The 243,793-nt window shown below is 44.8% G+C and overlaps 1 protein-coding gene across 1 annotated transcript; it reads left to right on the top strand.

Moving 5' to 3' along the window:
• Nucleotides 1–200: 200 nt before the first annotated feature.
• Nucleotides 201–130,199, top strand: LOC140129007 (vomeronasal type-2 receptor 26-like). The gene is made up of 6 exons (XM_072150679.1): nt 201–309; nt 21,071–21,261; nt 23,822–23,919; nt 112,225–112,452; nt 120,260–120,383; nt 129,292–130,199. Exons 4-6 carry the CDS (start codon nt 112,246–112,248, stop codon nt 130,197–130,199), a joined length of 1,239 nt encoding a protein of 412 aa, XP_072006780.1. The 5' UTR covers nt 201–309; nt 21,071–21,261; nt 23,822–23,919; nt 112,225–112,245.
• Nucleotides 130,200–243,793: the final 113,594 nt, after the last annotated feature.

The following is a 243,793-nucleotide window of genomic DNA, read 5'->3' as shown; positions in this document are numbered from 1 at the left end:
TCACTTCACTAATTCAGTGTTATTAAATCTTCTGCCCCCTTTTCATGAAATCATATTCATTCCTGGGCCCTGGCCGCTCCTTCTACACTTACAGTTTCCACAGAAACGACCTGTCTGCTGCCTCTGCTCTCTGTCAGGAATGTGCAGTCAGCTCCCTGCTATGTGGGTGTGGTGCACTTGCCAGGGGGATTGTGGGAGATGTAGTCCTTTTGCAGAGTGGGGGCAGCCATCTTGGAGTGATGCAGCTGAAGCAGTGAGAAGTGTAGTAAAAAGTGAAGGAAAACAAAGTATACAGCCCCGGGTGGTGAGGTAAGGGTGTGCAACCATAATATATGCAAAGGAATTGCTCAGAAGTACATTTAGTGACTGGAGAACTCCTTTAATTCTTATCAAAATATTCCCTGCTCCATTTACCCAGTCATAAGTCACCATCTCAGAAGACTCACCTTATTCTGCAGGTATGTTGTGCATGATATTTGTGATATATCAGCCATGTCTGCTGTGTATGAGGTGACTGGGAGCAGATACATGAGGAGACATGGTGACTACATGATCTCCTGTGGTAATAATTCCTCTATATATGATATATCAGCCATGTCTGCTGTGTATGAGGTGACTGGAGCAGATACATGAGGAGACATGGTGACTACATGATCTCCTGTGGTAATAATTCTCCTATATATGATATATCAGCCATGGCTGCAGTGTATGAGGTGACTGGAGCAGATACATGAGGAGACATGGTGACTACATGACCTCCTGTGGTAATAATTCCTCTATATATGATATATCAGCCATGTCTGCAGTGTATGAGGTGACTGGAGCAGATACATGAGGAGACATGGTGACTACATGACCTCCTGTGGTAATAATTCCTCTATATATGATATATCAGCCATGTCTGCAGTGTATGAGGTGACTGGGAGCAGATACATGAGGAGACATGGTGACTACATGATCTCCTGTGGTAATAATTCTCCTATATATGATATATCAGCCATGTCTGCAGTGTATGAGGTGACTGGAGCAGATACATGAGGAGACATGGTGACTACATGATCTCCTGTGGTAATAATTCCCCTATATATGATATATCAGCCATGTCTGCAGTGTATGAGGTGACTGGAGCAGATACATGAGGAGACATGGTGACTACATGATCTCCTGTGGTAATAATTCCTCTATATATGATATATCAGCCATGTCTGCAGTGTATGAGGTGACTGGAGCAGATACATGAGGAGACATGGTGACTACATGATCTCCTGTGGTAATAATTCTCCTATATATGATATATCAGCCATGTCTGCAGTGTATGAGGTGACTGGAGCAGATACATGAGGAGACATGGTGACTACATGATGTCCTGTGGTAATAATTCCTCTATATATGATATATCAGCCATGTCTGCAGTGTATGAGGTGACTGGGAGCAGATACATGAGGAGACATGGTGACTACATGATCTCCTGTGGTAATAATTCCTCTATATATGATATATCAGCCATGTCTGCAGTGTATGAGGTGACTGGAGCAGATACATGAGGAGACATGGTGACTACATGATGTCCTGTGGTAATAATTCCTCTATATATGATATATCAGCCATGTCTGCAGTGTATGAGGTGACTGGAGCAGATACATGAGGAGACATGGTGACTACATGACCTCCTGTGGTAATAATTCCTCTATATATGATATATCAGCCATGTCTGCAGTGTATGAGGTGACTGGAGCAGATACATGAGGAGACATGGTGACTACATGATCTCCTGTGGTAATAATCCTCTATATATGATATATCAGCCATGTCTGCAGTGTATGAGGTGACTGGAGCAGATACATGAGGAGACATGGTGACTACATGATCTCCTGTGGTAATAATTCCTCTATATATGATATATCAGCCATGTCTGCAGTGTATGAGGTGACTGGAGCAGATACATGAGGAGACATGGTGACTACATGATCTCCTGTGGTAATAATTCCTCTATATATGATATATCAGCCATGTCTGCAGTGTATGAGGTGACTGGAGCAGATACATGAGGAGACATGGTGACTACATGATCTCCTGTGGTAACAATTCTCCTATATATGATATATCAGCCATGTCTGCAGTGTATGAGGTGACTGGAGCAGATACATGAGGAGACATGGTGATTACATGATCTCCTGTGGTAATAATTCCTCTATATATGATATATCAGCCATGTCTGCAGTGTATGAGGTGACTGGAGCAGATACATGAGGAGACATGGTGACTACATGATCTCCTGTGGTAACAATTCTCCTATATATGATATATCAGCCATGTCTGCAGTGTATGAGGTGACTGGGAGCAGATACATGAGGAGACATGGTGACTACATGATCTTCTGTGGTAATAATTCTCCTATATATGATATATCAGCCATGTCTGCAGTGTATGAGGTGACTGGGAGCAGATACATGAGGAGACATGGTGACTACATGATCTCCTTTGGTAATAATTCCTCTTTATATGATATATCAGCCATGTCTGCTGTGTATGAGGTGACTGGAGCAGATACATGAGGAGACATGGTGACTACATGATCTCCTGTGGTAATAATTCCTCTATATATGATATATCAGCCATGTCTGCAGTGTATGAGGTGACTGGAGCAGATACATGAGGAGACATGGTGACTACATGATCTCCTGTGGTAATAATTCCTCTATATATGATATATCAGCCATGTCTGCAGTGTATGAGGTGACTGGAGCAGATACATGAGGAGACATGGTGACTACATGATCTCCTGTGGTAATAATTCCTCTATATATGATATATCAGCCATGTCTGCAGTGTATGAGGTGACTGGAGCAGATACATGAGGAGACATGGTGACTACATGATCTCCTGTGGTAATAATCCCTCTATATATGATATATCAGCCATGTCTGCAGTGTATGAGGTGACTGGGGCAGATACATGAGGAGACATGGTGACTACATGATCTCCTGTGGTAATAATTCCTCTATATATGATATATCAGCCATGTCTGCAGTGTATGAGGTGACTGGGAGCAGATACATGAGGAGACATGGTGACTACATGATCTCCTGTGGTAATAATTCCTCTATATATGATATATCAGCCATGTCTGCAGTGTATGAGGTGACTGGAGCAGATACATGAGGAGACATGGTGTCTACATGATCTCCTGTGGTAATAATTCCTCTATATATGATATATCAGCCATGTCTGCAGTGTATGAGGTGACTGGAGCAGATACATGAGGAGACATGGTGACTACATGATCTCCTGTGGTAATAATTCCTCTATATATGATATATCAGCCATGTCTGCAGTGTATAAGGTGACTGGAGCAGATACATGAGGAGACATGGTGTCTACATGATCTCCTGTGGTAATAATTCCTCTATATATGATATATCAGCCATGTCTGCAGTGTATGAGGTGACTGGAGCAGATACATGAGGAGACATGGTGACTACATGATCTCCTGTGGTAATAATTCTCCTATATATGATATATCAGCCATGTCTGCAGTGTATGAGGTGACTGGGAGAAGATACATGAGGAGACATGGTGACTACATGATCTCCTGTGGTAATAATTCCTCTATATATGATATATCAGCCATGTCTGCAGTGTATGAGGTGACTGGAGCAGATACATGAGGAGAAATGGTGACTACATGATCTCCTGTGGTAATAATTCTCCTATATATGATATATCAGCCATGTCTGCAGTGTATGAGGTGACTGGAGCAGATACATGAGGAGACATGGTGACTACATGATCTCCTGTGGTAATAATTCCTCTATATATGATATATCAGCCATGTCTGCAGTGTATGAGGTGACTGGGAGCAGATACATGAGGAGACATGGTGACTACATGATCTCCTGTGGTAATAATTCCTCTATATATGATATATCAGCCATGTCTGCATTGTATGAGGTGACTGGGAGCAGATACATGAGGAGACATGGTGACTACATGATCTCCTGTGGTAATAATTCCTCTATATATGATATATCAGCCATGTCTGCAGTGTATGAGGTGACTGGAGCAGATATATGAGGAGACATGGTGACTACATGACCTCCTGTGGTAATAATTCCTCTATATATGATATATCAGCCATGTCTGCAGTGTATGAGGTGACTGGAGCAGATACATGAGGAGACATGGTGACTACATGATCTCCTGTGGTAATAATTCCTCTATATATGATATATCAGCCATGTCTGCAGTGTATGAGGTGAATGGAGCAGATACATGAGGAGACATGGTGACTACATGATGTCCTGTGGTAATAATTCCTCTATATATGATATATCAGCCATGTCTGCAGTGTATGAGGTGACTGGGAGCAGATACATGAGGAGACATGGTGTCTACATGATCTCCTGTGGTAATAATTCTCCTATATATGATATATCAGCCATGTCTGCAGTGTATGAGGTGACTGGAGCAGATACATGAGGAGACATGGTGACTACATGATCCCCTGTGGTAATAATTCTCCTATATATGATATATCAGCCATGTCTGCAGTGTATGAGGTGACTAGGAGCAGATACATGAGGAGACATGGTGACTACATGATCTCCTGTGGTAACAATTCTCCTATATACACTCACCGACCACTTTATTAGGTACACCATGCTAGTAACGGGTTGGACCCCCTTTTGCCTTCAGAACTGCCTCAATTCTTCGTGGCATAGATTCAACAAGGTGCTGGAAGAATTCCTCAGAGATTTTGGTCCATATTGACATGATGGCATCACACAGTTGCCGCAGATTTGTCGGCTGCACATCCATGATGCGAATCTCCCGTTCCACCACATCCCAAAGATGCTCTATTGCAGTGGTTCTCAACCTTTCTAATGCTGTGACCCCGCAATACAGTTCCTCATGCTGTGGTGACCCCAAACCATGCAACTCGCAGTAAAAACACAGTAAAATTGCGGCTCTGATGGCTTTAGGTGACCCCCGGTTTTGGTCGTTCGACCCCCGCTGGGGTCCCGACCCACAGGTTGAGAACCACTGCTCTATTGGTTTGAGATCTGGTGACTGTGGAGGCCATTTGAGTACAGTGAACTCATTGTCATGTTCAAGAAACCAGTCTGAGATGATTCCAGCTTTATGACATGGCGCATTATCCTGCTGAAAGTAGCCATCAGATGCTGGGTACATTGTGGTCATAAAGGGATGGACATGGTCAGCAACAATACTCAGGTAGGCTGTGGCGTTGCAACGATGCTCAATTGGTACCAAGGGGCCCAAAGAGTGCCAAGAAAATATTCCCCAGATCATGACACCACCACCACCAGCCTGAACCGTTGATACAAGGCAGGATGGATCCATGCTTTCATGTTGTTGACGCCAAATTCTGACCCTACCATCCGAATGTCGCAGCAGAAATCGAGACTCATCAGACCAGGCAACGTTTTTCCAATCTTCTACTGTCCATTTTCGATGAATTTGTGCAAATTGTAGCCTCAGTTTCCTGTTCTTAGCTGAAAGGAGTGGCACCCGGTGTGGTCTTCTGCTGCTGTAGCCCATCTGCCTCAAAGTTCGACGTACTGTGCGTTCAGAGATGCTCTTCTGCCTACCTTGGTTGTAACGGGTGGCGATTTGAGTCCCTGTTGCCTTTCTATCAGCTCGAACCAGTCTGCCTATTCTCCTCCTACCTCTGGCATCAACAAGGCATTTCCGCCCACAGAACTGCCGCTCACTGGATGTTTTTTCTTTTTCGGACCATTCTCTGTAAACCCTAGAGATGGTTGTGCGTGAAAATCCCAGTAGATCAGCAGTTTCTGAAATACTTAGACCAGCCCTTCTGGCACCAACAACCATGCCACGTTCAAAGGCACTCAAATCACCTTTCTTCCCCATACTGATGCTCGGTTTGAACTGCAGGAGATTGTCTTGACCATGTCTACATGCCTAAATCCACTGAGTTGCCGCCATGTGATTGGCTGATTAGAAATTAAGTGTTAACGAGCAGTTGGACAGATGTACCTAATAAAGTGGCCGGTGAGTGTATAATATATAATATATATATATATATATATATATATATATATATTCCCGACACGTTTTTGGCACATATACGATAAAACTTCTGCCCCTATGTCTCACCTCTATTTTATAGATCAACTTTGTATATACAAATGTCCTATCAGTGTATGTCCTGCACATAGTGTGGCTGCAGGCTCCATTGAAATACAGTGCTTACGGCCTCTACTATGGGTAAAGATAGGTCCTATCTTTTCCCGGTGCACGAGCGGTACGGTACCACACGTTCTCTCTGTGCGACGATTGCCGTCTTTGGGGGATGTATGTACGACCACAAGCTTACGGTCGTACGGGTGTATATGCATATCATGTATACCCGTCACACCACAAATGACCATATTGACCCCCTACATATATCACATATACCCCTCACACCACAACTGACCACACTGTGCCCCCCATATATATCATATGTACACCTTATACAGCAACTGACCACACTGTGCCCCCCACATATATCATATGTACACCTTATACAGCAACTGACCACGCTATTTGAAAAGCACAGCATGGTCAGTTGTGGTGTGAGAGGTATATATGATATATGTGGGGCTCAGTGTGGTCAGTTGTGGTGTGAGGGGTATATATGATATATGTGGGGGGCACATTGTGGTCAGTTGTGGTGTGAGAGGTATATATTATTTATGTGGAGGGCACAGTGGTCAGTTGTGGTGTGAGGGGTATATATGATATATGTGGGGCTCAGTGTGGTCAGTTGTGGTGTGAGGGGTATATATGATATATGTTGGGTCACAGTGTGGTCAGTTGTGGTGTAAGGGGTATATATGATATATGTGGGGCACAGTGTGGTCAGTTGTGGTGTGAGGGGTATATATGATATATGTGGGGTACAGTGTGGTCAGTTGTCGTGTAAGGGGTATATATGATATATGTGGGGGCACAGTATGGTTGGTCAGTTGTGGTGTGAGGGGTATATATGATATATGTGGGGGACACAGTGTCGTCAGTTTTGGTGTGAGGGGTATGTATGATATATGTTGGGGCACAGTGTGGTCATTTGTGATGTGAGGGGTATATATAATATATGTTGAGGGCACAGTGTTGTCAGTTGTGGTATGAGGAGTATATGAGATGTATTTTGGGTCACAGTGTAGTCAGTTGTGGTGTGAGCGGTATATATGATATGTGGGGGACAGTGTGGTCAGTTGTGGTTGTGAGGCGTATATATGATATATGTGGGGGCACAGTGTGGTCAGTTGGGGTGTGAGGGGTATATATGATATATGTGGGTTCATAGTGTGGTCAGTTGTGGTGTGAGGGGTATATATGATTTATGTGGGGGACAGTGTGGTCAGTTGTGGTGTGAGGGATATATATTATATATGTGGGTGCACAGTGTGGTCAGTTGTGGTGTGAGGGGTATATATGATATATGTGCGGGCACAGTGTGGTCAGTTGTGGTGTGAGGGGTATTTATGATATATGTGGGATACAGTGTGGTCAGTTGTTGTGTAAGGGGTATATATGATTTATGTGGGGGCACAGTATGGTTGGTCAGTTGTGGTGTGAGGGGTATATATGAAATATGTGGGGGCACAGTGTGTTCAGTTGTGGTGTGAGGGGTATATATGATATATGTGGGGGCACAGTGTGGTCAGTTGTGGTGTGAGGGGTATATATGATATATGTAGGGGCACAGTGTGGATAGTTGTTGTGTGAGGGGTATATATGATATATGTGGGGCACAGTGTGGATAGTTGTTGTGTGAGGGGTATATATGTTATATGTGGGGGCACAGTGTGGTCAGTTGTGGTGTGAGGGGTATATATGATATATGTTGGGGGGCACAGTGTGGTCAGTTGTGGTGTGAGGGCTATATATTATGTATGTAGGGGCACAGTATGGATAGTTGTGGTGTGAGGGGTATATATGATATATGTGGGATACAGTGTGGTCAGTTGTTGTGTAAGGGGTATATATGATATATGTAGGGGCACAGTGTGGTCAGTTGTGGTGTGAGGGATATATATTATGTATGTAGGGGCACAGTATGGATAGTTGTGGTGTGAGGGGTATATATGATATATGTGGGGGCACAGTGTGGTCAGTTGTGGTGTGAGGGATATATATTATATATGTAGGGGCACAGTATGGATAGTTGTGGTGTGAGGGGTATATATGATATATGTGGGGGACAGTGTGGTCAGTTGTGGTGTGAGGGATATATATTATGTATGTAGGGGCACAGTATGGATAGTTGTGGTGTGAGGGGTATATATGATTTATGTGGGGGCACAGTGTGGTCAGTTGTGGTGTGAGGGGTATAAATGATAAATCATGAAGATCATCAATAAATAGTCTTGTGTTTATTCTCAGTATGGTCATATTTTCTTTCTGTTGTGGGAATGCTCTGGGTCACAGTTTGGAGGGATCATTTGGGCATTTTAGCGATATTGTTTAGCATATTGGTCCTATGGTGGTATTATTTAGTATTTGTAGGGTGCTATCATTGTTATTTGGTTGGTCAGGTGCCAAAATTGGAATTGGTTTGGTAAGGGCATGAAATTATCAACCTTTCCAAAACTAATGATACCAATGTTTCTAATATTTCTAGCGCTTTGGCTGATATTTTACACGTTCGATAATATTAGTATGTTGTATCTTTAAGATATGTTATTGTGGGAGGGGGCCCCGCATTGGCTGTGGAGTCAGGGGGCCCCATTCTTAATGAGGTGCTCCATACTGCTGGGGCCCTTAATCTGGCCCTGCCGGCATGGTGGTAGTGGGAAGAAGGGTAATAGAAAGGGGCTTAGTGTTTTAGCTTTTTTTTGGTTTCCAAATGAACTTTATTGCAGTAAAATGCACAGTAGATCTTATGGATAAGCAGCAAGAAAGTTAACCCCTTAAGGACGCAGCCTGTTTGCAGGTTAAGGCTCGCAACTTTTTTTTGAAATTTGACCAGTGTCTCTTCCTGTGGTAATAACTTTTCAACGCTTTTAAGATATCTCTGTGATTTTGAGATTGTTTTCTCGTGAGACATTGTAGTTTATGTTAGTAGTGTCATTTTGGTGATCCGTTCCTTTTTTGGGGGGTAAAAATTCAAAAATTTAGGAAAAATTTGAAAAAAATGACTATTTTCAAAGTTTCAAATGTTATACTTTTTAGACAAAAAGTGATACCACAAATTTTTTTTGATAGAAACCTTTTGCCATTGGTCTTCTTTTTATATCCATTATTTGTTTTAAGTTTCCATTTTTTTAATGGATGTGAGAAGGTTTGAAGTTTTAGTAGCAACTTCTCAGATTTTCTTGAAATTTGAAAAATGCGAACTTTTTGGTGATCAATTCAGTTTGGAAGTGCCCTATAAAGGCTTCTGTACTATATACCCCCACAAGTAACACCATTTTATGAACCTAACATCTCAACCTATTCAAATCAGCATTTAAGAAGTCTGTTAACCCTTTAGTTATTTTTCCGGAAGCATATGAAAATGGAGTGGAAATTTTGAAATTTCAATTTTTGATTTCAATCTTTCCAATTTAGCCCTAAAATGGATACATTCAGAAGGAATTTGAGGTAAATATATATTCCTAATTTCTTGCCCTGCTTCTTCCGAGTACGGCAATACCAGACATGTGGATGTCAGCTGCTGTTTCCCCGCACAGCGATGTCCAGAACAGAGTTAGCGATACTGGGAATTTGGAAGGCCAATTTGGCTGCAAATATTTTGTGGTGCCACAGTGTAATTGAAGAGCCCCTGAAGTAAAAGTACAATAGAAAACCCCCCAAAATGTCACCATTTCGGAAACTAGACCCCTCAAAAAATTTATTGGTGGTTGTGGTGAGCATTTTAACCCCCAACACGCTGGTCAAAATTGAATGCAGAGTAAATGGTGCAGAGTAAAAATTGCGTTTTTATCTCAAAAATGTTATTTTAGTGCCTCATATACTGTGCCCAACCCATGCTACTTTAGACAAACACCCCAAAAATCATTCTGCGGGTTGTCCCGAGTACAGCAATACCACACATGTGCCAATAATTTACAGGCTGGGCACACAGAAGGGATGAGAACGGAAGGAGTGAAATTTTGATTTTCCAGCTCTGTTTTCACACGTTTGGATTTGGAGTGCCATGTCATGTTGGCAGGGCCCGTGAGGTGCCAGTGCAATAGAAACCCCCAATAAATGACACCATTACGGAAACTAGACCCCTCAAAGAATTTATTGGTGGTTGTGGTGAGCATTTTAACCCCCGACACGCTGGTCAAAATTGAATGCAAAGTAAATGGTGCAGAGTAAAAATTGCGTTTTTATCTCAAAAATGTCATTTTAGTGCCTCATATACTGTGCCCAACCCATGCTACTTTAGACAAACACCCCAAAAATCATTCTGCGGGTTGTCCCGAGTACGGCGATACCACACATGTGCCAATAATTTACAGGCTGGGCACACGGCAGGGGTCAGGAAGAAAGAAGCACAATTTAGGTTTTCAAGCTTCGTTTTCACTAGATTGGTAATGGGGGGTACCCCCGAGGTACCAGTACAATAGAAACCCCCAAGTAGTGAACCCATTTTGGAAAGGGCACCCCTCAAAGAATGTATGTAGGCTTGTATGAGCATTTTAACCCCCAACACGCTGGCCAAAATTGAATGCAAAGTAAAGGGTGCAGAGTAAAAATTGTGTTTTTATCTCAAAAATGTCATTTTAGTGCCTCGTGTACTGTGCCCAACCCATGCCACTTTAGACAAACACCCCAAAAATCATTCTGCGGGTTGTCCCAAATACGACAATACCACACATGTGCCAATAATTTACAGGCTGGGCACACGGCAGGGGTCAGGAAGAAAGAAGCACAATTTAGGTTTTCAAGCTTCGTTTTCACTAGATTGGTAATGGGGGGGTACCCCCGTGGTACCAGTACAATAGAAACCCCCAAGTAGTGAACCCATTTTGGAAAGGGCACCCCTCAAAGAATGTATGTAGGCTTGTATGAGCATTTTAACCCCCAACACGCTGGCCAAAATTGAATGCAAAGTAAAGGGTGCAGAGTAAAAATTGTGTTTTTATCTCAAAAATGTCATTTTAGTGCCTCGTGTACTGTGCCCAACCCATGCCACTTTAGACAAACACCCCAAAAATCATTCTGCGGGTTGTCCCAAATACAGCAATACCACACATGTGCCAATAATTTACAGGCTGGGCACACGGCAGGGGTCAGGAAGAAAGAAGCACAATTTAGGTTTTCAAGCTTCGTTTTCACTAGATTGGTAATGGGGGGTACCCCCGAGGTACCAGTACAATAGAAACCCCCAAGTAGTGAACCCATTTTGGAAAGGGCACCCCTCAAAGAATGTATGTAGGCTTGTATGAGCATTTTAACCCCTAAGGTGCTGGCTAAAATTTAATACAAAGTGAGTAGTGCAGAGAAACAATTGTATTGCAATTTATCAAAAATGCCATTGAAGTGACAAAAGTATTTTGCCCAACTCATGCCACTGGGGAAAAACACATCAAAAATCATTCTGCGGGTTACCCCGGTTAGGGCAATACCCCATAGGATGCAATAATCTGTAGGATGGAGACACGACAGGGCTCAAAAGGGAATAACTTGTTGGAGCACAGGCATTGTACTTTTTTTTTTTCTTTTTGGCATCATGAAAGATTTGTAGATGCCAATAGGGGCCAGTACAGTAGAAACCCCTAAGAACTGACCCTATTTTGGAAACTACACCCCTCCATGAATTAATCTAGGGGTATAGTTAGCATTTTAACCCCACAGGTGGACCCCTGAAAAAGTGCATAATGGATAGTGCATAGTAAAAAATATCCATTATGTCATTTTGTGCCCAGCTGCTGCCATGGGAGACAAACACCCTAAAAATCATGATGCATGTTTTCCCGGGTAAAGCATACGGGACAGTAATCTACAGGCTGGGCACATGGCAGGGCTTAGAAGGGAAGGTGCGGCATGCGGCATGATGTATAAGCTGTGCGTCAGGGTAACAACAGGGTACTCTAAAAATCCAGGGATGTATGATAAATTCGGAAGCAATCTTTCATACATAACCCTGGTTTTTCTGGGCATGTCTCACAGTGATGAATGGTGTCCTTCCGAATGCCATTTTTGGAGCACACCCTGCACCTCTTCTGTGTCCTTCCCTTGCTGGCTGTTTGGGGAACTACTCCTGGAAAGTGCTGCCCTGGTACAATACGTGATGGGGCCTCACTTCCAGATGTGCTAGCACTCCCCCCTTCCTGGTCTCCAAAAAGAAAGTACTTTATTACCACCTCTTGAAATTCCAGGAAAGTTCCCCTCTGGCCTGCACATCGATGCAGCACATAAGCATTATACAATGCCATCTGCATGATGTGCACGGCCAGCTTCTTGTACCACACCCTCGACTTCCGCATGGCATTGTACGGCTGAAGCACCTGGTCAGACAAGTCCACCCCTCCCATGTATTTGTTATTATCTAAAATACAGTCTGGCTTGGGGGTTTCTGTACTGGCACCTCGTACTGGTACAGGGGTGGTGGTGTGCTCATGTATTGTGGTTAATACAAGGACTTCTCTCTTGTCCTTGTACTTAACACACAATACAGAGTCTCTTCATAGTGCCCTGCTTTCGTGCCTTTTAAGTTTTTGCCCAAGCAGCGACTTAGGGAGACCTCTCTGATTTCTGCGTACAGTGCCGCATGCCGCAGTATTTCTGGAAGTGAGGCACTTGAACAGGGTGGTGCTGGTGTAGAAATTGTCCAGGTAGAGGTGGTAGCCCTGGTCCAGCAGTGGGTGCACTAAATCCCACACTATCTTCCCTGTAACACCCAGGAATGGGGGGCATTCTGGGGGCACTATAGTGGAGTCCTTCCCTTCATATATCCTGAACTTGTATGTGTACCCTGATGAACTTTCGCACAGCTTATACATCTTCACACCATACCTTGCCCTCTTATTGGGCAGGTACTGGCGGAAGTGAAGTCTCCCTTTGAATTGTACTAGGGACTCGTCTATGCTCACATGTTTGGCGGGGGTATATGCCTGGGCAAACTTGGCACTAAAATGATCTAATATGGGCCTGACCTTAAATAACCGATCATAACTGGGGTCACCTCTGGGTGGGCACTGTGTGTTGTCAGTGTAGTGCAAAAACTTATGGATGGCTTCAAAGCGCATCCTGCTCATTGCCATGCGGAACATGGGGGTGTGGTACAGTATGTCTGTGCTCCAGTAGTCCCTGATTGAAGGCTTCTTTACTATCCCCATAAGGAGTATTATGCCCCAATACTTGTGCATCTCTGCTGCAGTGACAGGGGTCCACCTGTAGGGTTGTGCATAAAAGGACGTGGGGTTTTGGGCAATATGTTGTGCAGCGTAGAGATTTGTCTGAAATATAATAATATTCAGCAGCGCCTCATCAAAAAAAAACTTAAAAAAGTCCACAGCTCTGAGCCCTGTCGTGTCAAAGTTAATTCCAGGATGGCCCAAAAAGTCAGGGACCTGAGGGGTATAATTATCTGGGGCTACCCATGTGGGGTCAGTGGAAGCCCCAGACGCTTCTCCTGCAGAAGTCCCAGGCACTTCTCCTGCAGAAGTCCCAGGCACTTCTCCTGCAGAAGTCCCAGGCACTTCTCCTGCAGAAGTCCCAGGCACTTCTCCTGCAGAAGTCCCTGGAACCCTACGGCGCCTTCTTGGGGGTCCTTCCAGGTCACTGGAAGATGAGCAGGAGGATGATGATAGGTAAAAGGGACCATCATCCCCACTAGCTGACTCGGTGTCAGAGGCAAGCATGTTATATGCCTCCAACACGGTGTACGTCTTCTGAGACATTGCACACAAAAAAAATAGAGAACTGGAAAAATTAGATAATGTGCACCAAACTACACGGATAAACCGTCTAGCAGGCACACAAAAAAAAAATATAATGCACACCAAACTACACGGACAAGCCGCACAGATGGCACACACAAAAAATAATGTGCACTAAACTACACGGACAAGCCGCACAGATAGCACACAAAAAAAAAAAGATAATGCGCACCAAACTACACGGACCAGCCGCACAGATGGCACACAAAAAATAATGTGCACTAAACTACACGGACAAGCCGCACAGATAGCACACAAAAAAAAAAAGATAATGCGCACCAAACTACACGGACAAGCCGCACAGATGGCACACACCAAAAATAATGCGCACTAAACTACACGGACAAGCCGCACAGATAGCACACAAAAAAATAATGCGCACTAAACTACACGGACAAGCCGCACAGATAGCACACAAAAAAAATAATGCGCACTAAACTACACGGACAAGCCGCACAGATAGCACACAAAAAAAAAAAGATAATGCACACCAAACCACACGGACCAGCCGCACAGATGGCACACAAAAAATAATGCGCACTAAACTACACGGACAAGCCGCACAGATAGCACACAAAAAAATAATGCGCACTAAACTACACGGACAAGCCGCACAGATAGCACACAAAAAAAAGATAATGCACACCAAACCACACGGACCAGCTGCACAGATGGCACACAAAAAATAATGCGCACTAAACTGCACGGACAAGCCGCACAGATAGCACACAAAAAAATAATGCGCACTAAACTACACGGACAAGCCGCACAGATAGCACACAAAAAAAAAGATAATGCACACCAAACCACACGGACCAGCCGCACAGATGGCACACACAAAAAGTAGCTACGTATGGGTACACCTACGGCGCTCTGGAAAAAAATATTACCAGGCACCGAAAAAAAAACCTATGTGCACCGCGCAAAAAGGCGCTACAAATGCACCTAGCTTGCCCTAAGACAAACTAACTACCGCTAAGACTGCTAAAGATTCTGTGCAGCGCTATTCACACGGCGCACTGAAAAGTGCGTCCAGTGCAGAACAACGCTAACACAGCGCACTGAAAAGTGCGTTTGGGTTCAGAAGGGACAGACAGGGAAAAACGGAAGACACGTGGGATCACACAAGGCGATCACACAGGGAACACACAGGACACAGGAAAAAACAGATAGGGATGGGAATTTGTAGGGAACAATAGGGATCAGATAAGGATCAGAACACTATTTATAGTGTAAAAGTGTATTTTGGTGCACACAGTAACGCTCTCTCCTCTCTCCAGCGATACCAAACCAAAATGGTGCCGCTGGAGGAAGAGGAAGGGGCTAAAACCACGTTTTTTAGCCCAAAATCGCTGTAATTGGCCAGTCAGGTTTGACTGGCCAATCACGGCGATCGGCGGGCGGGACCGATTTGATTGGTCGGGTGACGGAGACAGGAACTCCTCCTGCCTCTGTCACCCAAGTCTCGTCCCGATGTCACCACGTCGCGAGACGTGGTGACAATTCTAAAATCCTATGCGCTCGCGCCGTAGCTGTATTGCGCTGAGCGCTAATCGTCGGAAGCTGCGCAGTACAGCTACGGCGCGGAGCGCTAAGGGGTTAATATACCAATTGCATGTATACAGTGTGGATATATAGATGCACTGAGGGATCAGGAGGGAGGCGCATGGAGCATGCGCGATGACTTGGCAAATTAATCGGTGATTCCCCGATCCATGAGTCCTGCCATGTGAAGTGTAGGGTGCCTCATGCACCTTGTGCTGGCATTGTATGGGTGCACACTCCCTGTCCATGGAAGTCTGATGACTCTTCTGTGAAGCTGATTCCTGTCTGTGCTGTGTCACCTGGGAATGAGTGATGGGTCGTTGGTGCCAGCTCTTTCACATGAATGATAGGAGTCGGCTCCCTGCCGATGGCTCACTTAACCTCCGCCCCTAAATGTCTCACCACGCCCCCTTTAACCTGATAAAATTGGGATAAAAGTGGAGTGGGTTGACTGACTGGTCTGAGGCTCCCTATTATAAGAGCCGCCTCTTCTTAGTAGCAGAGCCTAATGATCCAGCTGACTATATGTGGCTGCATAACGCCTTCCCTGTGAAGTTTGTTACCTGTTACTTTTCTGGCCGTGCTTTACCTCTCCTAGTCCTGTGGCCGCATGCCCCCTCCCCTATGAACTCTTCCTTCTTGGCAGTGCTCCATCTCTCTGGGGTTTTATGGCTACACGCCCTCCCTATGTGGAGTTTGCTAAGAATAATAGGACCATCCTGAGTGAGGAGGGGGAGCAGGGTTGTGGAGTCTGAAGCTGATGACCTGAGGGAGAAGCATGTTGCCTGTTATATCACTTAACTCTGCTGGATGATGATGGCGTGTGCTTCAGAGAGGAGCCCCCTACCCCAGAAACCTTCTGGACAAGCATTTGTGGCCTGCGGATACTTAAGGGGTTGGCATATGGTCAAGAAGAGTGTGAGAGCCTTTGTACTTATGTTCCTTCTCATGTGGCAATTGTCCCACCCAAAGTGTCCCACCCTAGTTCTGAGCTACATGAACTGCTGCGAATGCTGCATATTCTGGTAAATATTGGCACACCGGGCCCCCCCCCCTCCCCTTATTTGTTTGTCCGTCAGCTTCAGGTTGTCCTTGTTTTATGAACTTTTTTGTGGACTTGTGACTAACATGTTACTGCATGGTGTGAACAGTGCTATAGTTCTGCTGAGTACTAATCCCGGGTCGATCTAGCAGTCCTGTCCATTTTATTATTCTGTGGATCTGCTCTTGTGTTTAGCTTATTACCCTGACCCAGTTAGTCCTGGGGATGCATTCAGAACTTTCTTGTGGTCCTGGGATTATTGTATGGTCTACATTTTGATTTTGCATTGTCCTGGGTTGTCTTGGGCAATTTTGTCTTCTTAATCTCTTTGTATTTACTGCCAGATCTGGTCTGGACTTAAATTGTTGCTGTATTGTTTCGTTGCATCACTGTAGGGCTATGACAAAGGACGGTTGTGTCCAGAACATTTTTGTGTATTTTTGGTACCAACATGTTTTTAACAAGATGAAATAAATAGCGTTTTTATATTATTTCAGTTTACAGTTTTTCTGTGTGCTGGACTTGAAACATGATTTTTCAGGACTGTTGACTGACCCCAAGTCAGGATTCTCGGTGCTTTGGCTTGTGCTGTTTGAGATGGAGATGAGTTTTGTTTGTTCACAGATTTATACAAGCTTTGTGATAGGGACTGACGAGGATGAGACTAGAGTGGGAAATGTGGAAGATAAAGTTTCCTTGCTTAAGAACAGGGTCATAGCCTTGTAACAAGTCACAGCCTATAAATGAGTGGATCTTGACAATCGATCCAGACCAAAAAATTAAATAATATTTCCAGTTGGTTAACTCCCAACTTCTCTGAAGAAGTACCTACTAGGATGTGGTGGATAGAGCTCCCAGGGTACTACCAAGGTTGTGTCCTCCGGGCTCTTCACCTAAGAACATGCTTATCAGGCTGCTTTCACCAAGGGATAGAGACAACATTCTGAGATCTGCAACGTCTATGAGAAATGTTAATTGATTATTTGGTTGAAAATAAGATTGAAAACTAAGGGAATTGTGTATTCTTTGCTATATCTAGCAAAATTAAGGGTAATAAATACTTGGAAGACCCATTTTTTTCATAATCCAAAAGAAGTGAATAATTGGGTTGAAAGCATGTTAAAATATAATGGAAGGTCTGTGATGGCAAGGGGCAGCCACTGCAGAATATTTTCAATAATCTAGTACCTTATATACTTGAGTATAAGTTAACCCAAGTGGGAAAGGCGTTGGTCACAGCCTCCCCAATATATTGCCACAGCCCCCAGTAGTATATAGCCAATCTGCCCCTAGTGGTATATAGCCAGCCCCTAGTAGTATATAGCCAGGTAGCCCTCAGTAGTATATAGCCAGCCCCCAGTAGTATATAGCTCACCAGCCGCCAGTAGTATATAGCTCACCAGCCATCCCCCATAGTATATAGCCAACCAGCCCCCAGTGGTATATAGCCAGTCTGCCTCCTGTGGTATATAGCCAGCCATCCCCCAGTGGCATATAGCCGGCCAGCCCCCTGTGGGATATAGCCGGCCAGCCCCCTGTGGCATATAGCCGGCCAGCCCCCTGTGGGATATAGCCGGCCAGCCTCCTGTGGCATATAGCCGGCCAGCCCCCTGTGGCATATAGCCGGCCAGCCCCCTGTGGCATATAGCCGGCCAGCCCCCTGTGGCATATAGCCGGCCAGCCCCCTGTGGCATATAGCCGGCCAGCCCCCTGTGGCATATAGCCGGCCAGCCCCCTGTGCTGTTCCCCTTAGTTGTATATGTTGTTATTCTAAAGTTTACATTACTGCATTTTGTCCTACCTCCATCATTCTTCTATATGATATATTGGGGCTATGCTGCCATCTGCTGGTCAGTATGCACATGCGCTCCCTCTGCTTGTTTTAATAAGTTTTTTTTCTAAGTGGGAGTGGTTTTGGAGCCTGTCCCTGGTTATTTCCTGTGGCAGCCATCTTCGGTTGCCTGTAACTGGGAACACACGTGTTTTGGGCTACAGAAGCATCAAATTCTGACCAGCAGCTCAGATGTCCGTATTACAGAAGCATATATCATCTTCAAGACTCATTAATTACCAGCCTCAACAATCTCAGAGCCGCACAACACTGTATCTGTGACTATCGCTGTATCTGAGGTAATAAACCAAGTCTTGCTTCACATCACTGATTACTGCATCTTATCTCCTGCATCTGAGCTCTGGTCCTGTCTGCTCCACATTCTGGATACGAAGGTAGGAAAGTTTCCCAGTTACTATCTTCTAGTCAGTTACACCTTCAATCGCCGTGTGTGGGGACAGAACACCCCCTGTGGCATATAGCCGGCCAGCCCCCTGTGGCATATAGCCGGCCAGCCCCCTGTGGCATATAGCCGGCCAGCCCCCTGTGGCATATAGCCGGCCAGCCCCCTGTGGCATATAGCCGGCCAGCCCCCTGTGGCATATAGCCGGCCAGCCCCCTGTGGCATATAGCCGGCCAGCCCCCTGTGGCATATAGCCGGCCAGCCCTCTGTGGCATATAGCCGGCCAGCCCCCTGTAGTATATATAGCCGGCCAGCCCCCTGTGGCATATAGCTGGCCAGCCCCCTGTAGTATATAGCTGGCCAGCCCCCTGTAGTATATATAGCCAACTAGCCCCCTGTAGTATATATAGCCAACTAGCCCCCTGTAGTATATATAGCCAACTAGCCCCCTGTAGTATATATAGCCAACTAGCCCCCTGTAGTATATATAGCCAACTAGCCCCCTGTAGTATATATAGCCAACTAGCCCCCTGTAGTATATATAGCCAGCCTGCCCCGTGTAGTATATTGCCAGCCCCCTGTAGTATACAGCCAGCCAGCTCTCTGTAGTATATAGTCTCCCAGAGTATATAGCTTGCCAGCTCCCCTGGAGTATATAGCTTGCCAGCTCCCCTGGAGTATATAGCTTGCCAGCTCCCCTGTAGTATATAGCCTGCCAGCTCCCCTGTAGTATATAGCCTGCCAGCTCCCCTGTAGTATATAGCCTGCCAGCTCCCCTGTAGTATATAGCTTGCCAGCTCCCCTGTAGTATATAGCCTGCCAGCTCCCCTGTAGTATATAGCCTGCCAGCTCCCCTGTAGTATATAGCCTGCCAGCTCCCCTGTAGTATATAGCCTGCCAGCTCCCCTGTAGTATATAGCCTGCCAGCTCCCCTGTAGTATATAGCCTGCCAGCTCCCCTGTAGTATATAGCCTGCCAGCTCCCCTGTAGTATATAGCCTGCCAGCTTCCCTGTAGTATATAGCCTGCCAGCTCCCCTGTAGTATACAGCCAGCAAACCCCCAGTTTGCCCAGCATTTAAAAAGTATTTAAGTCTCCATCAAATCCTCTTCTTACTTCATATTTTTGCTTTATAGATATTTGTTAAATTATGTTAAAATTGAAATTGTAGGTGTCTCTTTTTAAGATATTAGGGCACATTTACTAAGAACTATGCAGTTTGTAGTATGTTCAGCTTGCCCGTGTAGTGTGCAGGGGGCCCAGATTTCTGGCGCCCATTCTTCATTAATCTGGCGCCCCCTGCACTGCTCCCACAGAGTGCACCACCTTTTTATTTTGGTTCACCTTTAACATGGGCGGTGCAATACACTTCTGTTGCATTTGTTTTATCTGCCGCGTGGTCCGATTGAGCACCAGAACGTCCCCTAATTTTTGTTGCATGAAGACTATTGCAGCCGCGCCACAAAAGGGTCGTGTACGAAACATTTGTGGTGCAGACACTTCTTCAAAGGGTTGGACAAAAATCTATTTTATGTCATTTTACCTCTGTGTCTAATGTTGCTGGACAGCTAAAAAAGCAGCAGAATAGAAATAACATAGGGGCAATTATAGGGAAGAATGGGAATATCATATGTCAATGGGGATGTGGAATTACATCGGCTTGTTTTGGAAAGAATGGGTTTTGGTCCTAGCTTTGTGAATTGGGAGAACCTTCTCTGTGAAGGTGCAGTAGCCAGAGGAAGGGTAAATTGGAGACCTCTGGATCCCTGAAATTACACTGCAAATAAAAATAAAGGGATCACTTATATAACACATCCTAGATCTGAATGAATGAAATATTGGCATTGAATACTTTGTTCTGTACAAAGTTAAATGTGACAACATAATCACATAAAATCATCAATGGAAATCATGTTTATTAACCCCTTACCAACAGGTGACATAGTAGAATGTCGCACATCGGCTGGGGGTGAATGGAGAGGGCTCACGGACTGACCCCTCTCCATAGCCGGTAAGCATTTGCTGCATATTGCTAGGACCGATCGTGGGTATTAACCCTTGAAAAAGAAGCTACGCCGCCATCTTGGTGAAGATCAACGCTCCCCGTGCTATCATTAGGGGCGGCGATCGGTTGCCATGACAGTCACAGGTCTTCCAAAAACTGTCTGGTTTTCTATTCATTACCATGTGTAATGAGGAAAATCCCCATATAACAGGGCCACTGTTAACAGGGAAAGGTTCCGGTCAGGTTGGCAGCTGGTTAGGGCTGCGGTTCCGGGTTACGTAGGTTACGTAGGGACATTGTTTTACTTTACCCATTTACTACCCTCCTTTTTTTGACAGTTTGACTACACATTTATATGCAGTTCCCTTTGTTTGGACACACGTTGTTCTACTCTGACATTGATTCCACATTAACCCCAGAACGGCTATTGCTGCTAATTCCTCTACAGTTGTGGGCAGCTACATTGGTGACAATACTCTAGGAGACGGTGTTTTCTTTCCAAACTACGGTCACAACGACAGCTCACATGGTAAGTTTCCCCTTTAAGTATTCATTTTGGCCTTGTATATGAATTACTCACATGCTTTGTAGGGTAAATAGTAGATGGTCAATTGTTTTTGGGATCTTGATTTAGACTGTTATAGTCCAAGCTGTGTCTAGTGATTTTCCCATTGTCACTATTCTACATAAATATTTTAAAACTATTTGAAGTTAGTTATATTTTATTCACTGTTTATACTTTTTTGCTTGAGTATTTGGTCTCTAGTATGTGCTCCAGCCCTCTGCCTGCTCCATTTTCTATGTGCTATTGTGCTTCCCAGACCTTGTGTTTGTTGCCACTAGCCCTCAACCTGCTCCTGCCTCCGACACTGAACTCTACTCCGCTAAATGCCTGTCCTCGGCCCCAGACTCGAACCAGTCACTGCCAGACGAGCTTTCTCTGCCCTTCCCTACTGGATAAGCGTCCTGCAAGTCCCTAGCAGAAAAACCCATCCAGGTTTGCGGCGGGCTCTGGTGAAGGGGCTTGCAGGCTCCACATGCTGGTACTTATAAATATTTAGGGAAGCTGGCATTTCAACCGTCCTGCAAGATTAGTGACTGCCAGGATGGTATACTCAAGCCAACAATTGATGGAGTCCACTAGTGCGCCAACTACTGTTGAACACCTGCAGCAAGTAATGGAAAGGGTGGATAAGCAGGAATTAAACCAACATCTGCTCCAGTGCCTCCAGTTCTTTCCCAAGCGCCTGGACTCCTTTTAAGCGCCCCAAGTGGTGCAAGGATCAGCACCTCCCACAAATATGGCGTCAACCCCATCAACTTCAGGTTCCGCTTCCCGCAAAGTACGATAAGGATCCCAAGAGTTGTCACGGGTTCCTGAACCAGGACTCCGTCTACGGTATTTTGAGCTGCTTCCAGGGAAATTTGTTTGTTACAAAACTAAATTGGCTGTTTTATTATACTACTAAAGGGACCGGCTCTAGTTTGAGCACCCCCTCTATGGGAACAAAATGTTCCACTACTATACAACTATCAGGCGTTTCGGAAGACCATCCGTAATCACATGATCTCACATGAGCATGGTTGGGTGTCTTCTGCAGCTGCATCATTTCTATGCCTTCACCAAGAGTCGCAAACTGTGGTTCAGTATGTTATTCAGTTCCGGACTTTGGTCTCTGAATGAAAGTGAAATGAAGAACTTGTGTAAGTCTTCTCGGAGTGGTTTTCCGATTAAAGATCAGTTATGGTATCTGGAATTGCCATCTTCTCTGACTGACCAAATCTCTCTATGTAACAAAGTGGACCTCAGATTCTAAGAACGTGCCATTGAAAAACAGAGGTCCAGGCGTAAAGCTTGCTCCCAAATTTCAGGCACCAGTGTCACCCCCAGGATGCAGTTAGAAGGGGCCAAACTTACGACAGAAAAGAGAGAGAACCGCATAAAAAATAATCTATGGGGGAATAGATATTCCTTAGACCACTTAGTATGGCCAGGTTTAAAATCACTGTATTATTTTTCCAAAAAGTTGCACTCATGCAACCAAAAAAGCCCTTTGGCCATAAAATATAACCTTTATTTGTTCCAATATAATAAAAGGATCTTAATTCAGATCTATTTTAAACAGATACAATGGTGCATGTGAACAGTGACAATTAAAACAATGGTGGTGGTAATAGCTTTTATGTATTTAGTAAGTTGGTATTTGATGTTGGTCTCTGGGACACAATGGGGAAAATTTACTTAGCCGGTCCTGTCTTGCTCCCCGATCCGGACAGTCCGACGAAGATGAAGTCTGGTGCGATTCACGTAGCTCGTGCACCCGAGTTCCTGCATCCGTCGCTTCCCCGCCGAGGTCCGCCGTAGTTCACCTTCTTCTTCCCGCTGCTTGTAAGTGCGTGTCTTGCAACACAATTTGAAATGTTAAATCCCGCGCGTAGTCCGAATCTGTCATGTTGTCCGATTTGTGTCGCTTACAAGCTGGCGCTGATGCGCCAAAATCCCCTGTTAAATGTGGCGCAAAACGGAAATCGTCAGGAAACCTGGCGAAAATGCGGACCTTTAGTGAATGAGACCCAATGTGTGTTCAACAATGGTATGTTTTATCCTTACATCATTTATTCTGATGCTGAGTTGTAATTTTTGTCTCACATCTAGACTTAGTGAGTACACCCTTATATTCCCTTGCCCCACAACTGGATGTTATAGTCGTATAACGGTCATTGCTCTTGTCTCACACTCAAACCTATAAACACACAGTTTTTTTCCTCAAACTTAGGTAGTATTAGGGGGCCCTAACACACATTCCTGCCTGTAAGTATAGTAATTTCCTAATACGTCTCATCTAGGTGTCGCTGCAGTTCAACCCTAGACTACTCACTAAGTCCTCCATATCACAACACTTTGCAGATCCACTCTGAGTTGCGGTGCGCATCGATTTGGACTTGGAAAGTCAAAGAGCTCTGCACAACAGGTGCGCCTGCGCCTAAACTTTAAGAGAAAAAGGTAATTAGTATGGAGAATGCGCATGGGCCTGTGATAGACTCTAAACCTTCTGCGAGTAAGGCTATTCTTTTTGTTCTGAACATAGTTTATCGATTGGTACCCTAGAAGTGGTCCATCGGTTTTCTTCATGAAGCTCCACTGACAGAAGCAGAAATCAAACATCGAGACGTTCAAAGATGACTGGTGAGTAGTTTCAAGATAATTTAATTGATTATACGACAGAGAATTTCAGAATGTTGCTATTTTTCATGCTGAATTAGTATATTATAGTATTTCTATATTCATTGTGTGTAGCTAGGGGTCAACCCACTTAAGTTCAGTTTATTGTTATCCACTACTGTTGTTACTTCTAAATGCTTTAGCACTCTCTAGAAGTCTTTAGAAATCTCTAGAAATTTAGTTTCTAGAGATGGAATTAGGAATAGCAGCCAGTGATGGAATGATTTTTGTTCAGTATCTGATTAGGAATACTGCATACATTCTATATGCCTTGTGTGTTTTTAAAAGTGTAAAGGTAAAACATTCATTGAGACCATACGGATTTAAACGTTTGAATCGATAAATCCATCTGAAAACTGGCCCCAAGAAAAGGAAATATAGACCACCAACTAATGCAGCTAGAAGCCAAAGTATCAATGCCCCAGAACCTTAGATGTTCCATATCTCCATTGTGCCGTGACACCGCAGCGCTGTGATGTCACATGCTGCCCCATCTTTGTATACCTCCTATCGTCTATGGCAGAGCAGGGAACTTATTGTTGCCGCGCTCTGCCATAGACTGAAGCCGGGGCACATCTGTGGACCCCGGACCCAAATACACTGTGGGCGATTCCGCCCAAATCATCCACATTTGGTGGGGACCACTTAATGGGTAATCACGTGCCCCGAGCGCAACCCCGCCCTATAATCCAGCCCTGACTCTACTGCAAATTTTTTAAATTTATTTTCGAGCAACCATCCATTCCGTTCCTGGAATATATTCTGTCAGACTCTGGTATTAAGATGGATCCAAGCAAGGCTGTCCAGAATTGGCCTCAACACCATTTTCATCCATTATTTATCCTATCTTTCCTCTCACCTGAAAATCAGCTAACCCCTGGAGATGGCCTCCAGAGGCTGTCCAAACTTTAAAGCAGCTTAAACAAGCCTTCCTTTCGGCCCCTCTTCTCAACCAGTCAGATTCAGCTTCACCATTTTTCCTGGAAGTGGATGCCAGGGTCGGGACAAGGTATTTTGGTTCCCTAGGCAGACAGGGTACTGGTGCCCCCGATGTGAGGTACTGACCTTAAATGAATTTTAAATGCTTTACACCACAGCACTTTTGTTTTTGAGTTTCTATTTCTTTAGTTTGCTATCGCTGCAAGATTTCAAGAGCTTTTTTATTGTTGTATATATGTAGGACAAATTGTACTTCATTTTGGCACCATTATGGGCAAACTGGAAATTTAAAATGGCCCTGGAATAAAATCTAAAAGTGGCCCCAGCTTGGCCCGATCGCAAATGCGTTTCCACAGAACCGAATATGATCGGTAACCAGCACCCGGTAACCCCCCCCCCCCCTCCCTCTGCCAATTCACATACTTCCACACTGACAGGACATGCAGCTCCCCTTCCCCACTCACAGCACAAACCGGCCGTCCTTCCCAGTGGCGTAACAAGACACCAGTGGGCTCTGATACAGATTTTGGATCGGGGACCCCCATAAACCTAAAATTGTGCTGCCACCCCCATCATGCATATTACACTTGCAATACTGTGCTACACTGAAAAACACACAATACACCATACCCCTACACCTTATACGTAGTGTCTAGCAGCAGCCTCCACTCAATAAAATGTCCAGCAGCAGTCTCCACTCAATAAAATGTCCAGCAGCAGTCTCCACTCAATAAAATCACCAGCAGAAGCTTACACTCAATAAAATGAACAGCAGCAGCCTCCACTCTCTATAGTGTCCAGCAGCGGCCATCACTCTCTATAGTGTCCAGCAGCGGCCATCACTCTCTATAGTGTCCAGCAGCGGTCTCCATTCACTATATTGTCCACCAGCTGCCTCCACTCACTATATTGTCCAATAGCGGCCTCCACTCACTATATTGTCCAGCAGCAGCCTCCACTCACTAAAATGGCCAGCAAGGGCCTTAACTCAATAAAATGAGCAGCAGCAGCCTCCACTAACAATATTGTCCAGCAGTGGCCTCCACTCACTTTATTGTTCAGCAGCGAACTCCATTCTCTATAGTGTCCAGCAGCGACCTCCACTCACTATAGTGCCCAGCGGCAGCCTCCACTCCAAATCACCAGCAGCAGCCCCCACTCACTAAAATATCCAGCAGCAGTCTCCACTCAATAAAATGACCAGCAGCAGCCTCCACTCACTATATTGTCCAGCAGCGGCCTTCACTCACTATATTGTCCAGCAGCGGCCTCCACTCACTATATTGTCCAGCAGCGGCCTCCCCTCACTATATTGTCCTGCAGCGGCCTTCACTCACTATATTGTCCTGCAGCGGCCTCCACTCACTATATTGTCCAGCAGCGGCCTCCACTCAATAAAATGAGCATAAGCAGCCTCCACTCACTATGTTCATCAGCGACCTCAATTCTCTATAGTGTCCAGCAGCTGCCTCCACTTACTATAGTGTCCAGCAGCTGCCTCCACTTACTATAGTGTCCAGCAGCTGCCTCCACTTACTATAGTGTCCAGCAGCTGCCTCCACTCACTATAGTGTCCAGCAGCAGCCTCCACTCAATAAAATGAACAGCAGCAGCCTCCACTCACTAAAATGTCCAGCAGCAGTCTCCACTCAAGAAAATCACCAGCAGCATTCTCCACTCATGAAAATGACCAGCAGCAGTCTCCACTCACTAAAATGTCCAGCAGCAGTCTCCACTCAAGAAAATGACCAGCAGCAGTCTCCACTCACTAAATGACCATCAGTAGCCTCCACTCAATAAAATTACCAGCAACAGCCTGCACTCAATAAAATCACCAGTAGCATCCCCACACTAATATGTCCAGCAGCAGCCTCCACTCAATAAAATCACCAGCAGCAGCCTCCACTCAATAAAATCACCAGCAGCAGCCTCCACTCACAATATTGTCCTGCAGCGGCCTCCACTCACTATATTGTCCAGCAGTGGCCTCCACTCACTTTATTGTTCAGCAGCGAACTCCATTCTCTATAGTGTCCAGCAGCAGCCTCCACTCAATAAAATCACCAGCAGCAGCCTCCACTCAATAAAATGACCAGAGGCAGCCTCCACTCAATAAAATGACCAGCAGCAGCCTCCACTCAATAAAATGACCAGCAGCAGTCTCCACTCAATAAAATGACCAGCAGCAGCTGCCACTGAATAATAGCACCAGGAGCAGCATCCAGTCACTAATATGACCAGCAGCAGCCTCCACTCACTATATTGTTCAGCAGCGACATCCACTCATTAAATTGTCCATAAGCGGCCTCCGCTCACTATATTGTCCGGCAGCGTCCTCCACTCAAAATGACCAGTAGCAGCCTCCACTCAATAAAATGAACAGCAGCAGCCTCCACTCAATAAAATTACCAGCAACAGCCTTCACTCACAATATTGTCCTGCAGCGGCCTCCACTAACTTTATTGTCCAGCAGTGGCCTCCACTCACTTTATTGTTCAGCAGCCACCTCCATTCTCTATAGTGTCCAGCAGCGGCCTCCACTCAATAAAATGACCAGCAGCGGCCTCCACTCAATAAAATGACCAGCAGCAGCCTCCACTCAATATAATGACCAGCAGCAGCCTCCACTCACTAAAATGTCCAGATACAGTCTCCACTCAAAATCACCAGCAGCAGCCTCCACTAAATAAAATCACCAGCAGCAGCCTCCACTCACTCAAATGACCAGCAGCAGCAGCCTCCACTCACTGTATTGTCCAGCAGCGGCCTCCACTCACTATTGTCCAGCAGCGGCCTCCACTCACTATCTTGTCCTGCAGCGGCCTCCACTCACTATCTTGTCCTGCAGCGGCCTCCACTCATTATATTGTCCAGCAGCGGTCTCCACTCACTATATTGTCCAGCAGCTGCCTCCACTCACTATATTGTCCAGCAGCTGCCTCCACTCACTAAAATGGCCAGCAGCGGCCTTAACTCAATAAAATGAGCAGCTGTCTCCACTCACTGAAAGTGCCAGCAGAAGCCTCCACTCAATAAAATGACCAGCAGCAGCTTCCACTCAATAAAATGACCAGCAGCAGCTTCCACTCACTATATTGTCAAGCAGTGGCCTCCACCTACTTTATTGTTCAGCAGCGACCCCCATTCTCTATAGTGTCCAGCAGCGGCCTCCACTCAATATAATGACCAGCAGCAGCCTCCACTCAATAAAATGACCAGCAACAGCCTCCATTTAATAAAATGACCAGCAGCAGCCTCCACTCAATTATATGACCAGCAGCAGCCTCCACTCACAATTTTCTCCAGCAGCAGCCTCCACGCACTATATTGTCCAGCAGCGGCCTCCATTCACTATATTAGCCAGCAGCGGCCTCCACTCACTATATTGTCCAGCAGTGGCCTCCACTCACTATATTGTCCAGCAGCGGCCTCCATTCACTATATTAGCCAGCAGCGGCCTCCACTCACTATATTGTCCAGCAGTGGCCTCCACTCACTATATTGTCCAGCAGCGACCTCCACTCATTATATTGTCCAGCAGCTGCCTCCACTCATTATATTGTCCAGCAGCTGCCTCCACTCATTATATTGTCCAGCAGCTGCCTCCACTCATTATATTGTCCAGCAGCTGCCTCCACTCACTATATTGTCCAGCAGCTGCCTCCACTTATATATTGTCCAGCAGCTGCCTCCACTCACTATATTGTCCAGCAGTGGCCTCCACTCACTAAAATGGCCCGCAGCTGTCTCCACTCAATAAAATGACCAGAAATGGCCTCTACTTAATGAAAAATACAGATATCCAAAAAAATGCAATGAGGCAGCACTGCAGTAAGTATAAAGTTGATCTTTATTCACCCATGGCAAAATAAGTTGCACCTTCAGGGTGTAAATACATGTTTCGTTTAAAGCATGCGTAAAAAAACGCTTTGCTACAGCTGAAGAGAGATTTGCCTAATTAAACAGCTGTTAACACTTGGGTTCACAAAACTCAGATGTTAAAGCTTGTGTTATCACATGCATTAACATTGAGTTAACAAACACATCCATTAATGCGATGTTAACACATGCGTTAACCGTTGCGTTTTGTAAATGCAAGTGTTAACAGCTTTTTATTTAGGTCAATCTCTCTTTAGCTGTAGCAAAGAGTTTTTAAACACATGCGTTAAACGTGACGTGTATTTGCACCCTGAAGGGCAATTTTTTACCTGATGTACATATATACATATATATGTACATTTATACTTATATACTCGAGTATAAGCCTACCCCTTAAAGTATATAGCCAGCCCCCCCTTTAGTATAAATTGCCTGCCAGTACAAAAAAATAAACAGACTGCTCACCATTCCGACGGCCCAGGCAGCTCCTCTTCATCTTCAGACAGCGCCTCTTCTTTCTGTCGCGGACCTGTAGACGGCATGAAGAAAAAGAGGAGCTGTCCGGGCCGTTGGAATGGTGAGCAGTCAGTTTATTTTCTTTTTTTATATACCCGAGTATAAGCCAAGTGGGTAATTTTCAGCAGCTTATACTTGAGTATATATGGTATCTCCTTCTATTCTGCTGTGATTACAAGATCCAACCTCATTTCCCACTCCTCGACATTAGGCGGTTGAGCAGATGTCCAGTTATACATTATAATTTTCCTAGCTATCAGCATCACATACAATATATGTGACTGTGGGACCACTACTCCAACTTTAATACCCAGGACATATATTTTTAGATCATTAGGTATCTGACTAGAAAATATTAATTGTAGTCTTTCGAATACGTCCCTCCAATATCTATGCAGTTTCGGGCATCTCCCCATCATGTGAACCAAATCTGCATCAAACAGAACATTTCGGGCATTTCTAATTCTTATCTATCCTAAAATGGTTCAGCAATTTAGGAGTATAATGTACTGCGTGAGAATTGGGGTTATGATATAGGACATATTTTTAGTCACTTTTGAAATCCTATTGATAGTCCATCCATCCATTCATTGATAATTCCTCCTCCCATTTGTTATAACTCTTAATGGCTGGACATTCCCCTATTCACTATTTTCAGTTGCTGATAAACCTTTGCCATAAAACCTCTCCTGTTTACATGTTGGAATATAGTCCTAAACTCCTTCTTCCTCCTTCATAAAATCTTCCCCGCCAAGGAGCAGACTGAAGGACCTGAATTGCACATAATACAACCAATCCTTAGCACCAATCTTAGCACCGTATTCTGAACACAATTCGTCAAATGATTTGAATTTTCTTTCATCTAAACCCTGGTGAATATATAATATCCCTTTATCCCTCCATACAGGTGAATTCTCTTAGGGACCTAGAGTCCATCTATTGTACCCCCATATGGGTGCTTTATTAAAAAAAAAAAAAAAACCTTATAAAAGACGATTAATTTCAACTGCTCCCATACCCATCACATCATTGTAAAAATGGGAAACTCACAGGCTGAGCCCTTCCCATAGCTGGTAAGTCTTTTCTGCCTATTGCAGCAAACACTTATCAGTAACACCGGTATTGCAGCAAACACGTATCCCATCCATCACTGCTGGTGGCTTAAAAAAGATGGGTTCCACCATCTTGGTGAAGTACGGTATGGGGCTTGGTAATAAATTGCCATGACAGCCTCTGGTCTTTTGTCTAGTTTTAACCCTTCATTACAATGTTTGATTTGCACATTGTAATGAATGAGCAGGAAAAACCCCATATACTGCCATTACTAGTGTTAAAGTAACCTAGGGGGTATGAAAAATAGTAAAAATTAAAAATTCAAATCGCCCCCTTTCCCTAGAAGTCATATAAATATAAATAAACAGTAAAAATCATAAACACATTAGGTATCATCGTGTCCGAAAATGCTCAATCTATCAAAATACAATAATGTTTTTTTTACTGCAGTTAACCTTGTAACAGAAAATACCGAAGAATAAAGTCGACATTTCATTTGGGGCGCAAAGCGATAACCGTAAAATCCATGCCCGCAACAATATGGTGCAAATAGGTTTTTTCACCAATTTCACTTCATTTTTTATTTTCTTCCTGCTTCCCAATACACGGCATGGAATATTAAATACCATCACTATTAAGTTCAATTTGTTACTCAGAAAACAAGCCCTCACACAGCTATTCTATTTCTTGGTGCAGGTAAGTGCTTGTCAAGCGACAGTTTTTTTAAAAAAATACAGCGGTTTTTCCGAATCCGGCGGCCAAGCCCCCGATTTCCGTTGCATGCTACCCGGCACGTGCGCCAAAAACCCGGCAGAATTCGGTGCAAATCCGAAATCGGCGGGATACCCGACGGAATCGTGCAATTCGGACCCTTAGTAAATGAGCCCCAGTAGATTCTAAAATTCCCCAAATACTATACCCATTTAAGAAGTCTGTATTTGTTCCCAAAAATGTAGTGCACCAACTCTAAATTACATTCTACAATATTCAGTATTTTTGCTGACAAGAAGTACCAACGAAAATTCATCAGTGACTTACCCCATTCATTCGTTGGGTAATTTATCTGAGCTAATACGTGCCCTCTTACCACACCAAATAAAGTCTCTTATTTGTGTCTCCAGTGTTTTATATTTCCTCAGAGGAATTATTATTGGACAATTCTGTAAAACAAAAAAGAACCTTGGTTAATATAACAATTTTTAAAAGGACCAGTCTGGAGGCCATTTGAATATTCATTCCGGCCCGAAAAGCAAATTTTTTTCTAACTTTTTGGAGCAGTGGATTGATATTTAAACCTAATATAATCTTCCAACTTCCTACTAATCACCCTAATATCAAACAGAACCCTTACTCCTGCAACGGTCCACAGACAACAGAACTAAAAGTCTCTATGGGAAGAGTCCGGTGGGAGTAGTCTGTGGACACTCTGAACCACCGTGGGAGATGTAGAGTTTACTAGCCAACATCCGGGACCGCAGTCTAAGTGGCACCTGGTCCCGCCACAAAGCGGGATGGTCTTGCTGCTACGGGGTGCCATTGTCGTTCCACGGGTGCGACTAGGCCCACGGTGGCAGCCAGGAATGACAGGGCTGTAGGACACAGTCCGAGCCCGGGATGACAGCAGGATTGCATCTTGGAAGGATAAGCTGGAACTCACGGCAGGCAAGCAGGCAGGAGCTGGCACAGGACCCAAGAGGGCAGGATCGGAGAGGTCCTTGGAGGAGAGCTGGTGGCTTGGAGGCGTCTGGGAATGCTGAAATACTTGAGCCACCAGGAGCATCTGGGAACGCAATCACAGATGTGTTTGGAAACGCTGGAGGAACACGGAGCCGTCTGAAAATGCTGGAGGACAGGAGCGTCTGGAAACGTTGATGGGCCTTCTCTTCAACAAAAACCATTGTGTGAATAGAGGTGTGGAAAACTTGGAAGTTCCTTGTAGAATGGCGAAGATCCGGCGAAGCAGGATGGGAGGTGCCAGATTATAAAAGTGAGGCCGGATTAACGAGCTCCAATCAGGAGGACGCTGGCCCTTTAAGGCTAGGAGAGCCGGCGCGCACCCTTGGAGCGGGAGCAAGCGCCCTATCCAATCCGGAAGCAGGCTCATGTAGAGGTAAGTCCGAGCTGGGGGTCGCAGCGCCAAATCGAGGGGCACGGTTGTGCCCGCGATCCGCGAAAAGGAAAAAGAGGCCGGAGACTGGAGTTACTCTTGGAAAGCCGGAGACTCTGGAGTGGCTCCTGTCTGGTGAACTCTGTCCTGGGGTGATAACCTGAGTGCCCACAGAAATGGCTCTGGGGTGTTGCCGTAATAGTGATGGCCCATAGAATAAAGAGAGCACATTGGGGCACATTTACTAAGGGTCTAAACAGCGCATTTTCGTTGTTTCAGTGGTTTTTTCCGTTTTGCGCTGAATTGCCCCGGGTTTTCGGCCTACGCAATCGAATTGTGGCACATTGTGGCTTGCATGCAGCACAAATCGGGGGGCATGGACGTCGGATTCGGACAAACCCCAGAATTTAAAAAGCAAATCGTAAGATCAGCACTTGCATGCACCAGGAAGAAGAAGGTGAACTCTGGCGGACCTCAGTGGGGGAAGCGACATATGCAGGAAATTGGACGCACGATCTTAGTGAATCGCGGAAGACCCGAATTCTCGTCAGACAACGCACCTCAGGGATCGCGATGGGACGGGTAAGTAAATGTGCCCCAAAACAAGAATTGTTTTAACCACCACCAAGAAAGAGTTAATAAAATATGATTGTTGAAGTTATTGAGCCCCCCCCCCCCCGTAAATGATGTACCTGTAATGTATATCTCATCCACAAAAAAACAATCCTCCATATGTTTAAATTACAAAAAAATAAACATTTTATAGCCTGTAAAAAGTGACATTGCAGATCTGCTCTGAATGTCTCTCCTTCCGTTCTATGCCCGGCTGTGCAACCCCCCCATACAGAAGTCCCACCACATATGGGGCGTCCTCATACTCGGGAAAAATTGGGTATTAAACTTTGTGGAGTTTTTGTCATTTAGTACTTTGTGACAGTTTAATTTTTGGCCAAAATTAATACTAAAAAATTACACCTCCATTTTGTTTTAACCCATGTGAAGCATCTAAAGGGTTAACACACTTCTTAAAGTTGATTTTTTTTCACACATTCAAGGTTTTACTGCTATTTAGGCCTCTGAACGTCACTTACAGCTGAGCAGGTGCCTCTAAATGAGGGTTTTGGTGATTTTCATAAAAATGAGAAAAATTGCACCCAAAATTCTGAACCTCGTAACAACCCAGAAAAGAGAGAGGATGCATAAAAACCCTATGCCGATATATAAAGATGAATTTGGGAAATGTTAGTTATAAAGTTACTTGGGTTCTACGATTATCTGCCTGAAAAGCAGAAAATTTAGAACTTTGAAAATGAATAATTTTTAGAAATTTTTGCCAAATTTGCATTTTATTTTCATAACTAAACACAAAAGATTTTATCAAAATGTTTCTATAAATCCCCTGGATATGTTAAAGTGTCACAAAGGTATAACCTCTTATAATGGCAAAGGGCAAATTGTAAAAATCTGGCCTGGTACGAAGGCCCTAAAATGGCTTAGACCAAAAGGGGTTAATAAACCTATCAATGGCATCTACATGTAAATGTTCTATTGTTAGCCTAGTGATCATTTTGCAATCTTGGATGCACAGTGTATATTATCTTCCCATCGGATGTGGTCTGTAGGACCATTCTTGATGTCCTGTGACCGATCACATTATTTTTGACACAGCTCGAAATATTCAACTTCTTTATTGAAATATATAAAAAAACAACATCAATTCTGTAGAAATAAAAAGAAATCCTGTTACTGTAAGGATAATTCAGGCCACAATCTGCTGGGAGAAGGTCCAGGGTGATGTGATGTGCTCCTATCAGCGCTATATTGTATATAAGGAGAGGCAATGCCCCTGCAGATGCTGCTGTGTGCTGCCGTCTCTGAGCTCATGTGTTACCTGCTCACCTCCTCTCACCAGTCCTGTATAGTGACTGACATATTGATAAGTCCTGGAGCTTCATCCCACTGCTGTAATGTTATATTCTATATCACTGTGTTATTGGTGACTCTGACCATATCTGAGGATTCTGCAGCGGTTTGTAATCTTAAGGCTAGAGAAACACATACTGCTTCTGATAATTATTACCAGGATGGAGACATCATCATCGGGACATTGGTATCTCAGTTTTGTGTATTTATGGATGAAATTAATCTTCTGGATCCTTACAAGAAATTATCATGTACAAAGTAAGTCATGTTCTCATAGTTACATTATTGATAGGACAGTAATTATATGGTGACATCTGGTCAGTTGCCTCATGTTAGGGGACACGTTCCTTCTAGACTCTTATATGATGATCAAAACTTTCCTGATAATCCAGCTCTGTGGAAAGACAAAATACACTCAATCTGATCAATCTGTGATTACACCCGAGTACAAAACTGATCAGTGCAGGGACAGGGGAAGGAAAAAAGTCAGAAAACTACTTTTTTATTATAAAATAAATTTCTAATTGTTGTATATTTTATCTGTACTATTTATGAAATGTAAAAACATTATGTAAATTAGATTTTTTTCTGAAATTGTACATGGATAATCATGCTTGGAACCAATGTTCCATGTTCCCTTGTTCAATGATTTACCCACCATATGGAAGAGATTCTACTCTCTCTGGTGCTTTTACAGTAAGAAATGTTTGGTCTATAATTATGGTGGGTACTGTTTTGGTTACTGGTAGAGTGGACCCAAAGTGTAGCTTTAGGTTTGGCTTTTGGCTGTGTTCTTACCAATCCCGGACATATTCCCGTATTGGCTGCTTGGCAAGCACCCCAAACAACCAGCCATGGCTCTGATTGGTCAGGGGGACAACGGGGGATGGAGACTTGGTATTCTGAATGTCAGTATGAAGTTTACTCGTCTGAATCCTTACAAGACAATAACATGGTTAGAGTAAGATATGTTCACATAGTTACAGTGGGTATGGAAAGTATTCACACCCCTTTAAATTCTTCACTCTTTATTTCATTGCAGCCAATTGGTAAGATCAAGTTCTTTTGTTGCTCATCGATGTACATTCTGCACTCAATCTAAATATGTAAAAATGAAATTTAGACATTTTCACAAATTTATTAAGCAAGAAAAACAGAAATATTATATGGTCATAAGTAGAGATGGGTGAAACGATTCTAAAGAAGTGGAGTTTAGTCCGAAGATTACGGTGATTTGTGGGAACAAAGTTTTTTCTTTACTCCTTTATTATCAAAGTAGCTTCGAGCACAGCGTTTTACCTGGGGCACAGAACTCTAGGAAGAAGAAAGGAACACCCTTGAAGACATATACAGACCCTTAAGTCAATCAGCGAGTGGCAGGCTTATGTGATGTCACAACCCTATAAAAACAGATGGCCATTTCCAATCTCGCATTTCATACTGCTGTCTGTAGTGTCTAGCTGCTTGTACTGTACTGTGCTGTAGCGATTTCTGCTCCAATCCCAGGGTGTCTGTTTCAGGGATCTGCATACACCAAATTGCAGTACTTTTTTGTTGCTGAAGTGAATAGGAAGAAATCAGTGTAAAATCCACATAGTTTCTGTAGTGACTTCTGCTTCAATCCCAGGGTGTCCGTTTTGGGAGATCTGTATAACAGAATTGCAGTTCTGTTTTGTTGCTGAAGTTACCAGCAAGAACTCTGTGTAAAATCCACGTAGTTGCTGCAGTGACTTTTGCTCCAATTCCAGGGTGTCCGTTTTTGGGTATTTGTATACCTCAAAATTCAATAGTCTTTTGTTGCTAAAGTTGACAGCAAGAAATACGAGTCAACTCCACATAGTTTGTGGAGTGATTTTTGCTCCAATTGCAGGGTGTCCGTTTTGGGGTATCTGTATACATCAAATTTCAATCGTTTTTTTTGTTGCTAAAGTTGAGAGCAAGAAATACGTATCAAATCCACATAGTTGACTAACCACCATGTCAGACAGAAAGGTGGCAGGAGGGGCAGGCAGAGGTTGCAGCACAGTAAGGGGACATCGCAGCAGGGCTGACTCTGTGAGGCCAGGACTGCCGTTGTCATCTAGCGGCAGTGTGTGGATCAACAACCCAAAAGTTGTCAATTGCTTGACTAGGTCATCCACTTCCTCACAAATAACATCTGCTGACCCCAGCCTACAGTCCATAGGTTTGTCAGATACAACACTTAGTTGGCAGGGCCCAGGAGCATGTCAGCGGCCCTCACATGTCCTCAACCAGCCTCTGTCCTGTTCATTTCCAACAGCCAGAGATCTACTAGGTGGTCTGGGCTCAGTGCCAATATACAGCGAGTATGAAGTCTTTGAGGAGAGTAGGCAGCAGAAAGTAAAGATGTGGAGAGTGGCACGGGAGGTTATGTTGCACTTGCAAGTAGTCAGGCTGTGCATACTGAGACTGTTGAGGGGAATAGCAGTGACAGGGAAACACAAATCGATGATGATGTAGCCGATTGCATTTGGGAGCCGGGTGAAGCAAGGGTATCATCATCATGTTGGGAGAAGAGAGTGTCAGCTTGCGTATCAGGCAGCGAAGCAGGCAGCAAGTCGCTACTGTGGCCGTGAGTCAGCAGGGTGGCAGTAGTGCGAGGATGGGAGCCAATCGGCCGCAGGTACAGAACGCACTTCGCAGGTCCAAGTAAGCAGTGGCACAGGGGCTCAGCAAGGTAGCGGCATTAGTAGTAAAATCACCAACTTGGCGGTGTGACAGTTTTTTGTTAAGACACCAGAGGAGCCAAGTGTGTGTATATATAGAATCTGTGGTCAGCGAGCTAACATTGTCACCATCCAATGGCCTGGGAGAAACGTGGCTAAGATGTGGTGGTCCATCCTGCAGCTGCAGCAACAGCTGCAGCACCTTGTGGCATACAGTCATGGCCATAAGTTTTGAGAATGACACAAGTCTTCTATTTTCACATGATCTGTTGCCCTCTGGTTTGTCAGATGTTTTTATCATATACAGAAACACAAGTGCAATCATATTATGAGTAACACAAGCTTTTATTGACAGTTAGAAGGAGTTATTGCAGCAAGTCAATATTTGCAGTGTTGACCCTTCTTCTTCAGGACCTCTGCAATTCTCCCTGGCAGCTCTCAATCAACTTTTGGACAAATCCTGATAGCCGTCCATTCTTGCACAATCAATGCTTGCATTTTGTCACAATTTGTCGGTTTTTGTTTGTCCACCCGTCTCTTGGTGATTGACCACAAGTTCTCAATGGGATTTAGATCTGGGGAGTTTCCAGGCCATGGACCAAAAATCTCTCTGTTTTGTTCCCTGAGCCATTTAGTTATCACCTTTGCTTTATGGCAAGGTGTTCCATCATGCTGGAAAAGGCAATGCTGACCACCAAACTGCTCTTGGACGGTTGGAAGAAGTTGCTCTTGGAGGACATTCTGGTACCATTCTTTATTCATGGATGTGTTTTTAGGCAAGACTGTGAGAGTGTTGGTTGCAGGATGCTTTACAGTTGTCATAAGACAAGACTGGTGGTATCGCTCACCTTGTCTTCTCCGAACCAGCTGTTTTCCAGATGTTCCAAACAATCAGGGGATTCATCAGAGAAAATGACTTTCCCCCAGTCCTCAGCAGTCCACTCCCTGTACCTTTTGCAGAATATCAGTCTGTCCCTGATGTTTTTTCTGGAGAGAAGTGGCTTCTTTGCTGCCCTCCTTGACACCAGGCCTTGCTCCAAGAGTCTCCGCCTCACAGTGCGTGCAGATGCACTCACACCTGCCTGCTGCCATTCCTGAGCAACCTCTGCACTGCTGGTAGCCCGATCGCTAAGCTGAAACACATGTAATAGACGATCCTAGCACTTGCTGGTACTTCTTGGGTGCCCTGGAGCCTTTTTGGCAACAATGGAACCTCTCTCCTTGAATTCCTTGATGATGCGATAGATTGTTGACTGAGGTGCAATCTTTCTAGCTGTGATACTCTTCACTGTTAGGCCAGTTTAGTCCAGTGCAGTGATGACTGCACATGTTTTTTTAGAGATAACCATGGTTAACAGAAGAGAAACAATGATGCCAAGCACCAGCCTCCTTTTAAAGTGTCCAGTGGTGTGATTCTAAATCATGACAGATTGATCTCCAGCCCTGTCCTCATCATCACCCACACCTGTGTTACTGGAGCAATCACTGAAACCATGGCAGCTGCTCCTTTTAGCTAATTTTCAGCTTAATGACCAGACACGATTTTTCAAATCTGCCCTATGTCACGATAATTGATTATAACTTCGGAACACTTTAACATATCCAGGTGACTTTGAGAATGTTTTCTTGTGACACATTTACTTCATGTTAGTTTTAAAGTTTAAGTGATATGTTTTGCGTTTCAGTCTGAAAAAAAGTTAGTAAAAATTCTTCATTTTCTAAGTTTATAACGTTCTACATTCTAGACAGGAAGTAAAACTACCCAAAAAGCTTGATAATTAACATTTACGGAATGTCAGCTTTATGTTGAGATGATATTTTATGCATCCTGTCATTTTTCTAGGATGTTACGAGGTGCAGAACTTTAGGTGCGATTTTTCTCATTTTCACGAAAATCCCCAAAACTCACATTTTGAGGGACAACTCAGCTTTCAAGTGAATTTGAAAGGCCTAAGTTATAGTAATACCCCATAAATTACCCCACTATAGAAACTTCACCCCTAAAAGTATGTAAAACAACTTCTATTAAGTCTATTAACCCTTTAAGTGATTCACATGGGTTAAAACAATATGGACCTGCGATTTAGAAACTTTAGAATTTTTTGGGAAAATACATTCATTTAGGCCAAAACTGACCGTTTCATAATAATTAATTGATAAAACGCTCTGCAATATTTGATGACCAATTTCTCCCGAGTGTACTGATACCCCATATTTGGTGGTAACCTGCTATATGGGCACACGGCCGGGCATAGAATGAAAGCAGCTCCATTTACAGCAGATTTGTATTGTACAAGCTATAAATTTTCATTTTTTGGTAATGCGAACATATGAGGGCTTATTACTTGCGGGATGAGATACAATGTATAGCTTATTCATGAGATTTTATGACCGTATATACTCGAGTATAAGCCGAGTTTTTCAGCACAATTTTTGTGCTTAAAATTACCCACTCGGCTTATACTCGGGTGTATATAAAAAAAACCCAGTACTCACCATTCCGACGGCCCGGGCAGCGGCAGGTCTGCGGCAGCTCCCTCTGCCGCGCCTCTTCTTTTTTCAAGCCGGCGCCAGGTCCGCAGCAGCTCCGTGTGCGCGGCCCGGCGCACAACTATGATGTCAGCCGCTGCAGCTGCCAGGATTTTAGTTTTCATTTTTGCATTGCCGTCTTCCAAGTGGCATAACATTTTTACATTATTGGCTACGGAGCTGTTTGATGGCTTGTTTTTTGCGGGACATGTTGTACTTTGCACCAGATCATTCTGGGGTACATATGTTTTTTTGATCACTTTTGATGGCATTTTTTGTAAGATTGAATAGGTAAAAATGATAATTTTTGGTGGGTTTTCAACAGTTTTTTTTAATGGCGTTCATTGTACGGGTTCAATAATGATTTTTATTCTACGGGTTGTTACTGAGGCGGTGATACTATATATGTGGGGTTTTTGTTATGATTTAGACTTTTTTGGGTTATATGTCTCTTTATATGTTATGGGGCTTATGGGCATTTTTATTGATTTATTACTTTATTTTTTATTGAATAACATTTTTTTTTTACTATTCCACTTTTTCCACCATGGGAAATGAACAAGAAATCACCTGATTGCTTGTTCATGATAATACTTTGCAATACTCCTGTATAATACTGACGTATTGCAGGGTATTAGCAGTGTAAGCCTATGCACTTGCATAGGTTGGCACTGTGCCAGTAAGATGACGTCACTGACGCCATCTTACTGGCAATGCCTGCAGGCAGTGCTGGGGACCAGATTGGACCCCAGCACTTCCATAGCAGCAACCGTTTTCGGGGGGGGGGGGGCGATCATGGGGGAAAAACCCTCCAAAGGCATATTAGATGCCGCGGTAGCGCTGACAGCGGTATTTAACGGGTTACACACCCGCGATCGGAGTCCACTCCGATCGCAGGTGTTACACTGGGGTGCCAGCTATTAGTTACAACCGGCACCCCCTATTTCCCGATGCTGGTTCGGCTCCGATCTAGGGCCAAGCCGGCATCAGCTCTGTGGCGGATATATCCGTCACTGGGCGCTAAGTTATTTTCTACTTCTACTTCTTGAAAAAGCATTCATCCGATCGCTTGTTCAAGCCTTTACACTGCAATACACTTGTATTGCACTGTATAGTGTAAGTAACTGAGCATGCTGCATGCCAGGAGGCGGAACCCAGCGGAGAGAGAAGCCGACGGTCTCGGGGGAACTTGCCAAACCTTGGGGCCAGGGCAGGAGGGATTGGGTCCCCCGGTAAGCACACCGGGAGGGGGGGGGGCGATCCACGGTGGGGACACTTACACGCAGTGATCATGCTATAAGAGGTTAAACGCCCGGGATAAGAGTTTTTCCGAGCCCGGGTGTTGGTGCCGGGTCTGGGCTGTGATATCACCAACCTAACCCGATGTCCCGAAATCTTCTTCTGACGCGCTGCTGTAGAAAGGTGTCGCGTCAGAAGAAGTACCCTTAATGACACCTGTAGAATCCCAATAGGGCGGTCATTAAGGGGTTAAGGCAGGCCTGCAATGAAGTTGAAATGTGTTTTGGGGGAAAAAGTTCATTTTCTAGGCAAATATTGACTTTGCAATTAATTGCTGTTAATTAAGCTGATCACTCTCTATAACATTCTGGAGCATATGAAAATTGCCATTATAAAACCTGATGCAGTAGACTTTGTAAAAATTAACTTTTGGCCGATACTGTACATGCTATTTCAGTCAGTCAAGGCTTTAGTGCCTCTGCTGAAGGGAGCTGTTTGTCTTTCACATTATCTCCTGGTCCAGATGGTACTGCTCCTCGCTACGCCTGGCACCAGCAGTCATCAAAGGAGGCGATTACAAAGAGACGACTGTATGCGTCCAGCCATTCTAAGGTGCAGCAGCTGACTTTGCTCCTGTCCAAGGTTTTGATACTGCAGTCCCCCCCTTTCCCAGTTGTGGACTCTGCTCCCTTCAGAGAACTAATGGCTTGTGCTGAACCAAGGTGGAGAGTACCAAGCTGCAATTTCTTTTCCAAAAAGGCAGTACCAGCCCTTCACAAATATGTAGAACAAAAGGTGGGCCAGTCCTTGAGCTTATGGTTTTCCTCCAATGTGCATGGCGGCGCAGACATGTGGAGCTGTAAGTACGGTCAGGGCCAGGACATGTCCTTTACGGCCCACAGGGTGAATGTGCCCAGACACCAACAACTTGAACAGGAGATGCCGGTTTCTCCTCCACGTTCTCAAACTGCTGCTCCTGCGCCAATGTTCGCCTCCTCCTTCTTTACCAACACCTCAGCCTCCACAAGTGTAAGTGCTGCTCTATCATTTCACATCATGGTCCATGCGCCCTGCATGACGCACGTGTTAAATCTGGTTGTCAACAGGTTCCTGAAGTCTTCCACCCATCTGCAAGTCATTCTAAAAATGGCCAGGAAACTGTGCATACACTTGAGCCATTCTTACAAAGCCAAGCACACCCTCCTAGAGTTGCAGCAGTAGAGCGGCTGATATGCGATGTTTCCACCCGTTGTAATTCCAGCCTCCATATGTTATACCGCCTGTATGAACAGAGAAAAGCCATTAATGATTTTTTGATGATGCAAGCGGACAGGAGTACTGCCCTGTGTAACTTTGATGTCAGACACTGGCAGCTCATGCGTGACATCTGCCGTTTGCTCAGGCCCCTTGATGATGCCACATTGTTAGTCAGTCACCAGGACTACGATATGAGTAGCGTCATTTCACTGCTTCATGTCCTGGAACTGATGATGCAAAATCTATCTGGTCAGGGCACTGGAGAAGTGGCGACTACATCTTATGGCCACATGAGTACAGTGGGAGGCTGAACTGGAGGAGGAGGACATTGGAGCACAAGCCGAGTCTGGTGAAATTAGGAGTTTTTCTAATCAGGTGACAGTAGAGAAGGAGCACCTGGAAGAGGTAGAAGACGAGGCAGATGAGCCAGAAGCACCGTGGCAGTATACTGTGGAGATGGAGGCCGGGATTCCCTCAGAGTCCCTTACGCAGATGGCCCGCAGCGTGCTGCTTTGCCTAACTAGTGGCAGTCGGATATTCAACATTTGGCATAGGAATGACTTTTAGCTCTCCACCCTCTTGGACCCTCACTACCGGTCAAAAAAGGGGTAGGAGCAGTAGCAGCTCCATCAGCAGCATCTTAAGTCTGGAGTCCTTAATGAGCAGTCCTTTCTTCACCAAACTAGTGAGGAGAGTAAACGCCACCAGCAGAAGGACATGGAGCAGACCCTTCACCAGCAGGTGGTGGCCTTCTTGGACAGCACTCTACCACCCCAGGTAGAGGATGATTGTGCCACTCTCTGACCTCATGCTGCTGCTGCTGCCGCTTCTTGAATGTGTCATTGTGCCACTCTCTGTCCTCATGCTGCTGCTGCTGCCACCTCCACACTTTGTCATTGTACCACTTTGTGGCCTACCAGGTTGCAGCCACCTCCACACTTTGCCATTGTGCCACACTGTGGCCTTCCCTGTTGCTGCCAGATCCAGAATTTGTCATTGTGTCACTCTCTGACCTCATGCTGCTGCTGAATTTTGTGGCCTACCATGTTGCTGCCACCTTCAGAATTTGTAATTGTGCACTCTCTGACCTCCTGCTGCTTCCACGGCTACACTTTGTCATTGTGCCACACTGTGGCCTACCATGTTGCCGCCAGCTTCAGAATTTGTAATTGTGCCACTCTCTGACCTCATGCTGCTGCTGCCACCTCCAGAATTCGTCATTGTGCCACTCTGCAGCCTACTCATGCGGCTGCCAACTGACCGCTGTCTCCATGGAACACCCTGTGTTTTCCATAATACTGTTTTCACCCTCCACCACTCTATGATGTTGCCACTATGTTCGGTTTTCCCCTTCATTTCATCTGTCAGAAGGAATGAAAAGCTCCAGGATTGATAGCCAAAGCAGGAGTGGATACAGAATGCAGAGGACATGCAAATATCCCATTTACTGGTCATCTCCGTTCTGGATCAACTCCTATATGTTTTTGGCTTTAGCAATACTGATGGATTATTGACCAATTGAAAGCGGACACTGACAGATGAAAAGAAGGGCAAAATGATCAGTGACATCAGTGCAAAAATTACTGCCGACACCCTCTCTTCTCTTCTTCTTTTGGGGGGTTCTGCATGTAACCGCGTTTAACAGAACAGGTTATTTTGTCATCTATGGAATCATCTGATGTCAGTGTAAAAAGAGTGCACTCTTTGATGTTATAGTGGTATCTTGGCCCTCAGCTCAGTCCTTTCGAGCTGGCACAGATGTTACCTTGTCAGGCTGCATTCCCGCTTCACTTATTTGGTCAAGTTGACCTCTGTAAGTGCCCATGAAATTTAAGAGTAGGGAGATGAGAGAAAGTTCCACAAAGTCACCTATCATACAGGAACAATCCTAATCCTGGGGTCAGGCTTAGCTCTGTTTACAAACTAGATCCTGACCTTATGTCTGAGTGGAAATCTTTGCCTAAAGTCAATCTATGCTGGCGAAGTTATCATTGAACTCTGTTTTTCCTTCTGTAGAATCAGAACTTCTGTAAGTGCCCATGGAATTGAAGAGTGTCATGTGCGTGTCATACTAAAACACAGCATTGCTTGAAGACCAAACTACGCTCTCTATGCATATTTAAGCATGGCACAACGTTATACAACATCCTACAGGCTCTGTTCAGTCAGGAAATGCCTGCTTTTTAACGTGATTCATCATGATTCGATTCCGGTCGGATCACATTTTTTAGAAAAATTCGGCGAAGCTGGTCAAATCGAATTTTGCTAAATTCGCCGATCTCTAGTCATAAGTGTTCTGTCAGAACTCGTAAATTGTTCTAATGGGATCAGGTTTCAGGCTTCTTGCTGGAATACCTTTGCCGCCATTTTGGTTTTGACATGGTTAGTTTGACTCCGCTTGTATGTCTATATCTGTTGTTTGCCCCTCAGTATCGTTTATTTCCTAGTGTGACCCCACCTTCCTGTGTCAGTCTTGTGTCGGTTTCTGTGTACCAATGTGGACACTGGTCTATGCCTGGTTAGACCTATACTCCGGTTACCTGTCTGCTCCACCATCCAGCAGTTGCCAGACAAAGTAAGTTTTCCCTGTCATCTTGAAGGGTCGCTCAGGGACCGTCAGTTAGGTTCCTGAAAGTGGATTCGCCCTTACCAGGGCGGGTCATCTGCTTTAGGCAGGGCCTTATCTGGCAGGGTCTTCACAGGGTGAGTTCACCACCACTTACTTAGTCTGACAGCTAGCGCCAAGCCTGGTTTTGGTTGCGCGGTTGCTGGACAGGTACTGACATGTTCATCCCCTTAGCTGTGACAGTCATATGTAACTTATATCCGGTCCATTTACTCCTGATCCTCCTTGAAATGGTTCTACTCCTTCATTGGAGTCTAGATGTGCTTAATTAAACTGATTGAAATACAGAAAAAGCATGTGCCGTTTAGCAAAACTAAAAAATCTTTATTAATTAATATGTACAAATATTTACATCAGACAAAGCCAAAAAAAGCAATAAAAAATAAAAGAGAATTCCTTAAAAAGACCTGAAGGAGGGATTTTTGCACAGGGTGGAGCCAACCAAACAACTCTCCTACACAGACCTATCCCACACACTAAATGTAACCAATAATGTGCCATGATCATGATCCTGTTTGAGCAATGCAGTATTTATTAATTAATTAATTTATTTATTTTGCCTTATAACAGCATTTTACTTTTGTCTTTGCCTGGTGTAAATATTTGTATATATGAATTAATAAAGAATTTTTAGTTTTGCTAAATGGCACATGCATTTTCGTAATTCATATAGCTTTTTACATGTGTTTAGCTTATTATACAGCTTAGAATTTGATCTTATGTTCCTTGTTGACATTTGAGTAATTAAACTTATTGGACTTGATTAGGAAAGGCACAGACCTGTCTATATAAGACCTCACAGCTCAGATGTGCATTTCAGAGCACATGAGAATCATGAGGTCTAAAGAACTGCCCAATGAGCAGTTCTTTAGGTTACAAAAGACTTTCTACAGCACTCAAGGTTCCTAAGAGCACAGTGGGCTCAATTATCCTTAAAGGACATCTACAAGATGCAATACTATATGCAAATAAGCCTGAGGAGCTTTTCGCTCCTTTAACACCTATGGAGTCCATTTTATAGATCCACTCTATAGATCTCTAAGAAAGCGGTCTCATGATGCCAAGTATATTTAAATAGTGGGAAGGCTTTCCCGGTTTGCCCACATGTGGGCACACCCTTCCTCAGATACCTGGGTCAACTCTCTTATAAGAAGAAGCTTCTCTCTGGAATTGAAGACTTTTCCTCCAGACAGGCCCTAGAACCCGTCCCTTGTCACCAAAAAGGCTTTCCAGTTCCAAAGCAAGGAGGTTCCTGGAGGCTAATTTGTCTTGAAGAAAATGATGGGGTCAATCAGGACAGATCTTCCTCTGGTGTTAGATGGTTACTTAATGACGTCAATAGATCTCAAAGGTATCTCCTTATCCCAATCCTCCAAAATCACAGGAAGTTTCTCCAGGTAGGTATTCTTCAGAACAAATCAGTCCACCACTATCAGTTCACTTGCCTTCCGTTTGGTCTCAGCTCTGCCCCAGAGTATCTACGAAGGTAGCAGCAGCCCTCAGGCTCCAAGGAACCCATGTGGTACCCTACTTGGACAATTGGCTCCTCATTTCCCTGACGGAAGATTTGATTAAGAAAGACCTAGCCTTAGTTTTAGAAACTCTGGAAATGCATGGTATTGTTGTCAACACAGAGAAGTCCTCCCTAGTTCCTGCCACCTCGCAAAATGAGTTTGAAGAGACCAGTCAGGTTTCTGATTCTTCACCCATGTACGACAATCCATGTCAGTCCTCGGAATGATCATGTCTACAATAGACGCAGTTCCCTTGTAGCGAGAAAACTACAATTCCCCATTCTGTCTCAGTGGTCAAGAAGCCTTCAATTTCTAGATAAACCTATGACTGTTCCAATTGGAGCCATCCAGGAATTAATTTGCTAATCCAGAAATCCTCTAAAGGGGAAGTCCTTCCGTTTCTTGGAACCGGTAGTTCTCACATCGGATGCATCAAATTGGGGCTGCGATGCCCATGTAGAGGACCAATGGGTAAAGAAGAGGTGGTCTCAGTCCGAGACCAAGCTCCCAGTTCGATTGGCACTTCTTCATTTTCAGAATCTTCTCTTCAATCAAGAAGTCCTGATACGTTCAGACAATCTAGCAGTTTTGATAACCAAAAATTAGTAAATCCGAAAAAATTGCACCGAAAAACATAATTTAACTTCAAATCTTTATTTAATTCACCAAACATGATTAAAATGTAGCCATTGGCAAAGAGGGAAAACAAGATTAAAATGGTGTGTGTTATAATCCTTATTATCTGATAAAGGGGGGTTGGGGATTGGGTTTTTATTCAGTTCCTATGGGTTTCAGTGGTTCTGTCCAGCCCCCTTAGTCTGTGCTATTTACCATAAGCACCTACTCCAGTCCTTCATATATCACAGGAATAACATACAACCCTTGCAGATACTTATATACAAAAAGACTTTACTAACAACATACATGTGACAAAGTAACTACATAAAATACAATACAAAATACATAGAGAACACAACTACACACAAACCTCTTTTCCTGACCCCTTTTGGACCCAGTAATGTGTATGTATATACAATATAATCTAACACTACAGCCGCTCCTGGATATACCCTGAAGCAGGAGTCCCATCCAATACCTGACCATATACATGTACATATAGAGACTCATGCACAATAGCATCTATATATCTACTCCTCCAATACACGTGCAGGGCACAGATCCAAGTGTGTACAGGATGTACATGTAGTTACACTAATATATACACACTCACTGTAAACACTTAGCTATGTATATATATGGTAAAACACATAACACCTGGAATATCTATAGGTACACGTATAAAGTCTACTATATTATAATAAGTACTATGTTATAATTATTCTTATAAAGTTATATACATACACAGAAAGCACACACAATATATGACCTGGTTCCTTGTTAAGTGCTGTTCGTCCGGGGGGGCCAGGAGCAAGAGAATGATTTCTGCTTCTTCCACCTTAAATATCCCTTTGTGTAGTCCCTGCCCACCGCCTATAACTCCACCCTAAGACCCTCTCAGGATAGACCCCAGTAGTGTGCAGGGAATCTCACACCTGGTTCATGGTGGCTTCTTACTGTTCAAAGCCTTTTGATATGTTAATGACCCAATGGCTTCAGTACACACTGACATCTCACCACAGAATATCAGTGGCTGCTATCAGTATATACTGTATCCATTTACACTATATGTAATATATATAACAATAGAGCAGAGGGTCCAGTTATGAATAATGTCCCCTGTAACATTATCAATTAGCCCAAAGTATAAATATACCCTACAAGTAGTATTCAACCCCCTGCAGATTTAGCAGGTTTGATAAGAAGCAAATTAGTTAGAGCCTTCAAACTTCAAACAATAGCAGGATTTATTAACAGATGCATAAATCTTACAAACCGAAAAGTTATGTTGCTCAGTTAAATTTGAATAAATTTTAAACATAAAAGTATGGGTCAATTATTATTCAACCCCTCAAGCCACCAGAATTCTGTTTGGTTCCCCTAAAGTATTAAGAAGTAGTTCAGGCACAAAGAACAATGAGCTTCACATGTTTGGATTAATTATCTGTTTTTCCAGCCTTTTCTGACTATTTAAGACCCTCCCCAAACTTGTGAACAGCACTCATACATGGTCAACATGGGAAAGACAAAGGAGCATTCCAAGGCCATTAGAAACAAGATCATGGAGGGTCACAAGGCTGGCAAGGGGTACAAAACCCTTTCCAAGGAGTTGGGCCTACCTGTCTCCACTGTTGGGAGCATCATCCGGTAGTGGAAGGCTTATGTAACTACTGGTTAGCCTTCCACAGCCTGGACAGCCTTTGAAAGTTTCCTCCCGTGCCGAGGCCAGGCTTGTCCGAAGAGTCAAGACTAACCCAAGGACAACAAGGAAGAAGCTCCAGGAAGATCTCATGGCAGTGGGGACATTGGTTTCAGTCAATACCATAAGTAACGTACTCCACCGCAATGGTCTCCGTTCCAGACGAGCACGTAAGGTACTTTCAAAGCGTCATGTCAAGGCTCATTTACAGTTTGCTCATGATCACTTGGAGGCCTCTGAGACAGACTGGTTCAAGGTTCTCTGGTCTGATGAGACCAAGATCGAGATCTTTGGTGCCAACCACACACGTGACGTTTGGAGACTGGATGGCACTGCATACGACCCCAAGAATACCATCCCTACAGTCAAGCATGGTGGTGGCAGCATCATACTGTGGGGCTGCTTCTCAGCCAAGGGGCCTGGCCATCTGGTCCGCATCCATGGGAAGATGGATAGCACGGCCTACTTGGAGATTTTGGCCAAGAACCTCCGCTCCTCCATCAAGGATCTTAAGATACGTCGTCATTTCATCTTCCAACAAGACAACAACCCAAAGCACACAGCCAAGAAAACCAAGGCCTGGTTCAAAAGGGAAAAAATCAAGGTGTTGCAGTGGCCTAGTCAGTCTCCTGGCCTTAACCCAATTGAAAACTTGTGAAAGGAGCTCAAGATTAAAGTCCACATGAGACACCCAAAGAACCTAGATAACTTGGAGAAGATCTGCTAGGAGGAGTGGGCCAAGATAACTCCAGAGACCTGTGCCAGCCTGATCAGGTCTTATAAAAGACAAAATAGTAAACCTAGGGGTTGAATAATAATTGACCCACACTTTTATGTTTAAAATTTATTAAAATATAACTAAGCAACATAACTTTTTGGTTTGTAAGATTTATGCATCTGTTAATAAATTCTGCTCTTGTTTGAAGTTTGAAGGCTCTAACTTATTTGCTTCTTATGAAACCTACTAAATCTGCAGGGGGTTGAATACTACTTGTAGGCACTGTAATACAAAATATATTCTAACAGGACATACCTAAGCACTCAGAGTATAGTTGTCAAATATTAATTACACAAAAAATCATACATAGAAAAATAATGGGATAAGTCATACCACTAAATAGGACACCACACCAGCCAGCCCACTGATTTACAAATTTTTGGTTATCATTAATTGTTTAAATGGGGGGGGGGGGTAAATTTGTTTATTTTCTGCCCTTACCACCCTGCCCTTACTTTTGGATAACTAATCTAGCAGTTTTGTTTTATGTCAACAAGCAAGGAGGCACAAGGAGTCAATCCCTTGCCAAGGAGTGCTCCCTGTTGATGCAATGGATGGAACAGAATGTCCTCAACATCTCGGCATCCCACCTCGGGGGTATTGAATGTAACTGCGGATTGGCTGAGCCAAAATCCTGTCAGCCCATGTACTTACCTTTCCGATGCTCCCGTGCAGCCTGGCTGGCAGTGACATATTTGTGCACACCGACGGGCGCACAAATTATCATAGTATATAAGGCCGGGAAAAGACGCAAGTCCATCAAGTCCAACGTTTAAGAATAAAATAAATGTTTTATCCCCATAACCCGTGATACTTTTTCTCTATAAAAAGGCATCCAGGCCTCTCTTGAACATGTACATGGAGTGCTCCCTGTTGATGCAATGGACGGAACAGAATCTCCTCAACATCTCGGCAGTCCATCTCAGGGGGGGTATTGAGCCAATGCGGATTGGCTGAGCCGAAATCCTGTCAGCCCATCGGAATGGTCCTTGAACAGACAGGTGTTCCACCAAGGTGGTCCAGAGAATGGTGTCTCCACAGATAAATCTGATGGCTACTGTTCCCTAATCAAATGGGAAGATCCATTTTTAGTAGATGCTCTTTCCTTTGACTGGACGGACTAGTTCCTTTGTGTTCCACCCGTTTCCTCTCATTCCAAAGGTTCTGCAGAAGATCAGGAGGGAGAAGACAACCGTTATAGCCATAATTCTGTTTTGGCCGAGGAGGTTGTGGTTTCCTCTGCTCCTATCCTTATCAATTTTGGAAACTCCCACTTCAGAGGGACCTGCTGCACCAGAACTGTTTCCTTCACCCCAACCCCACGGCGTGGAGCTGAAAGGGGGGATTTTAGAAGATCAGGGTTTTCAGAGGAGGTCATAGAAACCTTGTCAGCCTCTAGAAAACCGTTGAAGATTTACCAACGTGTATGGAAGATTTACCATCAGTGGTGTCTAACTAAGAAGATGTCCACTAGACAGATTCTAGCTCTTCATCAGTTTCTACAGGACAGTTTAAAGTTAATTTTACTGCCATAAATTCTTCTTTGGGACGGCCTTTGCAGAAAATCTTCTCATCAAGAGATTCTTCAGGGCCATGAAGAAACTGAAGCCTCCAGTCATGTCGCCTTTATCTTCCTGGGATCTTGCAATTGTTCTAAAACACCTATGCCAAAAGCCATTTGAACCAATCTCTGATATCCTGCTTCATCTGCTGTCCTGGAAAACGGTCTTCTGGTTTGCAATCTGTTCAGCAAGAAGAATTTGTGAAATCCAGGCTTTCTCTTGTAATGAACCATATTTAAGAATCATGGAAGATTTCTTGGTTCTTCGTACCATGGCAGGGTTCCTACCAAAGGTCCCTTCCCAGTCGGCCTTAAATCAAGAGATATTTCTTCCAGTATTAGGAGATGATACTCCAGAGGAAGATCATGAGTACCTTCAAGCTCTGGATGTCAAGAGATATGTGCTCTGCTATCTACAGAGGGGTGAAAGTTTTAGAATTTCTGTTCTTGCAATTCATAGGCTACTGCCCCCTATCTACAAGAATATAACTACTATAATACTGCCCCCTATGTTCAAGAATATAACTACTTTAATACTGCCCCCTAAGTACAAGAATATAACTACTTTAATACTGTCCCCTGTGTACGAGAATATAACTTCTATAATACTGCCCCCTAGGTATGGGAATATAGCTACTATAATACTGGCTACATACTAGTCAGCCCCCTAATATGTAGCCAGTCAGCCCCCTAATATGTAGCCAGTCAGCCCCCTGCCCCCTAGTATGTAGCCTGCCGGGACCTGCCCCCTATTATATAGCCAGCGGCCTGACCCCAAGTATGTAGCCAGCCAGCCCCCTACCCCCTAGTATGTAGCCAGCCAGCCCCTACCCCCTAGTATGTAGCCAGCCAGCCCCTAATATGTAGCCCGTCAGCTCCCTGCCCCCTAGTATGTAGCCTGTCAGCTCCCTGCCCCCTAGTATGTAGACAGTCAGCTCCCTGCCCCCTAGTATGTAGACAGTCAGCTCCCTGCCCCCTAGTATGTAGACAGTCAGCTCCCTGCCCCCTAGTGTGTAGACAGTCTACATACTAGGGGGCAGGGAGCTGACTGGCTACATATTAGGGGCTGGCTGGCTACATACTAGGGGGCAGGGGGCTGACTGGCTACATATCAGGGGGCTGACTGGCTACATATCAGGGGGCTGACTGGCTACATATCAGGGGGCTGACTGGCTACATATCAGGGGGCTGACTGGCTACATATCAAGGGGCTGACTGGCTACATATCAGGGAGCAGGGGGCTGACTGGCTACATATTAGGGGGCTAACTGGTGACTTAGTAGGTAGCAAGGGACTGACTGGCTACATACTAGGGGACTGATTGGCTACATACTAGGGGGCAGGGGCTGGCAGGCTACATACTAGGGGGCAGGGGCTGGCAGGCTACATACTAGGGGCAGGGGCTGGCAGGCTACATACTTTTTGTACAGGAATATAACAACAATTACTACTATTATGCCATATAACACCGCCAGCCAGTCCCCTCTATATAGCCAGTTAGCCCCAATATATAGCCATCCTGTACATCCAGTATACAGCCAGCCAGTCCCCCAGTATATAGCGAGGCTGCCCTGTATATAGCCAGTCCCCCAGTATATAGCAAGCCAGTTCCCCCAGTATAAAGCCAGCCAGGCCCCTCAGTTTACAACCAGCCAGTTCCCCCAGTACATAGCCAGCTGGTCCCCCGAGTATACAACCAGCCAGTCCCCTGAGCATACAGCCCGCCAGTCCCCCGAGTATACAGCCTGCCAGTCCCCCCAGTATACAGCCAGCCAGTCCCCCAGTAAACAGCCAGCCAGTCCCCCGAATATACAGCCAGCCAGTCCCCCACAGTATACAGCCAGCCTGCACCCCCAGTATACAGCCAGCCAGTTCCTCCAGTACATAGCCAGCTGGTCCCTCGAGTATATAGCCAGCCAGTCCCCCGAGTATACACCCCGCCAGTCCCCCGAGTATACAGCCCGCCAGTCCCCCAGTACACAGCCAGTCAGTCCCCCAAGTATACAGCCAGCCAGTCCCCCACAGTGTACAGCCAGCCTGCTCCCCCAGTATACAACCAGCCTACCCCCGCAAGTATATGGCCAGCGAGCCTGCTTTCCCCAGAACACAACCAGCCAGCCACGCCCCCCCCCCCTCCAGTATATAGCCAGCCAGCCCCTTGCCCAGCACATAAAAATAATAAACCATGTACTCACCTTTCCCGTGGAGCCCGGCTGGCAGTGACATATTTGTGCACACCAACGGGCGCACAAATTATCATAGTATATAAGGCCGGAAAATATATGTTTTATCCCCATAACCCGTGATACTTTTTCTCTCCAGAAAGGCATCCAGGCTTCTCTTAAACATGTACATGGAGTCCGCCATAACAAGCTCCTGTGGCAGAGAGTTCCATAGTCTCACAGCTCTTACAGTAAAGAACCTTTGTATATGTTAATGGAGAACCTCCTCTCCTCAAGACATGGAGGATGCCCCCTTGTCCTGGTCACAGGCCTAGGTATAAAAAGATCTTTGGAGAGATCCTTGTACTGCTCGTTCAGGTATTTGTACATCTTTGTAATCTGTCGTTGTATTCTAATCCCCCCATTCCCCTAATAATCTTGGTTGTTCTCCTATTATTTGCACAGCTTGGTATCATCTGCAAATATTGAAACTTGACTGTGTAAACCCACTACCAGGTCATTAATGAAAATATTAAAAAGAAGTCGCCACAATACTGACACCTGTCGTCTCCACTGGTAACATCAACCCAATCTGAGAATGTGCCATTAATGAAGACCCTCTGTTTTCTAATACTTAACCTCTGTTTTCAATTACTTACCCAAATACACAGATTTTCCCCTAGTCCCAGCAGTCTCATTTTATATACCAACCTTTTATGCAGCACAGTGTCAAATGCCTTTGAAAAGTCTAGATATACGACATCCACAGCGTCCCCCAGATCCAGTCTTGAACTTACTTCCTCATAGAAACCAATCAGATTAGTCTGACAGGACCAATCTCTCAAAAACCTGATGCTGATGCTGGGTTATAAGGTTATGTACTCCAGGATAGCATCTCTAACAAACCCCTTAAATATTTCCCCACCAAAGAAGTTAAGAAGTTAGACAGGTAAGTAGTTTACAGGATCGCTTTTGATCCTTTTTTTGTATGTTGGTGTGTTGGAATTTGCTATGCGCCATTCCTGTGGAACATAACCAGTCCTCAGTGAATCTTCAAATATTAAAAATAACGGTCTGTCTATCACTATGCATAGTTCACGCAGAACCCGGGGGTGTTTGTCATCTGGCATAAATCTTAGTGGTTTTGAGGCGGCGTCGTACCCCTTCCTGGGTTTAAGTGTTGACATTCCAAAGAGAATTTACATCATTCCTCATTGCTTCTTCCGCCTTTTTAGTTTCTTATCGACGTCATTGTCTGTGTGGAGCTGGTGCCCCTGGAGCTGTCACTGCCGACTGGACTGCATCAGCGGACCTGTGGGGGAGCTTCCGAAAGTTGATGGTTTATTATTTTCAGACCAGGCCCAACAGTCCCAGACTGGACCCAGAGTAGTCGGCCCATTGGGATTTCCCGGGCAGGTTGGCCAGTCCGTCCCTGTTTGTACCTTTAGTGTTATTCAGTGATTTAGGATTATTGCAAAGCCAAGAACTGCAAATATTTTAAAATCAGTGACTATAACAAACATCATCTTCTCAGAGAACACCTAGGACATCTAGTGGTTGAAAATAAAGTAAATATCACCGTATATGCTGGATTATAAGCCCCCTAACTTAGCTTTTACTTGATTCTATAGAAAAATGTGTACTCACCTTCCAACTTGTATACTGGGGGGCAAGGGCTATAGGCTATATACTGGGGGACAGGGGCTGCAGGCTATATACTGGCAGGCAGGGGCTGCAGGCTTTATACTGGGGGGCAGAGACTGCAAGCTTTATACTGGGGGGCAGGGACTGCAGGCTATATAGAGGGGGGCAGGGGCTGTAGGCAATATACTGGGAGCATTGGCTGCAACCAATATACTGGGGGCAGAGGCTGCAGTTTGTATAATGGGGTCAGGGGCTGCAGGCTTTATACTGGGGAGCAGGGGCTGCCATCTGTATAATGGGGGGTAGTGGCTGCAGGCTTTATACTGGGGGGGCAGGGGCTGCAGGCTTTATACTGGGGGGCAGGGGCTTCAGGCTATATACTGGGGGTAGGGGTTGCCGGCTGTATGCTGGGGGCCGGTGCTCCAAGCTATTTACTTGGGGGCAAAGGGCTGGCTGTATACGGGTGGCATGGGCTGCAGGCTATATACTGGGGGCAGGGGCAGCAGGCTGCATACTGCGGGCAGGGACTGCAGGCTGTATACTGGGGGCAGGGACTGCAGGCTATATACTGGGGGGCAGGAACTGCAGGCCGTATACCTGGGGGAGGGGCTGCAGGCTAAATACTGTGGGCAGGGGCTGCAGGCTGTATACTGGGGGCAAGGGCTGCAGGCTATCTATTGAGGGACAGCGGCTGCAGGCTATATATTGGGGGACAGGGGCTTCAGGCTATATACTGGGGGGCAGGGACTGCAGGCTTTATACTGGGGGGCAGGGACTGCAGGCTTTATACTGGGGGGCAGGGACCGCAGGCTTTATACTGGGGGGCAGGGACTGCATGTTATATACAGGGGGGCAGGGGCTGCAGGCAATATACTGGGGGTAGGGGCTGCAGTTTGTATAATGGGGGACAGGGGCAGTAGGCTTTATACTGGGGGGCAGGGGCTCCAGGCTATGTAGTTGGGGGGCTGCAGGCTATATATTTGGGGCAGGGGCTGAAGGCTATATACGGGGTGCAGGGGCTGCAGGCTGTATACTGGGGGTCAGTGACTGCAGGCTATATACTGAAGGCAGTGGCTGCAAGCTATATACTGGGGGCAGTACATACACTGAGGGCATGAGCTGGGTGTCTATATACTGGGGACAAGGGGCTATATACTTCTGGCTATATACTGGGGGCATGAGCCAATCAAGTCAATAGGTTTTCCAAGTTTTTGGTGTTAAAATTAGGGGTCTCGGCTTATACTTGGGTTGGTTTATACTCGAGTACATACGGTATTCATTGGCGAGCACCAAATGGTATTTTTATGAGCCAAGCACTGCTTATTCTCCTTTTTTTAAAAAACAGATTTTATTGAAGACCATAGATGCACAAAACATGACATAAGAGCTGTTATGTCATGTCATTTCCATTATCCCTAATGTTACATTTAAAAAAAATAAACAACCATAGTACAATGTGTAATGTCTTTCATAGAGCTGTGTCACACATGGGTGTAACCAATAACTGGTAAACAACGTAAAATAACAAAAATAACAAAGGGTACATTGAGGACTCCTCATAACAAAGAAATAGAGTACAGAAGTCGAACAGGTCATAGCAAAATGATGTCCACTATTTAAGATCGAATTGCCAGATTAGTATTCGCACGAGGAGAGAGTTCTGCTAAGCCAATGCCTAAGGGTGATGCCACACATGGCGTTTTGAAACCATTTTTGGCCCATTTTTAAGCAATCCGTTAAAAAACGCATGTGTAAAAAAAACGCATCCGGTTTTTGAAAACGCATCTGTTTTTGACAGGTTTTCTGAATTTGCGCAATAAAAAATGGACAAAAATGCATGCGTTTTTAAAAAAAACTGATGCATTTTTTAACGGAGTGCTTAAAAAACGGACCAATACGGTTTCAAAACGCCATTTGTGGCATCACCCTTAAAGCGCTAGCACCGGCTGTAGTGAAAGCTGGGAGTCTAGAGAGTCCTGAAGAAGCTTTTCTATTTGTGTCAAAAAACTGCATATAATCGGACACTGGAAAAAATGTTTTTAAATTGACCCTGTACCCGATGTCGGATAAATCCTTGGAAACTTACTGGGGGTATAATTCCACCGGTAAGAAATGTTTTTGTTTGGTCAGTGAATAGTGCAGCTAGATAAAGACTTGGTGACATGGAAGACTGCAGCCCACGCGTCACCATTTATTGCAAAAGAAAAATCCCTTACTCAGTGTTGAAGACACAATAGTAACTTTACACCTTGCGTGGATTCCGTGGTGGATTAAGCCAGCGAAATACCTTTATTAAGCTGCAAGGGTATACAGTCATGGCCAAAAGTTTTGAGAATTATACAAATGTTAATTTTTAAAAAGTCTACTGCATAAGGTTTTATAATGGCAATTTGCATATACTCCAGAATGTTATAGAGAGTGATCAGCTTATCAGCAATTAATTGCAAAGTCAATATTTGCCTAGAAAATGAACTTTTTCCCCAAAAACACATTGCAACTTCATTGCAGGCGCCTTAAAAGGAGCAGCTAACATGGTTTCAGAGATTGCTCCAGTAACACAGGTGCGGGTGCTGATGAGGACAGGGCTGGAGATCAATCTGTCATTATTAAGTAAGAATCACACCACTGGACACTTTAAAAGGAGGCTGGTGCTTGGCATCATTGTTTCTCTTCTGTTAACCATGGTTATCTCTAAAGAAACACGTGCAGTCATCATTGCACTGCACAAAACTGGCCTAACAGGGAAGAGTATCGCAGCTAGAAAGATTGCACCTCAGTCACCAATCTATCGCATCATCCAGTAATTCAAGGAGAGAGGTTCCATTGTTGCCAAAAAGGCTCCAGGCGCCCAAGAAGGACCAACAAGCACCAGGACCGGCTCTTAAAAGTGTTTCAGCTTTGGGATGGGGCTACCAGCAGTGCAAAGGTTGCTCAGGAATAGCAGCAGGCAGGTGTGAGTGCATCTGCATGCACTGTGAGGTGGAGACTCTTGGAGCAAGGCATGGTGTCAAGGAGGGCAGCAAAGAAGCCACTTCTCTCCAGAAAAAAACCATCAGGGACAGACTGATATTCTGCAAAAGGTACAGGGAGCGGACTGCTGAGGACTGGGGTAAAGTGATTCTCTCACAGTCTTGCCCAAAACACATCCATGAATAAAGAATGGGACCAGAATGTCCTCCAAGAGCAACTTCTCCCAACCGTCCAAGAGCAGTTTGGTGATGAACAATGCCTTCTCCAACATGATGGAGCACCTGCCATAAAGCAAAGGGGAGAACTAAATGGCTCAGGGAACAAAACATAGAGATTTTGGGTCCATGGCCTGGAAACTCCCCAGATCTTAATCCCATTGAGAACTTGTGGTCAATCATCAAGAGACGGGGGGACAAACAAAAACCAACAAATTGTGACAAAATGCAAGCAGTGATTGTGCAGGAATGGACGGCTATCAGTCAGGATTTGGTGCAGAAGGTGAGTGAGAGCTGCCAGGGAGAATTGCAGAGGTCCTGAAGAAGAAGGGACAACACTGCAGATACTGACTCGCTGCAGTAACTCCTCCTCACTGCCAATAAAAGCTTTTGTTACTCATAATATGATTGCACTTGTATTTCTGGATGTGATAAAACATCTGACAAACCAGAGGCCAACAGATCATGTGACAATATAATATTTGTGTCATTCTCAAAACTTTTGGCCATGACCAGGGGCGGACTGGCCATAAGTTTTGGGCCGGTCCGGGGCCGGTCTGGGACTGGTGGGGCCGGTGGTAAAATAAAAACACATGAACTCACCTCTGTGACGCTGCTCGCCTGCTTGATCCCAGTCCGGCCGCGGTGACAGCTCCGTACCGGCCGGCGTCGCACAGACCATGACGTCAGCCGCTTGCTGACGTCATGGTCTGTGCGACGCCGGCCGGTACGGAGCTGTCACTGCGGCCGGACTGGGATCAAGCAGGGGAGCAGCGTCAGAGCGTCGGAGAGGTGAGTTCATGTGTTTTTATTTCTATGTACTGTGCTGGCGCTGTATACCGGGGGCAGGGGCTGTACACTGGGGCAGGGGCTGTACACTGGGGCTATGGGCTGACAGGCTGTATACTGGGGCTATGGGCTGGCAGGCTGTATATTGGGGCTATGGGCTGGCAGGCTGTATACTGGGGCTATGGGCTGGCAGGCTGTATACTGGGGCTATGGGCTGGCAGGCTATATACTGGGGCTATGGGCTGGCAGGCTGTATACTGGGGATATGTGCTGGTAGGCTGTATACTGGGGCTATGGGATGGCAGGCTGTATACTGGGGCTGTGGGCTGGCAGGCTGTATACTACGGCTGTGGGCTGGCAGGCTGTATACTGGGGCTGTGGGCTGGCAGGCTGTATACTGGGGCTGTGGGCTGGCAAGTTGTATACTGGGGCTGTGGGATGGCAGGCTGTATACTGGGGCTGTGGGCTGGCAGGGTGTATACAGGGGCTGTGGGCTGGCAGGCTGTATACTGGGGCTGTGGGCTGGCAGGGTGTATACAGGGGCTGTGGGCTGGCAGGCTGTATACTGGGGCTGTGGGCTGGCAGGCTGTATACTGGGGCTGTGGGCTGGCAGGCTGTATACTGGGGCTGTGGGCTGGCAGGCTGTATACTGGGGCTGTGGGCTGGCAGGCTGTATACTGGGGCTGTGGGCTGGCAGGTTGTATACTGGGGCTGTGGGCTGGCAGGCTGTATACTGGGGCTTTGGGCTGGCAGGCTGTATACTGGGGCTATGGGCTGGCAGGCTGTATACTGGGGCTGTGGGCTGGCAGGCTGTATACTGGGGCAGGGGCTGTATACTGGGGCTATGGGCTGGCAGGCTGTATACTGGGGCAGGGGCTGTATACTGGGCTATGGGCTGGCAGGCTGTATACTGGGGCTATGGGCTGGCAGGCTGTATACTGGGGCAGGGGCTGTATACTGGGGCTATGGGCTGGCAGGCTGTATACTGGGGCTATGGGCTGTATACTGGGGCTATGGGCTGGCAGGCTGTATACTGGGGCAGGGGCTGTATACTGGGGATATGGGCTGGCAGGCTGTATACTGGGGCAGGGGCTGTATACTGGGGATATGGGCTGGCAGGCTGTATATTGGGAAGGGGCTGTATACTGGGGATATGCGCTTGCCGACGTCATTGTCTGTGGAACGCCGGCCCGTACGGAGCTGTCACCGCGGCCGGACTGGGATCAAGTAGGGGAGCAGCGTCAGAGCGTCTGAGAGGTGAGTTCATGTGTTTTTATTTCTATGTACTGTGCTGGCGCTGTATCCCGGGGGCTGGCGCTGTACACTGGGGCAGGGGCTTTACACTGGGGATATGGGTTGGCAGGCTGTATACTGGGGCTATGGGCTGGCAGGCTGTATACTGGGGCTATGGGCTGGCTGGCTGTATACTGGGGCAGGGGCTGTATACTGGGGCTATGGGCTGGCTGTATATTGGGGCAGGGGCTGTATACTGGGGCTATGGGCTGGCAGGCTGTATACTGGGGCAGGGGCTGTATACTGGGGATATGGGCTGGCAGGCTGTATACTGGGGCAGGGGCTGTATACTGGGGATATGGGCTGGCAGGCTGTATAATGGGGCAGGGGCTGTATACTGGGGATATGGGCTGGCTGTATACTGGGGATATGGGCTGTCAGGCTGTATACTGGGGATATGTGCTGGTAGGCTGTATACTGGGGCTATGGGCTGGCAGGCTGTATACTGGGGCTATGGGCTGGCAGGCTGTATACCTGGGCAGGGGCTGTATACTGGGGCTGTGGGCTGGCAGGCTGTATACTGGGGCTATGGGCTATCAGGCTGTATACTGGGGATATGTGCTGGTAGGCTGTATACTGGGGCTATGGGCTGGCAGGCTGTATACTGGGGCTATGGGCTGGCAGGCTGTATACTGGGGCTATGGGCTGGCAGGCTGTATACTGGGGCTATGGGCTGGCAGGCTGTATACTGGGGCAATGGGCTGGCAGGCTGTATACTGGGGATATGTGCTGGTAGGCTGTGTACTGGGGCTATGGGCTGGCAGGATGTATACTGGGGCTATGGGCTGGCAGGCTGTATACTGGGGCAATGGGCTGGCAGGCTGTATACTGGGGATATGTGCTGGTAGGCTGTGTACTGGGGCTATGGGCTGGCAGGCTGTATACTGGGGCTATGGGCTGGCAGGATGTATACTGGGGCTATGGGCTGGCAGGCTGTATACTGGGGCTATGGGCTGGCAGGCTGTATACTGGGGCTATGGGCTGGCAGGTTGTATACTGGGGCTATGGGCTGGCAGGTTTTATACTGGGGCTATGGGCTGGCAGGCTGTATACTGGGGCTATGGGCTGGCAGGTTGTATTGTACTGGGGGGGGGGGGTGCTGGCTACTAGTAATAGTAGCTATATTCCTGTACATAGGGGGCAGTATTATAGGAGTTATATTTTTGTGCATAGGGGGCAAGATTATAGGAGTTATATTCGTGTGCATAGGGGGCAGAATTATAGGAGTTATATTCTTGTGCATAGGGGCAGTATTATAATAGTTATATTCTTGTACATAGGGGGCAGTATTATAGTAGTTATATTCCTGTACATAGGGGGCAGTATTATAGTAGTTATATTCCTGTACATAGGGGGCAGTATTATAGTAGTTATATTCCTGTACATAGGGGGCAGTATTATAGTAGTTATATTCTTGTACATAGGGGGCAGTATTATAGTAGTTGTATTCTTGTACATAGGGGGCAGTATTATAGTAGTTATATTCTTGTACATAGGGGGCAGTATTATAGTAGTTATGTTCTTGTACATATGGGGCAGTATTATAGGAGTTATGTTCTTGTACATAGGGGGCAGTATTATAGTAGTTCTATTCCTGAACATAGGAGGCAGTATTATAGTAGTTATATTCCTGTACATAGGGGGCAGTATTATAGTAGTTATATTCTTGTACATAGGGGGCAGTATTATAGTAGTTATATTCTTGTACATAGGGGCAGTATTATAATAGTTATATTCTTGTTCATAGGGGGCAGTATTATAGTAGTTATATTTTTGTACATTGGGGCAGTATTATAGTAGTTATATTCTTGTACATAGGGGGCAGTATTATAGGAGTTATATTCTTGTACATAGGGGGCAGTATTATAGTAGTTATATTCTTGTACATAGGGGGCAGTATTATAGTAGTTATATTCTTGTACATATGGGGCAGTATTATAGTAGTTATATTCTTGTACATAGGGGGCAGTATTATAGTAATATTCTTGTACATAGGGGAAGTATTATAGGAGTTATGTTCTTGTACATAGGGGGCAGTATTATAGTAGTTATATTCCTGTACATAGGAGGCAGTATTATAGTAGTTATATTCCTGTACATAGGGGGCAGTATTATAGTAGTTATATTCTTGTACATAGGGGGCAGTATTATAGTAGTTATATTCTTGTACATAGGGGCAGTATTATAATAGTTATATTCTTGTTCATAGGGGGCAGTATTATAGTAGTTATATTTTTGTACATAGGGGCAGTATTATAGGAGTTATATTCTTGTACATAGGGGGCAGTATTATAGTAGTTATATTCTTATACATAGAGGGCAGTATTATAGGAGTTATATTTTTGTACATAGGGGGCAGTATTATAGGAGTTATATTCTTGTACATAGGGGCAGTATTATAGGAGTTATGTTCTTGTACATAGGGGGCAGTATTACAATATATTTTACTTAGGGGCAGTAGTATTATAGTAGTTACATTCTTGTTTATTGGAGAAGGTATTGTAGTATGTTTTTAGTGTACATATATGGCAGTATTAAGTTGTGTGCTCTTAAAATAAAAGTGTTATTCCTTTACAAGGAGGCAGTATGAGTCTCTTTCTCTGCGGTGTACATGTTGATTTAGACCATCTATTAACAGTTTGTATGGAGTTTAGTAACTCCACCCACATCACAAGGCCACGCCTACTTGTTTTGACCCCGCCCACAGAATGGGGCCACTTTTACAGTTTTTCCAGGGCCACTTTAAATTCCCAGTCCGCCCCTGGCCATGACTGTATCTCATATCTATTTTAAAATTATGATTTATTCTCCAGGAAAATACGGGGAACACTAGCTATGAAATGCCTGAGTCCTAGAGTAGACATTATTGCGAAGCAAAAGACGTGTAAGCGTAAACGAGGTGCAAATTTAAACGCAAACATCACAATAATTGCAATTGCCACATAAACACTATGCAAACTGCATGTAAAATGCTAATTAAACATAAATGCGATGCAAACGCCATGAAAACACAAAGTAAATGAAACTTAACCCCTTCAAAAATCCATAACTTTTTCATTTTTCCGTGTATAGAGCTGTGTGAGGGCTTATTTTGTGCGTAAGAAATTTTACTTTCCCATGATGTTATTTATTATTCCATACCATGTAGTGGGAAGCTGCATAAAAATTCCAAATGTGGAAAAATTGAAAAAAAACTGCATGTGCGTCAAGTTCTTGTGGGCTCAGTTTTTACGACTTTCACTCTGCGCTCCAAATAACACCCCTACTTTATTCTTTGGTTCGGTGCGATCGCAATGATACCAAATTTATACAGGTTTTATTGCGTTTTAATACATTTTCAAAAATTAAACGAATGTGTACAAAATAGAAAAAAAAAATTTGCCATCTTCTGACGCTAATAACTTTTTCATACTTTGGCGCATGGAGCTGTGTGAGGTGTAATTTTTTATGAAATGAGCCGACGTTCTCATTGCTACCATTTTGAGGACTGTGCGACATTTTGATCATTTTTTATTACATTTTTTATGTCATCTAAAAAGGTGTAAAAGTCGCTTTTCGGACATTTGGGCGCCATTTGCCGTTCCGGAGGTCACCGCCGTCAATAACCGTTTTTATATTTTGATAGATTGGGCATTTTGGGACGCGGCGATATCTAATGTGTCTGTGATTTTTACTATTTATTATATTTTATATCAGTTCTAGGGAAAGGGGGGTGATTTGAACTTTTAATATTTTATTATTTTTTTACATTTTTTTTACTTTTTTTTTTCTTTTTTTTCCCACTATTTCTTAAACCCTCTAGGGAATATTAACCCTAGATGGTCTGATCGCTCCTGCCATATACTGCAATACTACTGTATCGCAGTATATGGCATTTCTGCTCACTATACATTACAATGAGCCACAGGCTCATTGTAATGGATGTGCAGAAGCCATGTATCCTCGGGTCAAACGAAGACCCGAGGCTACCATGGCAACCGATCGCCGCCCCCCCGATGACGTTCATGGGAGCGACGATTGCAGGTAACATGGTGGCGCCCATGCGCCGCCATGCTTTCAGTGCCGCCGGCGGCAAACAACAGGTTAACACCCGCGATCAGTACTAGCCCTCTTCATACACCCTTCATAGCTCCGTGGCGGATATATCTGCCACGGAGCGGGAAGGGGTTAAGCAGAAGCTGAGGTGTATATAATGAGGTTCTGCAGCAGATGAAGTCTATGTATTCAGGTTTTGCAGCATATAAGGTGTGTATTTTGATGTTCTGCAGCAGATGAGGTGTGTATTGTGATGTTCTGCAGCAGATGAGGTGTGCATTATGAGGTAATGCGGCAACTGAGGTGTGTGTAAGGAGGTTATGCAGAAGCTGAGGTGTATATAATGAGGTTCTGCAGCAGATGAAGTCTATGTATTCAGGTTTTGCAGCATATAAGGTGTGTATTGTGATGTTCTGCAGCAGATGAGGTGTGCATTATGAGGTAATGAGGCAACTGAGGTGTTTATAATGAGGTTAAGCAGAAGCTGAGGTGTATATAATGAGGTTCTGCAGCAGATGAGGTGTATATATTCAGGTTTTGCAGCAGATGAGGTGTGTATTTTGATGTTCTGCAGCAGATGAGGTGTGCATTATGAGGTAATGAGGCAACTGAGGTGTGTGTAAGGAGGTTCTGCAGCAGATGAGGTGTATATATTCAGGTTTTGCAACATATAAGGTGTGTATTGTGATGTTCTGCAGCATATGAGGTGTGCATTATGAGGTTCTGGAGCAGCTGAGGTGTGTATTATTTTTAGATTCTGGAGCAGATGAAGTGTGTAGGGTGAGGTCAGTGGCAGCTGAGGTGTGTATTATAAGCTTGTGCTGCTAATAAGGTGTGTATTATAAGGTTGTGCTGCTAATAAGGTGTGTATTATAAGCTTGTGCTGCTAATAAGGTGTGTATTATAAGCTTGTGCTGCTAATAAGGTGTGTATTATGAGGTTCATTTGCCTGGCAGGAGCTCAGAAATTCTTAGTGGTGGCCCTGCCTGACAGTCCAGCTACTGCTGATGGAGCTGCCTGACCTCCTGTGCCTAGGCCATTACTACACCTCAGCTACACACTAAGAAGTGATAAGTGGCTTCCAACTACAAATGACATGTATGGTGTCTTACAGGGAGGGGATTTATTTTACAAGATTAAGTTATAATATTTTATTATTTGTATACTTACAGGCCATCTTATGAAGGAACTATGGGTGTTATTGTGTTCCTTTTTGTTATTGAAGAAATTAACAAGAATCCAGACATTTTACCCAATATTACTCTGGGAATGTATTTATTAGAGACATGTTCAGATATGAGATTTGCTGTGAAATGTATTCTACATCTTCTGTCTGGACGGGATAAGCTGATACCCAACTACTCCTGTGAGGGTCATGGCCCCCTGGCTGGGGTCATTGGAGACCACCACTCATCCACCACTATCCCAGCAGCTCAGATCCTTGGCTTATATGGATATACACAGGTCAGTGTTATTCCAAGCAGCATTGTAAGTGCAACGTTCATCCCACCGAGGGTTTGATCGTAGTTTGGGGGTAGCTGTTTTCCCTGGTACCTGAGTCGCTGGTATGTAGTGTGGCCTAGCAATAGGTTATGTCACGGTGTCTCGGCCCACGAGAAGAAGCCTCATCAATACTGGACCGGAGAGAATATATCCCCAGGCAGATGGTAAAAGGGAGGCACTGGTGTTACCGGCAGCAGACCAGGGATTACACATGGAGACAGAAACAATGGCATACAGTCCAACTAGGCAGCACCTAACAGGCTGGAAATGTTCCTCTCTGCAAGCTCACTAGGCGTTGGATTGGTTGGCTGTGGATCCAGAGTTGAGAAGAGTACCTCAGCAGTTAGTGGCTGGTTGTTGCTTGGGCAACAGTCTGGATGAAGTCCATGCGGTATTGACACGCAGAGCTGCTGGTCTTTCGTCGAAGAGATTGACCATGTCCTGTCTCCCGATAGGATCTGAGAGAACGCTCAGTAGCACTCTAGTACCGGCCATTATGTGGAGAGGTTCAGGTGTAACATTAGGTGATGCTCGGAATTAGGAAGTGGTTATTTCAGCACCCAATGACGGGGGTATCTGATCTGGCCGGCCATATAATATTGATAAAAGTCTGGCAGTGCCATGCCTGCCTCATCTTTTGGGTGTTGCAGGGTAGACAGACTCAACTTTGCTCTTGATGTGCCCCATACTAATGTCCCTGTTAGCGCGTGAAGCTCTTTAAAGAATTTTTTTTGGATCAGGACTGCCACGTGTTCTAAAACATATTAACATTTCGGAAGGATAATCCGAAAATAACGACAGTATTTTCCAGTATTTTTTCTCACATAGGAGAGCAGAGGGCCTGTAACGTGTTCTCGATGTAGTTTGGTGATCATTTTACCTGAGTATTTAAAGGGGTATTCCCATTTCAGCAAATTAATGTTATTGTATGCATTATAAAAAGTAATACAACTTTCCAATATACTTTCTGTATCAATTCCTCACGATTTTCTAGATCTCTGCTTGCTGTTATTCTGCAGAAAGCTTCATTGTTTACTTTGAGTGGACAGAAATCTGACCATGGTCACATAGGGGCACAGCTCTTTAGGAGTACAGAGGCTAATCAGAGCTGTGTGATATAACGAGCCGTGCAGGAATTGATACAGAAAGTATATTGAAGAGTTGTATAACCTTTTATAATACATACAATAACATTAATTTGCTGAAATGAGAACACCCCTTTAATTTATGATACCACTTTAAGACCTTCCTTGTGGTCCGGAACCTCCCAAGGACAGGGAACTAGCGGCATAAAGACAGATTTGTACCAATTCACTTGTAGTCCCGAGAAAGTTCCAAATTCATTAATAAGGGAGTCTGAAATAAGATCATGTTACCGGCATATAAGCTGACCCGCTCCTTTCTAGACCCCACAGCAATTCCCATGTAACATGAATCCTGTTGGAATTTAATGGTTAATGCCTCAATTGCAAAGGCAAACAGCAGGGGAGACCAGGGACATCCCTGCTGGGTTCAACTATGGGGTTAAAAAGCAGGAGAGAGTTCCCCATTAATCAGAAGTCTACTACTAGGGGTATAGTATGTGAATCCATCTACAAAAGTTTGGACTGAATCAGAGAGAGGAAATTTAGTGACACAAGATACTGCTCAATATTTTCACTTGTTTTATTTACAGTAGACTGATAAAGGTCCGGATCCTGAACCTATGTATTATCTCCCTATGTGAAGAGAACAAGGTATCACTAGAGCAGTGATGGCGAACCTTTTGGAGACAGAGTGCCCAAACTACAACCAAAATCCACTTATTTTCCCGTGAAGTGCCAACATGGCATTATAAGCAGTAACTTATTGCTACCTGTTTTTCCACATCTTTCAATTGTATCTCCCCGCTGAGGCAACCAATACAATTGAAAGAAGGAGGGAAAATTCAGACTCTCATTGTAGCTTCTCTCCAGGGTCTCTCTGTAGAGGAAAAATGGTTGGTCCAGCAGGATGACCACCAATGATAATGTATTTCTGTCCACACCATCTCCCTTTTCCTGCAGTTCCTTACAGCCAGTGAAATGTTGCTTTAAAATAGCGCTGAGAGCAGCATCTCTCTCATTAAGTTGCCTGGGACTTGGTGGATTTGGTCCCATTTGGTGAACTCTGTCCTGGGGTGATGGTCTGAGTGCCCACAGAAATGGCTCTGAGTGCCACCTCTGGAACCCGTGCCATAGGTTCGCCACCACTGCACTAGAGGATCGTATAGAAAAAATGTGCGTCAATAATTTGGTCGATTGATTGCCTAGTTCAAAGGCTTTTTCTCTATAAAGAAGCATTTAATTGTCAGCCTTTTAGGACAGTTAAGTAGAGTTGACCTGTTTGTAGCGATCTATTGGCTCTGATCTATTGGATCTGAAATGTACTGCTGATCTAGACTTTTACATAGTACAACTAGCTCTGATTCCTAACGTTGAGATGTCTTTTAAACATGGGAGATTGCAGATTGTAAACAGGTGTGGAGATAGGTCTTCATGGTATCCTATACCAAACCGGTGGTCTAGATCAGGTGGGTGTATCTGGATAAATGCTAATAATTGTTCTGGAACGTCATCATCGGCATTTATCAGGCTGAGCCAGAAAGTCTGAACCATCACCTTATACATTATAAAAATTTAGAGCGGGAACCTACTGTGCACATTAAGGAGGCGTGATCAGAGACAACCCACGAGAGGTATTGGATATCTTGTATGTAAGGTATCAAGTTTGTTGAGCTTACAATATAGTCTGTGCGGGATAGGGACCTGTGAAGGAGCTATAACAGGAATACACTCGGTCATGACGGTGTTTGTTGTGTCTCTAGAAGTCGGCCCAGCCCAGCTCATCTAGGATAACTGCTAGGTTAGTCGGGTGAGGGTCCTGAGGTGGGGCCATGGTTCCATAAAACCTGTCCAGTAGAGAGATTTAGAAGCAAGTTAAAGTCAGCTAAACAAATATTCCAGCTTGCGGATAGGAAGTCGCAAACAGTGCATCTTGCCTTAATACCTGCAGTGAAGCAGGTGGAGGGACAAACTCCCATGATATTGTATAGGGCCCCGTCTATACAAGCATGAACAAACACAAATCATCCCACATCATCTTGCAATTGCGCCTTAGCCTCCCATTGCACAATTCTATGAAACAGCATGGACACACCCTGTGATGCTGAGCTGTAACAAGAGTGCGCCCGCTATTGATTCCAGCGTTTATTTAGGAGATGAGTCCTAGTTGTTATGAGGTCTGTTTCTTGTAGACAGATTATAGGTGAGTGGAGATTATTAATCTGGTTTACCAGGATCTGTTTTTTTAGGGATGCTCATGCCTCTAACATTCCAGGTTAGTAGTTTAAGCTGCGGCATGGCACAGTGCCTCTGAGTCTGGTTTAAGGGTGGTGAGAGATCAAGGGACATTATGGTGCGGTCCTCATCCTGCGAAATCCTCTTTTCCGTATGCTGTACCCTTTCTCTTAGATTTTGCAAATCCACCCTGTCCTCATCTGGTTTGCGTGTAAGTAAGCTTACAGGCATCAATGGCTGATAGCACCTGCAACTTGCAGATTGACCGGATTCAGTGCGAGTCTCCTCACCCGCCTCTGCTGACACTGCTGTACCGCCAGCTCCTGGTTTAGCTTTATTTTGGACAAAGCATTGTGGCTGCGGAGTACAAGAAGTCTCTCCTGTGTCCGTCCAAGCAATGCGTCAATATTTCAGGATACTAACTGCAGACAGCGATGTGACAGCATCCGAGGGTGCAAACTGTAACTAAAGATGCTGCAGTATTTAAGAATAAAGGTCGCAGCCAGGAATGAAGCAGTATTTCAGGATAAAAACTGTAGCTATTTTTGCTGCTATGCTGCAGAGTGACACTGTGTCTGTGTTATTGGGTTCCTTAGCTGATTACGACAATCAGACACTGATGGGATTAAAAGGCTTGCTTACTGCCCTGGGTCAGGAGTTACTGCAGAGCTGGCCCCAGCAGAGGTGAGGAATAGTGCCCCACAGTAACTTTCTCTGCCCGCTGTTCTCTGGTACCCAGCGTAGCTCTGTGGAGTCAGTGCAGCGGCTTGCTCTCTACTGCCCAGATGACGGCGGTCTCCACGTGGCAGGTCTCGGGACCTCCATTCTGCCAACGATCCCCTTAGCCAGGCCTCACTCACCCTCAGGTCGAGGCAGGCCCTCTGTGTCCAGACAGAGCAGTAGCCTCCTTCTCTGCAGCGGCCGGCCGATAAGGTAGGCAACGGTAGGCCGATTCCCCAAAGCTAGCCACGCCCTCCCACTGCATGTAATATTTAGGATTAAAATTGGTAAAAATACAGATAACATTGCAGCTTTGGTAATCAATTTCAGTATGCTGGGAACCCTTTTAAGAAAATTACATTTCATTCTGTACTGTGCTTCTTACTAATTGCAGATGAATTGCTCCCTTACACCGGGGAGCGATGCGAACAACTTACATTACACCTGCAAGGAGTGCTGGCTGGGACATCCTGTCGAATGTTGAGCAACAGGAACTGACTTGGTGCTCTGGTAATGTCATCTAGAGCCCCTTATACTCATTAGAATAATTATATGTAGGTTTTAGAAGGAAGACTTGTCATGGATAAGAAATATAAGATGATTACCACAGTCCCGGTTCCTGGATCTATGAGTAAGTGTCCCTGGTTTATCATGCCTGATTTGATGGTAGATTTCCTTTAACCCTCATGGACGCAGCCTGTTTGTACATTAAGGTTCAGCCCTTTTTTAAAAAAAAAATTACCAGTGTCTCTGCCTGTGGTAATAACTAGAGATGAGCGAACACACTCGTCCGAGCTTGATGCTCGTTCGAGCATTAGAGTACTCTAAACTGCTCATTGCTCGGACGAGTATTTCGCCAGCTCGAGAAAATGGCATCTCCCGCCGTTTTGATTTTTGGCGGCCAGAAACAAGGCCAATCACAAGCCAGGAGACTCTGCACTCCACCCAGCATGATGTGGTACCCTTACACGTCGATAGCAGTGGTTGGCTGGCCTGATCAGGTGACCCTGCAATAGACTAGCCCCTGCCTGCGCTGCTCGGATCATTCTGTCTCTGGATGCCGCTAGGGAGAGAGCTGCTGCTGGTCAGGGAAAGCGTTAGGGTGTTCTATTAGCTTACTGTTAGGCAGGAGTGAGTATACAAGAACCCAACAGCCCTTATTAGGGCTACAATAGCGTTATATATTTTATTTATTTTGTTTGCTTGTGGCTGGGCTTGCTGGCACTAGTAGTGCAGCTAGTACCATATTGTAAGGAATTTGCAGGGAGACTTGCGACCGTTGTGTTTAGCTCTTAGTGACGCACATATCCATCTCAAACACCGAAGTGGGACAATTTATTAGGAATTTGATTTGAATTAGGCACAGTCTGCCGATTTATTTTTTTTACGTTTATTTTTTTGATAACTCAACGTCATCTCATCTGACATAACAGTGTGCTTTCATTGTTGGCTAGAAAATAGCCATAGGAGAATCCAAACAGCTTACTTAGGCCTACAATAGCATTATATATTTTATTTTTGGTTGATCTGCTGGTGGCTGGCCTTGCTGTAGTGCAGCTAGTACCATATTGTGAGGAATTTGCAGGGAGACTTGCGACCGTTGTGTTTAGCGCTTAGTGACACACATATCCATCTCAAACACCGAAGTGGGACAATTTATTAGAGGTTTGATTTGAATTAGGCACAGTCTGCCGATTTATTTTTTTTACGTTTATTTTTATGATAACTCAACGTCATCTCATCTGGCATAACAGTGGGCTTTCATTGTTGGCTATAAAATAGCCATAGGAGCATCCAAACAGCTTACTTAGGCCTACAATAGCATTATATATTTTATTTTTGGTTGATCTGCTGGTGGCTGGCCTTGCTGTAGTGCAGCTAGTACCATATTGTGAGGAATTTGCAGGGAGACTTGCGACCGTTGTGTTTAGCTCTTAGTGACGCACATATCCACCTCAAACATCGAAGTGGGACAATTTATTAGGGGTTTGATTTGAATTAGGCACAGTCTGCCGATTTATTTTTTATTACGTTTATTTTTGATAACTCAACGTCATCTCATCTGGCATAGCAGTGTGCTTTCATAGAAAATAGAAACAAAGAAACACAAAAAAACACAAAAAACAAATAAAAAAAAATTTACAGTTACAACTTTAATTTTGAAAATGTTTAACCCGAGGGCTAGGGGTAGAGGACGAGGGTGGGGACGTGGGCGTCCAACTACTGCAGGGGTCAGAGGCCGTGGTCCTGGGCGGGGTGAGACACCACCTGCTGATTAGGGAGCAGGGGAACGCCGCAGAGCTACACTCCCTAGGTTCATGTCTCAAGTTACTGGGACTCGTGGTAGAGCACTGTTGAGGCCAGAACAGTGAGAACAGGTGATGTCGTGGATTGCGGACAATGCTTCTAGCCATTTGTCCACCAGTCAGTCTTCCACGCAGTCCACCCATGTCACCGAAATTGGCACTCCTCCAGCTCCTGCACCTCAGCCTCCTTCCCCCCAGTCTGCCCCCTCCCAGGAAAATTTGGCATTTGAACCGGCATACTCTGAGGAACTGTTTTCTGGACCCTTCCCAGAGTCACAAACCACTTGTCCGGTTGCTGCTGAGCTCTTTTCCGATGCCCAGGTTTTCCACCGGTCGCAGTCTGTGGGTCATGATGACCTTCTTGACGTAGTGGAAGAAGTGTGTAAAGAGGTGTCTGACGATGAGGAGACACGGTTGTCAGACAGTGGTGAAGTTGTTGTCAGGGCAGGAAGTCCGAGGGGGGAGCAGACTGAGGGATCGGAGGATGATGAGGTGACAGACCCAAGCTGGGTTGAGAGGCCGGGTGAACACAGTGCTTCTGAGACGGAGGCGAGTCCTATACCAGAACAGGTTGGAAGAGGCAGTGGTGGGGCCAGACTGAGAGGCAGGGCCAGAGCTGGTGCATCAGCGCCAAATGTTTCACGTAGTGAAGATCCCGTGGCGAGGGCTAGATTTTCAGAAGTCTGGAGGTTCTTTAAAGAAACACCGGATGACCGACGGACTGTGTTGTGCAACCTGTGCCAAACCAGGATCAGCAGGGGTTCGACCATTACTAGCTTAACTACCACCAGTATGCGCAGGCATATGAATGCTAAACACCCCACTCAGTGGCACCAAGCCCGTTCACCTCCGGCCGGGCACACCACTGCTCCTTCCCCTGTGTCATCTGCTAGTCAGCCCCCTACCCAGGACCCTGGCCCAAAAACCCCATCTTCGCCTCCACGATCCTCCACAGCATCCACCAGCGTTCAGCTCTCCATACCCCAGACGCTGGAGCGCAAAAGGAAGTATAGTGCAACCCACCCACATGCCCAAGCCCTCAACTTCCACATCTCCAGATTGCTTAGCCTGGAGATGCTGCCCTATAGGCTGGTAAAGACCGAGGCCTTTCGCAACCTCATGGCGGCGGCCGCCCCTCGGTATTCGGTCCCCAGCCGCCACTACTTTTCCCGATGTGCCGTCCCAGCCCTGCACCAGCACGTGTCAGACAACATCATCCGTGCCCTGACCAACGCCGTTTCTGACAAGGTCCACCTGACCACGGACACGTGGACGAGTGATGCCGGGCAGGGCCACTATATATCGCTGACGGCACATTGGGTTAACTTGGTGGAGGCTGGGACCGAGTCTGACCCTGCGGCTGGTCATATACTGCCGACACCGAGGATTGCGGGGCCTACCTCGGTCCAGGTCTTTCAGGCCTACTATGCCTCCTTCTCCTCCCACCCCTCCTCCACCTCCTCCTCCGAATTACCATCCGTGGGCATGGCGCCATCAGTCGGTAGCTCTAGGCACAGCAGCAGTGCCGTCGCTAAGCGACAGCAGGCGGTGCTCAAACTGCTGAGCCTAGGCGATAAAAGGCACACCGCCCAAGAGCTATTACAGGGCATCACGGCGCAGACTGATCTGTGGCTGGCACCGCTGAACCTGAAGCCAGGCATGGTTGTGTGTGACAGGGGCAGCGCAGCACCGCCTCCAACTGCCCGCTCACCGACTGTTGTGCGACGTGCCCACGAGGTGGAATTCAACATTAACCATGTTATCCAGAGTTTACCAGCAGCGCCGAGCGATTGTAGACTGCCAGATGTCAACTTCCACCAGAACTGGTAGTCAGGTCAGTCAGCTTCCTCAAGTCTACAATGAGGAGCCCCATTGACTTCAATGGGGCTCGTTATTCGAGACGAGCACTCGAGCATCGGGAAAAGTTTGTCTCGAATAACGAGCACCCGAACATTTTAGTGCTCGCTCATCTCTAGTAATAACGTTTCAACACTTTAACATATCCTTGTGATTTTAAGACTGTTTTCTCGTGAGACATTGTAGTTTATGTTAGTAGTATAATTTCTCTGATCAGTTACATTTTAGAGGCAGTAAATATTCTATAATTTAGGAAAATTTTAAATAAATGTTTCAAATGTTCTACTTTTTAGACAAAAGGTCATGCCACATTTTTTTGCCATTGCCATTGGTCTTCTTTTTATTTCCATAATTTGTTTTACTTTTCCATTTTTTTCACAGATGCGAGAAGGTTTATGGTTTTAGTATCAACTTCTCAGATTTTCAAGAGATTTAAAAAATGCTAAATTTTTGGTGCCCACTTCAGTTCCCCACAAGTAACTCCATTTTATGAACCTAACATCTGAAACTATTCAAATCAGCATTTGGGAAGTCTGTTAGCCCTTTAATTCTTTCACCGGAAGCAAACAAAAATGGATTGGAAATTTTAAAATTTCAGTTTTTGTATAAGATTATTCTTATGTACACATTCGGAAGGAAAGTGAGGTAATATACATCCCAATATTTTTGACCTGCTTCTTCCGAGTACGGCAATGTATGTGGATGTCAGCTGCCGTCACACAGCAATATCCAGAACGGAGTTAGTGCTATTAGGCTTTTGGTGACTGATTTGTCTACAAATATTTTGTGGTGTCACAATGTACTTGAAGAGCCCATAAAGTACCAGTACAATAGAAAATCCCTACACCATTTAGGAAACTACACCCCTAAATCAATTTATACGGGGCTGGAGTGAGCATTTTACCCCCCACCATGCTGGCCAAATTCTTTTGTAAATGGTGCAGAGTAAAAATAGGGTTTTTATTTCAAAAATGTCATTTTAGTGCCAAATATATTGTGCCTAACCCATGCCACTTTAGACAAACACCCCTTAAATCATTCTGCAGGTTGTCCTGAGTATGGCAATACACCACATGTGCCAATAATAGACAGGCTGGGCACACGGCAGGGCCGAGAAGGGAAGGAGCAAAATTTTGATTTCGGAGCTCCGTTTTGGATTTGGATTGTCATGTTATGTTCGAAGAGCCCGTGAGTTACCAGTTCAATTGAATCCCCTGAGAAGTGACACCATTTTGGAAACTACACCCCTCAAAGAATTTATTTGGGGTTGTGATGAGCACTTTAACCGCCAACATGCTGGCCAAAATCTATTGCAGTGGTGGCGAACCTATGGCACGGGTGCCAGAGGCGGCACTCAGAGCCCTTTCTGTGCGCACCCGGCCCATTGCCCCAGCACACCAGACAAAGAATCTTCGTGCAGTTCCATGCAACTTAAAATATGGTGCTTTCAGTCATTTTAAAGTGATTCTTACTTTCAGGGCCGGATTATAGGCGGGGCTCGAGCTCCGGGGCCCCCACCATCTTGCCCCCCCTAGGGGCCCCCACCAGACTGCACCCCCGCTCCTCCCGCGCACCCCCTCCTGAGCCGCCCGCCGCCCCCTGACATAGTTGACCGCCTCCCCGCCCATCTCCCTGCACAAGTGACCGCGTCCCAGCTTGCCCATCCCCCTGCATGGCCTCCCCGCCTTTCTATAACGCTGTATGGCGGAGCCGCCCGCCCATCGCCGCCCACCCCGCACGGCACAGGTGACTCCACCTCTGCACAGCTAACTGCTTCCCAGCTCGCCCATCCCCCTGCATCGCCTCCCCGCCATTCCAAACCGCAGCATGGCGGAGCCGCCGCCCATTGCCGCCCGCCCCGACACAGGTAACCGGCTCCTGTCCCACCCATCCTCCGCCATGGTCGAGCCACCAAACCCCCTGCCGGCTCGCCCAAAGAAGCAACCCTGCTCGAACCGCGCCCTCCCCCCCAGTCCCACTTGAACAAGCGCCCGTCGCCACCCCCTGCACCCCTCCCCGGCCGAGCAAGCGACCCCCCCCCCCCGACCGAACAAGCAACCGACCGACACCCCCCCCTCCCCCCGCCCGAACAAGCACCCGCCCGAACGCCAGCCTGACGCCACGGCCGGTCACCGGGGGTAAGTATATACATATGTATTTGTGTGTATATATGTATATACATGTATATACAGTGTATATGTGTATATACTGTGTATATGTGTATATATGCATCTACTGTGTATATATGCATATACTGTGTATATGTGTATATATGTATATACTGTGTATACGTGTATATATGTATATACTGTGTATATGTGTATATATGCATCTACTGTGTATATATGCATATACTGTGTATATGTGTATATATGTATATACTGTGTATACGTGTATATATGTATATACTGTGTATACGTGTATATATGTATATACTGTGTATACGTGTATATATGTATATACTGTGTATACGTGTATATATGTATATACTGTGTATACGTGTATCTATGCATGTACTGTGTATATGTGTATATATGCATGTACTGTGTATATGTGTATATATGCATGTACTGTGTATATGTGTATATATGCATGTACTGTGTATATGTGTATATATGCATGTACTGTGTATATGTGTATATATGCATCTACTGTGTATGTGTGTATATATGCATCTACTGTGTATATGTGTATATATGCATCTACTGTGTATATGTGTATATATGCATCTACTGTGTATATGTGTATATATGCATCTACTGTGTATATGTGTATATATGCATCTACTTTGTATATGTGTATATACTGTGTATAGGTGTATATACTGTGTATAGGTGTACATATGTATATACTGTGTATAGGTGTATATACTGTTTATGTGTATATACTGTGTATATATGCATCTACTGTATTTATACACGCATATATTTACATAAGCATATATTTGTGCACATTTATATATATGAATGATGTGGTTTTTGTATATGCTGTGTATATGGTATGTATGTATATCCTCTATATACTGAATGTGTGTGTGTAAGTGTATACTTGTGTATATATATGGGTGCAAGTATACGTGTGTAGAACTTTATTTGTGTGCATATAAGTATATAAAGGTGTGTATGTATCAGCATATAAATGTGTGTAATTGTATAAACATGTCTGTAGCTGTGTTACTGGGGATGAAGCGGCTGTATGTAGCGGTGTTACTGGGGATGAAGCGGCTGTATGTAGCGGTGTTACTGGGGGCGAGGCGGCTGTATGTAGCTGTGTTACTGGGGGCGAGGCGGCTGTATGTAGCTGTGTTACTGCGGGTGAGGCGGCTGTATGTAGATATGTTACTGGGGGTGAGGCGTCTGTATGTAGATGTGTTACTGGGGATGAGGCGGATGTATGTAGCGGTGTTACTGGGGATGAAGCGGCTGTATGTAGCGGTGTTACTGGGAATGAGGTGGATGTATGTAGCTGTGTTACTGGGGATGAGGCGGCTGTATGTAGCTGTGTTACTGGGAGCAAGGGGTCTGTATGTAGCTGTGTTACTGGGGATGAGGCGGCTGTATGTGGATGTGTTACTGGGGATGAGGCGGCTGTATGTAGCTGTGTTACTGGGGATGAGGCAGCTGTATGTAGCTGTGTTACTGGGGATGAGGCGGCTGTATGTAGCTGTGTTACTGGGAGCAAGGGGTCTGTATGTAGCTGTGTTACTGGGGATGAGGCGGCTGTATGTGGATGTGTTACTGGGGATGAGGCGGCTGTATGTAGCTGTGTTACTGGGGATGAGGCAGCTGTATGTAGCTGTGTTACTGGGGATGAGGCGGCTGTATGTAGCTGTGTTACTGGGGATGAGGCGGCTGTATGTAGCGGTGTTACTGGGGATGAGGCGGCTGTATGTAGCTGTGTTACTGGGGGCGAGGCAGCTCTATGTAGCTGTGTTACTGGGGATGAGGTGGATCTATGTAGCTGTGTTACTGAGTCCATGGTGGCTGTATGTACCTGTGTTACTGGGGAAGAGGCGGCTGTATGTAGCGTTGTTACTGGGGATGAGGCGGCTGTATGTAGCGGTGTTACTGGGAATGAGGTGGATCTATGTAGCTGTGTTACTGGGGATGAGGCGGCTGTATGTAGCTGTGTTACTCGGGCGAGGTGGCTGTATGTAGCTGTGTTACTGGGGATGAGGCGGCTGTATGTAGCTGTGTTACTGGGGGCGAGGTGGCTGTATGTAGCTGTGTTACTGGGGGCGAGGTGGCTGTATGTAGCTGTGTTACTGGGGATGAGTCGGCTGTATGTAGCTGTGTTACTTGGGATGAGGCAGCTGTATGTAGCTGTGTAATGGGGATGTGGCGGCTGTATGTAGCTGTGTTACTGGGGATGAGGCGGCTGTGTGTAGCTGTGTTACTGGGGATGAGGCGGCTGTATGGAGCTGTGTTACTGGGGATGAGGCGGCTGTATGTAGCTGTGTTACTGGGGGCCAGGGGGCTGTATGTAGCTGTGTTACTCTTGGGATAGTGGAAAGGAAGCAGGAGGACGTGTGTGTACGCTACACTCAGAGGGGGCCTCCACCAGATTTTGCGCCCAGGGGCCCCACCAACCTTAATCCGGCCCTGCTTACTTTGCTACTTGGGACTGTAGGAAGAGGGAGAATGAGTAGACAGGGCCAAATTATCTTTGGAAGACCTTTCTCTGGCCCCACAATTCTCTGTGTACAGAGGGACACTGGAATAAAGCTAAAATGATACAAATTTTCCATGTTGTCCTCAGGAGGCCAATGTGATTGAAAGTTGTTGAAGAACAGGGAGCAATAATTGGTTAGCACTAGAGATGAGCGAGCACTAAAATGCTCGGGTACTCGTTTTCGAGACGAACTTTTCCCGATGCTCGAGTGCTCGTCTCGAATAACGAACCCCATTGAAGTCAATGGGAGACTCGAGCATTTTTCAAGGGGACCAAGGGCCTGCACAGGGAAGCTTGGCCAAACACCTGGGAACCTCAGAAAAGGATGGAAACACCACGGAAATGGACAGGAAAAAACAGGGGCAGCATGCATGGATGCCTCTGAGGCTGCTTAATCGCACCATTATGCCAAAATTATGGGCAACAGCATGGCCATGACAGAGTGACCGAATGAGGCTAGATAGCATCTAAAACATCCAATAATTGACCCTGACACTATAGGGGACGGCACGCAGAGGCAGCGGCAGCAGGCTAGAGAGTCTCATGGCGACATACCCTAAATGGACTCAGGTTTCACCAAAGGAGGTGAGCAAGAAGCGCTGAAATGATTTCCTATGTGAACAAAAGGTTGACGGTATATTTAGTCGATAACACAGCATGGTGGCGACATAGTGACCAAGTTCCATAACGTATCTGGTGAAACACCCGAAAAATGAGCCTGACACAGCTCTTTTGATAAAGGGACGACATGGGGAGGCAGCCATGGAGACGACTTCCATGATTAAGAGTGACTACTGGGGCATCCATATTGCTTCTATGATTGAAACTTCAGGTCTCCAGCATGGTGACAGATGGGCCGAGTTCCACTATGTATCTGGTGAAACACCTGAAAATTCTGCCTGACACAGCTCGTTTGATAAGGGGATGATGTGCTGCATATCCTCTCGTGCTCCAGCGTCTGTGGTATAGACAGTTGAAAGTTGCACATGGAGACATTGGTGGACGCTGTGGAGGATCGTGGAGGCGAAATGGACAGGAAACAGCAGGGGCAGCATGCATGGATGCCTCTGAGGCTGCCTAATCTTGGGATGGAGCTGGCGGTCCGCTGCCAGGCGAGCTTTTGCCTGTCCAAGCCCCTGTCTCTCGGCTCCTCCCCACCCAAAATGGGCCTGGGGGCCAGAAGCGTTTACTTTGAAAAAATTATAATTTTCAAAGCAGGCCGGGTCTTTTGAATATTTCACCTAGGAATAATGGAATAGCATAGTGGTTCTATTTTTAATTGTTTTTACGGAAATGGTTCCATGATTAAGAGCGACAGTATGGGGCATCCATATTGCGCTGCTATGATTGCAACTTCAGGTCTCCAGCATGGCGGCGACAGATGGGCCGCGTTCCACTATGTATCTGGTGAAACACCTGAAAATTCTGCCTGACACAGCTCGTTTGATAAGGGGACCATGTATGGAGGCAGTGAACTAGTAGTAGTTTAAAGGTGCTGCAGTTAAAACTATGTTAGTTGGATCTTGGGATGGAGCTGGCGCTCCGCTGCGAGGCGAGCTTTCGCCAATCCAAGCCCCTGTCTCTAGGCTACTCCCCAAACAGCACTTCTAAGAACCTTTTGTATAAGATCAAGTGTAGTAGCGTTCTTATAAGTTTGGGATATGGCGGGTGAGGGGAATGTAAACAGATGCGCAAGAAGCGCTGAAATAATATCGGTAAATGATAAAAGTTTGCCAGTATATTTTGTGGATTACAGAGCAGGGTGGCGACAAAGTTAACAAGTTTGATGTGGAATCCATGAAAACAACCCAAAATTCTGCCTGACACAGTTCGTTTGATAAGGAGACAATGTATGGAGGCAGCTATATGGACGACTTTTGGAGGCAGCTATGGCGATGACGTGGGGAGGTAGCAATGGAGACAACGTGTGGAGCCAGCTAAAAAGACGACATGTGGAGGCTGCTATGGAGACAATTTAATTTGGATAGTGCCTGTATGTGGCAGTCCAAAAAAGTTTTCAAACCAGAGGAGCAGGTAGGTGGTCCTCCAGAAAAATTAAATAAATTGAGTGCCTGTATGTGGCAGTCCAAAAAAGTTTTCAAACCAGAGGAGCAGGTAGGTGGTCCTCCAGAAAAATTAAATACATAGAGTACTATAGCTAGAGCCAGTTGGCCCTGGCAAAAAATAGCCAGTTTCCTATGCTTTAGTGTACAAAGAGGAGGAGAAGGAGGACAATGAGGAGGAGGAGTGCATACATTATTCAGGTTGAGCTTCTTTCACCTGGTGGAGAATGAAAATCCTGAGAAATCCAGGCTTTATTCATCTTGATAAGCGTCAGCCTGTCAGCTCTGTCAGTCGACAGGCGTGTACGCTTATCGGTGATGATGCCACCAGCTGCACTGAAAACCCGCTCGGACAACACGCTAGCGGCAGGGCAGGCAAGAACCTCCAAGGTGTACAGCGCCAGTTCGTGCCACATGTCCAGCTTTGAAACCCAGTAGTTGTAGGGAGCTGTGTGATCATTTAGGACGATGGTATGGTCAGCTACGTACTCCCTCATCATCTTTCTGTAAAGATCAGTCTTACTCTGCCGAGACTGGGGACAGGTGACAGTGTCTTGCTGGGGTGACAAAAAACTGGCAAAGGCCTTGTAAAGCGTACCCCTGCCAGTGCTGGAAAAGCTGCCTGCTCGCCTACTCTCCCTCGCTACTTGTCCCGCAGAAGTACGCCCTTTGCCGCTAGCGCTGTCAGAAGGGAAATACTGTTTCAGCTTGTGCACCAGGGCCTGCTGGTATTCATGCATTCTCACACTCCATTCCTCTTCAGGGATGAGAGTGGAAAGATTTTGCTTGTACCGTGGGTCCAGGAGAGTGAATACCCAGTAATCAGTGCTGGAATAAATTCTTTGAACGCGAGGGTCACGGGATAGGCAGCCTAGCATGAAATCTGCCATATGTGCCAGAGTCCCAACGCGCAAGAATTCACTCCCCTCACTGGCCTGACTGCCCATTTCCTCCTCCTCCAACTCCTCTTCTTCTGCCCATACACGCTGAACAGTGAAGGACTGAACAATGGTCCCCTCTTCTGTCTCGCCAACATTCTCCTCCTCTTCCTCCTCCACCTCCTCCGATATGCGCTGAGAAACAGACCTAAGGGTGCTTTGGCTATCAACAAGGGAATCTTCTTCCCCCCTCTCTTGTGACGAGCGCAAAGCTTCCGACTTCATGCTGACCAGAGAGTTTTTCAACAGGCCAAGCAGCGGGATGGTGAGGCTGATGATGGCGGCATTGCCACTGACCATCTGTGTTGACTCCTCAAAGTTACTCAGCACCTGACAGATATCAGACATCCACGTCCACTCCTCATTGTAGACTTGAGGAAGCTGAATGACCTGACTACCAGTTCTGGTGGAAGTTGACATCTGGCAGTCTACAATCGCTCTGTGCTGCTGGTAAACTCTGGATAACATGGTTAATGTTGAATTCTACCTCGTGGGCACGTCGCACAACAGTCGGTGAGCGGGCAGTTGGAGGCGGCGCTGCGCTGCCCTGAGAGTGGCAGCATCTGTGCTGGACTTCCTGAAATGCGCACAGATGCGGCGCACCTTCGTGAGCAAATCAGACAGATTGGGGTATGTCTTGAGGAAACGCTGAACTATGAGATTTAACACATGGGCCAGGAATGGCACATGTGTCAGTCTGCCGAGTTGCAGAGCCGCCACCAGGTTACGGCCGTTGTCACACACAACCATGCCTGGCTTCAGGTTCAGCGGTGCCAGCCACAGATCAGTCTGCGCCGTGATGCCCTGTAATAGCTCTTGGGCGGTGTGCCTTTTATCGCCTAGGCTCAGCAGTTTGAGCACCGCCTGCTGTCGCTTAGCGATGGCACTGCTGCTGTGCCTAGAGCTACCAACTGATGGTGCCATGCCCACGGATGGTAATTCGGAGGAGGAGGAGGTGGAGGAGGGGTGGGAGGAGGAGGAGGCATAGTAGGCCTTTGAGACCTGGACCGAGGTAGGCCCCGCAATCCTCGGCGTCGGCAGTATGTGAGCAGCCCCAGGGTCAGACTCGGTCCCAGCCTCCACCAAGTTAACCCAATGTGCCGTCAGCGATATATAGTGGCCCTGCCCGGCAGCACTCGTCCACGTGTCCGTGGTCAGGTGGACCTTGTCAGAAACGGAGTTGGTCAGGGCACGGATGATGTTTTCTGACACGTGCTTGTGCAGGGCTGGGACGGCACATCAGGAAAAGTAGTGGCGGCTGGGGACGGAATACCGAGGGGCGGCCACCGCCATGAGGTTTCGAAAGGCCTCGGTCTCTACCAGCCTATAGGGCAGCATCTCCAGGCTAAGCAACTTGGAGATGTGGACGTTGAGGGCTTGGGCGTGTGGGTGCGCTATACTTCCTTTTGCGCTCCAGCGTCTGGGGTATGGAGAGCTGAACGCTGGTGGATGCTGTGGAGGATCGTGGAGGCGAAGATGGGGTTTGGGCCGTGGTCCTGGGCAGGGGGCTGACTAGCAAATGACACAGGGGAAGGAGCAGTGGTGTGCCCGGCCAGAGGTGAACGGGCTTGGCCCCATTGAGTGGGGTGTTTAGCATTCATATGCCTGCGCATACTGGTGGTAGTTAAGCTAGTAGTGGTGGAACCCCTGCTGATCCTGGTTTGGCAAAGATTGCACACCACAGTCCGTCGGTCATCCGGTGTTTCTTTAAAGAACCTCCAGACTTCTGAAAATCTAGCCCTCGCCAAGGGAGCTTGACTACGGGCAACATTTGGCGCTGATACACCAGCTCTGGCCCTGCCTCTCCGTCTGGCCCCACCACTGCCTCTTCCAACCTGTTCTGCTATAGGACTCGCCACCGTCTCAGAAGCACTGTGTTCACCCGGCCTCTCAACCCAGCTTGGGTCTGTCACCTTATCATCCTCCGATCCCTCAGTCTGCTCCCCCCTCGGACTTCCTGCCCTGACAACAACTTCACCACTGTCTGACAACCGTGTCTCCTCATCGTCCGACACCTCTTTACACACTTCTTCCACTACGTCAATAATGTCATCATCACCCACAGACTGCGACTGGTGGAAAACCTGGGCATCGGAAAATTGCTCAGCAGCAACCGGACAAGTGGTTTGTGACTGTGGGAAGGGTCCAGAAAACAGTTCCTCAGAGTATGCCGGTTCAAATGCCAAATTTTGCTGGGAGGGGGCAGACTGGGGGGAAGGAGGCTGAGGTGGAGGAGCTGGAGGAGTGCTGATTTCGGTGACATGGGTGGACTGCGTGGAAGACTGACTGGTGGACAAATGGCTAGAAGCATTGTCCGCAATCCACGACATCTCCTCTTCGCACTGTTCTGGCCTCAACAGTGCTCTACCATGAGTCCCAGTAACTTGAGACATGATGAACCTAGGGAGTGTAGCTCTGCGGCGTTCCCCTGCTCCCTCATCAGCAGGTGGTGTCTCACCCCGCCCAGGACCACGGCCTCTGACCCCATGCTGCAGTTGGACGCCCACGTCCACGCCCTCATCCTCTACCCCTAGCCCTCGGGTTAAAGATTGTCCAAATTAAAGTGTAAACTTTTAATTTTTTTTTTTTTGTGTTTATTTTTTTTTATTTTTATTTTTTTTTTAACAAAACGATGCTATCCTATTGCTATGGCTAGTTTCTAACCTACACTGACAGCACACAACTGGATTTTGTGCTGTGCCTGATGACTTTGAGCTATAAAATGAAATAAAGGTAAAAAAAAAAAAAAATCAGCAGACTCTGCCTAATTCTAATCAAACCCCTGATAAATTGTCCCACTTCGGTGTTTGAGGTGGATATGCGTGTCACTAAGAGCTAAACACAACGGTCGCAGGTCTCCCAGCAAATTCCTCACAATATGGTACTAGCTGCACTACTAATGCCAGCAAGCCCAGCCATAAGCAAAAAAAAAAAAAAAAAGTATAACGTTATTGTAGCCCTAAGAAGGGCTGTTGGGTTCTTGTAGAATCACTCCTGCCTAACACTATTCTAATAGAACAGCCTAACGCTTTCCCTGACCAGCAGCAGCTCTCTCCCTAGTGGCATTCCAGACACAGAATGATGCGAGCAGCGCAGACAGGGGCTAGTCTATTCCAGGGTCACCTGATCTGGCCAGCCAACCACTGCTATCGACGTGTAAGGGTACCACGTCATGCTGGTTGGAGTGCAGAGTCTCCTGGCTTGTGATTGGCTCTGTTTCTGGCCGCCAAAAAGCAAAACGGCGGGAGCTGCCATTTTCTCGAGCGGGCGAAGTATTCGTCAGAGCAACGAGCAGTTTCGAGTACGCTAATGCTCGAACGAGCATCAAGCTCGGACGAGTATGTTCGCTCATCTCTAGTTAGCACCTCAGGATAAATAAGGAGTGTTTTGGGTTGCAGTTTGGGCACTTGGCCGCTAAAAGGTTTGCCATCACTGATCTATTGTAAAGTAAATGTGCAGAGTAAAAATAGCGTTTTTATCTCAAAAATGCCATTTTAGTATCAAATATATTGTGCACAACTCATGCCACTTTAGACAAGCAACACAAACATCATTATCCAGGTTGTCCCGAGTATGACAATACTCCATATGTGGCAATAATCTACAGGATGTGCACACAGCAAGGCTCAGTAGGGAACAGGCACATTATAGCTTTTGTTCCTCCCTTTTCACAAGACTGGTGTTGGGTACCAGTACAATATAAACCCCCAAGAGGTGACCCCATTTTAGGAAAAGACACCCCTCAAAAAATGTATCCTTGTTTATATGAGCATTTTAACCCGTGAAATGCTGGCCCAAAGGTAATACAAAGTGAATGGGGCAGCGTAAAAATTGCATTGTTTTCTCAAATGTGCCATTGTAGTGATAAATGTATTCAGCCCAACTCATGGCACTGGAGACAAACACGCCAAAAAACATTCTGTGGGTTATTACGGGTATGACAATACCCCATGTGTGGAAATAGTCTACAAGATGAAGACACGGCAGGGCTCAGAACAGAACGGCATTTGGAGCACAGACATTTAAATGTTTTTATTTAGGCATCATGAAACATTTGTAGATGCCCTCAGGGATCTGTACAGTGGAAAACCCTGAAAACTGACCTTATTTGAGAAACTGCACCTCACCCATGAATTAATCTTGGGTTGCAGTGAGCATAGAATAATAGTGCATAGTACAAAATATCCATTATTTCATCTTGTGCCCAGCTTTTGCCAAGGGAGACAAACACCCCAAAAATCATAATGCGGGTTCTCCCAGGTACAGAAATACCCCATATGTGGCAATGATCTACTGGCTGGGCACACGGCAGAGCTCAGCATTGAAGGTGCGACATGATGTATGAGCTGTGCAAGAGTGCATAAGGGTAAATCGTTCAAGGTAAAATTATACATTATTATTATTATTAGAGATGAGCGAGCACTAAAATGCTCGGGTACTCGTTATTCGAGACGAACTTTTCCCGATGCTCAAGTGCTCGTCTCGAATAACGAGCCCCATTGAAGTCAATGGGAGACTCGAGCATTTTTCAAGGGGACCAAGGCTCTGCACAGGGAAGCTTGGCCAAACACCTGGGAACCTCAGAAAAGGATGGAAACACCACGGAAATGGACAGGAAACAGCAGGGGGGGCTTGCATGGATGCCTCTGAGGCTGCTTAATCGCACCATTATGCCAAAATTATGGGGAACAGCATGGCCATGACAGAGTGACCGAATGAGGCTAGATAGCATCTAAAACATGCAATAATTGACCCTGACACTATAGGGGACGGCATGCAGAGGCAGCGGCAGCAGTGGCAGGCGACATACCCTAAATGGACTCAGGTTTCACCAAAGGAGGTGAAATGATTTCCTATGTGAACAAAAGGTTGACGGTATATTTAGTCGATAACACAGCATGGTGGCGACATAGTGACCAAGTTCCATAACGTATCTGGTGAAACACCCGAAAAATGAGCCTGACACAGCTCTTTTGATAAGGGGACGACATGTGGAGGCAGCCATGGAGACGACTTCCATGATTAAGAGCGACAGTATGGGGCATTCATATTGCGCTGCTATGATTGCAACTTCAGGTCTCCAGCATGGTGGCGACAGATGGGCCGAGTTCCACTATGTATCTGGTGAAACACCTGAAAATTCTGCCTGACACAGCTCGTTTGATAAGGGGAAGATGTGCTGCATATCCTCTCGTGCTCCAGCGTCTGGGGTATAGAGAGTTGAAATGAGACATTGGTGGACGCTGTGGAGGATCGTGGAGGCAAAATGGACAGGAAACAGCAGGGGCAGCATGCATGGATGCCTCTGAGGCTGCCTAATCTTGGGATGGAGCTGGCGGTCTGCTGCCAGGCGAGCTTTTGCCTGTCCAAGCCCCTGTCTCTCGGCTCCTCCCCACCCAAAATGGGCCTGGGGGCCAGAAGCGTTTACTTTGAAAAAATTATAATTTTCAAAGCAGGCCGGGTCGTTTGAATATTTCACCTAGGAATAATGGAATAGCATAGTGGTTCTATTTTTAATTGTTTTTACGGAAATGGTTCCATGATTAAGAGCGACAGTATGGGGCATCCATATTGCGCTGCTATAATTGCAACTTCAGGTCTCCAGCATGGCGGCAACAGATGGGCCGCGTTCCACTATGTATCTGGTGAAACACCTGAAAATTCTGCCTGACACAGCTCGTTTGATAAGGGGACCATGTATGGAGGCAGTGAACTAGTAGTAGATTAAAGGTGCTGCAGTTAAAACTATGTTAGTTGGATCTTGGGATGGAGCTGGCGCTCCGCTGCGAGGCGAGCTTTCGCCAATCCAAGCCCCTGTCTCTAGGCTACTCCCCAAACAGCACTTCTAAGAACCTTTTGTATAAGATCAAGTGTAGTAGTGTTCTTATAAGTTTGGGATATGGCTTGAGGAAACGCTGAACTATGAGATTTAACACATGGGCCAGGCATGGCACATGTGTCAGTCTGCCGAGTTGCAGAGCCGCCACCAGGTTACGGCCGTTGTCACACACAACCATGCCTGGCTTCAGGTTCAGCGGTGCCAGCCACAGATCGGTCTGCGCCGTGATGCCCTGTAATAGCTCTTGGGCGGTGTGCCTTTTATCGCCTAGGCTCAGCAGTTTGAGCACCGCCTGCTGTCGCTTAGCGACGGCACTGCTGCTGTGCCTAGAGCTACCGACTGATGGCGCCATGCCCACGGATGGTAATTCGGAGGATCTTGGGATGGAGCTGGCGCTCCGCTGCCAGGCGAGCTTTCGCCAATCCAAGCCCCTGTCTCTAGGCTACTCCCCAAACAGCACTTCTAAGAACCTTTTGTATAAGATCAAGTGTAGTAGCGTTCTTATAAGTTTGGGATATGGCGGGTGAGGGGAATGTAAACAGATGCGCAAGAAGCGCTGAAATAATATCGGTAAATGATAAAAGTTTGCCAGTATATTTTGTGGATTACACAGCAGGGTGGCGACAAAGTTAACAAGTTTGATGTGGAATGCCCTGTAATAGCTCTTGGGCGGTGTGTCTTTTATCGCCTAGGCTCAGCAGTTTGAGCACCGCCTGCTGTCGCTTAGCGACGGCACTGCTGCTGTGCCTAGAGCTACCGACTGATGGCGCCATGCCCACGGTTGGTAATTCGGAGGAGGTGGAGGAGGGGTGGGAGGAGGAGGAGGTATAGTAGGCCTTTGAGACCTGGACCGAGGTAGGCCCCGCAATCCTCGGCGTCGGCAGTATATGACCAGCCCCAGGGTCAGACTCGGTCCCAGCCTCAGCCAAGTTAAGTGTAGTAGCGTTCTTATAAGTTTGGGATATGGCGGGTGAGGGGAATGTAAACAGATGCGCAAGAAGCGCTGAAATAATATCCGTAAATGGTAAAAGTTTGCCAGTATATTTTGTGGATTACACAGCAGTGTAATCAACAGATGCGCAAGAAGCGCTGAAATAATATCGGTTAATCATAAAAGTTTGCCAGTATATTTTGTGGATAACACAGCAGGATGGCGACAAAGTTAACAACTTTGATGTGGAATCCATAAAAACAACCCAAATTTCTGCCTGACACACCTCGTTTGATAAGGGGACGATATATGGAGGCAGCTATATGGACGACTTTTGGAGGTAGCAATGGAGACAACGTGTGGAGGCTGCTATGGAGACAATTTAATTTGGATAGTGCCTGTATGTGGCAGTCCAAAAAAGTTTTCAAACCAGAGGAGCAGGTAGGTGGCCCTCCAGAAAAATTGAATAGATTGAGTGCCTGTATGTGGCAGTCCCAAAAATTGTTTAAAACAGAGGACCGGGTAGGTGGCCCCCCAGAAAAATTAAATGCATAAAGTACTATAGCTAGAGCCAGTGGGCCCTGTCAAAAAATAGCCAGTTTCCTCTGCTTTAGTGTACAAAGAGGAGGAGAAGGAGGAAAATGAGGAGGAGGAGTGCATAAATTATTCAGGTTGAGCTTCCTTCACCTGGTGGAGATTGGAAATTATGAGAAATCCAGGCTTTATTCATCTTAATAAGCGTCAGCCTGTCAGCGCTGTCAGTCGACAGGCGTGTACGCTTATCGGTGATGATGCCACCAGCTGCACTGAAAACCCGCTCGGACAACACGCTAGCGGCAGGGCAGGCAAGAACCTCCAAGGCGTACAGCGCCAGTTCGTGCCACATGTCCAGCTTTGAAACCCAGTAGTTGTAGGGAGCTGTGTGATCATTTACGACGATGGTATGGTCAGCTACTTACTCCCTCTCCATCTTTCTGTAAAGATCAGCCCTACTCTGCCGAGACTGGGGACAGGTGACAGTGTCTTGCTGGGGTGACATAAAGCTGGCAAAAGCCTTGTAAAGCGTACCCTTGCCAGTGCTGGACAAGCTGCCTGCTCGCCTACTCTCCCTCGCTACTTGTCCCGCAGAACTACGCACTCTGCCGCTAGCGCTGTCAGAAGGGAAATACTGTTTCAGCTTGTGCACCAGGGCCTGCTGGTATTCATGCATTCTCACACTCCTTTCCTCTCCAGGGATGAGAGTGGAAAGATTTTGCTTGTACCGTGGGTCCAGGAGAGTGAATACCCAGTAATCGGTGCTGGAATAAATTCTTTGAACGCGAGGGTCACGGGATAGGCAGCCTAGCATGAAATCTGCCATATGCGCCAGAGTACCAACGCGCAAGAATTCACTCCCCTCACTGGCCTGACTGTCCATTTCCTCCTCCTCCAACTCCTCTTCTTCTGCCCATACACACTGAACAGTGAAGGACTGAACAATGGTCCCCTCTTGTGTCTCGCCAACATTCTCCTCCTCTTCCTCCTCATCCTCCTCCACCTCCTCCGATATGTGCTGAGAAACAGACCTGAGGGTGCTTTGGCTATCAACAAGGGAAGCTTCTTCCCCCGTCTCTTGTGACGAGCGCAAAGCTTCCGACTTCATGCTGATCAGAGAGTTTTTCAACAGGCCAAGCAGCGGGATGGTGAGGCTGATGATGGCGGCATCGCCACTGACCATCTGTGTTGACTCCTCGAAGTTACTCAGCACCTGACAGATATCAGACATCCACGTCCACTCCTCATTGTAGACTTGAGGAAGCTGACTGACCTGACTACCAGTTCTGGCGGAAGTTGACATCTGGCAGTCTACAATCGCTCTGCGCTGCTGGTAAACTCTGGATAACATGGTTAATGTTGAATTCCACCTCGTGGGCACGTCGCACAACAGTCGGTGAGCGGGCAGTTGGAGGCGGCGCTGCGCTGCCCTGAGAGTGGCAGCATCTGTGCTGGACTTCCTGAAATGCGCACAGATGCGGCGCACCTTCGTGAGCAAATCAGACAGATTGGGGTATGTCTTGAGGAAACGCTGAACTATGAGATTTAACACATGGGCCAGGCATGGCACATGTGTCAGTCTGCCGAGTTGCAGAGCCGCCACCAGGTTACGGCCGTTGTCACACACAACCATGCCTGGCTTCAGGTTCAGCGGTGCCAGCCACAGATCAGTCTGCGCCGTGATGCCCTGTAATAGTTCTTGGGCGGTGTGCCTTTTATCGCCTAGGCTCAGCAGTTTGAGCACCGCCTTCTGTCGCTTAGCGACGGCACTGCTGCTGTGCCTACAGCTAGCGACTGATGGCGCCATGCCCACGGATGATAGTTCGGAGGAGGAGGTGGAGGAGGGGTGGGAGGAGGAGGAGGCATAGTAGGCCTGAAAGACCTGGACCGAGGTAGGCCCCGCAATCCTCGGCGTCGGCAGTATATGACCAGCCAAAGGGTCAGACTCGGTCCCAGCCTCCACCAAGTTAACCCAATGTGCCGTCAGCGATATATAGTGGCCCTGCCCGGCAGCACTCGTCCACGTGTCCGTGGTCAGGTGGACCTTGTCAGAAACGGCGTTGGTCAGGGCACGGATGATGTTGTCTGACACGTGCTGGTGCAGGGCTGGGACGGCACATCGGGAAAAGTAGTGGCGGCTGGGGACCGAATACCGAGGGGCGGCCGCCGCCATGAGGTTGCGAAAGGCCTCGGTCTCTACTAGCCTATAGGGCAGCATCTCCAGGCTAAGCAATCTGGAGATGTGGACATTAAGGGCTTGGGCGTGCGGGTGGGTTGCACTATATTTCCTTTTCCGCTCCAGCGTCTGGGGTATGGAGAGCTGAACGCTGGTGGATGCTGTGGAGGATCGTGGAGGCGACGATGGGGTTTTTGTGCCAGGGTCCTGGGCAGGGGGCTGACTATCAGCTGACACAGGGGAAGGAGCAGTGGTGTGCACGGCCGGAGGTGAACGGGCTTGGTGCCACTGATTCGGGTGTTTAGCATTCATATGCCTGCGCATACTGGTGGTAGTTAAGCTAGTAGTGGTGGAACCCCTGCTGATCCAGGTTTGGCAAAGGTTGCACACCACAGTCCGTCGGTCATCCGGTGTTTCCTTAAAGAACCTCCAGACTTCTGAAAATCTAGCCCTCGCCGCAGGAGCCCTCGCCACGGGAGCTTCACTACGTGACACATTTTGCGCTGATGCACCAGCTCTGGCCCTGCCTCTCCGTCTGGCCCCACCACTGCCTCTTCCAACCTGTTCTGGTATAGGACTCTCCTCCGTCTCAGAAGCACTGTGTTCACCCGGCCTCTCAACCCAGCTTGGGTCTGTCACCTCATCATCCTCCGATCCCTCAGTCTGCTCCCCCCTCGGACTTCCTGCCCTGACAACAACTTCACCACTGTCTGACAACCGTGTCCCCTCATCGTCCGACACCTCTTTACACACTTCTTCCACTACGTCAAGAAGGTCATCATCACCCACAGACTGCGACTGGTGGAAAACCTGGGCATCGGAAAATTGCTCAGCAGCAACCGGACAAGTGGTTTGTGACTGTGGGACGGGTCCAGAAAACAGTTCCTCAGAGTATGCCAGTTCAAATGCCAAATTTTCCTGGGAGGGGGCAGACTGGGGGGGAGGAGGTGCAGGAGCTGGAGGAGTGCCGATTTCGGTGACATGGGTGGACTGCGTGGAAGACTGACTGGTGGACAAATTGCTCGAAGCATTGTCAGCAATCCACGACATCACCTGTTCGCACTGTTCTGGCCTCAACAGTGCTCTACCACGAGTCCCAGTAACTTCAGACATGAACCCAGGGAGTGTCCCTGCGTTCCCCTGCTCCCTCATCAGCAGGTGGTGTCTCACCCCGCCCAGGACCACGGCCTCTGACCCCTGCAGTAGTTGGACGCCCACGTCCCCGCCCTCGTCCTCTACCCCTAGCCCTCGGGTTAAACATTTTGAAAATTAAAGTTATAACTTTAATTTTTTTTTAACTTTTTTTTTGTGTTTTTTTGTGTTTTTTAGTTTTTAAAACCAAACGATGCTATCCTATTGCTATGGCTATTTTCTAGCCAAGTATGAAAGCACACTGCTATGCCAGATGAGATGACGCTGAGTTACGAAAAAATAAACGTAAAATAAAAAGTAAATGGCAGACTGTGCCTAATTGAAATCAAACCCCTAATAAATTTTTCCACTTCGGTCTTTGCGATGGATATGTGCGTCACTAAGCGCTAAACACAACGGTCGCAAGTCTCACTACAAATTCCTCACAATATGGTAGTAGATGCACTGTAACAAGGACAGCCACCAGCAGATCAACCAGAAATAAAATATATAACGCTATTGTAGGCCTAAGTAAGCCGTTTGGATTCTCCTATGGCTATTTTCTAGCCAAGTATGAAAGCACACTGCTTTGCCAGATGAGATGACGCTGAGTTATGAAAAAATAAACGTAAAATAAAAAGTAAATGGCAGACTGTGCCTAATTGAAATCAAACCCCTAATAAATTTTCCCACTTTGGTGTTTGAGGTGGATATGTGTGTCACTAAGAGCTAAACACAACGGTAGCAAGTCCCCCTGCAAATTCCTCACAATATGGTACTAGCTGCAAATAAAAAAAAAAAAATGTATAACGTTATTGTAGCCCTAAGAAGGTCTGTTGGGTTCTTGTAGAATCACTCCTGCCTAACACTATTCTAATAGAACAGCCTAACGCTTTCCCTGACCAGCAGCAGCTCTCTCCCTAGCGGCATCCAGACACAGAATGATGCGAGCAGCGCGGGCAGGGGCTAGTCTATTCCAGGGTCACCTGATCTGGCCAGCCAACCACTGCTATCGAATTGTAAGGGTACCACGTCATGCTGGGTGGAGTGCAGAGTCTCCTGGCTTGTGATTGGCTCTGTTTCTGGCCGCCAAAAAGGAAAACGGCGGGAGCTGCCATTTTTTCGAGCGGGCGAAGTATTCGTCCGAGCAACGAGCAGTTTCGAGTACGCTAATGCTCGAACGAGTATGTTCGCTCATCTCTAGTAATAACATATAAAGTGAATATTTTCATTATCTGTGAGGTGCAGCAAATTCTCCCTGTAGCCTGATGGCTAAGAATCTGGAAGAGGTACACTTCAGGGGCTGTATCTCTGGCTCTGTGACACATAGAACCTCACTTCTTTTTTCTTATGAAAGAAGAGTCTCCTCTTTTATATGAATCTAAATCTGTGTTTCTAAGTTTCAGGAAAACGGAGATATTAACTGTTAAACTGCCGTCGGGAGTGATTTTTATTAATAAAAATGGCACCTGATATTCTCACTATATCTTTGGATCCCTGGCACCTAGAAACAACATTCAAGATACATTTGAATGAAGAGATTCTCTCCTTTCAGGGGGCCCTGGGCAATTGCCCACTTTGCCTACCCATAGCGCCGGAAAGGAATAGGACCTGTCCCTGTGTTGGTGCTGATTTTGGGGCAAGCTCACGACTGCTAATTAGTCTGAAGTAGATACTAGCAGGAAGGAGGCCATGGATACAAATAAAAGAAGATACCACATTCACGGTGCCTGGGTCTATTAGTAAGTGTAAGGTTTATCATGATGGATTTTGATGGTAGATTTCCTATTTTCTGAGATGCATATTCTGCACCCTACAGCATTTAAAGTGTTACCTTGTATGTGTTACATTCCTTTTCGGGCTGTGGTTATCTAGGTCTTCTATGCATAGTGACTCGGTATGGAGCCTCTGACAGGTGCACTCAAACACAAATACTTGTTATCCTGAAAATATTAAAAATAAAAGATACGTCCAATATTTTGCCTTTCCTGTTTTACAGATCAACAATGGAGCTACAGACTATTCCCTGACTGATAGACTCCTCTATTCACGTGTTTTCCGGACAGTACATAACAGCCATGTATACAATATGGCAGTGACCAAACTGTTACATCACTTTGGATGGACCTGGGTCGGGATTTTAGTAACAGATGATGACGCCGGAGAAAAAGAGCTACAAGTACTAATAAAATATATGGAAGAATACGGGATCTGTGTCGCCTTCACTATGAAATTAAAGAAACCAATTCCTAATAAATATAACAGGATTCCAGACATTATAAAGAATTCCGGAGTCGGTGTGGTTGTACTATGTGGACCTTTTACTGAGAATATGCATTATTATTTACATGACTGGTATCCTACATGTTATTATAACATAACATTCATTCTGCCTCCTCCCTGGGCCTCCAGTGCCCCCATTATAGTATATCAATTCACAGAATTTAATGGAAGTTTAGCTGTAGGATATTTCTCATCACCTATTCCTGGGGTCGAAGAATTTGCTAAATATCACTTCCTTTTACCCGACACCTATAGAGCTGGAAACCTGGTTTCAAACTTAGAAATATTATTTGGATGTAATAATAATGATTCCTTCTTATCATACAACATAAGAAGGGAGGCCAATATGACCATGTACTTTGCTGTGCCGAGACTTAGATATTACCTGTCTGTCGGGGTAACTCCTAGACTGTATCACAGTGTGGAAGTCATGGCCCTCGCTCTACATGAAATGTTCTTATCTCTCAGCGATAAATATCCAAAACAGTCCATTATGCCGAGATTAAAACATCAAATGAAAAAGGTAACACATTGTTTTGTATTATTTAACAAGCTTCACATACCTATATCTACACTGTATATGTAGGAAATTAGTTGGGGGAAATACAGTATATAGCCATCATGTATTCCCATGCTATAATAGATGACCTCCAAATGGCACAAACGAATATATATTAACCCCTTCCTGATGCAGAATATAATAGTACTTCACGGCAGCACATGGGAGGTGACTTCCTAGTTTATGACACCGGCTCACATACCCTCCTGCAGCACCCACAATGAGAGGTAACTCTGATCACAGGTATTAACTGCTTACAACCCAATGTGTAGCATGACAGGAACATGTAAGGGGATTCTCTCTCTTTCCCCTATCCAATCAGACCCCCATTCCACTTATCAGGGGATCTGATCCTTCCTATGGCAACTCTGAGGTCAGGATCAAGGATCCTTATTCTGTCCGGACTGACACTGTACATCAGTATTGTAATATTTTACATAAAAAAGGAAAAAAGTGAACCCAGCTTTCCACATAGGACTCAGTAAAAACACAAAAAACTCACACAAATTTGGCACTGCCACATCCGTAACAATTTATACAATAAATGCGAGCCATTGGCATACGTGCATAGTGATTGCTGTAAAAAAATACAGCAAATTCTTGCCAAAAATGATGTTTTTTTCATTAACCCCTTACTCATATCTTATCACATCACATGGCACAGCATGGGTGCTGCTATCTTGGATCCGGCCACCGCCCCCTCTGCCGTTATTAGGGGGCGACCTCTACTTCTCACAGCTCATCTTTTCCCTGCACATGGACACATAGGGGGTCATTTACTAAGGGCCCGATTTGAGTTTTTGCAACGGGTTAACTGAATATTTCCTTTTTGCGCCGATTTTCCCTGTATTGCCCCGGGATTTTGGCGCACGCGATAGGATTGTGGCGCATCGGCGCCGGTATGAATGTGACGGAAATCGAGGGGCGGTTTCGGAGAAACCGCCGCATTTAAAAAAAAAAAAAAGGGTCGCTGGACTCGCGCTTACCTGCACTCGGCCCGGCTTGGTGAAGATCAGTGCATTCCGGGGAACTTGGTGGACGTCGGAGGAACTGCCTTAGTGAATCGCCGGAAGACCCGAATCCACCGCAGAGAACGCGCTGGCGATGCAGGGTGACGACGAGCCATAAGAAGAAGAGGACGCCAGGGGTTGGGTTGGGATTTTTTAGCACCTTTTTTATGCTGAAAAACTCGGCTTGTACTCAAGAATATATATATTTAAAGAACAATATAAAAAGGTAACACCATAATTGTGGTGACTAGTGTTGAGTGCACTGTACTTTAATTTTTAGGTCCATGACAATCCTTGCAGGGTTGTACCCACTAACATAATTTCTTCCAGAAGTTCGGGTTCAGTGTTTTGGCTGAACCAGTTTGTTTATGTGTCTATACTATCTATGGGGTTGTCTGTCTGCATATACTATTATGGGGGTTTCTGGCTGTATATACTATCTATGGGTGGGATATGTGCTTTATATACCATCTACTGGGGTTTCTGGCTGTATATATTATCTCTTGGTTATTGCTCCGTTATAACCCTTCATTATTGCTTTTTTGGACACCTAAGGACACATTTACTTACACAGTCCATTCGTGATCCTGCGGCGCGTTGTCCAACCTGGATTCGCGTCCTGCCGAGATTCACTAAGGTCGTGCGCCCGTCGTCCACCAGGTGTCGCTGCTGAGCTGAGGTCCGCCGGAGTTCACCATCTTTTTCCTGGTGCTTGTAAGTGTGTGTCAAGAGACACAATTTTTTTTTTAAATACTGTGGTTTTTCCGAATTCGTCAGGTTTTCCGACGGCAGCGCCCCTCCGATTTCCGTTGTGTGAAAGCCAGTGCCGATGCGACACAATCCGATCGTGTGTGCCAGAAACCCGGGGCAATTCGTTGCAAAACGGCACAAAACTGTAAAATTCGGAAAACCCGACGGAAATGCGTGATTCGGACCCTTAGTAAATCTGCCCCATAGTTTTCGACACTTATTTGGAATCCCTATATAATCGTATTTGTTGCACATCTTGATATGCACTTTATTTCTCGATATAAGAAATTTGTTTTTATACATGCAGAGCCTTGTGAGAAAGTATTCGACCCCCTTGAACTTTTCTACCTATTGCCACATTTCAGGTTTTAAACATAAAGATATAAAATTGTCATTTTTTTGTGAATAATCAACAACAAGTGAGACTCAATTGTGAAGTGGAACAAAGTTTATTGGATATTTTAAAGTTTTGTAAAAAATAAAACTGAAAAGGGGGAGGGTTGCAATGTTATTACACGCCCTTAAGTTAATACTTAGCACCTCCTTTTGCTGTGATTATAGCTGCAAATCGCTTTGGGTATCAGGACTATAACAGTTTTGCACATAGAGAGACAGAAAGTGAGGTCGGATGGGGAGCGTTTGTGAACAGCAGTTTTCAGCTCTTTCCATAGATTCTCGATTGGATTCAGGTCTGGACTGTGACTTGTCCATTCTAACACCTGGATACGTTTATTTGTGAACCTTCCATTGTAGCTTAGCCTAACACTTGGCCTAACACCTTTTAACATAGTAGATATTGGGGCAAATTTACTTACCCGGCCCATTCGCGATCCAGCGGCGCGTTCTCTGCTCTGGATTCGGGTCCGGCCGGGATTTAAGAAGGTAGTTCCTCCGCCGTCCACCAGGTGGCGCTGCTGCGCTGAAAGTCATCTCATCGCGCCGGAATGCACCACCTCGGACCAGGTGAAGGTAAGCGATCCCCAAGCGACACTTTTTCGGTTTTTAAATGCGGCGGTTTTTCCAAATACGTCGGGTTTTCGTTCGGCCACGCCCCCCGATTTCCGTCGCGCGCATGCCGGCGCCAATGCGCCACAATCCGATCGCGTGCGCCACTATCCCGGGGCAATTCAGGTACAATCGGCGCAAATCGGAAATATTCGGGTAACACGTCGGGAAAACGCGAATCGGGCCCTTAGTAAATGACCCCCATAGTGTTATATAGAACCTATGTTACACTATATATTATATATATATATATATATATATATATATATATATATATAGACAAAAAAAGAAAGTTCACAGCATGTCACGTGTTGGTGGGTGCAAGCACTAACGGGCCGGCTAGGTCCCACAGTCCATATAACAAATAGAAAAATAGGCGGCACTCCAATGTTGTGGGGATAAATCAAGTGGTTTTTATTCCCAAGTTGCTACGTTTCAGCCTCATCCGAAGCCTTTCTCAAGGCTTGAGAAAGGCTTCGGATGAGGCTGAAACGTAGCAACTTGGGAATAAAAACCACTTGATTTATCCCCACAACATTGGAGTGCCGCCTATTTTTCTATTTGTTATATACACTCACCGGCCACTTTATTAGGTACAACTGTCCAACTGCTCGTTAACACTTAATTTCTAATCAGCCAATCACATGGCGGCAACTCAGTGCATTTAGGCATGTAGACATGGTCAAGACAATCTCCTGCAGTTCAAACCGAGCATCAGTATGGAGAAGAAAGGTGATTTGAGTGCCTTTGAACGTGGCTGGTCTGAGTATTTCAGAAACTGCTGCTCTACTGGGATTTTCACGCACAACCATCTCTAGGGTTTACAGAGAATGGTCCGAAAAAGAAAAAACATCCAGTGAGCGGCAGTTCTGTGGGCGGAAATGCCTTGTTGATGCCAGAGGTCAGAGGAGAATGGGCAGACTGGTTCGAGCTGATAGAAAGGCAACAGTGACTCAAATCGCCACCCGTTACAACCAAGGTAGGCAGAAGAGCATCTCTGAACGCACAGTACATCGAACTTTGAGGCAGATGGGCTACAGCAGCAGAAGACCACACCGGGTGCCACTCCTTTCAGCTAAGAACAGGAAACTGAGGCTACAATTTGCACAAGCTCATCGAAATTGGACAGTAGAAGATTGGAAAAACGTTGCCTGGTCTGATGAGTCTCGATTTCTACTGCAACATTCGGATGGTAGGGTCAGAATTTGGCGTCAACAACATGAAAGCATGGATACATCCTGCCTTGTATCAACGGTTCAGGCTGGTGGTGGTGGTGTCATTGTGTGGGGAATATTTTCTTGGCACTCTTTGGGCCCCTTGGTACCAATTGAGCATCGTTGCAACGCCACAGCCTACCTGAGTATTGTTGCTGACCATGTCCATCCCTTTATGACCACAATGTACCCAATATCTGATGGCTACTTTCAGCAGTATAATGCACCATGTCATAAAGCTGGAATCATCTCAGACTGGTTTCTTGAACATGACAATGAGTTCACTGTACTCAAATGGCCTCCACAGTCACCAGATCTCAATCCAATAGAGCATCTTTGGGATGTGGTGGAACGGGAGATTTGCATCATGGATGTGCAGCCGACAAATCTGCGGCAACTGTGTGATGCCATCATGTCAATATGGACCAAAATCTCTGAGGAGCTTCCAGCACCTTGTTGTATCTATGCCACGAAGAATTGAGGCAGTACTGAAGGCAAAAGGGGGTCCAACCCGTTACTAGCATGGTGTACCTAATAAAGTGGCCGGTGAGTGTATATATATATATATATATATATATATATATTATTCTTGTAGTGGTGCCAAATTTTTTTTTATCTACCGTGTATACTCGAGTATAAGCCGAGTTTTGTAGCACCAAACATGTGCTGAAAAACCCTTACTTATAAAAAAAAACATGTACTCACCTTCCGACACCCCATCCTCTTCAATCAATAGATGCTCCAGTATCTGTCCGTTGCAGGGATCGTGACATCAGCTGCTCGCAGCTGTTCTAATCTGTGCGCTGGCATCGGCACACATTATGATGTCAGCGAACGGCTGTCATCACAATCCGTGCGATGGACGGCGCGGGGACACAGAGAAGATACCGGATCATCAATCAAAAGAAGAGGACCTGCTGGGGGGGGGGGGGTTGTCGGAAGGTGAGTACACTTTTTTTTTTCCAGGCTATATACTCAAGGGGCTGGCAGGCTATATATTCAGGAGCAGGCAGGCTATATACTACAGGGGTCTGGCAGGCTATGTACTACAGGGGTCTGGCAGGCTATGTACTACAGGGGGGCTGGCAGGCTATATAAGACAGGGGGTTGGCAGGCTATATACTACAGGGGTCTGGCAGGCTATATACTACAGGGGTCTGGAAGGCTATATACTACAGGGGTCTGGCAGGCTATGTACTACTGGGGTCTGGCAGGCTATATACTACAGGGGGCAGGCAGGCTATATACTACAAGGGCTGGCAGGCTATATACTGCAGAGGGCTGGCTATATAGTGCAGGGTGCTTGCTGGCTATATACTCCAGGGGCTGGCAGAATAAACTACCATGTCCAAATTTGAGTAATGAGATGGTGTCTGATTTAGGACGTTTAGACACCAGACAACACATTCAACATCACAAACAGCTGAGGAACACAATCATGGAAATCAATTCAAGAGTCAGAAAGAGGATCACAGACAATTTCACCACCAACAGCACAACTACAATATGAACAGATCCACGATACTCGAGGACAGCAAGGGGCTGGCCAACAAAAGTCACAAGATGTTTTATGGAGTGAACGCACAATCCAATGTGATAACAGTGTTTACCCAAAAGGAAGCAGCGTAGGGGAAACCACAGATGCCAGGGGGACACCCCCCCCAAAAAAGAGGATGTTATTAATTATTTAGCAATTTTTAATTTGAGTTGAGCCACGTCATCACAGTCTCACATTTCATATTAAACAAAAGTTTGAAATATCCCACTTCTCACAAGTTACATACATTTAGCACATATGTGGGAAAAAATCAGAAATTTGTGTCTGAAAAAAACATTTTATCAAAAATCCTTAACGACCAGGCCATTATTTTGTTTTTTCATAAAAAATTTTCATTCGCCACCTTCAAAAATCTTTTAACTCATTTTTCCATGTAAAGAGCTGTGCGATGGCTTCTGTGTAATAAATAGCACTTCATAGTGACGGTATTTAATGTTCCATAACATGTACTAAATAGCGGTGAAAAATTCCAAACTGAGTTAAATTGTAAAGAAAGAATTTGCGCCATTTTTTTGTGGGATTGTATTTTACGGTTTTCCCTAAGCGCCTCCAGTCACATGTCTCCTTCATTCTTTGGGTCGGTGTGGTATCAGTTTTTCAACTTTTGATGATGTTTTCAATGCTGCCTTTTTAGGACTCTTCAGACTTTTCATCACTTTTTATAGAATTTTTTATATTCTTCAAAATGGCAAAAAAAGTGGCGCTATTTTCCGTTGTGGGATTAAACGCTGGCAATAATCTTTATTATTATTTTGATAGATCAGATATTTTGGGACACGGAGATACCTAATGTGTTTATGATTTTTACTGTTTATATTTATATCAGTTCTAGGGAAAGGGGCGTGATTTGGATTCTTATATTTTATTTAATTTTTTAAAAACATCTTTAAATTTTATTCCACTATTTTTCATACCCCCTAGGGTACTTTAACCCTAGGTTGTCCTACCATATACTGCCATACTACAGTATCGCAGTATATGGGTATTTTGCACATCATCTATTAAGGCAATAGATAGCCTTAAACATGACACTCTCGGGTCTTTGTGTGTCATAGCAATGAATCGCCGCTTCCCGATCATGTCACAGGGAGCTACGAGAAGAGCCAAGATGGCTGCGCCCACGCCCTGCAGTCTCTTTACTGCCGCCAGAAGCTTTGTCGTTGGCGAGCGATGGGTTAACACTGATCGCGGTTGTTACAGGTAAGTGTTTGCTCACATTCTGCCGACCCCCACATACTACATACTACTACGTCACACATCGGTAAAGGGGTTAAAGATATCAAAAGTAGATCAAATCTTACCCCACAAGAAATTAGAAGTATGAAAGAATTACAAGAAGACTTATCACTCACTATTCCCGCTGCTGAGTTGAATTTTATATTGGAGGGTATTAACTATATTTAAACACATAAATATTTCTAATTTGAGAATATATATTATTTATTTGGGATCAGTTAGAGGAACAACTATCATAGTTTATACAAAATTTTGATTTGGAAGAGTTTAATCTCAATTGGTTTAATTAGCAAAACCAAGACAGAATTGCAAATTGGGTCAAATGAAGACAAACTTATTTGTGGTACCTACCATAAACCAACTGCCAGGAATGGATTTATTTTATTTGATAGTTGCCATTTACCCCAATGGCTACTTAATATTTCTTATGGACATTTCCAGAGATTACGACAGAACTGTACGAAGCTAAGGATTTAACAAGACAGTTTTAGATTAAAAAGTATCCGGAAAAAATTCTTTTAGATTCTCCGCAAGGGGTTAGAAATTAAGATTTCTTTTTTTTTTTTAAAGAAAATTAACAAGCAGACACAGGGGCACATTTACTTACCTGGTCCCTGTGCGATCCCGGAGGTGCGTTATCTGCCGGAATCCACATCTGCCGCGATTCATGAAGATCGTGCACCCGAGTTCCTGCATCTTCCCTGCAGAGGTCTGCCGGAGTTCACCTTCTTCTTCCCGGTGCTTGTAAGTGCATGTCTTGCAACACAATTTGAAATGTTTTATCCCGTGATTTGTCCGAATCCGTCGGATCGTCCGACGGCCCAACCCCCCGATTTGTGTCGCATGCAAGCCAGTGCCGATGCGCCAAAATCTGAAAATCGATGCAATACCCGACCAAAGTGCGCCCGCAGGACCCTTAGTCCATATTAGAAAAAGAAACAATTGAGATAAAAACGGTGTTACCTTTTAATGTGAGATACAAACAAATTGAGAGAATTATCTTTAATCAGTGGCATTTTCTACAGGAAGACAACAATATTGGACCATTACTTCCTAATAAACCACCCATAGTGTACACACGGCTCCATATCTGGGCTCTAAAATAGCTTCTAAAAAGCAAAAATAAAAAAGTGGCTGGATTTTAAAGGCTTTTAGAGATTTGGAATATGAACTAATTAATAATAATAATCTTTATTTATATATCACCATCATATTCTGTGCTTTACAAATCAAAGGGAACATATACAAATATAATATTACATTACAGAGTACAAACAGTCATATGGAACAATAGGAGTGAGAGCCCTGATCACAAGAGCTTACAGACTATGAGGATGAGGGGGAGACCCAAGAGCTTACAGTCTATGAGAATGAGGGGGGGGGGGGACACAAGAGCTTACAGTCTATGAGGATGAGGGGGTGACACAAGAGCTTACAGTCTATGAGGATGAGGGGGGTGACACAAGAGCTTACAGTCTATGAGGATGAGGGGGTGACACAAGAGCTTACAGTCTATGAGGATGAGGGGGTGACACAAGAGCTTACAGTCTATGAGGATGAGGGGGTGACACAAGAGCTTACAGTCTATGAGGATGAGGGGGTGACACAAGAGCTTACAGTCTATGAGGATGAGGGGGTGACAAGAGCTTACAGTCTATGAGGATGAGGGGGTGACACAAGAGCTTACAGTCTATGAGGATGAGGGGGTGACACAAGAGCTTACAGTCTATGAGGATGAGGGGGTGACACAGGAGGTTCCAGTATATGAAGATGAGGGGGGGGGGGACACAAGAGCTTACAGTCTATTAGGATGAGGGGGGTGACACAGGAGGTTCCAGTCTATGAAGATGAGGTGACACAAGAGCTTACAGACTATGAGGATGAGGGGGTAACACAAGAGCTTACAGTCTATGAGGAAGAAGGGGTGACAAAAAAGGTATACAAGCTTGTCTAATGGTCCAGTCATTCTTTATAAAGGAACAGAATAAAATAATGTAATCAATAAAAATTTGGCTGCTTAAACCAGACGCATCTTACATACAAAGTCCAAGGTCTATAAGCTTGGTATATCTGGTGTTTGCCGGATAACAGATGGGAGGAGGACACAGGATGGGTTAGTAAAGAGATAATGGCTAACAGCAGTTAGCGAGTCTGATAGATCTGCCTGTAGAGATGGGTTTTAAGAGCATGTATGAAACTCTGAAGGTTGAATATTAGTCTGAGAGTCCGAGGAAGTGCAAACTATAAGGCCACAATTTTCTGGAAAACAGAAGAAATTATTTCAACTTCTAATGGATATAAACTTTCTATTGTATAGCTCATCACTTGTAACACAATGTCAGGCATATATCTCAGTGAGTGCCCATGCGGCAAACAATATTTAGGACGTACATGTAGAACTTTAAAACAAAGAATAAGCGAAAATATAAATGATATAAAAAATGCAAAAGTCCCTCTGCATCAACGTCCTCCGTAAATATTAGATAAAAAATTAAAAATAATCAATAAGAAAAGAGAGATTTTAATTTTTGTAAATGTATGAAAACATTATAAAACCTATACAAATTTGGTATCCCCGTAATCTTACCAAGCCAAAGAATAAAGCAGACATGTCATTTGGGGCTCTCAGTGAAAGCCGTAATATCCAAGAAAATGGCGCAAATCCGTTTTTCACCATTTTCACTGCATTTGGAATTTCCCCCCCACCCCCTCCCACTACATGGCATGGAATATTCAATACCATCACTATGAAGTGCAATTTGTTACTCAGAAAACAAGCCATCACACAGCTCTTCACGTGTAAATATAAAGAGTTATAGATTTTTGAAGGTGGGGAGTGAAAAATGGAAATGAAAAAACAGGAAAGAGTCCGGTCCTTAACCGGTTAAAGATGCACAAGACCTGCTGTCTTCTCTGAGTGGTCTCATCTCCCTTCCCACTCGTGGCTTTCAGAGTGTGTTGTGGAGACTGCCTCGTCTGGCTCCTGTTTTCCAAAGACCACCTCCGCCATCTTCCGTGTAGCCACCACGCTCTCTCCAGTGTACACCAAGCCACTAGTGTGTCTCCCTGCTGCATACATGTACTTTGCAGATGTCTTTTTGGAGGACCAAGCAAAAACTCTGCAGCCTTGCCGGCCCTGTGAATTGAAATCAGAGCGTTTTGAGGTGCAGCATCTTGAACAAGCGCAAGTCGGTACCCAGTTTTAAGCTTCAGCCTTCCAGGATTCTGGCCCTGATGGGAACTTTGTGGATGCTGCCTTGGTCTCCTAGCGTCATTTTCATGTGGTTCGGCTAGAGAAGCCACTGGTCATTTCTTCCGTCAGTGGGTAGATCTTCTGAGATTTAGTCCAGTATCGAACCAAGCCTCTTTTCCTGTAAGTTGGGGCTTTTCCCAATGAGAGACTGACATTCTATGACTTTCTATGACCCCGATCAATGTTTGCCATTCTACTGGATCTCCCGTGTTGCAACGACATGCTCCTGTGCTCAATTGGCGTACTGGTGAGGTTCTTCGCTGGGGACCAGAATGTCAATCTAGCTGTTTGGTGGCACCTCATCCCGTAGCCACCATTCTCTCTCCAGTGTCCACCAAGCCACTAGGTAGGGCAGCATGGTGGCCTGGGTTCGAATCCCACCCAGGTCAACATCTGCAAAGAGTTTGTATGTTCTCTCCGTGTTTGCGTGAGTTACCTCCGGGTACTCCGGTTTCCTCCCACACTCCAAAACATACTGTTAGGTTGTTTAGATTGTGAGCCCCATGGGGACAGGGACCAATTTGAAATGCTTTGTGCAGCGCTGTGTAATCTGTGTGCGCTATATAAATAAAGAATTATTATTATTATTATTATTATCCCTGCTTCATACATGGACTTATGGATGTCTTTTCAGAGACGCAAGTGGAAACTCTGCCGCTTTGGCGCCCCTGTGACTGCCCAATAGACTTGATGCCGTGCAAGTCTACGCCACTGGGTCGGGTGTAACCCTTATAAAGTTACAGTGAAAAAACGCTACCCACTTCCTCTGATCACTGAACTTTTTGATCGTCTGCTTGGCGCCAAGATTTCAAGATTTCTCCTCATCCGCATCCGTGAAGGCAATGAATGGAAGACCTCCTTCAATACTCAAGACGGGCACTATGAGTACCTTGTTATGCCCTTTGGACATTGAGTCCCATCAAGCCCATGTACAGCAAGTTCTCAGATGCCTAAGGGCCAATCCCTTAGAGAAGTGCCAATTTCATCAGAATAATCTACTGTTCCTCGGATACATCAGCTTTGACAAGGGACTACAAATGAATCCCTCATGTTGTCTGCTGAACTTCAGTGGCCTCGCCCAGTAGGACTTCATGCTATCCAGAGATTCCTGGGCTCTGCTAACTACTACCAGCAGTTCATTCCACATTTCTTCTCCCTTGTATCTCCTATTGTGGTGTTGAACAAAAAGAACAGCAATTCAAAACTCTGGCCTTAAGAACAAACCTGCAGAACCTATCCTGTACGTAATCCGGGGACCGACTGTATTTACAGGCACCTGCTCAGTTTTCAAGTGACCCCATAAGTTACCCCAATATAGAAACTACACCCCTGAATGTATGAAAAGCCAACTTTTAAAAATATATATATTTTTTTTTAAATCGCAATGGATTAAATGATGAAAAACGCCACAATTTTAAATACCAACTTTCCCTCCACTTTAGCGATACCCCATATGTGGTGGTAACTGCTGTACGGGCACACGTCCGGGCATAGATTGGATGGAGCGCCATTCAGAGCAGATCTGCATTGTCGTATTTTACAGGCTATAAAATTTCTGGTATATTATTTAGGGGGGGTTAAAAGCTTTTATATAGCTTTTTTTTATATATATATATAGACTACTTAGTTTGGTATTTTGATATCCCTGAGGAAGCTGTAAATATGCAGCGATACGTGTGGGGACTTTCTCTCTTCCAGCTACATGGACTTCATATCATGTTTCATTTGCACTACTTTCTTTTTTTTGAACATTAATTTTTATTGATTTTTTCCAAGGATATTGTTACACATAAGTATAAATAAAAATGCTTTACAAAGAAATGAGATGTCGTTTCTTCTTTGCGTAGTTGTCACAAGGATTATCAATAAAACAATAAAGTGAAGGATAAAAGGAAGAAACAACCAAGAAAACAATAACTTGGTGACAATAAATGGATATGTAGAGATCGTAATGATGCGTTGAGGGTTTATATATTTAAACGTTGATACTATTGTAGGACGAGATAAGCCATATGTCCCAACTTTCTATTTCTGCATTCATTGAGATATGTTGGTATTTGGCCAAAGTTTATTTGTCTGTACAGGCAGGTTTGTTCTTAAGTTGAATTTGTATGTAATTCCTACTGTATATTTTATAATTGTAGATCCAGACAAAAAATTTTTTTTGCCCCAGTGACAATCGGAGTTTCAATATTTTTTTTCTGTAATGGGACCAAGGATTATAAATAAAGCTTCATTACAGACACTTTACAGCTGATTATTGCAGTCTGGGACTATAGTAGCATCCAGAGACCTTCACCAGAGGCCACAGGGGGCAGAGGGGTCCATCTTTTACTAGGGGTCGTCTCCAAGTCGGGTGTCCTAAAGTAGGGGTCCGCCTGTACTTTGTCCATGTTTTCATTGAGCCTCATTCATAGGCAGTAGTGTGGAGTGTACACTGTTTGATTGGTATAAGAATACAGAGTGGCACAAAGCAGGGAGCTTTTTATAGGGTTTAATGTATAGCAATAAATATATCTTCCATATATTGCATAGTTTATAGCACTGGCCTTGTTGTTCTTTTAGTTATGTTTTTGCATCACCAGGTTCGAAGAGGCATAACATTTTTATATTTTTGTATAATGACCTGTTTTTGGGCTTGTTTTTTGCGGGACAAGCTGGAGATTTATTTGTATAATGTTGGGGTAAATGTTACTTTTTGACCACTTTTTATCCTTTTTTTATGTTACATGTAAAAATATACACTCACCGGCCACTTTATTATGTACACCTGTCCAACTGCTCGTTAACACTTAATTTCTAATCAGCCAATCACATGGCGGCAACTCAGTGCATTTAGGCATCTAGACATGGTCAAGACAATCTCCTGCAGTTCAAACCGAGCATCAGTATGGGGAAGAAAGGTGATCTGAGTGCCTTTGAACGTGGCATGGTTGTTGGTGCCAGAAGGGCTGGTCTGAGTATTTCAGAAACTGCTGCTCTACTGGGATTTTCATGCACAACCATCTCTAGGGTTTACAGAGAATGGTCCGAAAAAGAAAAAACATCCAGTGAGCGGCAGTTCTGTGGGTGGAAATGCCTTGTTGATGCCAGAGGTCAGAGGAGAATGGGCAGACTGGTTCGAGCTGATAGAAAGGCAACAGTGACTCAAATCACCACCCGTTACAACCAAGGTAGGCAGAAGAGCATCTCTGAACGCACAGTACATCGAACTTTGAGGCAGATGGGCTACAGCAGCAGAAGACCACACCGGGTGCCACTCCTTTCAGCTAAGAACAGGAAACTGAGGCTACAATTTGCACAAGCTCATCGAAATTGGACAGTAGAAGATTGGAAAAACGTTGCCTGGTCTGATGAGTCTCGATTTCTGCTGCGACATTCGGATGGTAGGGTCAGAATTTGGCGTCAACAACATGAAAGCATGGATCCATCCTGCCTTGTATCACCGGTTCAGGCTGGTGGTGGTGGTGTCATGGTGTGGGGAATATTTTATTGGCACTCTTTGGCCCCTTGGTACCAATTGAGCATCGTTGCAACGCCACAGCCTACCTGAGTATTGTTGCTGACCATGTCCATCCCTTTATGAGCACAATGTACCCTGTAACATCTGATGGCTACTTTCAGCAGGATAATGCGCCATGTCATAAAGCTGGAATCATCTCAGACTGGTTTCTTGAACATGACAATGAGGTCACTGTACTCAAATGGCCTCCACAGTCACCAGATCTCAATCCAATAGAGCATCTTTGGGCCGTGGTGGAACAGGAGATTTGCATCATGGATGTGCAGCAGACAAATCTGCGGCAACTGTGTGATGCCATCATGTCAATATGGACCAAAATCTCTGAGGAATGCTTCCAGCACCTTGTTGAATCTATGCCACGAAGAATTGAGGCAGTTCTGAAGGCAAAAGGGGGTCCAACCCGTTACTAGCATGGTGTACTTAATAAATTGGCCGGTGAGTGTAGTAGAAAAATTTATTTTGACAGCATTCACTGTAAGACTTCACTAACAATTGAATTTTATTGTACGGGTTATTATGGACGTGTTGATACTCAATGTATCGGGGTGATTTTCACTTTTGTAATGTGAAATTAGATTTTTATATGTGATGGGGCATTAACGGATCTTTAATTTTTTTTATTTGGTCTTTTTTTTTAAACCTTTTTTAACTGTTTCACTCTGTCTCAGGGTGAGGCATCAATACTAATGTATAGCAGCATATACGATAGTCTGCCTATGCATTCTGCTGAAAGCGCAATCTCACAGGCACTTACTGCTGGCAGCTCTGGGGTCCTTCATGCACAGATACCAGACCAGGTGAGTTGCGGTAATACTCCATAGACGCCGTGGTCACCATGTCCACAGCATCAATAGGGTTAAACAGAAGAGATCACAGATATCACAATCCCAGCTGTTAGTACAGCGGCCCAGCTTTTACACACAGTCGGGTTCCCACAGCAATTGCACAAGCTCTGATTTTGAGCCCGGGCGATCACTGAGGTGTACCTGAACGTCGGAATGCGGCAAAAGACCCCCAACATTCCCCAACATATATGTACATCCTATTACATTATGGGGTTAACCTGTAACCAGTTCTTCCTAGATATAAGCTGGATCCAACCCAGGTAGCATTTATATAACAGTGACAATAACAGCATTTTATTTAGTTTTATATATTTTTTTATTTATTGCTTCACTATTTTTATTTATTTTATTATTTTAAGTACTTTTCCTAGCTCATTTTTGACAGGGCAATTGCCCTGTTATTCGCCCCATTTTGCATCCCTCTGCCATTTATTTGTCCTATTTTATATCCATACACAGACACTCCCTTACTTCCTGCCAGGACATTGCGAGCAGAGAGAAGCTACAAACTACAAGGAGATAAGTGATATGTGGGAAGGGGGATGCGGGGGTCCTGCGCTTAGCCAAAATCTGTCCGATTGTCCGACGGCACAGCCCCCGATTTGTGTCGCAAGAAAGTCCATGTCAGATGCGCCGCAAATCGGAAATCGTCGGAAGCCAGATGAAAGAGTATTTACACCTGTACCCTGATAATGTAACCACATTGTCACCGCACAGAACTAGATGGATCATAATGGGGCAGATTTACTTACCCGGTCCGTTCGCGATCCAGCGACGCGTTCTCTGCGGTGGATTTGGGTCCGGCCGGGATTCATTAAGGTAGCTCCTCCGCCGTCCACCAGGTGGCGCTGCTGCGCTGAAGAGCATCGAACGCACTGGATTACACCGGCCTATCCTGGATGAAGGTAAGTGCAAGCTCCGCGACACTTTCGGTTTTTTAAATGCGGCGTTTTTTCCGAATCCGTCGGGTTTTCGTTCGGCCAGGCCCCCAGATTTCCGTCGCGTGCATGCCAGCGCCGATGCGCCAAAATCCGATCGCGTGCGCCAAAAACCCGGGGCAATACAGGGAAAATCGGGTAACACGTCGGGAAAACGCAAATCGGGCCCTTAGTAAATGACCCCCTATATGTCTGCTAGGGAGTCCCCATCCACACGCTGGGATTTTGCACTGCGCAGCCGAGAGAAAGATAGGAGCTAAAACAGCACTAAAAAAGTAAAATTATTAAGTAAGGGGTTAAAATTATCTTTATTGTAATAATATCACTAGAGGATTGAGATTTGAGAATTTTCTTTCGTGGGAAAATCCCCGTAATTGCAAAAGTTCAAACTATCTAATAAATTTCGTTTAAATTTGTACTTTGGTGTACAATGTGCAACATAATATGTAAATACTGTAGACTCCATTCTTTAGTGTCAGAGCAAATGACGGGACCCCCTAAGGCCCCTTCTACACTGGCGTTTTTCACGCGCGAGTTCTGCGCGTGCATTTGACGCGCAGAACTTGCATTGCACTCTGTCCCATTGTATTCAATGGCTCTTTCTTCATTTGCGTTGTTTTGCACGCGCGTGCTTGCGTTCGTTTGCACGCGTGTCAAAATCGCAGCATGCTCTATTTTTGCGATTCACGCGCATTTTTCACGCCCCATTCAAGTCTATGGGGACGTATCAAAAACGCATTGCACTCGCAAACATTGCAAGTGCAATGCGAGTGCAATGCGTTTTAAACGTAAGGGTTGCTAGGTGACCAGTATAACAGTATTTCCCCTGCTCGCGAACGATCAATTAATTAAAAAAACACAATGAAGAACCGGGTCACATGCTATTTTGTTCGCACCGCTCCGCGCGTATCTCCCGACAAGTAAGCAGATGTGCCGAACATCTGCAATCTATTCTGCACTGTGTTTTTATCTTAAATGATCCTGTGTTCACTGTTTTTATTCTATTCTTCAATGTTCTTCACATCTGCTAACTTGTCGGGAGATAATATACGCGCGCGGAACAGTGAAGAATAGATCGCAGATGTTTGCAACTTATCAGCAGACATTATTTTTCAATTAAATAAAACATTTTATTCCCGAACCTTGGTCCCTTTGAAAAAGTCCCATTGACTTAAAAAAACGCGCGTGAAAAACGCAACGAAAACGCAAAAAAACGCGAACAAAAATGAAACAAAAACGCAGCAAAAACGTCAGTTTTTCACGCATTGCACCCTGACGTGAAACGCAACGCTAGTGTGGAAGAGGCCTAACACTGTGGGCCTCATAACGGCTGCTATAACTGTGAGTTATTCTCTCGTTATTGTAATTGGCCTGTGTTGAATGAAGATGTGAAGGACTATGTATCTGCTCTTCACAGCTGTGACCAGACAATCCTCCCGGCCTTCTACTGCTGCTTCCGGTTTCTGACCAACCTTGGCAGCATATTACAATGGACTTTATCAAAGACCTTCCTGTATCCGTGGCCTCTAATATTATCTGGTTAGTGGTGGAAGATTTGTCCTAGATGACCCAATTTGTCCTCCTGTCTGGGTTAATATCTCCCTACTGACTTGCCAAGTTGCAACAAATTTTTCGTGTCACATTGTATCAGATTGAGGTGTCCAGCTTCCTTCTCACTTCTTTACTTCTCACCTCTGATCCTCAATTAGTACTCAAGTACTTCTGTTTCTGCCCTGGTTCCTATTGGTCCTGAAGAGGAGTGAAAATTTAGGGAGATAGTGGACAGTAAGAAGACGTCTATGATGCCACTGTATGTGTGCACGTCGGAGCTGCTGCACTTGGGCAGAGCTTCAATGCAACCAGAAACAGTGGGGGGAGTGTAAGGAGAGGCTACTCCACGCCCCAATAGCCTCTCCAGAAAATGTGCTTGTTAGGCAGATAAAGTTTAGCATTATAGGATTAGGTAATGATAGATTAGAGCTTAGTGGGTCACTAGGTACCTACCATCAGATCTACATTAATAGGTGGCTTGTTGATAGTTGGTTTCCTTTAATGTTATATTTCCATTTTTCCCAGTTACATCACTACCTCCGGTTGATGAGGCATTCACAAGACTCCATGGATTCTGCTCCTTATTTTGATGAAAACAGAGAGTCTGTCCACACATATCAGATAATAAACTGGTTCTATGAAAGAAATATAAATGTACATTATCTTCATATTGGAAACTTTACACCATCGGCTGTAGATGGAGAACAACTTCATGTGGATCACAAAGGGATAATATGGAAAGGAACTGGGGAGGTAAGAAATACAAGCTACAGTTACTTGTAAGGGGAACTTGGACTTGGAGTAGGAAGACAAACAAGACAGAGACCCCAAGCTAATCCCCCCTCACAGCTATCACCTGCCTAATGCTTCGCTGAGTCCTAATGACTAGGGACAACTAGAAGACAATCTCTCCTTAGGTTTCTGTGCACACACAGAACAAATAAATATAAAGCATAACAAGACAAAGTGGAGACAACCGGGTCAGCAACTGCGGGAGCAAACAATGACAAAATATAAATCCAAAGGCTAGTAAGAGGTTTAAGTGAGAGGATAAATACCAGAAGATCAACAGAATAATCAAACAGAGGTAGTGGGAAGAAAGCCAGACAGGAATGTGACCAGCGCCCTATGGAGTGAGTGGTGAATACTTATAGAGAGGATCGGCCCTGAAAGGAGCAGGTAATCACAGAGACACAGAATTAACCCTTGCTAGAGAAAGGGAGGTGCAGGGGGAGAGGGTGTGACAGAGATCAGATCAGCCAGTCACTAGAGCCCAGTTAAGAGTGCCGGACAGGTGAATAACAGGAAAACATCTTAACCTATTGGCGTGGACTGAGGAAGAAGCTGACGCAGACAATAATGAGAATAATCAACAGTGAAATATTGAAAAAGTAATAAAACTGATAATGCGGAAAATCTTATGCTAAAAAAATGTATGAAATGAAGATGATTCTTTTTATCTATTTTTAAGCTTAATAAATTATGTATTATTGAAAGTGCCCAGTTAGACCATCCAGCACAGTGAAGGTCACATCCACAAGATGAATCGTGTCCATGATCAAAAACATCACAGACTGCAATGAGTCCTAACATCCACCGCCTGTACGTTTTTCCATTGTGGTTTCACTATCCAACATCTGTCAGACATGAATGAGCAGTCAAATAATCACATATAAGACACCCAAGGGGTAATAAAATTCAATTTATTTAAAAAAAATTATTTCAAATATGTTAAAAAAGAATTTTAAACAGAAAACACATAGAATAGATAGAAAACATTAATGGTAGCATTATTGGGGTATCCAATTGGGGTTCAATTTATTGTCAGGCTCCAGGGGATAGTGGACCCACTGGACCAGCGCAGACGATGACGTAAGCCGACACCTGGTACCGGAGTCTAAGTGGTACCCGTTTTCACCAGAAGCCCCCCCCCCTCCTTCGACCTTCTCCTCTTCTTGGCATGAAGGAACCTCTGAAGAACACTACGATCCAGAATATTGTATTCTGGCTCCCAAAACCTCTCCTCCGTCCCAAACCCCTTCCAGTCAACAAAAAAGAACCGCTTCCCTCTGACTGGAATAAATTACTGGTAATAATTAGCGGAACCCAGAAATCTCTGTATTGCACGTAGCCCCACTGGGCGAGGCCACTGAAGCATAGCAGACAGCTTGGAAGGATAGTAGTGCTTTGTCAGAAATAATGTATCCCAGGAACAGTAGGCTACTCTGATGAATCTGGCATTTGTCAGGCTTGGCATGCAAGCGATTGGCCCTTTGGCACCTGAGAACTTGCCGGAGGTGGACCTGATGAGACTGCGGATGAGGAGAAAACACCAGAACGATACAAGAGAAGATCAAGTCTTGGAAGATATCGTTAACAAATTCCTGGAACACTGCTGGAGCATTGCAGAGTCCAATGGGCATTACAAGATACTCAAAATGTCCGTCACGGGTATTGAAGGCTGTCTTCCATTCCTCGCCGATGCGGATGAGGTAATATGCCCCCCCCCCCCCCCGCGCAGGTCTGGCTTGGTGTTAATCTTGGCACCCTGTATTCGATCAAAAAGTTCAATAATGAGAGGCAAAGGGTAGTGACTTTATTGAGACTGCGGTAGTCGATGCATGGAAGGAGGGAACCATCCTTCTTGGCCACAAAGAAAAATCCAGCACTGGCAGGGGAAGAAGACTTAAGGATGAATGCTGTCTGCAAATTCTTCTTGAAGTAGGCCGACATTTCAGGCACAGATAATGGGTAAACCCAACCTCGTGGAGGAGATGTACCCAGCAGCAGGTCACTGGGACAGTCATAGGAATGGTGTGGTGGAAAAATCTCCACTTGCTTTTCAGAAAAAAACATCATCATAGTCCTTATAAGAAGCGGGATGACCCGTCAGCTGCTTGGAGGAGTCCGGAGAAGACATGGCGGGCATAGGATGGGGAGCCATAAGACAGTTAGAATAGCACCTTCGGTCCCCACCAAAGGATTTCCTCAGTCTGCCACTCAGGCACTGGAGTGTGTTGCTGCAACCATGGGAGACCCAAGAGCACTGGGGACGTAGAGCTGGAGAGAACATAAAATGACAATCTATCCTAGTGCAACGCCCCTATTTGTAGAGGCAGAGGCTCCGCACGATACTGGACTGGGTCATGGAGAATCTGTCCACTGACAGCAGAGATAACCAGCGGCTTTTATAGGCGAAACCACAGGAATGTGATGCTGGGAGACCAAGGTAGCATCCACGAAATTCCTTGCAGAGCCAGAGTCCAATTTGAACTGGGTTTCCTGTTCCAAAACTGAGAAGATTAGGAATATTAAGACAAGGTGAAGCTTTGCTCTCACCTAGGTACGCTTCTAACAAGAATCCTAGGTGCGGGAGTTTCCCGGACACTGTGGACAAACAGGACAAGTCTCAAGAAAGTGCTCCGGACTGGCACAACTAAGGCAGAGGTTCTCCTGTCTTCGTCTGGAACGCTCTTGGGGGTCAGACAAGCTCTATCTACCTGCATTGGTTCCTCTGTAGCAGACACTGCAGGTGGCAGACATGGTCTTTTGAAGACAGGAGCCAGGTGGTGCAAACGTTGGGTCCTGGTTTGCAGCTGTTCCAGACATTGCTCCTCAGAACGCTCAGAAAACCAGATATCATTCTGAGTGGCCAGAGAGATGAGACCACTCAGGGTAGATGGCAGGTCTTGTGCAGACATCGCATCTTTAACTTGTCCAGAAGCTCCCTTTTTAGAGGTTGCAATCAGGGCTGCTTTGTTCCAGGCCAGCTCAGAGGCCAGAGTATGGAACTGAACCGCAAAATCACCAATGGATGAGTCCCCTTGGCGCAGGTTCTGCTATGCGGCCTCAGCTGAAGATGCCCGGGCAGGTTCCTCAAAGACAGACCAGAATTCAGCAAGGAACACAGTGAGAGTAGCTGTGAGCAGATCGTTCCTGTCCCAGAGGGGAAAAGCCCATGCCAGGGCTTTACCGGAAAGAAGACTGATCACAAAAGCAACCTTAGCCCGCTCTGTGGCCAACTGTGTAGGCATCAGTTCGATATGTAGAGAGCACTGAGTAATGAAGCCCCTGCATATTTTGGCCTCACCTTCATATTTGCAGGGCATGGAAAGACGCAGCCCAAGTTCAGCAGGAGAAATTGCAGCCGTAGTAACAGGTGATACCGGAGGTATTGGACACTGGAGCCAACAGGGTGCCGGTGACTTGTCCAAGTAGCTGTCCTTGCACGGCCATCTGTTGAGACAGCTGGACCACAATGGTGGTAAGATAACCCAATTCTGGAAGCAGAACCTTGGTGGGATCCATGGCCGGATCTTACTATCAGGCTCCAGGGGTAGTGGACCCACTGGACTACAGCGGACAATGACGTAAGCTGACACCTGGTACCCGGTCTTCACCAGAGCCCGCTGCAAGGCGGGTTGGACTTGCTATGGCATGGTACCACCAGCTCGTTCCACAGGTGCGACTTTGTCCGCAGTGGCAACCAAAGCAAGGTACACAGACAACAGGTCAAGGCAGGCAGCAGAGGAGCGTAGTCAGGAACGGAATCAAGGTCACAATGGGAAATCACTATAAATTCAAAGGACAAGGGAACAAGCTTTTTCTAAGGCTGTGAGGCACAAATATCCGGCAGGGAACACAGGAAGGGGCTGGGAACGTACCAGGAAAGGCGGCTGGCCAGCGCCTGTTGTGCTGGCCCTTTAAATTTAACCGAGACGGGGACGCGGCTGTAACCGGGCAAGGTGAGTGGCGCAGTGGGCCACATGGGTTACACAGGTGCGCCTGAGACCCGAGACATGGGTTGCAGGGGCACTCGTGACATTTATCACAATACAAAAGTATTTATTTATAGCAATTGCCTTAACTAGGAACAAATTTGAAAATCATTCTTTTAGTTTCACCTTCCCTGGAAATTTTTTTTTACAATTGTTACTTCTAAGGCCGGTGACACACGTGGAGTTTTTCAAATGTTTTCATTTTTAAAAACGCAATGCCTTATGTGCGTTAATTGTATGCAGCTTTGACTCTTGGAATTTTAAAAAACGCAGTCGTCTTTTCCGAGCTGTTTGTGCAAGTAATCACATGCGTTTCAAAAACGCAACCAATTTGAAAAAGGCAATGAAAATGCGCCTCAAAAAACACAGACACAAAAAATGGAAGGTAGAAAACACCAAGTTTAGACACTTTATACAAAAACACATTTAAAAACCTAATATGCAAAACAGATGCATTTTACAAGACTGCAAAAACACAATGGAAAAAACACAGAAAAACGCCACGTGTGTCACCGGCCTAAAAGTTGCAGAATGGAGGTTTCAGAACTCTTGTGCTTTACTTGCATTAAATTGTTGTGTTACTTTTAGCAGTTTTACTTTCCACGCTTTATTTTGGAAAGGTGAGTGGGCAGGTGGATGCGCTTCCCCTCTCTACACTAACCCAATGCAATTTTATTTTTAAGTTGTAATGACAATTCTGCACAAACATTGATTCCTAGAGACATAGAAAGCGCAGATGAGACAAATGTCCATCTAATAAATTATAAACATTTCCTGTTAACTGTAAGCAATTGTGTTAACATAATGCAGTGTAAACATGATGTTAGTGCATGTGTTAACAATGCATTAAGAAAACACAAACGTTAAGACATGCGTTAAAATCACGTTTACGGATTTGTAAATGCAAATGTTAACAGTAATGTAATTAAGCAAATCACCTCTCCTCAGCTATTTAAATGTGTTTCAAAACACAACCAAAACGCAATTTTTATGAAATATTAAACATAGAGCCCTGGCGTTGTTCTCTTGGTGGGCCCCTGTGTGTTCAGGGTGAAACAAAAAGGATGGGACGGTGGAATATGTTGCAAAATACACATTGGATGCAAAGACTTAAAATATACCATACATGTCAAATATTAAAAAAAAATATCTATCCAATGATATCAAACTCAGTCCGCTACTAACTTAGAAATCTTAAATTGAATCCCCATTCTATAATAGATTTGGAGTGTGATGTGACCTAGGTCTTTTTAATTTTGGTGACAAATGGCATTGTCATTCCCAAAAAAATGTGTGCAAAACAGTGAAAAAAGATCCAAAAATAGATGTTTTCTGAATACTTTTTGTAAAGCAATTTAAATTTAGAGCATTCTATATTTGAAAACTTTGTAGACAAGAAAATTCCACATATTTAGAGGGAGGAGACTTCAGTTAATCAAGCTCCTCGCTGTGTGAGAGACCACAACATTGTTCCTGGGTTACACTAAATGTAGTTTCTACATAAAGAATTACCCCCCCCCCCCCCTCCATACCCAGTGATGAAAATTCAGGGACAACTTTAGTATCATTGGATATATTTTTTAAGAAATATTTGTCACATATTTATGTTTTTCAATCATATGTGTATTTCTCAGGATACCCCATTTTAGAGCAATCTTTTGATTTTCGGCGATTACGTTGCCATACGTCAATGAAAATGAATGGTTGAGTCAATGTAATTGTTTTCTGGTGAATCCAAATTTGAATAAAAATTTGTATTCCCATTTAAGATTTAAAGTTGACTACGCCCACCCCTGGGATGTGGGGGAAGAAGGGTTTGGTATCATTTTATATATTTTTTTAAAGAATATTTGACATGTATGTTTTTAGCTTTCCCATCCAATGTGCATTTCATGATATATTCCACCATCGCGACCTTATTGTTACAGCCTATTTATTTTTTTGGTTTTTAACAGTACAGCTGTCTTATAACCAAGGTGCAACACAAAAAAAATCTCATTAGGGTTTAAAACCTGTGAGCTCACTCAGGTCCTTCATAACTTTATTGATGTTATTGTTTACGAAAAAATTTCTTGACTCCTATCCATTGCAGTGAGCACTGTTTGGGGCATAATCCTGACATGGAAAGAATATAATTTCAATTTAAACCTGCCATAAGCAGGTCATCTCTATAAGTAAAGTTGTCCACGGCCACCTGTATCATCCTCCATTGGTTGCATGTACGTTCACCATGCAAAACTTCATTGCTGGACAAAAATCATGTTCAAGTGCATTTAAAGTTTGCTCAACAACACCTGTGAAACCTGGAACATATTCAGGTCAGAAGAGATTAAAATTGAACTCTTTGGGTGCTATGATACACACCATGTTTGGAGGCCAATGGTCATTTTATATCACCTCATTATACCAATACTGAGTTGTTGAGGTGGGGACATCATGCTGTGGGGCTGGTTTGCAGCATATGGCACTAGTAAACTTCATATAATTGTACGAAGACATTTTTGATAAAAATATTCTGCAGTCCACCCGGAAGCTAAAGAGGAAATGAGGGTTGAGCAAGACAATGATCCCAGACACGCAGCCAAGGAAACTCTCAGAAATAAAAAATAAAGTTGCTAGAATGGCCCAACCAATCACCAAGCCGATGAAATGAACTTAATCTGAGTGATCATCGCACAAGCACATAGCCCTCCGTTGTGTGAAGGTGTGTGTAGAATGCAGGACACTAGTTTCTCCGTACAGGAGGCATCTTGACACTTTTTCACCAACAAAGGATCTTCTGAAGAGTATAAATTACATTTCAGTAATGTTTCAATGCTATTTTTCCTATGTTATTTTCTCATATTTGCACATCACTTACCATGAGGATTCTAATATCAGAAGAAGTCTGATGATCGATTCCTACGGCTGCCTCTGCCCCTATCTATAATTTAATAATCCTGGAACCTAACCTAACCTAACTTGTTAAAAACTATATTTTCCTAATATGTAAATTAACTGCAGAGGCTATTGGGGCGTGAAGTCACCTTAGCTCACAGTGCCCGACCAGGACAGTACAAGCCCCGGTAGTTTCTACAGTTAATTTACATATTACTAAGATAAAGTTTTTAAAAAGTTGGGTTCCAGGATTATTACATTACAGATTAGGGCAGAGTCAGCAGGAGGAATCTACCCTCAGATCTACTTCTGATGGTAGAATCCTCACGGTAGGTTTCCTTTAAATAGTACAGGCAGTCCCCGACTTACGGCGTTCCAAGTTACGGAGAACCCGTAGATACGAACGTGGCACTCGGCACCCCGCACATGCGCATTCCACTTCCGGGTTTCAATAGCGCTGCTATCGAAGGTTGTTTGGAGTGGTGCGCCTACTCATTGGGAGGAGCAAAAGGCTGGAGTGGGCCATGGAGGTGACGGAGATCATTGGGCAGAGCGAAAGGCTGGAGCGAACCATGGAGGTGACGGGGACCATTGGGCAGAGCGGGAGGCTGGAGCGGGCCATAGTGATGCCGGGGATCGCATTCAGTTGCCGATGTATGCAGTAAGTACATGACTGCAAGCCAGAGATTGCAGGTAACTAATGAAGCGGGAGATCGCACCAGCTAATGCAAAGAGTTTCCAAATAATGGGACCTCCAATGATCTCAAGAAAAGACCCCAAGTAATTTGGAGAATGGGGTTCATTCTCACTAATGAGGGGAGCACAAGTGGAGTATGTTTAGATCTGAGTCTTAATTAAAATAGTTGAGATACTCATTGAACGATTGTTTTCTGTTTTTTTTTTAGGTCCCGGTGTCTCGCTGTTCAGAAATGTGTTCAGTTGGAAGCAGGAAAAAGCCTCGAGAAACCATCCACTCCTGCTGCTATGACTGCGTCCCATGTTCAGAAGGAGAGTTCTCCAATATAACAGGTACATGATAGATTTATGAAAATCATTGAGCTCTTACTGGCAAATTGATTCACTCAATGCACCATAATAGTTTCTGCGTAGTAAAATAGCCATTACACCTTTCCCCATCACTCTCCATTTGCATTGCAAGCAGTGAAATAAACACTCACCAGCCACTTTATTAGGTACACCATGCTAGTAAGGGGTTGGACCCCCTTTTGCCTTCAGAACTGCCTCCATTCTTTGTGGCATAGATTCAACAAGGTGCTGGAAGCATTCCTCAGAGATTTTGGTCCATATTGACATGATGGCATCACACAGTTGCCACAGATTTGTCGGCTGCACATCCATGATGCGAATCTCCCGTTCCACCACATCCCAAAGATGCTCTATTGGATTGAGATCTGGTGACTGTGTAGGCCATTTGAGTACAGTGAACTCATTGTCATGTTCAAGAAACCAGTCTGAGATGTTTCCAGCTTTATGACATGGCGCATTATCCTGCTGAAAGTAGCCATCAGATGTTACAGGGTACATTGTGCTCATAAAGGGATGGACATGGTCAGCAACAATACTCAGGTAGGCTGTGGCGTTGCAACAATGCTCAATTGGTACCATGGGGCCCAAAGAGTGCCAAGAAAATATTCCCCACACCATGACACCACCACCACCAGCCTGAACCGGTGATACAAGGCAGGATGGATCCATGCTTTCATGTTGTTGACGCCAAATTCTGACCCTACCATCCGAATGTCCAGCAGAAATCGAGACTCATCAGACCAGGCAACGTTTTTCCAATCTTCTACTGTCCAATTTCGATGATCTTGTGCAAATTGTAGCCTCAGTTTCCTGTTCTTAGCTGAAAGGAGTGGCACCCGGTGTGGCCTTCTGCTGCTGTAGCCCATCTGCCTCAAAGTTTTACGTACTGTGCATTCAGAGATGCTCTTCTGTCTACCTTGGTTGTAATGGGTGGCGATTTGAGTCACTGTTGCCTTTCTATCAGCTCAAACCAGTCTGCCAATTCTCCTCTGACCTCTGGCATCAACAAGGCATTTCCGCCCACAGAACTGCCGCTCACTGGATGTTTTTTCTTTTTCGGACCATTCTCTGTACACCCTAGAGATGGTTGTGTGTGAAAATTCCAGTAGATCAGCAGTTTCTGAAATACTCAGACCAGCCCTTCTGGCACCAACAACCATGCCACTTTCAAAGGCACTCAAATCCCCTTTCTTCCCCATACTGATGCTCGGTTTTAACTGCAGGAGATTGTCTTGACCATGTCTACATGCCTAAATGCACTGAGTTTCCGCCATGTGATTGGAAATTAAGTGTTAACGAGCAGTTGGACAGGTGTACCTAATAAAGTGGCCGGTGAGTGTATGGTCAAACATGCAGCCATCAAGTCAACTGTCAAGCGAATAGGATTATTTTAAACTTTAACTAGGGATGAGTGGACCCGGTTCTGGAAACCAAACCCAAATGCTCTTCCCCTCCAATAACATCTGCAACCTAACTTCCCTATCTACCTAATCCTGCTCATCTTTACTTGTAATCCCTTCACATATTTGTTCTGGATTTTGCACCTTTGTAGATCCCAGTCTGCCAGAATAAATTAATTGGAAGAAGGTGGAACTTTCATTGTCAGACTCACCGGTAACTGTCTTTCATAGGATTGGGAAGTAAGAGTTCTCCTTACAGAGACTGCCAATTAAGGCCACTGTGAGACACTGAATGGGTTAACTGTGGATGGGCGGTATGTTTCCCCTAGGTTTTGCTATTATGCAAGGCCTTAGTGCTGAGGTTGTGTTGTCCAGCACCTTGGACACAGGTGATGGGAGAAGCCTAATGAGTCTGCATAAAGTGGCTGAGCAGAGCTGAAAGTGTTGTCTTTCTGAAAGGAGGCTGGAGAGCACACAGCCTAGACCTCTGTGCCTGGAGCAGCCAAGTGATTTTTGTTAGTGGTGAGTTAGAGAATCAGTGTATAGTTAGCACCCTGACGGGTAGGATATTATTTGTTTTGATGCCTAAATGTGAAGGCTGTTTTATTTTGTTCCTGCTGCAATAAACGCAGGCTAGACCTGTTTTGGACTGTATCTTGGTGTCACTGTCTTGAACTGCATCACAGCACCCCGCTACCACGGTCTCTACTGGGCCAAATCTCCCAGTAAGTTACTGCAGGTTAAACAGCTCCGCACCTCTGTGTATCATCCTCAGACAGATGGCCTGGTCGAGAGGTTTAACAAGACCTTGAAGGGGATGCTAAAGAGGGTGGTCAGCAAAGATGGGAAGGACTGGGATTGTTTGTTGCCCTATTTGATGTTTGCCATACGTGAAGTTCCCCAGTCCTCCACGGGTTTCTCACCCTTTGAGCTGTTATATGGCCGTTCCCCACGTGGGCTTTTGGATGTAGCCAAGGAGACCTGGGAACAGGAGAGGACCCCCCACCGTAGTGTGATAGAACACGTCTCCCTTATGCAGGACCGCATAGCGGCGGTAATGCTCCTTGTAAAGGAGCACATGACAACGGCACAAGAGGCCCAGTCTAGGGTCTACAATAGGTCAGCCAGACTCAGGACCTTTAACCCAGGCGACAGAGTGCTAGTTCTGGTGCCCACCGTTGAGAGCAAGTTCTTGGCAAAATGGCAAGGACCATATGAGGTCATGGAGAAAGTGGGGGAGGTAACCTACAAGGTATCTCAGCCGGGGAGGAGGAAACCCGAACAGATATACCACGTGAACCTCCTAAAGCCATGGATGGAAAGAGAGTCCCTGATAGCCGTGGGAGTAGAAAAAGCGTCTGTCCCCAAGAAGGTGACACCGGAGGTAGGTATACCCGATGCCAAGGTGCCTGAAGTACGGATCTCGGAGTCCCTCTCCAGGGCCCAGATTCAGGAAGCGAAGGAGTTTGTGCTCCGAAATGTGGATGTGTTCTCTAAGTTACCGGGACGTACTTCAGTCATCAAGCATGACATCATAACCGTACCCCACATCCGGGTACACCAAAAACCCTACTGGGTCCCTCAAGCGCGCCGGCAAGCCATATCCGAAGAAGTCAGGCAGATGTTAGACCTGGGGGTTATCGAGGAGTCTAAAAGTGACTGATCGAGTCCTATTGTGTTGATTCCCAAACCTGATGGTTCCCTACGGTTCTGCAATGATTTTAGGAAGTTGAACGAGGTGTCCAAATTTGATTCTTATCCCATGCCCAGGGTTGACGAGTTGATAGAACGACTTGGACAGGCTAGGTTCTTCTCCACCCTTGACCTGACGAAAGGGTATTGGCAGGTGCCCCTTACTGACAGGGCCAAAGAGAAGACCGCTTTTGTTACCCCTGATGGGCTTTTTCAGTACGTGGTACTCCCCTTTGGGCTCTATGGGGCTCCCGCCACATTCCAGAGGTTAATGGATCTCGTGCTAAAACCTCACCGGAGATATGCCTCGGCCTATCTGGATGACATCATAGTTTATAGTAACGATTGGGAGAGTCACCTGGCCAAGGTGCAAGCAGTGGTAGACTCCCTGAGGGCAGCGGGGTTGACAGCGAACCCCCAAAAATGTGCACTGGGTCTGGAAGAGACCCGTTACCTGGGGTACCGTATTGGGCGAGGTGTCATTAAACCCCAAGTAAATAAAGTAGAGGCGATCCAGCAGTGCCCACGACCTATGAGCAAGAAGCAAGTGAGGGCTTTCCTAGGCATAGTGGGCTATTATCGCCGATTTATCCCCGATTTTGCTACCATAGCGGCACCCCTGACTGACCTGACCAAGGGTAGCAGGGCGGTGATGGTAAAGTGGAGTGAAGAGGCTGAGGGGGCGTTTCAGCGACTTAAGACTGTTTTGTGCGAGGGACCGGTACTGATCACCCCTAACTTCACCAAGACCTTTATTGTACAGACTGACGCTTCTGACGTGGGCTTAGGGGCTGTCCTGTCCCAAGTAGTGGAGGGTGAGGAACATCCCGTGACATTCCTGAGCCGCAAGCTCACACCTCCTGAGAAGAACTATAGCATAGTTGAGAGGGAGTGCTTGGCGATAAAATGGGCTCTGGAATCCCTGAGGTATTACTTGGTAGGGCGACAGTTTACACTGGTAACCGATCACTCTCCCCTCACCTGGATGAGTCAGGCCAAAGAGAGGAACGCAAGGGTCACAAGGTGGTTCCTAATGTTGCAGAATTTCAAATTCACGGTGGAACATCGAGCAGGAAAGCTGCATGGGAATGCCGATGCCCTGTCTCGTACCCACTGTCTGATGGCCAAAAGTGTTCGCCCCCACAGGGTCAAACAGAGGGGGAGGGTATGTGAGACACTGAAGGGGTTAACTGTGGATGGGCGGTATGTTTCCCCTAGGTTTTGCTATTATGCAAGGCCTTAGTGCTGAGGTTGTGTTGTCCAGCACCTTGGGATGGGAGCAGCCTAATCAGTCTGCATAAAGTGGCTGAGCAGAGCTGAAAGTGTTGTCTTTCTGAAAGGAGGCTGGAGAGCACACAGCCTAGACCTCTGTGCCTGGAGCAGCCAAGTGATTTTTGTTAGTGGTGAGTTAGAGAATCAGTGTATAGTTAGCACACTGACGGGTAGGATATTATTTGTTTTGATGCCTAAATGTGAAGGCTGTTTTATTTTGTTCCTGCTGCAATAAACGCAGGCTAGACCTGTTTTGGACTGTATCTTGGTGTCACTGTCTTGAACTGCATCACAGCACCCCGCTACCACGGTCTCTACTGGGCCAAATCTCCCACACCACCATGTAGTGGGATTCATGGAAAATGTGCAAAGTTTTCCTGGATGGGAAAAGGAAAACCACACCTCTTTTAGCTACCTTGAAAGGCAACTCCCTGGACATCAAACATGACCTATAAGAGGCCTTATGACATCATGCGGGATTAAAAATAAACCGGTATATCTATTCCAAAAGGAACAGGCTCCTAACTATAGACAGTGCTATTTTGGCCTGAATGGGTCTCCACAGTAGAGTGCAGGTGTGCACGGGTGCTCCCGCGACCAATCTCCCGGGTCACAGGGGCACCTGTGCTCCTCTTCGCTGCCCCGGTCCCCCGGCGAGTCACTTACCTTGCCACGATCCAACGCCGACTCCGGCAGTGCGGCATACACGTCCTCACATCCTAGGCCGCGGGCACGCAGCCTTCAGTGAATTTAAAGGGCCAGCGCAACGTTAATTGGCGCAGGCCATTTTCAGAAAATTACTTAAGCCTGCCTCTTCCTAGACTCCCTGCCAAATCATTGTGCCTCACAGCCTTAGAAAAAGCTCCCCAGCAATATCCCTGCGTTCCTGTGTTACCAGAGTTCCTCTGTGTTCCTGTGTTACCAGAGGTCCTCGGTGTTGCTGCATTCCTGCGCTCCTGCGTTGCTGTGTTCCTGTGTCCTGTGTGCCTATGTTCCCTTTCCCATCTACATGGACCTCCCGTTGCTGACCCCGGATTGGACTTGACCTTTCATTTTTGCCGCCTGCCTTACCCTGTGCCCGGACCTGACCATGAGACTGTCTACCATTAAGGTACTTTGACCTCAGCTACCACTGCGAGCTAGTCGAACCTGTGGAACGACCTGGTGGTACCCTGCCACAGCAAGTCCAACCCGCTTTGTAGCCGGCTCTGGTGAAGACCAGGTGCCACTTAGACTCTGGTCCCAGGTGTTGGCTAGTACCACCTCCCGCTGTGGTCCAGTGGATCCACACATCCCGATTCCTGACAGTAAGATTCGGCCATGAATCCCGCCAAGGTTCCGCTTACCAGCCGGCCTGATCTTGCCACTTTCGTGGTCCAGCAATCCAGGCACATTGCCGCACAACGTGAACAGCTGAGACAGGTCACCGCCATGCTGCAACAGCTGCCAGCTACCCAGCAACTGCAAAAGGTTCCTGAGGCTGCTCCTGTGACTTGAGTTATGATGCATGTTTGAAGAACCTGCACGGGTCTCCTCAGCAGAGACTGCGCTACTGAATCTGCACCAGAAAATTCTTCTGTGGGAGAATATGCTGTCCAGTTCCAGACCCTGGCCTCGGAACCAACCTGGTGGTGCAGCCCTGTCCACAACCTTAAGAAAGGGTCGCTCACCTCTAGTTAAGGATGCATTGGCCGCTCGTGACCTGCCATCTACCCTGAGTGGTCTCATCACCTTGGCCACTTGGATTGACATGCAGTTCAGGGAGTGTACCAAGGAGCTACGTCACGAGCAACCAGAAGGCCGTCCGCAGTGTCTACCTCGCCTGTTGCCTTGGATAAGGAGAGACTGTCCTTCTATGTACTTCCCCGTTCCACATCCTCCGTCCTATTGGGACTTTCGTGGTTGCAGCGACACGCACCTTTACTCAACTGGCAGACTGGGGAGGTTCCTCATTGGGGTCCTGAATGCCAGTCTTGCTGTCTCCTGGCTCTCCATCCAATCCCCTCCACCTTGTCTCTCAAGAGGGTCTTCCCGCTGCTTATCTGTACTATGCTTATGTCTTCCGCAAATCCTCTTCTCCTGCATGTGCCGGTTTCTTCTTTGTGGCCAAGAAAGATGGATCTCGCCGCCCTTGCTTTGACTATAGGGGACTCAATAAGACTCAGTAAGGAACTGGTATCCGCTGCCTTTGATCACGGAACTCATTGACTGCCTCCGTGGTGCTAAGGTCTTCTCTAAATTGGACCTATATATGAATGGTATATAATCTTATCCGCATCCGGGAGGGCGATGAGTGGAAGACCGCCTTTAACACCCGAGAAGGGCACTTTCAGTACCTGGTCATGCCCTTTGGACTGTGAAATGCACCTGCATTATTTCAGGAATTTGTTAATGATATTTTCAGAGACCTGCTATACACCTGTGTCATAGTCTTCTTAGATGACATCTTGGTGTTCTCTGCTCATCTGGAGCACCCAAGTCCACGTACTTCAAGTTCTTGGGTACCTAAGGGCCAATCATCTCTATGCCAAACTGGAGAAGTGCCACTTCCATAAGAAGAACCTTCCGTTTCTCGGATACATCATCTCCGATACAGGTCTACAGATGGATCCAACCAAGTTGTCTGCGGTACTGCAGTGGTTCGCCCAGTAGGACTTTGTGTCATACAGAAATTTCTGGGATTTGCAAATTATTACCGGCAATTCATTCCTCATTTCTCTTCCCTCGTATCTCCCATTGTGGCCTTAACTAGAAAAGCTTCTGATCCCAGACTCTGGCCTCCGGTGGCACTCTCAAAACTGAAGTATGCCTTTGCCTCTGCTCCTGTATTGACACGGCCAGATTCAGAGAAACCGTTCAAGGGTGAGGTTGATGCCTCCTTGGTAGGTGCTGGAGCTGTGCTTACTCAGAAAGGGCCCAAAGGTCGAACGCTTACCTGTGTTTTTTTTTCCAAAACCTTCTTTGTGGCTGAGAGGAATTACTCCATAGGAGATCGGGAACGCCTGGCTAATAAACTTGCCTAGGAGGAGTGGCGCTATCTTCTGGAAAGAGCTCATCACCCGGTCAGCATATATTCTGACCACAAGAATCTCCTGTACCTCCAGACAAGCCCTCTGGTTGCTTTTCATTTTAATTTTTTGATCCATTTTTGTCCAGCTGAAAAGAACATTAAGGCTGATGCTCTCTCTCATGCCTCTGATGTTATTGGGGAAAACCCGGCTCCTCTGTATATTATCCCTCCGGAACGGTTGGTTGTGGATGCTCCAGTGGATCTCCGGCAGCTCCCACCTGGCAAGACTTATGTCTGACCTGCCCTTCCGAAGAAGATTTTGACTTGGGGACATTTCTCTCGTGTGGCAGGGCATCTTGGGGTGCTGCACTCCATTGCCCTCATTTCCCGCTACTACTGGTGGCGGGATCTGATCCAAGATGTGCAGGATTTTGTGGGTTCCTGCACCTCCTGTGCTTGTAATTCATCATGCCTCAAACCCACTGGTCTCCTGATGCCATTGCTGATACCCAGCTGCCCGTGGACTCACGTGGCCATGGACTTTGTCACAGACCTTCCCTGTTTTTCTGGGAATACTGTCATCTGGGTGGTAACCAACAGGTTCTCCAAAATGTCCCATTTTGTCCCGCTGCCAGGCCTGCCATCTGCTCCTCACCTTGCCAGCCTGTTCTTCACTCACATCTTTCTGCTTTTTGGTCTCCCCCTGCAGTCTAGTTTGTTTCCCGGGTCTGCCGTTCTCTATGCAGCCAACTCCAGGTGAAATTTGACTTTTCTTCAGCGTATCACCCTCAGTCTAATGGACATGTCGAGAGGGTTAATCATATCCTAGGCTGTTATCTCCGCCATTTTATCTCCGCCCGACAGGACGACTGGTCCACTCTGCTCCAATGGGCAGAATTCTACAACTCCATGCCGGTGGCACTCCTTCCTCCATGTTGCTGTGTTCCTGCGTTGCTGTATTCCTGTGTCCCTTGTGCTTGTGTTCCCTTTCCCATCGGCCACGACCTCCCGTTGCTGACCCTGGATTGGACTTGACCCTGCATCTCTGGTGCCTGCACTGAGCCTGTGCCTGGACCCGACCACGAGACTGTCTACCGTTAAGGTACTTTGACCTTGGCTAGCACCATGGGCTAGTCGTAGCTGTGGAACGATCTAGTGGTACCCTGCTGCAGCAAGTCCATCCCACTTTGCGTCGGGTTCTGGTGAAGACCTGGTGTCACTTAGACTCCGGTCCCAGGTATTGGCTAGTACCACCTCCTGAAGTGGTCCAGTGGATCCACACATCCCAAATCCTGACAGTAGGGAACTGGTTTTTGCTGGGTGAGAGGCATGTGACTAGGGTCGGGAAGTAAGAGTACTCCTTACCGAGACATTGAGTTTCTTATTGATTCATGTTCACAGGGCTCATTATACTTCTGTCCAACCATGGCCCATTGGCTGTAAATACCATGTAATTTTGACCAAAAATATTTTCGCAATGCAATAAGATATGAATGTGTATTTTTTTTCCTTTCAGACTCTGAAACCTGTATTAAATGTCCGAGTCATGAATGGCCGAATGAGAAGAAAGACCGATGTGAGGCAAAAATCATTGAATTCCTTTCTTTCCAAAATGACACAATTGCATCTATATTTTCATTTCTGACAGTTTTTGGTTGTTTTGTCACTAGTTTGATATTTGCAATATTTATAATTTATCGGGACACCCCCATTGTTAAAGCCAATAACCGGAACCTGAGTTACCTCCTCCTGATCTCCATCTTTCTCAGTTTCCTCTCAGTCTTCTGTTTCCTTGGCCGTCCAAGTAATGTAACTTGCAGACTTCGGGAAACCAGTTTTGGAATCCTCTTCTCTGTAGCCATCTCCTCGCTCCTTGCCAAGACTCTTTTGGTCTTTGTTGCCTTTAAATCCACCAAACCTGGAAGTTCCTGGAGAAAAATGGTGGGTATGAAGCTTCCCTACTCCATAGTGTTGTTAGGTTCCTCGATCCAAGTTGCTATCTGTGTTGTCTGGTTATCAGTCTCTCCTCCCTTCCAGGACCTTGATACTCAGTCTTATCAGGGAAGGATCATCATTTGCTGTAATGAAGGTTCTGTTTTTGGCTTTTATTTAGTATTGGGATATTTGGGTCTCTTGGCCTCTGTGAGCTTTGTTCTGGCTTTCATGGTGAGGACATTACCGGACAGTTTTAATGAGGCCAAGTACATCACCTTCAGCATGCTGCTGGTCTGCAGTGTCTGGATCACTATGATCCCGGCTTATCTGAGCACCAGAGGGAAATACACTGTGGCCGTGGAGATATTCGCTGTCCTGGCCTCCAGTACTGGACTTTTAGGTTGCGTGTTTTTCCCTAAATGTTTTATCATCTTGATTAGACCTGAAACAAATAAGAAATCTGCCCTGCTCGGTAAGGTCATCAAATAATGTTTGCAAAATTGTAACCAAAGCATTATAATAATCTGTATACGCTGCATAATAAAGCTTTTATCAGGAATACAGCTAAATATATATATATGTTTTGTTTTATACCAGAAGTCGCGTTAACGCCTCACCAAGTGCCATAGACACATGATAAGGCGCCATTACTCTCCAGAATAATTGCCATGCGTAAAAATACGCTTGGCAATTATCCCCTGTAAAGTACTGGATAAGCAGACCGGCTCAGCACATGATGCAGTGTCCATAGGACCAATAACAAAGCTCTTTTCATGCTGAACGTATTAAGCAGCTTGTAAGGGGCTTTGTTATTGAGTGCACACAAGTCTGCACATGTCTCATCAGTTTGTGCGGCTGCCAGACTTCAGCCACACACGCTCTCCTGCTCTAAAATTCCGCAGAACAAGGTAGAAAAATGCCATTTGCCAGCTCCCATCCTGCTACTATCACCTGGCCCGGTACTGTTCTCCAGTCCAACCAAACCTTGCTCAACGCTGCTGTATGGCACCAGCTGCCTTCGTTCCTACCCTCCCCCACACAAGTTTCCCCTGTCATGTCCCTCCAGCCACGGGAGGTGATATACTGGAGATCGGGGTAAAGGCCAATTGTACAGAGCTGCGTCCGTCGTTCTGCTTCTACAGAGGCAGAGGAGCAACAATTAGTTTTGATGAAGCTCCCTCAGCTGCTCTCCTCGTCACCAGGGGCAATGCCAACTCTGATGCCAGGATTGCAGGGCACAGCGGCCAATGCATTGCAATAGAAGATTAAGAACTCCATCAGGTTAGCCCCAGAGCCCCGTGTCCTGTCATTCATCTAGCATGTTATCTCTGCCATCCTCCCTTACAGGTGACTGACATGTATGACATGTACAATGTGGAGAACACACGTCAAAATATCTTATGCATGTATTTTGTACACATGTCACTTCATATATGTATAAGCATATTGGATACATGTCCATGCGTTTGTGTAAGGGAAATGTGCCAGTTTTCTGTCGGACTTTGCACGTTCTATTAGGTGCAACCTGCTTGCGCAGGTATTTAAGTAGTGTCTGCGCCACATTAGTGTTGCACGCTTGCGTATTGTGGCGCAGCTGTACTATTCTTCACACTACACAAATTTCTGCACTGAACGGGGCGCCAGATTTATTATGCAGAGTCTAACAGAAATGTGTTGCACGCCCATGTTAAAGGTGCACCAAAAAGGTGGTGCACTGCGTCAAGGAAGTACAAAGGGCACCAGATTCATGAAGAACATGCACCAAAAATCCTGTACCCGGTGCCCCCTGCACACTACACAGGCAACTGTACATAGTACAGACTGCACTGTTCTTAGTAAATGTGCCACACTGACTCCAGCAGCACATGCTCCCCTGCTCCACACGAAATTAAGTAGAACCAGGTGTAAAAAAAAAAGTAGAAAAAGTGAGAGCCATTAATGACAAGGATAGCCTGCCTGCCCATGTTTACTATTGCATCACTAAGGCCCCTTCCACACTAGCGAGTGTGATGCGATGAACTCGCATCACACTCGCAACGCAAGCTGCCGGGAACGCACGGCCCGAACCCTGCACCGCGGGTGTGAACTGACATGCTGAGTTCACTCCCGCGGTGCAGCGTTCGGGCTGTGCGTTCCCGGCAGCTTGCGTTGCGAGTGTGATGCGAGTTCATCGCATCACACTCGCTAGTGTGGAAGGGGCCTATCAGTTATATTGTTACAGGGTACAGCTCATACAATTTAGGCTGCTTTTACTCATTCCACTTGACTTGTGTTTAGAAACTCAAGTCAAGCGGAATTGGGAGGGGCTTTGTGCGATCACATAAGTGTTTCAGCTAAAACATGTGATCCGTAAGGGTTCCGTCACACATACCACTAGCACTGCATTTACAAACGCAACACTAGCGTACAGGGACAAGCCTTGGGACAATAACATATGCGTTTCTATGGTGTGTACTCCTTGTCGGCTAAAAGTACTTCTCCAAAATACCTAGAGGAGTATTTTTACTCTGCCTTGAAAAAGTTAATGCGACCTCTGTTTTATAACAGAGAATTTCTCAGAGAAATTGTTATTGTTCATTAAATTAGCAGCAACCATGAAAAAAGTTACATAAATCAGGGAATGTCCAACCCAGAGAAACGTATCCTATGGCTGAACCCACAACTAGAATTTACTAAACTCGGCTCTACTACCTTAACATGTTCATTTACTCCCCTTTTTTCTTCAAAATAAAAAACCTGAAAATCTTATTCATATTATTATTCATATTCAAAGGATAAGCCTTTGTTTATCTCTCTACAACCTAACGAGTTCTCTGTGCTGCCCATTCAGATATTTGTACATTGTAATGATGTCTCCCCCAAGTGTGTACAATATTCCATGTGTTGTCTGACCAGTGACCAGGGCAAAACTTTGTCCTTATGAGAATCTATCCCTTTATTGATACATCCCATAATTCTATTGCTTTAGCAGCAGATGTCTGGCACTGGTTACAAAAATGAAGTTTACCATCCACCAACAGTAATTGAGTGTTTGGAACATGATTGTACTTTACCCTTTATATATCTACCTTTAAATCGTTTTCCACTTTATTGTACATTTAGCTACATCTAATTTGTAGTTTTTGGCAATTTATCAGAAATATTTTAAAGTGAACCTGTTAATGAGATCAGGGACACTATACCACCAACCAGATCGTACTGACCAGTGGTTTGGTGTCCCAAATCAATCAAACCGCCCCCTACACGGTGGTCTAAAAAAAACATTTAAACTTATCTTCCTCCTGAGTCCCCGGCTCCTGCGTGTTGCAGCTAGTGAAGCGCTGTGCACCCTGGCTTCGCTCCGCAAGTGCCATAGGTGCAGTGAGGCTGGGATATTGTCCCGTCTTCACCTCTCGCAACACGAGAGGGGGCACCGGCAAGGGATCTCCTGAGGAGTCCGATGTGTCTCATCAGACTTACATCTAAGTGAGTGTAAATAATAGTTTTTTTATTGTAGTCACACACAGCTTTTATATATTTCAATAAGGGAACCTAAATCACAGGCCCATACGGACGTGTAGAAGGTTTAGGGTCCCAATTATACTGACATGTCCTCTTTAAGACAGCTCCTGACATGGGAAGGGACGCCATTTAATCCTGAAAAATTTACCCAATACTTAAATTCTAACAATATTAATTTAAAGTGTACCCTTGACATTCAGAGAACTGCAACATCCCCCACCGGGGCCTAGCCTTAAAGGGGAGGCCTGGAGACAGCCGGGGCCCGTGGTACCGGAGTGGCTGGCGGTTGCGGCCTAAGCACGCTATTGTCACGGTGCTTGGTACGGGGGAACCGAAGGGCTGTCCTACAGCCTGGCAGGTCTCCAGCAGGGTGGTGTTGGCAAGAAAAGATGAGGGAGCGGCTGCTATAGCGGATCTCCCTGGGGCAACCCCTTAATGTCCCGAGTGTGAGTCTCTGGGTGATGGACAGGGTGCCGGTGATGAAGGCAGCCGTATTAGCAGGGACCAGACGGAGGCAGAAGTTGAAGCAAACAACTTACAGTTTATTGCAACCGGCAGGAACTGCAGAAAACGAGCCTTTACCAGGTAGATGGAGTGCCGAGATGTGAGTTGGAGGGAGCCTCAGGAGATAGTTCACCAGCCTGGATGTAGAGGGCAGGCTGGGTGGCAGCTGTGTCCTTATAGGAAGCTTCAGCTTGTCCTGTAGAGCTTCAGGTATCACCCTTGAAGGTAGGAATGATACCCCTTTCCTCACTACACTAACTCTAGTCTAATGCTCCACTCTTCAGAGGCAGGGGCTAGGCTCTTCCTGCTCTGGTATGGGCTAGACAGAGATTACTCACTCACTCACTACATAGACTGAGAGACTTCTCTCAGTCTAACTCTCTAAGAGTGCTTGCTGAAAGAACTCCAGAACATTCCTGGGCCAGAGGTTTTATTACCTCCCTTTGGTCAGGTGGTGGCTGCTCCTCCAATCACATCTCAGCTCACAAAGCACAGGATGTAACACAGACATTGGTCAATAGCATCTTGCATTATACAAAATACTTAACCTCTGCCTTGCCAGGCAGGATTAACCACTGCAATTTCCCCTTTGATCCTATAAGGACCATGTAGTGTAATATGGTGTTACCTACAGGTGGGACGTATTCGCAAGCACTACCTCGCCATTGCATCGGCGAGGGTGTTGCATACCCCGGGGGCAATTGAAAGAGCCGCCCTCGGCTCGACTACAGATGTTTTGGGGCACAGAGGGGGCTAAGGGCACTTCTAGGAAGTGCAGGCTGTGTGAGGTGTAGGGACAAACCGCCCATGGTCCTGGAGACAGGCACCTGGGTTGGTGTCGGACTAAGACAAAAAAAATGTAGCTGTATGACAGTTGGTCGCTGACGCCATTAAACCGAACTGTACAGTAGGAAAGGTGTGGTGTCATGTCCTGTAATCCACTCCTTGCACCAAGGCCTGTATATTTGTTTTATCAACGCTTCTTCCCTGGCGGCAATTATATAGTGTATATATGCATTGCATTAGCATATGCGACACGAGTACCTCCTGACTGACAACCTTACCCATGTATGAGTGGCATCCAGGTGCTATCTATGTAACACCCCCGGTCCCCTAAAGACCCGCAGTTTACGGACTACCCCCATGTGCAAACCTCAGTTTGAGGGATCAGGTAGCGGTCAGTGTTTTACATAGAAAGACGGTCCGACACAGCCACACTACAACCTGAAAAGCCTATGAAAGGGTTAATGCATACTACTGGCAGATATGACAGTGTGCAACAGGTAAATTCACATTGGCTTAGGAGCTCAATGGGTACACATCTTGAACGTTACAAACGTTACAGAGGTGGATAGGCTACTCAGGGTAGCACGGTAGTAAATGTCTCTTTTCCTGCAAAGGGAAGGCATAAAGAGTGCAAGCAGAATGTCCATACCTAAAAAGGAAGGCATTAAGTGCAAAATGATAATAAATTACATCGCAACTTTTCCTGGAGGTTGGCAAAAGTCTCTCAGAAGGTCTCTACTGACAAAGTCCATCTTCTGGGTACAGCCCTTGAGGTGGGGAAAAGTGCAATGAAGAAACAAAGGGTCTCCTCTATTTGGAGAGGGACAGAGTCCTTTGATGACATCTCTGCTGTGGCAGAGGAAGGGTGCTATCATAGCACATAATCTCTGGACTGAGATAAATAAGGGTAAGAGTCTCAGGACAGTCTCTGGCTCTTTGGGGTAAATGGAGAAATATACACAATATTTACATAGTACAATACCTGAAGTGGGCTACAGCCCTTCAGGGGTTACTCTGCATCGCTGGGTTCAACAAAAACAGGATCCGGCTCCAGCGGGGAGTCCTGTGTATCCTCAGCGGGAGTAGATGTCGGCTGGGGACACCCGGTGGCAGTAGCGGGTACTGCAGGTGCAGCAACATCCTCCGGACCGGCAGGGGGAGGAGCGCTGTCACCCGGGGTGTCGGCTGTTCCAGCCGGGGGCTCAACGGAGCCAGGGACCACAGAGGGGTCCATGAAGAAATAAATGGGAACCTGCGGCAGCGCCGCGGCTCCTTCCGGCTCCGGTTCTTCTGGGGCCGGGTCATCACCCCACTGGTAGGTGACAATTGGAGAAGAGGGCCTAGTGGAAGCCTCCGGACAAGGCTCACCAGCCGGGATGTCCTCACCCACGGAAGAGCCGCGGGACCTGGCTATGCTCCCAGCAGGGGAACCGGTGGGGGTGGCGCCCTGTATCATGCCCGGCCCATGGATGGCAATGGGACCCGTACTCACGATTACCGTGGATGGGGCATTCACATGGGTCACCGCCCGGGGACTCGCAGCCGAGGAAGAGGAGGTGTTCGGGGACTCCGGCCACTCGTCGTCCTCATACCAGTCATCCTGCGGGTAGTAGCGGTCCTCGTCGGAGTCGGGGGTTTCCGGATCACACCAGCCGCCCAGGGTCCACGCGGTCCTTCCTGCAGGGAGAACTCTATGCACTCGCCTGGCTTGAGGTTGTGCTGGCTCTCCGGCAGATCAGGCCTCTTGACGGACCGGCGGGGTATAAATACTTCCCGTCCGGTATAGTCCTGGGTAGCGAAGCCATAGCCCTTCCGCTTGTCGAAGAACCTGACCATGCCGGTGGTGCGGTTCTTCTCGACCCAAGCTCCCGCTGTGGATCTGCCGGCCATATACCGCTGGGCCTCCCTCTCTCGGCGTCGCTGTTCCGAGACAGCGTCTCGGAGTCGCCGGCGGGTGGCCTCACCTCGGCCTTGAGGCTGCGGAGGTTTCGGTGCTGGGGCTCGTGGCTCCGGTGGAGGCTCGGATCTCCTGGGGCGACAGGTAGGTGCCGGAACAGGAGCAGGAACCACCGGAGGGTCAGGAACCACCCTAGCGGGGCTAGCAGGCTGCGTAGCCGGAGGGGTAGGCCTCGGAGCAGGTGGAGCGGTCGTACTAGGCCCAGGCGTCGGCTCAGCAGGAGTCGGGGCCTCTCCACGTGGCGCCTCCACGTGGGCCCGCGCTACCGGGATGGCAGCCGGGATAGGGACCAGGATCCGCCCAGGAGGAATCGGGTAGTGCGTCACCGTCTGGTAGCAGGTCCGGGTGACGAAAGCCCGAGTAATTCCTCGATGCAGCCGATGTCCAGCGGAAGGTCGTCGGACGGGTTGTGCAGAGACGACCACCATCGTTTCAAAGACTTCGTAGAAGTCAGGTCGCTCCACAGGAGGGAAGGGCGGAGGACCCCACATGATGTAGTCCTCACCGCTCAACATCCACTTGAGAACTGGCGCTTCTCTGAGGCAGGGCAGGAAGTCCGCCTCGGGCCAGGGGGTGGAGTCCGAGTCCTTCCCGCCAAGAACTGTGGCGGGCTCTAATTTTTCCTGCGCCACAGGAGGCGGGGTTCGCGCCATTCGCGCGTGGGTGGAGCTTTGTGCGTCATCTGGATTTCCCGCCAGTGAAGGTTTTGGCGGGCTTGAATTAGTTGCTGCGCCACAGTTTCTGAGGTAAAAATCTTCAGGCGCGGCAGCGCCGGATGTAGCAGAGCTGGTACAGTTCTTGCCAGGATTAACCTCTGGAGTGCTGGAGCGACGCTCGGCAGCACGTGGCAGCAGTATAACGCAGTTCAGTCCAGAAACACACAAGTCCTTAGGCCTAAACCCGGATGGCAGCAGGGTTAGGCAGCACAGTCTTTTTCTTAATAAAGGAAAGTCTTTAGTGCCAGGATAAGGCACAGAAGTCTATATCCTGTTCGTGACGCCACTTGCAACATCCCCCACCGGGGCCTAGCCTTAAAGGGGAGGCCTGGAGACAGCCGGGGCCCGTGGTACCGGAGTGGCTGGCGGTTGCGGCCTAAGCACGCTATTGTCACGGTGCTTGGTACGGGGGAACCGGAGGGCTGTCCTACAGCCTGGCAGGTCTCCAGCAGGGTGGTGTTGGCAAGAAAAGATGAGGGAGCGGCTGCTATAGCGGATCTCCCTGGGGCAACCCCTTAATGGCCCGAGTGTGAGTCTCTGGGTGATGGACAGGGTGCCGGTGATGAAGGCAGCCGTATTAGCAGGGACCAGACGGAGGCAGAAGTTGAAGCAAACAACTTACAGTTTATTGCAACCGGCAGGAACTGCAGAAAACGAGCCTTTACCAGGTAGATGGAGTGCCGAGATGTGAGTTGGAGGGAGCCTCAGGAGATAGTTCACCAGCCTGGATGTAGAGGGCAGGCTGGGTGGCAGCTGTGTCCTTATAGGAAGCTTCAGCTTGTCCTGTAGAGCTTCAGGTATCACCCTTGAAGGTAGGAATGATACCCCTTTCCTCACTACACTAACTCTAGTCTAATGCTCCACTCTTCAGAGGCAGGGGCTAGGCTCTTCCTGCTCTGGTATGGGCTAGACAGAGATTACTCACTCACTCACTACATAGACTGAGAGACTTCTCTCAGTCTAACTCTCTAAGAGTGCTTGCTGAAAGAACTCCAGAACATTCCTGGGCCAGAGGTTTTATTACCTCCCTTTGGTCAGGTGGTGGCTGCTCCTCCAATCACATCTCAGCTCACAAAGCACAGGATGTAACACAGACATTGGTCAATAGCATCTTGCATTATACAAAATACTTAACCTCTGCCTTGCCAGGCAGGATTAACCACTGCAATTTCCCCTTTGATCCTATAAGGACCATGTAGTGTAATATGGTGTTACCTACAGGTGGGACGTATTCGCAAGCACTACCTCGCCATTGCATCGGCGAGGGTGTTGCAGAACCAATATACATTTTTGGGATATTAAACTAACTGGCACTTCCATTGTACAAATTTCCCCTTGTGAAAAACCTACTGCGTCCAACTCGATCCTTTTAGCTAGTTCCTGTCACCCTCGCCACGTGATTAAAAGTATTCCAACAGGCAAATTGATTCGCACTAAAAGGAATTGTCCCACCTCTGCCACCTATGAACTGGAGGAAAATCTTTTCCTCCAACTCAATAGCTACACAATATGAAATAAAACTATTTATTAATTGTAACACAAACTTTGTAGTGTACCAAATCCAATGTATTTCATGTTGTTTAGATTACATTGGGTGCAGTACAAACCGTTTAAAAACTCACATTAGAAGACACTTGTCGGATGTCAGTGCAGATGGTGCGGTAAAAATCTCTGCGGTATGGAGACACATTAGAGATTGCCATGCAGGCGATCATAGTGTTCCCAGGTGTAGGGGCATTGAGAACATTTCTAAGCCTAAACAGGGTGTGGATCTTAAAAGAATCCTCTTAAACTGCAAAACCTTTTGGATATTTACACTACGAACTTGGGTCCCATTTGGATTAAACAAGAAACATGATTTAATTCACTATTGTTAAATATGTATGAATCTATATATAATGTGTGGCTCATGAAATTTATTGTTTTTATATGTAAAACATTTTTACGTATGGAAATGGTTAATTCCGCCTTGGTGATCATGTGATCCGGTAGGCAGGTTTAAAAAGGTAATACTGCGGGAAGTAACGCAGAAGTCATGAATAAGGTACAATACCGAAACGTGTAGGATTTTTTTTGCCTTCATGCCCACCTGTTTTTGCCATATGCTGTGCTTAATACCAATTTTTAACGTGTATTAAATAAATTTTCGATTTTTTAAATCTATTTACTGATTTTCAGTGTGCAGCTGGAGATTTTATCTTCTGACATTTTGCTTCACAAGCACCTGTGGCCAAGGTTGTCCGTGCCAGAGTAATCAGAGTCGGAGACACGAGGACTGTTTGAAAAGGATGGTGAGCTGATTTAACAAAGCAGTTTTTTCGTGAAATTGTTTGCTTATTTTTCTGAATCCACCCCACTCCAACTCCGGAGCCCGGGCAGCCTAGCAGGGACCCTCCCCAGTAGACGCACCCAGCACCCACCAGTCGGGCCCGCACAGGACAGAAGAAAACCTGGACCTCCCCACAGAAAGCCAGCAGGTACCTTATCCTCCCTGAGGCTGCTAAAGTGACCCAGTGGGGAATGCAGCTGCCCCAAGCCTCCTATCCCTCCCCTGCAGACCATGATCCATTAAGGCCTGGTTAAGACCTAGCAGCAGCGAAAAGCAGTGGCCTTAATTTCCAGCTGATTAGGCAGCTCATACCAGACATATCAGGAGCACACCAGGAAATTGACAGAGCTGACCGGGCCTTGGTGGCAGCTAGGTCTGATGGTCTCCCAAGGGACATAAATGTGAAGCCGCATTACTACACAGTCAAAGAAGGAGTTATGGAGGTGTCGAGGAAATTACCTAAGATTGTATTTATGTACTGTGAAATTCAGATCTACACAGATATCGCTCCTTCCACTATCCAGAACAAAAGGGCTCTGCGACCCTTGCTGCAAGTTCTACATAAAAGCTCCATACCTTACAGATGGGCATTTCCATCCAGGCTGCTTTTTCACCACAATAATAAGTAATACTCAGTTTCCGAAGGGAGAGGACCTCCTATGGAAACTTTGTCTGGTCTCTGCATCCCTGCATCCATCACTACCGAGGGAATCGGAACCACCCACAACTCTGCTGCAGACGGGAGAGCCACGGTGGCGTCGCAAGACACTGTGTTCATTTTATTGTTGGGGGGCTCAATGAAACATTGCCAGATGACAAATATCTGTCAAAAGAAATCAAGGGTGCAATTGCTAATTCCTTCACTTCACAGATGATGAATTATTTTAACCCTATGATGCTTTGAGAATCCCATCAGGTGTCCATGAGGAAATTTTTGATCATGGTGGGATCGAGAAGGAAAAAGCAATATAAGGAGTCCTTAACACGAAAACATCAGATGTGGCAAGCTATAGACACTATATCATTGATGGAGTCGAGCTGGGATGGAAAGGGTAAGAGGGTAAGGGTCAGATATGTGTTCACTAAAATACGGGTTTGGTCGGCATTTTTTGGCGATACTGAATAGTCTGTATTCACTTCCTATGGCTAAAATCTGCATTAAAGTCTTTCGCTCTACCCATGCACACATCTCAAGGGGATCAAGGCGGGGATGCCCTTTACCCCTGGTCTTGTTCGCACTAGCTATTGAACTACTGGCCAATAAATGGCCATAAATCTATAGCATTGAATTTAGGTTTGGCCCCTGAGATGGTAAAATTGCTTAAATTAAATTTCAACTTTAAGTGGGTGACTCACTCTCTGCCATCTAGGCATCAACATGACCTCCTCGATCATCTCTTTATACAAAGCCAACTATCCAGCAATGCTTCATAAATTACAGATAGATTTAAAAAGTTGGTCTCAACACTCGCTATCATGGTTCAGCCGAACTGCTGCGGTCAAAATGACCTTATTACCCAAACTTTTTTATTTATTCGGCACTTTACCGATACGAGTTGTTTACAGTGATATTAGACAGTTCCAGACTAAACTGATGAAATTTTTCTGGGGAGGGAGATACCCACAGGTAACTAGACGCATCTTATTTGCTCCTAAATCAGCAGGGGGCTTGGGCATTCCCAATCTGTTACATTACTGCAATTCGGCTAGATTGGCTATCATACTGTCCCCTGTGGGTCTAAATTGAGGCACAAGCCTGTCATCCGGTGCTGATTGAAACAGTTTTATGGTTGAGGCTCTCCTCCAGACCTACTATTTTGGCTCTGGAACTTTCCCAAATGTTGGCCCTGTGGGATGCTCTGTTGAAGAGAAATCATATTGCATCACCACATAGACCCCTGGCTACAATATGCTGTAATCCAGATTTCATCCCAGGTTTACAGATTAAATATTTTAAATGGTGGCTAAACAAGGGCTTTTACAGACTTAGGGATTTTTGGGTGGGCGACACAGGATTCACCAGATCAGGAGATCAGGAAGGCCAAACACTCAGACATATCCACTCTCACGACCCTAGAACTCCACTGTAAGTTACAGGAGTATATTGGGCATATTTTTCGTTATTATATAACAAACTAGTGTCACAGTCAGACAAACTTTCCTATATGTGGAAATGGGAGGAATGGCCATAGAATTGGAGCTACAGCAATGGGGAGATAGGGCTCTATCAATTTCCAAGATATCTATCAATACTACCCCGGTGGAGGTTGGATATAAAGTACTGTTAAGGTGGTACATGGTCCCAACTAGATTAGACCATGAAGACTCTTCCTGTTTTCATTCTGGCAGTGTGGGTTCCTTTCTTCATATTTGGTGGGAAAGCCCGTGGTGGATAAATTGTGGGGGGAAGTTTGGGATCTCATGCATTCCTTGACAGCTTTAACCATAGAAAAATCTCCTATAACTGCATTGCTTAAAGCCACAAGGAAACTGGTTAGGTTTATCTTGCTAGCGGCAAAAAGAGCCAATGACAGAGCATGGAAATTCCCCACCATTCCATTTGCATTTGTGACATCTAAATTGACATGGATTATGATTAGAGATGAGCGAACATACTCGTCCGAGCTTGATGCTCGTTCGAGCATTAGCGTACTCGAAACTGCTCGTTGCTCGGACGAGTATTTCGCCAGCTCGAGAAAATGGCATCTCCCGCCGTTTTGCTTTTTGGCGGCCAGAAACAGAGCCAATCACAAGCCAGGAGACTCTGCACTCCACCCAGCATGACGTGATACCCTTACACGTCGATAGCAGTGGTTGGCTGGCCAGATCAGGTGACCCTGGAATAGACTAGCCCCTGTCTGCGCTGCTCGCATCATTCTCTGTCTGGATGCCGCTAGGGAGAGAGCTGCTGCTGGTCAGGGAAAGCGTTAGGGTGATTTATTAGAATAGTGTTAGGCAGGAGTGATTCTACAAGAACCCAACAGTCCTTCTTAGGGCTACAATAACGTTTTATTTTCCTTTTTTTTGGTTTGCTTGTGTCTGGGCTTGCTGGCATTAGTAGTGCAGCTAGTACCATATTGTGAGTAATTTGCAGGGAGACTTGTGTTTAGCTCTTAGTGACACACATATCCACCTCAAACACCGAAGTGGGACAATTTATTAGGGGTTTGATTTGAATTACGCCGAGTCTGCTGATTTATTTTTTTTTTACGTTTATTTCTTTTTAGAACTCACAGTAATCTGCCAAAGCAGTGTGCTTTGAGTGTGAAAATAGCCATAGGAGAACCCCAACGGCTTATTAAGGCCTACAATAGCGTTATATTTTCCTTTTTTTTTGGTTTGCTTGTGGCTGGGCTTGCTGGCATTAGTAGTGCAGCTAGTACCATAATGTGAGGAATTTGCTGGGAGACTTGCGACCGTTGTGTTTAGCTCTTAGTGAAACACATATCCACCTCAAACACCGAAGTGGGACAATTTATTAGGGGTTCGATTTGAATTAGGCACAGTCTGCTGATTTATTAATTTTTTACGTTTATTTCTCTTATAACTCAAAGTCATCTGGCACAGCACAAAATCCAGTTGTGTGCTGTCAGTGTAGGTTAGAAACTAGCCATAGCAATAGGATAGCATCGTTTTGTTTAAAAAAAAATACAAAAAACACAAAAAAAAAAAATTTGAAGTTTACACTTTAATTTTGAAAATGTTTAACCCGAGGGCTAGGGGCAGAGGACGAGGGCGTGGACGTGGGCGTCCAACTACTGCAGGGGTCAGAGGCCGTGGTCCTGGGTGGGGTGAGACACCACCTGCTGATGAGGGAGCAGGGGAACGCCGCAGAGCTACACTCCCTAGGTTCATCATGTCTCAAGTTACTGGGACTCGTGGTAGAGCACTGTTGAGGCCAGAACAGTGCGAAGAGGTGATGTCGTGGATTGCGGACAATGCTTCTAGCCATTTGTCCACCAGTCAGTCTTCCACGCAGTCCACCCATGTCACCGAAATCAGCACTCCTCCAGCTCCTCCACCTCAGCCTCCTTCCCCCCAGTCTGCCGCCTCCCAGCAAAATTTGGCATTTGAACCGGCATACTCTGAGGAACTGTTTTCTGGACCCTTCCCACAGTCACAAACCACTTGTCCGGTTGCTGCTGAGCAATTTTCCGAAGCCAAGGTTTTCCACCGGTCGCAGTCTGTGGGTGATGATGACATTATTGACGTAGTGGAAGAAGTGTGTAAAGAGGTGTCGGACGATGAGGAGACACGGTTGTCAGACAGTGGTAAAGTTGTTGTCAGGGCAGGAAGTACGAGGGGGGAGCTGACTGAGGGATCGGAGGATGATGAGGTGACAGACCCAAGCTGGGTTGATAGGCCGGGTGAACACAGTGCTTCTGAGATGGAGGCGAGTCCTATAGCAGAACAGGTTGGAAGAGGCAGTGGTGGAGCCAGACGGAGAGGCAGGGCCAGAGCTGGTGCATCAGCGCCAAATGTTGCCCGTAGTCAAGCTCCCGTGGCGAGGGCTAGATTTTCAGAAGTCTGGAGGTTCTTTAAAGAAACAACGGATGACCGACGGACTGTGGTGTGCAACCTTTGCCAAACCAGGATCAGCAGGGGTTCCACCACTACTAGCTTAACTACCACCAGTATGCGCAGGCATATGAATGCTAAACACCCCACTCAATGGGGCCAAGCCCGTTCACCTCCGGCCGGGCACACCACTGCTCCTTCCCCTGTGTCATCTGCTAGTAAGCCCCCTGCCCAGGACCACGGCCCAAACACCTCCCGTGCGAAAACCCCATCTTCGCCTCCACGATCCTCCACAGCATCCACCAGCGTTCAGCTCTCCATACCCCAGACGCTGGAGCGCAAAAGGAAGTATAGCGCAACCCACCCACATGCCCAAGCCCTCAACGTCCACATCTCCAAGTTGCTTAGCCTGGAGATGCTGCCCTATAGGCTGGTAGAGACCGAGGCCTTTCGAAACCTCATGGCGGCGGCCGTACCTCGGTATTCGGTCCCCAGCCGCCACTACTTTTCCCGATGTGCCGCCCAGCCCTGCACAAGCACGTGTCAGAGAACATCATCCGTGCCCTGACCAACGCCGTTTCTGACAAGGTCCACCTGACCACGGTCACGTGGACGAGTGCTGCCGGGCAGGGCCACTATATATCGCTGACGGCACATTGGGTTAACTTGGTGGAGGCTGGGACCGAGTCTGACCCTGGGGCTGGTCATATACTGCCGACGCTGAGGATTGCGGGGCCTACCTCGGTCCAGGTCTCAAAGGCCTACTATGCCTCCTCCTCCTCCCACCCCTCCTCCACCTCCTCCTCCGAATTACCATCCGTGGGCATGGCGCCATCAGTCGGTAGCTCTAGGCACAGCAGCAGTGCCGTCGCTAAGCGACAGCAGGCGGTGCTCAAACTGCTGAGCCTAGGCGATAAAAGGCACACCGCCCAAGAGCTATTACAGGGCATCATGGCGCAGACTGATCTGTGGCTGGCAGCGCTGAACCTGAAGCCAGTCATGGTTGTGTGTGACAACGGACGTAACCTGGTGGCGGCTCTGCAACTCGGCAGACTGACACATGTGCCATGCCTGGCCCATGTGTTAAATCTCATAGTTCAGCGTTTCCTCAAGACATACCCCAATCTGTCTGATTTGCTCACGAAGGTGCGCCGCATCTGTGCGCATTTCAGGAAGTCCAGCACAGATGCTGCCACTCTCAGGGCAGCGCAGCGCCGCCTCCAACTGCCCGCTCACCGACTGTTGTGCGACGTGCCCACGAGGTGGAATTCAACATTAACCATGTTATCCAGAGTTTACCAGCAGCACAGAGCGATGGTAGACTGCCAGATGTCAACTTCCACCAGAACTGGTAGTCAGGTCAGTCAGCTTCCTCAAGTCTACAATGAGGAGTGGACGTGGATGTCTGATATCTGTCAGGTGCTGAGTAACTTTGAGGAGTCAACACAGATGGTCAGTGGCAATGCCGCCATCATCAGCCTCACCATCCCGCTGCTTGGCCTGTTGAAAAACTCTCTGGTCAGCATGAAGTCGGAAGCTTTGCGCTCATCACAAGAGACAGGGGAAGAAGATTCCCTTGTTGATAGCCAAAGCACCCTTAGGTCTGTTTCTCAGCGCATATCGGAGGAGGTGGAGGAGGATGAGGAGGAAGAGGAGGAGAATGTTGGCGAGACAGAAGAGGGGACCATTGTTGAGTCCTTCACTGTTCAGCGTGTATGGGCAGAAGAAGAGGAGTTGGAGGAGTTGGAGGAGGAGGAAATGGAGAGTCAGGCCAGTGAGGGGAGTGAATTCTTGCACGTTGGTACTCTGGCGCATATGGCAGATTTCATGCTAGGCTGCCTATCCCGTGACCCTCGCATTCAAAGAATTTATTCCTGCACCGATTACTGGGTATTCACTCTCCTGGACCCACGGTACAAGTAAAATCTTTCCACTCTCATCCCTGGAGAGGAAAGGAGTGTGAGAATGCATGAATACCAGCAGGCCCTGGTGCACAAGCTGAAACAGTATTTCCCTTCTGACAGCACTAGCGGCAGAGGGCGTACTTCTGCGGGACAAGTAGCGAGGGAGAGTAGGCGAGCAGGCAGCTTGTCCAGCACTGGCAAGGGTACGCTTTACAAGGCCTTTGCCAGTTTTATGTCACCCCAGCAAGACACTGTCACCTGTCCCCAGTCTTGGCAGAGTAGGGCTGATCTTTACAGAAAGATGGTGAGGGAGTACGTAGCTGACCATACCATCGTCCTAAATGATCACACAGCTCCCTACAACTACTGGGTTTCAAAGCTGGACATGTGGCACGAACTGGCGCTGTACGCCTTGGAGGTTCTTGCCTGCCCTGCCGCTAGCGTCTTGTCCGAGCGGGTTTTCAGTGCAGCTGGTGGCATCATCACCGATAAGCGTACACGCCTGTCGACTGACAGGCTGACGCTTATCAAGATGAATAAAGCCTGGATTTCTCTGTATTTTCATTCTCTACCAGGTGAAAAAAGCTAAACCTGAATAATGTATGCACTCCTCCTCCTCATTTTCCTCCTTCTCCTCCTCTTTGTACACTAAAGCAGAGGAAACTGGCTATTTTTTGCCAGGGCCAACTGGCTCTAGCTATAGCACTCTGTATTTAATTTTTCTGGAGGGCCACCTACCCGGTCCTCTGTTTTAAGCAATTTTTGGGACTGCCACATACAGGCACTCAATCTATTTAATTTTTCTGGAGGACCACCTACCTGCTCCTCTGGTTTGAAAACTTTTTTGGACTGCCACATACAGGCACTATCCAAATTAAATTGTCTCCATAGCAGCCTCCACATGTCGTCTTTTTAGCTGGCTCCACACATTGTCTCCATTGCTACCTTCACACGTCATCGCCATAGCTGCCTCCAAAAGTCGTCCATATAGCTGCCTCCATACATGGTCTCCTTATCAAACGAACTGTGTCAGGCAGAATTTTGGGTTGTTTTCATGGCTTCCACATCAAACTTGTTAACTTTGTCGCCACCCTGCTATGTAATCCACAAAATATACTGGCAAACTTTTATCATTTACCGATATTATTTTAGCGCTTCTTGCGCATCTGTTTACATTCCCGTCACCCGCCATAACCCAAACTTATAAGAACGCTACTACACTTGATCTTATACAAAAGGTTCTTAGAAGTGCTGTTTGGGTAGTAGCCTAGAGACAGGGGCTTGGATTGGCGAAAGCTCGCCTGGCAGCGGAGCGCTAGCTCCATCCCAAGATCCAACTAACATAGTTTTAACTGCAGCACCTTTAATCTACTACTAGTTCACTGCCTCCATACATGGTCCCCTTATCAAACGAGCTGTGTCAGGCAGAATTTTGGGTTGTTTTCATGGCTTCCACATCAAACTTGTTAACTTTGTCGCCACCCTGCTGTGTAATCCACAAAATATACTGGCAAACTTTTATCATTTACCGATATTATTTCAGCGCTTCTTGCGCATCTGTTTACATTCCCCTTACCCGCCATAACCCAAACTTATAAGAACGCTACTATACTTGATCTTATACAAAAGGTTCTTAGAAGTGCTGTTTGGGTAGTAGCCTAGAGACAGGGGCTTGGATTGGCGAAAGCTCGCCTGGCAGCGGAGCGCTAGCTCCATCCCAAGATCCAACTAACATAGTTTTAACTGCAGCACCTTTAATCTACTACTAGTTCACTGCCTCCATACATGGTCCCCTTATCAAACGAGCTGTGTCAGGCAGAATTTTGGGTTGTTTTCATGGCTTCCACATCAAACTTGTTAACTTTGTCGCCACCCTGCTGTGTAATCCACAAAATATACTGGCAAACTTTTATCATTTACCGATATTATTTCAGCGCTTCTTGCGCATCTGTTTACATTCCCCTTACCCGCCATAACCCAAACTTATAAGAACGCTACTATACTTGATCTTATACAAAAGGTTCTTAGAAGTGCTGTTTGGGTAGTAGCCTAGAGACAGGGGCTTGGATTGGCGAAAGCTCGCCTGGCAGCGGAGCGCTAGCTCCATCCCAAGATCCAACTAACATAGTTTTAACTGCAGCACCTTTAATCTACTACTAGTTCACTGCCTCCATACATGGTCCCCTTATCAAACGAGCTGTGTCAGGCAGAATTTTGGGTTGTTTTCATGGCTTCCACATCAAACTTGTTAACTTTGTCGCCACCCTGCTGTGTAATCCACAAAATATACTGGCAAACTTTTATCATTTACCGATATTATTTCAGCGCTTCTTGCGCATCTGTTTACATTCCCCTTACCCGCCATAACCCAAACTTATAAGAACGCTACTATACTTGATCTTATACAAAAGGTTCTTAGAAGTGCTGTTTGGGTAGTAGCCTAGAGACAGGGGCTTGGATTGGCGAAAGCTCGCCTGGCAGCGGAGCGCTAGCTCCATCCCAAGATCCAACTAACATAGTTTTAACTGCAGCACCTTTAATCTACTACTAGTTCACTGCCTCCATACATGGTCCCCTTATCAAACGAGCTGTGTCAGGCAGAATTTTGGGTTGTTTTCATGGCTTCCACATCAAACTTGTTAACTTTGTCGCCACCCTGCTGTGTAATCCACAAAATATACTGGCAAACTTTTATCATTTACCGATATTATTTCAGCGCTTCTTGCGCATCTGTTTACATTCCCCTCACCCGCCATAACCCAAACTTATAAGAACGCTACTACACTTGATCTTATACAAAAGGTTCTTAGAAGTGCTGTTTGGGGAGTAGCCTAGAGACAGGGGCTTGGATTGGCGAAAGCTCGCCTGGCAGCGGAGCGCCAGCTCCATCCCAAGATCCAACTAACATAGTTTTAACTGCAGCACCTTTAATCTACTACTACTTCACTGCCTCCATACATAGTCCCCTTATCAAACAAGCTGTGTCAGGCAGAATTTTCAGGTGTTTCACCAGATACATAGTGGAACTCGGCCCATCTGTCGCCGCCATGCTGGCGACCTGAAGTTGCAATCATAGCAGCGCAATATGGATGCCCCATACTGTCGCTCTTAATCATGGAACCATTTCCGAAAAACAATTAAAAATAGAACCACTATGCTATTCCATTATTCCTAGGTGAAATATTCAAACGACCCCGCCTGCTTTGAAAATTATAATTTTTTCAAAGTAAACGCTTCTGGCCCCCAGGCCCATTTTGGGTGGGGAGGAGCCGAGAGACAGGGGCTTGGACAGGCGAAAGCTCGCCTGGCAGCGGACCGCCAGCTCCATCCCAAGATTAGGCAGCCTCAGAGACATCCATGCATGCTGCCCCTGCTGTTTCCTGTCCATTTCGCCTCCACGATCCTCCACAGCGTCCACCAATGTCTCCATGTGCAACTTTCAACTGTCTATACCCCAGACGCTAGAACACGAGAGGATATGCAGCACATCATCCCCTTATCAAACGAGCTGTGTCAGGCAGAATATTCAGGTGTTTCACCAGATACATAGTGGAACTCGGCCCATCTGTCACCATGCTGGAGACCTGAAGTTTCAATCATAGAAGCAATATGGATGCCCCAGTAGTCACTCTTAATCATGGAAGTCGTCTCCATGGCTGCCTCCCCATGTCGTCCCTTTATCAAACGAGCTGTGTCAGGCTCATTTTTCGGGTGTTTCACCAGATACGTTATGGAACTTGGTCACTATGTCGCCACCATGCTGTGTTATCGACTAAATATACCGTCAACCTTTTGTTCACATAGGAAATCATTTCAGCGCTTCTTGCTCACCTCCTTTGGTGAAACCTGAGTCCATTTAGGGTATGTCGCCATGACACTCTCTAGCCTGCTGCCGCTGCCTCTGCATGCCGTCCCCTATAGTGTCAGGGTCAATTATTGGATGTTTTAGATGCTATCTAGCTTCATTCTGTCACTCTGTCATGGCCATGCTGTTGCCCATAATTTTGGCATAATGGTGCGATTAAGCAGCCTCAGAGGCATCCATGCATGCTGCCCCTGCTGTTTCCTGTCCATTTCCGTGGTGTTTCCATCCTTTTCTGAGGTTCCCAGGTGTTTGGCCAAGCTTCCCTGTGCAGAGCCTTGGTCCCCTTGAAAAATGCTCGAGTCTCCCATTGACTTCAATGGGGTTCGTTATTCGAGACGAGCACTCGAGCATCGGGAAAAGTTCGTCTCTAATAACGAGTACCCGAGCATTTTAGTGCTCGCTCATCTCTAATTATGATTAATGACCAACTAAGTCACTTATTACCCTATTTCCCACTTCTACCCTTTGTTTTTAGTCCATCATCAATTATGAGATTCTGTTTGATTCTTTATTGAACCCTCACACTGATACTGTTCTCTGAACCAAGTGCATTGCATGTCATCCATTTGTCCTCTTTTCTGATTGTCTTTCTTTTTCATATAACATGGCCTGTATTGAGGAGGATAATTGTCAAGATACACCTACAGAAGGGAGGTGTCCTGTTTTGTAATGAGAATTTCTTTTGCCATTTCTTTAAAAATCTATATTGAAAACAGAATCCTGGGCCCTGGATGACCATGCAAGCTGCCTTAATTGTGATCTGCTATTGCCTTCACTGCCATCAAAATTTCCGGCAACTTCCTTGCTGGAGCTATAGGCCTTGTTCCCTAGGGGAATCATTATCTAACTTTCTCAACCAGTCCCCAAGCTTCAAGTCTCCAGCAAATCCCACCAATTACAGCCTTCGAAATGGCAATGATAAAGGGGAAATCTGACTCGTTTTCAGAAACCATTGGTCATCATGCATCGATTACCTAAGGCCCCTTCTACACTCGCGATTGTGATGCGATGAACGTACCTGAACGTCTTGTTGTGTAGGGGGGAGTATGAAGGAGGCTCACGGGCTGAGCCCTCTTCAAACTAAATGGGTGTTTGTGGGGCCATCTTGGCTCTGATCATCGCTCCCAGTGATGACGTCCGTTGCCATGACAGCCTTGGGTCACAGAAAGATCTGAGGCTATCATGTTTTAGGCTATCTATTACAATGTACGATTTGAATGTTGTAACAGATGATGTGCAAAATCCCTCTATACTGCCACGCTGTAGTATGAAAAATAAAGGCGCAAAAATGAAAAAAGGGCCTGGCCCTTAAGGGGTTAATAAACCTTTATTGTTAGCCTAATGATCATTGAACTTCTTTATTGAAATTCAGGCCACAATCTGCTGGGAGAAGGTCCAGGGTGATGTGTGATGCTCCTATCAGCGCTATATTGTATATAAGGAGAGGCAATGCCCCTGCAGATGCTGCTGTGTGCTGCCGTCTCTGAGCTCATGTGTTACCTGCTCACCTCTTCTCACCAGTCCTGTATAGTGACGGACATATTGATAAGTCCTGGAGCTTCATCCCACTGCTGTAATGTTATATTCTATATCACTGTGTTATTGGTGACTCTGACCATATCTGAGGATTCTGCAGCGGTTTGTAATCTTAAGGCTAGAGAAACACATACTGCTTCTGATAATTATTACCAGAATGGAGACATCATGATCGGGGCATTGGCAAATCAGTTTTCTGTATTTCAGGATGAAATTCATCTGCCGTATCCTTACAAGAAAATAAAATGTTACCAGTAAGTCATGATCTCATAGTTACATTACAAATAAGATTTGATAGGACAGTAATTATATGGAGACAGATGTCAGTTGCCTCATGTTAGGGGACACGTTGCTTCTAGACTCTTATATAATGATGCAACAAAATACTCTTCCTCCCATCTCTCCATAGCCTTAATATGATGGAGCAGTAAGTTGATCAATCTGTGTTCACACTCGAGAACAAAACTGATCAGTGCAGGGACAGGGGAGGGAAAAAAAGTGAGAAAACTACTTTTTTCTTATAAAATTATTTTCTAAATTTCATATATTTTATTTGTTCTATTTGTGACATGTAAAACAATTATGTTAATTAGAATTTTTGCTGAAATTGTATATGATAATCTTACCCGGGTTCAGTAATCTACCACTTATAACTCAATGATTTACCCACCATATGGAAGAGATTCTACTCTCTCTGGTGCTTTTACAGTAAGAAATCTTTGGTCTATAATTATGGTGGATACTGTTTTGGTCACTGGTAAAGTGGACCCAAAGTGTAGCTTTAGGTTTGGCTTTTGGCTGTGTTCTTCCCAATCCCAGACACATTCCTGTATTGGCTGCTTGACAAGCACCCCAAACAACCAGCCATGGCTATGATTGGCCAGGGGGACGTCGGGGGATGGAGACTCAGTATTTTGGATGTCAGTATAAAGTACTAGACAATAACATGGTTAGAGTAAGATATGTTCACATAGTTACAGTGGGTATGGAAAGTATTCACACCCCTTTACATTCTACACTCTGTTTAATTGCCAAATGGTAAGACCAAAACAGTTCCTTTTTGCTCATTAATGTACACTCTGAACCCTATCTTGATAGTAAGAAACTGAAATTTAGATCTTTTTGCTAATTTATTAACCTCTTAACGACCTGGCCCTTTTTTGTTTTTTCCATTTTTCACTCCGCACCTTCAAAAGTCGATAACTTTTTTACTTTTACATGTAAAGAGCTGTGTGATGGCTTGTTTGCTGCGTAATAAATTGCACCTCATAGTGACGGTATTTATTATACACTGGAAAGCAGGAAAAACATTCCAAATGCACTAAAAATGGTGAAAAATCGCATTTGTCTACTGAAATGAAATGTCTACTTTCATTGAGTTTTCTTGTGGGCTTGGATTTTACGACTTTCACTATGTGCCCCAAATGAAATGTCTACTTTATTCTTTGGGTTGGTGCAATCACAGGGATACCAATTTGTATATGATTTATAATGTTTTCATACATTTACAAAAATTAAAACCCCCTGTCCAAAATGTTTTGGGGGGATTTTGCCATTTTTGGCGCCAATAAATTTTATAAACTTTGGTCTACAGAGCTGTGTGTGGTGTCATTTTTTGCGTCTTTTGATGATATTCTCAATGCAACAATTATTCCGGACTGTACGACCTTTTCATAATTTTTTATTGAATTTTTTATATTTTTAAAACAGCAAAAAAGTGCCATTTCAACTTCAGGCGCTATTTTCTTTTGCGGGGTTAAACGCAGTGAAAAACTGTTATTACATTTTAAAAGATTGGGCATTTTTGATGCGGTGATACCTTAAGTGTTTATGATTTTTACTGTTTATTTATATTTATATCAGTTCTAGGGAAAGGCGGGGTGATTTTAATTTTTAGGGGTTTTTTATTAGAATTCTTTTTAACTTCTTTTTATTTTTACTTTTACTATTTTTCAGACCCACTAGGGTACTTTAACCCTAAGTTGTCTGTACGATCCTACCTTATGCTGCCATACTACAGTATGGCAGTATATGGGAATTTTCCTCCTCATTCATTACAATGTGCAAATCGTAATGAAATGATTGCAGCAATATAACATTTTGAACCAAGAAAGAAAAAACTGTGTGTCATCAAGGCTAGATAACAACATTCACAAAGTTTGTTGAAATTGTACCAAAACACTACACAGACAATGAAATAAAAACAATTAAAATCGTATTAAAGTACCTACAAATACACATGTTGCTTCATCCGTATCCATGAAGTAACAAAACAACAGGTCCGGTGTGACCTGTACAACCCTAATATGAGTGAATGAGACAATATAATTATTAAACAGAACATGCGAAAGCCACTATCACGTAAGAATACACACTACCAAGTAATAACTAGAGATGAGCGAACATACTCGTCTGAGCTTGATGCTCGTTCGACCATTAGCGTACTCGCAACTGCTCGTTGCTCGGACGGATATTTTGCCAGCTCAAGAAAATGGCATCTCCCGGCGTTTTGATTTTTGGTGGCCAGAAACAGAGCCAATCACAAGCCAGGAGACTCTGCACTCCACCCAGCATCACGTGGTCCACTTACACGTCGATAGCAGTGGTTGGCTGGCCTGATCAGGTGACCCTGGTATAGACTAGCCCCTGCCCGCGCTGCACGGATCATTCTCTGTCTGGATGCCGTTAGGGAGAGAGCTGCTGCTGGTCAGGGAAAGCGTTAGGGCATTGGTGGCGAACCTATGGCACTGGTACCAGAGGTGGTACTCTGAGCCCTTTCTGTGGGCACTCAGGCCTTCACCAGAGAGGACTCCAGGTACCTTCCTGTAGTCCCAGACAGCCCAGGACTTGTTGTGCACAGAGCCATTTTAAAGTGACAGCGCTAAGTGGGACTACTGGAGGAGTGGATTATCATCGTAGCTCCTGCTCTGGCTCTGACAATTCTTCCTGTTTATGGGACCCTAAGGGAAGCTACAATGATCATCCAAATTTCTTCTATTTTCAGCTTTACTGGTTTCCTCAGGGTGCTGATATGAATAAAAAAATGTGACAGCAGGGAGTATAAATCACAAATTAAATTTCTGTGCTGGCACTTTGCGATAAATAAGTGGGTCTTGGTTGTAGTTTGGGCACTCGGTCTCTAAAAGGTTCACCATCACTGCGTTAGGGTGTTCTATTAGAATAAAGTTAGGCAGGATTGATTCTACAAGAACCCAACAGCCCTTCTTAGGGCTACAATAGCATTATATATTTTTTTTTTATTTGCTTGTGGCTGGGCTTGCTGGCACTAGTAGTGCAGCTAGTACCATTTTGAGACGAATTTGCAGGGAGACTTGCGAACGTTATTTTTGGCTCTTAGTGACACACATATCCATTTCAAACAGCTAAGTGGGACAATTTATTAGGGGTTTGATTGAATTAGGCACAGTCTGCCAATGTTTTTTTTTTTTTTTTTTAAAGTGAAAGTGTAAGTCACAGCACAAAATCCTTTTGTGTGCTGTCAGTGGTGCAAATGCAATTTCATCTAGCTTAGCCTGCCTGCTACTGTTTAGCCAGCTAGTCTCCAGAAATCCCAATCCACATGCTCTCTGCCGGTGAAGCGTACTGTACGTCACGTGTTGTTCACATTAATACCGGGACATTTGAAAAAAATTGCCTGTGTTGGTTAGAAACTAGCCATAGCAAACATCTTCTGAGGTTGCTGTCTGATTTCTTCTGCACGTTTTGTTCTTCTATAAATCCAAAAAAAAAAAAAAAAAATTACCAAAAAAATGTACAGTTTATATTTCTCTTTTGTCTATAAAATAGACTTTTGTTTGGAAAATGTTGAACCCGAGGGGTAAGGGTAGAGGCGAGGGTGTGGGCGTGGGCATCCAATTACTGCAGGGGTCAGAGGCCGTGGTCCTGGGCGGGGTGAGACACTACCTGCTGATAAGGGAGCAGGCGAACGCCGCAGAGCTACACTCACTAGCTTCATGTCTCAACTTACTGGAACTCGTGGTAGAGCACTGTTGAGGCCACAACAGTGCGAACAGGTGATGTTGTGGTTTGCGGACAATGCTTCAAGTCATTTGTCCACTGGTCAGTCTTCCACGCAGTCCACCCATGTTACCCAAGTGAGCACTTCTCCAGCTCCTCCACCTCAACCTCGGACGATGAGGAGACACGGTTGTCAGACAGTGGTGAAGTTGTTGTCAGGGCAGGAAGTCCGAGGGGGGAGCAGACTGAGGGATCGGAGGATGATGAGGTGACAGACCCAAGCTGGGTTGATAGGCCGGGTGAACACAGTGCTTCTGAGACGGAGGCGAGTCCTATGCCAGAACCGGTTGGAAGAGGCAGTGGTGGGGCCAGATGGAGAGGCAGGGCCAGAGCTGGTGCATCAGCGCCAAATGTTTCATATAGTGAAGCCCCTGTGGCGAGGGCTAGATGTTCTACAGTCTGGAGGTTTTTTAAAGAAACAGTGGATGACCAATGGAATGTGGTGTGCCACCTGTGCCACACCAGGATCAGCAGGGGTTCCACCACTACTAGCTTAACCACCACCAGTGCTAAACACCCCACTCAATGGAACCAAGGCCGTCACCTCCGGCCGGGCCCACCACTGCTCCTTCCACTGTGTCATTTGCTGCCTCTGCTAGTCAGCCCCCTGTCCAGGACCCCGGCACAAACACCTCCCACTCGAAAACCACACCTTCGCCTCCACGATCCTCCACAGCGTCCACCAGTGTCTCCATGCGCAGCATTCAGCTGTCTATACCCCACACGCTGGAAAGAAAGAGGAAATACAGTGCAACCCACCCACACGCCCAAGCCCTCAACGTCCACATCTCCAGATTACTTAGCCTGGAGATGCTGCCCTATAGGCTGGTAGAGACCGAGGCCTTTCGCAACCTCATGGCGGCAGCCGCCTCTCAGTATTCGGACCCCAGCCGCCACTACTTTTCCCGATGTACCGTCCCATGTGTTAAATCTTATAGTTCAGCGGTTCCTCAAGACATACCCCAATCTGTCTGATTTGCTCACGAAGGTGCGCCGCATCTGTGCGCAATTCAGAAAGTCCAGCACAGATGCTGCCACTCTCAGGGCAGCGCAGCGCCGCCTCCAACTGCCCGCTCACCGACTGTTGTGCGACGTGCCCACGAGGTGGAATTCAACATTAACCATGTTATCTAGAGTTTACCAGCAGCACAGAGCGATTGTAGACTGCCAGATGTCCACTTCCACCAGAACTGGTAGTCAGGTCAGTCAGCTTCCTCAAGTCTACAATGAGGAGTGGACGTGGATGTCTGATATTTGTCAGGTGCTGAGTAACTTTGAGGAGTCAACACAGATGGTCAGTGGCGATGCCGCCATCATCAGCCTCACCATCCCGCTGCTTGGTCTGTTGAAAAACTCTCTGGTCAGCATGAAGTCGGAAGCTTTGCGCTCGTCACAAGAGACGGGGGAAGAAGATTCCCTTGTTGATAGCCAAAGCACCCTCCGGTCTGTTTCTCAGCACGTATCGGAGGAGGTGGAGGAGGATGAGGAGGAAGAGGAGGAGAATGTTGGCGAGACAGAAGAGGGGAGCATTGCTCAGTCCTTAACTGTTCAGCGTTTATGGACAAAAGAAGAGGAGTTGGAGGAGGAGGAGAGTCAGGCCAGTGAGGGGAGTGAATTCTTGCGCGTTGGGACTCAGGCGCATATGGCAGATTTCATGCTAGGCTTCCTATCCCGTGACCCTCGCGTTCAAAGAATTTATTCCAGCACCGATTACTGGGTATTCACTCTCCTGGACCCAAGGTACAAGCAAAATCTTTCCACTCTCATCCCTGGAGAGGAAAGTAGTGTGAGAATGCATGAATACCAGCAGGCCCTGGTGCACAAGCTGAAACAGTATTTCCCTTCTGACAGCGCTAGCAGCAGAGGGCGTACTTCTGCGGGACAAGTAGCGAAGGAGAGTAGGCGAGCAGGCAGCTTGTCCAGCACTGGCAGGGGTACGCTTTACAAGGCCTTTGCCAGTTTTATGTCACCCCAGCAAGACACTGTCACTTGTCCCCAGTCTCGGCAGAGTAGGGCTGATCTTTACAGAAAGATGGTGAGGGAGTACGTAGCTGACCATACCATCGTCCTAAATGATCACACAGCTCCCTACAACTACTGGGTTTCAAAGCCGGACATGTGGCCCGAACTGGCGCTGTATGCCTTGGAGGTTCTTGCCTGCTCTGCCGCTAGCGTGTTGTCTGAGCGGGTTTTCAGTGCAGCTGGTGGCATCATCACCGATAAGCGTACACGCCTGTCGACTGACAGCGCTGACAGACTGACGCTTATCAAGATGAATAAAGCCTGGATTTCTCATGATTTCCATTCTCCACCAGGTGAAAGCAGCTCAACCTGAATATTTCTCATGTATGCACTCCTCCTCCTCATTCTCCTCCTTCTCCTTCTCTTTGTACATTAAAGCAGAGGAAACTGGCTATTTTTTGCCAGGGCCAACTGGCTCTAGCTATAGCACTCTATATATTTAATTTTTCTGGAGGGCCACCTACCCGGTCCTCTGTTTTGAAAATTTTTTTGGACTGCCACTTACAGGCACTATCCAAATGTAATTGTCTCCATAGCAGCCTCACTCTGTCATCGCTATGCTGTTGCCTATAATTTTGGCATAATAATGCGATTAGGCAGCCCTTGCTGTTTCCTGTCCATTTCCGTGGTGTTTCCATAATTTTCTGAGGTTTCCAGGTTTTTGTCCGAGCTTCCCTGTGCAGAGCCTTGGTCCCCTTGAAAAATGCTCGAGTCTCCCATTGACTTCATTGGGGTTCGTTATTTGAAACGAGCACTCGAGCATCGGGAAAAAGTTTGACTCGAGTAACGAGCACTTGAGCATTTTAGTGCTCGCTCATCTCTAGTTATAATATTTTATTATTTGTATATTTACAGGCCATCTTTGGAAGGAGTTTTGAATGTTATTGTGTTGTGTTTTGTTATTGAAGAAATTAACAAGAATCCAAACATATTACCCAATATTACTCTTGGATATCATATATTTGAGACATGTTCAGATATGAGATTTGCTGTGAAATATATTCTACATCTTCTGTCTGGATGGGATAAGCTGATACCCAACTACTCCTGTGAGGAACATGGCCACCTGGATGAGTTCATTGGAGACCACCACTCATCCACCACTGTCCCAGCAGCTCAGATCCTTGGCTTATATGGATATACACAGGTCATTAATCCAAGCAGCATTGTTTGTGCAATGTTATATCACTGAGGGTCTGATTGTAGTGTTATCTGGTTTCCCTGGGAGCTGAGCGGCTGGTGTGTTGTGTGGCCTATCACCAGGATATTTCATGGTTGCTCAGTTCAGGAGAAAAGGCCTCATCCACACCTGTTAGGGCCAGCAGGGAAATGCAAGAATAGGGGAGGCTGCATTGTAGTGAAGGCACTCCTGGTGTATATGCAGTAATATATCCCTAGGCGGATGGTGAAGGGGAGGCCTGTGCTGTTAGTGGCAGCAGACCAGGGATCAAACATGGAGACAAAAATTGTGAACAAACACTCACAGTCTCGTTAATGGCACACAGTCAAACAAAGCAGTAGCAAACAGTCTGGAAAAGTTCGTCTCTGCATGCACATAAGGCGTTGGATTGGTTGGCTGTGGATCCAGAGTTTAGAAGCGTACCTCAGCCCTGGTCCAGTGGGTAGGGGCTGGTGATATTATACAAATAGAATTCACCAGAAGCTCAATGCAAGGTATGGCAAGTTATCTCAACCAATAGGCTTCTGGGTTTCTGAAAAAAGGGTAACAGATAACAACATTTAATATCAACATAAAATATTAACTCTAGAGTTTGCAGGCATATGATATTGCAGGTGTACTACTATCAGCAAAGAATAACAGAAGAGGCTTCCTTGGACTAGCTTTTTGTAATGAGCTCTCCTGCGGGCCATTACATATCTACAATCACACATGAAGCTTTTATGATAACATTTGATGTAGATGTTTGATTTAAAAAGAAGGCTCAGGAAGTAAGATTTTCTCCTTACAGATACTTTGCCAATCAACGGTGCCTTGCTGGCATGTGGAGACTCACAGCCATTGATACTCCACTAGCCTAATAAGGCTTAGTGTAGACAAATATAAAGTTACGCAGCAGAGACAAGAAAGCAAAATATACAACGCAGCCAGTTTATAGCTTATAAACCAAAGGATGTGGACATTATTTTGACTGAGTCCAATTTTCAAGTTTATTTACAAAAAAGCCATTAGCCTCACTGAAACTCATTTGTCAATTAAAACTTTACTTTTATTAAATCTTTCTAAAAAGCCATATATATTGTCTCAAATAACGGTGTGAACAATTTCCGATACAATATTAAAATTATGCAGACCGTAGTGGACACTTTATTGAGTGGTGTTAGAGTGTTTTGTTGACGGTTTAACTGAGGTGTCCTAGGATAGACAAATACTATTAGCGATAGTACCTCGGTCCTAACAGTAGCACCTTAGCTAAGTGAACCTGAGAATGCAACACTGTTATGATTATTTTGTAAATACAGTATCAATTAACTTCTCTGCTTATCTACAGGCAGGCCCGGCGCCAGCACCCGGCCAACCCGGGGCCCCGGGGTACTGGAGGGGCCCACTCGGGCCCCCGGATCAATTGTACCAGTGTCGCTATAAGACACTGGTACAATTGATCACCATCCGGATCGATCACTTTTCTGCCTCTATGCTGCGCTGGTGTCATCAGGGAGGTCATTGTGTCAGCAGGGGGGGGTTCAGTGTGTCCGGAGGGGGGGGGGGGTTCAGTGTGTCCAGAGGGGGAGGGGGGGGGTTCAGTGTGTCCGAAGGGGGGGGGTTCAGTGTGTCCGGAGGGGGGGGGGGTTCAGTGTGTCCGGAGGGGGGGGGGTTCAGTGTGTCCGCAGGGGGGTGAGGGGGTCAGTGTGTCCGCAGGGGGGTGAGGGGGTCAGTGTGTCCACAGGGGGGTGAGGGGGTCAGTGTGTCCGCAGGGGAGGGGGGGCAGTGTGGCCACTGGAGGGCGGCCCACGGAGGGGCCCACTAAGGCTCTGTCGCCCAGGGGCCCACTAAAACCTGGAGCCGGCCCTGTCTACAGGCTCATATGTTCCAATACTGTTTGACTTCAATATAATCTCTCTATTGACAGTTCACGTCACTGTCAATGAGCTCTATGTGCTCCACTCCATATCTATACCTTATAGTCTCAAGATCTACTATTTGGCCTCAGTTGCTGCTTACTGATTATTATGCCTCAGCTGTTAGTCACTGTGCCTTAGTGGACTGCTATACCTCAGCTATCAGTCACTGTGCCCTAGTAGGCTACTCTAATATCATCCTTGCTGTCATACACTCATTTTTAGATCACCACACACACACTTTGTCTGCTAATTAAAATCTTATTTCACACTAACGCCCCCCCCCAACATGTTTCGACACTTCGTGGCGTCCTCAGGGGTGCCGGGGGAAGAGTGTGCTCGTGTATTCTCAGCTCCAGATTATAATACTTCTGTTTGTGTCGTCACTGCGACACTCCCCTTCCACTTAGCCAATAGTGGATGTTGTTTCAATTAGACCAATGAGATGCTGATGTTTGGTGTTTCTCCCATTGGTGATCGTTTACCCAATAGTAAGATGTCTCTTTTAGCGCATGCGGGTAGAGTTATATTGTAACGAGTCCTAAAGCATTGCGCACGCGCAGGAACTTAGAGTATACAGGGACGCAAGTCGGCACCACCACGCTTGCGCAGGAGCCAGATTTGTCGCCCTCCACCCGTAGGGCGCATGCGCGGGGCCTTCAAATTATTTTCTGGTCTCCGTATCAATGGACCAGGGATTCTTTCCTGTGATGGAGCAACCACCTTTTGTTTATATTACAGTGGGACATTCAACTCATGGGGAGTAAAGGTAATTATCAAGCTTCTTAACAGCATCTACTGACGATCTTTTATAGAAGTGGAGTGGGATTGCTTATATTGTAATGTAAAGCCAAGAATTACTGGAGCGATGATTTTAGTTAAAAATTAAGGAAATTGTCCAACTATTTTATCGATTATCACCGTGTTTTAATGTGAATATTACCCATTTTGGTGATTCTAATTTATTGTAGATCTTATAGAGACCACTTACTGGTTCTCATGAAGTATTAAACTGAGTTTCAGTGAGGCTAATGCCTTTTTTGTAAATAAACAGTCTATAGCTTAACCCCTTCACGCTCCGTGGCAGATATATCCGTTACGGAGCTATGAAAGGTGTATGAAGAGGGCTTACGGGCTGAGCCTTCTTCATACAGAAATGGGCTTTGCTGCATATCGCAGCAAAGACCCATCGCTAACACCCGTGGTCAGTGCTTGCACCAATCGCGGGTGTTAACCTTTTCTATGTCGCCAACAAAGTCGCCGGCGGCACTGAAAGCATTGTGGCGCATGGGCACCGCCATCTTACCTCCGATCGCTGCTCCCCCGAACGTCATCGGGGAGGGGGGGGGGGGGTGATCGGTTGCCATGGTAGCCTCGGGTCTTCGTTTGACCCGAGGCTACATGGTTTCTGCCTATTCATTACAATGAGCCTGTGGCTTATTGTAATGTATACTGTGCAGAAATGCCATATAATGCGATACAGTTGTATCGCAGTATATGGTAGGAGCGATCTGACCATCTAGGGTTAATGTACCCTAGATGTTCTAAGATATATGGAAAAAAAAGAAAAAAAAATTAATAAAATATTAAAAGTTCAAATCACCCCCCATTCCCTAGAACTGATATAAAACATAATAAACAGTAAAAATCACAGACACATTAGGTATCGCCGCGTCCCAAAATGCCCGATTTATCAAAATATTAAAACGGTTATTGACAGCGATGTCTTCCGAGACGGGAAATGGCGCCCAAATGTCAGAAACGTGACTTTTTCACCTTTTTACATGACATAAAAAATGTAAAAAAAATTTATCAAAATGTCGCACAGTCCTCAGAATGGTAGCAATGAAAACGACGGCTCATTTTGCAAAAAATAACACCTCCCCCAGCTCCGTACACCAAAGTATGAAATAGTTATTAGAGGCAGAAAATGGCAAAACATTTTTTTCTTTTTTGTACACATTCGTTTAATTTTTGAAAATGTAATAAAACGCCATAAAACCTATATAAATTTGGTATCACCGTGATTGTACCGAACCAAAGAATAAAGTAGACGTGTTATTTGGAGCGAAGAGTGAAAGTTGTAAAAACTGAGCCCACAAGAACGTGACGCATACACGGTTTTTTTGCAATTTTTCCACATTTGGAATTTTTTTCTGGCTTCCCACTACATGGCAGGGAATAATAAATAACATCACAGGAAAGTTACATTTGTTACAAAATAAGCCCTCACACAGCTCTGTACGCGGAAAAATGAAAAAGTTTTGGATTTTTGAAGATGGAGAGCGAGAAATGAGCGAAAATACCCTGCGTCCTTAAGGGGTTAAGGCTCAGCCCCTTTTTTTGTATTCTGACTTGCGTCACTTTATATGGTTATAACTTTTGAACACTGTTACTTATGAAAGTGATTCTGAGACAGTTTTTCCCTACATGTTGTACTTCATTTTAGTGGTAAATTGTGGCTGATGAGTTTTGCGTTTATTTACATAAAAAAGAAAAAATTATGATTTTTTGGAAAAATTTGTCATTTTCAAAAATCAAAATCATCACGTTTTCAGGCAGATAGATTTACCACCTGCTGGATAATATTTCCCATATGTCTACTTTACATTTTCATAACTTTTGAAATGTCTGAATAATTTATTTTGATGTCACGTGGCTTACAAATCAAATATCGATTTTCCGTATTTTCAGAATTCACTATTTTGGGTATAAATACACTTTTGAATCAAATTTTTCATATTTAACATCAAAAACCCCCTATATAATCTACCCATTTTAAATATCTGCACCTCTGAAACTATCAGAAACAGCTTTTAGGAAGATTGTTAACCCATTGAGATCTTTATAGTGTGGGAGATTTGCCCCAGTAGAGACCGTGGTAGCGGGATGCTGTGATGCAGTTCAAGACAGTGACACCAAGGTACAGTCCAAACAGGTCTCGCCTGCGTTTATTTCAGCAGGAACAGAATAAAACAGCCTTCACATTCAGGCATCAAAACAAATAATATCCTACCCGTCAGGGTGCTAACTATACAGTGATTCTCTAACTCACCACTAACAAAAAGACTTTGCTGCTCCAGGCACAGAGGTCAGGGCTGTGTGCTCTCCAGCCTTCTGTCAGAGAGACCACTCTCAGCTCTGCTAGGCAGCTTTATGCAGGCTGATTAGGCTGCTCCCATCACCTGTGTCCAAGGTGCTGGACAAAACAACCTCAGCACTCAGGCCTCGCATAGTATGAAAACCTAGGGGAAACATACCGCCCATCCACAGTTAACCCCTTCAGTGTCTCACAATAGTAATTGAATCAAAATGCAGGTGAAATTTATATTTCCAACATGGGGCATGAACAAGCAATTATCTGATTGCTTGTTCATGATAATACTCTGAAATACTGATGTATTGCAGGGTGTTAGCAGTGGCAGCCTATGCACATGGGTTGACACCATGCCTTTACGATGAGGTCACTGACTCCATCTTTTAGACAGTGCCAGCATTGGACCCCAGGGGAACCCAGGGCCCCCGCCGATACTCACACTCCCAGAAGTCGTAACACTAATTAATCCAAACCCACCCACCACAAGTCAACATTTATTAACTCCAAAAATAAATATCTCCATAAATCTAACTATAGAAATAAAACAGATAGCCAGAATAGAACAAAGGAGCAATCCCACAGCACCAATACCGCCAATAGAAACACCCACATCTGGACCCAGACTAAAGCTATTCCAACCAAAACCAACATACAACCGACAGGACTCCTCAATCACCCTTTCCCCAATTCTGTAAAACTAGAGAACGGTTGCCCTCTCCATCTACCTCCCACAACCTTCCAATTGGTCACTTAACTTCCTATGTCTACAAAGACTGTAAACCTTAACAATAAACCTAATAGTTCTTTTAGTTCTCTCCTCCGTCACCATTCATAATTCATCCCCCTTTGCAGCGAGAATACTGTTCATCATTTCTCCCCCTCTGGTACTCAGCATTCAGATAATGTCAATTCCTTGTTATCTTCTGAAACTGACTCTACACCAAGAGTCTCCATGCAACGTTCTCCCGAAACTTTGGAATTACCCAGGCCTTCACAAACCATTAATCCTTGCCCGGATCAACACCACACTTTAAAACAAGTGGTTACTAATCCACCCATCCCCACCACACCAAAGACACCTCATTACCATTTTTTTTCAGCTGGGCCTTTTCAAGAGCCAAAAAAGAAAAAATTTAGATGAGGTACTAGGGGAAGTATGAGAAGAAGAGCCAACAAACAGACCAATTTCACTAGAACCCATAATCTTGTCACAGAACCCCAAAAAGAACAAATAACTTAAATAAAGATTTTTAATCAAACTATTTACTCAATGGGGGTCATTTACTAAGGGCCCGATTCGCATTTTCCCGACCTGTTACCCGAATATTTCCGATTTGCGCCGATTTTCCCTGTATTGCCCCGGGATATTGGCGCACACGATCGGATTTTGGCGCATCGGCGCCGGCATGCACGCGACAGAAATCGGGGGGTGTGGCCGAGTGAAAACCCGACGGATTCGGAAAAACCGCCGCATTTAAAACAAAAAAAGTGTCGCTTGGGACGCACTTACCTTCACTCAGCCCGGCTCGGTGAATTCCAGTGTGTTCCGATGCTTTTCAGCACAGCAGCGCCACCTGGTGGACAGCGGAGGAACTACCTTAGCGAATCCCGGTCGGACCCAAATCCACCGCAGAGAACATGCCGCTGGATCGCGAATGGGCCGGGTAAGTAAATCTGCCCCAATGAGTCAGAAATTAGCCTCCTAAACAAGGGACCTTCCTATTGTCCTTTATCTAAGTTTGATGAATTCCAACTGTTCTGTGATTTACACATATCCATGCGAAAATGTACACTCTCTAGACATTTCTGTCTCCCCAAATCCAGTAAGGCTCCAGTACAATTCAACCCACGGCAACTATCCAACCTAATCTGATTGCCTTTCCAACAGCCCCCCTTTCCCCCCCAGTGAAGCCCTTAAACCCACAGTGGCCTTAAACCCAAATATACATTCTATCCCCTGCATCACAGGGGAGTTAACAACATTGATTTGTTTCTGTCATTGGTGGAAAAAGAATTAAGCTGTATCAATTCCAAGTCCCAACTTTCACATAATTTGACACGCCAAGAAAGAACTGGAATGAGATAACTAATGGACAACCATTCCATCGTCACCTGGAGTGCTGATAAGAGGGGGGTGGTATTGTTATCCAGGATGGACATTCTTAAATTGGAGAAGCTTTAAAGGTTATGTCCAACAAAGATTACTATGACGTCTTAACTAACATTCCAATTGTTTCCCATGTCCAAAAACTTAAATGAATCCTTAATGGAGCCCTAACCAACAATATTATTACACAATCTGAAAAAGAGTATATCAGGCTGGATTCCCCCTCGACACCAATATTTTATCATTTACTTAAAGGGAACCTACCACCACAAATCTACCTATAAAGGTAGATCGTGTGGTAGGTGGATCAATAGGACGTGAGGATAGCCCTTTTAGGGGTTAACCTTACGTCCCCACACTTTTTTGGTAACTTTTATTAAACTAGTATGCAAATTTTGTTATGCGGCTACTGGGGCGGGGAGTAGCCGCATCTGAGGTTACACGAGGCGGCTACTCCACGCCCCGGTAGCCTCTTTTCTCCTCCTACTCACTATCTTCGGCGCGCAGCTCCTCGTAGCTGCGCGCCCTCGTCCGACGATCCTGCCGTCTGCGCATGTGCAGAACAGCAGGCACGCTCCTGTGCAGCTCCGGCTTCTGAGCAATGACCGCGCAGGCTATCCTCACGTCCTATTGATCCACCTATCACCCGATCTACCTTTATAGGTAGATTTGTGGTGGTAGGTTCCCTTTAAGATCCATAAAGATCAAATAAATCCCCCAGGCTGATCTATCATCTCAGGCAACTCATCCATTACTTGCAACTTACCACATTACACCTTCAAGGCTAAGTCACCAATTTATCTTCATAACTTCGCGATTCAACCAGTGTCCTAATTAGTCTCAAAGACTTCAAATGGGAACCAACCTATTGGTGGATCACCCTAGACGTCTCTTCTCTTTGTTCTAAGATCCCTAATCTTGATGGCATCGATAGGATTAGCCAACATCTAAAACAATACAAAAGGATGCCTGAAAGACAGAGGAAATTCATACTCAAAACCATCGATTTCATTTTGACGCACAATGGGGCTTATTTACTAAGGGTCCGCGGACCGCACTTACATCAGATATTTTCGGGATTCGCACTGCTGGGACGGGTATTTAAAAGGGGATTGTGTCGCACGCGATCGGACTGAGTGCAGGATTTAACTTTAAAATTGTGTCGCAGGACAATGCACTTACATACACCGGGAAGAAAAAGGTGAAGTCCGGCGGACCTGATCGGGGAAGCGACACATGCAGTAAATCAGGTGCACGATCTAAGTGAATCGCAGCAGAGTTCATTATCGACTGACATTCCAGTTCGGGGATCGCGCCAGAGACGGGTAAGTAAATTTGCCCCAATGTCTTCAGCTTTCAGAACAAAATTTACAGGCAAACCAGAGGAACAGCGATGGGCACAAGATTTGCCCGAGTTTTGACAACTTATATATGGGAAAATTCGAAATAGAGTTCATCTCCAGCAATCCCAAATGGTCAAACAACATCATCTGCTACAAAGGATACTAAATTGTGTCGCATGGAAGCCAGCACAGCTGCACCAAAAAAAGAGTTGCATGCGACACAATCACAACGCACCCGCAGCTACCTGTGCATCGCAAAATGGTGCAAAGCCTAAGTAAATGTGCTCCATAGTATTCGAGCCAAGCCCACATCCATCTCCAAGATGACTTCTCAGCCTTCAAGATTACTCCCATTGAGCAAATACAAGAAGGTACCAATTTATACAACACATTGAGGGTCATTTACTAAGGGCCTGAATCACGTTTTTACGTCGTTTTACCCGAATTTTATCAATCTGCACCGTTTTTCCCTGAATTGCCCCGGGATTTTGGCGCACACGATCGCACACAGTCGGAAAACCCGTCGGATTCGGAGAAACCGCCGTATTTTTTTAAAATAAATGTGTCGCTTGACACGCGCTTACCTGCACCCGGCCTGGCTTGGTGAACTTCAGTGAACTCCGACGGAATTCAGCGCAACAGCGACACCTGGTGGACATCGGGGGAACTACCTTAGTGAATCGCCGGAAGACCCGAATCCTCCACAGAGAACGCGCCGCTGGATCGCGAATGGACCGGATAAGTAAATCTGCCCCATTATGCCAGCAGGAGATGTATTGCATTTATAGGCTTAATGGTCTCACACCTAACGGTCTACATGAGACCTTAGAGAATAATTTCTAATCGCACCTACTATGTTTACAGTACCAATGTGAATATGACCCCCCTAAAGTGATCTATAATGCACATTGCTTAAAATACCCAGTATCATAAATTATGTAACCTATGAGATCACATATATGTCTCTAATTCTCAAGCTTTAGTTTAGACACTCTTGCCAAATTCAATCATTCTGGATCTATTCACAATTCATAATTTATTTACTAATTAATTATTTCATAATTCATATTCCCTAATTCATAGTCATAATTAATATCTGATTCCTTAATAACTTCCCATTATATTCTACAATAATACTGCTGAATTCATCAATTGTTCAATTCATCATATTCTAACACTAGTTTGACTTAAACAATCAATATTAATGTTCTCAAATTACTTCTTGCCATATAACATTCAACTATCCCCTCTAACTACAGTGTATGACAAGGGGCTGGAAATTTATTACGGATGGAGGCCAGCCAGTGCCGATTATCTGCACGCTGGCCCTGTAAATCTTACAGTGATGGCACATATGCACTAGGAGGCTGGGAAGCAGGCATTGCAGCTTGGGGGCTGTCGTTGGAGCAAGGGAAACTGAGGGTACGCCTGAGACCCGGGACATGGGTCGCATGAGCGACCTTTGGCCTCCCCCTCTTCTTCTTCTAGTCGATGAGGAAGATGTGAAGGAAGAACAGGCTGGCAAGGCGAGGAGCAGATTGCAGACCCGGCAGAGGAACATAGTGGGACATCTTAGAGAATTGGTATTACCAGTAGAAGATGGAAGATCAGTAATAAAGTCCATGGCCATGTGAGTCCATGGGCAGCTGGGCATTGTCAAAGGCAGGAGCAGACCTGCTGGCTTAACACATGATGACTTGTTTCGGGCACAGGAAGTGCAAGAGCTCATAAAGTCTCAAACATCCTTGACCAGACCTGGCTACCAGTAAAAACGAGAAATGAGAGAAACAGATTGTCGCACCCCAGCATGCCCAGCCACACAGGAGCAATGTCCCCAAGTTAGTATCTGTTTCCAAAGGACAGGTCAAACACAGGTCGTGCCAGGCGTAAGTTGCCGGAGCGGCAATCACCATACGTTTAGGAGGAATGATATGTTGAAGAGCCAGTTCTTCCCCAATAACATCAGAGCCGCAAGAGAGGGCATCAGCTTTGATGTTCTTCTCTGCTGGACAAAAGTGTATTAGGAAATTAAAATGGGAAAAGAAGAGGCACCAGTGAGACTGTCGTGGGTTGAGATGCTGGGACGTCTGGAAATACAGGAGGTTCTTGTGATCAGTATAGACACAGACCTGATGACAAGCTCCTTCCAGAAGATAACGCCACTCTGGAGGCCAGTAGTTCCCCATCTCCTATGGAATAGTTCCTATATGCAGCTGAGAAGGTCTTTGAGAAGAAACCACAGGTGAACATTCGGCCTTTGGGCCCTTTCTGTGTGAGAACGGCTACAGATCCTGCCAAGGAGGCATCAACCTCAAGCAGGAACGGTGTCTCCATATCAGGCCGTGTGAGAACTGGAGCAGAGGCAAAGGCAGACTTAAGCTTAGAGAATGCTTCTTAAGCCAGAGTTTAGGATCAGCATCTTTCTTTGTTTATGCCACAATAAGAGACAAGAGGGAAGAGAAATGAGGTATAAACTGCAGGTAGTTGTTCGTGAAGCCCAGGAATCTGTGGATAGCACGAACTCTAACTGGGCGAGACCACTAAAGTACCGCAGACAACTTAGTGGGATCCATCTGTAGTCCCTTGTCAAAGATGATATACCAGAGGAACGGAAGGCTTTTCTTGTGGAACTGACACTTCTCGAGTTTGCATAAAGGCAATTAACCCTTAGGTGCCTGAGAACTATTTGGACATGGGCCTAATGGGACTCCAGGTCCAGTGAGAACATCAAGATATCGTCCAAGTAGACCACGCCAAAGGCATAAAGTAAGTCTCTGAAGATATCATTGACCAATTCTTGAAACACTGCAGGTGCATTGCAGACTCTAAAGACAGCTACTCGAAGTGCCCATACTGAGTGTTGAAGTCAGTCTTCCATTCATCACCTGCACAGATGTGGATTAGGTTATATGCCCCCCAGTGGTCCAGTTTAGTGAACATCTTGTCTCCACGGAGGAGGTCAAAGATTTCCGTGATCAGGGGGTAGCAGGTAGCGGTTACTCACTGTAACTTTATTAAGACTGCAGTAGTCAATGCAAGGGAGAAGAGAGCCATCCTTCTTGGCCACTAAGAAGAATCCGGCACCGGCAGGATAGGACTTGCGGGTGAACCCCTTTTGTAGATTCTAAATTTTCATACGCGCTCGCCCTCTTTAGGACTGCCAACGCAACAATATCCTTATTTACAAACCGTCCTAAGACAGAAAAAGCCTTATTGGTCAGGCCTAAAAGTTAACCTTTATTAATACTCAACTAATACAATTTTTAAATTGGACTCACTCAAAAAACAATGTTAAAAATTGCTTGTTGGGACTGCTACAATGTCACAACATGTCTTTTTTTAGGGAGAGTAAATACTCAATCAGCATATATTATTAGTGAATCTCTGCACCGATTAACACTTGTAAGCAGCCTATAACAATATACCTTAAAACACATACACAAATCCCCCCTTTTGTAGATTCTCCTTGACAAAGGTCGACATAGCCATTGTCTCAGGCAAAGATAGTGGGTACACACGACCCCGTGGAGGAGATGTGCCTGGCAGCCGCCCTATAGGACAGTTATAGGGACAGTTTGATGGCTTGCTTCTTTGAGAGGATTTCAGAAAAGTCCATATAAGAAGCGGGGAAACCCACCAGAGGCTTGGAGGACACCGAAGAAGGAACAGAGGCCACAGGATGAAGAGTTACTAGACAGCGTGACTAATGGCTACTTCATGGCAAGCTGAGCACCCATGCTGCTAATACAGGCAGGTATAAGAGGCTACCCTATCTTGTGCGGTGTGGCTGCCTGACTGCCTGCACAATGTACAGCAACTATGACCTAGCTGCTGTTTTTGGGGATAGCTCACAACTGATAATTCACCTGAATGGATCAAGGGGAGTTACCAGAGCCCCTCAATGCTGCAGATTTACAAGCTGTTACAATGAGAAACACATATATCCCCCTCCCCTGCTCTCTCCCTCCTCCTTCAGGCTGTGTATGATTAGAATAATGATAAAAGTAGATTTTGGAAGGAACAAGCCCATTGATAACTATATAAGAAGATTACCACAGTCACGGTGCATGGAGCTATGAGTAATGTCCCTGGTTTATCATGAAGGATTTTGATGGTAGATTTTCTTTATTCTGAGATGCATATTCTGTACTCAGAAGGGAAGTTGAGATCCTCTCCAGCATTTAAGGCAGGACCTTGTCTGTATTAAATTCCTTTGCCGGCTGTGGTTATCTAGGACTACTATATAAAGAAGGTCTGTCCTGGTGACTCTGTATTGAGCGTCTGACAGGTGCACTCAAGAATAAATACTTGTTATATGAAAAATAAAATATCCGTACAATATTTTGCCTTTCCTGTTTTACAGATCAACAATGGAGCTACAGACTATTCCCTGACTGATAGACTCCTCTATCCACGTGTTTTCCGGACAGTACATAACAGCCATGTATACAATATGGCAGTAACCAAACTGTTACATCACTTTGGATGGACCTGGGTCGGGATTTTAGTAACAGATGATGACGCCGGAGAAAAAGAGCTACAAGTACTAATAAAATATATGGAAGAATACGGGATCTGTGTCGCCTTCACTATGAAATTAAAGAAACCAATTCCTAATAAATATAACAGGATTCCAGACATTATAAAGAATTCCGGAGTCGGTGTGGTTGTACTATGTGGTCCTTTTACTGAGAATATGCATTATTATTTACATGACTGGTATCCTACATGTTATTATAACATGACATTCATTCTGCCTCCTCCTTGGGCCTCCAGTGCCCCCATTACAGAACATCAATTCACAGAATTTAATGGAAGTTTAGCTGTAGGATATTTCTCATCACCTATTCCTGGGGTCGAAGAATTTGCAAAACATCACTTCCTTTTACCCAACATGTATACATATGGAGGCGCAGTTACAAACTTAGAAATATTATTTGGATATAATAATAATGATTCCTTCTTATCATACAACATAAGAAGGAAGGCCAATATGACCACGCACTTTGCTGTGGCGAGACTTAGATACTTACTGTCTTCAGGGGTGACCCCTAGACTCTATCACAGTGTGGAAGTCATGGCCCTCGCTCTACATGAAATATTCTTATCTCTCAGCGATAAATATCCAAAACAGTCCATTATGCCGAGATTAAAACATCAAATGAAAAAGGTAACACATTGTTTTCTGTATTATTTAACAAAAAATATTATGTATAATAAATCGCAAACCAAGAGGATAAATTTTATTAGCACAAAATCAAAAAAATAATAGAAGTATTTCAAATATTATACAGGCAGTCCCCGGGTTACGTACAAGATAGGGTCCGGAGTTTTGTTCTTAACTTGAATTTGTATGTAAGTTGAAACTGTATATTTTATAATTGAAGTTCTAGACAAATTTTTTTCTTTTGTCCCAGTGACAATTGGATTTTCAAAATTTTTTCTGTAATGCAACGCAGATAAACTTAATAATAAACCAGATAATGATATGCACTTTATCTGAAACTCCTTATTCCAGAACCTTTTGACAAACACCATGATTCGTTTTTCCTTCCTGTGCAAAGACAAACAGGTTTTTGGCAGTTCCTACTCTTCAACAGGCCACAAAAAGCTGACCATGAGAAAAACATGGAGAATGCAAATCAATTCCTGCTACATTCAAAGACTGTCCCTGAGCTTTGTTGATGGACATTGCAAATGGCAGATGAATTTGAAACTGGAGTCGCTTAAAGTCAGAAGGCAAATCAGATGGAATGAGTGAAATTGTTGGAATAAAAACCTCCTCTTCTATGGCACACCCTGTCAAAATAATTGCTTCAATTACATGTGGAAGCAGGTTCTTAATCAAGAGACTTGTTCCATTACAAAGCTTTGGTGGATCTAAATTTCTCAAAAGCAAAATAGGTGCTCCAGGTTTTAGCAGAAGGTTGTGAGGAAGAAGTCCTTGTGGCTCCAAGGAGTTGAGAAACTCGGTTGGATAGAATAGTGCTTGAGAGGGGTCTGTCACTGTATCTACTGACTTGTAGGTCTTACACACACTTGGAAGGAGACTTAAAATTTGAAGATTGATCTTGTTGATGCTATCATTTTTGGGAGCTAGAATAGCTCTTCCACACAGCCAGTCAGACTTTCTGAAGCGTTGTTGAATGTTTGGAAAAACCTTTGTTTTTAGCTTCTTATTTGCCATCTCCAGTCGTCAGCAGCTGGCTCGAGAACAGTCCAGCAGAAAAATCAGCTGTTATGTGGACCCTCATGTTTGTGTTTAGTAACATTTTCTTCACTTGTCTCCAAAGGTATGATGCTTTGAGGCAGACATTTAGTTCATCTGCAGGAGTTGAACGTGGAATAAAGGGTAGTGTTTGCCAAAACAACAACAACTCCTCCCATGATAATATTGTTGCCACTGGCATCTTGCAAGAGTCTGTCTACTGCTTCTAGATTTGTGGAACATGGTGCATTTATCCCAAATGATGACACTGCACTTTCGAAGTAGTTTGCCCTGATCCCTTGGCAATGTTACACATTGGGATGTCACTGTGAGCCAAGTCAAGGGGTAGTTTGAATGTGGAATGTGCTGTTCTGCCACCACTTAACCCCTTCCCGCCGCAGTCCTTTTTCGTTTTTGCGTTTTCATTTTTCACTCCCCACATTCAAAAATCTGTAACTTTTTTATTTTTCCATGTAGAGAGCTGTGTGATGGCTTCTTTTCTGTGTAACAAATTACACTTCAAAATGGTGGTATTTAATATTCCATGCCATCTACTGGGAAGCGGGAAAAAAATTCCAAATGCAGTGAAATTGGTAAAAAAAACGCATTTGCGCTGCATTCTTGTGGGCTTGGATTTTACAGATTTCACTGTGCGCCCCAAATGACAGGTCTACTTTATTCTTTGGGTCGGTGCGATTACGGGGATACCACATTTATATAGGTTTTATAATGTTTTCATACATTTAAAAAAATTAAAACCTCCTGTACATAAATTTTTGGGGGGATTTTGCCATCTTCTGGCGCTAATAACTTTTTCATACTTTGGTGTATGGAGCTGTGGGTGATGTAGTTTTTTGCAGATTTTGATGACAATGTTACAATGTTATCATTTTTAGGACTGTACAACCTTTTGATCACCTTTTATAGAATTTTAAATTTTTTTTAAAATGGCAAAAAAGTGCTATTTTCGACTTTGGGCACGATTTTCCGTTACAATTAAGCGCAGTGAAAAACCGTTAATATATTTTGATAGATCGGGCATTTTCAGACGCGGCTATACCCAATGTGTTTATGATTTTTACTGTTTATTTATATTTATATCAGTTCAAGGGAAAGGGGGTGATTTGAATTTTTAGGTTTTTTTATTATAATTTTTTTTTAAAACTTTTTTTAATTTTTATTTTTACTATTTTTCAGACTCCCTAGGGTACTTTAACCCTAGGGTGTCTGTCCGATCCTATCATATACTGCCATACTACAGTATGGCAGTAATGTGTATTTTACTACTCATACATTACAATGGGCTGATAGCACATTGTAATGAATGGGTTAACCCGAAGTAGCTTCGGGTCTTCCTGAGACCTGAAGCTACCATGACGATGGATCGCCGCTCCCCGATGACGTCACGGGGAGCGACGATCCTCAGAAAGATGGCGGCACCTTTGCCGGCGGCGATCAGCAGGCAAAAATATGCATCAAAGACTTACCTGCTATGGAGAGGGCTCGGCCCGCGAGCCCTCTCCATGCACCGGGACCCGACATGGGACGTACTATTACGTCACATGTCGGTAAGGGGTTAAAAGTGTAGCTGCAACCCCAGCAGATGCAACTGCAAGTGCAATATTTTGTTGCTGCTGAAATTTTGCCAGGAGCAAGTTTATTAAAAATGTCTTTCCTGTCGCAATTTAAATATAAAATATGGTTGTAGACGTCTCTTTGGTCTGGTACCAACAGTGGCTCATTGTGAGAGACAAATCATGAAAGATCTTCAATATTGGAGTTTGTTTCTATGTAAATTTCTCTGCACATTTGGCTAGCTTCAGGATCTCTTGATGGTGAAAGCAAGCCAAGGAGCTGTAATGGTTTTCCAGACATTACCATTGTCTGGTCTTCAAGGAGAATTAAGGCTTTGTTGAAATTTTTTTCAGTGAAGTTGACTGTTTGCTGAGGATATTATCTTCTAGTGTAAAAGAGGATGTCTTCATTGAGATCAGTTTTGTACTTTGTCCAAATCTCAAGGGGTTAGATGCATTGAAAAGAAGTGTATTAATGGATTTGGAGTTTGTTTGGCTGCTGCTTCACTGAGGGTCATGTCCCAGTGTTCGTCATTTTCCAGAAGTTCTTGTCTTTGGTAAGCTTCCCGGAATGTTTCACAAACATGACATCGAACAGTCTTCAGGTCAGAAAAGGATGTTGGACCCTTGACAACATGAAGTAACAGATGCAGGTAGAAGCACTTTGCATTTGACGGATGAAGAGTGTAGACACGACCAAGAGTATCACTTGCTTTGACCCCTGGATAACCTTCAGCATCAAGCCCACATTTCCTTCGTTCTAGTGTTTTTCGTGATGCGTTCCAAGTATAGTACTTTGGTAGATCACAGCAGAGAATTATTTTGGCAAATGGATCATGTTACACAGCTCAAAAAATGCCAAAAGGGTGGGTTTTTTTTCTTTTCTTTTTTTAAACTTTATTTATATTTTCCAAACTAAAACATTTTTTTGTACATTTCCATATATATACACACATTATAAAAATGTATACACAATATAGTATCCGGTACATACCCTCAATGCACCACCCACCCTTCCTCCACCCTCCCCCTCCTCAGTTATAGAGCTAAAAAACAAAAAGAAAAAACACAATTTATATAGTTTTACTTTCTTAGAGACTTAGAGTTCTTCCACCAACCATTTCTTAAGGCATAATTCCTTTTTCCTCCTCCCAAAGAATTACATTTTTTCAAAAAATATCCACCCTGATATCAATGAATGACTGGCCACATATAACGCTGTTGAAATGCAATGTTTTTCATGACCACAACATTTTATTTTCTCCATATTACCCAAAATTTATACTTCTGGGATGTTGGGAATAACAATACTCACAATGTTACATATCTCAGTATGAACTGATTCCCAAATTTTATCACATGCTTACAGTTCCAGACCATATGCAGAAAATCAGCATAACTATGTTCACATTTAAGACATTTAATACTTTTGGATTTTTTTTTAAATAATCATTTTAGGGGAATAGTACAGTTTATAGATTATTTTCAATTGCATTCGCTTATAAGATTCTGAGACTGACGGGTTTTCGACATTTTGAACAATTTTTGACCATTGAATTTCTGTAGCACACCTATATCCTTATTCCTCTTTATCTTACTACCATGCTGCACCTTTCCAATTATGTCATTGGATAGCAATGTATAGATTTTGAAAAGAATCTACCATATCCCTTTAATATCTCCAAAAACTCAAATTCCATATATGTTTAACCTCTTAGAATTCCCTTACCTTTGATATGCCAATTGAAGATATTGGAAATAAAATTTATCATCTATAGCAAATACTTCTTTTATCAGTGTAAATGGCATCAATCTGCCCTAAATAAATATTTGTGAAATCTAATTAATACCCCTATCCTGACAAAACTTAACTCCTACATTCTGTAGGTAAAGGTTCTGCCATAGTGTTGTGTTGTGTGCCACTATTTATTGCATATTGATTTTTAAACCATTTCCAAACTTTATCAAAACACTTAGATATTGGTATAGGTGCAAGAGTTGTTGATCCCAATAAGCCCGATTCTAACAAAACTAAACCATCCTTAGTGTTTAAATCAACTTTTTGTGCAATTGTTTTGAAAATTAAAACATTATCCCCAATAATGCAGCATAGCACCACAAAGTATCTGAAGAAATCCAGTATTGCCAATCCCCCTTTCCCTTTCGGTTTACAAAAAAACGTACCTGTACCGGACTCTTTTCCTTCCCCAGATTGATTTGTTTAACAATGTTTTAATAGGCTTAAAATATTTGTTATTAATCCAAATTGGCGATGCTGTAATAATATATAATATTTGAGGCAACACAATCATTTTTATTAAAGCTTTCCTATCCGCCTGGGATATTGTTACCCTCGTCTAGATTTTAATTTCTTTCCTTATCCGTTGAATGAATGGTACCAAATTTTTTTCTATTTAGACATTCGGATCAGCAGATAATTTGATACCAAGATATTTGGTGTCCCCGTCTTTACTCATAACTCTCACACCTCCTATGTTATTAAAGAGAGGGACCTAAATTCCATCAGCATATGCATAACTAATGGTACTGTTTTATTTGTTTGAATAATCGTAAAAAGTAAGTGTTCCGCATACAGCATTAACTTATTATTCAATCAATTACAGCCACATCCCTCAATTTCTGAATTGTACCTACAATTTATTGCCAGGGGTTCCAAAAACAATGCAAAGAGAATTGGGGACAGGGGGCAACCTTGTCTGGTGCCTCTTGTGTTCCCAACACACTCCATTAGTTCCTGCCCAACTCTAATTCTTGCACATGGGTCTGCATATATTAACTGTATATTTTTAATAGACCTCTCCCCACATCCCACCTCCCTCAACACTTCACAGAGGAAGATCCACTCCACTCTGTCAAATGCTTTCGCAGCATCTATTGACAGGATAGAGCAGGTCTCCCCCCGGCCCAACTGTATACTCGCTAAAACCCTTCTCAGATTATTCAATGCATGCCTACCCCGTATAAACCCTGCTTGAATAAAGTCCCTTATTACTGATCTTAATCTGATCGCTAAAACCTTCATTTTTAATTTCAGATCTGTTCCCTGTAATGTCTTCTTTCACTGTTCTAATAGAGTTAATACCTGTTAGGCTCCAAGGCTAGTATATTCATTGGACCACCGCGGACGATTACATAAGCCGAAACCTGGGACCAGAATCTAAGTGGCACCCGGTTTTCACCAGAGCCCACCGCAAAGCGAGCTGAACTCGCTGTGGTGTGGTACCACCAGGTCGTTCCACAGGTGCAACTTTGTCCACGGTGGCAGCCAAGGCAAGGTACAAAGACATCAGACAGAATCATAGGCGGGAAGAGGCAGATGGTCAGGATGGGAAGCACGGTATTGAAGTCGGGGGCGTAGCAATAGGTCAAGGCAGGCAGCAGAGGAGCATAGTCAGGAATGGTCCCGGGGTCACAATGGGAAATCACAATCACCCTGCAAGACTCGGGTCGTGGGAGCACCCGTGACAGTACCCCCCCCCCTTTGGCCACCTTCTCTTCTTGGACTGGATGAATTTCCATAGAAGACCATGGTCCAAGTTGTTATTATCCGGCTCCCAGGATCTCTCCTCTGGTCCGAACCCCTACCTGTCGACAAGATATAATCGATAGTTCCCTCTGACCATTTTCATATCAAGAATTTCTTTTATCTCGAAGATGTCTGCAGCGGCTTCAGGATCAGGAGGAGGTACTTGCCAGGAGCATGCCACAGCATGAATGTCAGACGTCACAGGTAGAGGGAGAGGTGGACGAGGATGCTGTCCATAGACAATAAAGAAGGGGGTGGACCCGGAAGATTGGGAATCCAAGGAATTACAGGAGAATTCCACTTATGGCAACAGAGCGCACTAGTCGTCTTGACGGGAAGAAATGAAATGACTGAGGTAACATCCCAGAGTCTGGTTAACCCACTCTACTTGTCCATTGGACTGATGGTGGTACGCTGAAGACAAATCCAACTTTACTTGTAGTTGACTGCAGAGAGAATGCCAGAAGCAGGAAACAAACTGAACCCCCTGATCAGAGATAATGTGCTCAGGAAGTTCATGTAGCCGGAAGATGTAGGTGAAGAACAGGCTGGCAAGATGAGGGACTGATGGTAGATCTAACAGAGGCACAAAATGGGACATCTTGGAGAAGCAGGCTGTTACCACCCAGATGACGGTATTCCCAGAGGAAGATGGAAGATCCGTGATAAAGTTCATGGCCACGTGAGACTACGGGCAGCTGGGTATCGGTAACAGCAGTAGAAGACCAGCTGGTTTGAGGTGAGATGACTTATTACAAGCATAGGAAGTGCAGGCGCCCACAAAATCCCAAACATATTTGACCAGATCAGACCACCAATCGAAACGGGAAATGAGGGCTACAGAGCAATGCACCCCAGGGTGCCCAGCCACACGAGAGCAGTGTCCCAGAGACGGGGATTGGCGCCCTTATTGGTGAGCACCACAATAGGAGACACAAGAGAGGAGAAATGCGGGATGAACTGCCGGTAATAGTTAGCAAAGCCCAGGAATCTCTGTATAGCATGTAGACTTAGATGGGATTGTAGAACTGCAGAAAACTTGGCTGGATCCATCTGTAGACTACTATCAGAGATGATGTAGCCAAGGAAGGGAAGAGTCTTCTGATGGAACTGCCACTTTTCAAGTTTGGCATAGAGGCAATTGGCTCTTAGATGACTGAGGACTTGATGTACGTGGGACCGATAGGATTCAAGGTCCGCAGAGAACACCAGTATATCGCCAAGATAAACCACGTCACAGGTATACAGCAAATCCCTGAAGATGTTGTTGACGAACTCCTGAAAGGTGGCTGGTGCATTACAAAGTCCAAACGGCATGACCAAGTACTCAAAGTGCCCATCGCGACTGTTAAAGGCGGCCTCCACCCTTGTGGATACAAATGAGCTTGTAGGCCCCACGCAGGTCCAGTTTGGAGAAGACCCTGACTCCACACAGGCAGTCAAACAACCCGTTGATCAAAGGTAAAGGGTAGCTGTTCTTAACAGTGACCTTGTTAAGACGATAGACGATACATGGATGGAGTGACCCATCCTTTTTGGTCACAAAGAAGAAGCTTGCACCAGCCAGAGAAGAGGATTTAAGTATGAACCCCCTCTGCAGGTTCTCATTAATGTAGTCCGACATGGCACAGAAAGCAGGTACACCCGACCCTGAGGAGGAGACGTACCTGGCAGCAGATCAACAGGGCAGTCGTAAGGATGGTGTGGAGGTAAAGTCTCTGCTTGCTTTTTTGAAAAGATGTCTGCAAATTCCTGATAGCAAGCTGGAAGACCCTCCAGAGGCTTGGGGACCCCAGAAGAGAGCATGACTGGCACAGGATGGGGAACCTCCATGCAGAGAGACTGGCATTCAGGTTCCCATTGAAGAATCTCCCCTGTCTTCCAATTAACGGTTTGCTTGTAGCTGCAACCAGGGAAGACCTACTAGTAGGGAAGACGTGGACCGAGGAAGCACATAGAAGGACAGTCTCTCTTTATGTAGTGCCCCGACTTGCAGTAACAAAGGCTCAGTGCAGTACTGGACTGGATTGGAGAGAATGGCAGGAGACCAGAGAGACATCCACAAAGTTTCCTGCAGATCCAGAATCCAGAAAGGCAGAAATCTGGAACTGAGAACCTGTTCCTGTGCTGAGCAAAACGGGAAGGTACAGACGCGGAGAAGCTTTATTCAAACCTAGGGACACTTCTCCCAAGAACCCTAGGTGTGAGCGTTTCCCGGATACTGAGGTCGGAGTGAACAGGACTGAAGGAAATGTTCCGGGCTGGCACAGTAGAGGCAGAGGTTCTCCAGACATCACCTGGAATGTTCCTGAGAAGACAGCCAAGCTCTGTCCACCTGCATAGGTTACTCTGGAGCAGTCACGGCAGGGGAGAGAAGCGGCCTTTGGAAGGAAGGAGCCAAGCGAGGCAAACGTTGAACCCGAAGTTGCGGTTGTTTAAGACGTAGTGCCTCAGATCGCTCCATGAAAAGGATATCTATCCAAGTGGCCAGAGAGATGAGACCACTCAGAGTAGATGGCAAGTCACGCGCTGACAGCGCGTCCTTGACTTGTCCAGAAAGTCCCTTTTAAAAGCTTGCAATCAGGGCTGCTTCATTCCTGGCTATCTGAGAGGCCAGTGTACAGAACTTAACCACATAATCACCAACAGATGAGTCTCCCTGGCGCAGGTTCAGCAGTGCAGTCTCGGCTGAAGACGCCCGTGGAGGTTCCTTGGAAACAAACCGGAACTCAGAGAAGAAAGAGGTGATGTCCGCTGTAACCGTTCTTATCTGTCCCAGAGGGGAGTAGCCCATGCTAGGAACTTTCTTGAGAGGAGGCTGATGATAGATGCCACCTTAAAATGTTTCGTGATGAACTGCATAGGCATAAGCTCAATGTGCAGGGAGCATTGGATGATAAAGCCCTTGCACAATTCGGGGTCCCCATCATACTTTGAGGGCATAGAAAGTCTCAACCTGGGTTCCATGGCAGAGAGGACAACTAGAGTAGCAAAGGAAGTCACAGGAACCTGGCGCTGATGCTGAGTAGCCATCAGCTGCTGTAGCATGGTGGTGACTTGACCTAGCTGTTGACCTTGCGTGGCAATCTGCTTGGATTGCTGGACCACGATGGTGGTAATTATCGGCGCCAATTATCAGCGCGCTGGCCCTTTAAATCTCTGGAAGCTGGCCTGTCAGAGCCTGCGATACATCCAGGAGAGGTGAGAGCCACAGTAGGAGCCGCCACAAGTAGTGGGTCACCGGAGTACCCGTGACATACAGAACACCCCTTGTCTGACACTTTTATTATAACTTTGTCCCAACTTTCAATATCCCTGAGAGCTTGTCTTAATCCTGTTGATAAATTGCATATTTTCTAGGGTAAATGTTGTATTAGTGAAATCTTATCACCACACAGTCCATATCCCACATACCTACCTGTAAGATAACTCAAACATTGCATTGAATTGCATGATTTTGTATGAAACACTACACTACAAAATTCTACAGTAAAGCTCAATATGATATACAGAAGTTTCTGCGTTCTGCTTATTTAGTTTTTTTTAAGAAATGAGCTTTGTGTCAAAAAAGATCACTTTGTAGGTACAGAGATTTGCAACAAGAACATAACTACAGTGGTAGCAGCCATAGCAGCCGACCTGACTCACTAAAGAATGGAAGATGTGTTACATTATATACGTTTAGGGGCACATTTATTTACCCGGCCGCAGGAGTTCACCGAAAGTGCATTATCCGACGATAATACACTGTGCCACGATTCACTAAGAGTTCACCATCTTTTTAGTGGTGCATGTAAGTGCATGTCTTGTGACACAATTTGAAAGTTAAATCCTGCGCTCAGTCCGAATCAGTCAGATCGTCCGACGGCACGCCCCCCTAAATTGTGTCGCATGGAAGCCAATGCAGCTGCAGCAAAAATGGATTTCGTGTGCCAAAATCCTGGTGCAGACACTTGTTAAATACCTGTGCAAGTGTGTAATCCCAAAAACAGGCGCACAGACCGACGAAGTTGAGTAGTGCGACCCTTAGTAAATGAGCCCCATTGTGCTGCACATTGTACATCATAATATGTATATAACGTATATGTATATATGCTGTATCTGTGATGTGTATATCAGGGGTCTGAAACTCACAGCCCGCGGGCCAAATGCATCCCTCAGGACAATAGTTTGCTGCCCCTACCTCAATATCAAAATTAACTTATTTCATGTCCGTTCTATTAAAATATAAAAAAAGATTATTTGTGTACACTGTAACGGAAAATAGCGCCCAACCGTGGGAATCGCCACTTTTTCGCCATTTTTCCATCCATGAATATTTGAATAATAAATTATCAAACATTTACATATGTTCCAGCACGCACACCAGCACGTACCACAGAAAATGACACCTTACATAGTTGAAAAAGTTATTGGCCTCAAAATTTGGCAAAATGGAAAATATTTTTTACGTACAAAATATTGACATTTTAAAAAATCTATTAAAACCTAATAAAACCTATATAAATTTAGTCTTCCTGTGATCGTATGGACTGAAAGAATAAAGAGAAAGTGTCATTTGGAGCTCAGAATAAAACCCGTAAAAGGCCAAAAATGTGTTTTCTGGTCAACTTTTTGTCAATTTTTTGCAGCCCAGCCTTTCCCAGACTCTACCTCCAGCAGCACCCTGGTAACATGAGTTTGAGACCCCGTTGTATGTGCTGTATGTGTATACAGTGTATGGTGTCTGTATATACTGTATATTGTTGGTTGTTTATGGCACTGTATGTGTGTGTATGTACTCTATATATGGGAGCACGTGTGTACAAAATGTGGCATTAACATATTTATATACTGACACAAACATGGGAGGAGGGGGCCCCATGCTATTGGGTCCTGCATCTTTTGCAACTGATTTGCACACATATGGGGTGAAGACTGTAGCAGAAAAAATTCCACTTTTCAAACTAGATCTATACTTTATTACATATATATATATATATATATATATATATATATATATATATATGTATAATATGTATAATGTATTCATTACTGGTATCACAACTGTTATGTGCATTAAGCCAAGTTATAGGGATCTCTAGTGATGAGAGACGTGTGCAAATGATTAACATATACATTGGCTTCATGCCTTTAAGTAAGAAGTCTGTAGAAATCTGTGACAACTAATACATGTGCCACTATACACGAGCGCTTCGGCACTGAAATCAGAGCTACTGCACATGCGCAGAGCAACCGGAAACAGTGGGAGGAGTGTGAGGAGAGCACCATAACGCTGTGAACTACTGGGAGGGAAGTAGCCTTTTTTGCTCCCACTGTCCGGTGGGGGGGTTACCTTTCACCCCAGTAGCCTTAACAGAAAACGTGCTTGTTAGGCAGATAAAGTTTAGCATTATAGGATTAGGTAATGATAGATTAGAGCTTAGTGGGTCACTAGGTACCTACCATCAGATCTACATTAATAGGTGGCTTGTTGATAGTAGGTTTCCTTTAATGATATATTCCATTTTTCCCAGTTACATCACTACCTCAGGCTGATGAGGCATTCACAAGACTCCATGGATTCTGCTCCTTATTTTGATGAAAACAGAGAGTCTGTCCACACATATCAGATAATAAACTGGTTCTATGAAAGAAATATAAATGTACATTATCTTCATATTGGAAACTTTACACCATCGGCTGTAGATGGAGAACAACTTCATGTGGATCACAAAGGGATAATATGGAAAGGAGCTGGGGAGGTAAGACATACAAGCTACAGTTACTTATATCATTGTAAGGGGGATTTGGACCAGGGACAACTAGAAGACAATGGGGGCCATTTACTAATGGCCTGAATTGCGTTTTTTCGTCGGCTTTCCTGAAAATTACTGATTTGCGCCGAATTGCCCTGTGTTTTTGGCGCACGCGATCGGATTGTGGCGCATCGGCGACGGCATGCACGCGACGGAAATCGGGGCCGTGGCCGTCGGAAAACCGACGTATTTTTAAAAAAAATGTATCGCTCCACACGCAATTACCTGCACCCAGCATAGCTTGGTGAAGTCCAGTGAACTCTGACGGACTTCAGTGCAGCAGCGACACCTGGTGGACATCGGGTGCACTACCTTAGTGAATCACCCGAAGGCCCGAATCAGCGTCGGAGAACCCGCCACTGGGATCGTGAATGGACCAGGTAAGTAAATCCGCCCCAATCTCTCCTTAGGTTTCTGTGCACACACAGGACAAATAAACAAAAAGCATAACAAGGCAAAGTGGGGACAACCGGGTCAGCAACTGCGGGAGCAAACAATGACAAACTATAGATCCTAAGGCTAGTAAGAGGTTAAAGCGAGAGGTCAAGTACCAGAAGATCAACAGAATAATCAAACAGAGGTAGTGGGAGGAAAGCCAGACAGGAATGTGACCAGCGCCCTGTGGAGTGAGTGGTGAATACTTATAGAGAGGATCGGCCCTGAAACGAGCAGGTAATCACAGACACATAGGGACTTATTTACTAAGGGTCCCGCGGCCACATTTCCATCGCATACCGCTGGGACAGGTATTTAGTAGTCAATTGTGTCGCACAAGATCGGATTTAGTCGGAATCGCACTAGCAATTTTTTTCAAATATATTAAAAAATAATTCTAAACTGAAAACACATTGAAAATGGATAGAAAATATTTATGTAATATTATTGGCGTCTCCTGGTCCAATAATAATTCTTTATTTATATAGCGCACACAGATTATGCAGCGCTGCACAAAGCATGTCAAATCGGTCCCTGTCCCCAATGGGGCTCACAATCTAAACAACCTAAACAACAGTATGTTTTTGGAGTGTGGGAGGAAACCGGAGGACCCGGAGGAAACCCACGCAAACACGGAGAGAACATACAAACTCTTTGCAGATGTTGACCTGGGTGGGATTTGAACCCAGGACTCCAGTGCTGCAAGGCAGATGTGCTACTCACTCAGCCACCGTGCCACCCTAAAATTTATCACAGTACAAAAGTATTTATTTATAGCGATTGCCTTCACTAGGAACAAATACGAAAATCATTCTTTTAGTTTCACCTTCCCTGGAAATTCTTATTTCCAAGGCCGGTGACACAAGTGGCGTTTTTCAAATGTTTTCATTTTTAAAAATGCAATGCCTGATGTGTGTTAATTGCAGGCAGCTTTGTCTTTTGTAATGTATAAAAACGCAGTCGTCTTCTCCCTACTGTTTGTAATCACATGTGTTTCAAAACGCAGAGCACAAACGCATGTGTTTTCAAAAAAGCAACCGATTTGAAAAATGCAATGAAAATGTGCCTCAAAAAACAAGGACAGAAAGAATGCAAAGTAGAAAACACCAATTTTAGACACTTCATCAAAAAAAAACATTTAAAAATCCAATATGTAAAACTGATGCTTTTTACAAGACTGCAAAAACGCAATGGAAAAAACACATAGAAAAACGCCACGTGTGTCACCGGCCTAAAAGTTGCAGAATGGAGGTTTCAGAACTTTTGTGCTTTACTTGCATTAAATTGTTGTGTTACTTTTAGCAGTTTTACTTTCCACGCTTTATTTTGGAAAGGTGAGTGTGCAGGTGGATGCGCTTCCCCTCTACACTAGATTTACCAATGCAATTTTATTTTTAAGTTGTAATGACAATTCTGCACATACATGGATTCCTAGAGACATAGAAAGCGCAGATGAGACAAATGTTCATCTAATAAATTATAAAAACTTCCCCTTCCCCAGAGATGAATTATTTTATATAAAATGCTACTCAATTCATTATAGATTGATTTAAAAATTGCATATACTGTAGTATTCAGAGCTTCTTCTTCAGGTCAGTGACACACGTGGTGTTTTTGTTGCGTTTCTGCTGCGATTTCGAACGTATTGAAAATGCTTGTGTTTTTACGTAGGCATTTTTCAAAGGTTTGTTCGCGTTTGCATTTTTAAAAACACAAGGCTTGATGTGCGTAAATTTCATGCAGCTGCATCACTTGGAATTTGTAAAAATGCAGTGATCTTCTCCCTACAGTTTATGCATGGTAACACAGGCCTTTCACAACGCAGACCACAAACTCAAACGCTTTCAAAACGCAATGAAAAAGCACCTCAAAAAACACAGACCAAAAAAAGAAGGGGAGAAAACACCAAGTTAAGACACTTTAACCTAAAACCTATTGAAAAATCTAATATGCAAATATGATGTGTTTTTCAAGCATGCAAAATACGCAGTGGCCTTGTTCTGTTGTGTACAGGGTGTAACAAAAAGGTTGGGATGGGAGAATATCTTGCAAAATACACATCGGATTCAAAGACCTACTGTACATGTCAAATATTTTTTTTAATTTATCCAATGATACCAAACTCAGTCCCCTACCAACTTAAAAAATCTAAATTTGAATCCCCATTTCATAGCACATCTGGATTCCCCTTGAAAAATTACATTGATTTGACCTAGGTCTTCTTAAATTTTAGTGACAAATGGCATTGTAATTTCCCAAAAATGTGTGCAAAAACAGTGAAAAAAATCCCAAAATAGATGAATGCAATATTTTTTGTAAAGCAATCTAAATGTAGAGCATTCAATATTTGAAAGCTTTGTAGGCAACAAGAAAATTCCCCTTATTCAGAAGGAGGAGACTTCAGTTATTCAAGCTCCTCGCTGTGTAAGAGGCCACATCATTGTTCCTGGGGGGCACTAAATGTAGTTTCTACATAAAATATTAGACCCCCCCCCCTCTCACACCCGGTGATGAAAATACAGGGACAACTTTAGTATCATTGGATATATCTTTAAAAAATATTTGTCACATATTTTTGATTTCCAATCCTATGTGTATTTCTCGGGATACCCCTGTTTTTGAGCAATCTTTTACCCATTTTGATCTTTGGCGATTACATTGCCATACGTCAATGAAAATGAATTGAGTCATAGATTGAATCCAAGTATGCAAAAAAATTTGTATTCCCATTTAAGATTTGAAAGTTGCCTATGCCCCACTCTCAGGATGTGGGAGAAGAAGGCAGAGTTTGGAATCATTTTATAGATTTTTTTTAAGAATATGTATATTTTTAGCTTTCCAATCCGATGTATATTTTGTGAGATATTCCACCATACACCCTATATAATTTGTTAGTTTGTAACAGTACAACTTTGGACTATATTTGATAGATATCCATAAATTAAGTTATATGTAATAATGAGAAATTACACAGGAAATAAAACACTGAACACTGAAAGACAGAGCGGTGCTAAAGCAAATAAATGGAATCATGACACCAGCTGAAATCTATCAGTAATTAGAATGCAATCCTGCAACTAAATAAAAAATAATATCAGATGCTGCTACCGATGGCCTATAAAAAGGTGTCTTATAACCAAGGTGCAACACAAGAAACATCTCATTAGGGTTTAACACCGGTGAGCTCACTCAGGTCCTTCATAACTTTATTGTTATTGTTTACAAAAAAAATTTCTTGACCACTATCCATTGCAGTGAGCACTGTTTGGGGCATAATCCTGACATGGAAAGAATATAATTTCAATTTAATCCGGCCATAACCACGTCATCTCTATAGGTAAAGTTGTCCACGACCACCTGTATCATCCTCCATGGATAGTATGTACATTCACCATGCAAAACTTCATTGCTGGACAAAAATCATGTTCAAGTGCATTTAGAGTTTGCTCAACAATATTTAGAGAAACGTGTGAAACTAATTTTAGAGACTAAGGCCCCTTCCACACTTGTGTTGTAGATCACGTCAGAGTCTGATCAGGGTGCGATCAGGGTTTGGTCAGTGAAAAACTGACATTTTGCATCAGAGTTCAATCAGTTTTCAGTCAGAGTTTATTCAGTGTCTCAGTTTTTCACAAGTGTTTTCAATGCAATTTCAATGGAATTTCAATCCAATTTCAATGCGTTTTTCACACGCAGGTAATGCGCGTGAAATGACTCAGGGCTGAGGTCTATCTTTTCTATGACAATTGATGCGTAAAAAACGCATTGCACTTGCATTGCACTTGCAAGTGTCTCAGAGTGCGATGCGTTTTTGATGCGTCTCCATAGACTTGTATGGTGCAATTTTCACGCGCATGACTTGCAAAAGTAGAACAAGTTGAGATTTAAATGCGCGTTTAAAAAAGCGTGCATGTGTGTGTGAAAAAAAATGCAAGTGTTAAAAAGCCCATTGATTACAATGGGTCAGAGTGAAATGCAAGTTCTGCGCGTCAAAAGCACACGCAGAAAACGCGTGTGAAAAACGCAAGTGTGAAAGGAACCTTAAATTGAAGTCTTTGGATGCTATAATACACACCATGTTTGGAGGGCAATGGTCATTTTATACTAGAGATGGCCGAATTTAAAAAAAAATTGATTCGCCGAGTTCGCAGAATTTTCTGACAAAATTTGTTTCGACCCGAATCAAATCATGTTGAATCATGTTAAAAAAACATGTATTTCCCGGCTGCAGAGAGCGTGTAGGGTGTTGTAGAACGTTGTGCCATGCTCAAATATGCATAGGGAGCCTGGTTTGGTCTTCAAACAATTCTGTGTTTTAGTATGACATGCACATGACAGCCGCCACTCTTAAAATTGCTTCACTCTTCAATTCCATGTGCACTTAAAGAGGCCAAATAAGTCAACGCAGCCTGACAAGGTAACATCTGTGCCAGCTCGAAAGGACCGAGCTGAGGGCCAAAATCCCACTATAACATCAAAGAGCGCACTCTTTTTACACTGACATCAGATGATTACATAGATTACGACAGAACCTGTTCTGTTAAATGCTGATACAAAACCCCCCGAAAAGAGTGGAGAGGGTCTCGGTAGTAATTTTGCATTGAAGTTATTGATCATTTTTCCCTTCATTTCATCCATCAATGTCCTCTTTCAATCGGTCATTAATCCATCAGTATTGCTAAAGCCAAAAACAAACAGGAGTTGATCCAAAACAGAGGTGACTAGTAAATGGGATACTTGCATGTCCTCTGTGTTCTGTATCCACTCCTGCTTTTGGCTGTCAATCCTGAAGATTTTCATTCCTTCTGACAGATGAAAAGAAGGGGAAAACCAAACAGATTGGCAACGTCATAGAGTGGTGGAGGGTGAAAACAGCATTATGGAAATCACAGGGTGTTCCAGGGAGAGAGCAGTCAGTTGGCAGCAGCATGAGTAGGCCAAAGAGTAGCACAATTAAAAATTATGGAGGTGGCAGCAATATCGTAGGCCATAGAGTGGCAGAATGACAGAGCATGGAGGTGGCGGCAGCAGCATCATGTGGTCAGAGAGTGGCACAGTGAGAAATTCTGGAGGTGGTAGCAACATGATAGGCCACAGAGTTGCACAATGACAAAGTGTAGAGGTGGAGGCAGCAGCAGGAGGTCAGAGAGTGGTGCAATCACAGTGTGTGTAGGTGGGCGGCCAGAGTAGCAGCAGCATGAGGCCAGAGAGTGGCACAATGACAAATATCGGGTGGTAGCAGCAACATGGTAGGCCACAGTGTGGCACAATGAGAGAATGTGGAGGTGGCGGCAGCAGAAGGAGGTCATAGAGTGGCACAATGACAAATTCTGGAGGTGGCAGCAACAAGGTAGGCCACAGAGTTGCACAATGACAGAGTGTAGAGGTGGCGGCAGCAGCAGAAGCAGGAGGTCAGAGAGTGGCACAATCACAGTGTTTTTAGGTGGGCGGCAGCAGTAGCAGCAGCAGGTCAGATAGTGGCACAATGACAAATTCTGGAGGTGGCAGCAACATGGTAGGCCACAGAGTGGCACAATGACAAAGTGTGGAGGTGGGTGACAATTCCAGTACTTGTTAAAGATGGTGGGAGGCAGATGGAGCAACTGGCAGAGGATGTGTGGCATCAGATGGGTGGCAGCATCAGAATAGTGGCTGAGGCAGGTAGTTAGAATCCAGACTCTTTTCTCAATGTTTAGGGGAGAAATCAGGGCTGATCTAATCTGATGCATAAGGCATTGGCGTGTTGAAATCCTGGTTGATCCACGTCTGATTCATCTTGACAAAGGTCAGTCTCTCCACATTGCAGGTGGACAAGCGGGTTCTCCTTGGGGTAACCATTGCCCCCGCCGCACTGAACAACTGCTCTGATGCCACACTACTAGCTGGGCAGGACAGTTTCTCTACTGCAAACTCCACAAGTGGTGGCCACACATCAAGTTTGGCTGCCCCGTAGTCCAGGGGATCCTCTACCTGGGTTGGTAGAGTGCTGTCCACGTAGGCCACCACCTGCTGGTGCAGGGTCTGCTTCATGTCCTGCTGCTAGGCGGGTGAAGGAATTGCTCGTTAAGGACTCCAGACTTAAGCTGCTGCTGATGGAGCTGCTACTGCTCCTACCCCCCATCTCCCCACAGCAGCCGTGGCAGTAGTACGTGAGCGATGACTGACAGGAATCCCCTGGTGAGACCTGACAGAAGATGGACAAAGGCGCACATAGGCAGCGGCCAACTGTCTGCACAATATTACTCTATAGTACGCCAGATATTCCTCCCTCTCGGTAGCTGGAAAGAAAACACCCATTTTGGATCTGCAGCGGGGGTCTAAGAGGGTGGAGAGCCAAAAGTCATCCCTATGCCGGATGTTGACTATTCGGCTGTTACTAGTTAAGCAAAGCAGCATGCTGCGGGCCATCTGCGCAAGTGACTCTGAGGGACTCCAGGCCTCCATCTCCACTGTATACTGCCATGGTGCTTCTGGGTCATCTGCCTCGTCTTTTACCTCCTCCGGATGCTCCTGCTCCTCCTCTTCTGTCACCTGCATCAAAAAACCACTAATTTCACAAGAATCTGCTTTTGCTCCAATGTTATCCTTCTCCTCCAGTTCAGCCCCAACTGGACTCATGTGGCCATGAGATGTAGTCACCACTTCTCCAGTGCCCTGATCAGACAGATTTTGCAGCATCTGTTCCAGGACATGAAGCAGTGGAATTACATTATTCATCCCATAGTCCCGGTGACTGACAAATAACGTGGCCTTTTCAAAGGGCCTGAGCAAACGGCAGGTGTTACGCATGAGCTGCCAGTGGCTGAAAGCAAAAATGCACAGGGGAGTACTAAAGTCCGCTTGCATCATGAAAAAATCATTAATGGCTTTTCTCTGTTCATACAGGCGGTCTAACATATGGAGGCTGAAATTCCAACGAGTGGAAACATCACATATCAGCCTATGTTGGGGGAGGCCGTTCTGCCGCTGCAACTCGAGGAGGGTGTGCCAAGTTTTGTAAGAATAGTTGAAGTGCATGCACAGTTTCCTTGCCATTTTAAGAATGTCTTGGAGATGGGTGGAAGACTTCTGGAACTTTTTGCCAACCAGATTGAATATGTGCGGCATGCAGGGCGCATTGGCAATCCCTCCTCGGTGTAGCACGGACACCATGTTCCTCCCATTGTCTGTCACCATGGTACTGATTTTCAGTTGTCGCGGAGAAAGACACACATTGATTTCTTCTTGCGTGACGCGCAGCAGTTCTTCCCCTGTTTGACTTAGTTCGCCCAGGCAAATTAGGTGTAGAACTGTGTGACACCGCTGTGCCCTGCACATGTGGTATGATGGAGCAGCACTTAGACTTGTGGAGGCTGAGGTGGTGGTGGAGAAGGAGGAGGCGGATATTGGCGCAGGAGCAGCAGTTTGACAACGTGGAGGAGAAAGCGCCATCTCTTGTGGAAGTTGTTGGTGTGGCTGGGAGGGAAGCACATTCACCTAGTGGGCTGTAAAGGACATGTACTGGCCCTGACCATAGTTACAGCGCCACACGTCTGTGCTGCCATGCACCTTGGAAGAAACTGATGAGCTCAAGGACTGGGCCACCTTCTGTATTATTGTATTATTATATTTGTGAAGGGCTGGAAAAGACATTTCGGCTTGGAACTCTCCACCTCGGTTCGGCACAAGCAGAGTCCAAGACTTGGAAAGGGAGGGACTGCAGTACCAGCATGGTCAGCTTCTGCACCTTTGGATGGCTGGACGCATACAATTGTTTCTTTGTAATCGCCTTGTTCAACGACTGCTGACGCCATGCGTAGCAAGGAGCAGGAGCATCTGGACTGGGAGATGATGTCAAAGACAAACAGCTCCCTTCGGCAGTGGTGCTGGAGCCTTGACTAGCTGAAATGGCATGTGTGCCACTAGGTGCTGCTGCTGTTGCTGTGGCGGCAGGATGGACCTCCACATCTGTTCCATGTTTCTCCCTAGCCATTGGATGATGACACTGCATGTGTTGCAGGGCCATGATGCCAACTTTAGCTCCCTCAAGATAAAGAAAAGATACATGCCAAGTGACCAAGACAATACATTCTTTATTCATATCAAAAAACATGACAACACAAAAAAAGAGAATAAAAACCATTAAAAAATGTGAACAGAGTCACAAAATAATCTACCACAGGAAAACCAAACATGTGACAGTATTAGTGATCTTGGAACCACCAGCTACTCCTGGAGACTAAAGCTTTATGTAACACAGAAAGATACAACAATATTATCCTATAAGGAATTACACAGAGGGCTGGACAATTTTTACCTGACTGCATTTTGTGCAGTGCTGGTCCCATTTTCTGTATTCTCTATCTTTAGCTCCCTGGCCACGCTTCACTTTCTGCCTACAGAATCTACATATAGACACGGTCGGCTGCTCTGGTGTCTTAAAAAAAACGTCCACCGAGTGGGTGATTTTACCGCCAACACTTTGCACTGAGTGACTACTAATGCCGCTGCCTCGCTGAGCCCCTGTGCCACTGCTTACTTGGACCCTGCGAAGCAGATTTTTTACCCGTGGCCATTTGGCTCCCGTCCTCGCACTACTGCCACCTTGCTGACTCATGGCCACAGTAGCGACTTGCTGCCTGCTTCACTGCCTGATGCACCAGCTGACACTCTCTTCTCCCGATGATGATGATGAAGCCCTTGCTTCACCCGGGTCCCAAGTGCGATCAGCTACATGATTATCGATTTGTGTTTCCCTGTCATTGCTATTCTCCTCAACCGTCTCACTATGTACAGCCTGACTACTTGCAAGTGTAATATAACCTCCCGTGCCACTCTCCATATCTCTACTTTCCTGCCTAAGGAAAGAGTTGGTCCTCGCTGTATAGTGGCGCTGAGCCCAGACCACCTAGTAGATTTCTGGCTGTGGGAAAGGAACAGGACAGAGGCTGATTGAGCAAAAATCACTCCATCAACTATGTGGATTTGACATGTATTTATTGATATCTACTTATAGCAACAAAAAAGAATTGAAATTTGTGAAATACAGAACCCCAAAAACTGGCACACTGGACTTTGAGAAAAAATCACTCCAGCAACTATGTTGATTTGACACGGATTTCTTCATATTAACTTTAGCAACAAAAAAGAATTAAAATGTGGGGTATACCGGTCTCCCAAAACGGACATCCTGGACTTTGAGCAAAAATGACTTGATCAGCTACTGAGTACAAACAGCTAGACGCTAGAGACAGCACATGCAGTGTGAAATGACGGGATTGCAAATGGCTGCCTGTTTTTATAGATCTGTGACATCACATATGCCTGCCGGTCGCTGATTGGCTTACACGTCTGCACATGTGATAGAGGGTGTTCCTTTCTTCCTTCCAGAGTTCTCTGCCCCATGTAACACGTTGTGCTTTCCGAATCAATGTAAATTTCGGATTAGTTCCGAACCGAAGTTTTCCTGAATTTCTAAATGAATTCCACTTCTTTTGTTGTTGAAGTGGGGACATCATGCTGTGGGGCTGATTTGCAGCATATGGCACTAGTAAACATATTATAGTACGAAGACGTTCTTGATAAAAACATTCTGCAGTCCACCAGGAAGCTTAAGATGAATTGAGGGTTGAGCAAGACAATGATCCCAGACACGAGCCAAGAAAACTCTCAGAAATAAAAAATAAAGTTGCTAGAATCACTGAGTCTGAATCCAATAGAAAATCTATGAAAGGAACTAAAGCTGAGTGATCATAGCCCAAGCACATAGCCCTCTGTTTGTAAAGATGTGTGTGTGGAATGCAGGTCACCACTTTTTCTATACATGAGGCATCTTGACACCTTTTCACAAACAAAGGATCTTCAGAGTAATAATTACATTTTAGTAATGTTTTCAATGCTATATTTTCTGTGTTATTGTCTCATATTTGCACATGACTTAAAAGAAACCTACCATGAGGAATCCACTTTCAAATGTAGATCTAAAGGTTGATTCCTCCTGCCTGCCTTTGCCATAATCCTGGAACCTAACTTGTAAAAAACTTTATTTTAGTAATATGTAAATAATTTGCAGAGGCTACTGGAGCATGGAGTAGCCTTTGTTCTCATTGCCCGGCCAGGCTAGAACCAGTAGTCTCTAATGTTAATTTACATATTACTGAGATAAAGTTTTTAACAAGTTAGGTTCCAGGATTATTACATTATTGATTAGGGCAGAGGCAGCAGAATCTACCATCAGATCTACTTATCATGGTAGGTTTCTTTTAAATAGTATTTTTGTATTGCAGAAATGAATAGTGCAACTGACTATAGTAACATTTGTAATATACTTTCCAAATAATGGGACCTCCAATGAGCTCAAGAAAAGACCCCAAGGAATTTGGAGAATGGGGTTCATTCTCACTAATGGGGGGAGCACAGGTGGAGCATGTTTAGATCTGACTCCTAAATAAAATAGTTGAGATCCTCATTAAACAATTGCTTTCTGTATTTTTTTAAAGTCCCGGTGTCTCGCTGCTCAGAAATGTGTTCAGTTGGAAGCAGGAAAAAGCCTCGAGAAACCATCCACTCCTGCTGCTATGACTGCATCCCATGTTCAGAAGGAGAGTTCTCCAATATAACAGGTACATGATAGATTTATGAAAATCATTGAGCTGTTACTGGCAAATTGATTCACTCAATGCACCATAATAGTTTCTGCGTAGTAAAATAGCCATTACACCTTTCCCCATCACTCTCCATTTGCATTGCAAGCAGTGAAATATATGGTCAAACATGCAGCCATCAAGTCAACTGCCAAGCGAATAGGATTATTTTAAACTTCAACTAGGGATTAGTGGACCCGGTTCTGAAAATCAAACCCAAATGCTGATCTTCTCTGATAACACCTGTAACCTACCTTCCCCTCCTACCTGTTGCTGCTCATCCTTAGTTGTAACCCCTTTACATATTTACCCTTGATTCTGCCCCTTTGTAGAGCACAGTCTGCCAGAATAATTCATTGGAAGAAGATCTCACCGGTAACTGCCTGGGAGTTTCTTCTTCAGTCTTGTTTTGTTCACAGGGCTCATTATACTACTGTCCAACCATGGCCCATTGGCTGCAAATACCATGTTAATATGTATCTTTTTCCTTTCAGACTCTGAAACCTTTATTAACTGTTCAAGTCATGAATGGCCGAATGAGAAGAAAGACTGATGTGAGGCAAAAATCGCTGAATTCTTTTCTTTCCAAAATGACACAATTGCATCTATATTTTCATTTCTGACAGTTTTTGGTTGTTTTGTCACTAGTTTTATATTTGCAATATTTATAATTTATCGGGACACCCCCATTGTTAAAGCTAATAACCGGAATCTGAGTTACGTCCTCCTGATCTCCATCTTTCTCAGTTTCCTCTCAGTCTTCTGGTTCCTTGGCCGTCCAAGTAATGTAACTTGCAGACTTCAGGAAACCAGTTTTGGAATCCTCATCTCTGTAGCCATCTCCTCGCTCCTTGCCAAGACTCCACCAAACCTGGAAGAAAAATGGTGGGTATGAAGCTTCCCTACTCCATAGTGTTGTTGGGTTTATCTATCCTAATTTCTATCTGTGTTGTCTGGTTACCAGTCTCCAACCCCCCCTTCCAGGACCTGGACACTCAGTCTTATCAGGAAAGGATCATCATTTGCTGTAATGAAGGTTCTGTTTTTGGCTTGTATTCAGTATTGGGATATTTGGGGCTCCTGGCGGCTGTGAGCTTTGTTCTGGCTTTCATGGTGAGGACATTACCGGACAGTTTTAATGAGGCCAAGTACATCACCTTCAGCATGCTGCTGTTCTGCAGTGTCTGGATCGCCATGATCCCGGCTTATCTGAGCACCAGAGGGAAATACATGGTGGCCGTGGAGGTATTCACTGTCCTGGCCTCCAGTGCTGGACTTTTAGGTTGTGTGTTTTTCCCTAAATGTTTTATCATCTTGTTTAGACCTGAAACCGATAAGAAATCTGCCCTGCTCGGTAAGGTCATCAAATAATGTAACCAAAACTAATAACAATCTGTGTAGGCTGAATAATAAAGCTTTTATCGGCTATAAATATATATGCTCTGTGTAATATCTTTTGGTTGCAGTTATAGAAATATATATATATATATATATATATATATATATATGTAAACATAGAAACAACAATTAAGATGGGTGTACGCTACTCAGGCCCAGCCACGTCCCTCAACAAATAGGAAAAATAAAAATAAGCGCCACTCCAATAGTGGTGGACTAACTCAGGTGGTGTTTATTCCCAAGGGCTGCGTTTCAGCTTCCTCCGAAAGGAAACATAGCAGCTTGGAGTGCCGTTTATTTATATATATATTTTACAAAGGAGTATTTATTTCCCAATGTTTCCTTTTATGACAATGAACTAGTCCTTGACACACAAATCAGGGCATGTCCAACCCAGAGAAACTTATCCTATGGCTGAACCCACAACTAGAATTTAATACACTCTGCTTCATTACCTTCATATTTTTATTTATTCCCCTTTGTTCCTCACTATAAAAAGACTTAACAGTTTATGCATATTTTTATTTATTCTCAATGGTTATGTCTCTAATGGTTCTTATTCTACTTGATCTCTTTGCAGCCTGAAGAGATCCTTGCACTGTCTGTTTAGTTATTTGTACATTGTAATGAGGTCTCCCCTCAGTCGTCTTTTGGTTGCTCTCCTCTGCACCCGTTCCAGCTCTACTTTGTCCTTTTTATACACTGGTGCCCAAAACTGTACACATTATTCCATGTGTGGTCTGATCAGGGCAATACTATGGGGCATATTTATCAGGACCTCTGCACCACGCCAGTGGCGCAGGGGCCCTGAAATAATCGCAAATGCTGGCTTATTGCTAGCACTTGCGGTTATTTGCCCCGATCCGCCACCTTCATGCCAGTGGGGCGTGAAGGGGCGTGATGGGGGGGCGCAGCCGGCCGAGCGGAGGGTGCTGCCGGCCGGGAGTGGGCACTCGCTGCTGCCAGCGACTTTTCATATGTGAAAAGTTGCCTGCTGCGTCTTTTTCTACGCCAGACCCTGCCTGGCTTGGGATAAACGCTGCGCAGCTGGCTGCCCCGATACATCAAGAGGCGGACTATGCAGCGGGTGCGATTATGCAACGGCGGGGCTATCATACGCTGGCGCACAAGCTGCAGTTTTACCAAGTAATTGACTGTTTAAAACATAATTGAACTTTAACTTTCATATGTCTTCTTGTAAATAGTTTTCTACTTTATTCTAATTTCTTGCAATTCATTAGAAATAATTTACCGTATATACAGGCGGTCCCCTACTTAAGGACATCCGACTTACAGACAACCCATAGTTACAGACGGACCCCTCTGCCCACTGTGACCTCTGGTGAAGCTCTCTGGATGCTTTAAAATAGTCCCAGACTGCAATAATCAGCTTAAAATTGTCTGCAATGAAGCTTTATTGATAATTCTTGGTCCTATTACAGCAAAAAAATGTGAAACTCCAATTGTCACTGGGGCAAAAAAAAAAAAATTGTCGGGAACTACAATGATAAAATATACAGTTTCGACTTACATACAAATTCAACTTAAGAACAAACCTACAGTCCCTATCTTGTATGTAACCCGGGGACTGCCTGTACTCATGTATAAGCCAAAAAATGTGCTGAAAAACCTCACCTCGGCTTATACACTAGTGAATGAAAAAAAATAAACCTAATACTCACCCACCGTCGTCCCCGATGTTCGTCTCGCGGCTCCCGGTGGCTCCTCTTCTATCTTCTCTTTGCAATAGCTGTCAGAGTCTTGTCCGTGCAATTTGCCAGCCGGCACACAGTATGATGTGCTGGTTATTGCAAAGAGAAGATAGAAGAGGAGCCACCAGGAGCCGCGACAGGGATCGGGAGCCGCAACGGACATCGGGTCACGACGGAGGGTGAGTATTACGTTTATTTGTTTTATCTGTTTGGCAAACTGTGGGGGGACTGGCTGTATACTACATGGGGCAAGCTGTAGGCTACATGGGGCAGGCTGTATACTACATGGGGCAGGCTGTATACTACATGGGGCAGGCTGTATGCTACATGGGGGCCAGCTGTATACTACATGGGGACAGGATGTATGATACATGGGGGAAGGCTGTATACTACATGGGGGCAGGCTGTATACTACATGGGGGCAGGCTGTATGCTACATGGGGGTAGGCTGTATACTACATGGAGGCAGGCTGTATGCTACATGGGGGCAGGCTGTATGCTACATGGGGGCAGGCTGTATACTACATGGGGTTAGGCTGTATACTACATGGGGGCTGTATACTACATGGGGGCAGGCTGTATACTACATCGGGGCAGGCTGTATACTACATGGGGTTAGGCTGTATACTACAGGGGGGCACGCTGTATACTACATGGGGGCTGGCTGTATACTACATGGGGGCTGGCTGTATACAGTATGGGGGCTGGCTGTATACTACATGGTGGCAGGCTGTATACTACATGGGGGCTGGCTGTATACTACATGGGGCTGGCTGTATACTACAGGGGGGCTGGCTGTATACAGTATGGGGGCTGACTATATACAGTATGGGGGCTGGCTGAATACTGTATGGGGGCTCGATGTATACTACATGGGGGCTGGCTGTATACTACATGGGGGCTGGCTGTATACTGTATGGGGGCTGGTTGTATACTACATGGGGGATGGCTGTATACTCCATGGGGGATGGCTGGCTGCATACTACATGGGGGTTGGCTGACTGTATACTACTGACCAATGCATTTCCCACCCTTGGCTTATACTCGAGTCAAATGGTTTTCCCAGTTTTTGGTGGTAAAATTATGGGTCTTATACTTGGGTCGGCTTATACTCGAGAATATATATGGTGAGTCTTTTATTTTAAGATTCTGTAGTTTTGAGCACTAGAGGATTTGTGATGAGCAACCTGGAAGACCTCAATGGGCTTTCAGTAATAAGCAGCTTATGATATCCTGCCACCTCCGCATGTTATCCTACGTTTGGTGATTGGGTCTTAGACATTGGGGCACATTCACTTAGTAGTCCCTGGTGTGTTCCCCAATCCGCATTGTCCGACAATAATGCACTGTGCTACAATTCACTTGTGCGCCCTATTTCATGCATGTGTCGCTTCCCCACTCAGGTCTGCCGGAGTTCACCTTCTTCTTCCCGGGGTATCTAAGTGCATGTCTTGCGACACAATTTTAAAGTTAAATCCCGCACTCAGTCGTAATCATCCAACGGCCGCCCCCCGATTTCTGTTGCATAAAATCCGATGGTGTGCGACACGATCCTGACCTCATGTTCTGCACTTTTAGATATGAAATAAACACAAAATATCCCCGCCGTTGGTAAGAGTTACAAATAGTTGTCAAATTCCCTGAGAATAATTTCATATATTTTAAATCAAACATATAGAAATGATGTTGAGTGAGATAGTGAGGATATACTTGTACCGTATATATTTGTTTGTTATTTTCAGGATACAATTATGTTCACTGTAATGTGATTTGGTCTCTCGCCTTTTAACACAATGGGGGTAATTTACTAAGGGCCCGATTTGCGTTTTCTCAACGTGTTACCCGAATATTTCCGATTTGCGCCGATTTTCGCTGAATTGCCCCGGGTTTTTGGCGCACGCGATCGGATTGTGGCGCATCGGCGCTGGCATGCACGACGGAAATCGGGGGGGCGTGGTCGAACGAAAACCCAACGGATTCGGAAAAACCGCCGCATTTAAAAAAAAAATTGGTCGCACACGCCATACTTACATGCACCAGGAAGAGATCAGTGAACTCCAACGCAACTCGGCGGACCTCGGCGCAGCAGCGACACCTGGTGGACATCGGGCGCAGGACCTTCATGAATCGCCGGAAGACCAGAACGCTCGTCCGAGAAGCCGCCACTGTAACGCGAATGGACCGGGTAAGTAAATGTGCCCCATTTTGTTTAGATCAATGCAATTCTGTAAGTGAATTTCTGAAAAAATGTATTATCCTTTTACTTGTGCACATTCCAGGATCTTTTTACCCTTCTTTTCTCATTGCTTAATCGGTGTCTTTAATTTCATATATCAAAACCACTGTGTAGGTGTAAATGAATACACTGTCACACAGCTCACATCCCTCACATATTCAAACCCTACTGTACAATTTTCTTTTAATAGCATTTATTTTTGGATTTGCAGCCATGATCAGGGATACTTAAAAAAAAGGGTGAACAGTGAGGAAATGCCTGGGCTATCAGTGCCTCCATTTCTTACAAGGCTGGAACCATGGCCAAAGCCTAGGAGCCCAGGGTTTATGGCAAAGTATCCCTGTATCAGCTCTTTTTTCAGGTTATGCAGGCAGTCTGCGAGTCTATCCTCCAAGCACTGTTCCTTAACTGCAGGGCACTAGGGACTGGGACTTTATATTATATACCTTCTACTGGGGGAGGAGTGGATACATTTCAGCACAAACAATGACAGAGCACTTGTCCAATAGACTTACATTGAGACCCAATAATATCCAATGGCAGGAAGTTTCTAAAGTGTTAAACAAGTTTCCAGACAGCACCTGATAAGGCTTTTCTGGTGAGCAAGTCTCCTCAAAAAACTATTTCTACAATAGCTGTGGAAAATTTTCAGCTTATCCATAGTCAGAAATTTCTCTCAATGTTCATTAATCTATTCTATGGGTCTATATAGATACAGTACTAAAAAACAGAATGTATATCACAAACCACTAAAGATTTATGTGACTTCATTGCTGTGTGGTCTTCTGTAGAATGAAATTTGGAACTCAATAGGGGACATGTATAATAGTTTTTTCTCCCTTTGCTGATAATTAAGACATTTGGAAGGCCCTTATGTATTATCATGTCTTTTCAGTTTTGCCTTTCCAAGCAAGTGCAACTTTTGGCATCATTTTACGACTTTTGTTTAAAATCTCTCAAATCCACATGGACACAAGCCACATGAGGGGGGGGGATAATATACAGGAGAGGATACAAGCCATGTGAGGGGTTATATACAGGAGAGGACACAAGCCATGTGAGGCTGCTATATACAGGGGAGGATACAAGCCATGTGAGGGGGTTATATACAGGAGAGGATACAAGCCATGTGAGGGGTTATATACAGAAGAGGATACAAGCCGTGTGAGGGATTAAATTCAGGAAAGGACACAAGCCATGTGAGGGGTTATATAAAGGAGAGGAAACAAGCCATGTGAGGGGGTTATATAAAGGAGAGGATTCAAGCCATGTGAGGGGTTATATAAAGGAGAGGAAACAAGCCATGTGAGGGGGTTATATAAAGGAGAGGATTCAAGCCATGTGAGGGGGGTTATACACAGGAAAGGATACAAGCCATGTGAGTGGTTATATACAAGAGAGGATACAAGCCATGTTGGGGGGTTATATAAAGGAGAGGATGTAAGCCATGTGAGGGAGGTTATATACAGGAGAGGATACAAGCCATGTGATGGGGTTATATACAGGAGAGGATACAAGCCATGTGAGGGGGTTATATACAGGAGAGGATACAAGCCATGTGGAGGGTTATATACAAGAGAGGATACTAGCCATGTGAGGGGATATATGCAGAGGAGGACACAAGCCATGTGGGGAGTTATATGCTGGAGAGGATACAAGCCATGTGAGGTGGTTATATACAGTAGAGGGTACAAGCCATGTAAGGGGGCTATATACAGGAGAGGATACAAGCCATGTGAGGGGGTTATATACAGGAGAGGATACAAGCCATGTGAAAGGGGTTATATGCAGGAGAGGACACAAGCCATGTGTGCGGGCTATATACAGGAGAGGACACAAACCATGTGAAGGGGGTTATATACAGGAGAGGATACAAGCCATGAGAAGGGGTTATATGCAGGAGAGGATACAAGCCATGTGAAGGGGTTATATGCAGGAGAGGACACAAGCCATGTGTGGGGACTATATACAGGAGAGGACACAAACCATGTGAGTGGTTATATACAGGAGAGGATACAAGCCATGTGAAGGAGTTATATGCAGGAGAGGATACAAGCCATGTGAGGGGGTTATATAATGGAGAGGACACAAGCCATGTGAGAGGTTATATACAGAAGAGGATACAAGACATGTGAGGGGTTATATACAGGAGAGGACATAAGCCATGTGAAGGTTTATATTCAGGAAAGGATACAAGCCATGTAAGGGGTTATGTACAGGAGAGGACACAAGCAATTTGAGGGGGTTATATATGCAGTAGAGGACACAAGCCATGTGAGGGGTTATATACTGGAGAGGATACAAGCCATGTGAGGTGGTTATATACAGTAGAGGGTACAAGCCATGTAAGGGGGTTATATACAGGAGAGGACACAAGCCGTGAGAGGGGTTAGATTCAGGAAAGGATACAAGCCATGTGAGGTTTTATATACAGGAGAGGACAGAAGCCATGTGAGGGGTTATATACAGGAGAGGATGCAAGCTATGTAAGGGGTTATATACAGGAGAGGATACAAGTCATGTGAGGGGATATATACAGGAGAGGATACATGCCATGTGAGGGGTTATATACAGGAGAGGATACAAGCCATGTGAGAGGTTATATAGAGGAGAGGATACAAGCCATGTGAGGGGTTATATACAGGAGATGACACAAGCCATGTGAGTAAGTTATATTCAGGAAAGGATACAAGCCATGTGAGGGGTTATATACAGGAGAGGACACAAGCAATATGAGGGGGTTATATGTGCAGTAGAATACACAAGCCATGTGAGGGGTTATATGAAGGAGAGGTTACAAGCCATGTGAGGGGTTATATGTATGAGAGGATACAAGCCATGTAAGGGTTAATATACAAGAGAGGACATAAGCCATGTGAGGGTGTTATATACAGAAGAGGACACAAGCCAGGTGAGGGGTTATATACAGGAGAGGATACAAGCCATGTGAGGGGGTTAAATACAGGAGATGATAGAAGCCATCTGAGGGGTTATATACAGGAAAGAATACAAGCCATGAGTGGGGGTTATATACAGTAGAGGACACAAGCCATGTGAGGGGTTATATACAGGAGAGGACACAAGCAATATGAGGGGGTTATATAGAGGAGAGGATACAAGCCTGTGAGGGGTTATATACAGGAGAGGCCACAAGCCATGTGAGGGGTTATATACAAGAGAGGACACTAGCCATTTGAGGGTTATATGCAGGAGAGGACACAAGCCATGTGAGGGGTTATATGCAGAAGAGGATACAAGCCATGTGAGGGGGTTATAAACAGTAGAGGGTACAAGCCATGTAAGAAGGTTATATATACAGGAGAGGACACAAGCCATGCGATGGGGTACACTACAGGAAAGGATACAAGCCATGTGAGGGGTTATATACAGGAGAGGATACAAACCATGTGAAGGGGTTATATTCATGAAAGGATACAAGCCATGTGGGGCAGTTATATACAGGAGAGGACACAAGACATGTCAGGGGGGTTAAATACAGGAGAGGATACAAGCCATGTGAGGGGTTATATAAAAGATAGGATACTAGCCATTTGAGGGGTTATATGCAGGAGAGGACACAAGCCATGTGAAGGGGTTATTTGCAGGAGAGGACAAAAGCCATGTGAGGGGTTATACGCAGGAGAGGATACAAGCCATGTGAGGGGTTATTTACAAGAGAGGATACAAGCCATGTGAGGGATTATATACAAGAGTGGATACAAGCCATGTGAAGGGGGTTATATACAGTAGAGGACACAAGCCATGTGAGGGTGTTTTATACAGGAGAGGATACAAGCCATATGTGGGGGTTATATACAGGAGAGGATACAAGCCCTGTGTGGGGGTTATATACAGGAAAGGATACAAGCCATGTGAGGGGGTTATATACAGGAGAGGATACAAGCCATGTGAGGGGTTATATACAGGAGAGGATACAAGCCATGTGAGGCTGCTATATACAGGAGAGGGTACAAGCCATGTGAGGGGGTTATATACAGGAGAGGATACAAGCCATGTGAGGGGGTTGAGTACAGGAGAGGATACAAGCCATGTGAGGGCTTATATACAGGAGAGGATACAAGCCATGTGAGGGGGTTATATACAGGAGTGAATACAAGCCATGTGATGGGTTATATACAGGAGAGGATACAAGCCATGTGATGGGTTATATACAGGAGAGGATACAAGCCATGTGAGGAGTTATATACAGGAGAGGACACAAGCCATGTGAGGGGTTATATACAGGAGAGGAGACAAGCCATGTGAGGGGGTTATATACAGGAGTGGATACAAGCCATGTGAGTGGTTATATACAGGAGAGGATATAAGCCATGTGAGGAGGTTATATACAGGAGTGGATACAAGCCATGTGATGGGTTAAATACAGGAGAGGATACAAGCCATGTGAGGGGGTTGAGTACAGGAGAGGATACAAGCCATGTGAGTGCTTATATACAGGAGAGGATACAAGCCATGTGAGGGGGTTATATACAGGAGTGGATACAAGCCATGTGAGGGGTTATATACAGGAGAGGATACAAGCCATGTGAGGAGGTTATATACAGGAGAGGATACAAGCCATGTGAAGGGGGTTATATACAGGAGAGGACACAAGCCATGTGAGGGGGCTATATACAGGAGAGGATACAAGCCATGTGAGGGGGTTATATACAGGAGTGGATACAAGCCATGTGAGGGGTTATATACAGGAGAGGATACAAGCCATGTGAGGGGTTATATAAAAGATAGGATACTAGCCATTTGAGGGGTTATATGCAGGAGAGGACACAAGCTATGTGTGGGGGCTATATACAGGAGAGGACACAAGCCATGTGAGTGGTTATATACAGGAGAGGATACAAGCCATGTGAGGGGTTATATACAGGAGAGGATACCAGCCATGTGAGGGGTTATTTACAGGAGAGGATACAAGCCATGTGAGGGTGTTTTATACAGGAGAGGATACAAGCCATATTTGGCGGTTATATACAGGAGAGGATACAAGCCATGTGAAGGGGGTTATATACAGTAGAGGACACAAGCCATGTGAGGGTGTTTTATACAGGAGAGGATACAAGCCATATTTGGCGGTTATATACAGGAGAGGATACAAGCCCTGTGTGGGGGTTATATACAGGAAAGGATACAAGCCATGTGAGGGGGTTATATATAGGAGAGGATACAAGCCATGTGAGGGGTTATATACAAGAGAGGATACAAGCCATGTGAAGGGGGTTATATACAGTAGAGGACACAAGCCATGTGAGGGGTTATATACAGGAGAGGATACAAGCCATGTGATGGGTTATATACAGGAGAGGATACAAGCCATGTGAGGAGTTATATACAGGAGAGGACACAAGCCATGTGAGGGGTTATATACAGGAGAGGATACAAGCCATGTGAGGGGGTTATATACAGTAGTGAATAAAAGCCATGTGAGGGGTTATATACAGGAGAGGATACAAGCCATGTGAGGGGTTATATACAGGAGAGGATACAAGCCTTGTGAGGGGGTTATATACAGGAGAGGATACAAGCCATGTGAGGGGGTTATATACAGGAGAGGATACAAGCCATGTGAGGGGTTATCTACAGGAGAGGATACAAGCCTTGTGAGGGGGTTATATACAGGAGAGGATACAAGCCTTGTGAGGGGGTTATATACAGGAGAGGATACAAGCCATGTGAGGGGGTTATATACAGGAGAGGATACAAGCCATGTGAGGAGTTATATACAGGAGAGGACACAAGCCATGTGAGGGGTTATATACAGGAGAGGATACAAGCCATGTGAGGGGTTATATCCAGGAGAGGATACAAGCCATGTGAGGGGGTTATATACAGGAGTGGATAAAAGCCATGTGAGGGGTTATATACAGGAGAGGATACAAGCCATGTGAGGGGTTATATACAGGAGAGGATACAAGCCTTGTGAGGGGGTTATATACAGGAGAGGATACAAGCCATGTGAGGGGGTTATATACAGGAGAGGATACAAGCCATGTGAGGGGTTATCTACAGGAGAGGATACAAGCCTTGTGAGGGGGTTATATACAGGAGAGGATACAAGCCATGTGAGGGGTTATATACAGGAGAGGATACAAGCCATGTGAGGGGGTTATATACAGGAGAGGATACAAGCCATGTGAGGGGGTTATATACAGGAGAGGATACAAGCCATGTGAGGGGGTTATATACAGGAGAGGATACAAGCCATGTGAGTAGTTATATGCAGGAGAGGATTCAAGCCATGTGAGGGGTTATATACAGAAGAGGATTCAAGCCATGTGAGGGGGTTATATACAGGAGAGGATACAAGCCATGTGAGTAGTTATATGCAGGAGAGGATTCAAGCCATGTGAGGGGTTATCTACAGGAGAGGATACAAGCCTTGTGAGGGGGTTATATACAGGAGAGGATACAAGCCATGTGAGGGGGTTATATGCAGGAATGGACACTACTGTAAATTTTGGATTTGAGGCCGTGGCCTGCATTTTTATGCACCATAGTCACACCCCAGGGAGATGATGACATATGAGGCTGTGGTCACACATTGCGTTTTAGTAGCATTTTCATTTAGTTTTGAAAGACATTACATCAGCTGAGGAGAGGTGATTTGCCTAATTACATTACTGTTAATAATTGTGTTTACAAAACACACATGTTTACTCATTATTTACATGTATGTTAACACATTGTTAATGCATGTGTTAACACCACGATTATATTGCATTTTGTAAACACAAATGTTAACAGTAATGTAGTTAGGCAAATTACTTATCCTCAGCTGTTGCAATGTGTTTCAAAACACAACCAAAACACCACACTGTGACCTCACCCTTCGCAATTTGGGAACTTAAAAAAAACAGATTGTGCAATATTTTAAACATTTAAAGCATGTGAAATAATTCCAATTTACATGTTAAAATCGGGTCCATGACCATGACCATGTGCAGATTTGCGCCTAAAAAGTCGCAAAAATAAGCAAAAAAAGTGATACATAAGTGAAAAGTTGCACAGAGCATCTGGAAAATAAAGACACATAAGGCACAAGGTGCAGAGAAAGACGCCCTGGAGAAACAACAGCAAAAGTCGCAGTTAAAAAAATGACAAAAGTAGCAAAAAGGAGACAATTTTACTAGTAGAAATAAAGATACAGGAATTATCTTTACGTGATTTAATAAAAAAAAAACACACTTTAAAAATGTCTGTTGGGCTGAGCCCTGCGTTCAGCTGGCCCTAAATTTTATAGATTGTAAATGGTTTCAGCAATTGTAGCGGCCTCACCGGTAGTTGTCCTAGGAAACATTCTAAGACAATTTAATTTTAAAAATTCAAATTGATTGATTGATTTTAGAAGGAAGGAGACCATCCATAACACATGGAAGATTACTACAGACACGGTGCCTGGATCTATGCCTACCATGTTTCATTTCGAGGGTAGTTTTTCTTTAAATCTAATTGGCTAAACATCCCTAGCCTGGCCTCTCCTTTTCCTTCCTTGCTCCACCTACATTTTTCCAAAATGAAAAGTTGAGCACAAATGGGCAAAAAGTTGAAATTTACTTTAGCAAGTGCCGTATGTGGTGGCTTATTATCATGCCTTGCGCAAGATAAAACGGGGATGATAAATCAGCCCCCAAATTCCTCAATAGCCATTACTGTTTGTCTTCAAAAATGTCATAAAATGAAACAAAAAAACAGACAAAAAAATTACAGGGTTATGCAGTACAGTACAGTTTATATTCATAGACTGGAGGCATCTGGTTAGTATAAGATTAGAGCAACTTAATTACAGATTCTCTTAAATGAATTCTGATAAAGGATATATAGGGGGTCATTTACTAAGGGCCCGATTCGCGTTTTCCCGACGTGTTACCCGAATATTTCCGATTTGCGCCGATTGTACCTGAATTGCCCCGGGATTGTGGCGCATCGGCGCCGGGATGCGCGCAACGGAAATCGGGGGGCGTGGCCGAACGAAAACCCGACGTATTCGGAAAAACCGCCGCATTTAAAAAACGAAAAAGTGTCGCTTGGGGAGCTCTTACCTTCACCTGGTCCGAGGTGGTGTATTCCGGCGCGATGAGATGACTTTCAGCGCAGCAGCGCCACCTGGTGGACGGCGGAGGAACTACCTTCTTAAATCCCGGCTGGACCCGAATCCAGAGCAGAGAACGCGCCGCTGGATCGCATATGGGCCGGGTAAGTAAATCTGCCCCATAATGTCTCAGATGCAGCATATTCAGACACTGATGGAGATGATTTCTGTATATCTGGGAGTCTGTACAACGTACTGTGTACACGAGGACACGTGTTCTGTTCTTCATGAGAATAAAAATGTTCAAAACAAGCAGTTATCTGGCAACAATGGGTGTGATCATCCTGAGCCGGACACGGTCTACGATGTCTTCACCTGCCTGTAGCCTGAACTTGAAAGCCGCCATTGAAGACTTTAAGTATTATAAACATGGAGACATTATAATTGGAGGAATATTTACTGTACATTTCCTTATGGATGAATTTACAACAAAGACACATAAAAAAATGATGTGTTCTGGGTAAGTCATCAAAGGGTAAATTATTAGCACTATTTACTCATCCGCAGGTTTGATCTCACACTAATACTCACTACAATGTCTACGGTGCCACAGCCAACAACTGTGTAACAATAAAATGGATACAAAAAATTCTTGTATATGCGAAAACTTGTTAGAAAAAGCTAGCACCAGTAGATAATAATCTAATTAGATATAAAATTATTGTCTTTAAGAATTTTCAGAAATTTTTTTGAATATATTTAACACAGAGTAAGAGTTGTATAACCACATAAAATATAGTATGAATGAAATTTGATTTTAGTATACAATATGCAATATGGCACATATATCTATACAACAAGGCTTAAAGGGAAGCTGTTATCAGAAATTGACCCAATAATCCACTACCTGTATGTTGCTTAACAGCCGAACACCTTCCAGATCATGTCTCTCTTATGACACAGTGTGGTATCATCAATCAAAAAATCAAATTTGAAGTGAGATGTAAAATGGTTGTATAAAGTCAAGGAGGTGGAGATTTTAAAACTGAAGTCAAGCTCTCTCTTCCTCATAATGTCCCATTCACTGTAATTGAAGGTCCTGCATCCAGAGACATCACTAACCAGATCTCCTGAAGTCTGATGCACAATGTCAATCACAGAGGAGGAGGCATTTAGAGTTAGTGTTAAACTCTCCGCCTCCTTGACTCTCTACAACCAATTTACAGCTGACTTCAATGTTTATTTTCTGGATGATGACACCACACTGGACCATGAAAGAAACCAAAACTAGAAGGTTTTAAGCTACTTGACAATACACTAGTAGTGGTTTATTAGGCCAATTTGTTATGATAGGTTCCCTTTAAGAAGTAAAAGAGATTAAAAATTAACACATTTCGAAGTGTTCACACTTCTTTAGTAGAAAAACTGATGGACGTATGGTGCAATTCATCCTTCTCTAGTTCGGCTTGCACAATGTGAATAAAGCCAGTACTGGATTTTTGATGAGAACATTATTAAAACCTGATATGGATTCTGTGGGAGCATGTATTCAACTTCTATATGAAAAAAGATGCTATTAAAAACATAAACATGGTTGCATAGAAACAAAATATAAATTACAATTAAAATATTGAAAGTTGCAAAAAATATACAAAATATATAAATTTTAAAAATGTAAAAAGACATAAGCTATATCAACAAGTGTGATGCAATACCAGCGGCACATACCAAATCGTAACATAATAGATGTGATAATGATCTGAAAGTGACAATTTCTCAAAGTTAAAGACAGACCTAGACCTAGATCACGATCATTCCAACCAGAGGACACATACCAATTCCTAAACTTATACCAGTTGTTCTCATCTGGCCAATTGAGAATAATAAATCTGGACAAATCTTCAACAGGAGTTTCTGGAACCATAGAAAACTCTTATTCCTGAGTATCCCCAAAAATAAGGGAAATAATCATGCACGCTCTTTGGGCGCAGTTACCCAATGACGGGGGTCTTAAACAGAACTACAACTTACAGCTTTTTCTAAGGTTAAATCACCACTTATAAACTCTGGGAACTTGGGTTTGGGTTCTAACACTGACTAACCTGAAATAAATGGGGGGGGGGGGGGTAGCACTGTTCTTGCTGGTGCATTTGTTCAGCTAGGTTCTGAACCATCTGAACCAGAATATGGACTCCATACCCGAGTATGTTTGCGGCTGGGTTTTCTGTCAGAATTGTAATGGCAGGACAGCGTACTCGAAACTGCTCGTTGCTCGGACGAATACTTCGCCCGCTCGAGAAAATGGCAGCTCCCGCCGTTTTGCTTTTTGGCGGCCAGAAACAGAGCCAATCACAAGCCAGGAGAATCTGCACTCCACCCAGCATGACGTGGTACCCTTACACGTCGATAGCAGTGGTTGGCTGGCCAGATCAGGTGACCCTGGGATAGACTAGCCCCTGCCTGCGCTGCTCGGATCATTCTGTGTCTGGATGCCGCTAGGGAGAGAGCTGCTGCTGGTCAGGGAAAGCGTTAGGGTGTTCTATTAGAATAGTGTTAGGCAGGAGTGATTCAACAAGAACCCAACAGCCCTTCTTAGGGCTACAATAACGTTATACTTTTTTTTTTGTTGTTTGCTTGTGGCTGGGCTTGCTGGCACTAGTAGTGCAGCCAGTACCATATTGTGAGGAATTTGCAGGGGGACTTGCTACCGTTGTGTTTAGCTCTTAGTGACACACATATCCACCTCAAACACCAAAGTGGGACAATTTATTAGGGGTTTGATTTCAATTAGGCACAGTCTGGCAGTTTCTTTTTATTTTACGTTTATTTTTTCATAACTCAGCGTCATCTCATCAGTGTGCTTTCATACTTGGCTAGAAAATAGCCAAAGGAGAATCCAAACGGCTTACTTACGCCTACAATAGCGTTATATATATTTTATTTCTGGTTGATCTGCTGGTGGCTGTACTTGCTGCAGTGCATATACTAGCCAATTGTGAGGAATTTGGAGTGAGACTTGCGACCGCTGTGTTTAGCGCTTAGTGACGCACATATCCATCGCAAAGACTGAAGTGGGAAAATTTACTAGGGGTTGGATTTCAATTAGGCACAGTCTGCCAGTTTCTTTTTATTTTACGTTTCTTTTTTCATAACTCAGCGTCATCTCATCTGGCATAGTAGTGTGCTTTCATACTTGGCTAGAAAATAGCCATAGCAATAGGATAGCATCGTTTGGTTTTAAAAACTAAAAAACACAAAAAAAAGTTAAAAAAACTTTCATTTTCAAAATGTTTAACCCGTGGGCTAGGGGTAGAGGACGAGGGCGGGGACGTGGGCGTCCAACTACTGCAGGGGTCAGAGGCCATGGTCCTGGGCGGGGTGAGACACCACCTGCTGATGAGGGAGCAGGGGAACGCCGCAGAGCTACACTCCCAAGGTTCATGTCTGAAGTTACTGGGACTCGTGGTAGAGCACTATTGAGGCCAGAACAGTGCGAACAGGTGATGTCGTGGATTGCCGACAATGCTTCGAGCAATTTGTCCACCAGTCAGTCTTCCACGCAGTCCACCCATGTCACCGAAATCGGCACTCCTCCAGCTCCTGCACCTCAGCCTCCTCCCCCCCAGTCTGCCCCCTCCCAGGAAAATTTGGCATTTGAACCGGCATACTCTGAGGAACTGTTTTCTGGACCCTTCCCACAGTCACAAACCACTTGTCCGGTTGCTGCTGAGCAATTTTCCGATGCCCAGGTTTTCCACCAGTCGCAGTCTGTGGGTGATGATGACCTTCTTGACGTAGTGGAAGAAGTGTGTAAAGAGGTGTCCGACGATGAGGAGACTGAGGGATCGGAGGATGATGAGGTGACAGACCCAAGCTGGGTTGAGAGGCCGGGTGAACACAGTGCTTCTGAGACGGAGGAGAGTCCTCAACCAGAACAGGTTGGAAGAGGCAGTGGTGTGGCCAGACGGAGAGGCAGGGCCAGAGCAGGTGCATCAGCGCCAAATGTGTCACGTAGTGAAGCTCCCGTGGTGAGGTCTCCCGCGGCGAGGGCTAGATTTTCAGAAGTCTGGAGGTTCTTTAAGGAAACACCGGATGACCGACGGACTGTGGTGTGCAACCTTTGCCAAACCAGGATCAGCAGGGGTTCCACCACTACTAGCTTAACTACCACCAGTATGCGCAGGCATATGAATGCTAAACACCCCACTCAGTGGCAACAAGCCCGTTCACCTCCGGCCGTGCACACCACTGCTCCTTCCCCTGTGTCAGCTGATAGTCAGCCCCCTGCCCAGGACCCTGGCACAAAAACCCCATCGTCGCCTCCACGATCCTCCACAGCATCCACCAGCGTTCAGCTCTCCATACCCCAGACGCTGGAGCGGAAACGCAAATATAGTGCAACCCACCCGCACGCCCAAGCCCTTAATGTCCACATCTCCAGATTGCTTAGCCTGGAGATGCTGCCCTATAGGCTAGTAGAGACCGAGGCCTTTCGCAACCTCATGGCGGCGGCCGCCCCTCGGTATTCGGTCCCCAGCCGCCACTACTTTTCCCGATGTGCCGTCCCAGCCCTGCACCAGCACGTGTCAGACAACATCATCCGTGCCCTGACCAACGCCGTTTCTGACAAGGTCCACCTGACCACGGACACGTGGACGAGTGCTGCCGGGCAGGGCCACTATATATCGCTGACGGCACATTGGGTTAACTTGGTGGAGGCTGGGACCGAGTGTGACCCTGCGGCTGGTCATATACTGCCGACGCCGAGGATTGCGGGGCCTACCTCGGTCCAGGTCTTTCAGGCCTACTATGCCTCCTCCTCCTTCCACCCCTCCTCCACCTCCTCCTCTGAACTACCATCCATGGGCATGGCGCCATCAGTCGCTAGCTCTAGGCACAGCAGCAGTGCCGTCGCTAAGCGACAGCAGGCGGTGCTCAAACTGCTGAGCCTAGGCGATAAAAGGCACACCGCCCAAGAACTATTACAGGGCATCACGGCGCAGACTGATCTGTGGCTGGCACCGCTGAACCTGAAGCCAGGCATGGTTGTGTGTGACAACGGCCGTAACCTGGTGGCGGCTCTGCAACTCGGCAAACTGACACATGTGCCATGCCTGGCCCATGTGTTAAATCTGATAGTTCAGCGTTTCCTCAAGACATACCCCAATCTGTCTGATTTGCTCGCGAAGGTGCGCCGCATCTGTGCGCATTTCAGGAAGTCCAGCACAGATGCTGCCACTCTCAGGGCAGCGCAGCCCCGCCTCCAACTGCCCGCTCACCGACTGTTGTGCGACGTGCCCACGAGGTGGAATTCAACATTAACCATGTTATCCAGAGTTTACCAGCAGCGCAGAGCGATTGTAGACTGCCAGATGTCAACTTCCACCAGAACTGGTAGTCAGGTCAGTCAGCTTCCTCAAGTCTACAATGAGGAGTGGACGTGGATGTCTTATATCTGTCAGGTGCTGAGTAACTTTGAGGAGTCAACACAGATGGTCAGTGGCGATGCCGCCATCATCAGCCTCACCATCCCGCTGCTTGGCCTGTTGAAAAACTCTCTGATCAGCATGAAGTCGGAAGCTTTGCGCTCGTCACAAGAGACGGGGGAAGAAGATTCCCTTGTTGATAGCCAAAGCACCCTCAGGTCTGTTTCTCAGCGCATATCGGAGGAGGTGGAGGAGGATGAGGAGGAAGAGGAGGAGAATGTTGGCGAGACACAAGAGGGGAGCATTGCTCAGACCTTCACTGTTCAGCGTGTATGGGCAGAAGAAGAGGAGTTGGAGGAGTTGGAGGAGGAGGAGATGGACAGTCAGGCCAGTGAGGGGAGTGAATTCTTGAGAGTTGGGACTCTGGCGCATATGGCAGATTTCATGCTAGGCTGCCTATCCCGTGACCCTCGCGTTCAAAGAATTTATTCCAGCACCGATTACTGGGTATTCACTCTCCTGGACCCACGGTACAAGCAAAATCTTTCCACTCTCATCCCTGGAGAGGAAAGGAGTGTGAGAATGCATGAATACCAGCAGGCCCTGGTGCACAAGCTGAAACAGTATTTCCCTTCTGACAGCGCTAGCGGCAGAGTGCGTAGTTCTGCGGGACAAGTAGCGAGGGAGAGTAGGCGAGCAGGCAGCTTGTCCAGCACTGGCAAGGGTACGCTTTACAAGGCTTTTGCCAGCTTTATGTCACCCCAGCAAAACACTGTCACCTGTCCACAGTCTCGGCAGAGTAGGGCTGATCTTTACAGAAAGATGGTGAGGGAGTACGTAGCTGACCATACCATCGTCCTAAATGATCACACAGCTCCCTACAACTACTGGGTTTCAAAGCTGGACATGTGGCACGAACTGGCGCTGTACGCCTTGGAGGTTCTTGCCTGCCCTGCCGCTAGCGTCTTGTCCGAGCAGGTTTTCAGTGCAGCTGGTGGCATCATCACCGATAAGCGTACACGCCTGTCGACTGACAGCGCTGACAGGCTGACGCTTATTAAGATGAATAAAGCCTGGATTTCTCATAATTTCCAATCTCCACCAGGTGAAGGAAGCTCAACCTGAATAATTTATGCACTCCTCCTCCTCCTCATTTTCCTCCTTCTCCTCCTCTTTGTACACTAAAGCAGAGGAAACTGGCTATTTTTTGACAGGGCCCACTGGCTCTAGCTATAGTACTTTATGCATTTAATTTTTCTGGAGGGCCACCTACCCGGTCCTCTGTTTTAAACAATTTTTGGGAGTGCCACATACAGGCACTCAATCTATTCAATTTTTCTGGAGGGCCACCTACCTGCTCCTCTGGTTTGAAAACTTTTTTGGACTGCCACATACAGGCACTCAATCTATTTCATTTTTCTGGAGAACCTCCTACCTGCTCCTCTGGTTTGAAACCTTTTTTGGACTGCCACATACAGGCACTATCCAAATTTAATTGTCTCCATAGCAGCCTCCACACGTCATCTTTATAGCTGCCTCCGCACGTTGTCCCCATTGTTACCTCCACACATCATCTCCATAGCTGCTTCCCAAAGTCGTCCATATAGCTGCCTTCATACATTGTCCCCTTAGCAAACGAACTGTGTCAGGCAGAATTTTGGGTTGTTTTCATGGCTTCCACATCAAACTTGTTAACTTTGTTGCCACCCTGCTGTGTAATCCACAAAATATACTGGCAAACTTTTATCATTTACCGATATTATTTCAGCGCTTCTTGCGCATCTGTTCACATTCCCCTCACCCGCCATAACCAAGCCAATTACATATAAGAACAGTACTACACTTGATCTTTTACAAAAGGTTCTTAGAAGTGCTGTTTGTAGCCCCCGCCTGCTTTGAAAATTATAATTTTTTCAAAGTAAACGCTTCTGTCCCCCAGCCCCCAGGCCCATTTTGGGTGGGGAGGAGCCGAGAGGCAGGGGCTTGGACAGGAGAAATCTCGCCTGGCAGCAGACAGCCAGCTCCATCCCAAGATCCAACTAACATAGTATTAACTGCAGCACCTTTAATCTACTACTACCTTACTGCCTCCATACATCGTCCCCTTATCAAACGAGCTGTGTCAGGCAGAATTTTCAGGTGTTTCACCAGATACATAATTGAACTCGGCCCATCTGTCGCCGCCATGCTGGAGACCTGCAATATGCATGCCCCATACTGTCGCTCTTAATCATGGAACCATTTCCGAAAAAACAATTAAAAATAGGACCGCTATGCTATTCCATTATTCCTAGATTAAATATTCAAACGACCCCGCTTGCTTTGAAAATTATAATTTTTTCAAAGTAAACGCTTCTGGCCCCCAGGCCCATTTTTGGTGGGGAGAAGCCGAGAGACAGGGGCTTGGACAGGCGAAAGCTCGCCTGGCAGCGGACCGCCAGCTCCATCCCAAGATTAGGCAGCCTCAAAGGCATCCATGCATACTGCCCCTGCTGTTTCCTGTCCATTTCGCCTCCACGATCCTCCACAGCATCCAGCAATGTCTCCATGCGCAACTTTCAACTGTCTATACCCCAGACTCTGGAGCGCGAGAGGAAATACAGCTTATCATCCCCTTATCAAACGAGCTGTGTCAGGCAGAATTTTCAGGTGTTTCATCAGATACATAATGGAAATCAGCGCATCTGTCGCCGCCATGCTGGAGACCTGAAGTTGCAATCATAGCAGCGCAATATGGATGCCCAATACTGTCGCTCTTAATCATGGAACCATTTCCGAAAAAAACAATTAAAAATAGAACCGCTATGCTATTCCATTATTCATAGATGAAATATTCAAACTACCCCGCCTGCTTTGAAAATTATAATTTTTTCAAAGTAAACGCTTCCGGGCTCTAGGCCCATTTTGGGTGGGGAGGAGCCGAGAGACAGGGGCTTGGACAGGCGAAAGCTCGCCTGGCAGCGTACCGCCAGCTCCATCCCAAGATTAGGCAGCCTCAGAAGCATCCATGCATACTGCCCCTGCTGTTTCCTGTCCATTTCGCCTCCATGATCCTCCAAAGTGTCCACCAATGTTTCCATGCGCAACTTTCAACTGTCTATACCCCAGACGCTGGAGTGCGAGAGGATATAAAGCACATCATCCCCTAATCAAACGAGCTGTGTCATGCAGAATTTTCAGGTGTTTCACCAGATACATAATGGAACTCGGCCCATCTGTCGCCGCCATGCTGGAGACCTGAAGTTTCAATCATAGCAGTGCAATATGGATGCCCCATACTGTCGCTCTTAATCATGTAAGTCGTCTCCATGGCTGCCTCCACATGTCGTCCCCTTATCAAACGAGCTGTGTCAGGCTAATTTTTCGGGTGTTTCACAAGATACGTTATGGAACTTGGTCACTATGTCGCCACCATGCTGTGTTATCGACTAAATATACCGTCAACCTTTTGTTCACATAGGAAATCATTTCAGCGCTTCTTGCTCACCTTTTTTGGTTCCTCTCTGCCGCCTTAACCAGGCAAAATACTGATACATACAGTGCTACACCTCATCCTCGCCAAAAGGAATTTTTTAAATTGGTTTGAAGCATAAGTCCATTTGGGGTATGTCGCCATGCCACTCTCTAGCCTGCCTCTGCTGCCACTGCCTCTGCATGCCGTCCCCTATAGTGTCAGGGTCAATTATTGGATGTTTTAGATGCTATCTAGCTTCATTCTGTCACTCTGTCATGGCCATGCTGTTGCCCATAATTTTGGCATAATGGTGTGATTAAGCAGCCTCAGAGGCATCCATGCATGCTGCCCCTGCTGTTTCCTGTCCATTTCCGTGGTGTTTCCATCATTTTCTGAGGTTTCCAGGTGTTTGGCTAAGCTCCCCTGTGCAGACCCTTGATCCCCTTGAAAAATGCTCGAGTCTCCCATTGACTTCAATGGGGCTCGTTATTCGAGACGAGCACTCGAGCATCGGGAAAAGTTTGTCTTGAATAACGAGCACCCGACCATTTTAGTGCTCGCTCATCTCTAATTATAATAAAAAAGGAAAAGACTCATTTCAGCAAGAATTTTTATTTATTTTTTTCCATCTCTGTAACTTTTAGTCCCTGCAGTTACATCACAATGATAGTTTTTGGTGCAGAGATGAAGCCCTGAACGTTCTGTCACATTTTCCCAGTCTCCTTTCATTATTGGTCACAAATGAGATCTAACAATTTGAGACAATTTTGGTGCAAATTTAGGCGCAAATGAATCGGACATGAGACAATTCCAAAACGCATTTTTTAAGGCAGAACTAGATCCATCATAGATCTCAAGCCAAAAAAAAGAACAAACCAAGCGCAAATATAGGCGAACCTGAGACCCACTATGATTAATGTCCCCCAGGTCAGACAGCCATAGAGCCTATCTCAGAATGCAGGATGACACAAAACTCAGTATCTCCTAATCCTACCAGCATGGAAAGAGGAGACAGCAGGCGCAGACGTGACAAGTAAACAGAAAGCTAGAAAGCAATCCATATTCTGAGTAGGTGGTCTGAAACAAACAACAGAACAACACAGAGGGACAAACAACAAAAAACAGGCATTCAAGCGAAGCCAAACAAGCCAGGTCAAATCCGAGATGGTGGTGAGGTACTAAATCAAGTGGCAAGAGATTAGTTTAATAACCATATGTAATAGATTTAGGAGGAGGAAGAGGGGCAGATGCAGGATCCTTGCTTTGTGTTGAGTACATCCAGTTTTGTGCAATTCCCTCCTTATGCAAATAAGACTTAAAAAATTACTTCTCTTTTATTAAGCTTATTTTGCCTTATGTTTTTTTGTACTTTCAGACCATCTTTATTATATTATAAATACTTTTTAAACTTCCAATTTGCTATTGAAGAAGTGAATAAAAATCACAACATTTTCCCCAACCTGACTTTGGCATTTCATGTTTATGATGCTTGTTCCAGTGCTAACAAAGCAGTAAAAACTGTCCTACAAATATTATCAGGATCGGGAGCTACTTTTCCTAATTATCACTGTACAGGAGATGAAAACATTGCTGGTTTTATTGGAGATATTTTATCTGTAACTACTGTTCCCATCGCTCAAATTCTGACTGTGTATGGATACACTCAGGTAGGTAACATACTGTATATCTACACTCCGGTCACCCATAAAAATTGCGTCTTCTACGTGCACTGCAGCTTTCAATGGGAAGGTTTTCAGACTTGCTGTGTATATTTAAGGTTGCATGGACATAGTATTTGGCACTAAACCCCTAAATTGTGTGGAAATAAATATTCAACCCATTTTAAGTTGGTTTAGAGATTTATTTATTACAGAAAATTATAGAAAATTATAGAAATGTAACTTGCTATAAGTACAAGTACAAAAATAAAACAAAATAAAAATAAATAATAAAAGAAAAAAACCAAGAGGTGTAAAATGATATCCTGGCCCTTTAAGAGCCGTAAATACACCACCAACTATGACCTCAAATGGTTCATCTTAATTATCAAAAGCTAAAAGGTTGGGATAAGCATAAAAATAGTGGATATTAGATAGAGGACACGGGATCACGTGCTGGATAGATCTTATAGACAGGTAGTCAGAAGAAACGTGAAATGTCGTCATTCACCATTGGATCATCCCCTGTAACTTCTTCCTTCCCTGTTTGTAAGCCAAGTGTGATGACATCTGGTGAGAGCCATAATCTCTTCTTTTGTATATGCTGAGATTCCACGGAAAGGCCACAGTGTGAAGTCACCTCTGCTGTTCCACCGGCAATCATATATAATACAAAGACTCCCGTCCGCTACACTGTGCTCAGTCCGTGGGATCTGGTTAGCATGTGGGTCAGTTTCCAAAAACATATTTATGTGCAGCCAGCCTAAGGCCCGTACCACACTTGCGAGTGTGATGCGATGAACTCGCATCACACTCGCAACGCATGCTGCCGGGAACGCACAGCCCGAACGCTGCACACCGGGAGTGAACTGACATGCTGAGTTCACTCCCGCGGTGCAGCGTTCGGGCCGTGCATTCCCGGCAGCTTGCGTTGCGAGTGTGATGCGAGTTCATCGCATCACACTCGCAAGTGTGGAACGGGCCTAAGGGTTTTTGTTAGATACCATCTATATATTTTTGCTAACATTTGTGTTTACAAATGCAATGTTAGCACCATGTTGCACATCCGTTAATAAAGCACTAATGTGTATATTATGTTAACATAATGTTAACACTCATAGGGGGGCATGTATCATTATTTCTCATTTTGTCTAATTTCTCAAGTTGTCTGATTTTTGCGACTTTTGTTGTATTTGCTACTTTTTTGCGACTTTTCCCTGCTGGTTTTTTAAGTGCACCTTGGTCTGCACCTTGTGCCTTATGTATTTTTTTTTTTGCAGATGTTCCGTGCGACTTTTCACTTATGTATCACTTTTTTTGCTTATTTTTGTGACTTTTTAGGCGCAAAACTGCAGCTGGTCCAGGGCAGGTGCAAAGGAAGAATTTTTTTCATGGACCCTATTTTACATGAAAACTGGAATTATTTCAGAAGCTTTAAATGTTTAAAATTTTGCACATTAACCTGTTACTTCTAAGGGTGAGGTGACATGTAGTGTTTTAATTGCGCTTTAATTGCATTTTGAAACCTCTTAAACAGCTGAGGAGAGGTGATTTGCCTTATTCCATTACTGTTAACATTTTTGTTTACAAAATGCAATATAAACGCAATGTTAACACATGTGTTGACATTAAGTTTACTATGCTGTGTAACCCCAGTTGCAAGTCTGAAGGTTTATAGTAACAGAGCGATTGTTCACCATGTATGAGAAACAGAGAAGGCAGAAGCAGTGGAAGCCTCTTCTTTACATGGTCCCCTGTAGTTTCCTCTAAAGTATCATTTATTTATTCTATTAAAAATTATAAAGTTCTCAAAAAACCATCTGTGTATTTCATTATTGTATAACTCAAGTGTCAAAGTTCTGCTACAAAGTAGAATCCACGACTATTATTCAGAGCCCTCTGTACATCATTTGTTCTTGGTCCGACTACAGATGTTTTGTGAAGTGCTCAGAAGTTTGTTAATTCGGCACATCACTGATAGGACGCAGGAGGAATTGAAACGTAACCTTTATCAGGAAACTCTACAGAATTATGGATGAGATTTAGGGCTCTTTCACATTGGCGCTGTCTTTCACGTCCGTGGTTCAGTGATTCCCACAGATGCCTCACAAAGCCTTTGATTTCTATGGGTGTTTTCACATTGGCTTGTATTTCCACTGATCCATTGCTAATGGAAAAATTTACGAAACATGTCGTATTTTGTTCACGGATGCGGATCACGGAAGCCAATAGAAGTCAATGGGGCCGCACTGTGATGTTTCCAAAGCAATGTTAATCCTTCAATTTATGGACAGGGAGACAAAACGGATGCATAACGGAGACAAAATGGAAGAAAAACAGAGACAAAATGCAACGGAAGTGCTCAAATGAAGCGGAGCACCAACGCCAATGTGAAAGAGCCCTTATAGATCTTTAATTAACCTTATGATTCCTTCTCTTTAGATCAGTTATGGAGCTTCTGATCCTCTGCTCAGTGACCGGTAGAGATGAGCGAGCACTAAAATGCTCGGGTACTCGTTATTCGAGACGAACTTTTCCCGATGCTCGAGTGCTCGTCTCGAATAACGAGCCCCATTGAAGTCAATGGGAGACTCGAGCATTTTTCAAGGGGACCAAGGCTCTGCACAGGGAAGCTTGGCCAAACACCTGGGAACCTCAGAAAATGATGGAAACACCACGGAAATGGACAGGAAACAGCAGGGGCAGCATGCATGGATGCCTCTGAGGCTGCTTAATCGCACCATTATGCCAAAATTATGGGCAACAGCATGGCCATGACAGAGTGACAGAATGAAGCTAGATAGCATCTAAAACATCCAATAATTGACCCTGACACTATAGGGGACTTCATGCAGAGGCAGCGGCAGCAGCGGCAGGCTAGAGAGTGGCATGGCGACATACCCTAAATGGACTCAGGCTTCAAACCAATGGGTGGCAGAGAGGAACCAAAGGAGGTGAGCAAGAAGCGCTCAAATAATATCGGTACATGATAAAAGTTTGCCAGTATATTTTGTGGATTACACAGCAGGGTGGCGACAAAGTTAACATGGAAGCCATGAAAACAACCCAAAATTCTGCCTGACACAGCTCGTTTGATAAGGGGACCATGTATGGAGGCAGTGAACTAGTAGTAGATTAAAGGTGCTGCAGTTAAAACTATGTTAGTTGGATCTTGGCATGGAGCTGGCGCGCCGCTGCCAGGCGAGCTTTCGCCAATCCAAGCCCCTGTCTCTAGGCTACTCCCCAAACAGCACTTCTAAGAACCTTTTGTATAAGATCAAGTGTAATAGCGTTCTTATAAGTTTAGGATATGGCGGGTGAGGGGAATGTAAACAGATGCGCAAGAAGCGCTGAAATAATATTGGTAAATGATAAAAGTTTGCCAGTATATTTTGTGGATTACACAGCAGGGTGGCGACAAAGTTAACAAGTTTGTTGTGAAAGCCATGAAAACAACCCAAAATTATGCCTGACACAGCTCGTTTGATAAGGGGACCATGTATGCCTACAGTTCATGCCAGTCGCTGCTCTGGCTGCCAGTCTCCTTTCGAATACAGTTTAAAATAATAACCCTCATCCATAAAGCTCTGTATAATGCTGCACCCCCCTACCTCTCCTCTCTTATCTCAGTCTATCGCCCAACCCGTGCTCTTAGATCCGCCAGTGATCTTAGATCAACCTCTACCCTAGTGCGGACCTCCCACTCGCGTCTCCAAGACTTCTCTAGAGCTGCACCAATTCTATGGAATGCTCTGCCCCGGACTATCAGACTAATACCTAACCTCCAAAGTTTCAAACGTGCTCTTAAAACCCATTTCTTTAGGCAAGCCTATAACACTCATTAACTGCATGAAGTTTTAACTCTTCTACTAACCCGTCCTGTGTCGTCCTCCCATCTGTTATCCAGCAACCAACAGGCACCAGACTTCTATGCAGTCCCATTCACCCTGGACCTGGTGACGGCTGAGTGGTTCAAGCGACAGCAATTCCATTTATTATATTTTGTTCTATTCCCTAAGAAGAATGGCTTGACCATTAAAAATTCTTTTACCTCGTGTTACCCCATCATCTTCATAAACCGTAAGCTCTGGCGAGCAGGGACCTCACTCCTGTTGTTCCATACAAATGTTGTGCTCTGTTACATTACATTTGTATTTGTTTCCTATGATTTGTAAAGCGCTACGGAATATGATGGCGCTATATAAATAAAGATTATTATTATTATTATTATTATGGAAGCAGTGAACTAGTAGTAGATTAAAGGTGCTGCACTTAAAACTATGTTAGTTGTATCTTGGGATGGAGCTGGCGCTCCGCTTCCAGGCGAGCTTTCGCCAATCCAAGCCCCTGTCTCTAGGCTACTCCCCAAACAGCACTTCTAAGAACCTTTTGTATAAGATCAAGTGTAGTAGCGTTCTTATAAGTTTGGGATATGGCGAGAGAGGGGAATGTAAACAGATGCGCAAGAAGCGCTGAAATAATATCGGTAAATGATAAAAGTTTGCCAGTATATTTTGTGGCTTACACAGCACGGTGGCGACAAAGTTAACAAGTTTGATGTGGAATGCCCTGTAATAGCTCTTGGGCGGTGTGCCTTTTATCGGCTAGGCTCAGCAGTTTGAGCACCGCCTGCTGTCGCTTAGCGACGGCACTGCTGCTGTGCCTAGAGCTACCGACTGATGGCGCCATGGCCACGGATGGTAATTCGGAGGAGGAGGAGGTGGAGGAGGGGTGGGAGGAGGAGGAGGTATAGTAGGCCTTTGAGACCTGGACCGAGGTAGGCCCCGCAATCCTCTGCAGTATATCACCAGCCCCAGGGTCAGACTCGGTCCCAGCGTGCACCAAGTTAAGTGTAGTAGCGTTCTTATAAGTTTGGGATATGGCGGGTGAGGGGAATGTAAACAGATGCGCAAGAAGCGCTGAAATAATATTGGTAAATGATAAAAGTTTGCCAGTATATTTTGTGGATAACACAGCAGGGTGGCGACAAAGTTAACAAGTTTGTTGTGGAAGCCATGAAAACAACCCAAAATTCTGCCTGACAAAGCTCGTTTGATAAGAGGACCATGTATGGAGGCAGTGAACTAGTAGTAGATTAAAGGTGCTGCAGTTAAAACTATGTTAGTTGGATCTTGGCATGGAGCTGGCGCTCCGCTGCCAGGCGAGCTTTCGCCAATCCAAGCCCGTGTCTCTAGGCTACTCCCCAAACAGCACTTCTAAGAACCTTTTGTATAAGATCAAGTGTAGTAGCGTTCTTATAAGTTTAGGATATGGCGGGTGAGGGGAATGTAAACAGAAGCGCAAGAAGCGCTGAAATAATATTGGTAAATGATAAAAGTTTGCCAGTATATTTTGTGGATAACACAGCTGGGTGGCGACAAAGTTAACAACTTTGATGTGGAATCCATGAAAACAACCCAAATTTCTGCCTGACACACCTCGTTTGATAAAGGGACGATGTATGGAGGCAGCTATATGTAAAACGTGTGGAGGCAGCTAAAAAGACGACGTGTGGAGGCTGCTATGGAGACAATTTAATTTGGATAGTGCCTGTATGTGGCAGTCCAAAAAAGTTTTCAAACCAGAGGAGCAGGTAGGTGGCCCTCCAGAAAAATGGAATAGATTGAGTGCCTGTATGTGGCAGTCCCAAAAAGTTTTCAAACCAGAGGAGCAGGTAGGTGGCCCTCCAGAAAAATGGAATAGATTGAGTGCCTGTATGTGGCAGTCCAAAAAAGTTTTCAAACCAGAGGAGCAGGTAGGTGGCCCTCCAGAAAAATTGAATAGATTGAGTGCCTGTATGTGGCACTCCCAAAAATTGTTTAAAACAGAGGACCGGGTCGGTGGCCCTCCAGAAAAATTAAATGCATAAAGTACTATAGCTCGAGCCAGTGGGCCCTGTCAAAAAATAGCCAGTTTCCTCTGCTTTACTGTACAAAGAGGAGGAGAAGGAGGAAAATGAGGAGGAGGAGGAGTGGATAAATTATTCAGGTTGAGCTTCCTTCACCTGGTGGAGATTGGAAATTATGAGAAATCCAGGCTTTATTCATCTTAATAAGCGTCAGCCTGTCAGCGCTGTCAGTCGACAGGCGTGTACGCTTATCGGTGATGATGCCACCAGCTGCACTGAAAACCCGCTCGGACAAGACGCTAGCGGCAGGGCAGGCAAGAACCTCCAAGGCGTACAGCGCCAGTTCGTGCCACATGTCCAGCTTTGAAACCCAGTAGTTGTAGGGTGCTGTGTGATCATTTAGGACGATGGTATGGTCAGCTACGTACTCCCTCACCATCTTTCTGTAAAGATCAGCCCTACTCTGCCGAGACTGGGGACAGGTGACAGTGTCTTGCTGGGGTGACATAAAGCTGGCAAAAGCCTTGTAAAACGTACCCTTGCCAGTGCTGGACAAGCTGCCTGCTCGCCTACTCTCCCTCGCTACTTGTCCCGCAGAACTACGCACTCTGCCGCTAGCGCTGTCAGAAGGGAAATACTGTTTCAGCTTGTGCACCAGGGCCTGCTGGTATTCATGCATTCTCACATTCCTTTCCTCTCCAGGGATGAGAGTGGAAAGATTTTGCTTGTACCGTGGGTCCAGGAGAGTGAACACCCAGTAATCGGTGCTGGAATAAATTGTTTGAACGCGAGGGTCACTGGATAGGCAGCCTAGCATAATATCTGCCATATGCGCCAGAGTACCAACGCGTAAGAATTCACTCCCCTCACTGGCCTGACTGTCCATTTCCTCCTCCTCCAACTCCTCCAACTCCTCTTCTTCTGCCCATACACGCTGAACAGTGAAGGACTCAACAATGGTCCCCTCTTGTGTCTCGCCAACATTCTCCTCCTCTTCCTCCTCATCCTCCTCCACCTCCACCTCCTCCGATATGCGCTGAGAAACAGACCTAAGGGTGCTTTGGCTATCAACAAGGGAATCTTCTTCCCCCGTCTCTTGTGACGAACGCAAAGCTTCCGACTTCATGCTGATCAGAGATTTTTTCAACAGGCCAAGCAGCGGGATGGTGAGGCTGATGATGGCGGCATCGCCACTGACCATCTGTGTTGACTCCTCAAAGCTACTCAGCACCTGACAGATATCAGACATCCACGTCCACTCCTCATTGTAGACTTGAGGAAGCTGACTGACCTGACTACCAGTTCTGGTGGAAGTTGACATCTGGCAGTCTACAATCGCTCTGCGCTGCTGGTAAACTCTGGATAACATGGTCAGTGTTGAATTCCACCTCGTGGGCACGTCGCACAACAGTCGGTGAGTGGGCAGTTGGAGGTGGCGCTGCGCTGCCCTGAGAGTGGCAGCATCTGTGCTGGACTTCCTGAAATGCGCACAGATGCGGCGCACCTTCGTGAGCAAATCAGACAGATTGGGGTATGTCTTGAGGAAACGCTGAACTATCAGATTTAACACATGGGCCAGGCATGGCACATGTGTCAGTCTGCCGAGTTGCAGAGCCGCCACCAGGTTACGGCCGTTGTCACACACAACCATGCCTGGCTTCAGGTTCAGCGGTGCCAGCCACAGATCAGTCTGCGCCGTGATGCCCTGTAATAGTTCTTGGGCGGTGTGCCTTTTATCGCCTAGGCTCAGCAGTTTGAGCACCGCCTGCTGTCGCTTAGCGACGGCACTGCTGCTGTACCTAGAGCTACCGACTGATGGCGCCATGCCCACGGATGGTAGTTCGGAGGAGGAGGTGGAGGAGGGGTGGGAGGAGGAGGAGGCATAGTAGGCCTGAAACACCTGGACCGAGGTAGGCCCCGCAATCCTTGGTGTCGGCAGTATATGACCAGCCGCAGGGTCAGACTCGGTCCCAGCCTCCACCAAGTTAACCCAATGTGCCGTCAGCGATATATAGTGGCCCTGCCCGGCAGCACTCGTCCACGTGTCCGTGGTCAGGTGGACCTTGTCAGAAACGGCATTGGTCAGGGCACGGATGATGTTGTCTGACACGTGCTGGTGCAGGGCTGGGACGGCACATCGGGAAAAGTAGTGGCGGCTGGGGACCGAATACCGAGGGGCGGCCGCCGCCATGAGGTTGCGAAAGGCCTCGGTCTCTACTAGCCTATAGGGCAGCATCTCCAGGCTGAGCAATCTGGAGATGTGGACATTAAGGGCTTGGGCGTGCGGGTGGGTTGCACTATATTTGCGTTTCCCCTCCAGCGTCTGGGGTATGGAGAGCTGAACGCTGGTGGATGCTGTGGAGGATCGTGGAGGCGACGATGGGGTTTTTGTGGCAGGGTCCTGGGCAGGGGGCTGACTATCAGCTGACACAGGGGAAGGAGCAGTGGTGTGCACGGCCGGAGGTGAACGGGCTTGTTGCCACTGAGTGGGGTGTTTAGCATTCATATGCCTGCGCATACTGGTGGTAGTTAAGCTATTAGTGGTGGAACCCCTGCTTATCCTGGTTTGGCAAATGTTGCACACCACAGTCCGTCGGTCATCCGGTGTTTCCTTAAAGAACCTCCAGACTTCTGAAAATCTAGCCCTCGCCGCAGGAGCCCTCGCCACGGGAGCTTCACTAGTTGACACATTTGGCGCTGATGCACCAGGTCTGGCCCTGCCTCTCCGTCTGGCCCCACCACTGCCTCTTCCAACCTGTTCTGGTCGAGGACTCTCCTCCGTCTCAGAAGCACTGTGTTCACCCGGCCTATCAACCCAGCTTGGGTCTGTCACCTCATCATCCTCCGATCCCTCAGTCTGCTCCCCCCTCGGACTTCCTGCCCTGACAACAACTTCCCCACTGTCTGACAACCGTGTCTCCTCATCGTCGGACACCTCTTTACACACTTCTTCCACTACGTCAAGAAGGTCATCATCACCCACAGACTGCGACTGGTGAAAAACCTGGGCATCGGAAAATTGCTCAGCAGCAACCGGACAAGTGGTTTGTGACTGTGGGAAGGGTCCAGAAAACAGTTCCTCAGAGTATGCCGGTTCAAATGCCAAATTTTCCTGGGAGGGGGCAGACTGGGGGGGAGGAGGCTGAGGTGCAGGAGCTGGAGGAGTGCCGATTTCGGTGACATGGGTGGACTGCGTGGAAGACTGACTGGTGGACAAATTGCTCGAAGCATTGTCGGCAATCCACGACATCACCTGTTCGCACTGTTCTGGCCTCAACAGTGCTCTACCACGAGTCCCAGTAACTTCAGACATGAACCTAGGGAGTGTAGCTCTGCGGCGTTCCCCTGCTCCCTCATCAGCAAGTGGTGTCTCACCCCGCCCAGGACCACGGCCTCTGATTCCTGCAGTAGTTGGACGCCCACGTCCCCGCCCTCGTCCTCTACCCCTAGCCCTCGGGTTAAACATTTTGAAAATGAAAGTTATAACTTTAATTTTTTTTTACTTTTTTTTGCGTTTTTTTGTGTTTTTTAGGTTTTTTTTTGTGTTTTTTAGTTTTTAAAACCAAACAATGCTATCCTATTGCTATGGCTATTTTCTAGCCAATTATGAAAGCACACTGCTATGCCAGATGAGATGACGCTGAGTTATTAAAAAAATAAACGTAAAATAAAAAAGGAAATGGCAGACTGTGCCTAATTGAAATCCAACCCCTAATAAATTTTCCCACTTCGGTCTTTGCGATGGATATGTGCGTCACTAAGCGCAAAACACAGCGGTCGCAAGTCTCACTACAAATTGCTCACAATTTGCTAGTAGATGCACTGCAGCAAGGACAGCCACCAGCAGATCAACCAGAAATCAAATATATATAACGCTACTGTAGGCGTAAGTAAGCCGTTTGGATTCTCCTATGGCTATTTTCTAGCCAAGTATGAAAGCACACTGCTATGCCAGATGAGATGACGCTGAGTTATGAAAAAATAAACGTAAAATAAAAAGAAACTGCCAGACTGTGCCTAATTGAAATCCAAGCCCTAATAAATTTTCCCACTTCGGTCTTTGCGATGGATATGTGCGTCACTAAGCGCAAAACACAGCGGTCGCAACTCTCACTACAAATTGCTCACAATTTGCTAGTAGATGCACTGCAGCAAGGACAGCCACCAGCAGATCAACCAGAAATCAAATATATATAACGCTACTGTAGGCGTAAGTAAGCCGTTTGGATTCTCCTATGGCTATTTTCTAGCCAAGTATGAAAGCACACTACTATGCCAGATGAGATGACGCTGAGTTATGAAAAAATAAACGTAAAATAAAAAGAAACTGCCAGACTGTGCCTAATTGAAATCCAACCCCGGGCCCTAATAAATTTTCCCACTTCGGTCTTTGCGATGGATATGTGCGTCACTAAGCGCAAAACACAGCGGTCGCAACTCTCACTACAAATTGCTCACAATTTGCTAGTAGATGCACTGCAGCAAGTACAGCCACCAGCAGATCAACCAGAAATCAAATATATATAACGCTACTGTAGGCGTAAGTAAGCCGTTTGGATTCTCCTATGGCTATTTTCTAGCCAAGTATGAAAGCACACTGCTATGCCAGATGAGATGACACTGAGTTATTAAAAAAATAAACGTAAAATAAAAAGGAAATGGCAGACTGTGCCTAATTGAAATCAAACCCCTAATAAATTGTCCCACTTTGGTGTTTGAGGTGGATATGTGTGTCACTAAGAGCTAAACACAACGGTAGCAAGTCCCCCTGCTAATTCCTCACAATATGGTAGTAGCTGCACTACTAGTGCCAGCAAGCCCAGCCACAAGCAAATAAAAAAAAAAAAGTATAACGTTATTGTAGCCCTAAGAAGGGCTGTTGGGTTGTTGTAGAATCACTCCTGCCTAACACTATTCTAATAGAACACCCTATCGCTTTCCCTGACCAGCAGCAGCTCTCTCCCTAGCGGCATCCAGACACAGAATGATCCGAGCAGCGCGGGCAGCGGCTAGTCTATCCCAGGGTCACCTGATCTGGCCAGCCAACCACTGCTATCGACGTGTAAGGGTACCACGTCATGCTGGGTGGAGTGCAGAGTCTCCTGGCTTGTGATTGGCTCTGTTTCTGGCCGCCAAAAAGCAAAACGGCGGGAGATGCCATTTTCTCGAGTGGGCGAAGTATTCGTCCGAGCAACAAGCAGTTTCGAGTACGCTAATGCTCGAACGAGCATCAAGCTCGGACGAGTATGTTCGCTCATCTCTAGTCTTAACCCCTTATGGCAAAGCCACTTTTCACCTTCCGGATACGGCCCATTTTTTTTCAAATCTGCCCTGCGTCACTATAAGTGATTATAACTTTTGAAAGCTTTAACATATCCAAGTGATTCTGAAATTGTTTTCTTGTGACACCTTGTACTTCATGTCATTTAAAACATTTTGGTGGTATGTTTTGCATTTATTTATGATGAAAAAAATTGATATTTGATGAAAATCTGCAAAAATTCTTGATTTTTGACATTCAAAATGTTTGATTTTTTTCCACACAGCTAACATTCACCGAGTGTCTCCTTTATGTTGCCATGGTTTTTATACATCTTCTCATTTTTGTAGAATGTTATGAGGCTTAGAACTTTATGTTCTTGCTATTGAGGGACCTGCTCAGGTTTCAAATCACTTTGGGAGACTTAAATAAAAGTAAAAACCCCATAAGTTACCCCATTATAGAAACTACACCCCTCTACGTATGTAAAACAAAGTTTATGAAGTTTGTTAACCCTTTAATTGTTTTATATAACATAATATTGATGGTTATGTTAAATAGAATTTTCCCTCAATCCCTTCCTCATCCAATCCCTTCCCTTCCTTGGTTGAACTTGATAGACATGTGTCTTTTTTCATATAAATTATTCCATAATACAGGGGTTAAAACAAAATCGGATGAAATTTTGAAATTTTATTTTTTTTTGGCTAAATGAAGCTATATTTCCAAAAATGTACACAATCTCACTGGATAAAATACCAAAACGCTCCACAAAATGTGATACCCAATCTCTCCTGAGTATAACATCCCCCATATGTGGTGGTGACTGCTGTATGGGCACACGCCAGGGCATGGAGGGGAAGCTGCGCCATTCAGAGCTGATTATGCATTGTTCCTTTTTAATGGTTATACAATCTTTATTTTTTGGCAATTTTGACATATAAGAGAGATTAGATGCACTTTACAAATTTAGTGGGTTTTTAACTATTGAGATTTTATTAACTCCTGAATGTATGGAGGAAAAGAAAATTGTCAATTTTGGTTTCCTTTTTCCTTGTATTTTTGGGGGCCATACACCGCACCATAAAATACAGTCCCCGGGTTACATACAAAATAGGGTCCGAAGGTTTTTTCTTAAGTTGAATTTGTATGTAAGTCAAAACTGTATATTTTATAATTGAAGTTCTAGACAATTTTTTTTTGTCCCAATGACAATTGGAGTTTCAAAATTTTTAGCTGTAATGGGACCAAGGATGATCAATACAGCTTCATTACAGACACCTTACAGCTGATCATTGCAGTCTGGGACTATAGTAAAGAATCCAGAGAGCTTCACCAGAGGTCACAGTGGGCAGAGGGGTACGTTTGTAACTAGGGGTTGTCTGTAAGTCGGGTGTCCTTAAGTAGGGGATTGCCTGTAAATTATATTTATTCTATAGATCATGATGATTACAGTGATACCTCATTTGTATAGTTTTTTAATATATTTTTACAATTTTACTTAAAGAAAAACTAAAACAGAGAAAATCTCTTTTTTTTCTTATTGCCATCTTTTTGTAGACATAGCTTTTATATTTTTTGGCTGACACAACTGGTTTTGGGCTTATTTTTGAAGTTGAGTTGACCCTCTCAGTGGTACCATTTTGGCGCACATAACTTTTTTGATCAGTTTTTGGAAAATTTTTTCAAGGGATTTTATGAAAAATGTACATTCATGGCAAGTTTTTTAGGGTTTCGCTTGTAATGCGTTTACCGAGCAGGTCCAATAATGTTTCGCGATACCAAATATGTGGGTTTTTTTTGTGATTTTGTGTTTTTTTGTACTTTATCAAATGTGTTTAGGGAATATTTGTGTTAAGGAAACAATGGGGGTCATTTACTAAGGGCCCGATTTGCGTTTTCCCGACGTGTTACCCGAATATTTATGATTTGCCCCGATTTCCCCTGAATTGCCCCGGGATTTTGGCGCTCGCGATCGAATTGTGGCGCATCGGCGCTGGCATGCACGCAACGGAAATCGGGGGGCGTGGCCGAACAAGAACCCGACGGATTTGGAAAAACCGCTGCATTTTTTTAAAAAAATGTGTCGCGGAGCTTGCACTTACCTTCACTCAGCCCGGCTCGGTGTATTCCAGCGCGTTCCGGGGAACTCCAGTGCGTTGGAGGAACTACCTTAATGAATCCCGGCCGGACCCCAATCCACCGCAGAGAAGGCACCGCTGGATCGCGAATGGGCCGGGTAAGTAAATCTGCCCCAATCACTTTTATTTAATTAATTTTATTAAAAAGACCTTATTAAGTGTTTCTAAAAACATTTTCTTAAAAGTTGGCTTGCTTAAGCTATTCTTTGCTTAACACTGTGTAATACAGATGTATTACTCTGTGTTATGTAACATGCTCAGTGTGATACAGTCGGCAAAGGAAACAGGACCTGGCTCCCAGAGAAGAGGATGCTGCACCATGCACTGGCAGACCCCGGGGCTGGCATCAGAGCCACCGAACCCTCGGCTAAGCATGACGGAGGGGGGGGGGGGGGTTGATCATGAGCAGAACCCCTCACCATGCTGCCGTCATGAGTGACCACGGTGTATAGGGGGTTAACAACTGTGACTGGAGAAATCTCTGATCGAGTGTGTTAGAGGTGGGTGTTGGCTGTAATATTCAGCCGACACCTGCAGCTTCTGGCACCAGCTCTTTTTGGTAGCTGGTGCCAGGAGCGTGACGGACTATTATGTCACAATACTTCAAGTCCCTTCCGTCCATGACGTACTATTGCGTTAAATGACAGGAAGGGGTTAGCCCAGTATCCATTATGAGGACTTAACACATTGCTCCTGGTGATACATGGTATTAAGTCAAATTTCTTGTGATTTGGTTTTGACCTCTAACATTATAACTAGTATTATTTTGGCATAATCACATTTCTAGAGTTAAAGCTGGGTTTTAAAAGGAGAATATACAATTTTGGGAAGAATATACAACCCAGAACTCCGGCACATGAAGTCAGGATGGCGAATACCTCCACAGCCACCATGTATTTCCATCTGGTGCTCAGATAAGCCGGGATCATGGCGATCCAGACACTGCAGAACAGCAGCATGCTGAAGGTGATGTACTTGGCCTCATTAAAACTGTCCGGTAATGTCCTCACCATGAAAGCCAGAACAAAGCTCACAGCTGCCAGGAGCCCCATATAACCCAACATGGAGTAGAAGCAGATATCTGACCCCTCATTACACTGAATGATGATCTTCCCAGGATACGTGTGATGGTTATACTCTACATAAGGAGGAGACACCAACAGCCAAATAACGCAAATAAGAACCTGCACAGAAGAACCACTAAGGACCACAGAATTCGAAAGTTTGAGTGAGACCAACTTCACCCAGAAAGTGCCAGGTTTGGTGGCTTTAAAGGCAATGCAGACTGTGATAGTTTTGGCCAGAATAGAAGAGACTCCAATGGTAAAGCAGATCCCAAATGATACTTGTCTCAGTAAGCAGGTGATGTCCACTGGACGACCAAGGAAGAAGAAGACACAGAGGAAGCTCAGCAAGATGGACACCAGGAGGATGAAGCTCACAGTCCGGTTATTGGCTTTAACAATTGGAGTGTCCCAGTAATAGATGAAGTTTCCCAATATAAAAAATGTTGTCAAAACAAAGCATAAAACTAAACCCAGAAATGTAAACACAAAACTATCATTATTATATGATAAAAACTCGTAGGTTTTAGGAATACATTTGACTTTCTTCTCATCAGGCCACTCCAAGTGTGCTGAAATAAACGCAGGCGAGACCTGTTTTGAACTGTACTTTGGTGTCACTGTCGTGAACTGCATCCCAGCACCCCGCTACCACGGTCTCTACTGGGCCAAATCCCCACATATCCTATAGAGTCCTGCACATGTGTTATTATATTATACATTGTATTATATCCTATAGAGTCCGGGCACATGTGTTATTATATTATACATTGTATTATATCCTATAGAGTCCGGCACATGTGTTATTATATTATACATTGTATTATATCCTATAGAGTCCGGGCACATGTGTTATTATATTATACATTGTATTATATCCTATAGAGTCCGGCACATGTGTTATTATATTATACATTGTATTATATCCTATAGAGTCCGGCACATGTGTTATTATATTATACATTGTATTATATCCTATAGAGTCCGGGCACATGTGTTATTATATTATACATTGTATTATACCCTATAGAGTCCGGCACATGTGTTATTATATTATACATTGTATTATATCCTATAGAGTCCGGGCACATGTGTTATTATATTATACATTGTATTATATCCTATAGAGTCCGGCACATGTGTTATTATATTATACACTGTATTATATCCTATAGAGTCCTGCACATGTGTTATTATATTATACATTGTATTATATCCTATAGAGTCCGGGCACATGTGTTATTATATTATACATTGTATTATATCCTATAGAGTCCGGCACATGTGTTATTATATTATACATTGTATTATATCCTATAGAGTCCGGGCACATGTGTTATTATATTATACATTGTATTATATCCTATAGAGTCCGGCACATGTGTTATTATATTATACATTGTATTATATCCTATAGAGTCCGGCACATGTGTTATTATATTATACATTGTATTATATCCTATAGAGTCCGGGCACATGTGTTATTATATTATACATTGTATTATACCCTATAGAGTCCGGCACATGTGTTATTATATTATACATTGTATTATATCCTATAGAGTCCGGGCACATGTGTTATTATATTATACATTGTATTATATCCTATAGAGTCCGGCACATGTGTTATTATATTATACACTGTATTATATCCTATAGAGTCCTGCACATGTGTTATTATATTATACATTGTATTATATCCTATAGAGTCCGGCACATGTGTTATTATATTATACATTGTATTATATCCTATAGAGTCCGGCACATGTGTTATTATATTATACATTGTATTATATCCTATAGAGTCCGGGCACATGTGTTATTATATTATACATTGTATTATATCCTATAGAGTCCGGCACATGTGTTATTATATTATACATTGTATTATATCCTATAGATTCCGGCACATGTGTTATTATATTATACATTGTATTATATCCTATAGAGTCCGGCACATGTGTTATTATATTATACATTGTATTATATCCTATAGAGTCCGGCACATGTGTTATTATATTATACACTGTATTATATCCTATAGAGTCCGGGCACATGTGTTATTATATTATACATTGTATTATATCCTATAGAGTCCGGCACATGTGTTATTATATTATACATTGTATTATATCCTATAGAGTCCGGGCACATGTGTTATTATATTATACATTGTATTATATCCTATAGAGTCCGGGCACATGTGTTATTATATTATACATTGTATTATATCCTATAGAGTCCGGCACATGTGTTATTATATTATACATTGTATTATAACCTATAGAGTCCGGCACATGTGTTATTATATTATACATTGTATTATATCCTATAGAGTCCGGGCACATGTGTTATTATATTATACATTGTATTATATCCTATAGAGTCCGGGCACATGTGTTATTATATTATACATTGTATTATATCCTATAGAGTCCGGTACATGTGTTATTATATTATACATTGTATTATATCCTATAGAGTCCGGCACATGTGTTATTATATTATACATTGTATTATATCCTATAGAGTCCGGGCACATGTGTTATTATATTATACATTGTATTATATCCTATAGAGTCCAGCACATGTGTTATTATATTATACATTGTATTATATCCTATAGAGTCCGGGCACATGTGTTATTATATTATACATTGTATTATATCCTATAGAGTCCGGCACATGTGTTATTATATTATACACTGTATTATATCCTATAGAGTCCGGGCACATGTGTTATTATATTATACATTGTATTATATCCTATAGAGTCCGGGCACATGTGTTATTATATTATACATTGTATTATATCCTATAGAGTCCGGCACATGTGTTATTATATTATACATTGTATTATATCCTATAGAGTCCGGCACATGTGTTATTATATTATACACTGTATTATATCCTATAGAGTCCGGGCACATGTGTTATTATATTATACATTGTATTATATCCTATAGAGTCCGGGCACATGTGTTATTATATTATACATTGTATTATATCCTATAGAGTCCGGCACATGTGTTATTATATTATACACTGTATTATATCCTATAGAGTCCGGGCACATGTGTTATTATATTATACATTGTATTATATCCTATAGAGTCCGGGCACATGTGTTATTATATTATACATTGTATTATATCCTATACAGTCCGGGCACATGTGTTATTATATTATACATTGTATTATATCCTATAGAGTCCGGCACATGTGTTATTATATTATACATTGTATTATATCCTATAGAGTCCGGGCACATGTGTTATTATATTATACATTGTATTATATCCTATAGAGTCCGGCACATGTGTTATTATATTATACATTGTATTATATCCTATAGAGTCCGGCACATGTGTTATTATATTATACATTGTATTATATCCTATAGAGTCCGGCACATGTGTTATTATATTATACATTGTATTATATCCTATAGAGTCCGGCACATGTGTTATTGTATTATACATTGTATTATATCCTATAGAGTCCAGCACATGTGTTATTATATTATACATTGTATTATATCCTATAGAGTCCGGCACATGTGTTATTGTATTATACATTGTATTATATCCTATAGAGTCCGGGCACATGTGTTATTATATTATACATTGTATTATATCCTATAGAGTCCGGGCACATGTGTTATTATATTATACATTGTATTATATCCTATAGAGTCCTGCACATGTGTTATTATATTATACATTGTATTATATCCTATAGAGTCTGGCACATGTGTTATTATATTATACACTGTATTATATCCTATAGAGTCCGGCACATGTGTTATTATATTATACACTGTATTATATCCTATAGAGTCCGGCACATGTGTTATTATATTATACATTGTATTATATCCTATAGAGTCCGGCACATGTGTTATTATATTATACATTGTATTATATCCTATAGAGTCCGGGCACATGTGTTATTATATTATACATTGTATTATATCCTATAGAGTCCGGGCACATGTGTTATTATATTATACATTGTATTATATCCTATAGAGTCCGGCACATGTGTTATTATATTATACATTGTATTATATCCTATAGAGTCGGGCACATGTGTTATTATATTATACATTGTATTATATCCTATAGAGTCCGGCACATGTGTTATTATATTATACACTGTATTATATCCTATAGAGTCCGGGCACATGTGTTATTATATTATACACTGTATTATATCCTATAGAGTCCGGCACATGTGTTATTATATTATACATTGTATTATATCCTATAGAGTCCGGGCACATGTGTTATTATATTATACATTGTATTATATCCTATAGAGTCCGGTACATGTGTTATTATATTATACATTGTATTATATCCTATAGAGTCCGGGCACATGTGTTATTATATTATACATTGTATTATATCCTATAGAGTCCGGGCACATGTGTTATTATATTATACATTGTATTATATCCTATAGAGTCCGGCACATGTGTTATTATATTATACACTGTATTATATCCTATAGAGTCCGGGCACATGTGTTATTATATTATACACTGTATTATATCCTATAGAGTCCGGCACATGTGTTATTATATTATACATTGTATTATATCCTATAGAGTCCGGCACATGTGTTATTATATTATACATTGTATTATATCCTATAGAGTCCGGTACATGTGTTATTATATTATACATTGTATTATATCCTATAGAGTCCGGGCACATGTGTTATTATATTATACATTGTATTATATCCTATAGAGTCCGGCACATGTGTTATTATATTATACATTGTATTATATCCTATAGAGTCCGGCACATGTGTTATTATATTATACATTGTATTATATCCTATAGAGTCCGGCACATGTGTTATTATATTATACATTGTATTATATCCTATAGAGTCCGGCACATGTGTTATTATATTATACATTGTATTATATCCTATAGAGTCCGGTACATGTGTTATTATATTATACATTGTATTATATCCTATAGCAGGGGTCGGGAACCTATGGCTCGCGAGCCAGATATGGCTCTTTTGATGGCCGCATCTGGCTCGCAGCCAGGGCTCCTATCCAGGGGCATTACTACAGCCGTGGCATCTGCTGCGCTGCCTGTCAAGACCAGGGGCCCTTATCTGGCTCCTGTTGTGCCCCTGGCTGTAGTAATGCCCCTGGATGTAATGGGCAGAGCAGCGCAGGGTCCGCGGGGTTAATTCTGGGGCGGCACCTACGTCTCCTTCCTGCAGCAGTCTCCTCCGTTAGTGAGAGAGGGAGGGGAGGAGACTGTCTGCCTGCAGCCAATCCCGGGGCTGAATGTAGCAGCGCGGGAGATACAGAAACAGGAGACCAGAGCTGCATACTGAGGAGACATGCAGCACCTGAGGAGAAGGATTCAGCAGCCGGGATCAGCCAGAGATAAGTGCTCCCTCCCCCCAGTGTCTCCTCACACTCTGCACTAACCCCTTAGTGTCCTGTGTGCAGGAGCAGCTATGAAGCTCCTAAGTGTCCCTTACAGACCCCTCTGCATCATCCCCTCATATCTTCCCCCACCACTGCATTTCTACATTAATGTGAGGTTCTGCAGCAGCTGAGATACAAAATAGCTAGGACCTAAGACAAAATTGTGGTGCATGTCAGTAATAAATGTGGCACATGGTCCGGCTTAGCAGTAACAGCAGTCTAGCATTCTTGTGGGACACAGAGCAGCTGCCACATAAAACTGGCGCACACACTTTAACAAATGTGTATTGGGATGTTCTGCGGGGGGTGGTGTGTGTATAATAATGTTCTGCGGGGGGTGGCGTGTGTATAATAATGTTCTGCGGGGGTGGCGTGTGTATTATAATGTTCTGCGGCGGGTGGCGTGATCCCCGACAAAAATGTGGCCTCGGGACCCTCAGTAAATAAGCCCCATTGTACGGCTCTCGTAGAATTATATTTTAAAATATGTGGCGCTTATGGCTCTCTCAGCCAAAAAGGTTCCTGACCCCTGTCCTATAGAGTCCGGCACATGTGTTATTATATTATACATTGTATTATGTCCTATAGAGTCCGGCACATGTGTTATTATATTATACATTGTATTATATCCTATAGAGTCCGGCACATGTGTTATTATATTATACATTGTATTATATCCTATAGAGTCCGGCACATGTGTTATTATATTATACACTGTATTATGTCCTATAGAGTCCGGCACATGTGTTATTATATTATACATTGTATTATATCCTATAGAGTCCGGGCACATGTGTTATTATATTATACATTGTATTATATCCTATAGAGTCCGGCACATGTGTTATTATATTATACATTGTATTATATCCTATAGAGTCCGGCACATGTGTTATTATATTATACATTGTATTATATCCTATAGAGTCCGGCACATGTGTTATTATATTATACATTGTATTATACCCTATAGAGTCCGGGCACATGTGTTATTATATTATACATTGTATTATATCCTATAGAGTCCGGGCACATGTGTTATTATATTATACATTGTATTATATCCTATAGAGTCCGGCACATGTGTTATTATATTATACATTGTATTATATCCTATAGAGTCCTGCACATGTGTTATTATATTATACACTGTATTATATCCTATAGAGTCCGGCACATGTGTTATTATATTATACACTGTATTATATCCTATAGAGTCCGGGCACATGTGTTATTATATTATACATTGTATTATATCCTATAGAGTCCGGCACATGTGTTATTATATTATACATTGTATTATATCCTATAGAGTCCGGGCACATGTGTTATTATATTATACACTGTATTATATCCTATAGAGTCCGGCACATGTGTTATTATATTATACATTGTATTATATCCTATAGAGTCCGGGCACATGTGTTATTATATTATACATTGTATTATATCCTATAGAGTCCGGGCACATGTGTTATTATATTATACATTGTATTATATCCTATAGAGTCCGGGCACATGTGTTATTATATTATACATTGTATTATATCCTATAGAGTCCGGGCACATGTGTTATTATATTATACATTGTATTATATCCTATAGAGTCCGGCACATGTGTTATTATATTATACATTGTATTATATCCTATAGAGTCCGGCACATGTGTTATTATATTATACATTGTATTATATCCTATAGAGTCCGGGCACATGTGTTATTATATTATACATTGTATTATATCCTATAGAGTCCAGCACATGTGTTATTATATTATACATTGTATTATATCCTATAGAGTCCTGCACATGTGTTATTATATTATACATTGTATTATATCCTATAGAGTCCGGGCACATGTGTTATTATATTATACATTGTATTATATCCTATAGAGTCCGGCACATGTGTTATTATATTATACATTGTATTATATCCTATAGAGTCCGGGCACATGTGTTATTATATTATACATTGTATTATATCCTATAGAGTCCGGGCACATGTGTTATTATATTATACATTGTATTATATCCTATAGAGTCCGGGCACATGTGTTATTATATTATACATTGTATTATATCCTATAGAGTCCGGGCACATGTGTTATTATATTATACATTGTATTATATCCTATAGAGTCCGGGCACATGTGTTATTATATTATACATTGTATTATATCCTATAGAGTCCGGCACATGTGTTATTATGTTATACATTGTATTATATCCTATAGAGTCCGGCACATGTGTTATTATATTATACACTGTATTATGTCCTATAGAGTCCGGCACATGTGTTATTATATTATACACTGTATTATATCCTATAGAGTCCGGCACATGTGTTATTATATTATACACTGTATTATATCCTATAGAGTCCGGGCACATGTGTTATTATATTATACATTGTATTATATCCTATAGAGTCCGGCACATGTGTTATTATATTATACATTGTATTATATCCTATAGAGTCCGGGCACATGTGTTATTATATTATACACTGTATTATATCCTATAGAGTCCGGCACATGTGTTATTATATTATACATTGTATTATATCCTATAGAGTCCGGGCACATGTGTTATTATATTATACATTGTATTATATCCTATAGAGTCCGGGCACATGTGTTATTATATTATACATTGTATTATATCCTATAGAGTCCGGGCACATGTGTTATTATATTATACATTGTATTATATCCTATAGAGTCCGGGCACATGTGTTATTATATTATACATTGTATTATATCCTATAGAGTCCGGGCACATGTGTTATTATATTATACATTGTATTATATCCTATAGAGTCCGGGCACATGTGTTATTATATGATACATTGTATTATATCCTATAGAGTCCGGCACATGTGTTATTATATTATACATTGTATTATATCCTATAGAGTCCGGCACATGTGTTATTATATTATACATTGTATTATATCCTATAGAGTCCGGGCACATGTGTTATTATATTATACATTGTATTATATCCTATAGAGTCCGGCACATGTGTTATTATGTTATACATTGTATTATATCCTATAGAGTCCGGCACATGTGTTATTATATTATACATTGTATTATATCCTATAGAGTCCGGGCACATGTGTTATTATATTATACATTGTATTATATCCTATAGAGTCCGGCACATGTGTTATTATATTATACATTGTATTATATCCTATAGAGTCCGGGCACATGTGTTATTATATTATACATTGTATTATATCCTATAGAGTCCGGCACATGTGTTATTATGTTATACATTGTATTATATCCTATAGAGTCCGGCACATGTGTTATTATATTATACATTGTATTATATCCTATAGAGTCCGGGCACATGTGTTATTATATTATACATTGTATTATATCCTATAGAGTCCGGCACATGTGTTATTATATTATACATTGTATTATATCCTATAGAGTCCGGGCACATGTGTTATTATATTATACATTGTATTATATCCTATAGAGTCCGGCACATGTGTTATTATATTATACATTGTATTATATCCTATAGAGTCCGGCACATGTGTTATTATATTATACATTGTATTATATCCTATACAGTCCGGGCACATGTGTTATTATATTATACATTGTATTATATCCTATACAGTCCGGGCACATGTGTTATTATATTATACATTGTATTATATCCTATAGAGTCCGGCACATGTGTTATTATATTATACAGTGTATTATATCCTATAGAGTCCGGCACATGTGTTATTATATTATACATTGTATTATATCCTATACAGTCCGGGCACATGTGTTATTATATTATACATTGTATTATATCCTATAGAGTCCTGTACATGTGTTATTATATTATACATTGTATTATATCCTATAGAGTCCGGGCACATGTGTTATTATATTATACATCGTATTATATCCTATAGAGTCCGGCACATGTGTTATTATATTATACATTGTATTATAACCTATAGAGTCCGGGCACATGTGTTATTATATTATACATTGTATTATATCCTATAGAGTCCGGCACATGTGTTATTATATTATACATTGTATTATATCCTATAGAGTCCGGCACATGTGTTATTATATTATACATTGTATTATATCCTATAGAGTCCGGCACATGTGTTATTATATTATACATTGTATTATATCCTATAGAGTCCGGCACATGTGTTATTATATTATACATTGTATTATATCCTATAGAGTCCGGCACATGTGTTATTATATTATACATTGTATTATATCCTATAGAGTCCGGCACATGTGTTATTATATTATACATTGTATTATATCCTATAGAGTCCGGCACATGTGTTATTATATTATACATTGTATTATATCCTATAGAGTCCGGCACATGTGTTATTATATTATACACTGTATTATATCCTATAGAGTCCGGGCACATGTGTTATTATATTATACATTGTATTATATCCTATAGAGTCCGGCACATGTGTTATTATATTATACATTGTATTATATCCTATAGAGTCCGGCACATGTGTTATTATATTATACATTGTATTATATCCTATAGAGTCCGGCACATGTGTTATTATATTATACATTGTATTATAACCTATAGAGTCCGGGCACATGTGTTATTATATTATACATTGTATTATATCCTATAGAGTCCGGCACATGTGTTATTATATTATACATTGTATTATATCCTATAGAGTCCGGCACATGTGTTATTATATTATACATTGTATTATATCCTATAGAGTCCGGGCACATGTGTTATGTATTATACATTGTATTATATCCTATAGAGTCCGGCACATGTGTTATTATATTATACATTGTATTATATCCTATAGAGTCCGGGCACATGTGTTATTATATTATACATTGTATTATATCCT

The sequence above is a fragment of the Engystomops pustulosus genome, chromosome 1, assembly GCF_040894005.1.
Source record: "Engystomops pustulosus chromosome 1, aEngPut4.maternal, whole genome shotgun sequence".
In the NCBI taxonomy this organism is placed as follows: Eukaryota; Metazoa; Chordata; class Amphibia; order Anura; family Leptodactylidae; genus Engystomops; species Engystomops pustulosus.
Note: the sequence above shows the minus strand (reverse complement) of the source record. Positions and strands in the feature narration are given on the sequence as shown.

Coding starts and splice junctions, on each gene's coding strand:
- LOC140129007 (XM_072150679.1), top strand. CDS start 112,246: ATGAGGCATTCACAAGACTCCATGGATTCTGCTCCTTATTTTGATGAA. Junction 112,453..120,259: donor TATGGAAAGGAACTGGGGAG/GTAAGAAATACA, acceptor TTTTTTTTTTAG/GTCCCGGTGTCTCGCTGTTC. Junction 120,384..129,291: donor AGAGTTCTCCAATATAACAG/GTACATGATAGA, acceptor TTTTCCTTTCAG/ACTCTGAAACCTGTATTAAA.